The sequence below is a fragment of the Mus caroli genome, unplaced genomic scaffold, assembly GCF_978045245.1.
Source record: "Mus caroli unplaced genomic scaffold, Mus_caroli_1 scaffold_17, whole genome shotgun sequence".
In the NCBI taxonomy this organism is placed as follows: domain Eukaryota; kingdom Metazoa; phylum Chordata; class Mammalia; order Rodentia; family Muridae; genus Mus; species Mus caroli.
In genome coordinates this window covers 28,089,762-28,370,128 of record NW_028227272.1, presented here as the reverse complement: position 1 = coordinate 28,370,128, position 280,367 = coordinate 28,089,762, and the positions used below count along the sequence as shown (strand labels likewise).

Here is a 280,367-nt window from a genome sequence, read left to right as displayed (position 1 = left end):
CTGCCCAACTCCTCCCCTTGGGAGTATGTTTTTTCCTAATCAGCCATTCTTGCTTTTTCTGCAAGTAGAATCTGTAATGGATTCCTTGAGGACAGAAGATCCTAGAAATCCTCTGGAAGGTCTTCTGAACCTTGCTATTATCCAATATCAGTAGTTTCTATTTTCAAATGCTTAATGTGTATGCTGGAGAGGTGGCTGAAAAACCTGAATCTTGGTGGTAAATGGGAGAGATTACCCATATATGATATGTGAGTCCATGTGTTCAGTCCTCAGCACCTGGAGTACGTGTGTGTGTGTGTCTGAGTTTTTCCATTGGCAACAATACTGCTATTGATCCAAATACTGCCCACAGATCCAAAGTCAGTAGTGCCAGGAGCTTTAAAATGTTTGTGGATGTTCCACTCCACAGGGAGCATGTAGCAGACAGCCAAGCTCAGTAAGAAGATGATGTTTCCAAACAGCGGTTGTATTGCAGATGGCTCTGTTCCTTCATAGGACGACTCATCATATTCACATGGTGTGCCATTTGATGTAGCTGGTCTTCAGTAAAGGCAATGCAGTCTTTGGAAGAGCTAAGTGGGCCTCAGACTGCTGGCCCCACGCCCAGGCTCCGCCTCCTGTGCTCCTAAGTTCCTCCCTCCTCCTATTACTCCACACTAGGACTCCCTGAATACACATTTTAGAGAATGGTTTGCACATGATAAAGAGAAGCCACAATGTTAAAGAAGGCTTATTTCCAATAAATAAAGATGGTATGAAGTACATATGTAGGGTTTCTGTAAATAAAAAGAAAACCAGTAAGAAAAAGGAGGAAGCATTTCAGCTAATACTTTATCAAAGAGGAATTCCATCAGTGATCAAAGGAATGGAAAACAGGAAAGACGCTCAAGTACCACGTAAAGAGCTGAGACTACCGTGTACCACAAAGCCTGTGAAGAGCGAAGAGCGGGGAAGCCCATGCACGGCTGGAGGAGTGGGAGTGGGAGTTGGTACACTGACTTTGAAAGCAAGTTTGGCATTATCTAGCACAGTAAAAAGTGCATATGCTCTGTGCTCAAGAAAGCCTACTCTATATACACACTTCAAAGAAGTGCATATCCCAGCTAACCTTATGTTTATGGAAGCCATGTCTATGATGCGTGTGTACACCATGTAAGTGTTGATAACTTCATAGCTGATAACTCAGGTGCTCATCACTAACATGAATCAGTTGTGCTACACCTGTTCATGTGACTTCCTAGCAGTGAAAATGAATGAGCTGCAGCTATGTTCTATTACATGGATAAGCCATAGAAATAACGTGGAACACAAGAACTTCAACACAGTATATGTAGTACAATTTTTTTTTAAATTCAAAAGCAGAAACTACATAAGCATTGAAGTTATAAAGAAAATCAAGGATGTTTCTGCCTTAAAAAATCAGGGCTCTGGTTCCACAGGAGTGAAAGGGACTCAGGAAGGGTTGTATGGCTCGAGGTCAGGGCGTGCTTCTGAAACACTGAAATCAGGCTTGTCCAACCCATAGCAATATGATGGCTGGACCATAAAGTATTGCTTGCTTGCTTGCTTGGTTTGGTTTAGTTTTTCCAAGACAGGGTTTCTCTGTGACGAATTCTTGCCCATTTAACTTTATTACATTTTATTAATTTTTGTTTGTGTACAAGGGCCACAGTGTACATGCTGCATGTGTGTATGTAGAGCCCTGGACAGTCGGCAGGAGCACCATGTGGACCCCAAGGATTGAACTCGGTGTCAGGCTTAATAGCAGCAGCTTTTGGCAGACAAGCCATTTTGCCAGCTGTCTGTCCATTCCTCTGCCTCCCAAGTGCTGGGATTAAAGGCCTATGCCACTACTGCCCAGCTTTGTCCATTCTTAATCAGGTCATTTTCTTGGTACTGAGTTAGAGTTCTTACCTGAATTGTTTGAATTCTGTATGCATTTGGGATCATTTGCTTACTCTGCCTTCTGTTACTTTTTCTGTTAGGGTCAATTCCAAAAACATTAAGACAAACATCATGGAGTCCTTCCTCTGTAGTTTTTGTTTTTATCTTTTGGGGTGTTTTGTTCTTCTGAGACAGGGTCTCATTATGTAGCCCTGGCCGTCCTGGAGCTCACGATGCAGACCAGGCTGTACTCCAGCTTACTGAGATCCACCTGCTCTGCTGGGATTGACAGTGTAGAGGTCTGGGAAGCCACAGCCAGCTTTCCCTGTCAAATTCTAGCCGTTTTATAGTTACAGGTCTTAACATTTAGGCTTTTAATCCCATTTTGAGTTGATTTTTTTTAACATGGTGTAAGAGTCCACTTTCATTTTTTGGTATTATTTTATGTGTGTGTGCATGTTTTGACTGTGTATGCGGTGCCCAGGGTGGTCAGAAGAGGTCACCTGATCCTCTGGAACTGGAGTTACAGATAGTTGTGACCTGCCATATGGGTGCTGGGAACTAAATTCTGATCCTTTGTAAGAGCAGCAAGTGCTCTCAACTCCTGAGCCATCTCTCCAGCCCTGGTTTCAATCTTCTGCATGTGGATATCCAGTTTTCCTAAGACCATTTACTAAAGGACTGCTCTTTCCCCATTGTGTTTCTTGGTAGTGTCCTCAAGAGTCTTTGCCCAAAACTATGTGGGTTTATTTCTGGGCTCCATTTGTTTCCATGGAGGTATATTTTCATGCTATTGACATTCTCTTTTGACTGCTACACCCTGCCAGGTTTGGAAATTAGGTAGCATGGTGACTCTGGCTTTGTTCTTTGACCTACAGTTGTTTTGGCTCTCTGAGGTCATTGTGGTTGCATAAATATTTTAGGGCTGTTTTTTCTGATGGTAGAGACTGAACCTAAGGAGGTTTGTTTGGCTTTGTTTATAAAGACAGAGCCTTGCTCTATTGCCTAGGCTAGGATCAGGAGACCTACATACAAATTAGTTGAGACTACATAGAAGTGCTACCATGTCCAACTAATTTTAGGATTGTTACTGTAAAAATTGTCATTAAAAAAAAAAAGAAAATGTCATTTTTACCAGGGACTTCATGAATCTAAGAGCACTTTTAATTGGTATGGACATTTTAATAATAGTAGTGATTCCTTTAGGCCATGAATGTGGACTATATCTGTGTGTGTATTCATCTTCAGTTCCCTTCATCAGTATTTTACAGGTTTCGATGTATAACTTTTTCCTGGTTAATTGTAAATTGTTTGAACCATTCCTGAATTCTGCGTATTAATCTCATTTAAGGGATGGAGATACTTCCCTCACTCATTTGATGGTGTGAGTGATCATTTTAATGTGATGTTGAATTCAGTTAGTGTTTTGTTGAGGGTTTTTGCACTTAGATCAATCAAGAATATTAGTATCCTGTGCTTTTGTTTTCTTACACCTTTATATGGCTTTGGTAACATAATCTTGGCCTTGTAAAATGAGCTTAGAACTATTCGTTCCTCTTCAATCTGTGGAAAGAGGTTGAGAAGGACTTTTTGTGTTTTGTTCTTTGAGACAAGGTGTCACTATATAGCCTAGGCTAGCCTAGAACTTGCTATGAAGATCAGGCTAGTGAGATCTGCCCACATCTGCTTCCCAAGTGCTGGGATTAAAGGCATGTGCTGCCACACCTGACATCAGTATTCTTTAAAGATTTATTATAGTTGTGTGGGGACCATATGTGTACATAAGTGCAAGTGCCTATGGAGTTCAGAAGTATTGGAATCCCCTGGAGCTGGAGTAAGGTAGCTGTGAGGCCCCTGCCCTGGGTGCTGGGAGCCAAACTCTGGCTCTCAGAAGAGCAGGCAGTACCCGCTGTTAACCGCTGAGCCATCTCCTTAGCCCCAGATCAGCTGTGTTAAATGCAGTAAAATGATCAGGCCCCAGCCTTTTATTTGATGAGAGACTTTGTGTCCGCCTGCCTCTGCCTCCCAAGTGCTGGGATTAAAGGCATGCACCACCACTACCTGGTGACATTTATTTTTCTTATTAATAATTTAATTGCCTCCTAAATGCTATTTTTTATTTTACCTTAATTTTTTTTTGAGGAAATGAGGATAAAGTGTGTGTGTGTGTGTGTGTGTAAGATCAGTTTTCTTCTTCTACCATGTTGGTCCTGGGGATTGGACTCTGGTCCTCCAGCCTCGTGGTACGTGCTTTTACCCACTCTCATCTCTCTGGCCCTGAGGATTCTCTCTTTAAAGTTGTAGGAAAATTCTTTCTTTTGGTTATTTTTAGGCTCCCTACCAGTTGAAGTATCTAATTTCATAATTTCGTGCTTGCAGTTTAGATTATTGTCACTGTGGGCATGTGCTCACACACTCAGTTCATAAGTCACCTGCTTTGGGACATTATGAGTTTGTGTACATTCACTCAGAAAATCAATCATGCTTGAAAACGGCCTTCTTTCTTTTTCACAGCTGTGCTTTCCACAAATCCTGTGAGTGGGGTGCTGAGAAATGTATGTGGGCGGATACAATTTGGGTGCATGTTTACAAAACTGGGCTATGAAAAAATGTTATAAGGAAATTTATGTAGAGAAATGAAAAATTAGACTCAGAACTACAACTAAATTTATCTCAGAGAACTGTCCTGGGCTCTTAGTTTGGGTGACATAGACTGAGAGTCTGTATTAGGAGAACATCTGTCGGCCATCGGTGGAAAGAGAAGCCCATTGGTTGTGCAAACTTTATATGCACAGGGGAATGCCAGGGCCAAGAAATGGAAGTGGGTGGGTGGAGGAGTGGGTGGGGGACTTTTGGGATAGCATTGGAAATGTAAATGAAATAAATACCTAATAAAAAATTCAATAAATAAATAAAAACTATCAGAAGAAGAAGAAGAAGAAGAAGAAGAAGAAGAAGAAGAAGAAGAAGAAGAAGAAGATCTGTGACACCAAGGACAGGGATTTATAACAAAAGAAACTCTGAAAAGATAGCAGTATGACAGCAAAACAAGAAACAAGTCCCAAACCTTCTAACTGATATTAAAACAGTGTCTCCTATAGCCCAGCCTGGCTTCCAACCTGATGTGTAGTTTGTGTATCTCTCTCAACTTCTGATCCTCTTGCCTTTGCCTCCACAGTGTATGGGATTTGAACATGCATGCAAGGCAAACACTACTATCTGGGCTGCACCCTAGCCCTGCCTGCTGTTGAGACAGCTTCATGTGGCTTAGGCTGGCCTCCAGCTTGCTACTTCTTGGAAAATGACCTTGAACTCCATCCTCCTGCCTCCACCTCCTGAGTGCTGAGATCACTGGTATGTGCCACCATTCCTGGCTTTTAAAGGTAGAGCCAAGAGAAAATAAATTCTGGTTGTTGAAACCACAACCCTGGCAAGCTGATGCACTCTGGAGTCTGTCTTTCTGTTTTACTGTTTGTTCTTGTGCTTTTAAAATCTATAAGCAAGCCTCCGATTAAATGCTTTCTTTTATAAGAGTTTCCTTGGTCATGGTATCTGTCTTAGTTAGGGTTTCTATTGCTACCATGAAACACCATGACCAAAAAGCAAGTTGGAGAAGAAAGGGTTTATTCAGCTTACACTTCCAGATCATAGTCCCCATCATTGGAGGAAAAAAGAAACACATGGTTTTCACTGTAATAATAGGAAACATGTCTTGAGATTTTTAGGAGTTAGCCAGACTATTCGACATAGTCTGAAGGGTGGGAAATTGACAACTTAAACTTTTCCTTGAGAAGTGCCACAGGAGCACCCTGCTTCACACGAGGCTGCCTAGGGAGTGCTTTCTCAGACTCAGTTAGTCAAAGGGGCCAGAGCTATGTCCCAGGGCTCACACACTGCTGAAGCTGGTGACAGATCTTGGCAGCTTTATGTCAACTTGATACAAGGTAGAGTCATTAGAAAAGAAGGAACCTTACTTGAGAAAATGCCTCTATAAGATCCAGCTGTAAACATTTTCTTAATTAGTAATTGATGAAGGAGTGCCCAGCCCGCTGTGGGTAGTACCATTCCTGGGCCGGTAGTCCTGTGTTCTTTAAGAAAGGCTGAGCAAGCCAGGGGAAGAAAGTCAGTAAGCAGCATCCTCCATGGCCTCTGCATCAGCTCCTGCCTCCAGGTTCCTTCCCTGTCTGAGTTCCTGTCTTGACTTCCTTCTATGATGAACAGAGACATGGATGTGTAATTCAAATAAGCCCTTTGCTCCCCAAGTTGCTTATTGGTCATGGTATTTCATCGCAGCAATAGTAGCCTTCACTAAGACAGCATTGTCCACATGAAGCTGGTTTTGTAGACATGCAGAATGCAAAAGTTATGGAATCGTGCAGGATTCAACCATGATGTCAAAGGAAGGCCTGGACATACAGGAATACATGGCAGGGTCAATAGTCTCTTTAGGCAGCGTCCAAGAAGGGGATGTGTAAAGCTATCAGGGTGACATTCAAGCTACAACACAGAATCAAGGATGTTAGAGATGTCAAGACCATGGACTGCCACAGGCATCAAGTGGCACTGGCCCAAAACAGAGTCTGTGTGGGCTGCAAATGATAAGGCCTTAGGGCTGGGGTTGCCCAAGCTTGTTTGAGCTCTCATCCCATACCACATGCCCTGAATGCTCGTGTGGAGTTCTGGGTTCTGTGCTCTCCATGCTGGGTTTTCGGTCTTTCTTTGACCCAGTTTTTCCTGTGTTCTCCCTTTTTTTAATAGGAATGAATACTTTGTCTCATTGTATGTTAGAAGCACATGGATTGATTTTTTTTCTCTTTTCTTTTTACTTATTCTTCTTTCAGACAATCCATCTGGACTGCAGATTCCTCTTGCTTCAGTTCTCCCAGTTTCTGCCTCCCATTGGCATTTAGTCTAGGCTCTGCCCCACAGCTACCTGGCAACAGCCTGGTGTGCCTGACTCAGTATAAAGGGGTAGCCAGAGCCAGGGTGCTGGGGATGCCTCATTAGCATAAAGAGAACTTCCAGGTGCTGCTGCACATGACCTTATAAGGGGAAAATAAGCTTAACCTGGCTTTCAGGCTACATGACCTCCTCTGGTGGGACGAAGGTTGGGACACACACAGGGTTACAGGTGCCAGGACAGACAGACCCGGAGCAGGGGGCAGTGATCCTACTCCTGCTGATCTCAGACTGAGATTTCTGGGGTTTGGACATGCCTTGACCCATGCTTAGCCAGCCCTACTCCCCACAGCTCCACACTAGCTGGCCTGGAACTCAGAGATCTGCCAGCCTCTGCTTCCACCATGCCTGGCTCCTCCTCACTCCTGACTGCTTCCAGGCTATCCTCTCTCCAGTGTGAACCAGTTTTTAGGCAGTTCTTCTCTGATTCCCTGGCCTCCTCTACTCCCAATCTAATAAGGAGAAGCCAGTGGTTCTTGATGTCATAGTTAACAGCTTGAACCCACAGACCGTGTCCAACAGCCCTTGAGATGCCTTAGTGTCTCCTTTTCCGTATCCAGTCACCCAAGGAATGCTATGTGCTAAAGCTAGAGAGTACACTGTGGGGGGTGGAGGGATGGCAGTGAGTGTTCATTCCACTCTATTCCTGCCACAAAGTCACAGGCTTCTTTGTTCTGTAGCTAACTCATAGTCAGTGTGGCCTGAATCCGAACAGTGGCTCTGTCTGAAATATCAAGCAAGGGATGGTGACTTTGATTTGGGGGTACCCCACCCCCTGCTCCTCCATTCTTGTGTGTTCTACCGTAAAAGCTAAACAGTGAGTACCTTTGCTGTGAGTCTTCATCACTCTTCTTGTTGCTATGACAAAATACTCGACAAGAAGCAACTTAAAAGGAAGAACGATTGGTTTGGGCTCAGTTTAGGGGCATTCTGACCCTCCTCAGGACAAAGGAGAGCCTCCTGGCAGCAGGAACATGAAACTGGGACTTCTCAATTCTGAGAAATCCAAGAAGCAGAGGCCAGGAGTTTTGGTGCCCTTTTCTGCTTTCCTATGCTGGGCAGGAGCCAGATGGAGCTGGCAGTACTCAGGATGTGCCTTCCCTCCTCAGGTAAAGCTCTCTGAAAACACCCTCATAGACACACACAGAGGTGTATCTCCCAGGTAACTCCCAATCCAGCCACGTTAACTCTGAAGATTAACCATCCTAGTGGATTGCCCACTTATTGTGTTCTCATTAAAGACCTGAATTGAGCTTTTTTTTCCCCCTCCAGTTCTAGAATTGAGCAGCACTCACTCTCATAGAAGAATAACTGCTCAGAAAGGCTGGGCAGAAGCTAGCTTCACACACAGAGGCTTTAAAAATACAAACAAAAAGCAGAACTCAGACTGGGCATTTCAAAGTTACTTCTCATAGAAACAGGGATATAGAACAATAAAATGCCTGACTGATTAGGGTCAGGCCTCATACATGCCTGGCCTCATGCAAACCCTGGGTCTGGCTCCCAGCCCTCTGCTCTGCACTCCAGCCTTAGACTACCTTGTTTGCAAAAGTGCTCGGTTAAGAGGGCTTTATTATGATGCTTCCTGAAACTGGCCTGTTCAGTCTTGGCTGTTATTTCTAGTTCTGCTTTTCTTGGAAGGCCAGATAAGCAGCTTGGGAATGTAGAACTCTGGTGTGTGAGTCCATTTTTATTTTTGCCCAGTCTGTACATAAATGGCCTTCAATATTGACCAATGTTAATACGTCCAGCTTTGTGATCATTTCTCCTGCTTGGAAATATTACTGCCATTCTCTCCTAAACACCCCTGACGGTCTTTGAGGATCACGTGTCCTCTGACCTACCTCTCATGCATACTTCCTGGTTTCTTTTGGTCCCATCTTGACTGTCTACTCCAGTGTGACCAATTTCTCAACCTTTTTATTTCTTCTGTAACATCTGTCAGGGCAATGTTGGCATTTCCGTTTCAAGACTAGGTACTGGTTGTCACCTTTGTAAATGACAGCAGGCCCCTGCTTCTGACTAAGCTTCTAAACAGATCTGACTACATCAAAACAGGGTAGCCTGTGCTAACATTGATCCCACCAACCTGACACTAAGCTGTGCATCTGATCTTCCCTGAAATCAAGATTATGGCCAGTTTCAGTCACGTGACAGAGCGTGTGCTTTGTCTGCTTCCTTATGCAAAAGAGGTAACCGGAAATAACAGCCAGTTTCCTGTTTTGACTCTGCTTCTTACAAGGATAGTAGCTTTGAAATTACTAACCACGTTTTTGGGTGTGAGTGTGGTTTGTTTTCAGCCGTTCTATTTAGTAAACCAACCTCTCAGAACGAGAGCCTGAAAGATGGCTCAGTAAAGACACCAGGGCAAACCCAAGACCCTCAGTGAGAACCCTGAAACCTACAGAAAGGTGGAAGGAGAGAGCCAACTCCAAAAAGGTGTCCTCTAACTTCCATATGTGTTATGTGGCATGCATGTACACACACACATACATATACATACATACACACATATACATACATAAACATACACACACATACATACACATCATACACATACACAGATACATACACACATATACACACATACACCACATAATACACACACATACATATATGCACGTATACACACACATACACACACATATATACAAACACATATACGCACATACATACAAATACACATATACATATACACACATACACATACATACAAATATACACATACATACATACAAATATACACATACATACATACAAATACACACATACATACACATATACATGCACACATAAATACACATATACACATACATACACATACATGCATACACATATACACACATATACACATGCATACACACATATACACACACATATATATATACATACACACATATACACACATACACACGTAATTTTTTAATAAAAAAAGTTTCTTTGTTCAGACTATCACTTATTCCCTTTTATGGAAGGAGGTGTCATCTAATTCTAGGACTGAGAAATAAAAGCCAATTAGGAGCCATAACTCAGATGCTGAGATGCCTCAGTTGTTAAGAACACTTGTAGCCCTTTCTAAAGATCCCAGTTTGGTTCTCAGCTCCACATCAATGTGTGTGGAGCTATATATATAGCTCCACCAATCGATAACTCCAATTCTAGGCTATGCTAACTTCCACAGACACCAGACACACATGTCGTGCACATATGAATACACAGGCATAACGCATAAGATAAAATAAATCTTTTTTTTTTTTTTTACTGAAGCAATTGCCAACATTTATTTAGTTTGGCCATATTTTTTCTTTTATTAAAAATGGACAGCCTGGGTTACACAAAGAAACTCTGTCTCAAAACAACAATGACAAAACCAGTTTTTTTTTCTTTGTCAATACAAACTTTATTTCTAAATTCAGTAGTTGAAATGTAGGCTTTTGGCATTGTCTCCAGGCTTCTAAACCCTCTACTCTAACATAGAGACCGAGTCACCTCACAGTTCCTGCTGGGTGCTAGAGCCAACATCCCGAGGAAGCCCCTCTCTCTCAGCCAGGTCTGTGCTGCAGGTCCACCCCGGCCTCCTAGAGCTAAGCAACCAGCTGTGTTTGCTGAAGAATCCCAGGCTATTTGCTCCTGCAGGCCTTGTATTTTCATTTCCGCGTGGTTCCTCTCTGCTTTCCTAGAACAACCCATCACCCCAGTAAAGATTTAACAAGCAAGTGTTGTCTCAGGCTGTTTCCTAGGTGAGCCACTCGGCAGAGATCCTAATGACAGAGCTGTATTCCTGACTCTCTTGTACTGGTGTGTGCTGGGAACAAATCCATCTAGTCTACGGATGAAAACAGAAGACTAACTTTTAGGGAAAGATATGTAGTAAAGGGTTATGAACGATACCATAAAAGCTAAATAGACATTTGGAAGGTTTAAAACCACACACCCTCCACCCCCCAAAACGACATGTTTTCCCTGAAAACAGCTTGGGCCAGAGCTACAATTTGTCTCCAGACAGCAGCGGGGAACTGAAGGTTCTCCAGACACTTATTTGACTTAAAACCTGTGGTTATCTCACAGTCCATAATGTTCCAGGTTCTGCCAAGAGTGGAAGGCGGGGCAGCTGATAAACCAGGTCTGAACCCTGAGAGAGCCTCAGAGTTCAGAAGATGTACACTAAAGGAAAATGGAAGAAACTTCAGGCATAGTATACTGACTGCCAGATCCAGACTTCTTCAAAGTTCAAAATCGGGGGCTTTCCTTTGCACCCAAACTCAAATCCAGATCCTTCTGAACACGGTTTGTCACTAGGAAAAGGGGGGGGGGGCTTTGTCATGCTATAACCGAATGTAATGGGTTCATAATAAACGTAACCAAGAAACAGAGTGAAGGAATGTCCATTATTCCAGACAGGTAATGAACACGCTGGAGCCACCACTGAGCTGAGAGATCAAAGGGCTTTTATTGAGGAAACTGGCACATTGTACCATAGAAAAGTCTGGTCACCATATGCAAAGGTGGGTAGAGCTCTGAACAAGCTTTTTTCATAGTAGCACATCATTCCCCCCCCCCCCAATGGCAATAGGAACCTCTGTGCATAGGGAATTTGATATTACAAGCAATAAAATATAGTCTAGGTCATTTAAGAAAAGAGCATGCCTGTGGTTGTCACAGTGACTCAGCAAGCTTTGGTTCCTTGAAGGTTTCTTTGGAAGGACCTACCTGGGGAGCTGGCAACTTTGAAGGAAAATTAACAATTTTAAATTCAAAGGGGCTGAAGACCCCGCCCCCACCCTGGAAAACCCGGCTGGTTATCCCTCACAGTTCCTGCATAAGGGCAGTAGCAACAGCGAGACTCTCCATCCCAGAAAGGCAGAGCCTGTGATCACTATGTCCTTGTAGCACACACTGTGTAGCTTGAGCTTATGCCAAGGGTTTAGAATATCTTCAGCTCCCCTCCTTATAAGACTTTTATGTAATTTTCAAAGTCCTCCTCACCCAGTAAAACTTTGTTTACCTAAAGGCCCTGCTGCATTCTCAGAACTGGTGACTTAATTGGCCCACGCCTTCCCCTTTACCTTCAATTCTTTTCGCTCATTCTTTTAAAACTCCAGTTGAGAAAGTCTGTGAGTTTAGTCTCCAGGCAATGGAGGAAGACAGTTACCAGGTGTGTTAGAGTGAACTTCCCAATGCCCAGTATGCTTGCTCTTCTGAGTTTGTGAGCTGAGTGTTTACCCTGTCAAGACATTCCCTTAGGAGTGGTGGTCTCTTCCTTTGAGGCCCTGAACTCATTTCTAACAATGAAATTGCTTAATTTTTTTTAATCTTATGCATGTATACATGTGCATGCGTGTGTGTGTGTGTGTGTTCATCAGGCTTGGTGGCAAGTGCCTTTCCCTGCTGCTCCACCTTGCTTGCCCAAGTTGACATACTTTAAATGACTGTTGGGTAGCATGTCCTACCTGGGTCTAATTCCCAGCACTGGGAAAGGGAAAGAAGATTAAAAGCTAAAATGGGTTCTTAGAAGAGGAATATATTAGCTATTTTCCTCTTTACTGTGACTTAACACATTACTTTGTTAATCCTACCAGTGAGAATTAGACCAATACCACTATTTCTGAGTCAGATTTGAAGGGAGCTTTATTTGACAGTTGCCAGGAAGATGGGCACTGGCCAGGCACATATCAGGGGGTCCCAGAGAATGGCTGGAAATTATGTCAGTTGGGTGCTTAAAAAGGCAAGCCAATAAGGCAGTGCACTTCCTGCCTTTCCCATCAGGTGCCAGCATCTATCCTGAGGTACTTCCTGCCTACTCACCCACGTGATCACTACCTGTGATCAAGCACATCCTGGCAGCTGGGGCAACCAATCTTGTTTACAGAAATGAAACTATGTGGCTTGTTATCTTACCTGAACATCAGCTCCCCAGCATCCTAGGAAGTCATCTGCCCTTGGGCAAGTGGGGCTTACAAGTTAGAGGCCGGGTCCCCTGGAGCAGCAGCCAGTGCTCTCAAGCACTGAGCCATCTCTCCAGGCCCAAAATGCAGTTTCGAGGAAGCAGAAGTTCTGTGTTTCCCAGGTCAGCAGGAGACTGGTGCACAACAGTTTATTACATATTTTACAGAGTAAGAAGAGGCACTGAAGAGAAACTAAAGAGTAAAAAATAAAAGAATGACTGCCCTGAGAACATGGGCCCCAGCCCCCGCCAGATGGCCTAATTTCCCGGAACTTTCACAACCATAAAATGTTTCCATGTCCCAGGTGCCTTGAAGTAAATATCCGCCCCTAGACTTCCCCTATTTCCTCTCCGATCCTCCCCCTAGGTTGTGTTTTTTGCCTTTATAAGCCTGCTGGAAAATAGGGTCATGGTCAGACTCCTCTACCCCTGCGTGGTGTATGGGTCTCGACCTCAGCATGCTGGTTTATGTGCCATTAAAACCTCGTGTGTTTGCAGCAAGCTTGACTGTTGTGGCTTTCTGGGCTCGCAATCCCTAAGACTTGAGTGAGGGTCTCCCTTCGGGGGGTCCTACATGTGGGGGCTCGTCCAAGATTTGATGACCACCCAGGAGTCATAACGTCACTTGGAGGTAAGACGTTGTGTCTGTCTTATCTGTATTTCTGTCTGTCTGAATTCTGGCGATCACAATTTCGGTTTTGCAGATATTCGTTTGAATCGGCACTCCGGGAGGGAGTGCGGAGTAGATAGGAATAGAAGTATTCAGGTGTCCACCGTCCGTTCGCCCTGGGAGACGTCCCAGGAAGACAGGGGGAGGGCCAGGGATGCCTGGCGGACCCCCATCTGGAGACCAGGGGGACCGACTCTCCCTCCGGCAATCTGAGGTGGCAAGGGCTGCGGCCAGTCGGTCGACACTGTCTCAGTTCTTTTCTGGTTGACTTGGAACAGGAGACAGATTTTCTCTATTTCAGTAATTGTCTTTTGTCTTGTCTTTGTCATTTATATTATAGATTTAGAAATGGGACAGACTGTGACGACCCCCCTGACGCTAACCCTTGACCACTGGACGGACGTTAAGACTAGGGCTCATAATCTTTCTGTTGAAGTTAGAAAAAGACCTTGGTGGACATTCTGTTCTTCAGAGTGGCCCACCTTTGGAGTGGTTGGCTGCGAGACGGGACTCTTAATCTTCCCATCATTTCCGCTGTTAAGTGCATTGTCTTTCAGAACCCTGGAGGCCATCCAGATCAGGTCCCCTATATCCTGGTCTAGCAGGATATGGTCCAAAATCCACCACCTTGGCTCAAACCTTAGACCACGGGACGCGAGACGGCAACGGTGGCAGTGGAGGAAAAACTGAAAGTCCCAGCCGGGGCGACCAGTCCGCCCGCCCCTCCACATATTTATCCTGAAATTGAGGAGGTCTCTCTTTTAGATGTCCAACCACCCCCTGACCCTACCCCTGCCCTTCAACCTCTTCCTCCAACGGTGCCCCCCCCTCTACAAAAGGGGCCGGTGACAGCTCTGCCGCTCTGAGCTGGCCCGGAGCTGTTCTCGGTGACAGCTCTACTGCTCCGAGCCCTAATGAACTTGCTCCTCTTCAGTACTGGCCATTCTCCTGGGCCGACCTCTACAACTAGAAAACTAACCACCCTTCCTTTTCAGAAAATCTGTCTGGGCTCAGTAGCCTCCTTGAGTCCCTAATGTTCTCCCACCAACCTATGTGGGATGACTGTCAGCAGATCTTGCAGGTCCTCTTTACCACAGAAGAGAGAGAACGCATCCTTTTAGAAGCTAGAAAGAATGTCCCGGGACCAGACGGGACCCCCACTCATGTCCCCAACCTTGTAGACGCGGCTTTTCCCTTGGCCCGCCCCGACTGGGATTTCAACACTGTGGAAGGTAGGGAGCGTCTCACGGTCTACCGCAGGACTCTAGTGGCGGGTTTCAAGGGGGCCGCACAGCAACCCATCAATTTGGCCAAGGTAAGAGAGGCTCTTCAGGGTTCAGTGGAGCCGCCCTCCATTTTCTTAAAACAGCTGATGGAGGCTTATAAGAGATATACTCCATTTGATCCCTCCTCGGAAGGACAGCAAGCGGCTGTAGCCATGGCTTCCATTGGTCAGTCTGCCTCTGGTGTTAAGAAAAAGTTGCAAAGGTTGGAGGGACTTCAGGATTATACCTTACAGGACCTAGTAAAGGAGGCTGAGAAAGTGTATCATAAGAAAGAGAGAGAGAAAATCAATGTGATCACCGCCAGGAAAAAAACTTGACTAAGATTTTGGCCGCAGTAGTAGGTAAAAGAAAGTCAGAGACAGGACAGTCAGGGTACCTGGGCAACAGGGCAAGAAGACCTCCAGGAGGACAGAGACTCTCACTCCTTCCTTGTTATTCCTAAGCCCACCCCCCCTACTCGGAAGGGATCTACTAACCAAATTCAAAGCTCAAGAAAGCTCAGCTATGCCGCACCGAGGTGACCTACCTAGGATACACCCTCCGAGAAGGAAAGCGGGTGGCTCACCGAAGCTCGAAAGAAGACTGTGATGCAGATCCCCGACCCCCACCACTCGGCGACAAGAGAGGCCTCCACTCCAATACACCGCTGTGCTGACATCTTGGCGAAAGAGACCTGAGTCAAAAGGGACTTGACCGACCAACCGTGGTCAGGTGTACCTAACTGGTACACGGACGGTAGCAGCTTCGTGGTAGAAGGAAAAAGGAGAGCAAGAGCAGCAGTGGTGGACGGAACACGGGTGGTCTGGGCCAGAGGTTTGCCCGAAGGAACCTCCGCTCAAAAGGAGGAACTCATAGCACTAACACAAGCGCTCCGGATGGCAGAAGGTAAGCCCATCAACATTTACACTGACAGTCACTATGCTTTTGCCACTGCACACATCCACGGGGCCATATACAGGCAAAGGGGCCTGCTCACTTCAGCAGGAAAGGACATTAAAAACAAGAAAAAAAAATACTGGCCCTTTTAGAGGCCGTACGACTACCAAAAAAGGTGGCCATCGTCCACTGTCTTGGGCACCAGAAGCGGGGGGTGGGGGACGGGGGGGACTCAATCTCAAGGGGAAATCAGATGGCTGATCAGGCGGCAAAGCAGGCAGCCCAAGGGGCAGTAACCTTGGTAACTGAAACCGTGCTGGATCCTCAAGCCTCGGATCCTAGTTTCAACTACCCCTTTAAGGACTGTGATAAGATTGAAGATATGACAGAGGCGGGAAAAGTCCAAATGTTTAGTCATCATAGACTGGCAAAGACTAAAGATGGGCAGATTATTCTACCCTCCAAAGAAGAACAGGACTATGTGAGGCATATTCACCAACTAACCCATCTTAGAAGTGATAAACTTATGTGATAAGGTTAAATTCAGTAGCTGAAGAGGTAGTAAAGTCATGCAAAGCTTGCACCTTGACCAATGCCACTCAGCCTTTCAAGGAGCCTAGAAAGAGGCTAAGAGGAGATAGGCTGGGGGTCTATTGGGAAGTGGACTTCACTAAAATTAAACCAGGAAAGTATGGTAACAAGTATCTCCTAGTTTTCATAGACACCTTCTCAGGATGGGTAGAAGCTTTTCCTACCAAATCAGAAACCGCTCAGGTAGTGGCCAAGAAGATCCTTGAAAAAATCCTGCCTCGGTTTGAGATCCCCAAGGTAATCGGCTCAGACAATGGGCCTGCATTTGTTGCCCAGGTAAGTCAGGAATTGGCCACACAACTGGGGACTAATTAAAAATTACATTGTGCTTACAGGCCCCAGAGCTTAGGACAGGTAAAGAGAATAAATAGGACCCTAAAAGAGACCCTTACTAAAAGAGCTATTGAGACCGGCGGTCGGGACTGGGTGACTCTCCTTCCCTTTGCGCTTCTCAGGGTCCAAAACACTCCCGGACGTTTCGGTCTCACCCCCTATGGGATTCTATATGGGGGACCACCCCCCTTAACTGAGTCAGGTGGGATATTGGATCCCAACACTGACCTTTCCTCACCCTCTGCTCTGTTTACCCACTTAAAGGCCTTAGAAGTTGTCAGAACACAGATCTGGAACCAGATCAAAAAAGCCTACACTCCGGGGACCACAACAGTGCCTCACAGGTTCCAGGTCGGAGACTCTTGGTCAGAGCACGCTTGAGCCCCGGTAGAAAGGACCTTACCTGGTGCTGTTGACTACCTCCACGGCAGTGAAGGTAGACGGGATTGCTGCCTGGAGCCACGCCTCCCATGTAAAAAAAGTACCAAAACCAAGATGAGGGTGACTGGCGGTGGCAACCACTGACAATCCTCTTAAGCTACGCCTTCGCTGTAGCCCCAACCTTGGGTAGTAATCCTCATGCTCCCATAACCCTGACATGGGAAGTCATCTCTCAAGCCGGAGATACTGTATGGAGTACTTCAAAGGTAGCCCCCCCTTATACATGGTGGCCCCCTCTGTTCCCTGAAGTCTGTGCCTTGATGGCTAGATTAGATGCTTGGGATATCCCTGAAGAGTCACATGAAACGGTGCCCCAGGGCGAGGTAATCTACCAGAAGCAGTCATATAACCAGGGGGTAAGTCCCCAGGGGCAGTACATTGCAGATATACCAGGCTGTAGTAGTGAGTCTAAACAAAGGGGGCACTGTCAGGAGCCCTTTTATGTCTGTCCCAGGGATAAAAAAAGTAAAAAAAGAGGCTCGCCGGTGCGGGGGAGCAGAGGACTTCTTCTGTAGTCAGTGGGGATGTGAAACCACTGGTACCACTTATTGGCACCCTTCCTCTAGCTGGGATCTTATTGTAGTGTCCAGACGAAATAAGGGCCATGATTCTTTAAACATCACTTTTACTCAGAAAAAAAGAAGAGGCAAAAAAAGATTAAATAAAGGGGAGGCAGTGGGGCCTAAGATTTTATGTGACAGGGACGGACCCTAGATTCACTTTTAAGGTTCGGCTGAAGATTAAAAGTCCTCCAGCCCAGTCAGTGGGGCCTAACCCCGTCTTAGTTAAAAGGCCTCAGAGACCCCCTCCAAGACCTACCCTCCCTGGGCCTACTTTAGGTGGCCTTACTGACACTCCTTCCTTTGATCTAGCCCCAACCACTCCCTCGCCCCCAGACACCGAGAATCGCCTGTTTAGCCTGGTACAAGGGGCATTCCTGGTCCTCAACCAAACTAATCCCAACATTACTCAGTCTTGCTGGCTGTGCTATGCCTCTAGTCCACCCTATGATGAGGGAATCGCCCAAGTCAGGACCTATAATAAGACTTCAGACCATTCTCAATGCCCTTGGGGGGAAAACAGAAAACTGACTCTGGCAGCTGTCTCAGGGAGCGGACTTTGCTTGAGTCAAGTGCCACATGGCAGACGGCACCTCTGTAATCAGACCCAACATATCCAGTTTTCCGACAGTGGTCAGTACCTAGTGCCCCCCTTAGACACAGTGTGAGCTTGCAACACTGGTCTCACTGCCTGCATATCTACTTCTGTTTTTAATACTTCTAAAGATTACTGTATTCTAGTTCAGCTTGTCCCTAGGCTCCTGTACCATGATGACAGCTCTTTTGTCCATGAATTCGACCATTGAGTCCACCATAAGCGAGAGTCCATTACCATGACCTTGGGGTCCTGAGTCTAGGGGTGGCGGCTGGGGTTAGCACAGGTACAACCGCCTTAATTCAGACCCCTGGATACTTTGATAAATTGCAAACTGCCATAGACACTGATCTGAGAGCCATAGAGCAGTCCATAACTAAACTAAAAAGATCCTTGAACTCCCTGTCAGAGGTAGTACTGCAAAATAGGAGAGGGCTAGACCTCCTTTTCCTCAAAGAAGGAGGACTTTGTGCAGCCCTAAAGGAAGAGTGTTGCTTCTAGGTAGACCATTCTAAAATAATTAAAGATTCTATGTCTAAACTCAGGGACTGGTTAGACAAGGGCAGAAGGGAAAGAGAAGATTTTTAAACAGAGCTAGTTTAAAAATTGGTTTAATAAGTCTCCTTGGTTTACCACCCTTGCCGGTCCCCTAATCCTCCTGTTGCTTTTGCTCACTTTTGGACCTTGCATTCTTAATAAGTTAGTGGCTTTTATAAAAGACAGAGTTAGTGCTGTACAGGTAATGGTGCTCCAACTACAGTACCTGACTTTGCCAAAAAAAAAAAAAAAAAGAGGGGTCGCTCTAAGATTAGAGCTACTCACAAGAAGAAGTGGGAAAATAAAGAGTAAAAAATAAAATAATGACTGCCCTGAGAACATGGGCCCCAGCCTGCGACCAGATGACCTAATTTCCCGGAACTTTTGGGAAAAACAACCATAAAATGTTTCAATGTCCCAGGTGCCTTGAAGTAAATATCTGCCACTAGACTTCCCCTATTTCCTCTCCAATCCTCCCCCTAGGTTGTGTTTTTTGCCTTTATAAGCCTGCTGGAAAATAGGGTCATGGTCAGACTCCTCTACCCCTGTGTGGTGTATGGGTCTCGACCTCAGCATGCTGGTTTGTGTGCCATTAAAACCTCATGTGTTTGCAGCAAGCTTGACTGTTGTGACTTTCTGGGCTTGCAATCCCTAAGACTTAAGTGAGGGTCTCCCTTCGGGGGTCCTACAAAACGATTGCTGTGGAAGGGGAGGGGCATGCTAGTTTCTCTCACTTGTGATCCCACATTCTTCCCATGTATTGAATTACTGCCCTATTTACATACTTGCAATTAATACTTGCAATTATTATGCATTGTTTTAAAGCCATGCTGCACCTTCACTTTTTAAGCAAGTCTCTCTGTCTGTCTTTTAAAAACAGGCTATATACATATATACATTTGTATATAATATGTATATAGCCTAGGCTGGCCTAATCTTCCTGCCTCTGCCTCTCAAGGCTAAGACTTAAGTTTCAAACCCGGGACAAGTGGCTGTGGTGTCTAATATATCAAAGCAGACCTGGCCTCCAGGTTCTCCCAGCATCCCTCAGTCCCTGCCTGTTACAGGGCATGGCTGACACGCCATGCCCTCTACCTGAACTCTACAGCCCAGGGGCTGGTCTGCTCTTCCTCCAGAGGCTCTTCCCTATATAATCCAGACTTTCTGGTTACCTGCTTTTCCCTCCTCCTTTTGTACCTTTGTTGTCCTGGCTGCGTAACTTGGTTCCCTTCGTTTCCTTCCCCTCCCCTTCTCCCCACATGGTTCAGGGTCATGACCACTCTGGACTCTCCTAAATGTGTCTGACTTTATGCTTTCCCACACATCTATAAAACTTGCTCCTCCACCATACCCGGGACTAGCTATGTCCTATCCTTTCCTTTTTATTTATCTTTTGTTTGTTTGTTTGTTTGTTTTTGATTCAGAGAAAGTGTAATTCTGACAGCCTCCCTGGAAGGGAGGCGAAGCCACGGAGAACCGAGTCCTGGGTTTGCGTCTTTCTTCCAGGCCAGGCAGGGGCCCAAAGGACAACTAGAAAGTGGGGTCTCACGTTCTCAGAGCGACAGACTCACTCTCTTTCCCACAGGCAGGGCGTTTGCTTATCTAAGGAGTCTCCCTGCTCGGAGAAGGCAAAGTTGTAAGAAAGTTGTGCCTTCCTCTTGGAGCTCAACTAGCCAGAAGGCCTGCGTCCTTGGAAACTGACTGGGACCAGAACTCAGATACTCTGTTCTTTCCAGTCAGGGGTGACTCAAACAAACATCAAAAGACACTCTGTATTTTGCTAAAATAAAATTATGCTAATGAAAGACTCTTTACGATGATGGCTACAGATACGGTTTCTGCTCCCGCATTCTAGTCCAAGGCGCCGGCCGCTGAATTGAGTTCTGCTTCAGCTTCCCACCTCCCCGGCCTTTGCCAGCGTCACCCGGGCCCACAGCAGCTCTCATTAGCAACGAGAATTAAACAGAAGCGCTCCGCGCCCCGACCAGATGGGACAGAACCAGTGTTCTCACATAAAGAGGTCAATGCCTGTCTTTGAGGTTCCACTGAGCCCTAAGAGCTTACCTTGTTCCTGCTTTTGTTTGCAGCTAGCGAGGCCACGCCCCATTCTCTTGGCCCCCTCCTCAGTAAAGGCAAGGTCTGCCGAGGTGAGGTAAGGTTCCTGTTGCGCTTTATACTTTCCCTGTCACCTGGACACATTATTTCTGTTAGTCCCTGTTAAATAATCTCCACCCTCATTTGTCACAGAGAAAAAGAAATGGGAAATCAGTCATTTTAGAGGTCTAACATGGGGATGGGAAAAGAACTCAGTAAAATGCCTGATCATCGTGCGTGAGGTCCTGAGTTTGATGTCCAGAATCTATATATAAATGTCAGCTGTGTGGCAGAGAGATCGACAGGCAGATCCTGGGGCTCAATGGCCAGCTAGCCTAGCATAATTGGTGAGCTACAGGCCAAGGAGAGACCCTGTCTCAAAGGACATGAACAGCCTGTCTGGGGATGTGGCCTCAACACACGTGCACTAGCACACATAAATATGCACAAACATGAACTAACAGGCACACACAGATATGCACATACATGAATTCATACACATATATGCACATGCATGAACACACACACACACACCCCATAACACTTAAAAAAAAAAAAAAAAGGCCATTCGGAAACATCTGCAGAAACATCAGCCAGGGACATAGCCTCTTACGTTACTTAGTGTCTCTTAAGTGAAACTTCACTCCTAAAATTCGGTCCTGGTAACTGTCCCCTAGGAAGCTACACTACCTGCCCTGGTGCCAGGCAGAGCTAACTCTCTAATCCTTACTTTTGTCTGGACTTCCAGGAAGCTCGGGGCTAATTACAAGTTTCTAAAAGCCAACTCAACCCTGGGCTCTAGGCAGCGTCCTCTCTAACCTGTGAACCCTAATCGTGGGGAGAGTCCGTGTGAGCAGAGTGACTGTGCCGCTGACCCTCCCTCTCTCAGAGGAGAACACTCAGTAATCATATCAAGGTGACAGGTGCAAACTGGGACTGTCCCAGACAAATCAAGATGTGTGGGCACCCAGCCTAGACTTGGAACAGGTGTGGCTGAGGCTGTCTGCAAACAGAGAGATTTGACCCTGTTGCTGCAGCAATTCAGAGAGCTGATTATACTCAGTGCGTCTGCACAGAGCTGGAGTAAGATTGTAATTACAGAAAACAGACACTGCAAAGTTTCTCAGAGTATTTGCAAATCCAGAAAGGGCTAGGGCACGGCCCTCTCCTGTCATGCATACCCAAACCGCTTCCCTTCCCAAAGCAGGGACCTCATAAGTGGCATCGGTCATGTCTGGTGGCCTTATAGGAGGAGAGTTATCAGCACCCAGAGGGGCAGGGTGTCTCTCTCCCTCTCCCCCTCCCCTCTCCCCTCTCCCCCTCCCCTTCTCCCCCTCCCCTTCTCCCCCTCCCCCTCCCCCTTCCCCTCCCTCTCCCTCCCCACCCCACACACAGAGTTTGTGTACGGGTGTATGTGTGTGTGTGTTTGTCTCTCTCTGTGTGTCTCTGTCTCTCCTTTCACCAAGGACCCCAGTTTGGTTCCTAACACCCACACTGGGGAGATCACAGACACCCGTAACTCCAGATCCACAGGATCTGACCTGTTCTTCAGGCCTCTTGAGCACTTGCATTCACGTGTATGTATCAGCACAGACGAACATACACATAACTAAAAATAAAACAAATCTTCAAAAAAAAAACCAAAATGGTGATCATGAGAAGGTGTTGATGAAGATGCCCAGCATGCTGTACAGTATACAGTTTGCTCACACTCCACTAAGCGCTTCATCTCCAACCTACAGAAGCCAAGACTTCCTCACTTCTCCCTGGCCAGGACCAGTTGAGCAGTCGTGTTCCCATCAGTTCAGAGGACCTCCTTCTAGAAGCAGGAGGAAGAGCGCACATTACTGCCAAGAATCGACACTAGGGGTCGTCCTTCCCCAACATTAGACCAAATTGTACGGAAAGCTGTACTCTGTTCAAAAGGCACCTGGGAGGTGAACCTTTGGCAGGTGCTGCTGTAGGGCAGATAAGCTGGTGGAGTTGTCCAGTCTCCAAGGATGGTCTTAGACTGCTGAGAAGATGCAGTGATGAACACGACACGTGTCGTGTGTGTGGTCCATCTCCTCCTCCTCCTCCTCCTCCTCTTCCTCCTCCTCCCCCTCCTCTCCCCCCCTCCACCGTGCCCAACTTCCCCAAAGCAGATACCTCCATGGAGAGCATGGGACCCTGTGGTCTGAGGCAGGTGGGAAGAGACAAGATTCTTTCTATAGTGATGATATGGGAGGAGCAACAAAGGCCGGACTTTCTTCAGAGCACAACCCTAGTGTGTGCATCAGCCCGAGGGCACTGTGCAGACAGCGGGACCTGCACCCACTTTCCACTGACCTCATAGTCTCCGCAGACACAAACACTGTGAATGAGGCTCAGAGGTCTCATATCAGCCCTGGAAACTGATAGAACCTGGCTTGTCTGTCAGTCTTTCTCCATTGTGATATCCCCTTGCCTGTGTAAACACATCGGTACTTTCAGAAAATAGCACTGTAATCTTTAGTTCTCTAGCCAGATGCTTGTCTCTGCAGGAAGCCGGAAGGGCTTGTTCTGTGGACAGACAGTAATGCTGAGGTTTACAGGTTAAACGCCAATAGTCACTCGAGTCAATAAGCCCTGTACACTGAGTCAGGCTGCTCACTCCCAGAGGTGGCCATGCGACCACATTGCCCGCTTCACACAGGAGAGCTACCCACTTCCCTCAGCAAACCACTCAGGGCTGGAAAGAAAATCTTCAAGAGGGTGGGGAGTGGGGTGGGGGTCCAGGGGAGAGGATTGCAGCTGGGCATGGGCTCTGCTCTGGTTTGGATACTCAGTGCCCTTCCGAGACTGGTGAGATAGAGGGAGGTCCCTACCGTGACACTGTCAGGAACTATTGGGTGGCATTTTGTGTGCAAGATCTTAGACCATTGTGTGTGTGTTTCCCAAAGGGACTATGGCACCCTAGTATCCTTTTTTCTGTTTCCTGGCATATGGTGTGAGCAGTTTTCCTCTGCCACACATCCCTGCATTTGTGTTACCTCATAGACTGATCACAGACTGAAACCTAAAAGAAAAGAAGTGAATGGAAATAAACCCTTTTTCTTTTTTTCATTTTCAGTTTCATACCTGTGATGGTTTAAAATGGCTCTCATAGGCTCATATCTTCTCTCTCTCTCTCTCTCTCTCTCTCTCTCTCTCTCTCTCTCTCATGCCTGTTGATCAGAATGTAAGTAGCGCACTATGCCTGTCTGCTTCCTGCCATGGTGATCCTGGAGATCCTCTAAAACTGTAAGCAAACCCACAAATAAATGCTTTCATTTATAAGAGTTGCCTTGGTCATGGTGTCTCTTCACAGTAACAGAAAGGTAACTAAGGCAATACCTCAGGTATTTTGTTATAGAAACAGAAAGATGATTGGCGAGGCCAACAAAAGCAAGCATGGCTTCTGGTCACACAAGCCATCTCTTGGTCCCTTAGACAGAGCCACCCACTAGCCTTCTGGCCCCTGCCTTTGGGAGTAGTCCAGCACCCTGACCTTAACACTCCAAGATCATTTTTAAGTTATCTGTGAGTTCCTTGCTGGAGAATGTAAGCAAGATTCCTTTCTTTATCAAATCTGCAACTTAAAGAAGAAGGTCCTGGTCATACACACTATTTTCTGCCACCCCCACCTGCTGCAGATTCAGGATCTTGGTGTCCCCGTCCAATGTCTCCCACCATTCTATTTATTTCGGGGACTCCAAGAGCATCTTGGACGTGCTCTGTGTCCACTTTGGCTTCTCTCCATTCTGCTACACCACTGCACTCAGCCCAGAACAAGTCTCTTCTCAGGCCCGTGCTGGAGGAAAAGGAACATTTAAAACTCCCACTGCAACCTTGGCTTCTTAAGGGTAGCATTGTGCAAGGCCAGGGCCAGCCTGAGAGAGACAGCCCTCCTAAATTTTGTATGCCGCATGCTGCATACCTCTCCTGCCTAACCTAGTCTTAGCTTGGCTTCTAGAGCTACTTCCTGTCTAGTAAATGACTCACTCAGCCTTGTGAGATATCTCTGTCAAAACCTTCTTCCAGGAAAGCTATGAGCATAAGCCACAAGTCCCATGTTGGATAAGCAGCGACTCTACCACCTGGACCGCAGGTTGGTGTGATTTGATGACAATGTGGAAGTGACAAGAAAGGGAGGACATCAGAGCTCCTCATCCAGAGACTGACTGACTTTTGAAAAATTCAATTCTGGAGCCTTTGTCTGCACATCAGTGAAATGCTACATCAACAACCCATCTTTCACATGATAGCTGTGACGAGATGAAATACCTTATTTAACAGCACTCAATAAGTAATGGCTTCCCAGGGGCTGAAGACATGGCTTAGCAAATAAGAGGCTGGACTGAGTCTAATTCCTAGCACCCGTTCCGGGTGGCTTGTGACTGCCCAGTGCTCTAACCCTAGGAGCATCCCTTTGGCCTCGGCAGGAACCTGCATTCATGTGCACATACCTATGCATAGAAGCACAAATAGACACATAATTAAATAAAAAAAAATAGTCACCAGGTATGGTGATATACATCTTTAATCCAGCATTCAGGAGGCAGAGGCAGGTGGGCTTCTGAGTGAATTCCAGGCCAGCCAGAGCTGCATTTTAAGATCCTGCCTCAAAACAAAACAAAACAATAAGAAAGGTTTCCCACCTAAGAAGGATGGAGGTGGGAAGAACTTGAGAGTAGGGGTGGGAGTAGGGGTAGGTGTGATGGTTTATTCATGCTCAGCCCAGGGAGTGGCACTATTAGAAGGTGTGGCCCTGTGGGAGTAGGTGTGGCATCATTGGAGTAGGTATGTCACTGTGGGCGTGGGCTTTAAGACCCTCATGCTAACTTTAAGACCTGGAAGCCAATATTCTGCTAGCTGCCTTCAGATGGAGATGTAGAACTCTCAGCTCCTTCTGTACCATTCCTGCCTGGATGCTGCCATGTTCCCGCCCTGATGATAATGGACTGAACCTCTGAACCTGTAAGCCAGGCCCAATTAAATGTTGTCCTTATAAGAGTTGCCATGGTCATGGTGTCTGTTCATAGCAGCAAAACCCTAGCTAAAACAGTAGGGAAGACAGGCTTTCAAAGAAATCACTGTACATGTACTTAATTGTTCCTTTGTTTTGTTTTGGTTTGGTTTATTTTTTCAAGACAGGGTTTCTCTGTGTAGCCTCAGCTGTTCTCCTTCTGTAGACCAGGCTGGCCTCAAACTTATAGAGATCCATCTGCCTTTGCCTTCCAAGTACTGGGGTCAAAGGTGTGGGCCACCACCACCCAAAATAAGCAGTCAGTGCTCTTATATTTTCATTTTGTACTTAATTGTAATACTAAAATGTTTCTACTTTTTACATTACTGAATTTTAAACTCTTCAGTACATTGCTTCTCAGCTAATCTAATTAAATGGTCAAAGTTGATTAAACAAATCGGCTTCGGCTATAAACTTAGTTAAGTAAAATTATACATGGAGAACTCAGTGTTTTTGATGCACTTGCTATGATAAAACATCATGACCAAAAGGAAGTGTGTATATGTGTGGTGGAAGGGAAGTTAGGACAGGAATTCAAGTGGGAACCTGGATGCAGGTACTGAAGCAGAGGCCATGGAGGGGTGCTGCTTACTGGCTTGCTCCCCATGGCTTGCTCAGCCTGCCTTCTTATACTACCCAGGAACAGCTGCCCCGGACTGGCACTGTCTTAGTGGTCTGGACCCTCCCATGTCAATCACCAATCAAGAATACCCCAACAGACTTGTCTACAGGCCAATCTGATGGAGGTATTTTCTGATTGCGGTTCCTTGTTCTCAAATGACCTTGGTTTATATCATGTCAAGTTGAAAAACACTAACCAACACAGTCAGGAAACCAGCTGAACTTGGGAGACACAGGCTCTAAGGCCATTACATTTTCTTTTCTTCCTTTTTGCCCTTTTCTTTTTCCTTTCTCTCTTTTATTTCCCCTTCTGTTAGCAGTTTCCATTTCATAGCTGGCAGAGTTTTCCGTTTTCCTCCAGGATTTCTGCGAATGGGAAAGTTGATTTGATGGTCACAAGCATGGGACCAGCATGGTAAACACTTTGCTTCCAGCATGCACCGAGTGCCACGGTTGGCGTCACCTCCAGTCTCTGGAACCACTTAACGCAGGTAGGTGCTACTTTGCAAAAACTCTCTTGCTGTCTTCTTTTTTCTTTTCTTTTTTTTTTTTAAAAGATTTATTTATTTATTATATGTAAGTACACTGTAGCTGTCTTCAGACACTCCAGAAGAGGGCACCAGATCTCATTACAGATGGTTGTTAGCCACCATGTGGTTGCTGGGATTTGAACTCTGGACCTTTGGAAGAGCAGTCGGGTGCTCTTACCCACTGAGCCATCTCACCAGCCCCTCTTGCTGTCTTCACAATGACTTTAAAGACATGTCTATCAGGTTGAAGGGCACGTGGCAATTAAGCCTGCAGAGAAAGTGTAGACTTGATGCAGTAGCTGGAGATGCACAGCTTATCCCCATTATTTCCACCCCTACTCGTCCAACACGGGATGTTTTTCTCTAGGTTATTCTAGGCACAGGTAAGGTTTTGTGTTGTGTGTAGCTTTTTGCTACCCTGCCTTAGTTCTGGGATTGGGCCGTGCTACCAGCCTTCTCTCAGCTTCCCTTGAATCCACGGATAAAAGACACGAGCACAGTTGTTTATTTTCAATTTGCCTTCTTGGCACAATTGGTGGGCGCTACTATCTCCTGCCTGGGAAAGTATGCCCTTATCAATACTCTTAGTTCTGTACCTCTTGCCTGCCCTAACTTTAGTTGGTGGGTTGAGTCTAGTCCCTGCTAAACATCTCTGACCACCCACCTATAGGAGCAGTCACAGCATACCAACCCTCCCGAGACCTCACATGCTGGCCTGGTTCTCCTCTCTCGAAAGCATGGCAAACTCCCTCTCTCCTCCTTTACATCCCTTTTTCCTCCAAGGACCCGGAAGACCCACCTGTACCTTTGCACAGCAATTGGCCCATGGCTTTCTTTGCTGACAGATCAAAAACCAACTGGGGAACAGGACCTTAGCATCAGCACCGCCCCTACACCTTTACCTTTGTGAGGCGGAAGTGGTGGCTAGACTGCTCAGGCAGTTCCCCAGAGAAGGGCAACGCCTCCTGGGCTGTGCATTGCTTCCTCCCTATGCATCCTGTTCTGTGAATGTCGTGAGATTGTTTTCTAGAACATAGATGTTTCTTGCCACAGATGCAATTATTCTTTCCCACAGGGTTTGTGAGGATCCAAGATTGTAGAGTAAGAGAGAGGCAGCTGTAGAAATTAATGATTTAGCTGTTGACCACATTCTCAGCCACAGTTGGGAGGCGTGAGGTTTTGTGGATTGCACATCTCTCTCTCAGCTTGACTTGGAGCCACAGAAGTCACCAAAGAGGAAGCCAGTGATAGGTTGAAAAGGCCCTGGCTGGAGTTCTAGCCTGGGCTCTGCCACATTTAGCTCTCTATTGTACAATGCTTTCCAGTTCTCTGAGCTTTGGGTCCTTCATTCCAACAGTGAGAATGGTGACTGGGGCACGCCTTCTTGACTCCCATGGGAGATAGTATAAAAGCAATTGGCAGCTGGGGAGAAGGCTTATTCATAAAGTACCCGCGTGGCAACCGTGAAGATCTGAGTCTCAGCACTGGGTAAGCAGAGACAGGTGTGTTCCTGAAGCCCATTAGCCAGCCGGTATAGCTGAATAGATGGACTCCAGGTTCCGTGAGAGAGCCTATCTAAAAACCTGTGACAGAACAGCTGAGGGAGCACCTGATGTCAACACCTGGTCTCCACAGGCAAGCACACATATGTGCACTCCTACCAGCACATGTATGCATACACATATATATACCAGTCAAAAGTAAGAGTGAGAGAGAGGGAAAAGGAGAGGGTGAGGGGAGGAGGAGGAAGGAGAGAGAGAGAGAGAGAGAACACATGCTCAAATCAGGCAATCAGCTATGAAGCACTGGGAATAAATAATGCCCAAGTTGAAGGAGGTGATCGCTGAAGGGAAGATGCTATCTGGCCTGCAGTATACAGACTTCATGTCTCACTTCCTGCCCCCTTTTGCAAGTAGCACGGTAAGCATCCCATGTAGGATATTGATGATTCACTATGGAGGCTCAGCATGGACAATCTATTCAGACTCAACTCCATCCCTGATTTGCCTTCAACCTTTCCAGCTCCTCAAAGGAAAAGGATCGCCATGTTTTTCTATAGCCATGGTGCCTGCCATATTTAGGAGCTATTCCATAAGTACAAACTGGTGTTTTAGAAATAGGGCACTTGGGAAGAGCTTATTTATCGATGGGTAAAATAACATTAGATGGCCACAGGCATCATGCCAGCCAGATGCTTAGAAAGTATACATGTCAGGAAGATACAGCCACTTAGCCACTGCCTACATAGGTCCTGACATGACAGAGTTATGACAAAAATGTCTCCAGTAGGGAAAGTTGAGACAAGCTAAATGCCTGTCACAGAGTATGAATAAACACATTGTAGACCATTCAGAAGGGATGAATCTCAAAAATGGGTGTTAAAGAAATCTATAGTCAGAATGTCACAATTTGCATGAAGCCAAGTGGGTAAATCAGTGTTAGCTTTTGTTTGGGGGCTCAGACATTTAGACAAAAGCATCCACAAGCAAAGCTAACACTCCAAACGCAAGATCCCGCTTTCCCGGGAAGCAATAGAAGGGGCTGGGGGAAATGGGAAAGGATGGAGGAAATGTGGAAATGTGGACGTGGGATGGGGTGGCGGGAGTGTGAAGGAGAGTGTGGAGTGTGGAGGAGACAGAGGAGGCAGGTTGCAGGGGACAGACCCTCAACTATAATTGTAAAAAAGATGTGGAATCAAGTTTGACTGTGAGAACAGACTGGATTCTTAGGGAATAATTGCTCCTAATTGCTCTCAGTGCTTGCTAGGTATTCGAAATTTGAAAACTTTTTGTTAAAGAAGGTGAAAACTTTTTCAGGAGATACTTCGCCCCCAACTCAAAAAAAAAAGATGACGATGATGATGATGATGAGAGAGAGAGAGAGAGAGAGAGAGAGAGAGAGAGAGAGAGAGAGAGAGAGAGAGAAGAAATTGGGCTCGATAGGAAAGCAGGGTCCTCAAGAGCCGATACCATGTGGTGGCGCCATGAGCCACAGGGAGCCGATAGGTGGCGCAGGCAGCCACTGGAGAGAGAGCTGAAGGACCAGTTCTTGCCACAGGACATGAATAACTTGGAAGAGAGAGAGTTCCGAAAGGCAAATGAGAACAGTCTCAGTCTCCGGACATCTAAAGCAGGGTAGTGTGGTCCCTGAAGGACGGTGGCGGTGAGAGCCCCCGATCCAAACACCCTCAGTCATATGGAGCAGCTGCTCAGCAAGTCCTGCACACCCTTCCCAAAAGCAGGGAGGAAGGGGATGCCGGCCCAGGCTGCAGGCCATGGGATGCTTGCCGGTGACGGTGACGGAGGTCAGTAGGTCTCATGAGCTGTTATCAAGAGGTTCTTCCTCAAATACACCTATAGGTTGGCACAACTTCAAAATCCTAAAGGGCTTTCCGGTTTTTTCTTTGTTTTGTTTTTACTTTTTAGGTTTTGTTGTTTTGTTTTGTTTAACTTTTTGGTTAAAATTGATACGTAACAAGACTTTATGTAGATATGACAAACAATCAAAGCAATTTTGAAAAAGGAGAACAAGCTGGCCAGTTTATATTCACCAGATTTCAAGATGAACTGCACAGCCACAGTTGAGATAGACAGTGGTCATTACAGAATTGTGGACGGCCAGCTCTACAGAGGCATTATTTACGCAGCATAAAATCCACCCACTTTAAAGACAGACTGGATTCACATAGGGGCCAAAAGCATGACCAATATAGTGACTCAGCCATTCTAAACGTCACCTTCCTGCCTTGGGTCCCCTCTCCACCCTTGGGCACCCCACAACCATAAGTGATTGGATTCCTACCATTTTGCCTGTTCTAGAACAGCATCACAAAATATAAGCTCATCTGTGTTTGCCTTTTCCCTTAACATAAGCCGTTCATGTTCTAAACGTTAATCCGTTATTATGCTACATGCTTCCTACAACACTGTTTCTTACTGGGTAGTAAGTGTGCCACTCACTGCATAGATTATACACGACTTGTTTATCTATGCACTGATTGATGGAATTTGAGTTGTTTCTTATTTGGATCAATAAAAAATAGTGTGGAACAGATCTTTAAATAGACACATTTTTTTTTTCCTTTTGGGCAAATACCAAAGGAGTGGAGTTGCTATATTATACAGTTCATGTATGCCTAACTTTAGAAGGAATTGTTAAACTGCTTCCACAGTTAATAAGCTACTTTTCATTTCCACCAACAATCCATGAGCACCCCTGTTGTATAAATCCTCACTGGCACTTTGACTGGCCAGTCTTTTCCAACCTCAGCTGTCAGTGGATCAATAGCGATATTTTACCCTGTGTGGTGGTAGGACTATGCTTGGCCCAGGGAGTGACATTATTAGGTGGTGTGGCCTTGTTGGAGGAAGTGTGTCACTCTGGGAGTGGCATTGAAATCCTTCTCCGAGCTGCCTGGAAGTTATTCTTCAACTGTTAGCCTTCAGAATAAGAAACAGAACTCTGAGCGCCTCCAGTGCCGTGCCTGCCTGGAACCTCTGAACCTGTAAGCCAGCACCAATTAAATGTTGGCCTTTATAAGAATTGCCTTGGTCATGGTGTCTCTTCACAGCAATAGAAACACTAAGTCAGAAGTTGCTACCAAGACTCGGGTCTATTATTGTTGTAATAGGCCTGACCATGTTTTTTGTTTGAAGGAATGTGGATTTGGAAATTTCAGATTTGGAAAGCAATGGCATGCTTTCTAACGCTGTCCTTTATAAGAGTTGCTTTGGTCATGGTGTCTGTTCACACCAATGAAACCCTAACTAAGACATGCTGACTGGGCCCTTCTTTTCATAGTCTCTCTCTCTCTCTCTCTCTCTCTCTCTCTCTCTCTCTCTCTCTCTCTCTCTCTCTCTCTCTGTTTTTTGGTTTTTGGTTTTGTTTTTTCAAGACAGGGTTCTTCTGTATAGCCCTGGCTGTCCTAGAACTCACTCTGTAGACCAGGCTGGCCTTGAACTCACAGAGATCCATCTGCCTCTGCCTCTTGAGTGGGTTACAGAATCTGATCCTGGCAAGAAGAAGAGGATGAAAAGCAGGAGGAGGAAGAGGAGGAGGACCATCGTCAGCTATCCTTTCCCCATACAACTTTAGAACTTTAGTCAAAACTCATCTAGTCAAAACTATATATAGCTGATTTATTTGTTCTTTGATCTGCATAGCTATTCTTTATGCTACTAGCACGTCTATGGTAGTCTTGAGTATACCTGAAAGTATAACTCTCCCTCTAGCTTAATATAGAAGAGCTGATATATATATAAATTATATTGACTCTTCTGGTTATCATTAATGTGCTACATTTTTTGGTATCTTTTTTTCTTTAGAAAATTGTATTGTTTTATAGGTAGCATTTAGATGTTATACTTTTAAAACATTATCTGGAAGTCAGGCGTGGTAGTGCACGCCTTTAATCCTAACATTTGGAAGGCAGATCTTTGAGTCTGAGGCCAGCCTGGCCTACAGAGTGAGTTCCAGGACAGCCAGAACTATGCAAGAAACCCTGTCTCAAAAAGAGGGGGAGGGAGGATGAACATTAAATGGTTAAACAGGTAAAGGCACTTATTGGCAGTTCTAAGGGCCTGAATTCAATCTCCAAATAGCAGAAGAAAAGAATTAACTCCTGAAAGTTGGGCATCCTCTGACCTCTGCATACAATTAAATAAATATAATTAATTTACTATTGAAAAACCCTAAAATACAATTTTGCTACCTTTGGATTTCAATTAGTGCTTAGACAATTTAAATTTAATGTAACTTTCAATATGATAAGCCAATACAATGGAACTTTAAAAAATATTTTATCTAAAGAAAGACCCTAAGATGCCAGGCATGGGGAAAAACATCTATAATCCCAGAACTCAGCTGACAGAGGCAAGGGAATCATGAGTTTAAGGCCAGCCTGTGCTACATCGTGAGTTCCAGGTTAGCTTGAGCTATCCATTCAGATTAAATAAGTATATAAATAATAAAAACATTTAAAGGTGCAACACAACAAAAAAACAGAAAGCCGGGGAGAGAGACCAGAATGAAGAATAGATAAGAAGCAGTTAGAAGATTTAACTGCAGTTAAACCTAGATGTCTATTTTAAAGTATCAGCATTGGGTAAATAATCTCGGTTGACAGACTTTTCTTTAATTACTAAAGGTCCAACTTCCTTGTTTCTGGTCTGCAACATCCATGGTGAGAAGCCCATCGTCACCTTTAATCGACTGCATTTGTTATGTCCTTCCTCAGATTTTCTTCATCTTCTGGCAGTTCTGCAACTCTGTTTGACATGCAGCAGATTAGTTCTCATCCACATTGACTGTCTGTAGGTTTTTGAATGTGGTAACAGGCACATAAGTTACCAGTGTGTAAAGCTTGTTTGGTGAATCCTCAGCCTCACTATGTTTTCCGGACAAAGGTACTCAGATGTGATCTGAAACATTCCATGTTCCTTTGGTCCAGAAGGTTTTATTGAGCCTGGTATCAACACACACATCTGGAGTCCCCATTTTCTTCATGGCAAATTTCCAGATTGCTTTGAGTACCCATGAGGCACACTTTTTGAAGCCCACTCCGTGGATGCACTTGTGAATGTAGATGGTATACCTTGTTGATGGTAGAATGGCCCCTTCTTCTTGCCGCTCTTCTTTGTGGGAGCCATTCTGCCAGACCCAAGTTGGAAGGACAGGAGTGGAGGATTGCCAAAACATTTCTAATTGAATAACTTTAACAGTTTATCTCATTGTTAAAATTCTTCTTACATGCTTCATTACATCCTTAGGTTTACTCTGAGATGGTAATTATAGCTACATATTAGCTTTCTATTGCCATTACAACAAATCACTATGAGCTTAATGGCTTGAAACAGCATAATGTTATTATCTTATACTTCTGGTGATCAGTAATCTAAAATATGTCTCATGGGGATAAAATTGAGGCATCTGCAGAGCTGGATTCCCTTCAGTTCATAGAATAGTTGCTAGTGGTTTATACGAGTTCTCCTCTTTGTTTATGTCCTCCCTTTAATTCCAAGTCTTGTGCCTGATTCTTCCCCTATGTAAATAAACACCCTAAAGTGTTCTATGTGGGTCCTTTTGTGTGTGCACATGTTTTAAATGTGTTTTGTTACATGACAGGCACATACTTTACATGAAAAGCATTGTGGTTTATATGTCTCTCCTTTTTTTACTCCTATAACTCAGCACTGGGAGCTGGAGAAAGGCTGGCTCAGTGGTAAAGGGCACTTGCTGCTCTTGCAAAGGACCCAGATTCAGTTCCCACAGCATCCCACAGCTGCCTATAACTCCAGTTGCTGGGGGTCTGACATGTTCTTAGGACACCACCAGCCATGCATGTGGTGTACTCACACATACACATCAAATAAAAATAAATAAATCGTGTTTTTAAATAAATAATTTTTTATTGTTTTTTTTATTTCCAATGCTATCCCCAAAGTCCCCCATACCCCCCCCCCACTTCCCTACCCACCCATTCCCATTCTTTTGGCCCTGGCATTCCCCTGTATTGGGGCATATAAAGTTTGCAAGTCCAATGGGCCTCTCTTTCCAGTGATGGCCGACTAGGCCATCTTTTGATACATATGCAGCTAGAGACAAGAGCTCCGGGGTTCTGGTTAGTTCATCATGTTGTTCCAACTATAGGGTTGCAGATCCCTTTAGCTCCTTGGGTACTTTCTCTAGCTTCTCCATTGGGAGCCCTGTGATCCATCCAATAGCTGACAGTGAGCATCCACTTCTGTGTTTGTTTGGCCCCGGCATAGTTTCACAAGAGAGAGCTATATCTGGGTCCTTTCAGCAAAATCTTGTTAGTGTATGCAATGGTGTCAGCATTTGGAAGCTGATTATGGGATGGATCCCTGGATATGGCAGTTTCTAGATGGCCCATCCTTTCATCACAGCTCCAAACTTTGTCTCTGTAACTCCTTCCATGGGTGTTTTGTTCCCACTTCTAAGAAGGGGCACAGTGTCCACACTTTGGTCTTCATTCTTCTTGAGTTTCATGCGTTTAGCAAATTGTATCTTATATCTTGGGTATCCTAAGTTTTGGGCTAATATCCACTTATCAATTTATAAATAACTTATTTATAAATCTTATTTTATAAATAAAACACACACATACTTAAACTTAGCATTGTATTTTAAAGGCTAATCCACACCTTTGCTCATATAAACTGATCTTTTATTTCTAACTGCTACACACTGTGCCCTTCCCCCAGCCTTGAGTAGGCTAAACAAACCCTTGATGGTTTTACAACCTGGCTGGAGTTGCCTGGCCTTGCCACATTTGCAATTTCCCCATCCAAGCTTTGAGGAGTGGACTGCCTGCTGAGTTTGCTTTGCAACTCAATCTAGCTGAAACAAAGGGTGGGTCTCTGGGTTTTCCCTGTATAAACTCAGAGCTGAAAATTAAACTTTGAGTCTTAATCAGAAAACTTTGTCTTGGCTTCATCCTTCCTTAAACTTTGAGCCTTGATCAGAAACCTTTGTCTTGGCTTCATCCTTCTCTCACCTGACTGTCCCCTTTCATTTCCAGCCTCCCTTTCAGGTACCCAGTGCTACCAAAGCTGCTGGACAGCTACAACACACCACGTTGAGCTGTGTGTTTACTGTAATTGCTCCTTTCATTACTCCAGCGATGGATACCAGATCTCCTCCAATACCAGCCAAGAATGCTGCAGTGCATGCTGTGGACAGCTCCCCAGATACCACTGTCAAATGTGCATGGACATACTAGGACAGATTGCTGGACCATTCGGTTTATGACCTCACTAAACCCCTATCCTCCCCCAAATCCTGCACTGCTACTCCATCTCAGCACAGCTCAGGGGGGTTCCTGGGTCCCTCTGCCTACATGCAGCATCCTTCTGCTTCCTGATCTTGTCTGGGTGAGCTCTTTGTTATTCTAATGTACACTGCCTGATGACAGAGTTCAGGCACTTTGTCCCTTATCTGGCTTTTCCATCTACACATCTTCAGTTGAAATCTGTTCCCAGGCTCTCCACAGAGCTTCCCACAGGTATCTTTCGGCCTTTCTACCTTGTCCATTGTCATCACTGATCGAAATCACAGGTAACCTGAGGTAACCTGTTTCCTTCTTGGCCTGCATGGTGCTGTGAGCATGAAAAGACTGCCCTTGGCAAAACTTCTGGTACCTAGTGTTTGCTTTATTTTTAATTTCAGTCACTAATAAAACTTGTATATCACCCTACTTGGGACCTTGTACTCAAGAAGGGAGTGGGTCCATTCTCTCCTTAAGGTATTTGGAGCCTTTCAAAGTTGCCAACATCCTATCTTTCTCATGGAGATAAAATGGATGTAACTCACGTCGTTTATATCAGTGTCCGCAGCTACAACTGTGATCCTGTGTGGAATCTGGTGAGGGGGTCAGACCAGGACTAGGGAAGTCACTGGCCTCCAAAAGTGGACTCTGCAATACAAAACCTATTTCAAATACTCTCTTTCTCAGCAGCAAATAAAAAAAAGAAATGGCATAACTGTCTCCTATGACCTTTAGAATTTCTATACCATGCTTGAAAGTCTCTTGCCAATACTGTTTCTGACTGGCTGACTGCACAAGGTGAGCAGAGTCAGGATTAAGCTGCATAAGACATGCTCTGCTGTGCCCTGACAAAACAAGGGTTGATATCCTGCCTGAAAATCATGGAGAGTTTCCAGACTCTGGGAGAACTGGGCTCCACCAGGAGTGTGATCCTGGAGGGGTGAAAGGAGGAACTGTTGTGTTTGTAAAAAGATAAAGAGAGAGATTTGTTCTATAGGGGTGTAGTCAGGTATGGGGGAAGGGGATGTCTCAGCGGGCCCATGCCTAGGCATCCCTTCCCACTGAGGGACCGGCCACATGACCGTATAGTATAGAATAGAGTTTGTTCAGGTTATGGGGAGGGGAGTTAAGAGGGTAGAAGAGGCAGAGAAAGGCAGAGAGGGAGAGAGTAGAGAAATAGAGGCCAGCCATGAACACGTAGAGAGAGTGGGGAGAGGATTGGGGGGGGGGGCACCCAAGAGGTCAAGAGAGAAACAAGAGAGCAAGAGAGCAAGGAGGGGGCACGCAACCCCTTTCATAGTGGGCCAGGCCTACCTGGCTATTGTCAGATAACTGTGGGGTGGAGCTTAGACAGAATGCTAACAGAACCTGTTTCCAAAAGGATATCTGGAGAAGTTGTTTCTGCCATAGGACCTGCTATCAGGGAGAGTCATGAGGTGCTGCTCAGCAGCCTACAATACATGGAATATTCTCCAGCTAAAGATCTTATTTAAAACAGCAGTGGGCATGGTCACCTACACCTCTAATATTAACACTTGGGGGCAGGGCTGAGGCAAGAAGATTGCTGGGAATTTGAGCCCTTTAGTCCACAGTAGGTTCTATTCCAGCCTGGGCTACAGAATGAGACCCTAACCCCCTGCTCCCCAACACACACACTCAAAATATAGTGTCTTTAATTGGTTGTTCTTAAATTGTTTGACATCTAGATAATCGCATGGCTGTTAATTTGTGAGGAGACACCTACAGAGTTTAGATTTTTTCCTCGAGGTGAAGGCTCTACCCCTGCCCTACTGCGATCTGACTGTAACTTTCTTCCCAGCCCCCCCTCCCCCCATTGCTCTGCAAAGACAAATGCTCAAGAGAAACTTATCTATGTGTTTTTGAGAGTACTTGCATGTGTGGGTTAGTATGTGTGTAAGCAAGAGGAGACCGAGAAACAGAAGGAAGACTCCAAGATGCAGAGAAGGAGGAGAAGACAGGCAGACAAAAAAGATGAATGGATAGAGGGACAAAAAGGAAGGAAAAGGGAAGATGGAAAAGGGATGAAGAGAAGAGGGAGTAAAGAGAAAAGGAGAGGAGAGAGGAAGAAAGGAAGAGGAAATAGAAAAGGAAAGAAAAAACAGAGGGCTGTCACCTGTAATAAAACCCTGTGACCAAAGCAAGTGGGGGAGCAAAGGGCTTATTTGGCTTCCACATCCTGATCACAGTCCATCATGGAGGGAACTTAGGGCAGGAACCCGGGAAGCAGGAACCTGGAAGCAGGAACTGAAGCAGGGACCATGGAGGAATGCTGCTTATTAGCTTGCTTCCCATAGTGGTTCAGCCTGCTTTCTTACACAACTCTGGACCACCTGCCCAGGGGTGGCACCACTCTCAGTGGGCCGGGCCCTCTCACAACACCATTAATCCAGAAAGCATCCCACAGGCATGCCCAAAGGTTATCCTGATAGAGACAGCTTTTCAGTAAGTTTTGTTTGTTTTCTCCTAGCTTGTATCAAGTTGGCAAAATGAACAAGCACACTGTGCAGCGAAAAGGGGGAAAGGTGTATGCAGGACCTGAAACTCTCAATGTGGACCAGGTTCACCTCAAATTCACAGAGTCCAGCCTGTTTCTGCCTTCTGAGCTCCGTGATGAAAGGTGTGTGCTACCACGCCTGACTCCAACTAAAATATTTTAAATGCCCCTTACGTTATGTCAGAGTCTGGAAATATGCCAAGGACTGTCTTAGTCGGGGTTTCTATTCCTGCACAAACATCAAGACCAAGAAGCAAGTTGGGGAGGAAAGGGTTTATTCAGCTTACATTTCCACATTGCTGTTATTACCAAAGAAAGTCAGGACTGGAACTCAAGCAGGTCAGGAAGCAGGAGCTGATGCAGAAGCCATGGAGGGATGTTACTTACTGACTTGCCTCCCCTGGCTTGCTCAGCCTACTCTCTTATAGAACCAAGACTACCAGTCCAGAGATGGCACCACCCACAAGGGGACCTCCCCCCTTGATCACTAATTAAGAAAATGTCCTACAGCTGGATCTCGGGGAGGCATTTCCCCAACTGAAGCTCCTTTCTCTGTGATAACTCCAGCTTGTGTCAAGTTGACACAAAACTAGCCAGTACAAGGACCCTGTGCCCAGTGACCCTACTCTCTCCCCTGCAGACAGACAAGGCAGTCTCTGTAACAGGTGCAGAAGCTCACAGTAAAACCAAGAGTGCTGGACAGATCCCCGAGGTGAGGAGGGGACATGCCTGTTGAGGCAAATGGGGAGGACAGTTTTTCAGGTGAACCAATGAACAAGAATGTTCCAGTAGAGACAGTATGTGTGGGGGAAGGGTGGTTCTTTAGAGCTAAGGATGCAAGTGGGCAGCAGAAGGGTCACAGTAAAGATGAGATTGGAAGGGACCACTGTGGTCCACCCACCTTCCCGGGACAGATTCAGATATCTGCTTTACACCGAGTGCCTCAAGGATGCCTGGAGTGGCCTGTGCAATATTTGTTCACCTCTTTCAAGTTCTGCTCTTGTGTTGTCTTCTCAGGCAGGCCCTGTTCTGAGGGTTGGATGTTCACACCCTGTCCCAGATGCGTCCTTATGCTTAATCCCCAGTGTGACAGTTTTAAGAGGCAAGACCTTTAGAAAATGAGTTAGCCAGGAGAAAAGATGTATTATTGTCTTATAGAAGAGCTTAGGGAAAGTACCTAGACTTTCTCTTGTCCTCCATCCCCTCTGCCAAGTGGGGACAGAGGGCTAGTGGTTGTCCCTCAGGTATCATTTTGGAAGCGGAGAACAGTCCTTAGAAGACAACCATATCTGCAGCACCATGGTCTTGGACTTCTTAACCTACAGCTCTGTGAGGAATAAATTGCTGTTCTTTATCAACTACCCAGTCTCAGGTGTTTTGTTACAGTCACATGGGATAGACTAAAACACCGGTCCTGATCACCTGTTAGAAAATTGTAAACGGGGCATATAGCTGAACTGTAGCCTTTTAGGCATAAAGCTCTGGGCTGGAAACCCAGACCAGCAAAAAACTATAACATTTCAGTCTATTTCCCTGGCATTTCCCCCAGAAGCTCATCTTTAATGTCAGCTTCTAATCAAGAGTTTGGTGGTCGCTTGTGGATGAATGAGTACAAGGATGAGCTAGCTGTTGGGTGGATGACTAGATGGACAGATGGATGAATGGCAGCTAAAGAATGAATTTATGTTAGGTAGATGGGAAGAAAGGCAGGATAAAGAGGAAAAATAAGCTAGTAAAAATGAAAGCAGAGTCCCTGGGCAGCAAGCCAAGCACCTGGACAGCGAGACTGTGGCCATCATGGGGTGTGGGGACTGGCCCGGTGGCCTCCTGAAGTGAGAAGATGGAAGGGGAGTGACCAGTCTGCTCACAGCCCGAGGCCGTGTTCCTGGAACTGTAGATTAATGCCTTTCCATTAAGGCAGCAGAGGGGCCAGGGGAAGGCCGCCTCTCATTCCCAGAGCTTCCATTTCCTCCTTAGGAAATGAGAGGGGAAGAACTCACCTGGGAAATCTAAATGGCCCATCCTTGGAGGCACCAAGGAAGCCCTGCAGCCTCAGAGCTCTGAGCTGGAGTGATTGCTAAGAGGTAAGCTGCAACTAAAAGCCTTGCTCTCTAATCCCCTCCACTCTCAAGGGATTTAGATAACAAAGAAAGTTTAAAGTGCTTTTTGCAGTAAACCTTTAGCTTCTGACTAAACCCTCCCTCAACTCCTGCTACACAGAGAGAAGTGTGGTCCATCCAGGTAGATCCTGGCCATGACCAACTGAGGCCAGATTACAGGTTAATCTCAGTATGGGAGGCTTGGTTTTAGGAGGATCTTCTGCAATGGAATTCTACCATGCCTCTGGCTGAGAACTTACAGAGTAGTCGTAGTTAAGCCTTCGCACAGGCACCTGCTTGCTTCTCTTTTGTTTGAAGCTGTTACTTCTGTCAACTCATAACAGGCAACTTCTTTTTATCAGCTAAATAAAGGCCACTAATAGCCAAGATGACTATATTGTAACACAATCATACCGGAGGAATAGTGTTTCAGTCTTCACTGACCTTGAGGGGTAGCAACACCACTATTAGTTTAGAGAATGTGCCTTTTGCCAGGGTTCCACTGTGTGAAATCCTTTGTAATTAGAAGTTGTGAGTTTTGGGGAATCTAGTTTTCCTGGAGGAAGTGGACCATAAGAACTCCTGAGTTTGCTGACCCATGGAGGGAGGGCTCAGAGATAGTCACAAACTTTAAAATGTTAAACTTGCATATCTCTCCTGTGACTGACTTACAAGCTATAAACATAACAGTACCTGGATAAAAGGACTTAAAGAAATCAGGAGAAGACAACAGGTGGTGGTGGTGGGGTCTTTTTAACTGATACTTTGTATCAAGTGAAATAGCAAGAACTTGGCGTTTTTTGAAACATAGTATTCGTGTTTGTTCTGAAGATGGTATCCTCTCGTGCACAGTACTGTAACCACCCTCCTCTCACTGGTTCTGTCCTGGCTGTTTCAATTCCTCCTCTTGAGAGAGCTTGAGAATCCTAATTCCTCAGCATCCAAGACCAATAAATGGAGCCAGACCCAAATAAGAATCATTAGAAAAGCTACTGTTTACTGTCTGGTCTTTGCCCCAAGTCCAGAAGCATCTGAAGTGAGCTCAAGTAGAAGGTTCTATAGATGGGTTCCATAAGTCTCTTACTGGGTGCACAGCTCTTCTTCTGGCACTGTTAGCTGACCCAAAAAGAATGAGTCTATTGTCCTCATATTCTGGTGACAGATATAGAGTATTCCAATGTCACCAGTGATAGTTTAGAATAGCAGCTCGCTTCTGAACATGGCACACCAGGACAAAACAGAGGCTTATTGGGAGAGAGAGGGACAAGGTGGTGGCAGAAAGAAGGAGGGGGGAGAGATCAGGGGGCTTTTATATGTATAGGTAATGACGTAATACAGGTAAAGGTGGGAGGTGAGCCAAGTGGATTCTGGAAATATGGTGACTATTGCTTTGCAAATGGGTCTGCGGGTCCCACCTACGTGATGTCACAGGTTTCAGAGATCCTGATGCCAACGACCAGGAAGAGTTGGCATCAGGACCTGGCATCACGGAAGAGTGGTTCCAATTCATACTCAAGAAGTCGCATGTCTGGGTAGATTTACCCTGGGTTCCAGTGTCACATAGTGGAATCAACAGAGTCCCAACTATTTCCCCAAATAGACTAGTCTAATGTTTTTGTTTTTCTCATATATGTTCACTCATGCTCTCCCATGCATAAAGATGTTTGTCCCAACCCTGTTCAGCCTGACCCTCTGAAACAGGCATTAGACACAGGCACCAACTCCACACTTCAGCTGGCAAGACAGCTAAAAACAGGACTGAAGGCTGGTGCCTCAGTCTTTATTTTGTGACTACGCTGTGTTGAAAGCACAGAGAAAAGTCACTGCCTTTAATCTTTTCTCTTGAGTCACCATGACTTCTAGCAGGACAGGTCCCATCCTCCATTCCCTCATGAGAACAATTATCTGTGAGGATGAAGCTATCACATCAGAGATTGATAGATGGAAGACCAACCATGTATGCAGGGGCAACACCTTGACGGAGAGGAGTGTCGAGGTTCAGCTGACGTCAGACCCCGAAGATGGACTTGACGTCACTGGACTCTTTATTTTCTCCTCTTTCGAGGGTGGCCACATTGACTAAGTGTCCCTCTTCTGCTTTTCACCATTACCTCACTCTTTAATTGCCATGGGGATGAGTAACTGAGTATAGCCCCTGGAGGCTGCTGGGGCCCTGGCTTGTGCCTTTAAAACTCTGGTAATAGGGCTCAGGAAACAGATCAGTAAGTAAAGTGCTTAGTTTGCAAACTGAAGGCCTGAGTTCAGTCCCCAGAACCCACATAAAAAGTTGGGCATGGGGCTGGGGAGTCGGTTAGTGGGGAAGAGAGAGCACTTGCTCCCTAGCACCTGTGTAGAAAAACCAGGGGGACTGTGACATAACCCCAGAGCTGTGGGGGCAGGGAGGGAATGGTGGAGACAGGAAGATGGCGGGGGCTTACTGAGCAGTCAGTTCAGCCAAAATCTATAAGCTCCAGGTTCACTGAGAGACTTCGTCTCATAAAGGCAGAGTGTGATAGTGCAGGACACACTCCTCTGGCCTCTGCGTGCATGCACACACACATGCTTGTACACACATGCTTACACAGCTAGACAGAGTAGCGTGTGCCTGTTTGTAATCCCAGCACTGGTAAGGTGGAGACAACCAGGATTATTGCTCTGTAGTAATAATAGGAGGCCAACCTAGCCTACTCTGTGAGCCCCAGATCAGCAAGAGATCCTGTCTCAAAAAATAAGATGAACAGCACCAGAGGAATGACTTCCAAGGTTCACCTTTGTCCTCCACGTGCACTCTTGAAAACACACATGTACACACACACACACACACACACACACACACACATACACAGGCAGCAAGACTCTTCCGATAACGCTAAGGTCCACTGGGAAACCCACCCTTTCACTTGTCCCTGACTCCTGCTCCTTACTGAAAGGTTTCAATGGAACTATCTGGGCTCCCTCTCAAATACCTCATTAGTCTCTGGAAGCTCACACAAGGCGATTTCTATACATCTCCCTTTCAACCTCAGAACAAACACCTCCCATTCTCACTGGGCAGTTGGCCCTGAGCTCTGGGGCTTAGGCAATCCCCCAGTCTTAGCCTCCTGAGAATATGAGATTACAGGCATGTGCCTTGGCCCACTTTGCTGAGTCTTGTCTAATTGACTCTTTCCCCTTGAGTACAGATCTCTCGGACTGCTAGCTTCCACTGCTTCTCATATTTTCTTTTAAGAGATTCTCTAGAGTGTTTTCTAAACAGATGAATGTTTCTTCTAAAAACACTACTTCTTAATGGGTCCATTAAATATGCTAATAATTAAGAATGCATTTGGAAAGGAAGGCCTCTCCTGACTAGTTTATCCGTCTAGGCTCTACCATTCTCTCACCCTACCTCTCTTTAAATTTCACATCGCTCCACTTGCTTGTTGATTCTTTATTATTTTAAAGTGTTTGTGTGCACGTGTGTGCGTGCACAATCCTGTAGAGGACAGAGGTATCAGGTCTTCCTGCAAGAGCTGTGTGTGGTCTTAACCAGTGAACCCCAATTCCTCTTGCATTTTAGATTCTGCTTTTATTTCTGGGTTTATTCACCCACGGACTTTGTTTTTTTTTTTTTTAACCTGTTCTACCCACTTCAGCCTGTGAGCTGCATTCAGGGAGAAACCATGGCTGCTCTATGGTGTCTGCAGCACATAGCAGAGTTCATGCCTAGAGGGACATTGTTAAACCAGCCATTGTGAATACATGCAGTAGAATATTCGTGATCAGTGGTACATTGCAGTGGCCTTGCCTAATTTTAACTGAAAAGCACGGTGCAGCAAGATGGGATAGGAGAGCAGAGTGGGAAGGAGCTAACGGGCTTAGCTAGCCAAACCACAGCATCCTCTATGATAGACATGACTGCCCAAATCTGGACAGAGTGGTCTACATCCAGTGACACTTCAGTCCACTGTTTCACGCCAACAAAGCCTATCAGCAGCCCGATGACAACATCCACCATGACCACTGGCAAAGCCACTACAGTAGGTATCCAGTACTGCTTGATGAATGCATCCGTGAATACATAGATTCACTGGATCAACTGCAAGGATCACAACTCATCTAAGCATCCCCTAATGTGGGAATGCCATGAGGGCTGTTGGGGATATTGCTGCATTCCCAGCACAGAGATGCACGGTGCCTGGTGCAACCATGTTTCCTTACTCCATGGCTTCATAGAGTAAATACTGATGGCTCTTGTTCAAAGTTGGGGGAATCTAATCGAGATCATTAGAAGACAGAACAAAATGTTTCTTTGGTGTGGTATCTCAGGAATGGAGGAATTTTATACATGTAGCACAAAGGGCTCGACTGGCCAATCTTGATTATCAGTTGCCTGGGCTTAGAATGCCTAGGAGATGAGTAAGTGCACTCTGGTGCCCCGTTAGGGCATTTCCAGAGATCAGAGCGTGATGGTCCCAGCGTAGTGGAAGGTTTAATCCACTGATCAAGCCCAAGTTTAAATATACCATTGGGAAGGTGGCAGAACTGTGTGGGGGCAGAGCCTGGGTGAAGGAGGTAGGTCTCTAAGAGTGCTTTGGGGAACCACATCTTACCCTGGCCATTGCTAGTGACTTCTCTGGTTCTGGCTCATAGTGGTGTGAGGTGCTCCACCACCTGCTCCCAACCATTCTGAAACCGTGAGCAAGGAGTATCTCTCCACTCTATGGTTGTCTCTGGAAGATACAATATGATATACGCAGGGCTATAAAGTGGAACAAAAACAAAACCATATTTCCTTCTCTCAGAATATGATTGCCGCAGTGACATTGGAGCAAACGTTAGTGTTGGGGTCCAGGAATCGTCTCATAAACCACAAGAACCCCCGATCTGAGTCAGACAGGGATAGTGTAGCGAGCACACGGCCCAGGACTGATTGACCAGGGCCATGATCCAGAACTGAACCACGACCCCCAAGTTAAGATCGTACAGGGTTTTTAAGTCCCAAATCCACAAACACCTGTGCTAAGCTATTTCACCCATCAGCTAGCCCATGTCTCATTATGTTTCTCTAAGGAACCTAATGAAATTGTAGCATTTCTTGCTCAGTTGTTTTCTACCTACCTGCCTTAGTTAGAGTCACTATTGTTGTGATCAACACCATGACCAAAAAGGAGAAAAGGGTTTATTTGGCTTACACTTCCATATCTCTGTTTATCACCAAAGGAAGTCAGGACAGGAACTCAGGCAGTGTGGAGACCTGGAGGCAGGAGCTGATGCAGAGGCCACTGAAGGGTGCTGCCTACTGGTTTGTTTCCTCATGGCTTGCGCAGCCTGCTTTCTTTCTTTCTTTCTTTTTCTTTTTCTTTTCTTTTTTTTTTTTTTTTTTTTTGGTTTTTCAAGACAGGGTTTCTCTGTATAGCCCTGGCTGTCCTGGAACTCACTTTGTAGACCAGCTTGGCCTCAAACTCAGAAATCCGCCTGCCTCTGCCTCCCGAGTGCTGGGATTAAATGTGTGCACCACCACACCCGGCTCAGCCTGCTTTCTTATAGAACCCAGAACCACCAGCCCAGGGATGTCACCATCCATAATGGGCTGGACCACTAATTATGAAAATATCCTACAGCCACATTTTTTAAAGATTGATTTATTTAATGTATATGAGTAGCTGTATACATGTAATGTGTATACTATAGCTGTTTTCAGACACACCAGAAGAGGGTACCGGATCCCATTACAGATGGTTGTGAGCTACAATGTGGTTGCTGGGAATTGAACTCAGGACCTCTGGAAGAGCAGTCAGTGCTCTTAATTGCTGAGCCATCTCTCCAGCCCCTACAGTCAGATTTTATGGAGGCATTTTTTCAGTTGAGGTTTCCTCCTCTCAGATGACTCTAGCTCCTGTCAAGTTGACAGAAAACTAGCAAGGACATCACCCTACCATAATTTTAGGACTAGCCACTGGATTTCTTTAAATGTAGTGGTGAATTTTGGTCAATTCAATGCAATAACCAATTCGGGGCAGTAATAGACGGGGAGGACATATAGGGAGACGGTAAGGGTTGAGTGAGGGCACAAAGTCGCAATTAGGAGGAATCAGTTGATATGATTCAGCATAGGACAGTGACTACAATAAATAATAATGTAATTTATACTTCAAAATTGCCAAAAGATCACCTTTTAAATGTTTTACACAAAATTATAATTATATGGGTGTAATGAATTTGTTAACCAATGTAATTTAATAATCTCACATCATAAACATATATCAAAATACTATATTGTACCCAATAAATATATACAATTATTTGTTAATTTAAAATGAAATTCTAAAACCTTTGATTTTTGTCTACTTAAGAAGAACCAATTTCATCATATTTTTTCTTGGCTAGACTCTAATCTCTAACAACAGTTAAATGAACTCAAAGGAATGGGTTCCTTTTTGAGATATGATTGGATTTTACAGGCCTTGGTCCCAGGTCATACAGAGTTGTGTTGGGTTAAGGTTAGGGTTAGAGTTAGGCTCATCAGGCCAATAGGACCACTTGAGTCAGGTAATTATGCCATTCCATAGAATCATGGGGTGTTTTCCAATAATTTAGTGGTAAACTGGGCTGAGTGTTAGGTGAGCCCTTGAGAACAAATCCTGCAAACAACACATAGATGAAATTCTTCTTGTATTAAAACAAGCTGTGAGGACAGGATGCAGTTGGGGGTGACTGTCTCCTTTGCCTGGATCTGGGTTACTATAGTTCACTAGGAATTTTTTGGACTCTGAAACGGCTCCAAGTCCCGCCTTGGGGAGCGCATGCTTCTTGGCTTCTTTGAATTTCATAACCACATGTTGGGCAGCACAGCTCATATTGTTCCCATCAGAGCACAGAAGAGAAGCTGTGTTCACCATTTCCTAATTCAGAATGAACGGCCTCATCTAAAGACAGTCGCTGATGTCCTGCATCCAGTATATGGTCCCTCTGCGTCCTGAGGCTGAGGACCTGGAGTGACAGCTGCATGCAGAAGATTCTTATCCTACCCTCCCTCCTTGCTGCACACACTGGTTCTCTGTCTTTCCTTCCCTGTGGTGGGGACACACAGTGAGAAGAAGTGGTGACCTGTGAGTCCTGCTGCTCCCCAGGAGGCCCAAGGGCCTGGTGGAAGCTGGTAGAGTGGGATGCAGGGAGCAGCCAGGGGTCTCTTAGCACTGACCAATGTCAGCTGAGCTGTGTGAGACCCAAGGGGTTTATTGGTCCCCAAGCTGGTAGGACCCTCCTCTAGCTTCCTGTGTCATACCTGCCTTGCTTGGTCCGGTCCCCACCTCCTGTAGTAGGAACCATGCTCCTCCTATACCTCAGGATACCAACATGGAAGGAGAGTGCACCGGGAATTAAGTATAAGAAGGGAGCATTGCCCAGGCCAGTGGCGAGGTGGGAACAAGGCTTGGCTGGGACTCACTGTGTCTTGGTTCACAGCTCTGCATGCTTCTACAAGTCCTAAAAGAAAGATGCTTTTGCTGAGCCAATGACTCTATTATTTAGAGTTTCTATTGCAGTAACGAAACACCATGACCAGTAAGCAACTTGGGGAGGAAAGGGTTTATTTGGCTTATGTTTCTATATCAGTGTTCATCATCAAAGGACAGGAACTCAAACAGGGCATGGATGAGGAGGCAGGAGCTGATTCAGAGGCCGTGGAGGGGTACTGCTTACTGGGTTGCTTCTCTTGGCTTGCTCAGCCTGCTTTCTTATAGAACCCAGGACCACCAGCCCAGGGATAGCATCATCCACAATGGGCTGGACCATCCCCCATTAATCACTAAATAAGACAATGCCTTATAAGCTTGCCTATAGCTGGATCTTAGGGAGACACTTTCTCAGTTGAGGCTCCCTCCTCTCAGATGACTCTAGCACATCTAAAGTTGACATTAAACTAGCCATCACACCAACCCTCTGTGTAAATGACTTGCCAAAGCACAAAAGGTAAAATAAGGCATAACAGGGCATAGCCTAGTTATCTTGCAGAGATCACCAATACCTAGTCTGTGTAGGGTCTGGCTCCTGGTGAGCAGGTTCTATTCATTTCTATAGCTTTTCCTTCCTCTGCTGCTCACCCAGTGGCCGTTCACAACGCTGTTTGTCTTTAGCCCTGCTTGGCTGTGTGCCACTATGAAGTCATACATGCTGAGAAAAAGAGTACTCCAGGGTACGCAGTCAGCTCGCTGGGGGGCCCAGAGGCTGTGTGTGTTGGAGGCAGAGCAGTTGGGAAAGCCTGGGGCAGGAAGACCTGGCAGTTTCTTGGGTTGTCGTGGATTTGATTGTCAGCAGTGAAGCTGTGTAATTCAAGCTGTGGTGTTCGTGGCACCTGTAGAATCCATTCATTTAGCAGCTGATATCCAGGGCTCCTGGAGCAGCCTGTGTTGTACTCTTCACCCAGCTCCTCATGTGAAGTACCAAGTCCATGATCCCGTGCTTATCTCTGAGCTTTCCAAGATGCCCCAATGGTCATTTACCTCCCAGTCCTTTTCCTATGCCACATCATCCTGGACCATCCTCCGTGAGGTTCAAAATGGTAGTTCTTTGGTCCCTCTAACTTAATCCACTGGTCTGCCCATGGTTGAAATGCTCCTGGTTGAAGCAGCTCTGCTGAGCCAAAGCTTTCTTCCAAAAGCTGAATGTGTTTGCTTCCGTGAATTAATTCTTGTCATTTCCATGTCTCCAACCATAATGACATGACCACCTGCGAGGGGTGGTGGATTGTGGGGCGAGGGGTGGGGGGTGGTGGTGGAGGGAAACAAGGCAGGAAACAGCCAACAGCCAGGGGATGGAGACCTCAGAACAGACTCTTGGGAGACAGGACTCAGCTCCTTTTAATAGGGGAACAAAGCCTATTTAAACCTTTGAGGGGTGGGGTGGGCTGGGGTGCCTCATTAGCATAAGGAAGAGTTTCAGGTGCTGCTACAGGTGATCTTATAAGGGGAAAAGAAGTTTAAGCTGGCCACTGGGCTACATGACCTCCTCCTGCGGGGCAAAGGTGGAGGCACTGATCTATGTGCACCAGGACACAAAGGCAGGTCTCAGGATGAGATGTCTGGGATTTGGACGCGCCCTGATCTCACTCTTGCTCCAGACCTGCTCCCCACGGCTCCTCAGCTCCCCTGGCCCTATAGTTTCTTGTCATAATGAAACAGTCCAACTCAAAGAAACACCATGTCCCAGTGGAAACCATTGGTCATTACGAGGGAGATGTAGGTAAGTTGTGTGTGCTCAAAACCCAATGTGCCCAAATTAGAAGGGCCTCTGGCTTACCTGAGGTAAAACGGTTTTATGTTTTGCTCTGTTTTTTCCTGGAGACCAAGACTCACCATTGACCCCAAGTCACCCAGACTGTGACATTGTGTGGCTGAGGTATGATGAGATAGCAGAGCTCTCTTGTTGGGGTGGGTTCAGACGCACAATTGCTAACTCTTCAGGATTCAGCTTGGATGGTGGCCATGACATCTGGTATAAGGGGTATTTGGCAACTGGATGAAAAAGAACATTATTTATGCTGAAGGCAAGAAATGAGGGCGTATCTTCAAGGAAGAAGCCAGAGCACCTCAGCACACCCTCCTGGTGTCTAGCAAATGACTGGCTCTTAGGGGATATGCTTGTTAAAGTAGCCATCGATTCTGATAATAGGTTGATGAGACAGGGGAAGCCTCAGGGGGAACCTTCGAAGGTCTCAAAATCCTTGTTTCATCAGAAAAAAGTTACTGTCCAAGACCCAGGTCAAATACCATCCAACCATGGTTGGATGGTTGTGACATTTGGTACCAGCTTTGTGACATTGGTACCTGTCCAACTCACATCCAGCAAGATGATGGCCTGAGCTGAGGCACTGCCACCAGGAGAGCAGGGTGGGGAAAGCAGAAATTTAGGAACCTCAATAAATGGATGTGGATTCTGATGGTGGAGGTGAGCATCCGCAGGATCCACACCTTCATCTCAGGGATGCTACAAGATGTTAAGTAGCCCAGATTCCTGCTGATTTTGAGTGCCATTGGCTGGGTTCTTAACTGAAACCAATCTCTCCTTGTTCCTGTCCCCTTTCATTCACATTAGAGTAAGGCAGCTCCACCTCCATCTTTCTGTGACTGTCACAACTGAAGTGTGACTCCACTGGTCCCCACAAAACAGTTGGAAATAAACATGTCCTCTCTAGTACCATGTAGGGGAAATCCTGAAAGCCATGATCTTGTGGACAGAATGTCTCTTTGTTCATTTGACCCAAAACTGACAACTCTTTGGGGAACATAAAGACAGCCTGAATCACAGTCGAGCAGGCACTGTGCAGGGTGATAGTTTGCAGTGGCAGTCAGGGCTGTGGCCACTAAGACTCTATTCTTTGTGGTTCTGACTGTGATACCTTGTGATTATTTTTTCCTAAAACAGAATGAATGGACTTCCAAATGTCAGGTTCACAGGCAACCTCCTTCTTCCTCGGATATACACAAACGGAGATTTCCTGGGATTATTTTGAGGCCTGCAGGATCTGGCAAGAACCGACTGAGTCTGGCCTCATTTCCGATTCTTTCTTCGACTAGCACATATCTAATGCAAACTTGTTTATTCCACAAATATTTACTAAACCCCTGTACTGTACAAGACCACGTATTGGAAGTCTTGGGGAGGGGACAGAAAGGATGTCTCAAGGCAAGAGAAATTCACTGTGTCATGTTGGACAAGGCAACCAACAGCCTCTATGAGTCTGTTCTCTCTTCCACAGCTGGTAACATAACTGACCCAAAATTGTCCCCACCACCTTAATAGAAATAATGTGTGAAAAGTGCATGCCTACACAGTAGCCAGTACCCAGCAGCTGGCTGGTCAGTCAGAGACACTGTAACCAGAGTGTTAGGGCAGAATCCTATATTCAGCAGCCATTACAAGCTAAAACAGACAAGAAACAGATGAAGGCTTTCTACAGTCATCTTCAGGATGCTGATTTGAGCTTTAGGCTTGAACAGAGGAAGTATTGGGGTAGGGTATGATCCCGCCTGTCTTTCTTAAGGCTTTGGTGCTGCATGGTGGTCCCATCTCTCAATCCCGTTACCACACGAGGAGACCCATCTGGTCAGGAAGTGTTCTTTGTTTTTATTCTAATGCAATCTCCAAGGTCATCTGCTCCAGGACGAGCCTCTCCATCCGAGAGGGAGTGGATCTTCCTGCCTGGCGGGCCTGGTTTTTCCTTGTGGATCCAAGTGTCAAGTTCATGCTTTTGGACAAAAGTAAGTCCCACACTCAGAAGAACTTGGGTTAAAAACACAAACAAACCTCTGTGTTTCTAGGGTGCGATGGAGTGAACATCATAAATTGTCAAACCAACCAGGACCCTAAAGATCCTCTGGCAGGGTTCCAGTACCTTCTGTACCATGGACTCGTTTGGCATCTGTGATAACGATGATGTCGATGACGACAATGACTACGACGATACAGGATCAAAACTCTACCCAACTTCCTGCGGGAATCATGAGTTCCAGATTATAAATACACAATAATAAAATCTTTCCCAGAAATCTTAAGAACATCTCTCGGGTCCCCCAGATAAGTAAAAGAGCCAGAACAAGCCATCTCCTTACGCCTGGACATGTCAGGAGCCAACTGGTTTGTTGTTTTAGGAAGTTCAGAAAAACAAAACTGAACTCATACCTGACTGTTCCTGCACTGCAAAGCCTTCAAGGCTTCCCTGTGGGAAGGTGTGCGGTAACCCACCATGAAGCTGTGTTTATGCAGGCAGTGACCTTGCTTCAGAGAGGATTGCAAAAGCAGATAAGTACTATTTCCCAGAAAACATCTGGAAAAACGCAGAGCCGTAGTAGCAGAACGGAGGATTCAGCCAGCGCACCAGTAGCTAGCTCCAGGAGTCGTGGCTCTTGGAACTTGATGCTGGGCAGGGTGGAAGCCCTGAATGGATGGGTTTACTTCTGCTGTCAAATAAGTGGACTTTGTCTGTCACAGGCAGCTCAACCCTCTTGGGAACTGGTTAGGGCCAGAAGACATAGCTCAGTGGCAGAGCACTTATTTAGCTTGCTGGAAGTCTTGGCTCCCATTAAAGAAGGGGCAAGGGAGGCTCAGTAAGCGATTGGTGTCATCCTTAATGTTTTGAGAAAGGGGACCACAAGCCCAACAAAACTCCAGGAGACAGGGAGTGGGCTCAAAATCCCACCATTAGCTGAGGAACTATTGATATTTGATACTAGCTGGGAGAGGACTAGTCAGTTTTCTTTAATGATGTCAAGCACATGCCAGGGCAGGCCCCACTTCTGGGAGATGTTTGGTAACACAAACTGGACCTGATGGGGTGGGATTCAGATCAGAGTTGGATGGATAGGATGAGGTGAGGATGGAGAGAGGGGTTCCAGAAGGAGTTGGGGTGATGAGTGAATATGATCAAAATACATTGTAGGAAACCCTCAAAGTATTAAAGTAGTATTTAGAAAAAGAAAGAACGGGAGAAAAATACAACCTGAGGGTGATGAATTCTGACTGCCCAGTCTCCTTTTTTTCCTCTTCCTGCAGAACATGGCTAGCTATGTGAGTGTGGACGCAGCCTTGGATTCTCACTTCATCGCTTTAGAAAAGTCACGTGACCAAGCCCCCTCGCTACGTCTCTCGTCACACCTGCTTTCTGGATGCGACATGGTTAGAGACAACATTGAAAAGGCACTGAGCCAGCACTGAGGCGCAGTGGCCTGTAGTCAAGGGTTGTGCTCTAACTAGTTCAGTGTCAAGGAGCAGAGCTCCTGTACCAACCCGTGCTTGTACCCAGGGGTATGTGTTCAGAGCAGCCGTCCGCCTTGACCAGAGCGCATGCGCATCTGCTTCTCAAGCAGTCGGGGATTTGAGCAAGGTTGGTAAGCTAGTCACTTTCCAAATCACTGTGATAAAATAGGAGGGCGTGCTTATTCTGTCTCATAGTTTTAAATACTTTTTAAAAATTTATTTTGTGTATATGAGTACACTGTAGCTGTCTTCAGACACACCAGAAGAGGGCATCGGATCCCATTACAGATGGTTGTGAGCCACCATGGCTTCTTCACGTTTTACCAGATGTTTTTGTCTTAAAGGGAATAAGAAACAGTTACTGCTGGAGCCATGTTGAGTGACCATGGCTCCAGGAACACAGATTTAGGTCATCATCAAGTCCATGTTCCAGTGTAGAATCAGATCCATGAAGTTGTTTTATAGTTTTACAGAACAAGGCAAATTTAAACTACATTGGTGGGTACATACACTGAGACAGACGAGGGGGACTTTTCTAGAGGTCTAAGTTGCTTTCCGAGGATAGTTTGGGCTGGTGGAAGCCAACAGTTTGCTCAGTTATAAATACCAAAGATTTTCGATCTGTCCATCATAGGACATTCACTCTGACGCAGAGGTGAGCAAGGAGCAGGCGTTCCGAGGGCTGACACTAGCCCAAGATAAGGCAACATCCCTGCTAGACCTGCAACATTCCAACCTCCGCACAGCACTGAGATTCTAAGTCAGTCTCTGCAAACATCGATCCTTTAAAGAAGTTTTTGAGTTGGGCAGTGGTGGCTCATAGCTTTAATTCTATCACTGGAAGGCAGAGGCAGACGAGTCTTTGAGTTTGAGGCTAGCCTGGTCTATGAGTTCCAGGTCAGCCAGGGCTATACAGAGAATCCCCACCTTGAAAAACAGCACACCTCCCCCCCCCCCACACACACATACACAGAGAGTTTTTGCTCATACTTGATACACATGGTACCAAGTGGTCTCAACTCCTTCACATAAAGGAAATGACCAAAAAGGGTATAAAGGAGAGGAAAGAGACATCACAAATAAATCATGAAGTATCTAAGGAAAGCGCCCTAACAGACCAGGGATCAAATGTCAGTGAAACAGGGATCTGGGAAGCAGAAAACTGCAGTTTTAGTACACTGAGCTAGGGCAGCCCTGAGAGTAACTGTGCTGAGCATGACAAACATGGGGTTGGGTTTTTTGCAGGAGACTCACACATTGGGTTTGGAGGCAGATCATTGGCTGTGAAGACCTAAATTGCAAACCCATTTTCATTACTGATTATAACTGATAGCATAGAGAGACTACTGGACTAGACCACTCCGTGGGCAGAAAGAAAGATTTATTTGGGATCACATTTCCAATGCCATCTCTCGGGTGCTGGAGAGATGACTCGGTTGTTAAGACCTCTTCCAGAGGTCCTGAGTTCAAATCCCAGCAACCACATGGTGGCTTACAACCATCCGTAATGAGATCTGATGCCCTCTTCAGATGTGTCTGAAGACAGCTACAGTGTAGTTATATATAATAAATAAATCTTAAAAAAAGAAAAAGCCATCTCTCAGTCTTTTCAAGTAACCAGAAACCTTTAGGCTTGATTACCCAATAACAATTCCTCAGTTGACTCTGGCAGAGTTCTTCCATTTAGGACAGTGTTGCCAGCACTGCCATTTTGGTTGGGGGTAGATTAGACTTGGCAATGATGACACTCTAGCCAAGAGATGTTAAAGCCAAAGGATACTGGCTTTGTTTGTGAATGTGTTTAACCACAGTAAGTGTGAGTGTCATCTTCCAACTTTCCAACTTCACTTGGAAACAGCCATTGTTTCTTTTCTCCCTCCCTCCCTCCCTCCCTCCCTCCCTCCCTCCCTCCCTCCCTCCCTCCCTCCCTCCCTCTCTCCCTCCCTTCCTTCCTTCCTTTCTTCCTCCCTCCCTCCCTCCCTCCCTTCCTTCCTTTCTTCCTCCCTCCCTCCCTTCCTTCCTTCCTTTCTTCCTCCCTCCCTCCCTCCCTTCCTTCCTTCCTTTCTTCCTCCCTCCCTCCCTTCCTTCCTTCCTTTCTTCCTCCCTCCCTCCCTCCCTTCCTTCCTTCCTTCCCTCCCCCTTTCTTTCTTTCTTTCTTTCTTTCTTTCTTTCTTTCTTTCTTTCCTTCTCCTCCTCTTCCTCCTTCCCCTCTTCTTTTCATGCTTCCTCATCTTCTTAAGACCTATATTCCTCATGCCAATCTCAACTCAATCTCAATCAAGGGATCCTCCTGCCTCAGCCTCCCGTATCTGGGAGTGCATCATCACATCTGGCTTATTAATTCATTGTCTTTCCTAAAACACAAACCCTGCAAGTACTGCAAATTAAGCAATCCATTACTCATTATATCCTCTATGCAGTAACACTTAGCAAACACAGGGCATGTGTCAGGCGCCCCTGTTTGAGGGACTGGGCACACACACTTAGGGAAGAGAGGGCATGAAGGTGATGCCTGACATAGCATGAGGCCACGGTAAGGAAACACAAAGCAGAAAGTGACACTGCATGGGGCAGGTTGGGATTCAAGACGACAAAGGAACCTCTCAGACTGGCTTTCACACGAACAGTACAACTACGCCTACATTTTAACCGATGAAAGAAAAATCACTTTAGCAGGACAAACAGGGAGACTCCCCTGACTGAGAAAGCCACTTACCCACTTATTAAGAAGCGGAGATATTTTCATCAGGGAGGCATTCTTTTTGAGGGATGGAATTTTTTTTTATTCCTTGTCACAAAGTGCTCACTGAATACAATTTCATAATTTTCTCTGCGGGTTTTATCCTGGGAACACATCACCTGTGTGATGAATGATCACCCAACCATAGAACTGTTTTCCTTTAAAACCACAGGCCATGTTTGTAAAGAAATGTGCTGGGGTAAGGGAGGGTTGGGGGGCTGGAGGTATAGGGGATGGGGTTGGGGGGGACCCACCAGCATTTACAGCAGCTGACTAAGGTTGATCTTTGTGCATTCGTGTAGAGATGTGCAGAGACCATAACAAGGCATGGTTCAGAACAGCAGACAGCATTAGGCTTTACATAGAAAGGCCTAGGAGAGGAAAAGACACAGCAATGCTTAGATCTAAGCTGTGGGGTCATGCGGCACTCATGAGAGACTAGGAGTTAGAGATAGGGAAAGGAAGGGGGCCTGGCTAGGTGATAGGATGGCTGACTTCTCCCTCAGCATCCTAACTGGAGACAAAACCCTGGTTCCTAACATCTCCCACTGGATACTTGCGTCGGTCCAGATTGAAGATGTTGGAGGTTTTAACCTCTGAGACCTGGAAGAAGTCACGATCATCTCTAAAACAAACAAACAAACAAACAAACCTGAAAGGTTATTCATTACCAAAGCAAGAACAGAACAAAGGTGTTATTTCTAGTCAAGCTAGCAGAGGCTTGTCTGTCCAGTGTTCAGTTAAATCACTCCCCAAAACAGTTTATTCTGGGTTTCTCTGTGTTTCAAAAGAAAGAAAGTGCCCTTTAAGATGGGACCTTCAGCTTTTCATCTTGGACTATGGAGGAGACAAGGCCCACAAAGCTCCAGCCCTCCTGAGGAGCTCTAGGTAGCTAAATGGTGGCAGGAGAATGAATACTCTTTCTCAGTGGTGTAGCCAATGAGAAGTTACCCTCACTCAAGTAAATAACCGCTCACTCGTGCTCATGCAGACAGCCCTAATTATTCAGTGGAAGAACAGGAAGGAGAGGGGAAGAGGAAGGGGCAGGTGCAGGCACAATGCTATTGTGCACTGTGTAAAGATTATTCTTGTATTATGCAAATGCTGATCTCTGTGCCCCACATCTGATTACAGTCCTTATTCTAAGAATCTCCTGGGTCAATATTGTGTAAACATTGCTCCCCAAGTATTCCCTGATTGGTCAATAAAGCTAGCTGATCCTTCCTTCAATGACTGAAGGAAGGGAGAGAATAGGATTAGACTTCCTCCCAGCCAGGGGAAGGGGCAGGACAGAGAGCAGGGGATTAGCCACAGGGAGAGAATCCAGGAGACACTAGGAGAAAAAGGAGCAGAGAAAGCCATGAAGTGCAAGTATCTCAGTGATTAGGGCTGGGAGGCAGCCAGATTAGCATAGAGGGTTAAAATAGAGTAATACAGCTCAGTTGTTGTGCCCTTAAAGCTTGTTAAATAAACTTAACAGTCCAGTCTTAATTATTTAGGAACTGGTCAGGTATAAGAAAGAAACTGCAACAGACACACTTATTAAGAGTCACTAACAGGGAGGACATAATGAAACAGGAAGTGACCTGAAGGTAAGAATGGTTTGGTGAGGGCAGGAGGTGGGTAAGACAGGATAGTGCTGGGGGAGCATGACCAGAGTACATTATATGTTATTATATATATATATACATATATATATATATATGTATATATATATATAATAGATTTTACATGTTCAAATACATATTAAGAAAGGATGTGTCCTTTGGTTTTAAAAACCTTTGACGGGGGCTGGTGAGATGGCTCGGTGGGTAAGAGCACCCGACTGGTCTTCCGAAGGTCCAGAGTTCAAATCCCAGCAACCACATGGTGGCTCACAACCATCCGTAACGAGATCTGGCGCCCTCTTCTGGAGTGTCTGAAGACAACTACAGTGTACTTACATATAATAAATTAAAAAAAAAAAAAAAAAAAAAAAAAAACCTTTGACTATTGAGGGAGAATAGCTTGAGACTGCTTACAGGAGAAAGAATCCGGGACTCAGCTAACCTTCAGCCCCCTTGTCCCTTGTTACTGACTCAACACTCAGGGATAAACCGGAGAGATACATCAATGACCAACATCCATGTTATCAAAATAAGATTTAGAGGAAGCATCGGTTTGGCCAACAAGCTGAACTAAGTAGTTTTCCCAAGAGAGCCAGGCTGAGCAAGAGAGGTGGGCCGGGCTAGAGAGGCGGGCCGAGCAAGAGTTAGAGCAAAATACACCCCCCCAACACACAACCCCCAGACACACACAAGTGGCTAGTTTAACATGAGGAAGTCCCACAACTAAAGCTTTGACAGGGAAAATGTCACCGCAGCAGGAGACACAACTCCTCGCTGTTAATTGTGCAGCCTGAAGCATCTCTTGCTCGCCTCCTCCGGGGAAGCCATGATCTTATCACAGGGAAAAGAACTTCAGGATGAGTGAGTGTGACGCTAAGTTGGAAATGATTAAGCCAGGGGCGAACCTGCAGAGACACACACGGTGGGTATCAAACAAGATGCACCTAGCAGGACCTACATACCTGATTAGTAGCTTCTGAAATTATATTATTCTAAGGATGTCATTTATAACTGAGTTTAAGGATCAAGTGAAGTTTTAAAATGAAGTAAAAATTATCTGGCTTGTTTGTTTCTCTTGTCTAGAAAATCAAGATGATTTGATGCATGCTGAAAGATTAAAAATCAAAGGTTACGAAATTAAGACACATGCCTTGATCTTAGTTAGGGTTTCACGGCTGTGAAGAGATAGCATGACCAAGGCAACTTTTAAAAAAATATTTATTTATTTATTTATTTATTTATTTATTTATTTATTGAATATGACTACAGTGTTGCTGTCTTCAGATGCACCAGAAGAGGACGTCAGATCTCATTACAGATGGCTGTGAGCCACCATATGGTTGCTGGGAATTGAACTCAGGACCTCTGGAAGAGCAGTCAGTGCTCTTAACCGCTGAGCCATCTCTCCAGCCCTCCAAGGCAACTGTTATAAAGGACAACATTTAATTAGAATTGGCTTCAAGTTTCAGAGGTTCAGTCCATTATCATCATGGCGGGAAGCAGAGTGGTGTCCAGGTAGACATGGTTCAGGAAGAAGGAGCTAGAAGACTCTTGGTAAGAAGGCAGCTAGAAAACTCTCATTCCACATTGGGCACAGCCTGAGCATAGAAGCTCAAAGCCCACCCCCACAGTGACACACTTCCCCCAACAAGTCCACATCTGTAATCGTGCCACTTCCTGGGCCAAGCATATTCAAACCTCCACATGGCCTATCAGTTGTTTTAATCCTTTTGCTAGAGATCCTTCTCAAAACAAGGAGTAGCCATCCGTGGCTCACAATGGTTTGTTCAGAGTGCTAACATTTTTTGATTATCAGCCAGTGAGAGACCTAAGCCAGATTTCTTTCTGTCTCCTTAATTTCCCCTGTCTTTTTGCCTCAGAAAGTCACTTTGAAACAGCAGCTTTGTATTATGTTTCTGCTTTTATTTGGCCTTCTCTGTGGAGAAAGCTAACCTCTGCCCTGCCCAGCATCCTGAAGCCCCTTCTTATACAGTAGAATTGTAGCTAAAAGCAACTGAGGTCTTTATGCTTCTTGCAATTTTGTCCTTTGATAGAGTAAAAGAAGATATTCTTTCTGTGATGTTGAAGAAAAGCTAATTATGTATCGTTCAATGATCAGCAATTCCTAGAAAAAATTATTCAGATGGAAACCAAGAGGTTAGTGCTTTTCTGTCAAACTAATTATAATAGAAGCTTCTAGAATATTGCCTCTAGCTCTTTGATTTATATCTTTGAATGTGCATTAAAGTCTTGGGGTAGTATCCATTCAAGGAGGTTTCTGTGAAGCCTCCACTATGCACTATGTAGCCATGGGCCAATGAGGCAAATGCCCTACACTTTCAGAGCAGACAGCTCATTAGGGGAACACAGTAAGTAAGAAAACCTGATGCAGTTACAGTGTCAGGTGAGGATCTACTAAAGATGTAGTACAAGTGGCTTGAGTGCTGTTTTTGAAAGACCAGGAAGGCATTTTAATGAGAAGTGACATCTGAGAAAGGTCATGGGATGAGGAAGAGATGGGGACATTGTGTGAGGAAGGAAGCAATGGGGACATGGTGGGAGGAAGGAAGGGATGGGGACATCGTGGCAGGGGTGTTGTAGGAGAAGGCCCTACTTGGGAGACAGAATGCCTCATTGTTCTAAGAACCAAAGAACAACGTCTGGCCTCTGGTGTCTGTAAGGTTCACTGGGGTTCTGGCAGCGATTTCACTATTTATAGAGTGTAGAGCTATAAATTTCACTCCACTGTTGGCAAACTGGACTGTTATTAGGAATCTAAACCATCTCTGAGAATGGAGGATAGAGTCCACCAGCCACAGGAACCAGGGGGTTGCTATGATGGGAAGGAAGGGGCATGGAGAGAGAGGCGAGTGCCCTGTCTCCCAGGTACAGCCCAGCTGGTCTCTGCTTCTCTTTTCATGGTTGTTTTCCTCATCTTCCCCTTTAGTTCAGTTGACTGAGCCAGTGAGGTCTGCCTGCATTATCCTACCTGTGATGGAGGAGGCTCCATGGAGGGACCATTCACCCACTGCCCTCTCACTCTCGGTATCCAGGCAACAGTCGATGATGAGCACTGGGGTAGCCTTGTGGAGGAGTGAGGGGGGAATGGGACAGGAATATGGGTGACCCTTGGGATACAGGAGGACAAGAAGCACCAATGTTCTTCAAGGAAAGAGGTCCCTGGCCGTTGTGGACGACATCTGAGCACTGAATCTACCTTGAACTTCAGGAAAGTGTCATCTTCTTAACATACTGAACCACCGGCCCAGATCACCAGGCTCTTCTCTTCTCCTTCTAACTGGCTCAAGATTGGAATTTGCACTAAAATCTAAGGAGAGTCTGACCCAGCCAGTAAAACCTTACTATAAAAGGGAGCTTCTCTCCTGAGGCTCAAACACTTCAGATCTCAGCTAACACAGGGGCTTTCCAACACACACATACACACACACACATGCACACACACACACACCATACCATACCACATACATGCACATGTAGACTATACACATAAACCATACACACACACGCATACACACCTCATGCACACATACAAGATACACATACACATATACAATACACACCACACATATACATACAACACACACAGACCATACATACAACATACACACAATATGCATACACCCCACACATATATAGACACACACACACTACATACACACACACCACAAACACATATGCACACCATACACATCACACACAATATACATACAACACACACAATATAATACACACACAATACTCATCTCCACCCCACATGTATATAGACACACATCACACACATACAACACACAGAGACCATACACACAACACACACACACTACTCATACACCCCACATATATATAGACACACACTATACACACACACCCACAAACACATATGCACAGCATACACATCACACACAACATACATACAACACAGAACACTCACAATACAACACACACAACACACATACAATACACACACAACACTTATCTCCACCCCACACATATATAGACACACATCACACACACAAATATTCACATATCACACACATCTCTCTTACACACACACACATACACACCACACCACATACCCCACATACATGTATACCATACACATAAACCACACCACATACCCCACATACATGTATACCATACACATAAACCACACACACACACATACATACCTCCCACACACATACAAGACACACATACACACATAGGAGGGGGGAATGGGAGAGAGAGATAGAGAACACGTAAATGCAGTCCAGCAGTTTCTTGGAACGTTCAGCAGATTGCTTGAATCAGGTGATTAAACTGTCAAGGAAACATCAGGCAATGTTCTTTCCTAAACCAGTAATCTGATGTTGGAAGACAGCCCTCCTAGTCACCAATGTCCACTCGGCTGAGTCCTGGGCAAGCCCTGGGGAACAGACCCTGAAAACAACAGCACACAGATGAAATTCTTCTTGTATCAAAACAAGCTGTGAGGACAGGATGCAGTTGGGGGTGACTGTCTCCTTTGCCTGGGCCTGGGTTACCATAGTTCACCAGGAAATTGTTTGGACTCTGAAATGGCTCCAAATCCCGCCTCGGGGAGCACATACTTCTTGGGTTCTTTGCAGCTCCTCTTTTGTGACCAGAAGATGGATTCATAGCCACACGCTGGGCAGCATAGCTCATATTGTTCCCATCAGAGTACAGAAGAGAAGCTGTGTTCACCATTTCCTGATTCATCTGAAAATAGCCCCTCACCCCATGTCCTGCGTCCAGGATGTGGTCCCTCTGCGTCCTGAGGCTCCTGCCCTCCCTCCTCACTGCACACACTGGCTCTCTGTCTCTCCTTCCCTGGGGTGGGGACACACAGTGAGAAGAAGTGGCAACCTATGAGTCCTGCTGCTCCCCAGGAGGCCCAAGGGCCTGGTGGAAACTGGTAGTGTGGGAGGCAGGGAACAGCTAGGGGTCTCCTGGCACTGACCGGTGTCAGCTGAGCTGTGTGGGACCCAAGGGGTTTAATGGTCCCCAAGCTGGTAGGACCCTCCTCTAGCTTCCTGTGTCATACCTGCCTTGCTTGGTCCTGACCTCCCCTCCTGTAGTAGGAAACATGTTCCTCCTATACCTCAGGATACCAACATGGAAGGAGAGTGCACCGGGAATTAAGTATAAGAAGGGAGCATTGCCCAGGCCAGTGGCGAGGTGGGAACAATGTCTGACCTAAATAGACCTCTTGCCTTGATTCACAGCCCTGTGTCCTTCTCAGGCACTAAAGGCAGGAGGCCTCATGAGCTTCACTCCTTAACGTCCCAGATTCAGTCCCCGGATGTGAATAGTAATGACCCTTAGACACGCCCCACCTGGCTGTATCAACACAGAAACCACTAAGTGCCTCATCTCTGGGGTCTTAGGTGGTCTGAACAGCGTGTAGGACACGGTTGGTTGGTTCAGTCCTCTGAGCTCTTTCTTCTTCTACTGTTCACCCCCAACTTCTACAGTAAGATTTGTCCCTAGCACCATTTGGCTGAAAATTATTATAAAATTGTAGATATGCTGGGAAGGAAGGCCCTTAACGGAGCCTGCAGCTGCCCTATCAGCTCTGAACGGTAGAACCAGAGGCTGATCTGTGGCAGCCTCCCTAGCTCTGGGTAGCCTCCATAGCTCTGCGGCAGCCTCCAAAGCTCCATCTATGGGCATCCCTGAGGCTGAAGCTCTGAAGATGAGTTTAAATAGCAGCCAAGCTCTATAGTTTACACTGGGATGCGCAGCACGCCTCTTCAGCTCATTCATTCCGCAGTTCACACTGCAGAACTATTAGAAACTACTGTCTATCCATTGGGTTTCCAAGTCTATAGTCATCTGGGAGGTCTGTGGTACGCCCTAATGTGACTGAGCCAAAAGTTCCCATGGCAAATGTATACCCAATTTTCCAGCTCCAAGCCATGCAAGAGAGATGGGAGTGTTGCAAAGGGTGCAGAGAGAGGAGCTGCAGGAGATGCTCGGATGCAATAGATTTTGACTCCACATGGTAGAGAACTGCTATGTCCCTTACACGACCCTTTCTAGCGAAGACCACAATGTCTGTCTTCACAATGGGGAAACTGAAGCTCACTGAAGCAGGGGCCCGCCCTGCATCTCATAATTCTGATCCTCACATTCCTGGCCAGGACTACATGGGGTGCAGTGTTCCTGTTCCACCTCGGGGAAATGAAACTGTTGATTTTTCATTTACACAAAAATGAAAAAAATAAATACCAGATGTTTGGAAGCATGGTACAGCCCATCTTGCTGGAACTTACAAGAGCATTCTGAAAGGAAAAAAAAAAATTAAGTGGAAAATCCACAAAGTGAAAAAAAGAAAAGATGTTTTGAACAAAAATGCAACTTCGTCTTTCTCTCTCGCTCTCTCTCTCTCATGCACAAACAATATCTCATTGTTTCTTCCTCAGGGAGCAGCTGTGAAGGAAACTAAGTGAGGGGACAGACACAGCATCCCATCTTTGTGCCCCACACAGAGCTCAGCTTTGAGGCCAGTTTCCCAAGCTGTGGGGGGTGTGGCATGCCTGATTATCAAAGGGCAATGGCCTGATGGGAACCTATAAAGTGACTTGGGAGTAGCCACGCACCTCACTTGGAGGATTCTGGGTGGAAACTTCAGTCATCTGATCTGAGAGGTACGTTCATAGTTGGAGCTTGCACTTGGGATAACCGATGGGTAAAGCAGAGACCACCCTGATTCCCACTGTCTTCATTTCAGTTAGAAACTGACAGTGAGCACCAACTGAAGGCTTTTACAGGCTCCATCTCATTTTCCTCAGACTTCTAAGGTAAGTGTTATTGGCACCCATTTTCAGGTGACGAGGTGGAGGGGGTGGCTAAGCCTGTGCTTGCCCTGATGGCTGCTTCTGTTCCACACCCCCCCCCCCATCAAAAGGAGACCATGTAAACATTGCCTGTGTGGCAAGACAGCACCAGATGAGTTTTCTAGTGTGACTCAACTGCGCCTGACAGTAAGATCAACCGAAAACTGGAATTATTTGTGTGATCAGAGTACTGAACAGCCGGACACAAAACGGTTTTGTTTAGCATACGTGGTTTGCTTAGCCTGGTGTGATCCTTTAACCCTGGCATTGGAGAAGCAGAGATCCCGCCCTGTAGGACAGCCTGAACTAGACAGCAGGCTTGAGGACAGAGAACCATGTAGAAAAAAAAGAAAGAAATTAAAAAGATATGGTTTCTGTTCATTCAAAGGCTACATGTATTTGTTTGCTTTTAAAATCTAATCACCCGTGCAAACATTTTGCTTTGTCATGGGACATCTGCTTAATATTGGACGCTTCTTGAGCTTAGGGACTGTAGCTAAAGTGACACACGTGCTCCTCGAGACCTTAACAGAGAACAGGGTCAATTTCAGCACAGGTGGCTTCCAGATGTGAGCTCCGATGCAGTGCACACAGTAGGTACTCAGACCAGCACTTCCCAAAGAGAAGCCCAGTGTGCTTGACCCTCAGTGTGCCTGCAATTCAGGTAGTGCCTGGTCCAGGATGCACCAGTTTTGGAAGAATTACCTTTAAGTTATTTGGTAGTCAGTTAATATTATAGTTAAGCTTATTTTTTGAAAAGTAGATTCACCTCGATGATCTTCCTATGATATTAGAAGATAGGAAATGATGTGTCATAAAGCACCTATCTTTTTCCCAGAGTTGTACGTATACATCAATAGCATGTTCTGTCAGTGAGTGTTAAATGAATCCAATTGGACGGAACATGGAAAGCATGCTCCCCTCTGAAGGATTTTCAACTATAAGAAGAAAACTCAAACAACCAGACAGTGTCTCTGGAAGCCATGCAGGCAAGGGGAGTTAGCCTGGCTCTAAATCCTCCCACAGAGCTCAAGGGTATGCTTCAGCTCACATGAGAACATCTTGTAATGAGACATTTGTCGGAGTTAGACATGGGCTGACTGGTTGTCGCTGGTGCATGGTGAGACAGAGCTCACCGGGTCTCACAGGCAGGCATTTTCTGAAAGGCACCAAGATGGATGCAGGTGGGAACATGACAAAGAGGCTCTGGGTGGACAGCTGGCCTTGTCATAGTCCAGTTCCCTTCCAGGCCTCAGTTTCCCCACCTGCACACCTGGCAGGAGCTTGAGGGGGAGCTGAATAGATGACCTTTAAGGTCCTGCCCATTTCTAAAATGCAGTAGAATGTATATACTCTATGCCACACTTTAAAGTTCAGTGTGTGGGAAAGGCTATTGGCTTAGGCCTGTTGGGTAGAGCTACAGAGATTCCAAGAGCCCTTGAAAATGGGTGCAAAGTTTTTATGAGTTTAGGCGAAGCTTCTACAAACACTCCACCTTCCAAAATGTCAAACGACGGGTGTTGTTTATATGATGATGGAAGGAAGGAGGCCTCTAGGACTAAAGATGGTGGTCCCATTACAGATTTGCTCCAGAGAACTTCAGCAGCCGCCCCCTCCCCAACCCACCCCAGCTGGCAGCTCTCACTCCTTACATAACTGTTCTTGTTGAAAACCAGGCAACAAAACCTTCAGGAAGAAAAGGCTATTGATTATTAAAGTTATTTGGAGGTTCAGAGACTCATAATAAAGTGGTTATAATTGTCCCTGTTATGACACATCCTTTGAAATGCTCAGATCTGAGAACACTTTGCTTGCATTGACTCAGTCATCACAGGCAGAAAGGCAGAGAGCTGAAAATAGCTCATGTGCGGTGAGAGGCAAGGAGGCACAAAAGGGGAACAGAGGGAAGGCAAGTCAGGGAGAAAGGCAGAGAGGAGCCCCAAGGTCTTCATCCATAGCCTGAACTGACTGACCGCTATCTCACTCCCCTGTCCACTCCCCTCCCCAGAGTTGTGGCCACCAGAGGACTTGTGTATGGAAATAATGTTGGACCTACACATCAGCTGACCGCTCTTCTCTGGTTAAATGCACATCCTCTATGCAAAGCACCCTCAGCAAATGGGGAAAACATTTGGGAAATACAGTCCTGGTTCTGCTTTTCAAAATAGCAATGCTAATGTTTAGCCGGGCAAGGTGGCATGTGTCTTTAATTCCCAGCACACAGGAGGCAGAGACAGGAAGATCGCTGTGAGTTCAAGACCACCTCAGTCTACAAAGCATGTTGTCTAGCCAGGACTAATGGTGAGATGTTATTTAAAAAAAAAATAAATAAATAAACAAAACTCTAATATTTACTGAGCTCGGTATCAGATGCTACTCTGAGCATTCATTCCTGTTTTCTCTATTTGGGGGGTGGGGTGGGGGTGTCTTCTTATGTCACTGGAGCTGGTCTAGAATTGGTGGACTCCAGCGTCGTCCCACCTAAGCCTCCCTAGTAGCCCCCTTTCACCAGCACCCCTGCCTTTATTGTATCCTGCTTCATTTTCACAAAGATTCATGAGATAGGCATGACTCTTAGTCCTACTTTATAGGCTAAGGAGCAACAGCCCACTTTGCACAGTTACACTTAGTAGGTGACAGAGCCAGAGTTGGAACTTTATCTGAGTAACGCTTGGGTCCCCCCTCCCCCACCCCACCTTATGCTGCTTGGCTTGGCCTGACAGGCCAATAAGACAATGGCAGACAGTCCAGTAAGACAATGGCGAGGATAAAATGTGAGGCTCTGGGGAGCCTTCCCTGATGGACTCCATTTTTCCATTCACGAACCTTTTGACTTTTCAGTGCCCCTCTTTGCCTATTCCCCACATACAGACTACTTTTATTCCAGAAACCAGTCTCTCCTGAGCCTGGCATTTCCAAGGGATGATTCTGAGGAGAATCAGACAGGATTCCCACCCTGGAGAAATATGCAATGGGGCAGGGGAGGGGGTGGATCCATGAAGGAAGCTAATCCAACAAGAGATGCTTGAAAAGAGGTACCAAGGCTCTGAGGCGATGGTCTTATGGCTGCTGGGCAGCCAGGCTGGCAGCGGCTGCAGGATGCAGCTCCTTGGTGCTGAGGAGAATACTGACTGAATGACCTAGTCTGCAAGGGCTCTCTATCACTGTGTGTCCTCAGTCACTGTGTCATCCGGAGACCCAGACACCGCCATTTGCATTTTCTCCCCAGACCTCTCCTGCAGCCACCTCACCCCAAGATGGTGACCACGCTGATGTTCCTGGCCACGCTGGTGGGTCTCTTCACCACAGCCAAAGGACAAAATTTCCATCTTGGGAAATGCCCGTCTCCTCCTGTGCAAGAGAATTTTGACGTGAAAAAGGTGAGGTAACTCAAACGCCCCCTGTGTTTTGAGCATGCCTAGAGGTTCCTTTTACTCTTTTTGAATCTCCAAAGCAAATCTCTTCCCACTTGGGGAAGTGCAGGGGTCTCTGCAGGCATCAGGGACAGCCGAGACACAGCTGCATGAGGTGAGAAGGAAGTCCAGTTCCGTGTGACTCAGTAGCTCATGCAAACTTCTAGAGTCTGACATCGGGCAGTTTATTTTAGGCATATCTAAATACAGTATAATTTGGGGGGGATTTTTTTGGTGTAACACAATCCCCGGTGCACATGGAGACATAATGACACTGAAACTCTCTCAAAGCACATGTCACTTCTTCCATAAAGGTGGGTTCTGTGGCTAGGCTACGTGTGTTATCATAAGGGCCTAGGGGAGGATCTGGGGTGGTCCTTGGTCATACAGATAGCATAGAGGTCAGCTACTAATTACTTCTAGTCTTGGTTGTGGGAGCTTGGGAGAAGCGAGGTATAGCTTGGTTCTACAGATAGCACAGGGTTTCCTGGGCAATCAGCCACTTCCATTTCCAGCCTTCTGGGTAGAAAACAGGTTATACATCTCTTCCCTTGAAAAGACAACCCTGGGTGTTTAAAATTCCCAGCTACCCTAGTGCTATCTGTGAGTTCAAGGACCTTTGCTCCCAACAGGGACAGCGTTTATCTTATTTTCGGTTTTCCCTGAATCAGTCTCTGAGGCTTGAAAGGGAGTAAGGGAAGTCTTTGGTACCTCAGCTTGTCCCATAGATGGATGCCAACAGGCCATGAGAGCTCCCATGGCCCTGGTAGGGGAGAGCACAGGGTGGTAAGTAAGAGCTGTCAGTGTATGGGAATGGCCTCCTACAGCTATGGGGAGATGAGAATGACAGGGGTGTGGGTAGGGGCATTAACCATGGCTGATTCACTACTGTTGTCCCACAGAAACAGAAGCTGGGTGTCCCTCAGGTGACATAGCTAGAACATGAACATAGGGTTCAAAACTAGGCTTCCTATCAATACAGAGAGCTCAAGACAGGACCTAGGAAAACCCAGAAGCCCCCCAGGGGTGCTTTCTTGTTACCTACAATATAACCAGCTCCCCATAAATGATGCTTTTTCCTGGAATCAGGCAAAGGCTGCAGCAGAAAGGAACAGCTATTAGATGTCAGAACTTGGCAGCCCTACGGCTAGGGATGGCCTGGACTCTAATCATAGGGCCCATTCTCCTCTAAAGGTTTTAATTGCTTTTAGGAAGCAGCACAGTTGGTTTGAAAAACACTGAAATTATCAGTCACTGGAACTTTAGAGTGAGTGTCAGGGATGTTAGAGGGTGGGTTAGGCAAAGCAGAGAGGAGAGAGCTTAGGGACTCTTAGAGAGGGGCGGAAAGAGGGTGGGCAGTACCCGAGGGGAGGAAAGAGAAGCCACACACTACGACCTGCACTGATGTTCTTCATTAATGTTTTAAGGATTTCCTTTCGTTGAGTAAGCAAGGGAAAATCACAAACCAACAATCAACCAACTTACCAAACAAACAAAAACTTCATGAGTGGGGAATTTGATTTAGATTTTAATTTAGAAGTAAAAATTCCAAAATATCTTGGAAATTACAACTGGTATCTGCACTTAAAGAAGTCCTTTGGGGACTGAAGAAGATTATTTTCTTTAATATGTGTCTGTGTCTGTGTGCACATGTGCATAGGTGCCCAGGGGACAGTGTTGGGTCTCCCAGCGCTGCAGTTACAAGTAGCTGTGAGCTGTCCAATATATATTCTGGGACTCCAACTCTAGTCCTCTTCCAAAACAGCAAGCACTCTTAACTGCAGAGCCCGTCTCTCCATCCCTAAAACAGAATAAAAAATTATTGAGATTAGTTTATATATCATATTACTGGCTTGTTCAAAAGGATTCTTTTATTTCAAGGATTTTTAATATATTCACTGTTATGCAACCATCATTAAATCAGTTTTAGAACATTTTCATTATCTCAAGAAGAAACCACAAGCCCACTAACAGTCTCTCCACCTGCACTGCTCAGACTTTTCATCGCTGTGACAAATGCCTGAAAGAGACAACTTGAAAGAGGGGAGATCTATTCCGGCCCCTGGTTTCAGTGCCTTCAGTCCAGGGTTCATATGGTCCACAGGCTGGTGGGGAGACAGAACATCTTAGGATGTATGGCACAGAAGGCAGCTTAGCTAAAGATAGCCAGTGAGTGGAGAGGGAGAAGCAAGATCATGTAACCATACATCTCACCCAGGCGTGTTTTCACTGGCCTGCTTTCCCTAACTAGACCCTCATATTTTCACCACCTCTCAATACATCATATTGTGAACCCATCAAGGGATTCATCTATTGATTAGGTCAGAGCCCTCAGAAGCCAATCACTTCTTTAAAGTCCCACCTCTGAACTCTGGTCACATCAGGACCAAGCTTCACATTCAAACCAGAACAACTCCACAGCTATGGGGAGATGAGGGGGAAGGAGGATGTGGGTAGGGGCATTAACCATGGCTGATTCACTACTGTTGTCCCACAGAAACAGAAGCTGGGTGTCCCTCAGGTGACATAGCTAGAACATGCACATAGGGTTCAAAACTAGGCTTCCTATCAATACAGAGAGCTCAAGACAGAACCTAGGAAAAGCCAGAAGTCCCCCAGGGGTACTTTCTTGTTACCTACAATATAACCAGCTCCCCATAAATGCTGCTTCTTGCTGGAATCAGGCAAAGGCGGCAGCAGAAAGGGACAGCTATTAGATGTCAGAACTCGGCAGCTCTACGGCTAGGGATGGCCTGGACTCTAATCCAATATTTTACTTTCTGCCAATATGAATTTGTCCATGAAATACACAATATTGGCCTTTTGTGACTGAGGGCAATGTTTTCAAGGGTCTGTCTTCATGTGTGTCAAAAACAGAAATCAGATACCACTACAGATGGTTGTGAGCCACCATGCAGTTGCTGGGAATTGAACTCAGGATCTCTGGAAGAGCAGCCAGTGCTCTTAACTGCTGAGCCACTCTGAAGTCTTACAAACAGCCCCTGACTCTAATTTCTCTGCATCTCCTCTAGTAGTTGTTACCATGTTTTCTTTTATTGCAGGCTTCATAGTGGTGGTAAATGACATCATCTCCATTTCCTAATGGCTCGTGGTGTTGAATGTCTTTTCTCACACTTGTGAGCCATGTGTAAATCTCCCATTCAAATCTTTGCCTTTAAGAAAATGGGTTGTTTATCTTTTAATTATTGATACCCACATGTTCTTCCTCTAAGCTAGATACAAATCTCTTCTCACATATTTTAAACTATTTTCTCTCATTTGGTGGAATTTTTTTTCCTTTAGAGATATACCCTTTGAAACATGAATTTGTTTTTGTTTTTGTGTTTTAAATACTGATCAAGTATAAGTTGTCCATGTTTTCTGATGTTGCTTGTTCTTCTGGTGTCAGGCATACAAACTCAAGTACCCGATGAGTAAATATCTCACTAGTGTAGTAGATAAAAGTATCATTCTTATGGATCCAGAGCCTAATCTAAGGCAGTAATGATTTACACATATCTGTTCTTCTCAGAACATTTATTTTAAGTTAAAGATTGTGTCCTACAAGGATCCAACTCCATTTAAATATGACTTTACAGTTGTCCCAGCACCATTTGTTTAAAAGATCGATTGTCTGATGGTAGTCTTGATATCCATAGTGAAAATCAATTGACCATGATCATGGGGTTTTTATTTTCAAGATCCCAATTCTATTCTATTAATATGTCTATACATAATTTCAGCTTTAATTACTACAAATTTGTCCCAAGTTTTTTATCTTAGGGTTTCCATTGCTTTAAAGAGACACTATGACCAAGACAACTCTTATAAAGGACAACATTGAATTGGTGCTGGCTTACAGGTTCTGAGGTTCAGTCCATTATCATCATGGTGGGAAGCATGGCAGCATCCAGACAGGCATGGTGCTGGGGATTTAAGAGTTCAATATCTTATTCCTAAGGCAGCCAAGAGAAGACTACAGTCTTTCAGGCAGCTAGGAGGAGGGTCTCAAAGCCCACCCCCACAGTGACACACTTCCTCCAACAAGGCCACACCCACTTCAAGACCACAACTCCTAATAGTGCCACTCCCTGGGACAATCGTATTCAAATCACCACAGTTTTGAATCAAAATTTAGGAGTCCTTCAGCTTTATTCTTCTAACTCTTCTGGGTTCCTTGCATTTTCCTATGAATTTTATGATCAGTTTGTCCATTTCTGCAAAAAAGATAAAGAAAAATTGAAGGATATTGCCATCTTAACCCTTCTTGTCCATAAGTAGAAATTATCTATTTACTTTCTGTTTACCTTCTTGTCTTACCAACATTTTTTAGTTTTCAAAATATAAGTTCCTACATGTCTTTAGCCAAATTTATTACTAATTCTTTTTATTCTTTTTATGTTATTATTAATAGAATTTCTTAATTTTATTGGCAGATTTTTTTCCTCACATGTATAGAAATACTTTTGTATATTGATCTTGCATCTTTTAAATTTGCAGAACATTATTTCAATGTGTGTGTGTGTGTGTGTTTAAGATCCCTTAAGAAGGCTGAATTTATAGTTCAGTTGGTAGAATGCTTACATACAGTGCACAAAATCAGGTTTGATTCCTGTTTACCAAATAAACTAATCGTGGCCAGACACATCTCTACCATTAGATAAGGGCAAGTGAAGGCAAGACAATCAGCTCAAAGCAACTCAAAAACAGTTCCTTAGGACTTTCTGTACGGAAGAATATAATATCATCTACAAATAAAAGTGAATTGGCCTCTTTTCCAGTTTTCTTCTTTAGACATTGAGTTGTCCTCCTACAGAGACTTCACTAAGAGAGATTTACAGAGGAACATGGGATCGTGAGGAAACAGAGCAGGCCACCCTCTCACCTCTGAGTTTCCTCGTTTCTGGAAAGTCATACTTCCTTGCTAACTGTGGATCACTAAGATCCCTTGAATAGTTAAGAACTCTTCTAAACATATTATAAGACGGAAATTTTTCTAAGCATGCCTATGAAACCTCAGTCTTTGGTACTTTCAGTGAAGGTCACATTTGATTTTGTTGTTGTCAGTTTTTTGTTTTGTTTTCTTCTGAGGCAGGTTCTCGATGTAGCCCAGGTTGGCCTTGAACTGTCTATGTGTCTAATGCTGACCTTGAATTCCTGATTTTCCTGCTTTGTGCACATCCCAAGTTCTGGGTTTCGAGGCCTCTGCTAAGTTTCAGTGTTTTCAAGTGACAGTTGGAGCTTACTGAAAGGATGGGGACAGGGTGGTCAAAGATGTGGGTGTGTGCCTGAGCAGTCACGTGACAGAAACGGTACTGTCACTTTCAGGATGCTTCTGAGGGTTTGGCAGTAAATGCATGCTTTACTTGCTCTGTTGGGTGACAGATTTTCAAATCTGTAAAACAAACATAATTAATATTTTGACTAGGGAGATACACTCACAAGGTTTAAAATGCTGATGGTGCAAAAACAAGCCAAAACAACAAAAACCTGTGCACATAGTTCAGTGATAGCATAGCTCACTGATAGCATAGCTCAGCGACAGCATATCTGCCTAGCATAAAGTCTTTGTTCCATCCCTAGCACCATGCAGAGTGGGGGTGGGGTGGACAAATCCCAAACCCCACAGGTCCAACAGAGCATTCAGTGAAGTTTCCTTTAGTTTCCCTAGTTTCCTATCCCAGGAGCAGCCAGTAAAAACAACATACTGTATATCTTTTTTTAGACAATGTATACATATATAAACAAATATGTATAAGACTGTGGTAGCCAAAATAAAAGCTTCCAGATGTCCATGGCCTGTTTTCTAACCTGTAAACATACCACCTTCCAAAGAATAAAGGGATTCTATAGAGGTGACCTGAGATGGCCAGATTAGCCTGGTTATCCAAGTGGATCCAATTTAATCACATAAAAAAAATGTTAGAAACAGAAAATCTTTCCTAGCTGTGGTCAGAGAGAGAGGTTTGATGAAGGAATGAGAGTCAGAGAGGTACAGTGGAGGTGCTGTCAATGGCCTGCTCAGAGTTAGATGACCTTAAATATGGAGAACTCTCGGGTCCAGAAAGCAGGTGGCCTGTGTAACACAGGGAAGCAGAGACGTCCACTCTCGCGCAGAGCCTCTGGGAAGGGAGGAAGCCCAAATTTCAGTTTTAGCCTCGTGACGTTAGGATCAGAGGCTGACATATAAAACCATAACTTAATAAATCTATGCTGGTTAAAGTTTATAGCTCATCACAGCAGCAATAGAAACCCCATACAATAAGCTTTTCCTTGTTACACCAAAGGCAGCTTAAGCACATACCTCACTTCAGACCTGACTCTTTGCTCTTTATTCTTTTTTTTTTTCCCCAAGACAGGGTTTCTCTGTGTAGCCCTGGCTGTCCTGGATCTCACTCTGTAGACCAAGCTGGCCTCAAACTCAGAGATCCGCCTGCCTCTGCCTCCCAAGTGCTGGGATTAAAGGCATGGGCCACCACTGCCCGGCTGCTCTTTATTCTTTTTAAAAATTTTTATTTATTTACTTTACATCCCAGCCCCTATCCCTCCTCTCTGTCCTGTCCTGCCTTCTTTCTCCTATTCCTCCCTCTCCTTCTCTAAGGAGAAGGGAGAGAACCCACCACCAACCTACCCTGGCACATCAAGTCTCATCACTGAGGCCAGACAAGGCATCTCAGCTAGGGAAAGGGAGCCAAAGACAGGCAACAGAGTTCAAGACAGAGACAGCCTCTCCACCCCTAATTCAACCTCTGACACTATTAATGTTCTTTATTCTTTAGATAGCCTTTGAGATAATTGCATAAACTTTTTAACAGGAGGTGTATAAAATGTCATCAGAGAGATACACTATCATGTATTTCTCCAACCCCTCTCTAGATTGTTTCCTGCCTTTTATTGTTACAGACAGACCTGCAACAAATAGCCTTATACTTACACACCATTTCTTTACAACAGGAGAACATTCCCAGAAGTCAAATTGCTGGGCTAAGAGAACATGTATTTTTAGTTTGGCTTAATATTTCCAAACTGCCCTCTGCAGAGGCTATGAATTGGTACACAAGTGCCCCACAGTCAGCATGTCTGAGTTTCACAAAAGTCAAGATGCCCTGTCGAGTTATCAGCTGTTGGAGGGAAAAGGTATTCTCCATCGACCACACAAACCTTTCCTTTCACAGAAGCTGGAATTTCACACGAGTTCTGACTAAAGAGAACTCTGAGAACATATCCAAATAACGAGCCCCTTAGGAATAGAACGTGACATACAATCATTGCCCGCACATCCGAATCACTTACTCTCATTTGAAATAGTATATTGCCCAGTTGTCTGGGAATGATGCTGCAGTCCATTTGGCCTGGTTTCCCCTGGAAAGGGCTCTGCTTCTAAGGCAACAATGGAGACGAGTCAAGAAGGTCCCTAGAGAGCCCTTGGGTTTTGCCTCTGCTTGTTGTTGTCTGTACAGTATCTTGGAAGATGGTACGAAATTGAGAAGATCCCAGCGAGCTTTGAGAAAGGAAACTGCATTCAAGCCAACTACTCGCTGATGGAGAACGGAAACATCGAAGTACTAAACAAGGAGCTGAGGTGAGTGACTGCGCATGCCTGCCGGGATGGCCTTATTTTGTGCTCCCAGTAGGCAGGGGCATGGAGAGGGTGTGTGCTACTCAAACTAGGCAGGATGATCCGGATGCATGTGTTCCCTTCTTTAACCACTGCTGAGCACCTACTGAATACCAGACACTGAGAGAGGCAATAGAGAGTCGAGAATACCAGTCAGCGCCCCTGCTCTCTTTCTAAGATGGAGACTCTTGTAGCCTGGCCTCTAAACTGAGAGAGAAACCCTTTCTGTCCATCTACTCACAGAGAGCATCAGGTTTTGCCAAATACTTCTGTGAACTGGGGGCTCACCCTGTTCCATGGCAATTTGTTCACCTCCAGCCAGCTTCCCTGTTAGGAACCGCGCCCCCTTCTTTTCTTATTTTGAGACAGGATCGTGTGTAGCCCCGGCTGGCTTCCAACACACTGTATAGCCAAGGTCCTGGGATTTCTTTTTTTGTTTGTTTGTTTTTGTTTTTGGTTTTGGTTTTCTGAGACAGGGTTTCTCTGTATAGCCCTGGCTGTCCTGGAACTCACTTTGTAGACCAGGCTGGCCTCAAACTCAGAAATCCGCCTGCCTCTGCCTCCCAAGTGCTGGGATTAAAGGCGTGCGCCACCACTCCCCGACGGTCCAGGAATTTCTGATCCTCCTCAGTGCCGGGATGACAAATGTGCACCACCCAGCCTTGTGTAGTACTGATGGTTGAACCCAGAGCTTTTTGCATACTAAGCAAGTCTCTACCAACTGAGACACATCGCCAGGCCCAGTCTTTCTTCTTCTTCTTCTTCTTCTTCTTCTTCTTCTTCTTCTTCTTCTTCTTCTTCTTCTTCTTCTTCTTCTTCTTCTTCTTCTTCTTCTCCTTCTCCTTCTCCTTCTCCTTCTCCTTCTCCTTCTCCTTCTCCTTCTCCTTCTCCTTCTCCTTCTCCTTCTCCTTCTCCTTCTCCTTCTCCTTCTCCTTCTCCTTCTCCTTCTCCTTCTCCTTCTCCTTCTCCTTCTCCTTCTCCTTCTCCTTCTCCTTCTCCTTCTCCTTCTCCTCCTCCTTCTCCTCCTCCTCCTCCTCCTCCTCCTCCTCCTCCGCCTCCTCCTCCTCCTCCTCCTCCTTCTCCTCCTCCTCCTCCTCCTCCTCCTCCTCCTCCTCCTCCTTCTTCTTCTTCTTCTTCTTCTTCTTCTTCTCCTTCTCCTCCTCCTCCTCCTTCTTCCTCCTCCTCCTCCTCCTCCTCCTCCTCCTCCTCCTCCTCCTCTTCCTCTTCCTCTTCCTCTTCCTCTTCTTCTTCTTCTTCTTCTTCTTCTTCTTCTTCTTCTTCTTCTTCTTCTTCTTCTTCTTCTTCTTCTTCTTCTTCTTCTTCCTAAAAAAGCATCAGGTAACCGAACAGATACATGTACTCTCTAGCTTATGTCAACAGGATCTCTTTTAGAAGTTCGCACTTCTGTCACTAGGTACATTGGCAGTCGATCCATATCTTTACACTCTGGAGAACAGACATAAAGAGACTCAGGACGAGTCTACTTGCTTAGCCTCTACCAACAAAGCTTGCAGCACCAACAACTGCATCTAAGTATTTCCTATATGCAAGGCACTCGCTAACCCTGTACTTGGGCCCCTGTACTTGTATTAGGTAAAATGTATTTACCTAATCCCCATGATGTAGCAAAAGTAGATACTATTATAAACCTCAGGGGCGAGAAAACATTGGTATGGACAAAGAAGTTAAGCAGCTTGTTCAAGGGCCGTATAACTGATACAGGATGAAGCCTAGATTTGAACCCAGGAGAGGGGAAGTGAGGAGACAAGGGAAAAGGGGCTGGGGATGAAGGGCTGTTCTTTCTGTTCTCTGCAAGATCTAAGGACAGATACTCAACTCCAAGAAAGCAACTGCACTCAGTGCTCAGTTTGCTAGGTTCACAGAGGTGCTGGGTGCCTTCGAACCATCCACCAACTCCCCTGTGGGCCAGAGCCCAAAGCTGACCCCCAGAATACATCTGCTTCTTCTGGAGCCCCAGGGAAGGAAGGGCTGCAGGAAGGGCTGACCGGGAATGGAAATGCCTTTGCCAGGAGTCTCTCAGGAATTTGACAAGCCTTGTATTACTCCATTGTCTCTCCCCACAATGGAATCCAGAGAAAAGATTCATTCGGACCTAAGGTCAGGAAGTTCCTATCTGAAATCAGAGGTCCTTATTCCCTGAGCCTCTGGTGAAGGTGGCAGGTAGGGGGAAAAGAGAAACAGGAAGAGAATAGGCTCCCGCAATCCTCTCTGAAGACTCACGCCCAGTGACCTACAAGCCTCTCTCATCTCCTGTGGACCATAACAGCACCACCTTGGGAACCAAACATTTACCATGTCTTTTGGGGAACATTTATCCAGATCATAGCAGGCAGGAGATTGCTAATGGCTTCTTTTCTTTATTTTTATTTTATTTCATTCCTCCATGTAGCCCTGGCTGAACTGGGACTCCCTTTGGAGACCAGGCTGGCCTTGAACTCAGAGATCCACTTGCCTCTGCCTCCTGAGTTCTGAGACTAAAGGTGTGCGCCACCAACACCTTGCAGTAATGACTGGTTTTCAGTGAAATATTATGTCCCATTAGATCCCAAATCTATTATGTCACATCAGGGGAAATGAGACCGGGAATTCTCTTAGCCTGTGCTCGAGAATGTAGGACCCAAGCCATCTGGCCTAGCGTTGGAAGAGAGAAGAAATCAGGCTTTTGGTGCTTGGTTGCCTGGTTTCACCAGATATTAGAATGAGCTCTACGGTTAGCTAGGGTGTTCTGTAGCCAGTAGCAATAGAACTAACATCCCTGAGGCTGTCTGTGCATCGAGTGAGGTAAAAGCTCTTACAACAGTGTTTGGTAAGTTAGTAACCATCTAATTAAACATGACCTTTTTATGGCTGAACTCCTGTTACCTGAAATCACAGGTGGGAACCGGTGAGATGGCTAAGTGGGTAGATAGGCTTGCCACCAAGCAGATTCTCGAAGTTAGCCTCAGACCTACACACATGGTAGGATCATGCACACACACACACACACACACACACACACACACACACACACACACTAAACGTAATAAGATAATATCCAAAAGAAAATACCCATGCATCTCACCATGACACATTGTGCATTTATGGTCAGAGACCAGTGTTTTGACAACTATTCTGGAACAAGACACAAATGATAGTGTTGAGGAGAAGAGCCTAGCTTGTTGCTAAGTTACCATTTGCAGATGGAAACAGACCATCTTCCAGGGAGACAACAGGGCATGGTGCCTGCCCTACGTGGTAACAAACAGACAATGCAATCAGGAATGTGAGAGTACCTTCTCTAACCCCCCCCCCTTACCTGCTGCTAAGGAACTGGATTTTAGCGCCTCCCTCACCACCAATCATACAACACTAACCTACCCGACTGCTTCACACATACTTTGGTGTCATGGTTGTCCTGCTTGAGGACCAATGGGCAGGCAGCTCCTTTGTCACCTCTGGAAGAGTAATATTCTGATGTCTAGGCACATCCCTTCTCTGTCCTCTTCTCTGAGGCTTTGCCTGTCCTGTGTTCATCGATAAATGAGAAGAGAGAGAGAGAGAGACTTGCTCCTGCATATGGTGGAGGAGAAAGTTTATTGTAGATAAAAGGAAGACCATAGCCAGAGGCAGAGACATAGAGACATGTGGGAGAGTCCATTGTGGATATGAGCCTAAGCCCTGTGAGGAGGGAAGGGAGAAGAGATAGAAGGAAACCAGAGGTGGGTAACCAAAATGACTGTATTGTATAAGGAAGGGCAGCTGGGGAATGGGCCCTTCTCCGCTGGGCTAGAGAAGTTTAGGGTAAGGTGAGGGGCAGGGTATGCCTGCCAGGAGGACTCTAGAACAGGTAGGGACTGGGGGATGCTGGGAGAACCTGGACACCCGGTTCCCTTTGTTATGTTAAGTAGGTACCTCAGCCTTTTGTCCCAGGTTTAAGACCTAACAATGGGATTTTTGTGGGTTAGCCTGAAATGGGTCAGATCCCCATGAATGGTCAGAGAACTTTCTTAGTTCCAAGATCAGCACCCTTGCTGTAGGCTACCATGTAACATCTCTCTAAGTGTTGGGAGACCAGTCATAGGATTCGTGGTTCTTCACGGCCAGACTGAGTCAGTGATCAGGTCTCCTCATCGCCTCTGTGCTGACCTGCTCTGCTTCAAAGTTTCCCACCCTCACCTGGACCTTATCCAAAACGGAGGTGGGATTAGAACTCAGGCCCCTAGGTGGGACCCAGGGGGATGGGAAGCGCCTCCAGAGCCCTTGAGGCTCTGCATTGTTTCCAGTGGCCTAGTTCCTCCTTCCTCTGTTTCCTTGTCTTCCTCTCTCTGTAAAGAGATGAACTTTGGGGGAGGGGGCAGGGTGTGTGTGTGTGTCTGTGTGTGTATGTATGTGTGTGTGTGTGTGTCTGTTTGTGTGTGTGTGTGTGTGTGTGTGTGTATCTCTGTGTGTGTCGGGGTGTGTGTGTGTGTGTGAATTTTCCCATTCTGCTTTATTCCCTCTCTTTGAAGCACAGGAGCAAGATGTCTGGAATGCCTGAAAAGTAAATAGCGAACAGTTCAAAAAACAGTGTTGTAATGCAAGGGTCTAGCAAAGAACCCGGGCCCTGAGCATCGCTACCACTATGGCTACCGCTGCTTCTGGTCCACTGGCGAGGTCTTTCTCCAGCTGAGTCTCAGACAGTCACAGCAGGAAGAACCAGGTCGGGCTGGCCTTTGAAGAGCCGCCCACAGCTCTCAGGGCACAAAGCTTTCATTGATCTTTGGTTTTTAATTAGTTGTCTCTTCCTTTTCCATATCTTTTTTCCTTTCCTTTCCTTCCCATGTTTCTTTGCTCTTTTTTCCCACTCACCGCAGTCTGGATGGAACCATGAACCAAGTTAAGGGTGAAGCCAAACAGAGCAACGTCTCGGAGCCAGCCAAGCTGGAAGTCCAGTTCTTCAAGTGTAAGTATCCAGTTCCTTCAGGAAGCCTCGGTGGGTGGGAGACACACAGATGGAAAGCAGGAGCCCTGTGTTCAAAGACATCTGAGTCCTGCCATCAAGGTTCAATTCTCTGTGCACCTTCTGTGTGTACTTCCCTGGGCTAGGCACTGGGGTGCACAGGGATGCAGTGAGGGGCAATGAGATAGAGCCAGCTGTGTCCTTGCAAGCTGAGAGCCAATGTGAACAGTTGGGGAGGAACCAGAAAACTTAGTAGCATTTCAGCAGACAAGGCTCACCCAAGAGCCTAATCTGGGATACAGGAGCCCCCAAAGATGAGACGTTAAGAGAACAATTGGCCTATGCGAAAGCTTACAGGCCAGAGACAAGAGTTGAGGCTCTTCAGAGGCCTGGCTCTGCTGCTCTCTGACTGCCCTCTGAGGTCGGGGCAACCTTAGGAATATACACAGGCTATGGAGAAAATAGTTTTGTTTGCCCTGTAGATAGGTCGGAGAATTCAGCTCAGACCTGTGAGGTTTTCTCTTGCTATAGGGTAGACACTAAAGTCACTCACTGCCTGCAAGAAAAATCACCATCCTTCTTCCTGCTAACAGCTCCCTGCTTCTATGCCCCAGCCCCGCCCCCAGCCAGTCAAGTCCCTAGAGAAGGGCAGAGGGGAAATTCTTACTTACAAACCGAGAAAGGACCACTGTAAGGATAAAGCTGTTTTTCCCGAACTTGTGACTGTGAGCAAATGCCCCCAGGTGAACGAGCTGCCCAGCATTGCGAAGCTAGACCAGGCAGGCTCCCTGGAGTGCCAAGGGCTCTGCGTGTGTTTATTTTACTCCTCATTTTTACCATCAAGGAAGTTGGATTGCAGAGAACCTGAGTAAGATGGATAGGCGCTGAGCTCATTGGAGCCTGACTCTCTGAACTCTCATGGGAGAATTTTCCCTGTGGCATGGATGGGGAAGGCGTGGGGATAGGAGTGAAGGTGATGAGCCTTAGTTTCTATCAGCCCTTGGATTCTGGGGTCTCCATGGCAACTGAGGCTGTACCTTCACCATGTGGAATATCACATGCACAGGCTACCCTAGGAGCCCTGGGACTGGAGGCAGGAGCTGTTTGCTGAGGAAGTTGAGGACTGAGAGGCTCATCTGGAACACAGGGTGCTCCAGTTTGCTTTCTGTTGCTATGGAGGAGTAGGGATGTTCAGCTTATAGGTTATAGTCCATCCCTGAGGGAAGCCAGGGCAAGAACTGAAGTTGAGATGATGCAGGGACACCGATTACTGGCTTGCCACCTGTAACTCATTCAGCTTGGTGTTTTTGATACAACTCAGGACCACCTGCCCAGGAGTAACACCACCCATGGTGGGCTGAGCACACTCCATTCATCATTAATCAAGAAAATGCCCCACAGGCCAATCTGATAGAAGCAGTTCCTCAAATGAGGGTCTCTCCTTACAAGATGACTCTAACTTGTGTCAAGTTATCAAAAACAAAACAAAAACAAAAAACAAAAACTAAACAAACAAACAAAAAATTAACCAGCACTGAGAGGTTAAACGGTTGTGGGGGACCTTCTAGGATATTTGGGAGATTGTGGGAAAGGTGGAAGGTGCCTCCAGTACAAGACGGAATTAAGTCCCTCAATGGAGTTTGCACCACAGTCTCCATGAGCACTGCAGCAAGGGTGACACTTTCCAATAAAGAGAGACGTGGAAGTTGTCTGTGCTAAGAGGAAACGCCGGGCAAGTCTATTCTTGAGAGACAGACAATGTGTGGGAAAGACGGAATGTTTATGTCTGGGTGGATTTAAGACCCTTTGATGCTGCCGAGGTGGTGGGAGACACACTTTCCCAAAACTCAAATGCAGAGTGACCAACTTCACAGACAGTAGACACTTGATGATCTCCCCACTCGTGTGCGTGTGTGCAGGTGTGTGCATGTGTGCAGGTGTGTGCATGTGTGTGTGTGACATGTAAGGACCCCAAGTGCCAAAGGACAAGTCAACACCAATTGTCTATCCAGGCTTCCGACCACCTTCTTCTCCCCACCCCTCTATTTTCATATTTATAAAAAGAGACTCAAGGGTAGGAAGAACCTTGGCGGGTGGCCCTCTAGACCCAGGTTTTCACGCAGTTAGCTGGACTCTTGGCACTTAGACATCCCCCATCCTGCTTTATCACACAACTCCTCAGGCATTCCTGGCAAATATAAACAGGAACCGTTAATATTTTTGAGTGGAGGGGGCAGGCTCTCTGGAATCTAAGAGGGCACCACCATGAGAGCACGTGGACCCATAGTTTCATATTTCTTTGGTCTGCACACAGCTTCCCCCACTGGCTGTGTCATCCTTGATGTCTGGACTGTGAATTTCCTTTGCCCTGTTCCCTAGCTGTGGCAGTAAATTCACAGAGATTTTAAATCCGGATGGAGAGGATAAAGGCTCAATCTTTCCTCTCAAGAACCTCTTTAAATCAGGCCCCGTCAGTCTACAGATGCCGGTCACTGGACCTTTATGAGTCCTTTGGTAGGAAAAGCTTATAGCCTCCAGGCTGGAGAGATGGCTCAGTGGTTAAGAGCACTGGCTGCTCTTTCCAAGGTCTGGAGTTCAATTCCCAGCCTGCACCTACCCACCTGGTAGCTCGTAACCATCTATAATGGGATCTGATGCCTTTTTCTGGCAGGCAAGCATATCATAAGTAAACAAACAAACAAACAAAAAAGTAAAGAAAGAGAAAAAAGAAAAGGTTACAAGCCATAACCATATCTTTGAGGAGAGGGTCTTGTCTCAAGACAGGATTTCTCTGTGTAGCCTTGGCTGGCTTTGAACTCATAGAGATCTGCCTGCCTCATCCTCCCGAGTGCTGGGATTAAGGTGTGAGCTCTCACTATCTGGTTTACCACACCTCATTCTCTAAGCTCAGTAGTTTGCTGAGACCGCACAAGAGGAAACACTCCAACACATCAGCCTCTGTTTCTTCACACGATTGGGCTGTTCAGGAATGTGGACTCCAGCCCATTGCTGTGCATTCTCCACCCTCCTTGCTAAGCAGGGCTTTTGTGCAATTTGGCGCTAGTTCACCCAGCTAGTCCAAGGAGGCCGTCTGAATCACCAGCCATCCAGTGCACCTTCTCAGTATTGCTGTTAAAGAGGAGGGCATAAAAACTGGTCTTGGCTATTGACACACACTACAATCAGCATGGAGTTTTGTTGTTGTTTTTAGATACCAAACACGGTGGGGCAGACCTGTAATCCCAACACTGAGGAGACTAGGGCAGGAAAGATGCTAGTTCTAGGTCAACCCGAGCTGTAGAGTGAGGCACTATCTCAAGATTAAAAGGTGGCTGGTGACATGGCTCTGTGGATAAAGTACTTGCCCTTCGAGCCGAAGGATCTGAGTTTGAACCCTAGAACCCACCTAAAGCTGGAGAGGACTCCTAATATTGCCCTCTGACCTCCATACATATGCCACGGCTTGTGTCCCTGTGCCCAGTGTGTGCACGCACACGCCTACGCATGCACAAATAATACTTTTTTTTTTTTTTAAGGAAGCCAACCACCTGAAAGTTGGAGCAGGAGAAGGGTGGGGAAGAGGTGCTTAGTGTCACACACACACACACACACACACACACACACACACGTTTCAGCATCGATTTAGAGATTGGGTCCCCAGAGCCCTGGAAAGGAGGCTTCCCTTGCCCTGGTCCTTCCTCATGATGTTGCTTCTGGTTCTCAGTGATGCCACCAGCACCCTACTGGATCCTGGCCACTGATTATGAAAACTACGCCCTCGTGTACTCCTGCACCACCTTCTTCTGGCTCTTCCATGTGGATTTTGTTTGGATTCTCGGAAGAAATCCTTATCTCCCTCCAGAAACAATAACCTACCTAAAAGATATCCTTACTTCTAATGACATCGACATCGAAAAAATGACATCAACAGATCAAGCGAACTGCCCTGACTTCCTGTAAAGGGGGCGGGAAAAACCACACCAGGCTATTTCTTTGCTTTGCATTCCCTGGCTCCACCCCCACGCCTCCTAAGGACCAAGCAACCTTGGCAGGCACTAGAGGGAGAGTAAGGCTATAGAAGCCAATGGAGGGAGGGGACTCATGGAAAGTTGGCCCAAACCCAACCTGACCCCACACTGTCACCTTGCTAGCCCAATAATAAACATTTTGCTGATCAGCTGTGTTTCCTGTGGATTCTGAGCTAGGTTTATAGTGCAAGAGTCATGGTCGGCAGATGGTTGGAAACCCTTTGGCTGTAGTTTAAAGGTAGGAGAAAGCTGATGGCCAAGTCAGATCCTGGTGACTCGGATCCAGGGTCCCTCTCCACCGCAGATGCTCTGGAGGGAATTCTGGGACGTTTTTCATTTCTGTCTGGAGGCTTCCTTGAAGCTTTTACTTTCTCATCGGGAAGTCTTAGGAACAAGGCCGAAGCATGAGCAGCCTGAAAGTATCTGGGAAAAGCAGGCATCCTGTGAGGAAAAGACAAAGGTTGTTTGTTTGTTTGTTTTGTTTTGTTTTTTCGAGACAGGGTTTCTCTGTAGCCCTGGCTGTCAGGGAACTCACTTTGTAGACCATGCTGGCCTCAAACTCAGAAACCCTCCTGTCTCAGCCTCCCGAGTAGCTGGGACTTACAGGCGTGCGCCACCGCCCCCAGTTTTTGTTTGTTTGTTTGTTTGTTTGTTTAATGATGCAAAATTTCTCTTTCACTCAGAATTTACTGAGGTCCAATTGCATTCCAGTCAGTGAAAAAAAAATCTAGAATCCCTGACCACCGCCCTCCTTGTCCCCAAGCGTCAACTCAGTCTGGCGATAGAAATAAGACAGAGCAACATAGGAAATCATGGGAAATCAGAGAACATCCCACCCTCTTCAAGACACAGGCTCAAGTTATCCAGTATCCAGTCTTCAAGCCTTAGCACTCCCATGCCTCTGCTCCAGTAGCAAGCCAGGGACCACCTGGTGTTGTTCTTTCTGCCCTTGTGACTTTTAAAACCAAAGACCCAGATTTATCACCCCACAAGTTCACTTAGTTCCTGTTGTATAGTCTATGTTATATGGTTTTCATTTAATTAAAAAAAAAAACCCTCAAAATGTAGCTTCCAGTTTACAATTCAAAAAGTTTGAAAACCACAGGGCAAAATGTAGTACAGGGCTTGTACGTGGTTAAGTGTTTCCGCAGCTCAGAGCTCTGTCTGCAGTGTCCTGTGTAGGTGACTGCGCTGTCCAGCCCACCAGAGGCCCTTGGCTACTCTTTGAGAACGCAGTGATTCCTCAGAGCACCGTTTCCAACCATCTGCTATGTCATGGTAAAATTAAATACTGTAGCCAGTGACATGGCTCAGGTGCTAAATGAATGACTAAAAGAAATAAAAAGGAAAAGAAAGGAATGGGACAGCCCCTAGGTGTGGTGGGGCAGAAGGTTTATTATAGACATGAGGGAGAACACAGCCAGAGGCAGGGACTCTGGGAGAGTCCAGAGTGGACATGACACTGAGCTGAGCCATTTAGGAGAGGGGGAGGGGAAGGGAGAAGGGAAAAGGGAAGGGGGGAGGGGAAAGAGAGGGGAGAAGAGAGAATGCTGCAGCCAGGAGGGCCAAAGGTACAAAGAGGGCAGGTAACCAAAAGGATTGGATTATTAGGGAAAGGCAGCCCAGCCCCTCACCCTGGGTGGGAGGATTCAGGGTATGGGGCAGGGTATGCCATCCAGGAAAGCCTGTAACAGGCTAGGACACTGAGGGATGCAGAGAGAACCTGGTGGCCAGGTCCACCTTGATATGTTCAGTAGGCACCTCTGCCATTTGTCCTGGGTTTGAAACTTAACAGTAAAGGCACCTGCCACCAAGGCCAAGGACCCCAGTTTGATCCTGGAGACCCAGTTGGTAGAAGGAGAGAACTAACTCCAGCAAGTTGCCCTCTGACCTCCACACCCATTGTGGAGGGCACCTGTCCACATACAAACATGCACCCACGAATAAGTAACGTGAAAATAAGCTGTGATTTCTTTCCTCTTAGACACTCACTGGTAACATTTACCTGAGTAAATTCCTGAGAGATTTGGGGAGGGCAGCACAAGGCTACTGAGTATACAGGGAAAGAAACCAGAGAGAAGAGAAGGACACCAGGGCATCCATAGCAAAGTAAAGAGAACAGCACATAAGAGGCCCTGTGTAGCCATCACCAGCTCCAACAGTCATCAACACATCACCAGGCCTGCTGCATTATCATCTACAACACCCCCCCCCAGTGTTTATAAAGCAAATACCAGATATCACAGATCATTACTTAGCCTATAGCTACCTAACTAGACATCTCTAGTAGATATAGGTATGTGTAAAATAAAAATATTGCAAGTTATAGCTTATGTTCTGGAGGTATTCAGAAAATGTAATCTCCACATAGTTTACATAATCTGGGTGATGGAGGCGGGGGGATGCCTCTTGGTAAATGTTTATTGCAGTTTTATTTGTGGCAGCCTCAGATTTAGGTATAATTTAGGTGAAGTGGAAGATATATGTGCAGAAATGCTCACCATGGATTCATTCATGGCAGCCCCAGATGCAAGGCTAGAGAAGGAGACCCCAGGTTACAGATTAGCTGCTTGATACCATGCCTTATGCTCACGAAGCCCTAAGAACCTCAAAGTCAGAGGGAGTCGCTGCTCTGTGGGGGAGTCCGGAGGGGGGTCCCTGGGGACAGAGCTTGTGACTCTAACTCTGTAGTCACACCCAGATGAGCCAAGGAGTGTCTGCCTGAGCAGACACACACTCAGACACACACTTAGACTCACAGACATACTCAGACACACAGAAACACAGACTCACACACTCCCCTACCCTTTTATTCTGAGATAATTTGAGTTAACTGAGTAAATGTTCCTTGCAACACACACACAGACACACACATAGACACACAGACATACACAGATACACAGACAGATAAGCACACACAGACACACACATAGAGCAACACACAGACGACACACACACACAGAGCAACACACAGACACACATTTACACACATGTAAACACACAGAGACACACACCCAGACACAGACATACACAGACACACAGAAGCACACACACACGCTCCCCTACTTTTTTTTTTATTCTGAGATAATTTGAGTTAACTGAGTAAATGTTCCTTGCAACCAATATAGCCTCAAGACAAAAGAGTTCATAATATAATGTTGAGTGGGAAAGAAAGAACATAGCATTTTAACTATGTTGTATTTATAGCTGCAAGGAATAATGGCATTAAATCAAGTACTAAAAGAGAACAAAGAAAATGAAAGCAATTAATGTGTTAGGATGGTAGAATTATGGGTGGTTCTCCTTTTCTTAGTTTTGCAGCTGCTTCTTGTAGTGGAAGATATATACAAACCCTCAGACTTGTAGTTTAACCTGACCCTCTCGGATGTATGGTGTCTAAGCCCCAAATCAGCTTCCTCTTTCCAGAGGTGCCTCACACAGGGAGGCCTTACAGAACTATCCTCGTGTTTCTAAGATAAAAATTGGTCAGTATAAGATACGTTGTGTTTAATTTTTTTTTTATTTACTAAAGCAATTATTATTTACTACCACCAGGAACCCCTGTTCAATTCTAGAAGACCTTTAGGGAGATATCAAGTAATTTAGACAGTTTTTATTTCCATAAGGTGCAAAAGCTTCATTTTTTTTAATTTTGTTTTTGTAGCAAACTTTCCCCCAAAGGAACCATCTTGCCTTGATAATTATGAGTAATTGGAGGTTTTCAATATTTGTTGAATATGGTCAGTTTTTATGCTAAAAGTCAATATTTTGTTTAGTTATGTTGTAAAATAGACTCAAGGGTTATATAATATCTTCCCACAGAAGAGGTCATATGAGCTCATTAGAAATGGCAGAAGCCCTCGGGCAAGGGGGATTATGGGGGACTGGAAATGTGGGATGGGGGTTACCAGTCTTAACTCCTTAGTCCAGCATATTCTCTAAGAATTCTCGTATACTATTATGATTTTGTACAATAATAAGAAAATTATTGTTTCTGAGGGAATACCTATACTTTTGTAGAAAGAAATAATCCCAACATATGTATAAAATAACTGTCAGGCATATGCCTGTGATACCAGCCCTGAGAAGGCTGAGGCAGGTGGATCAAGGCTAGCTTAGGCTACATAGTGAGACCTTGTCTCAGGAAACCTTATTCTCTGCCTTTTCCCATTGAAACAGGGTCTTTCCCTGTAGTTGAAGTTCACGTTCTTTAGACAGGCTGGCAGCCTGCAAGCCCCGGCAACCCTCTTAGCACAGTCATCAGAGTACTGGGGTTGCTGCATGGGTGTCAGAATCTGAACTCAGGTCCTCATGGTTGCACAGCAAAGACTCTTAACCACTGAGCAACCATCCTCCTTTAAGCCCCATTAAACCAACTCTTCAGCATCTTCAGTGCACCCAGAAACCCAGAGACAGCAATGGTTCATTCCGCTCTGCATTGTCAGTAAAGACAAAAGAGGTCTGGAGATCAGAGCTCCCAGATGCTAGAGTTCAACGATGCCCTGTGGTCAAGAATGGAAACTTTATCCACAAATCTCCTCAGAAGGGGGATCCACGAGGTGGTGATCCAAGAATACACCATCAACATTCATCAGGATACGCATGCAGAGGGCATTGAGAAGCATGCCACTGAGAACAGTCTAAGAGACTGAGAAATTTGTCATAAATACCTTGGGCCTGCAGATGTATGCATAGATACCAGGCTCAATGGAGCTAGCTGGGCTAAAGGAATAAAAATGTCCCATATGATATTCATGTGTGCTTGTCCAGACAACATAAGAATGAAGATTTAAACAAGCACCTTGCACTGGTTACACGGTGACATGTGACTGTTTAAAAGAAGTAACCCACTTGTCTAAGTTAGCACTCCTTGTCAACTTGGCACAGCCTAGAGTCATCGGAGAGGAAACTCTCAATTAAGGAACTGTATAGATCAGATTGGTCTAAGGGAATTCGTGGGAAGGGGCGAGAGTGTCTAGATTATTAATGGATACAGGAGGACTCAGCCCTCCTAGTGCAGCACAGTTCTCTGGGCAGGCAATCACACCCTAAAACTAGAGATGCATGATGCTTTGAGTAACTCAGCCAGTAGCATTGCTCCATTGTCTGCTTCAGGGTCCTGTTTGAGCTCTTACCCTAGCTTCCTCCATGATGGATGTGTGCCAAATGAAACCTTTCCTCCCCTAAGTCACTTTGTGTAATAGCATCTGCTTCATAGAGTTTGCCAAAGCAAAGATTGAAGCTAGAATACCACTAATTATCAAATAGCTATCAAATTACATGTGTGTGTGTACAGGTGGGGCATGTGTGTGTGTGTCTGTGTGCCTATGCACATACATACACAGGGAGCAGAGGAAAAGGAGTGAAGGAGACAGACAGACAGACAGACAGAGAGGGATCTTTCTACTTTGACTTATACTTTTGTTGTACTGTCTTATGTCCTTTGGATTGGGACAGGCAGTTCTGGATAAGATTCTGTCTAAGGCCAGCGTAACTACAATCTGACTCTTGTCATTTTAAAGTTCCAATGTGTCACTTGGGTTTGTTTTGTTTTGTTGTTTTGTTTGAGACAGGTCTCTCTAGCTTACTTACTATGTAACCCAAGCCGACTTCAAGCTTACAGCAATCCTCTTTTCCTATCTCCCAAGTGCTGGGGCTACAGGTGTGTGCCTCCACCCCAGCTTGTGAGTCTATTTTTGGACTACATGTAATAATATATATAATAACAGTTACAGTGTTAAAAGAGTGGTCTCCTGCAAAACTGAACCCTAATGGAAGACCAAAGCACCCCACCCACCAAAAGAAAACACAGAAGGAATTTAAAGACAAAATGGATTGCATGCTAGCCTTTAGCAGAATTCCCAGCATTGCGAACTAGTCAGTAGAGAAAAATTCCAAACATCTTACGCAGGCAGCCACCAGCTCCACCTGCTTGTCCTCCAAGCCATCTGTTTCCCACCCATTCCAGGTCAAAATGACTACTAGTGTTCTGAGTCAGCTCCATCTCCAGGAGGCGACAAGTGGGCTCAGGAGCTCGCTGGCCAGCTTGGGCAGAACTGGGAGAAGCAGGTGGTTGTCCTTTGCCAGGGCACTCTAGCTGTGACTAAGTGGGTGTTTCTTCCTTGCCTGAAGCCTGGTCTGAAACAAAGGCCAGTGTACCAACCACAGAGTCAGAGGACTTCCTGCATCCTCTCTCCAAATTGAGGGAGTGGCTGGTCACGCTCAGGACCAACCCATTGGAAGATGCTCTGGGAACCTACAATCTGAGGCTGATGTAATGCATTTTTCTTAGGGGCGTTTTGTCAACAGATGATAATAGGTGTTGGAAGCAGCCCAGATGAGTCACTTTTGCAAATTCCTAATAATTGCTTCGGAAGGCTGGAAGCTGATGTTGTCCGAGTTCTGTTAAGCTTCTCCCCAAAACCTGGGAACTTTCCAGCACTTCTTCCTTTTGATTTCTTTCATAAGACTTCTTCTCGTAAGACCGCCTCTCATAAGTCTTGCCTATCATGTTATTCTTTGCTTATACATTTATTGTTCACTTCTTCTGCTAGGACTCGGCTTCTGAACGCATCAACCCCACTTTTCTGTACTCTCGTAATCCCGGTGCCTAGGGCCGAGACACTTAGTGATGTCTGTTGAGTGAATGAGTGAATGGACAAATGGATGAGCAGATGCAGAGGCTTAAGAGATGTCCCAAGACCCAGAACAAAATCAGTGACAGGAGTGGAAGGCAGAACCTAGACATGAAATGCCTCTATCCACTTGCCTCGACATGTTCAGCTGAGAGCTTCCCAATGTCTATTTCTGGTGTGTTCCCACAGCTGGCCACTGGAAAACTACCAGCTTCCTCACAGGCACACTCACTTTCTAAATGCAGAAACTGGCGTTCAGCCAAATGAAGTGACTTCAACAGAACTATGCTGCTTGTTCATCACAGTTGACAACTTGAACTTGGACCCTGGCTTCTACCAAAGAAAGCGTTTTGCTTGCAGGATGATAGGGGTTTTCTTTTATCAGAAGAGTGGTTTTGTTTTTCCTTTTCCCCACAACCAAAGCAAAATATAAGAATAAAATATATACCAAAACCAAAAAAGAATAAAATATAACCAGGCAGTGGAGGCAGTGGTGGCACATGCCTTTAATCCCAGCTCTTGGGAGGCAGAGGCAGGCAGATTTCTGAGTTCGAGGCCAGCCTGGTCTACAGAGTGAGTTCCAGGACAGCCAGGGCTACAGAGAGACCCTGTCTCGAAAAAAAAAAAAAGAATAAAATATAATGATGAAATGATTTGTATTCATGAGACAAAAACCTAAGGCGATAAGAAAGCCAGTTTTGTGTCTGACAAATCAATGCTGCCTACACCGCAGTCTCGGGGAGTCATTGCTGAGAAGCTGTCTTGGGGTCAATTGTATTGGCTAGTTTTTTGTGTCAACTTGACACAAGCTGGAGTTAGCTTCAGTTGGGGGAAATGCCTCCCTGAGATCCAGCTATAAAATATTTTCTCAATTAGTGATCAAGGGGAAAGGCCCCTTGTGGGTGGGACCATCTCTGGGCTGTAGTCTTGGTTCTATAAGAGAGCAGGCTGAGCAAGCCAGGGAAAGCAAGCCAGTAAAGAACATCCCTCCATGGCCTCTGCATCAGCTCCTGCTTCCTGACCTGCTTGAGTTCCAGTCCTGACTTCCTTTGGTGATGATCAGCAATGTGGAAGTGTAAGCTGAATAAACCCTTTCCTCCCCACCTTGCTTCTTGGTCACGATGTTTGTGCAGGAATAGAAACCCTGACTAAGACAGGTCTCTATGACTGTAATAAAACACCTTGACCAAAAGCAACTTCAGAAACCTGTTAGAAACGTAAGAGGAAAAGTATGGTTCATTAGTGAAAGAAGACAATTTTTTAAAAATTTTCTAACAAATAAAAAACACAAGTTATCATTTTGGTCATAATTTCACTGCCAACCGTGGGTGGGGGTGGGGAAGGTAGGGGTGGAATATTACATCCTTCTATGAGAAGAGCGATTCATCACTACCAAGACCATTTTAGAGTCTTGTCTCAGACTTTTTGTTGTTGTTGTTGTTGGTGGTGGTGGTGGTGGTGTTTTTGCCAAGACAAGGTTTCTTTGTGTAGTCTATGCTATCCAGGAACTCATTCTGAGCCCAGGCTGGCCTCATACTCAAAGATCTGCCTGTCTCTGCACCCCCCCCCCCAAGTGCTGGGACTAAAAGCATACATGGCAGTAACAAGTCTTCTCCTTAACTAATGTTATTAATTTACTGTGTCTAGCATTGCCAAAGCCACAATTACAGCTTGTTGAAGATAGCCATCCCCTGCAGGCTTATTGGCTCATGCCTTTAGTCCCAGCACTTGGGAGGCAGAGGCAAGAGGATCTCTGTGAGTTGAGGGCCAGTTAGGTGAACATATCAAGAGTTTCAGGACAGTCGGGGCAGTTACACGGAGAAACCCTGTTTTGAACACCACAGCCCCTGAAAAGAGACAGCAATCCCCAGACTGAGTGCCGTTGCTCACACAGAATAATCTCAGCACTCAGAAGGCTGGGGCAAGGGAACTGGGAATTCTGGGCTGTTCAGGAAAACCCTATTTCAGAAAAAATAAAACAAAGCAAACACCACCAACAAAAAACTTAGACTCAACTAATAGGCACCCTAAGAGGTGTGTCTCAACATAGAAGGATGGTATTTCCTAAATGTTAAATAGAAGAAATCACAGAGAAAGGAAAGCAACTAAATTGAAGAATAGCGATCACCTTCAAATAATTTTAAAAAAATAATGCAAAGGAAACAAGCACAACTCTAAAAATGGAATCTATAGAACATTCCAGAAAAGACTGCATTAACCTACCCAGTTCAATACAACCAAGAGTGGGGGTTTTCTGCCTAAGGGACAATGACTTCAGCTCTCTGCTGTGAGAGTTGCTTTGACTCATTCTCTGAATTATGCCTACAAATGCTAACACCCATGTTAGGTTGGCAGGAAGGCAGCTGGCTCTTGTTTTCAGAATCACCACCTCCCAAAATAAACCCATGTATGTATGTCAGCTCTAAGTTATTTACCTAAATTAGCTAGGGATGGAGCCCAGTGGTAGAGTGTTTATGTAGCACAGGGAAGGCCCCAGGTTGGATTGCCAGCACTGGGTTGGGAGATGGGATAGATCACTTTGGGCTGGGGATATAAATTAATGGTGGAGGACTTGCTTGTTCATGTGTAAGACCTGGGTCCTTTTGCCTCAGAGGGTTTATCTCTTTGATTATTTTTTGTATAATAGGAGATGCTTTGGTACAAATTTAACTTCTATGTTTTTTTTTTTTCCTCTAGGAAGGACAGAGTTTTCTGAGTGTCTTGGATTTTGGAGATGTATTCAGATATTATGCTAATTTATTTTAGTTTGGGGACTGGGGAGGAGGAATAACATTCATTTCAGTATCTCATTTCTTTTAAAAATATTTATACTTTCTTATTTCTAATTTTTATTAATTGTCCTTTGACAATTTTACATGCACGTAAACATTCTGTCCTCTACCACCCACTGCCCTCTGTCACTTCCCAGGACTGCCTGCTCCCTCCCTCTCCTCTCTACAGATCTCTTTCTTACATATACACTTAGAAGGCAGTTATACACTATGTTACACATTAGCAGTAAGATCCCCCTCCTTGGGCTTGCAACATCCCCAGGCACGGTTGTTAAACAAGCATACAGAGCAGTTCTTTTGTTGTTGTTGTTTGTTTGTTTTTCGAGACAGGGTTTCTCTGTGTAGTCCTGGCTGTCCTGGAACTCACTCTGTAGACCAGGCTGGCCTCGAACTCAGAAATCTGCCTGCCTCTGCCTCCCAAGTGCTGAGATTAAAGGCATGCACCGCCACTGCCCGGCCACAGAGCAGTTCTAATCAAGGAGTGGTTGGTGATTCCACAGCGGTCTGGCACACCTTACCCTGTAAGGTGGTTTTGTAGTTTGTAGGTTTCACCGTTGGGTAAAACCATCGCTGTCTTCCCTCCCCCAGCTGCCTGCACAGCTCCTGCCAGCACTTTGAAAGCTCATGAGCAAGAAGTTTCTAGTTCAGTCAGCTTGCTTTCTGTCTAGCTTAAAACTGAGGCGTGAGGTGTCTTCAGCATCCGGATCTTACCCTCTGGTTCTGTAAGTAAGCAAGAGGACTGAAGATAATTCTATTCTTTTGAAGACCCCTCCAGCCTCTCTGGGCAACTCCTATGGAAGCAGCTAACTCAGTCCTGGAGGGGGCAGGGTGCGAAAAGGTCATGTCTAATGTCTGTGGAAATCCAGAAACTTTGTCAAGAAAGCAAAATACAAATGGTCAAAGTGAATAAAGAAATGAAAAGAGAAAGAACAGAAAGGAGGAAGAGAAGAGGAAGGGAGGGAAAGAAAGAGGGAAGAGCAGAGGAAGAGATTGAGGAAGGGAGGGAGGGAGGAAGGAAAGGCGTGAAAAAGCAAGCTTCAATACCCCAGTAGATGCTACAAGGACAGTGCTTCTGACCTTCTGCTTTTAGGAGACTTGATCAGGACCCAGCTGGATTTGCTTGCCTTCTAAAGGAAAGGCAAACAAGACACCAACCATTAAAATACAGGACTTGAAGATCACATGTGATTAGAAAGGCTGTAATCAGGACAGAACAGGGCATTGTGGGATGAGGTGGGCAAAGATCCCCTCCCCCCCCCCAAACAAATCCAAAGCTATATTTACAAGAAAAGCAGGAGAAAGACTGCCTCAGGAAAGGACTCAATAGAAAAAAAAAATTCCTACTCAGCAGGTCAGAGGCTGGTGTCCTCTGGGAAGCAAACACTTGCCCTCAGGGTGGCCCAAGGATGGATGCCAGAGTCTGAAGAAGAAAAGACTGGTGGTGCTCAGCAGACAAGAAGCCACCTCATTGGCCACACAATGAGGAACCACTCACCACTTGGCCAGACACTGATGTGTTACAGTGGGGAACCTGAAAATGCAAAGGCAGACAGACGTAGGAGATTGTCAAGAGACAGAGTTCTTAGTCCTCATTTCCTATCCAACTGTTAGGGGATGTACCACATCTTAATAAAATATATACTGTAGCCCTAATCCTCAGCTCCTGTGAGTTACTGGGGTCTTGGAATACTGAATCAGGTAGCAATGAGGATGTTAGAATAGGCCCTAATTCTGTCTGACTGATGTCCTTGGAAGAGGAGAAAATGCCACATAAAGCCAGAAACACACAGAGAAGTTTACAGGACAAAGGTAGAGATTAGGACAGGGCATCTGTGAGTTAAGGAAAGACAGCTGTGGTCACCACTAGAAGAAGGTAGGAGGAAACAAGAAGTCCAGTCATGGTGACATTTATCAGCACTTGGGTGGCTGGAACATAAAGATTTCCAAAGATTTAAGGCTAACGTGATCTACACAGTAAGTTCCAGAACAGCTTGGCCTACGTAGTAAGACCTCTTCTCAAAAACCAGAAAACAAAAACAAAACAAAAACTCCATCCAGGAGTGTGACCCACCTGCAACCTTGACTTCAGAAAAGCCTTCAGAATTATGAGAGAATGTATGTGTGGTTTTAAAATAGTATTTGATATATAATATTTGATAATTTATATGTACTTGATAAGTACAAAAGTATATAAAGTTGATAAATACAAACACATATATTGTATATATTTTTATATATTGTATACAATGTATTGCATGATATAAATATACAGTATTTATGTTTATTAATGTGTATATAACATATACAATATTTATTTTATACTGTATATGTAAATATATAAATTTGATAATATATAATAATATTTGATGATATTGCTATTGTCATTATATCATTTCTCTCTTCCCTTTGTGCATTTGAGTGCATGCATGGGAGTGTGTGTGTGTGCGTGCATGTGCATTTGTGTTTTCAGGGCTGAGCACTTGATACTGAGTAACAGCTGATGCACTCGCTCTTTTTTCTCTGGAGAAGACTATTCTACTTAGCACTCCATAGTTGCCTGCAGTTCTTTGTGTTGAGCTGAGGCCTCTCCGGCTTCCCCATCCTTTAGCATTTTCTATTGTTGTTCTTGTTCAGCTCACATTGAGGCATCCACGTGGGTGAGACTTCAGGGCACAGCTTCTGGTATTTTTAGAAACAACCGATCAAAATTTACGTCTTGTGACCTGTAATAAGTTTGTTGTCTGTTGCCACCAGATGGACCTGAGATTTTTCCTGCCTTTAATTGTCTATAATGGTATTTTTGTCTATAACTGGTGGGCAAAACAAAGTGAATCAAGACCCCTGGAAGAGAACAGTAGTTCGCACACCTTGTAGGAAATTATCTGATACAGCAGATAGTCAATAAATAAATAGCAAATCAAATCAAACCAAACAACCAACCAAATAAACAAAAGACTGAACCAAAGTTGTTTTTTGTTTGCTTGTTTTGTTTTGTTTTGTTTTGCTTTGTTTTTTCGAGACAGGGTTTCTCTGTGTAGCCCTGGCTGTCCTGGAACTCACTTTGTAGACCTGGCTGGCCTGGAACTCAGAAATCCGCCTGCCTCTGCCTCCCAAGTGCTGGGATTAAAGGTGTGCGCCAACACTCCCGGCTTAAACCAAAGTTCTTAATGAAATTTAGAGACTGACAGAACTTACCAGATGGCAACAACTTGTAAGGGAATACGTAGGTACCAGTGAAGGAGGAGGGGTTTTGTCTTGAGGTACACCAGGATGGGGACAGAGACAACGAAGGAAGCAATCTTGGGAGGCCAGGAGACAGCTTAGTTTCTTACCAGCTCTGCACCATGGCTCATAGATAAACTGCCAGTTACTGTTTTCAAGAATAGCATAGGGAACTAAACATAGGATAGAGCTGAGATGAGGACAGGCAATGTTTGGAAGACATTTGGAACACCGGGGCTGATCATTAATGGGTATATGCTAGAAAATAGTACCACTTGGTAGGTATTCGCTCCTCTTTTTGTTTTGAAACGGGGTGTCTCTGTGTAGCACAGTCTGTCCTGGAACTCTCTGTGTAGACAAGGATAGCTTCAAACTCACAGAGACCTATCTGTCTCTGCCTCCTGAGTGCTGGGATTAAAAGCATGTACCTTAAAATGTGTACAGTGTGCGTATGTGTGTGGGGGTGTCTGTGTCTGTGTGTTCATGTGTCTCTGTGTGTCTATGTGCCTTTGTGTGGGTGTGTGTGTCTTGTGTCTGTCTGTGTATATGGGCATATGCATGCAGGTGCCAAAGAAGGCCAGAAGATGGTATCAGGTGCTCTGGAGCTGGAGTTATGGGCTATTGTGAGCCACCTGATTGGGGGGCTAGGAATTGATTCTGGTCTGCTGGAAGAGCAGCAAGTGCTCTCAGCTACTGAGCTGACTCTCCAACCCTAGAATCCAGTCCTCTGTTGCCTTCTAAATGTTCCCCATCATTGACCACTCTCGGACCTACCATTAAATCCTCCAAATAAAAAGCTAATACTTCTATGATGGCCACTCTCTGATTGGATGGTGCCAGCCCATATTACTTTTTTTTTTAACCAAGAACTCTGCACAGTATCCAGTAGAAGCAGTTTGGTGTTTCGGAATGGAGCTGGAATGTACAGCAGAGAGGGCAGAAGAACATGGAGCTATCTCAGGATGATGGGAGGGACAGAGGCTATAGTTCAGGTGTGTTTAGGTTAACAGGATGACAAGTCTAGTGGGTGAGCCTCCCTGAGGAATGAAAGGACTTGTCTCCCGCACCACCAGGCTGGCCTAATTGGCTCCAGTTGTCCCAGGAAGGAAGGGCTTGGCTGGGTCCCAGAGCCTGGAAAGATTGAAAGAAGAGGTTCTGTGAGGACAGTGAGGGAGCCAAACATTTGTGGTTAAACTCTGCTTCAAGCTATTAGAGCATTGATTTAATTGAATTATATTCTAATTCTTCATGGAATGTGATTCCACACTTAAGGATGCTTACTTGACGCTCAGTTCTTCTGAAATGTGGCAGATGGGATTGCCATTCACCCGCACAGCTGAACAGTGCTAAGGAGAGTTAGTGATGTGTCGTCCACACAAGTATGAGGAGGACCTGAGTGTGGATGCTCAAATCCATTAGTGACAGCAATTAGTGTTTGTAACCCAGCGCTGGGGTGGTGAGTTGAGACAGGCAGATTCCTGGAACTCATTGGCCAGCCAGCTTAGCAAAACCAGTGAACTCCAGGGTCAGTGAGAGACCACGTCTTAGCGTTACCATCGCTGTGATGAAACACAAGACCAAAAGCACCTTGGGGAGGGAAGGGTTTATTTTGCTTACGTATCTAGAGTCACTGTCTACTGAGGGATGCCAAGAGGGGAACTTAAACCAGGAGGAAGCTGGGAGCAGCTTATGCAGAGGTATAGAGGAGTGCTGCTTACTGGCTTGCTCCTCAGGGCTTGATCAACCTCCTTATAGAACCCAGAACCACCAGCCCAGGGATGACACCACCAACAATGGGCTGGGCCTTCTCCCATCAATCACTAATTAAGAAAATGCCCTGTAGGCTTCCCTTCAAATTAGATCCTATAGAGACATTTTCTCAATGGAGATACCCTCCTGTCAGGTGACTTTAGCTTGTGTCAAGTTGGTGTAAAACTAGCCAGGACAGACCATGTCTAAAAAGGTAAGGTGGAGAGTGACTGAGAAAGACAACCAAAGGTCAATTTCTGGCCTCCACTTGTACATGTATGCACTCACATGTTCATACAGACTGACCTGAACACATACATACACAAACGTTTGTCAGAGTATTAGGGGTGTGATAGACTTTTATAAAATTAGGGCAAAATTAATATTGACTACATGTCAATCTTGGACTGATTGAGGCTTCCAAGTAGGGACACAATTAATGACAGACAGCTAGGAGAAATAATCTAATTGATTGCCCATGAGACAATAATGGTACGGGTGCCATGTTAAAATATAGGAAGGAAATGTTAGTTTTCCCATGGGCTGCCTTTTCAGGAGAGGAGCTAGATATTAAACCCAGGGCGGTGTGGATGCTAAGTGTGCATTCTGCTACCAGGACACACCTTCAGCCTCCTCTGGCCTCACTTTTCATTTAAGACACCACAGCACTCCCAAATACAAAAGACAGTAAATGGTCTCTTCTTTTGTGCCCTAGAATGTTCTAGATTAGAGATAGGAAAGATAAGTAAGAAAGCCAATTTACTCATTTATTTCCCAATTCACCCAAGGCTTCTTGAGAATTTCTATGGCAGACAGCAAGGTCATGAAGCTCGTCCACTGGAGAATAATAAAAGACAAAGCAACAATTGTGAGAGCCACACACTCCAAGAGAATGCTAGTGCACAAGTAGAAGAAACGCACGCAGTTCCTGGGGATCTCAGAGAGACAGAACCAGCTTTGCTTCCATGGAGTCAGAGAAAGAAGTAACATTTGAATGGGGGTGACCTCAGGGTAGGAGGGGGTGGTGGTGGTAACATTTCATACAAACTGTAGCCCTGGCTATCCTGGAACTCACTTTGTAGACCAGGCTGACCTCAAACTCAGAAAGCCGCCTGCCTTTGCCTCCCAAGTGCTGGGATTAAAGGTGTGAGCCACCACGCCCGGCTCACATCACCATACCTGGCTCACGCTGCTATTTTTACAAGTGTATTTTCTTACTTATGCTAACCAGGTGGGATTTTTGTTTCCTTTTGTTTGTTTTGAGAAGTGGGGACTTACTTTATAACTCAGACTGGCCTAGAACTCCCTGGACTATATGGTCCTAACATCTCAGCTTCCCTCTATTTAAGCCCATAAGCACCTATCACATCTGGCTGTACCCGGCATTATTTAAATTATCATGTGCTCTATATTCAATGCAAGACCTTCTGTTTGGGGGTACAGTGGCACCTTTTAAAAGACAGTGTAACTAGTGCAAAGAACATAGGGAAAGGAGTGTGCATGAAAATAAAGGAGTCTTGATGGTTCAAAACAAAGGAGAGGAAAAAAACCAGGAAATTGGGTGGGTAGGGAGTTGGGGGTGGATCTGGAGGGAGTTGGGGGACAGAGGGATAAATATGATCAAAATAAATTATGTAATATTCTCAAAAATTAATAAAAAACTATTATTTAAGAGAAGAAATGAATCTAGAAAAACAGATGATGCCAATTTGTGAAGGCTTATGGAGTTTTAACTTTAGCCTACGTGATAAACAGCCACTAAATGCTTAGTTCCTTAACCAAACAGAGGAGCGAGGCACTGTTTGTCCAGATCTTTAACACTGTGCATGGCAAGGCCGCTAACCTATTGAAATCGTTTTGCAACCCAATTTCTTGGAAAGTAGGAGAGTAGCATAAAGACAAATGGACAGAGAAGCAGAGTGCCCAGACATCACAAATGATTGGATAAAAGAATAAAATTCCATATTTGAGACATCTCCAATAGGACAAATGCAAACATAGTAGAAAGGCTTTCTGTTATAAAACGACTATACAGCCGGGTGTGGTGTCACACGCCTTTAATCCCAGCACTCGGGAGGCAGAGGCAGGAGGATTGCTAAATTCCAGGCCAGCCTGGTCTACAAGTGAGTTCCAGGACAGCCGGGCTATACAGAGAAACCCTGTCTCGAAAAACAAACAAACAAACAAAAAAACCCAAAACAAAAAACCGACTATACAGGCTTCAAAACATTTGATGTCCTCCATGAAGTATTTATTTATATCCACATTCATCATATGTAGTCTGGGGTTGGCTGCTATTTAAATTTATATTACATCTTATTGTATGTGTGCACACATGTGCTCTGGTGCACACATACACGTATGTCATACATGTGTGTGGAGGGCAGAGAACAAGCAGTGGGAGTCTCAGGTTGCCAGGCTTGGTGACAAGAGCCTTAACTCACTGAGTCACCTCAGCAGCCCTGGAACTTTTGTGTGAGTAGGTGGGGACAGTGCTGGGGACGAACCCCCAGGGCCTGGTCTCTGATCAGAACATGCCCTCCCTCCAGCAGTACCCCAGCCTCAGTCTTTGAAATCAGTCTGCTCCCCTTCCCAGTATGACTTTATAGAATAGGAAATTGCAATTTAATCTGGCCAAATCGACACAGTGAAATTGCAATATATTTGTTTTTTTTTTTTAAATTTTCTTCAATAATTTACAAAACAAACCAGTGAACGAGTGTGGAAAACTTTCAATCACAAAACGGACAAATAAAAACACTTGGAGCGACCTCTAGCCAGCACAAGAATTTAGCCAAAGCACGAATTCACATATCTTGCTAACTAACCACTGCCCAGATTGCAGCAGTTTATCCTGGCTCTTCCCAGCTTTGGTCTCACAGGCTTTGAAAGGGACTCTCTGTCCAGATTCTTGGGGCGTAACTCATTTTTAAAGCATCTAGAGACCGGTGAGAGCTCTGCATCCTGAGAAGGGCCCGTGCTCTATCTCAGAGAAGCTGTCCTGGTCACTCCCAAGCGTCTGCCTATCTATCTTTGAAGAGCAACAGAAGAGAGTCCCAGGGACACACATCAAAGCTACTTTTTGAGCAGAGAATAATTAATCTTTGTTCTTGGCACCCTTTGGGGCTCTATCTCCCTGTCTAAGACTTTTTGTGTTTTAATCAGATAATGTTGCCCCTGCAAAATCTGTGATCTTCCTGCCCAGGGAGGAATTACCTGAAAAGAAAAAGGCCACTCTGCTACTCCTGGCAAACTAAGTGACTAAGTGGTTATTAAGTCATAACCTCTGGGTATTTTCCAGAGGTTGGGGTGGGGCTTGTTCATGGACCTGAGGTAGATAGCTTACCCTGGCAGGATGAAAGCAGCTGCTGAAGCCATTTTCAGCTTTGGAATTTAAAATCCTGCTCCGGATGGGAGCTCTAACGCTTTTGGCCTTAGCAGTCCATCCAAGGGACCGAAAGTCAACTGACCAAGCTTCATTCTGAGGGTGCATTGAAAACATCTCTCTTTTTCTCCCAGATGCTGCACTGGGTCAGGCAACCACATCAAATGTCCAGACAAGAACAAAAATGGGGTCTGGAGAGGTGGCTCAGTGGTGAAGAGCACTGCCTGTTCTTCCAGAGGTCCTGAGTTCAATTCCCAGCAACCACATGGAGGCTCACATCCCATCCATCTGTAGTAAGGTCTGATGCCTGCAGGCATCCATGCAGATAGAGCACCCATATACATTAGATAAATAAAAAATAAATCTTGAAAGGAATGCCTGACAGGCAATTTTGTTCAATGTTTATTTTTAATTATATTTGTGTGTGTGTGTGTGTGTGTGTGTGTGTGTGGAGAGAGAGAGATCAGAGGACAACTGGGAGTGGGTTCTCTCCTTTTACTGTGTGGGTTCTAGGGATCCATCTCAGGTCATTTTGACAGCAGACACTTTGCCTGCTGAACCTTCCTCACCTGCCCTGACTTCTTTTAAAATGATGCTCTCGATTTGCCTTGAACTTAAAAAGCTACTTCCAGAAACAGAATCCAAACTGGGAGATTCCATCTCGCCACAGTCAAGCAGGAAATGTAGCCCAGATACCATCAAAGGTGGCGCTTGTGCCACCGTTTGCTCCAGGTGACCTCCTCCAGAGGCCAGCCTCGTGCAAGGACCGGGACAGAGCTTCGGTTTGGAGGCATTTAGAGATCTTTTGGCTACATTGAGGTATAAAGTGAGTTGACTGCTCTAAAACGTGAGGAAGACCTGTTTTGGTGCTGAAAAGCTTGCAGCCAAACTCCCATGCTGGCTTCTGTCTAAGGCATTTCCCTCTGTATTCACTTTTTACAGACTCAAGCGTAGAAGGGAATGAAGCAAATGTCTAACTTGGATGAGGGAAACATTTTCCAAGGCTCCTCAGAGAACCCGCCTTCTATCCCAGCGTCCTTTTAGCTTACAGTAATAAAACACATGGTGTCAGGCTGTGGCCGCCCTGTTCATTAGAGGGCTTCCCTTCTCCAAGCAAGGGTGTGCTCAATTCTGAGCCCAGTCACAGCTCAATTTGGCCAAGCAGGAACAAAGCAAAAGACCCAATAATTATGAACATGGAGAAAAGTCTTGTGTCTTCTCTTCAAAACAAGACGATCAGTGCTGAGCTCCGCTCTGACAGGAAGCAGAGCCAGAAGAGGTAGCAGGTTGCTTCTCCGGGCTCCAAACGCCTCTGGTTTAGACCTGGCTGCCAGGTTCCATCAGGATCTATGGGAAGATCCCAGCCAAAGGAGGGAGGAGGAAACATTTGACTGGGAACAGAGGCAGGCCCCAAGCCAAGGACAGCTCTCAAAGCTTTGCCTCAGAGATCCCAGGAGAGCAATAGTCAGCAATAGGGGCGGCAAAGCTGCTTCCCTCTCACCTTCCTGAGCACTTCCCCTCCATTATCTCTGCCAGCATCCCACCCCTTACTGAGGCCTTCCTCTGGCAGGAACTCGGCCAGGGGCCAGCCTGGAAAATCTGAACAGTTTCAGGAAACCTGACGCTGTTCCCAGGAGCAGAGTCGCAAAGATACCAAACAGTATTGTCTTCTAGGCACAAAGGCAGAAGACGCTCATTTGAGTGAGATGACTACTTAAAAATAGAGTGGAACTTTGCCTTCCATTCCCCAGCAAAGAGAAGTTGCTGGGACTCTCCTCTCTCTAGGCTTCCTAAGTCAGAGTGGGGGTTGGGGGTGGGGGTGGGGGTGGGGGTTCTGGCATCTCTAGTGGCTGGATAACCATTGCATGGTATGGGTGGGTGTCCCTGTGACAATCTTCATACCAGACACGGAGCTGTCTAAGGTCCCAGAAGGCTAGGGTCTATCTGATGGCAGTGGCATGTCCATGTGCCTTAGTCTACTCTGGCTTGTCATAGGTCTCTGAGAGGTCTGATCAGGAGAGGGTAGTGGAAAATAGGTTGCACTGAGAATTTGAATCTATTAAAAATGGCTCCCCTGATTTCTGATGTCTTGTTGATCCTTGCTTTGTAGGGGCACCACTCAGGCCCTCCATTGCCCTACTGCCTTTGCCTTGTGGTTGTCATGGACTACTGATTTCGTGGAAGTGGTGGCTAGTTCTTTTCTGCCCATTGGCTTCTCCAGTGGTATAAAGAGGTTTTATTATTCAAATGCAGAATTTCTATGATATCATAAAAATGACTGTGGTTTCATAACAGACCTTTGAAAACCATCCCAATACTGATATTCTATGATTTTATAGTAGGGAGTTAAATTAGGAAGGACTGGGCGTGGTGGCACAGACCTTTAATCCTAGTACTCAGGAGGCAGAGGCAGGTAGATCTCTGTGAGTTCGAGACTGGCTTGGTCTGCATAGAAAGACCTTGTCTCAAATAAGAGAGAGAAAAGAGAAAATGATTACAAAGATTAAATAGAAATGTGAATTAAATGACTAATTGTTCAGTCAGCTAACATCTCTTATCTTTGTGGAGTGAGTCACCCGTGAGCCTCAGTTTTCTGTCATAAGACAGCAATATAAAAATGGCCTCATAGGGCGATGGGAGAGGGCTGGGCAGTATAAATCTGTAGTACAGTAGACAGCAGGTCTCTCACTGAAGGTTCACACACTTGTTGGGCTAGGACTGAGCCGGCCTAACACAGAGGAGGGGCGGGGCGGGGCGCGGAGGGGCGGGACGCGAAGGCCGGCTTTGTCCTCGCCCCGCCCCGCCCTAGATATCGCGAGAGGGCGGGCCGGGCTTGGCTTCGGCGTCCGCGTCGCTCCCGCGCTGGGGCACTAGGCCGGCCTCCTCCGCGGGCCGCGGGCTACTTTGCCGGCGGCGAAGGGCCGCCCGCCGCGCGGCGTCGGCTGTGGCGTTGCGGTCATTGTGTCGTGACGGAGACGCCGGTCGTGGTTTCCGCGGCAGCGGGTGCGGCTGCTTTAGCCCGGCCTGGGCTCCACGGCTGCCTGGAGGGTCTCTGCAGTGCCCATCCCTTCTCCTCCGGAACCCCACGCCAGCAGCGACCCTGAGCCGGCAGCCGGAGCGACCGGCCATGGCGGCCTCGACGGCCTCGCACCGGCCCATCAAGGGAATCCTGAAGAACAAGACCTCTACGGCTTCTCCCCCGGTGGTGCCCTCGGCCGAACAGCCCCGCCCGATCGTCGAAGAGGAACTGAGGTGAGTGAGGGAGAGCCGGGAGGCCGGCCTGGAAGCCTCGCCTTCCCGGAGGACCGGCGGCCGCGGGGAGCCGGCCTCAGCCCTGCCCCCCGGGCCGCGGGGTGGAGCGGGGCCGGAGCCGCCAGAGGCGGTGGCGTTTGTCGCGTTTTATTTTTTAAGTACATGTGCACATTTGAAGCCTGGCTTTTGAACTTCGTGTTCTTGGGAACGCTAAGGAATCAGATTGAAGTTTCAAAGCTTTAACTGTTAAGCTTTTATTATTTTGCCCATAGCCTAAGCCAAAGTAGGTAAAAGCCTTCGGCAAAAGGAGTTTCTTTTTTGCCCATAAATTTCAGTCTAGGTTCAGGCTAATGAGATCAAATTTTTTAAAAAAACAACCAGCAACAAACACATTTCTCCAATAGGCGCTTTACCGCCTTCATCTCTCAGTACCTGGTCTGTCATCTGCACTAAATGAAACCAAGTTTTAAAATCACTCATTTGTAGTTAGTGGAAAGTTACTATTGCTAAGTATTTTTGTACCTGCAGCTAGAGTTTGGGTCTAGTTTTGGATCCTGGTTTGCATATCTAAACGCAACACTTCAGAGAGAAGCAACTTGAGACATTGACATAAAGCGTTGTGTATTAGTAAATACCTGGAAACCGCCCAAGGTCCATTAGTGAGAACTGGTGAAATATTAATTATGGCACATTTGTATAATGGAACAATATACCAGTCTGAAAAACAGAGAGGTATCCTGGCTACAGAGAAATTACCCAGGGTTCAGTGTTCAGTGAAAATAATGTGACAGTACAATGTCTAGGGTATAACTAACTATACCAGTGGGTCAGACAGTAAGGGGGCCTTGAATAGTTGGGAGTTACTAAAAATATAATAAGTCTTGCATTCAGAAATAAGGCTTAAGAAAGGTTACTGGAATTTTTAGTAGAGGTACTAAAATGAGGATGCTGTGAAATCCTGACTATTAGAACCAGGGCACTCCTATATTACAGATCTAATTTGGAATTGTAAGAGTAACTAGCTGGAAACAAGTTTATGGGAAATTTGGAGAAAATCCCTTTTGCGGGTTCAACTTAGATTGTGTCTGGCAGAGACAACAACACTCCCACCCCCATTCTTTGAGTTTGACTCTTGACTTCCTTCACAGTTTTCCAACTGTACTTGGAGTAAACTGCCTTAAAGGGATTTGACGGGTTGTGGGTCATGGGAAAAACAGAATGCCAACACACAATAGCAAGATGAAGATCTGTAAGTTCAGAAGGCACTTAACTTAGTTTGAGTATTAAGCAGCAGGAACGGGGCCAGCTCTTTTCCAACTACCAAATGTCTAATTTTTCTGCGCCCTCTACTTCCACACATTCTCAGATTTGATGCACTGTAATCTAGAGCACCGTTCTATAGGTTAGCCTCTTCTGATTCCCATGCTTGCCTGAGATTTACATGTGGGTCCTGGGTTTGTTTTGTTTTTTTCCTCTTGGATGCCAGTGAATGAGACTGACTCCATTAGGTAAATTGCTTCTTCTGAAAGAGTTCCTGGCAGGGCAGATTCACTTCAAAAGGATTTTATAAGCTAGTTGACTGACTGCCTTGAGTGTAGCAGCCCTAGTTCACCGGCACTACCAAACTAACTCATTAAAGTTACTGATGTGTGTGAGGTTCCAACTGGTAAAAGATAAGCCTTTTCATAATCAGCTGTTGAAAAATTGTAAAGCAAAGAAATTATAGCACTGACACTACGTTATTGTATATGTGTAGTTGCATATACAAGTCCCTCGGTTTGATCCCCGACATGCAAAGGGAAGGGAAAGGAAGACACACACTGTATAAAGTATGTGACGTACATGTATCAGAAGGACAATGCAACTCATCCTTTTGTTCATGGAGTTCAGGAATGTATTTAGTAGTTATAACTAATAGTGCGAGAGCTGCAAACAGCGAGCAGAGCCTTGCCACAGTGGACCCTGCTGACAACAGTTAAACTCTCCTGCTCTGCTGATGGCTTTGAGCATCCACTAAACTACCTTCAGTATTGGTGTTTAGAAGGATTCCAGGAAGGAAATTCCCAAATAGAGAACCTGCAAGTAAAGTGAAATGTACCTTTTACATGCCTTTATCATGTAAAATGCAATGACTTCATCATTATCCCTCTCACCTGCCTGCACTTACTGGAGGGAATTATCTATAGCAATTAATTACAGAGAGTTGTCTTAAGGAAAAATTCAAACACATCAAATATGGCTTCATAATTCGTGCATACTCTATTGGTTGTAGTACTTAAAACTGAATATAGGGGCTGAAGAAGATGGCTCAATCGATAAAGCAATTGCTGGGCATGTGTGAGAACCTAGGTTTGACTACAGAACCAACGTAAAACCAGAGGAGAGCGTGCACATCTATAATCTAATCACAGAAGTTATTTATACAGGGAGATGGGAGGCAGAGACAAGAGAATCCTTGACTCCCAGAAGCTTGGGAAAAAAGATAGGGATGCAGTCTCAAGCAAAGAAGGGATGGATCTACACCTACACCCAGGGTTCTTCCCTCCTGCCCCCATACACACAGGTACAAAGGTTTGTTGATTTTTAAGGACAATGTATAGGTAAAGTGAGGTTTGTAAATTTTAGGTTGTTATTTCTAATAGTCTTTAGCATTTTGGTATTTTTATTCTTTTTTTTTCAAGGCTAATCAAATTGTTATTTGGAGATTTGTTTGGTTTTAGTGATTTATTGCCTTAAAAAAAAAATCTTACTATATAACCCAAGCTACCCTTGAAATTGCAGTTCCCCTGCCTTTACATCTAAAGATAAAGGACAACAGGCACATGCATCTTTGGCATATGCTCTTATTTTCTTCTTTTGATTGAATTAGTACTATTCCACTGAGTAGTTTCCTCAGATAACATTTGTCAGGTATTAGTTTTAGGGCGTTAATTAAAAATGGATAAACTCTGCCGGGCAGTGGTGCTTTAATCCTAGCACTTGAGAGGTAGACACAGACGGATTTCTGAGTTGGAGGCCAGCCTGCTCTATAGAGTGAGTTCCAGGACAGCCAGGGCTACACAGAGAAACCCTGTCTCCAAAACCCAAACAAACAAAAAAGCAAAACTGTGCTTTAAGCTGGATGTAGTGGTGCACGCCTTTAGTCCTAGCACTCTGGAGGCAGAGTCAGGCTTATTTCTGAGTTAGAGGTTAGCCTGGTCTGCAAAGAGAGTTCTAGGACAGCCAAGGGTGTTACGCAGAGAAACCATGTCATGAGAAACCAAAAAGAATAAAAAGATAAAAATTGCACTTGAGAGAGGGACAGTGGCCCCCACATATACTTTCAGCACTTGGGAGATGGGGAGATATGAGTGAGAATTCAGGGTCATCCTTAGCTGCATAGCCAGTTAAAGGCCAGTCTAGGCTATGTCTCTGTCTGTCTCTCTGTCTCTGTCTGACTGTCTCTCTCTCTCTTACACACACACACCCCCCCCCCCAAGGTGCTTGAATTCCACTGATATAATTTAAGATATAATTATGCTCTACTCTAACATTGTCTTTCTGTCTACTCAAGAATATGGAGTATTAAAAAGTCAAAGCTAATTAAAATAAAAAGGTTATTTCCTAAAACTTACCATTTGTTTGCTTTATTGTTAAGTCTTGGCTTAATTTTAATTGTGGTTTCAGGCTTCAAAGTCTTGAATCTTTATTTAAAAAGACAACTGTTTATTGAAGTGTGAAATTAAAAGTTAAATTCTGCCGGGCGTGGTGGCAGTCCCAGCACTCGGGAGGCAGAGGCAGGCGGATTTCTGAGTTCGAGGCCAGCCTGGTCTGCAAAGTGAGTGCCAGGACAGCCAGGGCTACACAGAGAAACCCTGTCTCAAAAAACCAACAACAAAAAAAAAAAAAAGTTAAATTCTTTGAAGCAAAACTCAGCTGGCCACTCTTGAGCACAGCCAAAAGTATGAAATATGCCAGGAGAAGCAGCAAGAAGTACTGGGAGGTCCTTGAGATGACAACATTGGAACCAACAAAGTAAAAGTAAGACGTACTGTACAGGACAAGATTTAAACAGTCTGCAAACCAGTCACCGAGAGGGAGGGCGAAACTGAAATTAGCAAGTGCCTTGGCCATCACAGGCTGTCATTTCCTGGTACCCTTAATTTTTGTCTGTGGAATTTGTGACCCAGAAAATGTCATGTAGTTCATGATGATATTTTAATTGAATTCAGGTTTGTTCCTTGGGTTTTGTTACTCTGCCACTCACATTAATTACTTTAAAATGGCAGGGATACTAATTTCCATGTACATTGTCTCTATTGACAGTTTCTTCTTTTCATTTGCTTTCTACTTAAGAATTAGCAATTTTGGGGCCTGTATTCTTAATTTTAGTGTCCTGCTCCCCATTTTCAAGATAATCTTTCTTGTATTTGAATGTGAACATTTCTAAGATTTCTTTTCCTCATTATTTTGTACTAAGGAAATGAAGGTTAGTATAACTTTGAATTCCATTTAAAGTAAAACATAATAAATGCAAAACAGACAGGAAAAAGTTAGGATTCAGATGTATTGTAGTTATAGATCAGGTCAATTCAACTTTTATGTGTAATGTGCTTTGCATTTGCTGTGCAAAGGATGCAAACAATTCCGACATGTAAAGTAAGTCGCGTCGTGTTATTAGATAATGAGGGATACACACAGAACAGCCGTTACACACTACTTTATCCTCAGCAAGTTAGAAAAGCACAAATACCCAGCCACAGCCATGGTTTGGTAATTATTGGTGGCATTATACACAGTCTTCTTCACACAAAATATTTTTGTATGCCAAATATAATAGCCCACACCTAGAATTGCATCTGTTTGGGAGGCTAACACAGGGATCACTTGAATCTATAAGCTTAAGACCAGTGTGGGCAGCACAGTAAGAACCCTTCTGAAAAGAAGGCTCTCTTAGCAAGTTATCCTAAAACCATTAGCAAGTAGCATATATGAAGATACGTGTTTCTACCGTCTTAAATGTGTTAGATTACATCTAAATACCTAACATTATCTAACTTCTAGCAAAAAGAAGATAAAGTATCTTATTATGATATATATAGCTTATATCAGTATAAATGTGCTTTAAAATATATATATATATATATATGTATATATATATATATCACATCATTTTAAGATACAGAGTAGAAAGAAAATGCAAAAAAAAATCCAAATTATTAGTGGTTTAGAGTACTAGGATTATACTTACTACTTTTATTGGTTTTGTTTGTTTGTTTTTGTTTTCCAGACAGGGTTTCTCTGTATAGCCCTGGCTGTCCTGGAACTCACTCTGTAGACCAGGCTGGCCTCGAATTCAGAAATCCACCTGCCTCTGCCTTCCAAGTGCTGGGATTAAAGGTGTGAGCCACCACTGCCCAACTACTTTTATTCTTAAACTTAAGAAAATGTAGCCGGGCGTGGTGGCGCACGCCTTTAATCCCAGCACTCGGGAGGCAGAGGCAGGCGGATTTCTGAGTTCGAGGCCAGCCTGGTCTACAGAGTGAGCTCCAGGACAGCCAGAGCTATAAAGAGAAACCCTGTCTCGAAAAACCAAAAAAAAAAAAAAAAAAAAAAAAGAAAATGTAATTTGGGGGGCTGGAGAGATGGCTCAGTGGGTAAGAGCACCCGATTGCTCTTCCAAAGGTCCAGAGTTCAAATCCCAGCAACCACATGGTGGCTCACAACCATCCGTAACGAGATCTGGCGCCCTCTTCTGGAGTGTCTGAAGACAGTTACAGTGTACTTACATATAATAAATAAATAAATCTTTAAAAAAAAAAAAAAGAAAAGAAAATGTAATTTGGGACTAGAGAGAATGACTCAGCAGTTAAGAGCACTGGCTGCTATTCCAGAGGGCCTGGGTTCAATTCCTAGCATTCACATAGCAGCCCACGACTGTAACTCCAGTTCCAGGGGATCTTACACCCTCCTCACACATACATACATGACATATATGCAGGCAAAGAAAGAAAGAAAGGAAGGAAGAAAGAAAGAAAGAATGAAAGAAAGAAAGAAAGAAAGAAAGAAAAGATAAAATAAATCACTTTAAAAAATTTTAAGTAAAGCCGTGCGTGGTGGTGCACGCCTTTAATCCCAGCACTCGGGAGGCAGAGGCAGGCGGATTTCTGAGTTTGAGGCCAGCCTGGTCTCCAAAGTGAGTTCCAGGACAGCCAGGGCTACACAGAAAAACCCTGTCTCGAAAAACCAAAAAAAAAAAAAAAAAGTTAAGTAAAAAAAGAAAATGTGATTCTTGTTTGTGTTCTACATTTTTCTTTCTGTTATTACCTTGCAAAATAAATTTACAGAGAGTTGATTTTACTTCCCTCATATTAGATAATACACCCTTAAACTCCAAATATCCACCTAAGTTTTGGGAGTTGGGATGGGGGAGAACGCATGCCCCTGTTGGTCTCACAGTTTTCAGTAGTTCATTCTTACCTTTCACCCTTCTGAAGTATATGACCAGTTGCTCTTGTTTCTACTAGCTTCCAGAAGATTTTCCTATTTCCATCTGTCAACAAAATGCTGGGGTTATAGATACCTGCGACTATTTCTTTTTAAATGAGTTCTAGACGTTGAATTCAGGTAGCTAAACTTAACAGAGTTAGTAATGCTTTAGACACTGAGCCATCTCCTTTGTTCCCAGAACCCGTGTAAAAAGGCATAGTGAGATGGAGACAGGAAGGAAGCATAAATGAATTATTTTTTATTAGTAGTATTTGATTGTTTTTCTGCTTTGATTTTTTTTTTTTTTTAGTTAAAGTTATTTTAGATTTTTTCATTTTTGTTTCTCAAGTATATGAATGTTTTCCCTGCATGTATATTTGTATATCACATCTGTAACCTGGGGCTTGGATTACCTAAACCTGGAGTTTCAGGTGTGAGCTGCCATGTGAATCATGTGGATGCTAGGAATAGAACCTGGGTCCCCTGGAAGAGCAGCAAGTCCTCTTAACCCCTGAGCCATCTCTGTCTTAGTCTGTATTGTGGGCTTCCTTGGAATTTGTCCATAAACAGACTGAATTATTTGTTCCTAATGATTTCTAAACAGAAAGTACCTATTTAGCAAAACAAAATTTCTGAAAATGTAGATTTAGCTAGAAGTAGAAAGTCAATTTAATTAAGTTTTTAAAATATTTGTTCTTAAACTGGAGATGGCTCAGAGTGAAAGCAGTTCTATCCCTTGATCCCACATGAAGGTGGAACGAGAGAACAGACTTCTTCAGCTTGTCCTCTGACCCTACACATTAGCTCCTCCCATTCTAGATACACAAAGTCATAATAATTAAAGACCCGCCAGCCTCTGCCTGTTGAGTATTGGGATTAAAGCTTGGCTCCAGCACAAAAGCAATTGAAACTTATTTTCTAAACTCAATTCTCTACTATGCTAAGTGAAATTTTGCTTTAGAACTTTTTAACCCAAGATTTTAGATTTTAAAATCTTAAACATTTTTATACTCACAAGCGTGTGTGTGTGTGTGTGTGTGTGTGTGTGTGTGTGTGTGTACTTACACAGGTATTACATGCAATACTCTTGGAGGCCAGAAGACCGCATTGAATCCTCTGAGCTGGAGTTACAGATGGTTGTGAGCCATCCACTATGAGGATGATGGGGACTGAATTTGGGTCATTCTTCACAAGGACAAGTCTCTTCACAGTTACAGAGCCTGTTCCCTGCCATACACATTGTTTGTGTTTGCATGCTGTTTTGTAATTTGTTTCATGGACATCATTTTAGCTGACTCAGCGATTCCTGAGTTCTGTTCCTGAGGCTGGATAGTCTTATCACTGTAGGACGAGGATAACAGAAATCTCTTGGTTTCTTGCCCCAAGGTTACTATTAATGTGGTGTGGTGTACGCCTGTAATCCCAGCACTCAGGAGACAGAGGCAGGTGGATCTCTCTGAGTTTAAGGCTAGCCTAGTCTACAGAGCAAGTTCCAGGACACAGGGCTTGCACAGAGAAAAACCAAAAAATAAAATGGTGTGATAGAAGGCCATAGGTCTGAGGAAATGAGTACTGTTAAATCAAGTTCTTCATACCCAGTCTAACTCAATTCTAACCCAATTAATGAGTATTAGTGGCATTTTAATTTGGTTGGCTGAAAATTGAGAAGAACCTCCATATGAGATGGATTCTGAAAAACAAAGCATTTGAAATATTTTTCTATGCCTAAACATAATGGCTCATGTGTCACAGACTTTGGTTTATTACAAGCTTGTAAGATTTTCCTGGTGGAAGAGATTTTGAGCTGTAGTTTCAAGCTTACTTGTGAGTATCTGTGCCAGTTTTTACCTTTGAAGAAATTAAGGGTGAGACTGGAAAGTTGTACTCAAAATGCTTAGTTAGCCGAACAGTTAACTGGCCTTTGAAAAAGAGATTTTGACAAATGCTACAACATGGACAGACCTTTAAGACAGTGTCTTAAGTGAAGTAAGCCAGGATAGACACTATGATTTCACTTGAATGAAGTACCTAGAGTGTCAGATTCATAGAAAAAGAGGATGATGGTTGCCAGGGCCTGGGGTGAAGGGGTCTTACTGTTAAATAAGTGTTGAATTAATACATGCAAATGCTGTAAAGATTCTGAAAATGGAACTCTATTAACATTCAAGTAAACTGAATATTCTATTTCTTAGCAAACTTACTTTCTAGATTTAAAAACAAAACAAAAAAACATAAGCTATAAGCCAGGTATGATGGCACACCTTTAATTCAAGGGCTCAGGAGACAGAGGCAGGCAGATCTCTGGGTTTCAGGACAGCCAGGGCTACACAGAGAAACACTTGTCTCAAAAAAATTTAAAGAACAAAACAAAAAACAACCCAGCTGTCATTTTTGTGATCTTAGCACTATCTGAACTTAATAAGGTTTTATTTATTAAGGAAAATTTCATAGCAGTGTATGGTATCATACACTGACAGAGGCAGGCAGCTCTCTGAGTTGAGGGCCAGAATGTTTTACATAGCAAGTTCGGGGTCAGCCACTCCTACATAATGAGACACTGTGTGTGTGTGTGTGTGTGTGTGTGTGTGTGTGTGTGTGTGTGTGTGTGTGAATACGCAGATAACTATTAAGATAGAACAGTAAGATAGACTTTTATTTCAATTGTTACTTTTTACTTTTGTAGGCCAGTTAAAGTCTAAGTATGTCATTTATTAGTGTTTGGAGTGTCTGATACGAATTATGAAACTTTGTTTTTAATATGGATACTAAATGCTCTTTTTTTCTTTTTAATTTCAGTAAGAAGTCTCAGAAGTGGGATGAAATGAACATCCTGGCAACATATCATCCCGCTGACAAAGACTATGGCTTGATGAAAATAGACGAGCCAAACACCCCATATCACAAGTACGTGACGCACAGTCTTTCTTTGGTGGCTTATTTCCATTTCCTAGTGATAACATTTTCTAAGTAGCAGATACGTTAAATCTGTCGTACAGTTCTTACTAGAGTGCTAGTTGATGATCTACCCGAATCCATTTTTGCGAATACTCTAACTTCCCATTATTGCTGTGTGAATGTTTATTACACCTAGATGGTTGTTAGCTGCTGATACACACTAATTCCCCCTCATTCTTTTCATTGCTCGTAGTGTATATGTATTATCATGTGTGAAGGTGTCTGAGGAGGCTACAAGCCAAAGTCAGATCACGGGGAGCTGGAGTAGAGGTGGTGAGAGCTGCTTGGTTGAGCGCTGACCAGTCTCAGGCCCTGGTGAGCAGCAAACGCTTTTGACGGCTGAGCCATCTTTCCAGCTCCAAGTTCTTTTTGAAAGGAAGATGAGGTTTTTAGTTCCCTGAGTAGAAAGCAGAGGCTTTCTTTGTTTATGGGCGAGGGGGAAGCTATATAGAAGTTTTGTGGTTTTATTTTATATGATTCTGTAGTTCTGATTTGTGTTTTGGATATGTTAAGTCTCAGAATTTTTATTTATTTTGAGATACGAACACACATATTTTGGGCTGACCTGGAATTTACCATATAGTTCAAGCCGACCTTGAAGCCCTCTGGCTTCCTCCTGCGTGCTAAGGGCATGAGCCACAGTGTCAGAATTTTAAAAATAATTGTGAAGTAATACTATCGAGCAGTAACCAAAAAGAGACAAAAATAATAAACACTAAGAGACAGTACAGATTCTAAGTAGGTAGAACACTTAATGGAGATTATGACTACATCTGTAAATCATGTGCATGTTTTTGTTTTGTTATGTTTTGTTTTATAATTTTGTTGGCAGGATTTCATGAAACCCAGGCTAGCCTTGAGTTTGCTCTGTAGCTGAGGATGGTTTTGCTTTTCTGCTCTTCCTTCCTACATCTGTAATCCTGGAACTACAGGACTATGCCCAGTTTATGTGTTACCGGGGGCTTTGTAAATGTCAGGTGTGAGTTACATCAACAAAACAAGGCTATCTTTTAAATTAACGGGATAATGTGATGCTAATAAAAACAGTACAAATACACATAAAAATGTTAAAGTCCTTGACAGGAAGAAAGAATGAAACAGAAGGTGCAGATAATGAAACTGAATAATAATAATGAAATTTGAGAAAAGGAGTAAGTGAAGTGTTTATACCCTTTTTTTCCTATTAATTATAGGGTAATTAAAATATATATCTCAAACCCTGTATCAAACCAGAATCCAAAGTCAGGATTTTCATCTTAAAGAAAATCAGCTTTTGTCAGTCAGCTTTTAAAATTTGCATGAGATTGGTTTTGTTTTGTTTCTTTTTTTCTTTTTTTTTTTTAATTTTTAAAATTTTTTTTAAAGATTTATTTTCTTATATATATATATATATATATATATATATATATATATGAGTACACTGTAGCTGTACAGATGATTGTGAGCCATCATGTGGTTGCTGGGAATTGAATTTAGGGACTATGCTTATTCCAGCCCCACTCACTCCAGCCCAAAAATGTATTATTATATTTAAGTACACTGTAGTTGTCTTCAGACACACCAGTAGAGGGTGTCAGATCTCATTACGAATGGTTGTGAGCCACCATGTGGTTGCTGGGATTTGAACTCAGGACCTTCTGAAGAGCAGTCAGTGCTCTTAACTGCTGAGCCATCTCTCCAGCCCTGTTTTATATCTTATAAAATATTTTATTTAACAATAACAAAAATGTTCTTTATAGAAAGATCATGTTAAACTAAGAGTGTAATAAACTTAGTGCACATATTAGTTTATATTCTTTAATATATACACACAATTCATTTGTAATGTAGAATTTTCTGTTGAACATTACTATAAAAGTAAAAAAAAAAAAAAAGGGCTGGAGAGATAGCTCAATAGTTAAAGAGCACTGACTGCTCTTCCAGAGATCCTGAGTTTAATTCCCAGCAACCTCATGGTGACTTACAACCATCTGTAATATAATCTGATGCCCTCTTATGGTATCTGAGGATAGTGACAGTGTACTCATATACTTAAAACAAAATAAATCTTTTTTTTTAAAGTCAAAAAATTATATTTCTTATACCCTGCTCTGCTCAAATCCTAAATGTTCTTGGGATTAGCTCACCTTTCCATAGATAAATGTATAAACCAGCAGGGCTTCACACACACACGTATATGTAGTTGAGTTCATAAAATTCCTTCAGTGGCTTGAGAATTGAAGCTGCTTACTTTTATAATACACAAGAGCAAAATTTTTACTAGCTATTTGTAGGAAAGCTAATTAACTTTAAAATCTTACTAATTAGGGCTTTAGGGTCTGTATTACTTGCTTTCATATTGTTGTGACCAAGTACCTGGCAGAAAAAAACATGAGAAGGATTTCTATTTTTCTTGACTCATGGTTTCAAAGGATCATGGTGTCTGTCCATGGTTGCTTGACACCATGTCCTTGGAGTAGAACTCCATCACAAAGGGAATGTGTGTTAGAGAATTTTTTAAAATATTTTTGTTTTTTGAGAATTAGATAAATTTTGATCATAGTCTTTCCCTTAAGTTCTCCCAGATTCTCCCACCTTCCCACTCGTCAACTGCATGTGCTTTCTTTCTTTAAAAACAAAAACAAAAAGCAAATCAGTAGAGACCAGTGACCTTTTTCCTCCAGCTAGGTCCTTCCTTCCTTGCACAAATCTCTAGCAATGCCATCCTAAATCCTGTGAGGGGTTCATCTGTTGATTGACCAGAGCCCACATGATCTGACACTCTGCGAGTGTGGCCACACACACCCAGTACTGTGCTTTACTCATCCTCTAGGCACTCTTGCTTCCCGATTCTTCTCTCCCATAGATTTGTTAGTGTATCAGCTAGTCAGTGAGATAATCAGAGGGATATGAAAAACTATATATAAGCCCACCAGAAATCTCAGAGTAGGAGAGAGAAGCGAGTGTGCAATGAGCACTCCTAATTCTCACTGTGTTTAGGGATTAATCCTGGATCCTCGGGAAGCTCTTGGGTTTGCGGGGGGGGGGGGGGGTCAGAGTTCCACAAAGGAGAGGTCACTTGGCTTCTGTTTCTTTGCATTTCTTTTTTTTTTTTTTAATTTTTTAAAGATGTATTTATTATTATACATAAGTATACTGTAGCTGTCTTCAGATGTACCAGAAGAGGGTATTAGATCTCATTACAGATGGTTTCATGGATGGTTGTGAGCCACCATGTGGTTGCTGGAATTTGAACTCAGGTCCTTTGGAAGAGCAGTCAGTGCTCCTACCCGCTTGGCCATCTCTCCAGCCCTTTCTTTGCATTTCTTAATCCAGTGAAGTTGGCAGTCAGAATTAACCACCACAGGATCTAAGTTTATTTTTCCTACTCTTTGTGCATTTAGACCATTTCTTTCTTAATGGTGATCTATAAGTGCAGATTCTAAACCAGCTCAGCATTCTCGGTGCCTATTGCTAAGTTGAGGCCAGCTGGGGACATAGCAAGACCGTTCCCTCAGAAAAATAACACTTAAGACCATCAAATGGGTTATTTTGTAGTATTTGTCAATCTGTTTCATTGGATACAAAAATTTATCTAGAGAAAATTATTTTTTTCTAAATAATTTGAGTTTTCAGTACTTTGTGATTGCTTTTCTCCTCTCATTCTTTCCCCCTCTTGTTAAACTTACTTTCTTCTTATTGCTGAGGATTGAACTCTAGGACCTTGTGCATGTCTGGCAAGGACTCTACCTACCACCGAGTTACCTTCCTAGCCCATTCTTAAGTCTCTAACTACGGTATCTAATACAAACTGTTTTAAAGTGAAATCTCAAAGATGACAGCAAACCTCTAAATAAATTGTAATTTTAATTAAATAGTACAATTGTATTTTCAATCTTGATTTTCTAGCAATTTAATTTTATTTCATGTATCATGTATCCGTTTTAACAATGTGCATGTTAATAGAAATGCTTGTTGTTCTAGTATGATAGGTGACGATGAAGATGCCTATAGTGATTCAGAAGGCAATGAAGTCCTGACTCCAGATATCTTAGCTAAGAAGTAAGTATGCACTGCCCATAGGGAGTTTTAGCTGTGCAAAGCTAAAACATTTGCTAGTGTGCTGCTTGTACATTTGTAAATGAAGGACTAAGCTTATCTCGGATTGGGGGTTTACTGACAGTTGAACCCAGGGCTACATGTTAAATACTTGCTCTACCACTGAGTAAGATCCCCAGCCCTTAACTAGATTTTTTTTCAGGTTATTACAGTCCACAGTTAATATCAATCCACACAGGAAGTGGGAAGATTACAAATACCTGAAAACTTGAATCTATTTTTCTCTGTGTGATGGTGCTATTTGTAAATATCCTACATGGTAAAGATGGGAGAACAGCAAATATAAGTTACTGCTATTGATGGATTTCTCGCACCCACTCTGCTATCCTTGCTGTTTACCGTCTCTGCATCCCTTCCTACTTTTTCTTACTTTGTCTTCATCAGTTACATATAGTCTGTTTATTGATCATTGGGGACATTATCATGACTCAAGTTAAATGAGTCATTTAAATAGTACAAGTATCTCAGTTACTAATGTCTCCCTAAATATTATTCCGTAGATTAGCTGCTGCTGAAGGCTCAGAGCCAAAGTATCGGACTCGGGAGCAAGAAAGCAGTGGAGAGGAAGATAATGACCTCTCCCCTGAAGAGCGAGGTAGGTTATTCAGTCAGCTGCTTTTAGTGTGGTGCTAGTCATCTTTATTTGCATGATTGAAAAATTACCTTCATATTGGAGAAGTAGTGGGCAGGAAAGTAGAAAGCAATAGAAAATGGATTCTACATGTGTGAATTTCTTATGTAATAGTGTTTCCTTCCTGATTTGAAGAACTTCAGGTGGAAGAAATATTACCATCTTCCGAGTATTTGCAAATATCCCTTTCTTTGTGTTTTTTAACTGACTGATAAAAAATAGATATTTGGTAAATACTTAAAAAATTAATGCTTTTTGTATCATTTAGTATTTGAATGATCTTCAAGTGGGTAGATTGCCTTGTTGGCTGTGCCTTTTCTGTTTTAAGGTTGTAATAATGCAGGGCTGGGATGTAGTTCAATTGGGAAAGTGCTCACCTAACATGCACAGAGCCCTGAATTTGAGCCCCAGCATCAAAGAAACTGTATTGTCTATAATTTCAGCCTAGAGAGGCGGCAGCAGGAAGATCAGAAGTTTACCCTTATTCTCGATTATGTAGTACAAGGTCATCCCAAGCTACTTGAGACCCTGTGTCGAAGAAAACAAAACAAACAAAAACAGTGAAGTGTATCCAGTGAAACAAGATGATAAAATATAGAATGAAATCTGTATAGGTCCTGTGGAAAACAGAATCTTAGAAGAAAAGCTAGAGAAGTGCTCATTACAGAATGAAAGAGGTTCTTGTGGTCCAGACAGCACCTGCATAGTTAAGACGTTCCTGCTTATGTGGGTTTTTGTTTACATGGAACCCTGGCCATATAGGAATATGTTTTATCTTGCTGGGTTTTATACTTTTTGAGCCATGTGAATATATTATCTTTTCAAGATAAAATTAGGTCAGAGACCTTTTCTGGGAGACCTGAGTTCAGATCCCACAATCCATGTCATATGGGTCAAAGCTGCTGATATCTCTAGCCTCAGGCACTTGCACAGGCTTGTGTGTGCACATGTATGAACTCACTCTATGACCAGAACTCAGACATCTACCTGCCTCTGCATCCTGAGTGCTGGGATTATAGGCATGTGCCACCACTGCCTGACTAAACAATAAATCTTTAAAGTATATAAAATACCCAGGTGATCATTAGTATCTGCAGGTATTGAACTTGTACGTTCAAGCAGCAATGATTTAGAAATATTGAAGGAAGAAAAATGAGTCCGTGTGTCAATGATAGATATGTCAGAAGAGGACGTCAGATCACCTTATAGATGGGTGCTGAGAATTAAATTCAGGACCTCTGGAAGAGCAGCCAGTGCTCTTAACCACGAGCCATCTCACCCAGTGAAGTTCTTTTAGTAAAATGTAGCAGCTGTATTAAATTGTCACTAATTATGTTTCTAGTCATGGCAGTTTTTTAATCATGAGGCTTTTTCTTAGTGAAGCATGGTATACACACACCTGTTTCATCAATTTGTTCGCACACTATTCATTCTTTGCCCAAATGTGTGTGCATGCTCAGGTGGAGGGCAGAAGACAGCCCCCTTCTGCCATGTGCCAGCTCTGGTGCAGTCCTGTAGCATTTGGGAGGCTGAAGCATCAGGAGATGTAGGTCATCCTGGGCTGCATAAAGAACCCTGGGGTACAGGGGATGGTGCATGGAAATGAGAGTACATTCTGCATAGCTCTTGACCCAGAATTAACCAGCTAGTTTTTGGATCTTGTTTGTGTGTGTCTTCAGGCTTTGTGCATTCTTCATACCTACTATTATAATTTAGCTTTTGCCTCCCATTCAACTATTGCTGGAAAGTTTTCTTCTGTCTTTAAATTTTCCTCCCAAAATTTCTAATGATTGATGATGTATACTTGAATCATTTAAATAAAGCAAAACTAGCAAGATTTTTATAAGGTAAATATTTTAGATTTTGTAGGCTGTATGGTCTTACTACAAACTACCTGACTGCCATTGCACACAAAAACAGTCATCTGCGGATAGAAACATTTAAATGAATTTGTGTAACTATTATACAGCAAATTTCACTCTCAGAACAGGCCTGCCCCAATACCCCAGTGGAGACCTTCTAAGTTTTCAAATCTTTTATAGAAAAGAAGCGGCAGTTTGAAATGAAAAGGAAGCTTCATTACAACGAAGGACTGAATATTAAGTTAGCCAGACAGTTAATTTCAAAAGACCTACATGATGATGACGAAGATGAAGAAATGGCAGAGACTGCAGATGGAGACAGCATGAATATTGAAGAGTCAAATCAAGGTCAGATGCCCTAACCTGAGCCTGAGCCTGAGCGTCTTAGTGCCTAAGACGGTGCTTCCTCTGCTTAGCTTGTGGGAACTCCCGCAGGACACTCTGCTGATTGACTTTACTGTGGCAGTGTTTCTACAGTTTCAACATAAATGTTATGCATAACCGTAACTTAAGACTGTATGCTATATGGTGGGTTGTTATTGCTGTTTTCTCTCATCCTTTACTTGGCGTTAAGTAAGTAAGGGTTTTAGTTTGATTATATGAAGTCATATTTTATTTAACAAGAAAATCTAAATTAAAGCTTAAGACTTTTTACCTGTTTTTTTTGGTTGTTGTTTGCTTTTGCAGTTGAAGATTAAACCAGGGCCTCACACATGGTATTAAAACTGAAAGGAAATTGTTTTGCTTTGTTTTTTGTGGGTTTTGGTTTTGGTGAGATGGTCTTATACCATGACACAGGCTGGCCTTACTGGTGTGAAAAACACTAGCCACCATGACAGTTCTTTACTGCATTGACAGTTATTTTGAATTTCAATTTCCTTTTTCTTTCTTTCCTTTTCTTTTTCTATTTTTAATTTAAATTGAGATAAAGCTAAGCTGTGTAGCCTCCAAGAGCTTAATTCCACCTCCCTTGGCTCTGAGTGCTGGGGCTCCAGGTACCCACCATCATGTCCAACGTGTCCAAGTCTTAGTTACTTTCTCCTAGGATATATTTTCTTTCATTTGATTTTGAGGTACAGGATCAAACCCAGGGCTTGTATATATCTACCACTGACGTGTATACCCAAGCCCCAATTTTTGTTCAGCTATTATTCTTTGTTTCACAAATGTGAGGCAGGTATGGTAGTATGTAATCTAGCACTAGTCTTGGCTGAAGGATTGCTACGAGTTCAGGCCAGCCTGACCTACAGAGCAAGGCCTGTCTCAGAAATGCAGTGCTTGTTCTACCCTACTATGGGAGATGGAGTGCATATTCTCTACTTTTACTTTATACTCATAAGCTGATGTTTTTTGTGGCATAAGATAATTCAATAATATGAGATAGTAAGTTATTTATAGTCTCATTATAGTGTTAGATTACAATATTTAACATGAACAAACTTCATCCTAGTAATTGTCATTTTTTTTCCTATTACTTTTTTTTTGTTTTTTTTTGTTTTGGTTTTGGTTTTTTTTGGTACAGGGTTTCTCTGTGTAGCCCTGGCTGTCCTGGAACTCACTCTGTAGACCAGGCTGGCCTCGAACTCAGAAATCTGCCTGCCTCTGCCTCCCAAGTGCTGGGATTAAAGGCATGGGCCACCACTGCCCGGCTCCTATTACCTATTTTTAGTTGATCAAAAATATGGACTGGGGTATACTCCAATGGTAGACCACTCACAAACATACAGTTTCCTATTTGTCCTGAAGTGTTTGTTTCCTCACCCCCTAAGTACTCAAGTAATAGCTCATATGCTTCATTCAGACTTTCACTTGCTGTCAGCTCTTAGCTATGGTGACAAGTTAGGAACATTCCTCATGTACTGCGAAGGTTTCTTACTCAACATAAGGATAAAGAGTAAAGGAAAAAAATCACACACACACACCTTCTCTTAATAGCTTTTTTTTTTTTTTTTTTTTTTTCAGAAAAACATTTCTAATTTGTTATTTGAGACTTTTGCATGTATTTTGGTCATACCCACTCCTCAAGTCTTCCCTCTAACTCTTCTCAGACCACTTCTAACCACTTCTCCTTCCATCATAATGTTCTCTTAACCCACTGAACCCAGTTACTGCTGCCTGTGTGTGCAAAAACTAAAGGGGGAGATATTGGGCTCCATTCTGATCCTGGCTTGGGCCTTGAGGAAAAACTTGAGCCTGTCTTGAGTTTTGAGACTGGTCTCAGTCACTTCCGTATTGAGGTGACTCAGCAAGTCCTGTTTGGCCTTGCCCCTGCCCTGCCATTGATGAGTAGAGCTTTGCAATTGGCCCTGTCAGTCACTCCATACACTCCATAATGCTTCCCTGCCTCCTATGTCATCTTACCGCACCAAAAATCCCTGTCCCTATGTTCTGAATTTATACAAATGAGAGGCTGATGCCATAGAGTTGAGTTCGACTGGAGCATGGGCAACATAACAGATCCCACATCTCTGAAGAAAACCGACTCTCCCCCAGCAGCCATGAGCTGTCAGTTACTCCTCTGCCAGAAGTTGGGGAATCTTGTGATTCCTCTCTTCCATCCGAACTGGAATTTTGACTGGGTTGATCTCATGCAGAAAACAGCTCTGCTTGATTCCTGAGTATAATGGCCCTGTCATGTCCAGAAGACACTGTGTCACAGCAGTCTTCCCCAGCTTCTGCTTCTTGCCAGTCTTCCTCCATGTTCCCTGAGCCTTGAGGGATGGAGACACATGCCCCATTCAAGGCTGAGCATCTCTGAGCATGCACTCTGCACACTGACCAGTTGTGAGTCTCCGTATTAAGCAGTCTCTGCTGTGTAAAGAAGCCTCTGAAATGAGGTCCAAGGCTGCACTAATCTGTGCCTAATAGCTCCTGAAAACACAACGGAGTTTTTGTCCATAGACGGTATATATAGATGTGCTTTCCCAGGTCCGTAGAGTATAATATTTGTATTAGCTCAGTTTCCAAGTCTTATGAAGTAGAAATTAAAATACCCTATCATAAGAGTATAACTTTCATGGCATCAAAACTGTGCATAAGGATGGGAACTGGACAGTAAGGGTTAGACAGGTTTCTTATCTTCTGCTCTTTGGATTTTTACTTCTTAACCAACCTTCAAAGCTTCCATGTTCTGTAAAACTTACTACTTTCCTTAATCTCTCCTGCCCTTCCTCTTTCCCCTCTGCTTCCTTCTTTTTGCTCCATCCCTCTGTTTATTTCTGTTTCCATAAATGGAGAGGTGTTTAGACTCTGAAGTTAGTATTTTACGGTTATCAGGTAAAGTGAATTTGTTTAGTGTCAGATAGCTGGAGCCAGAGCACTTAACTTTTCTCTTATGATTACTCACAAGGGCCCATTTGCCCTGTCTGCACAAGATATTCCTACTTTTAGAATATTTAATAGTATTTCTAGATTCTTTGAAATTAGTCTAATTTAGCCTACATCAGCAACATACCTTAATGGTTTATTATTTTATATTTGCATGTTACCCATACCAGGTTAAGAGTTTTTAAATTTAGGCAGTTCATTTCAGAGTTGATCATATTTTGGGGGTATTTTTGTTGTTTTTGCTATGATAAATACCTGAGGAAACTACCCAGGACGAGGATTGGGGCAGGGGGCCTCACATGTCTGAGGTTTCAGTCCCCGTGTGCTCAGCTTTGTCACTGTGGGTCTGTAGTGAGGCAGAGTGCATCATGGTGACCATGGAGGGCCAGGGCACAGCATAGCCACCGGGACAGCTCCACCACCTAAAGTTTCTAGTGCCTCTCAAGTACAATCAAGCTCTCAGCACACAAGCCTGTGGACATTTCATATTCAAACCAGAACAGCAAAGTATACTGATTTTTTTTCTCTCCCTTTTATCTTTGCAGGATCTACTACAAGTGACCATCTGCAACACAAATCACAAAGTTCGTAAAAGAAACATGTTCAGCAATGCAGTTGTTGTCAAATACAAACCTTGTTACTATACTACACTGCTTCTTGTTCTCTACAACTTGTGACTCATGTACCAAAATACACACCAGTTATATATTGCCAAGAATTAAGACCATAGAGACTGAGTAGATGGAAAATGCCTAATTAATACATATATTCTTGTGCCTCATATTTCACCACAAGTACAGTGTACTGTTAGTAGTCCAAAACTGCTTTACTTTTGTAAAAACACTGGTTAATTTGTATAAGATATTATATAGCTTTTTATGCTTTAGAGATTAAATAATATCATGGGGGAAACTAATTTATTTTTGTCACTTCTAGATGGTGGTACCTCTTATAAAATGTTTGGGGGTAGTTTGATGTTATTTCTTCTTTTAATCAAAAGCCTATTCACAAAGTGGGATATATAGATGGATAAATATTTAGGCTGAAAGAATTTAACTTCTATCTTTACCTTGTTTTGGCTAATTGAAAAGGTTTCTAATATTGTTCATTTTCTGATCAATGACCTTTAAAATTCCTGTTGATTTTCTTTGTGCTCGAAAGGAATAAAATCTTTTTATCCAAACTGGTTTCCCCCATTCCCACCTCCACACAAATAAATGTCCAGGTTAAAGTTGCACTGATACCTGCTCTGCTTGTCTTCGTGCTCTATGCAAACTTCAGGCAAAGTTTTAAATACCATGTGCTATCTTCATTTCCCTTTATTTATATACCTGTCTTAACCTGCTCTGATTTCCTGCTCCTGCTGCTGATACACATGCAGTTGTAATATTGTATTGTAGGATGGCAAAGGCTATTGGACGTGAGGAACTCTTCTTGCATATTCTGTCATCTGCTGCAGTAGTGACTTCTCACTTTGGCACCTGCTAGTTCTAATACATGAAGGAAACAGATCTAGTAGTAGCCATACTGTGGCAGGAAGGACTGCTTAGCAGCTTGATCGCTGTCCTCCTCTGATTGACAGCTTGGTCATTAAATGCCTGATATTAGTTCATTTGACATTAGACCTTAGAAAACAGTTAACTAAGGCATTTTTGCACGATGAGAGCATTGTATGTAATCAGAATACGATTGTTCTTGAGTGTGCAGACAGAATTATACCTGAACAGTTTTAAACTTAAAGATTCTGGGGCGTCTGCTTTAAAAACGGGACTACGACAATGCACGCTGTGGCAAATGGACAGGGCTCCTCTAACATGATAGAGGTTATGTGGGTCCCTGAAATGAAGCCTAGTTCCTGTGTGTCTTAGTTTAGTGACGGTTCCCTTTGTAGTTGTTTATTTGTATCGTAAGTTTTTGGTAGCACCAAATGAATCTGTTATATGACAGACTTTTAAAATAATTTCTGTATATTATATATATGAAATGGCTTTTATTGAACAGCTATCTTCCACTTTAAATTTCTGGAACTATCATGATGTCAAAATAAAAAAGTAGGAAGAGTCTTTGCTGTTAGAAGAATGTGCTTATTTTGAATGTCTTTCTTTTTTATGGGACTTTACCAGAGTAGCTTTGAATGTTAGTGCAGTATTCTAACCAAACGTTTTAGCCAGTGAACCGCTGATGTACACACTAAGCAATGTATACCTCATCTGTGTAAATTAAGCCTGTTTGTGGGATGTGGAAATTGACTGTATATTTATGTATGTGGATATGTTCATGTACCCAGATCTCTGCTTTTAGTTTTCTCATTTTGTGTTCTTTTCAAATTGTTTTTATCATTGTGTGTGTATGGGGGTTTGCCTACAGTGTGTGTCTGTTCACTGCTCATATGCAAAACCCGTGCAAAACTAAAGGAAGGTGACCATCACATGCCCTGGAGCTAGAGTTACAGACAGTTGTGATCTCCCCTTTGGGTAATAGGAGTTGAACCCAGGTCCTCTGGAAGAGCAGCCAGAGTTCTCACTTGCTGAGCCATCCCTCCAGCCCCTCCTCTGATTGTATACTTGGAAAGTTCCACCTACTCTTTATATATGTAGAAGTGGCCTATTTTACAGTGGAAAAAAAGTAAGACTTAAACATCTGATTCTTCGTGTTTTCTTTAAGTTCGTTCCTAAAACTTAAAATCTCAAGTAAGACTTTTGGTTTCACAAAGTTGATATTTACTTCAGAGGGATGTTCTAGGCCTAATAGCATGTCCGTAGGATTTTAGGTAGACAAATGCAGCTAAATAGAAAGTATTTCCTCCAGGGCATTGGGAAAATGGCTCTCTCAGTTGAGTGCTTGCTATGCAAACATGAGGGCCTGAGTGTGGATTCCCAGTACCCAGAAAGCCACATATGGTCATACATGTCTGTAATTAGAGAGGTAGAGACTGCTAGATCCCTGGAACGTGCTGGCCAGCCAACCTTGCTGAATCAGTGAGACCCTGTCTCAGAAAGTAGGCTTGAGAGTAATTGAAGAGGAAACAGCATCCTTCTGTGGACTCCCAAGAGCATGAAGACAGAGCATAAAATACTTCATCAGATTGTTAGTTCTAATTGACCTTGTACCAGACTGCTGAAAACAAGATGGGCTTTTAAAATCTTAATCATGGAGGGGGTGCTAAGCCTGTAAAATGGCTCTAGTGGGTCAAAAGGTTTGTTCTCCAGAAACATGGTGGGAGGGGGACCAACTCTACATGTACTCCATGGCATGAAGTCTGCCTGCTGGGGTGTGTGTGGGGGTGTGATGAGTGGTTAGTGGATGTGCACTTTTGTAAATGTTTCTTAAATTTCCCCCCCTTTGGAGATAGTTATCTATTACTGGTCTGTTTTAGCCACAGTAGATGAATTCTTACTATCAACTTTTAAATTACATCCCCTGCTTAACACTATTATATCACTTCCGTTTACTCATTAACCCATCACAAAATCAGTAGGGATAATAATTTAAAGCATGGACCACCTTAGTGTAAATGGAATGATAATGTAAGAGCAACTTTTTAAGTTGAAGGGTAGAGTAAAATGCTATTTCCCCTTAAACTTCCATTTTTAAATATTTCCCCTTTGTTGGCATGCACTAAGCATAGTATCATGTATATAATCTGAAATCGGCCCCCCTCTCTCTCTCTCTTTCTCATTTTTCAAAACAATGTTTCTAGAACTCAGAGATCCTAAGTATTGAGATTAAAGACATGTGCCCCCACTGCCTGTCTAAATTTTGTTTTCTTTTTAATTAGCTGTCACCATATTCCATAAACCAAGTGTTGTAGATACCAGGGTAGCTCTTGGGCAGTGTTGTAACTGATACCAGAAGCTGGGTGTGTGGTATTTATCTGTAATTCAACTACTTAGAAGGTTGAGCTGGAGGATCACAAGTTCAAGACTAACCTGGGTGACCCAGTGATCTATATCTCATGAAGAAAAAAGGGTGACGTGATAACTACCATTTTTTTTTATTTTTGATATCCTGTTTACTGTGGCCCAGCATTGTATTAGGCCCCTTCTAATTCTCAAAACTATAGAAAGCAGGCATTCTACCCTTTGCAGGTAAGGAAAATGTTCTCATTAAAGCTCTTCAGTTTCAGATACTTTGTGCCTGCAAAATGGCAGGTTTCAGCTACAGAGCTAACCAGAATTTCTAGTCTGTGATCCAGTTTTAGATACAGACCGCGTGTTTCTAGCACTTGTACCCTACAGCTAACTGTAGGTCATGGATGCATAAGGAGGAATGTTGCTCAAGTCGTTTTGAGGTTTTAGTTTGGTTTGGGTGGGTGTATGTGTTCTGAGGGGTCCAGATGCTCATTCTCTTGGGCATGGGTACATGAAGAGACCAGGGGTAGGCTGTGTCACTGCTCAGGGGCCACCCAAATTACTGACCTGGATCTGTCTCACAGTAGGGTTTCCTGGCCAGTGAACCAGGGTTTTGTTTTGTTTTGTTGTTTTTGTTTTGTTGTTTTTGTTTTGCTTTGCTTTGCTTTGTTTTGTTTTGTTTTTTCTTCATAGGATCAGTATTGTAAAGTCAGGTACCAAGCTGGTTTACAAAACCCAACATGTGGGATGGAGAGATGGCTCAGAGCTTAAGGGCAAGCAAGCACTTACTGTTTTTTCAGAGGAGCCAGGTTCAATTCCCAGCACCCACATGATGGCTCACAGCCATCTACAGTTCCAATCCCAGGAGCTTTTAACACTCTCCTAGCAGGCATACATGGTTTGCAGATAAAATATCCATATATATAAAATAAACATTCAAAACAACATGTAGCCAAACCCATCAATTGCCAGTGTGTCCCATCAAATTTTCATCCCACAGAATGTCCCATGAGAAGGATTTCCTTGAGCAAGTAAGCTTTGCACATGCTAAGTACTTTCTCCTCTACCTGCTAGGGAAATTCTCTATTACCATAGTGTAAGGGCTGGGGATACAGTGTAATGGTTGGACTCCTGTTTAAAGCCCTGAGTTCAATACCTAGAACCAAAGAAGAAAGCAAGCACAGAGGCTCCATAAGACCACGCATTCATGGTGTTACCTAGCTGTGGTGCTTGTACTTGGGAAGCCAAGGCAGAATTTCAAAGCCAGCCAGGGTTCGTGCAAAGATCCTACCTCAAACAAACTCAAGTTTTTGTTTTGTTGTTTTTTGGGGGGTTTTTTGGTTTTGTTTTGTTTTTTTTTTTTTGAGACAGGATTTCTCTGTCTTGGAACTCTGTAGACCAAGTTGGCCTCAAACTCAAGAGATCTACCTGAGTACTAGAATAAAGGCATATACCCACCAAATATAAATCTTGATTAAAGGAATTTGTTCAAAATGTAATTAACGTAGCACTTTTCAAATTCATTTTACAAAAGCCACCCAACCTTGTCTTATCAGGTAACATCCCAAAGAAGGGACTGGGCTGGACTAGACTTTATAGATGAATGTGAACTTGAGAGGAAAAGTTGGCTTATGTGTAATTTGCCAAGTGTAAGATTAATTTTCTAGAACTTAGGCAAGAAACTGTAAAATGAGTTTCTAGGCAGGAGGGGTGGTCACTGGGTGTTTATAAGCCATTGCAGTTCAATGCTGAGTGACTATTGCTCCAAGGTTTTCCAAAATGCCCTACCCATACCTGCCCATACTGATCAACTCTTGCATAACCAATCGGCTGATGGCATAAATGCTATTTACTCTGGGGACGCATAACACAGCCAGTGCCCACAGCTGGTGCTCCTAAGCCTGGCTACTTTGACTTTCAGCTCCTATATTTGAAATTTGTATTTGACTCATCTAGGTTTCTTTTTTGAGGCATTATTGGGGGAGGTAATGATGAGGCTAGGTAAGTGAAGGTGGAGTTGGCAACTGTTTAGTCATGATTTTATCACAGCTGCCCAACCTTACTGTCAGTGTGAGTCTGCCAAGCATTTCAGATGTTAGTAATGGGAGTGACTGAAATTGGAAGCGAACTTCTATAAACTATCACTCCCCTATTTAGTTCTTTCTGGATTGATGACAGACTGCGTTGACTAGAAATAGATTGTGCAGGCAGGAAAAAAAACAAAAAACAATTTTTTTTTTTTTTGGTATATCACTTGACCTGACTTTAAGCAAAAAACAAAAAAAGATTACCAAAAACTTCGCAGTATTTAAATAAAATGATTCAGTCAGAAAATGTTGCTAGTAAAGAGCTAACACACATGAGAGGAAGCATAGTTGCTATTCATACTCTCTCAAGTATTCCGTGCATAAGCAATTCCACAGAGTGTATTTTCTTCTCATCTCCCTGCAGAAAGAGACACTCAGTTGAAAGCTAAGCACTTTTTCTGGTGTCGTGCACCACGCCAAGCTAAATGGAGAAATATGGGTTTAAGACTCTTTCTCCTCTCTAAAGATTTCAAGCTTCTCTGTGCTTCGCTAAGGGAGGAAGAAGGAAGTGTTTCCTCGGGAGAACAAGGGCGGTGTGAGCGTTCACACGCCCTTCCCAGCCAGCTGATGCTTGCTTCCTGCTAGGACAGCTGGAGGGAGATGCTTCCTTCTGTTGGTTTATTCATTGTCCTTTGAGATAGAGTCTCATGTAATCTCAGCTGCTCTGGACCTTGCTGTATAGACCACGCTGGCCTCACTCATCGAGATCCCCCTGCCTCTGCCTTCTGAGTGCTGGGTTTAAAGGCCTGCGACACCACATCTCAGCAAGATGGGTATTTTATAATTAGCAAGAATGCTACTTAACAGATTTTCCTGCAGATTTCCTTAAAACCAAATTAAGATATCTTAAGTCAACTACCATAAAAATCAGAAATAGCAAGACATTTGTTAGTACCACAAAAAAATGGTAGTTTCATCAGTGAAGGCACATTTTTTGAGGGGGTTGTTGACAGTACATTTTCTCAGTCTCTTTAATCTTTACGTTGGATTATCGAGGGCTAGGAAGCTTAGGAAAGGGTCTTGGTCAGGAATACAGCATGGAAATCCCACTCGGGCTTAACACTGATTTTTCTATGATCTGAACAGCTAGTAAGTACCACTCTTGTCTGCATATTTCAAGGCAAATTGCAAAGTATTTAATCCAGTGTCATAAATCGACTGTCACCCTGCCTTCAATCTAAAGGTAGCCAGGGATGGTGGGGATGACCGGTGACTGAATTTCAGAGTAAATTAAATCTAAAGTTGTACTTAAAGATTTTTTTGTTTTAGTTATGTGTATGTGTGTCCGTGTATGTGCCCGTGAGCGCAGGTGTGCCTTGAGACAGGAGGAGACTGGCGGCGTTAGGAACAACCCAAAAGGAGCCGAACTGGAGTCCTCTGTAAGAAGAGCAATACAAGCTCCTAACCACTGAGCCATCTCTCCAGCCTCGTTTTGATTCTACACTTCAAATTTGGAGCAAGACTAGAGTTGGTAGAATTTGTTTTGAATAGGGGCATGGGCATAAAGCTCTGAGGAGAAAGAATTTTAGTTTGTCTTTTCTTTTTGCTACATGTATTTGGGGAGGAGACATCCAGAGCATGCATGAAGACAGGAGAACAATTTGCTTCTATCCTTTCTATCCAGGGTCCTGGGGATCAAACTCTGGTGAGCAGATTTGGTCACATACGCGTTAGCTACTGAGTCTTTATACCAGTTCCCCTTTCTGTTTGTTTCTGAGGCAGTCTTACTGTGTATGTAGCCCAGGCTGGCCTCCGACTCACTGTCATCCTTCCTCAGCATCCTGAGATAATAAACGTGAGTCACCATGACCAACTAGGAAGTTTATTTTCAAGAACACTTTTAAATGTTTATTGGCGTACAAAGTGTGAGCCCAGGAATTTTGCTAGGTGACGTGTATACAACAGTGAAAAGGCTGATTCTTAGAGGGGAACACACACACAATCACTGTGAGCAAAGGCAAACATGCTATCAACATGCTAGGATGTCAGTTCCCCCATAAGATGTCCGCTCCCACCCTGTCTCAAGTGAGCTTTTTCTTTCAAATTACTCTTAATTCCCTTCGTTGTCTCAGAGTTAGTAACGTGGACTACATTAATTCTGAGCCCTTGATTCATCATCTCCTCAGACATGCAAATGAAGCGAGTAAGCCTTACTAACGCCACTACCATCGAATCCCTAGGTCTCTCCTCCCATCTGCCACATGGGATGTCGTGGAGGGCTCAGGCCGCCATACTTGTTTCCATTCCCATGATAACTTTTTGATTTCCCACTTCCTAGTGCTCTAGTTCACATGGTGTGTGTTGTCAACCTACTTAAGGCCCTTCAGAACTGGCGGAGACGTAAGATTGCTCAGAGACTACCATCCTTCCTATGCCATCAAGACTTGCATTCTTCTCTTTAGTAATGATTTCTGCTTTTGCCTGCAGTTTCCCCACCCTCACCCCAAGTCTTGCCTGTTTTAGGAACGTTAAAGTTCCCTTGCCTGAAATATTCTCTGGCTCCTAACACTTTTCGTCCTGAGGTTTTAATGTAACTTCCCGAGAGAGGAACATGCCCTATTGCTTGGTTGTTGCCTGGCCTCCTCACCAGGTGGGAAGTCTCCGAAGGCGAAGATTGAGCCATTTACTCTCTCTGTTCTTCACACTCAAGGCTTCACCTGGATCAGCCCAGGAAAGGTGGGCCGGGTAAGTATGGAGTGATAGATCCTTGTTCACGGTGCACTTCACCTTTCCCTTCCAACCACGCGTTTGTTGTTTGAAGTTCACAACTTGGAAGGATTTTGTAATCTTTACAAAGGAGGCTCAGGTAAAAATCAAAATTATCCTGCTGGTTATTGGCAGAAAAGAAGACTAGGATCCTGGTCCTCTTACTCTCTCAGTGATGGAACCGCTGTGCTTCTACGTATTCAGGGTAGAGAATTATTCACTGGGGGTAGTTGTGTATACCTGAAACTAATACTTCAGAAGCAGACAGGAGGTTCACAAGTTCAAAGCCAGGCTGGACTACATCAGACAGCCCTACTTTAGTAAAAATGGACTCATTCCAGTTAGTTCTACCTGGGTAAAGTTTATTTCCTATATGGGATGCAGTCTTGCTCTCAAGAGCTCACTGAAGGTATTTTTCAGATACAAGTGCTGCAAATAGGCGTTGGTTTCTGTCCGTGGGCTTTGAGGATAGTTTTTCTCCTGCCAAGAGACTTCCCCCCCCCCCCCCCCCCAGTTTCCTGACTTCATTTCTGGCTGTTAGAAATTGTCAGACCTCACATGTGGGGGAAGGACCGTTATTCATATCTAATGCTCATGGATTTTACTCAACCTGCCTGTTGTTTGAAGGCCTTTAGCATTTACCATTTTAAAATTGTGTGTATGTGTGTTATATGTATGACTTTGTGTGTGTCACACGTGTTTGTAGCTGCACCTGCACACACATACACATACATGTGGAGACCAGAAATGTGTGTCAGATGTCTCTCTCAGTTGCTCTCATTTTTTATGTTTGTTGTTGTTGTTGTCGTTTTGTTCTGTTTTATATTTTGAGACGGGGTTTCTCACCGAGCCTTATCTATTTAGCTCCACTGGCTGGCCAGTGAGCTCCAGGGTTCCACTTGTCTCCTCACCCCACAGTACTGGAATGATAGCTGCCCAGCTTTTACATGGGTGCTCAAGGAAAATTCTAAATACTGTATGCTCCCAAATAGGGCATTCTAGGAAAAGCAAAACTGTGCAAGCAGGAGAAGGTGAACGGTCACCGAGGCTCAGGGAGGGTGATTTAGTGATGCTCAGGATTTCAAGGACCTTGGGACCCTGCTGTGCGACTCCACATGGGCAGATCCATGTTGGTTTGTGTCTGAACAGCACGAGTGAGCCTGAATATAAACTATAGACTTTGGTGTACGATGTCAGCAGTGGGCAGAGGTAGTTGTTATATTTTTGGAGGGTGGGTATAGAGACTATGGGGATTCTCTGTTTTTTCTATTCATGCTTGCTGTAGACCTAAAGTCTATTTAAATCACATTTTTTTCCCACTGATACATTTTGACCACAAGAGCTAGAAAGAGCTCTTTTCCAAACAATGCTAGGGGCTGGTCCAATGCTCAGTGCTAAGGATGTTCGTCTATTAGCAGTGTGCACAGAGGCGCCTCTGATAGTCATGGTCTAGTAGATGACTTCTTTTTGTTGCTGAATATTTTATTGGCTGGATGAACCACTGTTTATTAATTTATCTACTAATAGCATCTTAGCTGCTTCCAGGTCTGGGTGCTTCGGAGCAAAACTGCTCATACACATCTCTGTGCAGGGTTATATGGGGTGTAAGTTCTGAATCCCTTTGGATCAGTGGCAAGGGACGCAGTGACTGGATCTTCCCTCCAGCTTTGTGTGGGAGTTAGAAGACCCAGGTCCTTGACAGTACTGGTGCTGACATTGTTCTGGATTTGACTATTCTGTGGTTACCTAGTGATATTTCCTAGTTGGTAGTTTCCTGATGACATCCTATAGGCCATCTTGTTAATATTTTTTTGCAGCATCTTTATGCTTATCATCATCCACATAGGAATTATTAGTGAGATGTGTGTTTTCATGTCTTTGACCAGTCTTTAAAATCAGATCTTCTTGTTGTTAGGTTTCAAGAATTCTTTATATATTAAAGTAACGGTGTTTTTCCAGATGTTTTTTTTCCAGATATATTCCCCTGGTCTAGTTTGTCTTTTCTTCTTCAGTTTGAGAACTATTACCTCAGACATTGGCTTTCTCTTCTGCCCAAAGACCTGAACATGACATTACACGTATTAATGATGCTGCAGAAGCTATAAAGGCAGGATGTCACAAGTGGAGGTGGTGATGTGGGACCATAAATAGGCTGTTGATGGGAATGCAAATCAACATAGACATGATGGAAAACAATAACATCCTCCAAAATGAGAGGGCAGAACTACCGTGTAATTCAGTGGTGCCTCTTCTAACTATATATCCAAAGGGAATGGAATCCGTATGGTGAAGGAAACCATGCCCCTGACATTGAGATGGCTCAGCAGATGAGGGAGCTCACTGGCAGGCCTGACAACCTGAGTTTGAACCCAAGACCCACCTGGTGTATAGGAGATGAATAATCTCCCACGGTGTCCTCTGACCTCCACAGGTTCAAGTGAGGTGTGTGCCTGTACATAGACAAAAATGAATAAATGTAAATTTAAAACTTAAAAGAAAAACCTGCCCTCTGGTGTTCATTATAGCATCTTTCATGATAGTCAAGATACAGAATGAACCTGTGTGTCTGTGAACGGAAGAATGGATAAAGAAAAGGTGGTTCGTATATACAGTGGGACACTATCCAGCCTGTTAGAAAAGGAAATCTGGAGCCAGGAGTGTGGTTCAGTGGCAAAGTAAGGAACAGGCATGCGTTCTGTCTCCAGTGCTGGGGCTGGTGGGGGCAAGGCCATGAGCAAACCTGAAGTGTGCTAAGTGAAATGAGCCAAGCACCAGCAAATGGTCCATGTCTGTAAAAGTGTCAAGAGGAGCAGAGAGCAGTTAGAATGGTACTTACAAAGAACTGGGGTGGAAACTTAGAAAGTATCAGAGGACACAAGGCAACCTTGCTCCTTCCCCCCTTTAAAGTTTTGTTCACCCCAGCACATGTGTGGAGGTCAGAGGACAACCAATGCCCATTGACTCTCTCTGTACATTGTGTGTGTTCTTAGGGATTGAACTTCGGCCATTAAGCTTGGTCACCTTTACCGTCTAAAGCACCTTGCCCCCTCCCACCTCACCCTCTTTTAAAAACAGGTTCTGCCTATGAGTCCCAGGGTTTCCTGGAACAGCTTCAGCTTCCTGAGTAGCTGGCACGGCAGGTGCATCCCACCATGCCAGGCTTGCATACAGATTTTAATTAGATGGAGGAATATATCCAGGAAATCTAGTATACAACATGACTAACCTTAATATTTTGTGTGCTTGAAATTACCAAGAGATTTTATCAGTGTCCTCGATGTGCGTGTGCACATGGATCATAAATATACATGGCTTTGCTGACTTAAAAATAAAGGACACTTTACCTCAGTCTTTTTATTTGCCTTCAGGATTTGTCATGTAAAAGTGAAGGAGTAAAAACAGGTTGACTTTGCAATTACTGAAAATGATTTTAAAAAAAGATCTGTTGTTGGACTTTTAGCCAGAAGATGTGCTTGGGCCAATGAAAGATGAAAATTGGGCACATTGCTCAGACATGCAGAGGCGCTCCTAAATATTAGGTGAGACAACTTAATCGTCATAACAAGAGCTCTTCCACAAGATCTTGGCACACTTAGGGTGACACGGGCCATCTGTGACCTTGCTGAGAAGGACTTTGTTGGCATTAAAAGAGTTAAAAAGCCAAACTGCAGGACAGAGGAAGCACATAGGATGTGGGCATGAAGATCGCATGTGCAGGCAACTTGTCAAGAAATCCAGTTTCAAGGCAAAGACGGGAACGGCGTAGACTGCGGGGGTGGGGGTGTATATTTATAATTATACTTTAGAATAGCCTTGGGAAGAGGTTCATTTCTTGTGTGTGGTTATAAGATAGTGTTTAAATATTGATCACCAGCAGTAACCATTTGAAAGAAGACCTATGGAAGTGTCTCTCAGTAACCTGGCCCTCCCACCCTTTGCAGGCACTACTTTCTGAATCTCTCTCTCATTGAGGCATTGTCTTACTCTCTCATCTTAATAGAGTGCCCAAAACATGGCGCTGTTTTCTGTGGCGTGGGCTTAGGAGATTTAGATCAACACCTCCCATTATTTTCATTTTATTTGCCTTGCAGAGATCATCTATTTTTAAACCTTTAATTAGTCTCCAGGCAGATGGTATGATGGCCAGGGACTCTCAGACACAGGCTTTGGTGTGTGCTGCGTTAGAGCCTCAAACTTTGGAGGTCTTTGTTCACACATCTTATTACCAAGTCTCTGCGTTCTAATTTTAGTTACAATACAAATTAAAACGTCTACTGTTGTCAAAAAAAGGCTATTTAGAAAAAAAAACATTCAAAATCACCACCCCCTTTTGTTCAGTTTTGGACGGTAGATGGCAAGGCTCAGAGCAAGCAGCGATTCCAGTGCTGCCTCACAGAACACTTGAGCGCAGAACTAGACAGCTCAGGCCTAATTTTGGAATTCAGCAGTCAAAGCAAGGTGTCCAAAGGGAGTCTGAGAAAAAGCAGGTCTTGGGTTCACATTCTTCTGTTTAACAGTGTGTACAAAACTCCTGAATTTTCCCAGGCAACAATGCTGACCCGGGGAAAAATGGCTCCCTGTCCTCGTGCTACAGAGCAACTGCCTGATGCCCTCCCTTAACCCTACCACCTACAACCCCAGGTAAACTGTCAGTTCCTCTTAAAGTCTCACCCGAGAGCCCATCGAGATGGCCCGTCAATAAAGATGCCTCCGTATGCACATTCCGGCATGTGCCTATAGAGACAGGGGTTTGGGGGGAGGGGGACGGTGGTTTCCCTAATCTTGTCTAGCTTCTCTGAGCTTTCCACCCTTCCAATACTATGTCTCCTCCATGCCTCTTCTGCTAGTCTATGCCTGTCTATTCCTGGATGGTAATGCTCCATTAAAAGTACGTATGACTATACATTAAAGTATTCCCAGGCTAAAAGCTCCTGGCTCCCTTAGCTAGCAGGGTATAATTGAAGTCCATTCTGCCTGGCTCCGGTCCATCTTTCTAGTCCACCCTTTCTACTCTCTGTGTCCCCCGCATTGGGTAAAGTTTAGCGGTTCTTCTTTTCTCTAGCCTAGCCCAAGCCTTCTGTGTCTTAATCAACCTTCTAACGTTCTGCTCTCGGCAGTCCCATTCCACCTCCTACGGTCTGCCTTTCCATATGTGCCGTTCGGTTCCTTTGAGCTCCTGCTACATCATGCTTATTCCTCCTGTCTCGTGTTGTTCTGCACTGTGTGTGCTCCTGCCACCTCTCGCCTGAACCGTCACGTCTTTCTCACCCTGTCTAACACACAGAAGAGAACACAGGGAGTGTTGGCTTTCTCAGGTTGAGGTATATGCATGATTAAAGCATTAGCATGTGGTTTCTGATCTGTAATGGCTGGAGCCTTGTTACAGTTTACAGCTGGATGTAGGTGGAGGCACCAAGACAACATTTTGGACCTATTATTTAAACAACAAAAACAAAAGCCATTCTAGGGACTGGAAAGGTGGCTCAGTGGTTAGGCACACTTACAGAGGACAGAGTACTGAGTCCTAAATGTCAACTCACAACCATCTGTAGCTCGAGTTCCAGATCAGATGTCCCCTCTTCTAGCCTCTGCGGGCACCAGACATGCACATGGTACACGTACATGCATTCAGGCAAAATACCCATACAAAAAAAGATATTTGGGAAAAAAAAAGTTATTGTTCTTTTTGTTGTCTCCAGATCTGGGCATCGGGCACAAACTGCTGGACTGCCAATTGATGCAAAACCACCTCGGATCCAACAGAAATGGCAACACTGTGATTCGGGTTGAGGTTTTTCTCCCTGGGCGAGACCTTACGGTAGTCAGAGGAAAGCAGGGACGAGTGAGTGATCCGTGACTGTCCTCAAGGAGGACTGGAGTAGGCTGGGCTTGAAGGACTGGCTGCTTCCAAATGCTGGTGGGCAGAAACACAACAGTGTTTTCTGTTACTCAGTGGTCTGTGAGCCCATGGAGATGGAAATGTTCATTTCAGTAGCTGTGTGGAGTTTTCAGAAAGAGAGGTGTCAGGACACTGTATCTTCACCCAAAATAGCTTTCTGGAGGCACTGGGAGCCTGGATTTAGAAAGGTTAAAAATAAAAAACAAAACATTTTTACATCTTTTTCAAACAGTGGTTAGAATAGGCTACGCTTAGGGGCTGAGCACAGTAGCTTACGCCTGCAGTCTCAGGACTGGGGAGAGGCAAGAGGATCATCCACCAGTTCCAGGCCAGCTAGGGATACTGAGTGAGACCCTGTCCAAAGGAGAGAGACCTGTCTCAGGCATGGTGGAGCTCGTCTTTGACACCAGCACTCAGGAGGCAGAAGCAGGCGAATCTCAGTGAGTTTGAGGTCAGCCTGGTCTATAAAGCAAGTTTCAGGACAGACAGGGCTACACAGAGAAACACTGTCTTGAAAAAACCATGGGATGGGGGAGAGAGACAGAGACAGAGAGACAGACAGAGACAGACAGAGACTCTGCTTTGCCCACTGGGCTGGATAGTTTCTTGTATCACCCAAAACATAAATGTTTCTGCCAAGTTCTTGTAAATTCCTGAGGATTTCACCTTCTTTTCTCAAGTTATTGATTGGTGTTGGAGGGCTTAAATAGCAGCGTTTTGTTATCCACACACATCTTGATCTGGTTCTGGAGAGAACTTGGTTTTGACTGCTATTGAGTTTTAAGAGAACAGGTCAGGCAGTGGTGCACGCCTTTAGTCCCAGCACTCAGGAGGCAGAGGCAGGCGGATCTCTCTGAGTTCCAGGCCAGCCTGGTCTACAGAGTGAGTTTCAGGATGGCCAGGTCTCCACAGAGAAACCCTGTCTCAAAGACAAAACAAACAAACGAACAACCTTGAGAGAACACATTAAGAAAAAAAGGTGGCGATGTGGCCAGCCTTCAGCAGAGGCTTGCTCTACTCCAACTGCTGCCCTTGAACATTAATTTCCATCTTACAATCAAATAGCAACAGTGACACTCTGTTAAATAGTGTGAAGGAAGAAATGTTCGTGAAGAGGGACTGTGGTGGATTATGGGTGTGGACTCACTTGTCAAGGCAGTGATGGCAGAACGTGGCTTCATCCCTGAAGACTGACACAATAGAAGTGTGCAGTGCACTGGTCGTCTCTAGGGAGCCAAAGGAACTAGGACCTCATCTTCACTTTTTACCCAGGCCCCAGGAATTAAGAATGAGCAGGACTCCATCCCTAGGGCAGAGAGGAAGGCAGTGGCCCCCAGCAGCTCCTTTTTGAGTAAGCACCTTGCTGTCTAAAACTCTGGGGTAGCTTCGCCTACTAAATATCCAAATTTTATGACATGACACAAAACCATACGCTAACCACCCAGTTTAAAAAACATTGTTTTGTCATTTTTATTTCACTGTGATGTTCAGACTCTGCCTTAAACAGGTAGATAAATGACTTGCCTCAGATCCTGGATTTACATGTAATAAATAATAGAACAACTTAAAAAAAAAAAAAAACAAAACATTGTTTTGGGTCAGGCATGGTGGCACACATCTTTAATCCCAGGATTGCAGAAGCAGAGGCAGGTGAATTTCTTAAGTTTGAGGCCAGCATGGACTACATAGTGAGTTCTAGGCCAGCCAAAGCTACATGGTAAAAAATAAAGGCTTGCTGAAACAATAGTTCAGTGTTTCAAAAAAACACTTATTCTTGCAGAGGGGAGGGCCTGGGCATTTGGCAGCTTACAAGTTTGTGTAAGTCCAATTCTGGGGGATCCAATGGCCTTTTCTAACCTCCACAGGCACCAGGCACACACGTGGTACACAGACATAAATTGTTGCAAAGCATTCATATACATAAGGAAATCAGAAATAAGGGTCGCTAGAGAGGACCTAAGCATCAGAAACAGGTACATGAAAACATCGCTCTTTTCTTTATGTTCATAAGTAAGATTTGCATTTTAAAATGAATTGCATCCCCTGAAATAAGCCCACAGTAATGAACTCAGTTCACTGGACATCTGAGTTACTAACAGCAAATGGCTAACACTGAGCCCTTTTGTTCTAGAATTTGTCCTAAGGGAGATCACACACACACACACAGACACACACACACACACACACAGACACACACACACACACACACTTACTCTCCAAAACATCCAAAAGAGGGTCTGTTCTGTTACCACTATTTTACAAACAGGGACTCTGAGAATGTCAAGGCCATGCACAGTCAGTAACATAGCCAATAATCCAACCCAGACAGCATCTAGGGCACTTAGTCTTGGCACAGGTTTCCCAGGTCATCGTTACAGCTGTCCCTTCTGCACCGCCATTTGTGCCCGCTATGTTCTTACTGAGTACATACTCCAAGCTCTCCACTTGAAGTGTCTGTCAGCAGCATCTGCCACATGCTGCTGTCACCCACCATGCTTCCTTTTGCTCCCCCATCTCCCTCTCCCCTCCCCCCTCCTCCCCCTCCTCTTCCTTCCACATCCCAAGCTCATTCCTTCCACAGCAGTGGAAACGCCCTGCCTGGGCTGCCCTTCTCTCCAGTCACTGTCTCATTTGCTCCATGTTAACTCCTTTGTCAGTCTCATCCTTCTGCCTCTTGCCCTGTTTTTCTATGTAGCCAAGGCTGAGCTTGAACTTTTTTTTTAAGATTTTATTTATTTATTTATTTATTTATTTATTTATTTATTTATGTCTTAGTCAGGGTTTCTATTCCTGCACAAACATCATGACCAAGAAGCAAGTTGGGGAGGAAAGGGTTTATTCAGCTTACACTTCCATGCTGCTGTTCATCACCAAAGGAAGTCAGGACTGGAACTCAGACAGGTCAGGGAGCAGGAGCTGATACAGAGGCCATGGAGGGATGTTCTTTACTGGCTTGCCTCCCCTGGCTTGCTCAGCCTGCTCTCTTATAGAACCCAAGACTACCAGCCCAGAGATGGTCCCACCCACAAGGGGCCTTTCCCCCTTGGTCACTAATTGAGAAAATGCCTTACAGTTGGATCTCATGGAGGCATTTCCTCAACTGAAGCTCCTTTCTCTGTGATAACTCCAGCTGTGTCAAGTTGACACAAAACTAACCAGTACAATTGACCCCTTGTCAACTTGACACACAAACACATCACTAGTAAGCCTCAACCCTTACATTCTTATTCATCCCCAAGATCTAAACAACTTTAAAAGTCCCACAGTCTTTACATATTCTTAAAATTTCAATCTCTTTAAAATTCAAAGTCTTTTTTACAATTAAAAGTCTCTTAACTGTGGGCTCCACTAAAACAGTTTCTTCCTTCAAGAGGGAAAATATCAGGGCACAGTCACAATCAAAAGCAAAAATCAATCTCCAACCGTCCAACGTCTGGGATCCAACTCACGATCTTCTGGGCTCCTCCAAGGGCTTGGGTCACTAGTGAGCCTTCCAATTCTGGACTGTAGTTCATTCCAAATATAGTCAAGTTGACAACCAGGAATAGCCACTACAATTTATTTATTTATTTATTCATTATATGTAAGTACACTGTTGCTGTCTTCAGACTCCAGAAGAGGGAGTCAGATTTCGTTACAGATGGTTGTGAGCCACCATGTGGTTGCTGGGATTTGAACTCTGGACCTTCGGAAGAGCAGTCGGGCGCTCTTACCCACTGAGCCATCTCACCAGCCCCCGAGCTTGAACTTACGACTCTCCATCCTGCACCTCCAAGTGCCAGAAGTGCAGTGCGCAAACCACACCACTAGACCATGCCCAGTTTCTGCGGTGCTCGGGATCAAAACCAGCACTCTACCAACCGAAGCTGCATCCTGGTCTTGAAATGATTTACTATTTGTTTTTCTCACCTCTGCTGGAAGGCAAACCAGGCAGAGGTGTGTGTGTGTGTGTGTGTGTGTGTGTGTTCGGGGAGGGAGTATCTTTCTCATGTGACTAGAATGGAGCTAGGCCTCTCACAGGTGTTAATCAAATGAATCAATTTAGCTTTTTTTCCCTAAGAATCTAGAGTTAGAAAAAATAGTGTTGTATACTTTTATAGTTGAGCTGGTCTCTGAAATCAATATTTGAAATGTATTGGCTCATAGATGGTTGGAACTAAAGAGAAACCCAAATCCCCTCCCCCTCATAACCTGGGCCCGGCCTGCTTGGCCTGATGTCATCTGTTGATTTCTTCTCTGCCTTTGTGGTGGTTGGAGAATCTTTCTGAAATTGCACTCTGCTGCAGTCATCATAGCAAGCGAACCACAGCCATGATGGACCTTATAGTTTGGAGTTTTTTAAATTAGTAGTGGCTCTAACCCTTGTTGTTTCAGAGACTAACATGTTTTTATCCATGGCTAAAACCTTGAAATATTTATAAACCTGTCCTTTTCTCATTTCCCATGTGGCAAGAACATTTAGCTAAACCCAAATGTTTTCTTCCTCAGAATGAATTCATTTTTCAATATGGGTTGAAGATCTGCTCTTCTCTTATGGACTATTTCATTTTTCTGGGCCTTGGCTTCTTTATTCTGTGAGGATAACAATAGTCACTTCTTCAGAAGAGCATTGATGGGTAAAGAGATTGTGGGAAGCACCTGACATGGAAGCTCTGAGCTGCAGATGCCTCCATTTCTGTTGGTACCTGGTCTAATCTGGACCAATTTCCACCTGCATTGTCTCCAAACTGGTCTCCTCATGACCACCCTGAACCCTACTGTTTATTCCACACAAAGGAGCAATTGTGGACCTCTTAAAATTGATGCTAGACAGTTGTGGGGTCAGGCACTATTAAGCCAAGATGCTGAGGTAGGGGGATCTCAAGTTTGAGGCTAACCTGGGCTACACAGTCAGGCCTTAGCTCCAAAAACAAAGATCATTCCTCCTAGTTACAGGCAATGTAATAGAACCCTGCTCTCAAAGATGCCCATGCCCTAATGTCTGGATGCTACAAATGTATTATTAGCATATGCTAGGCATCTGCTGACCACTGAGCACTATCCCTGCCCCTGAGGATATCACCTTATATAACTGAAGCATCTTACAGATGTGAATGAGCGTCTTGGCACAGAGAGACTATCCTGGTTCTTTCAAGTGGTCCTTCAAAGTGATGAGCCTTCCTGGCTGTGGTTAGGAGGAACTGTGAGCCAGCTGCTCTGTGGCTGCCTTTAAAGACAGAGGGAGGGGATCTCTAGGGCAGAATCTTCCCCTCCTGAGTCCTGGAGAAATACACCCCCCTTCCCTTCTCCCCCCCCCCAACATGCTGATTTTTATCTCAGTTAACTTCTGACCTCTGGAATTGGAGAATAAGTTCATGCTGTTTTAATTAACGAAATCTGTGGTAGCAGCAGGAATAGGAAGCTAATATACCGGTCTCCTCTCAGAACCCCGCAGTGGCTTGCCAGATCAGATCAGCTTTCAAAATGGTGACCTGGAGTGCCACAAGTCCCCCGACTTCATTTTCGCCAGGCATCCTTGTTCCTTCTGCTCTGGCCACCCTAGCCCCTGGCTGTTCTTGACACTTGCAGTTTCCATTCATGCTCTGTGCTCGGGCTTCCTCTTCCTGGACTGATTCACCCCTAGGAACCCACAGGGCTGTCCCAACACAACCCTTGCTCCCTGCTGGGGTGTCACTTCTATGAACCTAGCCCCTGCCTAACCAAAATAGTCTCTTGTGCCTTGTTCTGTGACACATCATCCCGCTGCCTCACCCTTTGTGGCTGCCTGAGTCATTTGGTTATCTCCACCTCCCCCTTTACAATCTCCAAGCTTTTGGAAGCAGAGATTCCCCCCTCCCCCCCTGCGATACTCTATTCTTGCATCATAAGTGATCAGTAAATAATTTATTAGGTTGATTGAATGGGCGGTTGAGAAAGAGAGACGGGAAGAAAAGAAAGAGCTCTGTGGGAACACAGGGCAGTTTGAGGGAGGGGAAGAGACCCAGAGGAAGACCAAAAAAAGCCCAAGTGGGACTTCATTGAGTCAAATGAAGGAGGTGACATTGCGGACAAAGGCTTTAAGTGCCTAGAAGGCTGTAGTACACAGGGGCAGTATGATGAGACCACAGCACTATTAAAAAAAGCTGGAGTGTGAGCAGAAGAGTGACTTAAAGCCACCGGGGCAGCCTCTGGATCCTGACAGCTGCCTGGGCTCAACTTTGCTCCTGCCTCATCCACGCTGTGGGCCTTCAGCATTTACCTCCGTAAGGTGGAGATGGTAGTGACCCTGAATTTGTGACTCATGTAGGTCTCAGATGTGTGCTGGAATGGTGCTGTAGTGTGGGCTGACTATGATGGGCACTGGCAACAGAGATGTCAATGAGGTTAATGGAGAAGATAACATGATAGGACCTATCTTGTTTTGTGTGTGTGTGTGGTGTGTGCGTGCATGCATGTGTGAGATGTGTGTGCAAGTGTGAGGTGTATATGCAAGTGTGAGGTGTGTGTGCATGTGGTGTGTGTGTGTGTGTGTTTTGTAGGACTCTGCTCTAAAGCCAAGGCTGGTTTCAAACTCACAATCCTGCCCCCAGACCCAGAGTGCTGAGACTTCAGTTTTAAAGGCTTAATATAGCTTCAGACCAGAGAATGACAAGGAGGGAAAATAATTAGCGTCTGAAAAGAGCTTTGCAAGACTATGAGTTCGTCTTTGAATCAAGAATGATTAGCCCTATTTTCAGAAAGTTTCACTACACAACTGGAGGTCCGACAGTTCCATGTCAGAGCACAGTGAGCCTTTGCTGCTGTGAATGGTTGATTTAAAAACCACAGGTTGTGACTCATTAGTGGGCCACAGACCAACTTGATAGGTCAAAAACAGCATTGCAAAAGCAATAATAGAAAACAGAGCACGTGGTCTGGAAAGAGAAAGTCATGCCTCTGACATTTCTGTCCGTTTTCATGCTTGGATTTACCCTTGCGCATGCGTAGATTGCACCCTCCCTCATGGGTCACCAGGATGTGCGTTTCTGGCCAGAAGTTCTGGTTTCACAAGCATGAGAAACACTGCTTGAGGGAACCTGTTCTGCTTCTTGTCCTGCAAGCTGGCTGTTTCACGGGGCAAGTCCTTTCCAGGATCTCTGACATTCTTGCCTTTCTGTGAAGTTGCGAAGGAGTTAAAGGAAATCTTCCCCATTTGGGCGTTGTGGCCAGATGTCTTTCCAGGGCCACAGGGAGTGAAGAGACAAAGACCCAAACCACTCCTCGAGGGTTAGCCATGGTGAATAATTGGCACAGCACAACCACACAGCTCAGCAGCTGCGGGAGGCGACTCCAGATCCCAAAGTACTTTGTGTTTCCAAAGCCGGGAGTAGGAGGAAGGATGGGGAGGTGTGAATTGGTTATCTCCATAGTACCGCCTACCGCACTGCCTCTAAGAGTCACGCAGTTGACAAGCTGCCCACCGCTCATTGGCAGTGCCCCACCCCCAGCCCCGCCCGACTACCTCGCCAAGATGTGTTTACTGCTTCATGGGTCACCAGGATGTGCATTTCTGGCCACACGTCCTGGTGTGAGGAACACAGCTTCAGGGAACCTGTTCTGCTTCTTGTCCTGCGAGCTCGTTGTGTTTTCAGCTGCCAATCTGGAATCATCGGGAAAGGAAAAGGAGTTGCAATGTCATTCAGAAAGGGGAGGCTCCCACATTCTGCAGTCACCTCTGCTGAACTTCTCTTCCTATACCCAGCGTGGTGGAGGGGTGCCACTGGCTGGTCATTTGCAGTTTAGTGCCAATGCTGCCACACACCTGTTTATTTGGGGCAGCCACACCACTGGCCCTGCACCACCTGTTACGTTCACTCATATACATCTTCCAGTTCCCTGAGAAAGGTGGGAGAGAGAGCCTGGAGTCAGGATTATGAGGGACCAAAGCTGTGGTACCCGGACCAGAGAAGCCATGGTGAATTTCTATCGTTTGAATCTAGTGTTTTCCTTGTTGTTCTGGTCAACGTTAAGACAGAAGGGGTTTATTTTGGCCCATCATGGTGGCAAATGCACGGCGGAGTTCATAGGGGTGGGAACCAGTTGCAGAGGGGGAGTCCAAGAGCATGCTGGGAGCAGAGCTGGCTTATAACCTTCAAAGTGCCCAACACACACATACACAGGCGCACACACACACACACACACACACACACACACACACACCAGCTAGGCCTTACCCCTTATAGGTTCCACAGCCTCCCAAAACACCATATCGGGACCAAGTGCTCAAAGGTCATGATCCTTGAGGGGTCATTCCAGGTTGAAGCCACTGCAGCTACAGTGCGGCCAGCTTTGAGGAAGGTATGCAGGACACTCGGGAGGCTTGGAGGTTGCTAGGGTGACCCCTGCACTAATGACCATGTTTTCTCTAACAGTTTACTCTGTGTGCTCTGTTTTTACTAGCTGGAAACATCTCCCTTCCCATTGCATCCCAGTGCACACACATCTGTTCCTCCAGATGTGTGGCTTGGGACTCCAAGTGGTCTGGCAAGTATGCGTTTTGGTAATGTCAACATGAGAAATGTCAATATTAGAATGTTTTTTAAATGAGTGCTTTTCTCTGGTGGGATGAAACTTTTTAAAAAGGCCTTCTCTTAGGGGATTCTGAACACATTTAAAGAGAAGACAGCAGTAAGTAGGGGCCTTGTCTTGAGAGATTAAGGAACGAGGCATTTCCAAGTCATTGTTGGCAGGGGGTTTAGGTAGACCAAGTTCAACCTTCCCTAGTAAGCAGCACTTTGACTTTATTTTGATAAAGAAAATAAATAATGTACTTTTAACATTTTAGCTCAGGAAGTTAAAAAACAGGTGCTGTATCTAATAGCATCTAAGCTCTTCACATGAAGAAAAGATAGGTTACTTCTGTTCTTTCATACAACAAGCAGCCTAAGGACTCAGAGGCAATAGGATGGAAGGATGACATCTGGAAGCATCCACACTGACTGTGGTGGTGGCCTCTGGAACCTGGGGAAAGAAGCTCTGAGTCTAAGGCTTGAACCCTGCTGGGATCCGTAGCTCTGTGTGTGTGTGTGTGTGTGTGTGTGTGTGGTGGGGGAGGGGCTCACCCTCCATCACACCCTGCTCTGTGTGTACAATAAAACTGTCAGGAACATAAGCAGTGCAGCAAAACCATCTCTCTCCCGTGCTACTATTTGGACAAGACCTCTCTTCACACTTGGAAACACCAAATTTCATTTTAAAGCCATAAAAGGGATTGAGGGTTTAGCTAGCTCAGTAGCACAGTATGTACTTCACACGTGGGGTCTGCTTCAGTGTCTCACCCCCCCCCCCCCCGACACACACCAAACACAATGCACTAGACATAAAGAACATAAAGTGTGGGGCTGGAGATACAGCTCTGTGCTATAGCATCTGCTCAGCAGACATGAACCCTGCATGCCATCCCAGCACCTTAGGAGGAGGGAGGGAAATGCACTTGGTGTCAACAAACACCCACATGATGTCCCGTGATGATGTTCCATGGTCTTACGTGAACATGCTCAAGGCCATGGATTTAGCACGAGAGCTGGGCTTCTGTAGAATCCTATCTGAAGGAAAACTGGAATTCAAAAATGTGTTCTCTTCCATCTGACATGCTGCTGTGAGGTTTTCCTCAGCTGAGGTGAATCCCGGAACTTTTTGTCTTCTCTTCATTTCAAACAAAGATAGAAACAAGCCTTATGTCTTGGCATACTATTAGTGATTTATCTCTGTAGCTGTTTTAAACTTTTTATTCTTTGATTTTAAAAAATTTTTAAATTTATTTTACTTGTTTGTTTTGTGTTTGAGACAGGGTCTTTCTATGTAGCCCTGGCTATCTCAAAACTCACAATGTAGACCAGGCTGGCCTTGAACTCATAGAGACCCATCTGCCTTTGCTTCCTGAGTGCTGGGATTGAAGGAGTGCTCTACCACAACTAACCCTTTTATATATTTATAGACTTTTAAATTTTATGTGTATGAGTGTTTTACACACATGTATGATGTCTGCACACCACATGTATGTCTGGTGCCATCAGAGCCAGAAGAAAGCATTGAATGCTGTGGTAGTTTGAGTAAGAGTGCCCCCTCCCATTGGCTCATTTATTTGAATGCTTAGTCACTGTGGAATGGCACTATTTAAAAGGATTAGGAGGTATGGCCTCTTCTATGATCACTGCAACTCTTACAAAGAAAAACATTTAACTGGGTGCTAGCTTACAGTTCAGAGGTTTACTCCACTAGTCCACCGTCATTGTGGCAGGAAGCACGGTGGCACACAGGCTGACATGGTGCTGGAGAGGGAACTGAGAGTTCTATATCTGGATCTGCAGACAGCAGGAAGAGAGTGACACTGGGCCTGGCTTGAGCTTCTGAAACCTCAAAGCCCACCCCTGTGACACACTTCCTCCAACAAGGCCAGGCCTCCTTTTTTTTTCCCCCAAATTTATTCTTCTCTCATACAATGCATCCAGACCACACTTTCCACTCCTCCCACCCTCCCTTCTGCCCCTTCTGAAATGAGCAGGCCTCCCAGAAATAACAACCTAAGAACATATAACAAGATAGTCATAAACAAGACTAGGCACAAATGCTCATATCAAGGCATCCCAGTAGAAGGACAAGTGTCCCAAAAGCAGGCAGAAGAGACAGAGATGGTCCCTGCTCCCACTGGTAGGAGTCCCATAAGAAAATCAAGCTACACAACCAGAACCTATAAGCAGAGGACCTAGCACAGGCCTATGCAGGCTCCTGGATTGTGTTTTCAGTCTCTGTGAACTCCTATGAGCCATGCTTAGTTTATTCAGTGGGTTATGATGGGACCATGAAAGGTAGCCTGGTCCCTGGTTGAGCTAAGGCTAGAAGCCCTGGAAACCCTGAAGGGATGGTAGGAGCTTTGCCTGCTCCTGGGCACCAGGTCCCTGTCACTATCCATAGCCCCCCATAGATTTGTGGTGATCAGATTTGGGCAACACCCCAAACCCTTCCACATGTAGAGGAAGGGTTGACAGGAGAGCCGTGGTGAAGGCCTTTGCCTAGAGAGCTGCCATCTAAGGCCTCTCTGTGCTCCCATCCACGATCACCACCAAGCCTAAGACTGCCATTCTCAAGTCAAGGACCAGCCGGAGCTCCCTCTTTCTCTCACAGCACTGGGCTAGATCCATCCCCTGGGCCCGACTTCATTCTCAGCTCTTCCGGCTCCCAGCAGCACCTAGATGTCTGAGAGCCTGAGAACCAGACGGTCGGGCCTCCTCACAGGCCAGTGGACCCCAGAACCAGCTCTGGCTGTCCTGTGCTTCAGACTGTGCTCCCAACCCCTGGAGCAGTGTCCCAGGACTTCCCTATGGCCCCATACTCGGCTGGTGACAGTGTGGGATAAGCACAGCCAAACTCCCCGTGTCCCTCTTTGCCACTCAGTGGAGCCCCGTGGCAGAGCAGACACACGGGGCCTACAACCCTACAGTGTATGTGACACACACACACACACACACACACACACACACATCTCTACTGCCCCCTCACAGTCACCTCTTCCTACAATCCTTCCCCCCACTCCTCCCCGTTTCTGTGTGGGTGGGACCCATCTGGGTATCCTCTTACCCTGGAACATCAAATCTCTGTTGGGCTAGGTACATCCTCTCCCAGTGAGTCCAGACAAGGCAGCCCAGCTAAAATAACATAACCCACATATAGGCAACAGCTTTTGGGATAGCCCCAGATCCATTTCTTTGGGACCCACATGAAGATCAAGCTGCACATGGGCTACATATATGTGGAGAGACCTAGGTCCAGCCTGTGTATGTTCTTTGCTTAGTGATTCAGTCTCTGAGAGTCCCAAGGATCTAGGTTAGTTGACTCTTGGTCTTCCTGTGGAGTTCCTATCCTCTTAGAGGATCCTTCCTCCTGTTTTTCTGTAAGAGTCCCCAGGTTCCATCTTGGGGCTTGGGTATTTGCATCTTGGCTGTGGTATCTGCATCTGTCTGAGTCAGCTGCTGGGTGGAGCCTCTCACAAGACATCCATGCTAGACTCCTTGTCTGCAAGCATAACAGAGCATCATGAGTAATGTCATGGACTGGTGTTTGTGAGGCAATATCTCCTAATTGTACCACTGTCTATGAGCCTATGGAAGCCAATTTTATTCAAACCATCACAGGCCTTGTTGGATGAAATGTGTCATTGGTGTGGCCTTGATACTGGGAGTGGGCTTTGAGGGTTCATAAGCCCATGCCAAGTTCATTCTCTCTCTCTCTCTCTCTCTCTCTCTCTCTCTCTCTCTCTCTCTCTCTCCCTCTCTCCCTCTCTCCCTCTCTCCCTCTCTCCCTCTCTCTCTCTCTGCCTCCAGATCAGGATGTAGCTCTCAGCTACTGCTCCAGTGCCTTCCTGCAGGCTACCATGCTCCCTGCCGTGATGACAATGGAATAAATCTCTGGAACTGTAAACAATCCTTCAACTAAATGTTGTTAATCCCAGCAGAAGCAGGCGGATTTCTGAGTTTGGTCTACAAAATGAGTTCCAGGGCAGTCAGGGCTACACAGAGAAACCCTGTCTCGAAAAACCAAAAAAAAGAGTTGCTGTATTAGATTAGTCAGCATTCTCAAGAGTCACAGAACGTATGGGTAGCCTCTATGTAAAGAAATTTGTTGATGACTTACAGTCTGCAGTCCAACTCCCAACAATGGTCAGCAGCAGCTGTGAATGGAAGTCCAAGGATTTAGCAGTTGCTCAGTCCCGCAAGGCTAGCAGGCAAAGGAGGGAGAGAGTAAATCTTCCTTCTTCCAATGTCTCCAGCAGAAGGTGTGGCCCAGATTAAAGGTGTATGCTACCACACCTTTAATCCTGGATGACCTTGAACTCTGAGGTCTTCCGGTCTTAATCTTCTGGAATTCATAGCCACTATGCCTCAAGATCTCCATGCCAAGATCCAGGTCAGAAACTTGTATTTCTCAGCCTCCAGATTAGGATCACAGGTGAGCTTTCCAATTATGGATTGTAGTTCATTCCAGACATAGTCAAGTTGACAACCAGAAATAGCCACTACAATTGCCTTGGTCATGATGTCTCTTCACAGCAACAGAACACTGACCGAGACAAATGCCCTGGGGTTAGAGTTACAGAGAGCTTTGAGCTGCCTTGTGGGTGCTGGGAATGGAACCTGGAACCTCCAGAGAGCAGAAAGTGCCCTCAACTATCACACCTTCCTTATTTGATATTTAAAATTCAGGATATATACAGAATATAAATGATGAAAAGAGATTAACTTAAAACTTTGTGATCCACAATTATTAGAATAATAGTCCTAAATTTTTTAACGTTGAAAAGACTTGTTCCTAATATAAAAAGTAATCTATGTGCTAGAAAACAAACAAACAAAAAACCAAAGAGCCATGCATAGTGGCTCAGAGACATGTTAGGCATTACTAGCTCATACCTGTAATCTTGGCATTCTACAAGAAAAGGCAGGTAGATCATGAGTCTGAGACTGACTTGGGCTACATAATGAAACTCTTAACAAGTCTTAACACAGCCTCCTCCTTGATGAAAGATAGCATAAAGTAATATAGTTTAAAAAAATGACTCCCAATATTGAATTTATTTCCTTCTCATTTCTTCATTTTTTTTTCTTTTTAAAATAACATCTTTATTGATTCTCTGGAAATTTCACATCACGAGTTCCAATCATACTCACGTCCCTGTCCTTCCATGTGGCCCCCATCCTTTTGACCCCTCAAAAAAGAGTGAAAATAAAAGTAAGAAGAAAGGAAGGAAGGAAGGAAGGAAGGAAGGAAGGAAGGAAGGAAGGAAGGAAGGGAGGAAGAAAAGGAAAGGAAAGGAAAGGAAAGGAAAGGAAAGGAAAGGAAAGGAAAGGAAAGGAAGTCATTTGCATTATCTATATACTCACTGGAGCATGCTCACACTCTCAGTGGCCGCTGATTAAAGCTGAGTCTTCCCATCCTGTTCGTGCACCAGAGGTTATCAATTATGGAGAGCCACACACCAGTATACCCAGAACACTTCTTGTGAGTTCTCCTTGGTGGCTTCCTGTCTAGGCTGTTTATTTGTTTGTTTGTTTTTTGTTTCTTTGTTTTGTTTTGTTTTGTTTTTGTGGGGACAGGGTCTGGCTAGAGAGAGGGCTCACAGAAGCCTTCCATGTCCCTCCCTCTCACTGTGTACCCACAGCGCATCCATATCACAGCAAAAGCAGCTTTCTTGTTTTCTACAGCACAGACCAGAAACATGGCTCCCAGCTGCAGCGGGACCACAGACCCAGACAAGGGCCTTGGAAGAGCCTGGACCACGGATCTCAACATGGTCTCAGGTGGCCTGAGCATCATGCCCCAGCAGCAGCAGCAGCAGCAGCAGCAGCAGCAGCAGCAGCAGCAGCAGCAGCAGCAGGGCCTATGGATGCCACCACAGTTTTGAGTGGCAGCACAGACCACGGACATCTGCCAGGCCATCGGTGGCAGCATGGGCCATGGACATCAACGCAGACCCTGCTTCTTCTCATTTCTATCCTAGAGGTGGTAATATATCACAGGGTACTCTGTAGCTCTGCTGTGATTGCCTTTGGGGATGAATCTAAAGGCTCATGCCTGTGGTCTCTACCACTGCCCTAGTCCTGGCCCTGAGACGCTGGATTCGCCGCTGGATTAGAAGTTTGGTATTTACCCATTTTCTACTTGGTTAACAACAAGGTAGCATGCACTCACATATGTTCATATATCTTTTTCTTAGGATAAACTCAAAATGCATAGACATCTATTTTGAAGTTATGACATATATTGCCAGTTTGTCCTTAGGGTCTTGTATGGCCAGCTGTGAGCAAGAACCTCTGCCTGTACAACCTTACCAGCGGTTAATGATTTTGCCTATAGTTTTGCTGTTTCCTTCTGGAATATAATTTATCTTCTCATGTCGTAAGCATTCAGGGCTGTATAGAAACCAGGCTCCTCTTCCCAAGTCAAGACTTTCATTACCTGTTTGCTGTGCATGTTAGAAGGAAATCTGGGGTTTGTATTACCTGCCCTATTTTGCAAAAGGAAGAGCGTGTCTGGCAGAGCTCCCTGTTGGTTGCTAAATGTAGGGTGGCACATGCCTTTAATCACAGCACGCAAACACTAGGGGTTAGGGGTGGGTGTCTTGACTTCAAGGTCATCCTCAGATATGTAGCAAGTTTGAGGTCAGTCTGAGAGTCATAATGACCCTGGTAGAGTGGGGAGCAATCAAGCAAGCAAGCAAGAAGCAAGCAAGCAAGCAAGCAAGCAAGCAAGCAAGCAAGAGAAAAAGGAAGAAAAGGGACAGGGCAGAGAGTTCAGTCAGGAAAGCGGTGAGCCTAAGGGCCTGAGTGTGGGTCTCCAGAACTCACGTAAAAAGCAGGGCATGGCTGCACACATCTGTAATCCCAGAGCTGGAAGGGCAGAGACAAAAAAGTCCATGGAGCTCAGAAGCCAGCAGCCTGGCCTATTCTGGGAACCCCAGTCTCAGTGGGTGGCCCTGTATTTAAAAAAAATGTAGGCAGCTCCTGAGAATACCTGAGGTTGACCTCTGGCCTCCATGTGCTATGTATCTCACACATACTCACTCACACACACATACACCCATACACACACACACTCATACACATACTCATACTCACACACTCACACTCATACACTTACACACACTCATACACACACACACACTCGCACACACTCGCACAGACTCACACAGGTACACACACACCTGAAAATAGAAATATCTATTTCAGGATGGAGAGATGGCTCAGTCTGTGACACTGACTGCTCTTTCAGAGGTCCTGATTTCAAATCCCAGAAACCACATGGTGTCTCACAACCACCTGTAATGAGATCTGATGCCCTCTTCTGGTGTGTCTGAAGACAGCTATAGTGTACACATATACATAAAATTGATAAATAAATCTTAAAAAAAAAAAAGAAAAGAAATACCTATGTAGCAGAAGAAGCAGCACAAATGTCCAAAAGCACGTAGAAATGTTTTCAACCTCATTGATATTTAAGGAACATATATTATAAAATCAGTATCTGTGATCATGTTATAAGATGTAAACTCAGCACTATGCTTTTTATACATCAGACTGGCAAGAATCAAAGCATCTGACAGCACCGAACATTAGTGGGCATGTGTGTGATGTGAACTCACAAAGGGTGGCCTGAGTGCATATTTGTTGACCACTTGGCAGACAAGATGCCTTCAGTTTAGCATCTCTGCTCCTAAGGATGTGACCTGGAGAGACTCTTGCAAATGTGCACAGGAGACACGGACCAGAATGATAGCAGTAGGATGGTTTCTGAAAAGAAAACTAAAACAAAACATATGAGATGGCAGCGGAGAGGAATGTGAAGAACTCATTAATGAGTGAATCTCACCAACATGATTTTGACTACAAAGCAAAAAGTTATAGGAGAATCATGAAGCCCTGTGTCCCTCATACAAAATAGAGGGATGAGCAGAAACAAAGAGTACATAGATATCATTGGTGCACACAGCATTGATGCACACATAAAAGTAAAAACAGGGGCTGGAGATGCAGCTCAGTGGAGCTGGTGGGGGGGGGCTGTAAGTGAGGAGAGGGTGGAAAAGGAGAAAGGTGAGGGAGAAGAAAAGAGAGAAAAGGAAATGGTGTCTTAGTTAACATTTCTATTGCTGTGATGAGACACTATGACCCAGGAAACTTATAAAAGAGTTTATTTGGGCTTATGGAATCAGAGAGTGAGTCCAAGACTATCATGGCAGGGAGCATGGTAGGCAGGCAGACAGACATAGTGTTGGAGTAGAAGCTGGGAGCTCACATCTTGATCTACAAGCATGAAACAGAGAGACACTCAACTGGCATGGACTTTGGAAACCTCAAAGCTAGCCCCGGTGACACACTTCCTCCAATAAGGCCACACCTCCTAATCCTTCCCAAACAGTTCCACCAACTGGAGAGCAGCTATTCAAGCCTATGAGCTTATGGGGGACCATTCTCATCTGAATCACTGCAACCAGAGAGCGGGCTCAGCAGAAGAAGGTGCTGGTCACCAAGCTTGATTACCAACACGGGGATAGGAAAGGACTGACTTCCACAACTTGTCCTCTGACTTCTGTGGGTACAAACCACGGCATGACTTCCCCGCTCCACCAATAAATAAAATGTAATTTTTGAAAGTCAAAGGAAGAACAAAAGAGCAGAAGGATGAATAGGAGACAGTTCAAGACAGTAGTTGGCGTTGTAGGCTTGGCAAGGAGAAAGGGTTAGGGAGAAAGTCATGGTGAAGTTCAACAGTTGGGAGAGTTCTATTGCACAAGCTGGGCAGTGGGCACAAGGCACGCACACTTACAGACACACACACAAACACACACAGACACAGACACACACACACACACACATTGGGGATGGCCGGCAGGGGCCAGAAGCCTAAAAGAACACAGTACATGTGGAAACCTCTAGACCAGTGGTTCTCAACCTTCCTAATGCTGTGACCCTTCAATACAGTTCCTCATGTTGTGATGACCCCCCCAACCATAAAATTATTTCATTGTTACTTCATGATTATAGTTTTGCTAATGTTATAAATTGTAATGTAGCCAGGCAGTAGCGGCACACATCCTTAATCCCAGCACATGGGTGGTAGAGGCAGATGGATCTCTGTGAGTTCAAGGCCAGCCTAGACTAAAGAGTTCCAAGACAGGCAGGAATACACAGAAAACCCTGCCTTGAAAAACCAAACCAAACCAAAATGAATCATAGAGTAAATATCTGATATGCAGGATATCTGATGTGCAACCCCTGTGAAGAATCCTTTGACTCCCCAAAGGGTCAAACACCTACAGGTTGAGAATCACTGTTCTAGACAATTATTGTTTCTTGATAAAAGGAGTGGCAAAGAAATCCTAATATATGTTCTATATAAGGCACATCTATTTGTCACCAGGCCCTATCTACACACAGGGCACACAGACAAGCATCAGCTTCTGCCCTTGAATTTACATTCAAGGCAGACAGTGTGGCCAGCATCATGGTCGAGGCTCACACAGGGACATTAGAAGGGTGTGCCAGAGGCCCAAACCCAGAACTATAGTCTCTGGGAGAAGGCACAGAAGTGGATTGCAGATGAGTAGCGGGTATCCTGCTGCAGACCTACGTTGATAATGATAACGCTGGGAAACAAGCCTACAGCCTTCAACATGCCAGGTGGTCACTCCTTACTGACTTCTACCCTGCAGCCCAGAGGCCGGCTTTTAAGGAGGGAATATAGGTTGAATGAGATTCTAGGGTGGTGTACTAATCCAAAATGATTGGTGTCCTTACAAGCAGAGGAAGGGCCATGCCACAGAGCCATGCATACAGGAAAGACTGAAGATCCTGCAGTAAGGAGGCCATTGTGAGACAAAGGGAGAGGGTCAGAAGAAACCCAGGTTACCAAAACCTCTATCTTGAACTTCTCTCCTGCAGAACTATGAGGCAACAATTTCTGGTGTTGAAGCCATACATCTTCCACTGCCAGGCAGCAAACATCCTTTGAGTGCCCTGAATATCAAAGGGGTTTTTCAGGTCACACAGCACATCTGCCTTGACACTGCCAAAGCCAGAAAGTGGCTGTCTTTCTCCCTCTCACCCTCCTCAGACACAGGACGAAGCACTTTCCCTAGACATGTACTTGAGCCATGAGAAGACAGCTGCAGCTGCACAGGATCCCACTGGGACAGGAGTGGCAGCCACGGGAGCTGCGTATTGTTCCCTGGAGCTGTGGCAGTGCTGGGTGGGTGGTGGCATCTAGAGTGGCAGAGGCACAACAACCTCTGTGAAATAGTTTTGGTCTGTAGTTCCAGGCCTGTCACTGCCTCCGTGGAACTCAAACCCAGATCTCTACTCTCTAATGGTTGTTCATAAAGTTTTAAACATTTATATGAATTGCATGGTTCATATAAGTTAAGATGTTTCTATTTGAAGTGCACAGTCTGATGAGTCTTGACAAATCACCACACTTGTATATTTACAACCACAACCAAGATATAGAGCATCCCCATTATCCAAAAATTGTCTTGTGCCTTCTTTTAGCCGATCTTTCTCCACTCTCTGTCTAGACAACCTCTGATATATTTTTGGTTGCTGTAGGTTAGTTTGGCTTGTTTTAGAACTTCATATAAATAGAAGCCTAACATATATACTGTTACTAATGGCCTATTTAATTCGGCGTAACGTTTATTTTTTGATTTCTGAGACAGGTTTTCTCTATGTAGCTTTGGATGTCCTGAAGCTAGTTTTGTAGACCAGGCTGGCCTTGAACTCATAGAGCTGCACCAGCCTCTGCCTCCTGAGTTCTGAGAATAAAGGTGTGCGCCACCATAGCCCAGTGTAGTTTAATATTCATCCATCTTATTTATCCCACGTAATGGCCGCATAGTGTTCCATTGTATACTTATCACAATCTGCACATCTCCTTGTCTGCGGATGAGGACTTGAGTTGTCCTAGTTAGTTTCTGTCTTCTGTGAGGAATGCTGCTATGGATTCCTGCCAGTATTCTAGGTAGCTCCCTTCCGGTATAAATCACGCAGTCTTTGCTTTGGTTGTTTGCTAGGTCTGTGAGCCATGGTCACAAAGGATGTGGCGTCTATTGGTTGGAACTGGTCATACAAGAATGGAAGTGGGGTAGTGAGACGGGTCAGAGACAATTGCTGTGTGCCCTGCCAGGAAAACAGTGGAATGATCCCACCGTGAGCTTTGGAGTGATGTGACCTGGTTAACTTTTAAGAGAGCTTTTAGTGGCAGAGCAGAAAGGCTAAGTTGGAGTGTGTGAGATTGGTACTCAGACCAAATAAGATGCTATCTGGGGCAGGGTGATGTAACAATCCAAATAAGAAATTGTGAAGCTGTGATCCAAGGCGATGCTTGAATTTGGAATTCAGGAACAGACTCCGAGCTGGGACATGGGAAAATGTGACCAGGATCTAAAGTTAAATGGGGGCAGCCATGTGTGAGGGAGGTTTCTAGGAGAGCACTCAGAGAGCAAGCTGACCACAGCTAGATCAGGAGCTGAGGAAGTGAACTGTTTCCAGTGTCACAGAGCAAAGAGAGAAGGAAATAGGGAGTGAATCCTTAGAACCTGAGTGCCTCGGAGCTGTAGAGTTGCAGGTGAGCAGAGAGGGAATTTCCTTCCTATGTTCCCTTCCTTCTGTTTTGAGCAGAAGTAGGAACAGTCATGTTTGTTAATTATGGATCCCACAGTAAGAGACCCAGAGTTGGTCAGTATTCAGTCTGAGGTCCATTATCCTAAGTCTGTTTTCTATTCTAGCCTCTTGGCTTCCACATCTTAAACACTGGCTTTTTCTTTCAGTTTTAACTCTACCTGTAGTTAGTGAGCACCTACTATGGTTTGGACATCTACCAAGTCCTAGATGGACCCTTAGCCAGTCCTTGGGTTTCAGCTTGAAACTGCTTATCACAGTTTAATGCTGAGACTCACGGCCCTGGAAATCCTGATTCAGTAGGTCAGGCTCTCGCATCTAAAATAAGACAAAGGAACAGTAGGTCCAGTAAACAATGCAGACGGCTCTGGTACACAGTCATGCGAGGCAGATGAATAACACATTGTTTCTTGTATCTTATTTAATTTTCTCTCTCTTCCTGGCAGACTGGCCTCATTAGCTGAGCTCATAATCAAGTGGGTAAACACATACATGCCCATGAGTAAATGACAGGGCTTTGGATGGGGAGGACTCTATCTAATTATTCAATTCTTTCAGTGTTTACTATGTCCCTAGGAAGTGAAAGCCAAGGGCTGGCAAGGTTCAAGAGCTCCAAGTCAAGAGACTGTAAAGACCTCATCTGCACGTCTAGAGCATATGGTGCATACAGGTCCAAATCTTATTAGTTCCTGGGGAAGTGAAGGGTTTATTTGGGTTGTGTATCCCAGGTCACAATCCATTGATTGAAGACAAGGCAGGAACTTGGAGGCAGAAACTAAAGCAGAGGCCATGGATGAATACTGCTTACTAGCTTGCTCCCCTGTTCTTCCTTGGTTTGCTATCTATCTTAGGTACCCCAGGGCCACCTGCCCAAGCTTTGCTCCTCCCACAGTGGACTGGATCATATATCAATCAAGAAAACATCTCACAGACTTGTCCACAGGCAATTTGATGGAGGTATTTTCTCCCTTCCTCCCTCTCTTTCTTTTTTCCTTTCTTCCTTCCCTTTCTTTCCTTTTGCTTTTTTTTTTTTTTTCCCAAACAGGGTTTCTCTGTGGCCCTGGCTGTCCTAGAACTCACTCTGTAGACCAGGCTGGCTTCAAACTCAGATCCTCCTGCCTCTGCCTCCCGAGTGCTGGAATTAAAAGTGCGCACCATCACTTGGATGGAATTATTTTCTTTTTTTTTTTAAGATTTATTTATTTATTTATTTATTTATTTAATGAGTGTACCCTGTAGCTGTCTTCAGACACTCCAGAAGAGGGCATCAGATTTTTGTTACAGATGGTTGTGAGCCACCATGTGGTTGCTGGGATTTGAACTCAGGACCTTTGGAAGAGCAGTCGGTGCTCTTACCCGCTGAGCCATCTCACCAGCCTCTGGAATTATTTTCTTAATTGAGGTTCCTTTTTTTCCAGATGACTCTAGTTTGTGTCAAGTTGACAAAGCAAACAACAACAGCAACAACACAACCAACCAGGACACCAGGTATGACCTCTCTACCATTAAGGTGCATCTCCAGCCCCCAGTTTTTTGATACAGAGTCTCATTATGGAGTTCAGGCAGGTTTGAATTCCCTATATAGCCCAGTTAGCCTTGGATTTTCAACCTTCTCGCCTCAGACCTCTCAGTACTGGAATTACTGGCATGTGCCACCACACCCAACCTTGACTAAATTGATGACTAATACTTCCCCCAGAGAAATTCAGAATTTAGGCCAAGAGATAAACCTGTTTCCTCTGGTTGGTTGGGTAATTGTGGGAGCTCGCTCCTGCAAAGTCAGAGGCACTGGGCCTGCCTCTGTGTGCAGATGAAGCAAGCATCGATGTGAGAAAGGCAGACAGGAGGGAGCACCCAGGCTGGCTTTACGAGCCTTGTTTCCCAATCCTGCTCAGGATCCACGGAAAGCCTGCCTTCCCTGTTCTGGATTATACCCCACCTATCATAGACCTTTTGTTTTGGGGTAACCCAGAACAAAACAAAACCCTTCTGATATAGATGCATGATTTAGATTCTCCTGTCTTCACATAGAAATGGCCAGTTGAAGTGCAGATTGGGAGATGAAGGACAAGAGGGGAGAGCTGACAGCTCTTCTCAGAGGAGGATGGGGGTGGGTGTGGTGCTTTGAGTTGGGAGTGACAGGAAGATGTGCGCTTTCCTCCTAGACAGCTGGGCTACAAGGACGGAAGGTGAAGACGGGAACATAAATAGTCACATGAGCCAGGGGACCACAGAATGTTTCCAATGACAAGTCACAGGTTTCTACAGACCACAAGAGGAGTGAGCCATAGTTCACAGGAGGTTTGAGAGGAATGGCAAGTTTTGAGAACAGCCACTTCCCCAGTATATGCCCGATCTAGCCACAGATCAGAGATAGCCAGAGCACTCAGCATCCTGTTCCTAATGGTGAAAGCGGTGGCAGCCACACCTCCTACAACCTAGCTGCCCTGCCTATCCACTCTTAAAATACAGTCAAAGCAACTGTATAAATCGCTGAGATGTACAGCTCAGTGGTAGAGAGCTGCCTGGCGCACGCACACACACACACACACACACACACACACACACACACAGAGCTTCTAATTTTGTTTTCTCTGACTAGAAATGGGGGAAGTTGAAGGAAAATGGATTGATGCAGCACTGAATGTGGGAACTGACCCAGGAGAATGAGGCAGAGAGTAGGAAAACAAATCTAGAGGGGACCCCAGGCATGTGGGGGGTGAAATAAAGAACATTGTGGGGTAGGGATGGGGGCAGAGTGGGAGGGGCACAGACTGGAATGAAGAACTTGAGCCACAGAAGGTTGAGTCTCTGCCTGGAACTTTTTTTTTTTTTTTTAAGTAAGGCTTGAGGTGGGAACATTTAAGGCTTGCCTGAAGTACATATATGGGGATGGACAGACCTTCTCATCCTATAAACCATCTCCCACCTATTCAATCAAACCAGAAACCCAGAGCTCTCTTCTCTTCTGGCCTCCTCTCTTGAACTTAGCTGTTCATTAGACCCCTTTGATTGTCTCTCCCAAATGGCTCCTGATTGTAACTGCTATTGGCTGAAAAACCTCAAAGTTGCTTACAACATTTTCATCTCTGTCCCTCAAGCTCACTCCCCTTTAAGCTGGGGATCAGACTAGGTCACTCCTTGTCTCCTGGGCCGACTATGTCACTCCTTGTCTCCTCGAGGCTTTCCGCCTTCGGGCACACTTGCCCAGAAGACAAGACCTTTCCTAACTCAGCTCCTCTTTCCCTCTCCAGCTGCCTTTCTTCTTTCCCAAAGGCGAGCGCTCTATTTATAGTTCCTGAAGACCATGAGCATCCCCTGCTCCTGTGCGTTTGTTTAGTCACAGAGTTCCGGTGACTAGAAGTCCTTGAGGGACCTTCCTTGTCCTTTCCCCGTTCTTACTTTTGCAGGATTCCTTATATTTGCAGAGACATGAGCATCCTCGTTCCCTTCCAAAGGAGACTTCAGTGTCAGTGTCGGTGTCTAAGCAGCCTTGTGTGTGCTCTTGGCATAGAACTCACCAAGGCCTGAAAACTCTTGAGGGAAGAAACTGTTTCTTTCATTCAGCAAACACAGAGCTTGGGGCTGGAGAGATGGCTCAACAATTAATGAAGCATTTGTGGCTCTTCCAAGAAGATCAGGGTTCAGTTCCAGGTCCCTACATCAGATGGCTCACAACCGTCTGTCACTCACTCCTGCTCCAGTTGATCTGATTTTCCTGGCTCCCGCAGACACCTGGGCTCATGGGCACATACCCATGTGCAGCCACACACGCATACCTACACATCATTTAAAATAATAAAAATAATTCTTAAAAAAAAAATCCCCCAGGCTTAAGATAAAGTTGAACCAGAGAACACGCCCAGGGATGCTATAGAAGGAAATAAAGCAGGGGTATGTGCTGACGGTAGAAGTGAGGTGGAGCGTCGTGAGTCAGGGGCCCAAGTCCTGAACAGGAGTGTTTACTAGCTGTTTTATAAGACACAGCTGTCAACAGAGAAATTGCCCTGTTAACTGCTCAGCTGTCCCACAGCCCTAAACTCCACCCCTGTCCAAAGGATTAATTACATTTAAGTGATCCCACCCTCTCTTTGCCTGCCAGGGACCCAGCAGCAGACTGAAGTCTGAACAGCTCCAGGAGCAAGGGTTGAGAGGCCCTGTCAGAAACCCAAACCCATAGAAGTTGCTAAGAGGCCCTGAGACTGCTTTTTATGGTCTGGGCAATGCGATTGTTTAAAGGTGCTGCCAACATTTGGACATGGGGGGTTTTACATTAAAATCTAGCTATCTGAAGATTCCGATGAGAAACCCAAAGGTCTGGTGTATTCAACACTGACCAGAGCTGACCTTACACAGGGAACTTGCTTTCTGCAAACTTGAGCTTCCTCCACTCTGAACTGCTTATGTGACGTGAACTCCATTCATTCCCATTACCTGCTGGCTGCCTGCCTGATTCCACTCGGCAGGGACTCCAGTATCCATGATGTATTATGGAAAATAGAAGTTCAAGACAGGTACTAGGCCCATAAAGAACAGAAAAGAAGGTCCTAGAGACACTGTTCAGTAGTTATCAACACTCACGACTCTTGTAGAGGGCCAGGATTCTGCTCTGAGCACCCACATCGGGAGCCCAATCATTTTCTACTGTAGTTCCAGAAGATCTGATGCCCTTTTCTGGACTCCAGTGGCACCAGGTACACATGTGGTGCACATGCATGCATGCATGAACACACACACACATAGGAGAGAGAGAGAGAGGAGGGGGAGAGAGGGAGGGAGAGAGATCCTAGGAAAGGAAGAACAGTTCCCAGACGTCTTGGCGTCTTGGTGTTCCCCAGTGCCAGTATCTGACCACAAAACACCTCCACCATAACCCATTTTCTTTAGATAAATCACAGTGCAATCAGCTAAGCAAAGGCAACGAGTTCCAAGGGAATGGGAGGGTGACAGCAACAAGAAAAGCAAGATGGGACCCAGATATAGCTCTCTCTTGTGAGACTATGCCAGGGCCTTGCAAACACAGAAGTGGATGCTCACAGTCAGCTATTGGATGGATCACACGGCCCCCAATGGAGGAGCTAGAGAAAGTACCCAAGGAGCTAAAGGGATCTGCAACCCTGTAGGTGGAACAACATTATGAACTAACCAGTACCCCGGAGCTCTTGACTCTAGCTGCATATGTATCAGAAGATGGCCTAGTCGGCCAGCCATCACTGGAAAGAGAGGCCCATTGGACATGCAAACTTTATATGCCCCAGTACAGGGGAATGCCAGGGCCAAAAAGTGGGAGTGGGTGAGTAGGGGAGTGGGGGGGAGGGTATGGGGGACTTTTGGGATAGCATTGGAAATGTAAATGAGGAAAAAACCTAATAAAAATATTTTTAAAAAAGTGTAAAGAAAAGTCAGTCAGTCAGCCGGCCTTCATAGTTTGTCAGAATGAATATACCAGGTAAGAAAGAACCTGTCCTGTGAAAGAAAGAACAACGTGACTTAGGATGATTAAAGTTGAGTTCAGGAATGAGGTAAGGACTAGGAGACATGAGCAGTGTATGTAGACATCTGAGTTCTTCATCAATGTAATGACATAAATGTGACATTAAGATGGAAGAAAAAAAAAAAGAAAAGCAAGATGGTGATATGTTTAAACGACACAGCCTCAGATGAGCAGTTCTGGCATGAAGATGGGATGTAAATGATAAGTTGTGAAGTGTTAGAGTCTTGCTGACCACACGTCCTGACCAGGAGCACACCAGGGGAGAGATACTAAGCATCTGTCCAAACAGATGCGGAGTCGAAAGGACCCTCAGAGGAAACCCAGGACATTCCGGGAAAGAAAGGCTACAAGTGTCCAGGGTTCTAGAGTGCTGGGGGGGAGAGCGACTGAGAACTCTACAAGAATTAGTTTGGGAAAGGTTTAATGTTTGACCATTTACATAATTTTATTATTGCTGTTGTTGTTATTATTATTATATTGATTTTTTTGAGATAGAATCCCATAATGTAACCCAGGCTATCCAGGAGCTCTCTGTGTAGCCCAGGCTATCCAGGAACTTTCTATGTAGCCTTATGTAGCCCAGGTTGGCCTCAAACTCATGATCCTCCTGCCTCAGGCTCTCATGAGCTTGGGTTACTATCACGTACCACCATATCCACCAATTTATATTTTGGTATAGTACAGATTGGGCCTGGTGACTAACTTTAACTGTGTCAGAAAGAGAAGAAAATAGACTCCCAAGGAGGTGCCATTTGAGCCATGTGATTTTACTGTTAGTGGTAGCAATGATCATCTTACCTGGGGCCTGGTGCATACTTGGCCAGTTTAGTATACTGCTAACTATACACTCACAAGCAAATTCTCAAGGTCCGGTGGGCAGTGTGCAGTTAAGAGCCCAGCATCATGGGGCTTGTGCCTGACTTGAGTTACCTAGAATGTAATTTTCACATATAGGGTCCTCACTTTCCATTATTATGAGATGAAAATTATTGAATTTCTTCTATTCTAAGATGTGTCGCAGGTATCTTAGAGGAGGAGAGCCCAAATCAGCGCCACATAGGAAACTCTCACACATTACCAAGTGTGGCTGCCAGTTTGAGATACTGCCTTCCCTCCACCTGGCCTCTGCGTAGCTTCTGGATGCTGACCCCAAGGAAATACTTCCCAGAAGAATTTTGCCTCAGGAAGCTGGCTCCTTATTGACCACAGCTGATTTTTCAGCCCAACCTAACCACCATCCATTATCCCAGTAAAAACTAGTTTCTAATCTTCCTAATTCTTTGCCCCTTTAATGTAGTTCCTCACGTTGTGGTGATCCCCCAACCATAAAATTATTTTTGTTGCTACTTCATAACTGTAATTTTGCTACTGTTATGAATCGTCATGCAAATATTGTCGTGGTTTTAGGCAAACACTGATAAAGGCTTGTTTGATCCCCCAAAGGGTCATGACCCACAGGTTGAGAAGCACTGCGCAATAAAGCGAAGTTTAGCTACGGTGGTACTGGTCTCTTGTTAACCACAGCTGATTCTTCGGCCTCAGCTGACCAAAAACCACACACAGATTCTTAAGACATATCACATAAACAGTCCTAACTAGAGTCTTTGTTTCCCTCTGAAGCCTCACAAGCCCAGTCCCCATTAAGCTCCGAGCACTAACGAGGATGTTTCCAGCCCAAAGTTCCATACACCCCCCACAGTCCTCAGCAAAACGACAGGGCCGTGGCTGTCCCCAGGAAGAGCCCATTTCTGCGTAGTTTGCTTTGTCGCTGTGAGAAAACACCACAGCTTAGGGAGGGACCGATTTATTCGGCTTACAGGTTACAACCTATTAGTTAGGGAAACCCAGGCAGGAACCTGGAGGCAGGAACTGGAGCAGACAGAATAGCAAACCTTGGCTTGCCCAGCTTGTTTTCATACACAGCCCAGGATCACTTGCCTATGGTTTGCGCAACCACAGCGGGCTGGGCGTTCCCGCATCCATCAATCACTAGTCAGAAAAATGCTCCACAGACTCCCCATAGGCCCAGTCTGAAGAAGGCAACTCCCTGATTGACTGTCCTTCCCAGAGGATGTCATCTCATGTTGAGTTGACAAAAAGCAACCAGTACGTGTTTATCCCATTACCGGCTCCTGTTCTCCCCTCCCCCTCTCCTTAGACCTCTTCCTCCCGCTCTCTACTTTCAGGTTCTCCATACATCTGTTAGGTTTCAAGAGTTCTCATGTCCAGAAATGTTAGTCTCATATCACCCCCTGAGGGACTAGAGGATTCCAGGTGGTTAGATAACATTCCCTAGGGACTTGTGAAATGGACTCCCATCTGTCCTCCAAACGGAGTCATTTCCCTCACTTCACCTCTGGCAAGAAGGGACACATAGTTCTCCATTGACTTACCCGAGATGGCTATCAGCATATCAAAGTCTACGCTGGCCTCCAGGCTCCTAGGTTTCTAGTCACAAATATGCATTTAGCAGGTCACATTAGCATCCGGGTCCCTCTCACCTCTGCATCGACCTTAAACTACAACAGGCCTGCTTTCAGTTCGCAGGCTCCCCTCCTTCCAGATACCCGGAACTTTCCCCCTCCTGCCTCCCCACCCCTCTCTCCAGTCCCACTTTCTCTCACGGATAGCCCTGTCCAGGCTGGTTCTTTTTCTCTCTGCTCTGGACTCTTCCAGATCCTTCTGGATATTCTTTTACTCTTCAATTAAAACCTTTGCTGTTAGTTATGGAGAAGCCATTCCTGTGACATCTTTACAGTGATCCTCATACACAGTATCCAGGGACAGCTACATGACCATAAAAATCTGAATGTACATTCTGCCTATGAGAGAAAATATTGTATTTGTCTTTATGAATCTAGATTATTCCAGACTGTATCCCTGAGCAAGTATCTGTGGAGTAGGATGTCTAGTCCTTTGGGCATAAGCCAAGGATGTTATAGTTGGGCATATGGTAGATTTATTTTTAGCTTTTTGAGAATTCTCCACATTGATTTCCAGAGTGGTTTGCAACCTCCCCAACAGTGAGCCAGAGTTCTCCTTTCTCCACATCCTTTTCTACATTTGTTGCTTTGTTGACCTTAGCCACTCTAACTAAGATCTCAGAGTTGTTCTGATTTGCATTTTCCTGACTGACAAGGATAGTGAATATTTTATTATTATTATTATTATTTATTTGGTTTTTCTTAGCCTTTTTTATTTATTCCTTTGAGAATTCTCTGTTCAGATCCATGGTTTACTTTTTTTTAACTCTTTGTTTTCTGAGTTCTTTATATACTAAAGATCTTAAGCCTCTGCCAGACGTTTAACTAACAGATGGCAAAGATTCGCTCCTATTCTGTGGGCTTCCTCTTTACTTGGTTGTTTCTTTAGCTGTACAGGAGCCGTTCTGGCTCTTTTATAGTGTGTGTGTGTGTTGGGGCTGAAGAGATGGCTGAATGCTTAAGAGCACTTGTTCCTTTGGAGGACCTGAGTTCGGTTCCCAGCACCAGCATCAAGCTGCTCGTAGCTCCAGCTTCAGGGATTCTCTCTCATCTGGCCACCGTGGAGACAAGAGCACAGGTGTAGATATTTACATAGACAAACACACATATATTAGAAAACCAATAAAAATTAGTGTGTGAGTGTGGACCCGAATGTGCCACTGCATGTGTGGAGGTCAGTGCATGCCCTCCATCGTTGGTGCTTTCTTTCTGCTATAGAATCCAGGGCTAAGCTCAGGTTTGCGAGCCTTTTCCCTTTGAGCCAGTATACTGACCCTGGATGCTTTACCCCTCCTTTTTTTTTTGTTGTTGTTACAGATTATAGATACTATTCTCCCTTCTATAGGTTGTCTCTTTACATAGATTTTAAAAATCTTTGAAATAAAAAGTGCTATGTAGAAGCTTTTTTTGGGGGAGCAGGTTTATGGTATATGCATGTGTCTGTGTTCAGGTGTGGAGCAAGCACCTGTGGTAGAGAGGTAGATGTTGGGTGTCTTCCCGAGTTTTGGACATCTCTGTCAAAGCTTTGGTGGTGTTAGTGTGTGCTTATCATTCTGATTCTTAGTGCTACCCAATGCTCTCCCTGCCTGGTTTTATGCCAGCAGCACAGGGTTTTTGTTACTATGTCTATGGTTTTTAAGACAGGATGTCACTATGTAGCCTACACTGGCCTCATAGTTAACATATACTCCTGCAGTTGAATTTTTATTTGATCCCCACCACAAATGCCATTTTTAAGGGTCTTGCAATAGAATGATGAAACACTGACACAATAAATTATTACACATGCTGTTTAGTTATCACAAATCATCAATGCACTTCGATGTAGTATAACTGGCTAATTCTCTTGGTAAAGTTACAATCCTTGAAAAGATTAGCCTGATGAGTTGATACATTTGAGGACATTGAGCATTTAACTATGTAGTTAGTAGCTATCAAGAGGACCTATTGTCTATCATAGACATGTAAAACTCAACTAAAAACGTGAATTCAAGTTTCTAAGGAAAGAAGAAACATATATAATGTTTGTGTATTCTCTGAAAAGTTTCAGCATTTCCCTGGTACTTTCTCAATGTGGAGAAGAGATCAAGGTATAGGTGGAGGTTACCAAAAATAGCATGTGGTAACTGTCTAATACAGGCAAATGATCAAAGGTTATGTAGACTTTAGATAGCAAATGTGAGCTGGCTGAGGCCTGACCTTTGATTAACCTGTAAAGAAGACAGTAGTGCAATGACTATCAACCAACACTTACAGGATGATTTCTATGTGGCACTGTGTCAACTGGACTGTTCTAGCAGATCGGGGCTGTTATTTTTAAGTGGGAAAGCTAGACGATAACCCCAGAAGTTTACCTCTAGGTTTTCATAGCCACTGGGTTAAAACATTCCACTTATGCATTTTTACGGATACTCCCATACTTTCAAAGGTGATTTTAATGTAATTTAGCTATTGCACTTTCAGGAAATGGTCTCTGATTATATCAAAAGATGCATGTAGGAGCAATTTCCAAATTATTAAGCGGTGGAATCAATAAGCAATAGGTTAGTTATCAAAGGTGCCTTCACACATCTCCTGCTCTCAGTTTCGCTAAACTGCTCCCAGACCTCTATAGACTGCTGCCAAAGCTGCTTTAAAGAGTACTTCTTCCTTTTAGACCCGAGGGAGGAGTGAGGCAGGCCACCTGACTTCCTTCCTTCTCAGGGCGTCTGCGCGGTCGGCCTCCTAGCAACCCGTGCATCCCGCCTAACGACGCCTGTGCACCGCGGTTGGCTGTCGCAGTGGCCGTGCACCTCCCGCGGGCGGTGCTGCCGGAAGCCCCTCCCGGGGCCGCGGCTCGGTGGCTGGTGGCCGCGGCTGTCACTCCGGGGCGTTTTCCCCGGCCGGCGCTCAGCTGGGGCGGAGGAAGAGGCGGCCAGGGCCTGCCGAGCCGTTGCAGTCTTCGCGGCTGCTATGCCCAGGGAGCGCAGCGCTCTCCGCAGCTCCGCGCAGCCCTAGAGGCAGCCGAGCGCCCGCCGACGCCACCCGGATCCCCGGTGCCACCGCTACCCCGGTCCCGCAGCTCCCGCGGATCCTCCGGCGCTGCCTGTGAGGCCAGGAGGAGGCAAGATGAAGATGACGGTGGATTTTGAGGAGTGTCTGAAGGACTCGCCCCGCTTCAGGTAACCGCCGTGTCTCCTAGTGCCTCCCGGAGCTGTCTATCCTGGCGGCGGGGCGTGAGAGCCGGTCTTGGGGAGCGGCCGCTGACCCCAGGATCACTCGTCGACCCGGGGAGCAATCGCTAGCCCCGGTAGCGCCCACCGGCTGCTGGAGCATCGTCTGATCTGGGAATACCCTCCAGCCGCCGGCAGCACCCACCGATCCAGGGTGCACCGTCGGCTCCAGGGTACACCCGCAGATCTGAGTGCACCGCCCACCCCGGGAGCACCAGCCAGCCCCTGGAGTACCCGGGCCCGCAGTCCGCGCCTTCCGACGGGGCGGGCCGCAGCCTTTTGCCTGCAGTCCGAGGCGTGGCCGAGAGGGGACGTCGCCTCCTCAGCCCTGGCTCGCCGCCGCTTCTCCGGGAGCCAGGGCACCGCCGAATCCCTAAAGTCGCGTCCCGCTCTAGCGCTCTTCCTCTCCCTTTCCTTCCGCTGCGCGTCGGCGCCCACCTCCCCACCCCCTCTGCGCGCAAGCTTTCTGGGCATCTTTGCGGGTCACTTAGTTCCTCTTCCCGCTACTCCGCCGCCTCGGGTTCGGGAGGAGAGGGCAGCGCTGGAGGCAGATTCGATGGAGTCGGGACTGGGGGGCTTTGAACCACCTATTCTAGTTACCCTTGACCGCCACGGTCTGCTCTGCTTTCGGTCGAAGCTTTTGGAAGAGGTGCAGGGCTGAGTGGGCGAAGACAGCATTTCTGTTTTGAGAACGGAAGTAGGAGGGCCCCGAAGATTGCATTTGTTCCTCTTCCCGCGGCCTGGAGAGCCCTGGATCACAGTTGGATGCTCCCAGTGGATCTGTCACAAAACTGATGTGGTGGCATTTTGGATTCACATGGGCTGGCCAGCCTTCCACGTGAGAGGCGGCAGCACTGAGGGGGTCCAGAATCTGTGTTCTTCCCTTTTTGAGTATTTGCGAGCAAACTCTTGGTTTGGAGAATGGAGCTTTTCTAGGTTGTGTTTTACACTGTGCTGGATAGGGCTGGCCTGAGGCCTAAATAAGACCTTAAAACTTGTTACATAGTGACATTTCTCGAAAGCTTCCTCTGAGCTTTGGCTTGTGTGTATGGTGTGTGTGTGTGTGTGTGTGTGTGTACGCGCGTGTGCGCGCGTCCACCGAGCTCCCTGCCAGGCGCGCATTGTAAATTCTTGCACCCTCCGGGAACTGACTGTTCTCAGCCTTCTGACTGTTAATTTGGCATCCCATGCTCCTCTCCAAGAAGAGGAAGGAGAAGAAGTGCAGAGGGAGGAACTTGGAGGAAATTTAAGGACACGTTGGCTTTGCCTTTTGCTTCTTTCTAGGGGCAAGTTTTATTTGAAGTTCGAGCTTGCTAACAAAACCCGGCTCTGGACTTAATTTCCTTACTGTTGATGCCATCCGATTTTGACAGTTTTATGTCCTGGGTGAATTGAAGGGCCCCCAGTGACACAAACAGATTGTTTAGGGCAGCCTTTGGACGCGTACTTTATTCTCTGGGCAGCAAATGAAGTAATTTTAAAACAATACCGTAGAAAGTTTTGCTTATTGTGAAAATTTTTGCTTCTGTGATTTCAGCTGTTTATATTTGTGTGTATCTCTGTGTGTGTGTGTGTGCGCGTGCGCGTGTGTCGTGCACGGCGCGTGTGCGCATGCTAGAGGTAGTCATTGGGTGTCTTCCTCAATTGCTTCTCACCTGACTGACTTTTGAGCCGTCTCCCACTGAACCCTGGGCTTGCTGATTTGGCTAGACTGGCTGGCCAGCAGTACTTAGGGATTCTCCCATCGTTGTCTCCCCTGCTCTGGGATTATAGGTATGGTGATGCTCCCGGGTCTTTTTAAACATATGTTTTGGGGAAATCAAACCCAGTTACTTAGGTTTATGTGGCAAGCAGTAACAACTGAGACATCTCCCCATCCATCAAGCTGTGTGTCTTCATGCCAAGTAACCACAGTGTTTTTCTTTGTTCTCTCCTGGTTTTGGATAAATTTGATTTGAAAAAAAGAAAGAAAGAACAAGTCAAGTTAAGGGAAGAGCCTTGAGCAGGCTTCTATTCTAGCCTTTGCTGTTGGTCACACGCCATGTGACACTTTAATTTTTAAAGTAACCCTTGAATATGAGTTAAGAATTAGAGATACCAGGTTGTATGGTGTAATAAGGTGAACTTTTTTTTTGTTCAACTTGGTTATGATATTTGCTCTATTTTAAGAAGGCAGAGAGTTCTAGGATTTTTAAGCTTCTGGCATTCCAATTATTGTCAGCCGAAAACTGGGCACAGACACCATAGCTCCAAGAGCTCCCGCATCGTGTATTTATTTAGGGGCCTAGATTAGATTCACAATAGAGAACAGTGCCAAGAAATTGACACCCCATTGTTCACATTCTCAATAATTGTAACTTTCCATGGCTCTGCCACTGTATAGATTTGTAGTATTTGTTCACATGGACGGAGTTGATTTAAGGGACTAGGTGGATTTTGAGTGCTGTATTGAAGCATATCAAAATAGAGAGTCTGTGAGCTGTGGGAATGAGTGACAGATGCCTATAAGCCTATCTACTTCAGAGGGTGAGGCAGGGGGATTGTGAATTGGAGGCTAGCCTGGATAGCTAACAAGAGCTCTGTCACTTGGGCTGAGGTTGCTTAGTGGGTAGAGCATTGACTGTGCAGTCACTGGGGGTTGGAGTATGAATCCCCAGCACGCTTGTAACTGCTGGGCTGGTAATATCAGCCCTCAGGAGGCAGAGGTGGATCATCTGGAGCGAGTTGGCTAGCTAGGTTAACAAGCTGGCTTCCTAGACATGGAATCAGAGTGCTCTGGGATCATATGGAGAGGGATGGAGGAGCATCCACCTCTGGCCTCTATATATGCATACACATGTGTGCTTGGACCGCCCCCCCCCCCCATATAAATACAAATACGCACATGCATACCATGCACATAGACAAACGCAAACAAAACAAAACTTTGTTATTTGCTGTTACCAAGAAAACTAAGGAAAACAAGAAATTCTGAGGGCTGGTCTTTGACTTTAATTTCTTAACCCTCAGCCCCCTTATTCACTTTGGGACTGGAGAGACAGCTCAGCTGTTAAGAGCACTGGCTGCTCTTCAAGTGGACCTGGGTTGGATTCCTACCACCTACGTGCCCACTCAGACTGTCTGTAACTTCAGTTCCAGGGATCCAATGCCCTCTTCTGGGCACAAGGCACACATGTGGTGCACAGACACACATGCAGGTAAAACATACATACACATAAAGCAGTAACAAAATTAAGGGGAAAAATCAGAACAGAAGCTGTGGAGCCCACATTAAATTTTATACTATCAGTATTGACTTTATGTATTTATCTACCGCCAAATATGCAAATTTTAACTGTTTAGAAGTTTATTGAGTTGTGTAGACTTTGAGCCAATTCATTGATGTTTTTATTTATTTACATAATAAATGAAGCTTATCAAATAAAAAAAATTCTTCAGGCAAATCTTAAGGCATTTAACTATGGCATTTTCATGTAACTGCCTTGGGTGCTATAGATTTAATACCAAACTCAGATTTTGCTGAAGAGAAGAATCATCACTATTCAAGGTTAAAGCATTCATTTTCCAACTGTCAAACTGATGAGGAAGTAGGAGGGGTTTGACTGGAGTAGGGAGAAAAGGATGTTGCCGTTGAAACGCCACTTTTGATCATTTGAATAAACTCAGTGCTTTCTCCTGCATTCCAGGGCTGGGCATTCTGGATTTTGCTAGTGGATTGGAAGACACATTTCATTGTGTAACTTTGGGTTCTATTTTTAGTTTTTAAAAATATCAGTTTAAAAACTTAAAGGTCAAAATCTTGTTATAAAAGTCTTGAAGAATGTAAATGTATCTAAGTGCACTTTTTTTTTTTTTCTAGAGGGAATGTTTGGGAGGCAGAGACATTTTAATTAGTATTTACTGAAGTTTGAATTTGGGCTGGAGCTATAAGTAGTCCTTTGTTTGAATTTTCAGGACTTGTAATCCAAATCATTTCTAAGCTGGGGGTGTTGGATCATCCCTACAGCCCCAGTACCAGGGTGCCACAGGCAGAAAGCTTGTGAGTCGGAGGCTACCTAGGGCGATAGGGTGATACTTTTGTTTGTTTGTTTTGGGTGGTTTTTTTTTTTTTTTTTGAGACAAAGTTTCTCCTGTGTGTAGCTGTGGCTGTCCTGGAACTCACATAGTATACAATGCTGGCCTTGAACTCAGAGATCCACCTGCCTCTGCTTCCCCAGGGTGGGCATTAAAGACATACACCACACCACCTGGCATAGAATAAAGACTTTTAACAGGATGCTTCCGATGAGAAGTTTTAGTGGGTGAAACACATTGCAACAAAACACAGCTGTGTACAGAGTGAAATTGGTCTCAGTCCTGGCTGATTTGCCATTTTATATCCCTTCTTTTAACAGACAAACTCCTTGACAACTGGTACCTTCTACAGTAAAAATAGAGTGGGCAGAAGGATAACAGGAAATGTGCTTTTATCTTAGAAGTGGTAGAATGAAATTAACATGTACCAAAGTCATGAGTCCTTGATATTTCTTATTGCTGTTTCTAATTTTTCATTCAATTCAATCAATTTAAGTTGACAGAAATATATGCAAGTTTTTCTGGTGTGCCAGACCTTATTCTGGATCTTTTCATAGCTAATGTATTTTGTGAAGTAGAATTATTACTTTTATTATTTTTTTCAGGCAGAGTCTCATTGTGTAGCTCAGACTGAAATTCTATGCTCCTGCTTTCCATGTGCTGGGATTACAGGAGCGCACCACCATACCTGGCTAAAACTCGGGAGCATCCTTACTACAAAACTTAAAAAATGTTAACACTAGACATTAGTGTTAAATGCATCAAATATTAAAAAGTAGCTGAATATTTTGACTTTGTTAATAGTGTAGACTATTGTGGGACTGTTGTTGGCAGTTCTTCCTCAGCAGCCTGCGTAGAATGTCCTGGTCTGGAGGAGAGGTGGCCAGCAAGAAGGAAACTTCCAGTACAGTTAGAGCTTGATTTCTGTATTGTGACTGGGGTGTGTTCTACCTTATATTTGGAGGTGAATCTCTCACTGAACCTGAAGCTTATGGATTTGGCTAGGGTGGCTGGCTGGCTGATGAGCCCCAGGCATTTGGCTGCCCTTATCCTCCTGGTTACAGATAGCTTGTCTGCATGCCACCTTTACTTTAGTATTAGGGATCCGAACTCAGGTCCTTATGCATTTGCAGGTGGCGGTTACTAACCGGGCCATGGCCCCAGCCCTGAACAATCCACGTTTTAATATTTGTCCTCCCAAGTAGTATGGTGAAAGAAATCTCCTGTTATCCTTCTCTATTCAGCTGGGATGTAAATTCCTCCTTTCCCAGTGTGTGTTTACAGTGAATGCTGCTTAGCTGTCCTAACTGTCAGATGGACGGGGTAGTATTATAGTGCCTGTGGTCAAGCAGCCTTTATTTTACTTATTAGTGGCCCAGAGTGTGCAGGAATAGTGGAAATCTAGAAATGCCAAAAAGAAACCGTAAAGTGCTTCATTTATGTGAAAAGGCAAAACTTCTCCACGAGGAGAGAAAGGAAGTATCTCATGCTGAGCTTGCTAAGCTGCGTGGTAGCACGTGTGAGTGTGAACTGTCCTCAGACGCTCATGCTGAGCTTGCTGAGCTGCATGGTAGCACGTGTGAGTGTGAACTGTCCTCAGACGCTCATGCTGAGCTTGCTAAGCTGTGTGGTAGCATGTGTGAGTGTGAACTGTCCTCAGACGCTCATGCTGAGCTTGCTAAGATTTGTGGTAGCACGTGTGAGTGTGAACTGTCCTCAGACTCTCATGCTAAGATGCGTGGTAGCACGTGTGAGTGTGACCTGTCCTCAGACGCTCATGCTGAGCTTGCTGAGCTGCGTGGTAGCACGTGTGAGTGTGAACTGTCCTCAGACGCTCATGCTGAGCTTGCTAAGCTGCGTGGTAGCACGTGTGAGTGTGAACTGTCCTCAGACGCTCATGCTGAGCTTGCTAAGCTGCGTGGTAGCACGTGTGAGGGTGAACTGTCCTCAGACACTCATGCTGAGCTTGCTAAGCTGCGTGGTAGCACGTGTGAGTGTGAACTGTCCTCAGACGCTCATGCTGAGCTTGCTAAGCTGCGTGGTAGCACGTGTGAGTGTGAACTGTCCTCAGACGCTCATGCTGAGCTTGCTGAGCTGCGTGGTAGCACGTGTGAGTGTGAACTGTCCTCAGACGCTCATGCTGAGCTTGCTAAGATTTGTGGTAGCACGTGTGAGTGTGAACTGACCTCAGACTCTCATGCTAAGATGCATGGTAGCACGTGTGAGTGTGAACTGTCCTCAGACGCTCATGCGTGTGGTGAGTTTTTGGTCCACAGCAGCCGTGCTGTTTTGGGGAGTATGAAACTTTGGAGATTGGGGCTGGTTGCAAGAAGTAGGTTTCTCCCAGGTCCCCCTTAGCTCTTCTTCCCATCTACCTATCGTAAGGCACATAGCTTCCTCTGTGTCTTTCTGTCACTGTGATGTTCTGCCCGCGAACGTGAGGCTGAGCAACTGTGGGTGAATCCTTTGAAGCCACAAGCACAAATAAATCCCTCCACTCATACGTTGTTTATATCAGAGGTTTTAGTCCCAGCGATGTGAGACTGACTGATACAGAATATTGGTATTAGAGAAGTAGGGCCATTGCCATGCCTATCTTAGGATGTGGTTCAGAAGCCTGTGGGAACTGGTTTATGGGAGGGCTATGGAAAAGTTTGCTGGATTGGGCTACGGGGGCTCTAGTGCTATAAACAGGTTAGTGGGTGGCCGTGGAGGGAGCCCAGAAGACCAGAAAGCCGAGACTAACGCAGAATAACACTAAAGCCAGGCTCTCAAGGCTTCAGGATGAAGGACTCCTCAGGGAATTGGCTGTTGAGGATCCATTACACATTCTGTTCATGGCCTGAGACCTGGCGGGAGGCGGACTAGTTGTGGCAGAGGGAGTTTTTTAGGGCACTCTAGCCTTCAGCTGTGGCATAGTCATCACTGGCTATTAGCCCTAAGGGCTTCCCCAGAATTGGCTAGGGCTTCAGCCATTGGAGGTTCAAGGGCATAGATGAGTAAATTCATTAAGAAACTTTCACTTGAGACGGGGGCATTGCCCAGGCATGTGGTTTGCAAACTGCAGCCTAGGAAAGTGATTTCCCAGGATTCATTTCACTGTACTTTGTTGCCCAGGAAGCCAGTGCAGCCATGTGATGGTCCAAGTGGGTACAGACCTGGTCATCATCCATATGATTGTGGTTGCAGGGTCATGGAGACATCTAGCAGGCTCTCAGAGGGAAGGCTGAGAGATGTGTGGCAGGGTGGGAGTCCTCGAGTGCAGATTGCGTGGCAGTCTGAGGGGGGAAGCTGCACTGGAGACCCCAGGATGGTGTGTTTGTTCTTCTGCACAATGTAGGAACCATTATGACTCTGAGAGGGAGCTAAGTTTCTTTTGCAGCATGAAAGCCAGGGGTAAAACGTTATGCTTTGAGCATGAAGTAACCTCCATTAGCTCTGTGTTGAATGCTTGGTCCGTTGATGGTGACTGTGTTTTGGAGAGTGTAGATACTTTGTGAGGTGGAGCCTCAGTGGTGGACTAGTCATGGCTGGTGTAACTTCGAAGGCTATGTAGTCCCCAGTTCCTCTCTGTATTGCTTCTGCCTCTGTGAGCTGCTTTGTCGCTTCCTGCTGTGGTAGGCAGAGCTCAGATAAGTTCTTCCTCCTTTAAGTGGTTTCTGCTGAGGTCCCAGCAGCAGTGGTGTGACTGAGTCTCCTGACTCTACCTTACTCGTTGTAAAGCGCTTCACATAGGAGAAGAGACAGTGAGACTCTTGGAACTGTCTGGATGATAGAAACAGCTGTGTCCACTTACAGAATGCTTTTCAAAATATTTAAAATACCTTTACTCTGGAATTGTGAATGTAGAAACGTGTGTGTGTGTGTGTGTGTGTGTGAGAGAGAGAGAGAGAGAGAGAGAGAGAGAGAGAGAGAGAGAGAGAGAACACATAAGAGTAAGAGTCATTTCTCTCCTGTCCTGTGGGCTCCGGTTTGCACTGCGGTGGTCAGGCCTGGTGGTAAGCAGCTGCTTTACCTGATAAGAAATCTTTCTTGCTGGCACTTGTTTTGGTTTTTGGCAGAGTCTCACTCCGTAGTTTCTGCTATGCTAGAACCATAGCAATCCTGCCTCAGCCTTTTGTTCTGGGATTACAGATGTGAGCTACCACATCTGGTTAGAAAAGTAAATTTTTGTGAGTTCTGCTGTTCAGCAGAAGTTACAGACATTGGGCCGGTGAGATGGCTCAGCAGGTAAAGGCACTTGCCACCGAGCCTGGCAACCTGTTTGATTCCTGAGAACTGGCTCTACTGAGTTGTCCTGTGCCCTCCATATTAGTACTATCCATAAACAAGTGAATGTAATAAAATTACAGCTACGGACATAACATGTAGTAACATCTAGTTATGATGGGAGAAGCCTCTAGTTATGATGGGGAACTTGAACAGAGAATGTTTTCTTTTTTTTTTAATATTTATTTATTATTATACACTAAGTACACTGTAGCTGACTTCAGACGCACCAGAAGAGGGTGTCAGATCTCCATTATGGGTGGTTGTGAGCCACCAGGTGGTTGCTGGGATTTGAACTCAGGACCTTCAGAAGAGCAGTCAGCGCTCTTGCCCGCTGAGCCGTCTTGCCAGCCCCAGAGAATGTTTTCTAATGGGTTGCAGTGTGCCAGGGCAGGCAATGTTGAGCATAAGTGAAGACTTCAGCCATTTGACTGCAAATAAGGGACAGTCATGCAGATTTAGGTGTTATGTTTGGGCTAAAAACTATAACCATTACCAGAGGTTGCATCTATTGATGAAGAACTGCTGACACATTTTCAGCCGTAATGAAGAAATTAGATTAAGATCCCATCTAAAGCAAGTCTCGGCTGATCTGGAAGAACTCAGTAGAAACAAGAGTCGAGGATCCTAAATGCTTGATATTTGTTCCTCGTATTTACTACCAACACCACTGGGCTCGCAGTCCAGGATGGCCTGAAGGTCACTGTGAGCCTAACACATGTCATCTTACCCTCCGTGGCACGAAGGCGCTGGGTGATCTCACACGTCACAAGAAGCAGCATGGCTGCAGGAGGTATTTTCAGAGACAACATTCATATAACTTGATTCTGAAGATTTGTTTATTTTTATTTTATGTGCATGAGTGCTTGCCTGCATGTATGTATGTGCGTCACGTGCTTGCCTGGTGCCTGAGGGGGCAGGAGAGGAAGGACATCAGCCACCTGGGACAGGGGGTTGGGAGCTGCCATGTGGGTCCCCTGCAAGATCAGCAAGTGCCTTTACCTGCTAGAACACTAAGAGGAATAATACTGGAATTTAATCGTGTATTTTTCAAATTATGGTCAGAGTATATACTGGTTTATTTACTCATAGGAAGCTAAACTTGACAGGACTAACCATTTTGATTTTTGTAGTGTGAGCCAGAAATAGGTGTACGTAAATTTAAAAAAAAAAAAAAAAAAAACCAAGAAAACCTTTTCTTGTTGACATTTCTTCCTTTTATTCTATTTTATTTTTTTTATAAATGGCTTTTAACTTACAGGTGTTAGGAGTTACTTTTCCATAAGAAGCTGAAAATCCCTTCTTCGAAGTTTTGTCTCACCCACTGCCCCAAACACCCTCAACAACCTTATGAACAAACACCTAATGAAATTTGGCTCATAAGTGATTTTTAAAGACTCGCTGGTTGACACACATTTGTAATCATAGCACTTGAGAGGTGGAGGCAAGAAGATCAGGTCTATCCTGAGCTACATAGCAAGTTTCTGAGGTGCTAGCCTTGTGCCCTAGATTGCTATTCCTGAAGTGCTGCTTTGAGCAGTCTCTACATCACTGGAGTAGAGGTGTTGCAAGGACCCTTGCGAGTTGGAGATTTATAATCTTAAAGATTAGTATACACTTTAAATTGGCACCTGGCTATTGGATGCTGTGTGTAACAACTTAAAGTGAGTTAAAACAGCCCTTTTATTTTGCTTATGATTCAGGAGTCAGGAGTTTGGAAAAGAGCCTGGCTGGCTGGTTCATCTCTGACTCATCACCCCCCCCCCAACCCTGAGATGGCTGAGGTTGGAAGACCACCTTCTAGCACGGCTCCTTTATTTCATGCATCCAATGCCCTGGAATTTTTGGATCTCTCTGTCCTTTCCACACCGTATCTCATTTGTTTCTTTCCGTGTACCTTGGGTTTCTTATAGCTTGTTATTGTTAGTGCAGTTGTATGTTCAAAGTAGTTTACTTCTAAGAGACAAGAAAGTTAAGCAGTTGAGAGTTATGCCTGGGCTAGCAATGTTAACTTTATCATATTCTCTTAATATGGATATTCTTAATACCCAGCTAAGGGGATAGAGAAAAGTCACTCTCTCTCTCTCTCTCTCTCTCTCTCTCTCCCTCTCTCTCTCTCTCTCTCTCTCTCTCTCTGTGTGTGTGTGTGTGTGTGTGTGTGAGAGAGAGAGAGAGAGAGAGGTATGTTGGGGTTTGAACTTCTTTTCTCGTGTATGCCTGGCAAGTGCTTTAGAGCTGTTTTTACTTTTTATCTTGAAATAGGGTCTGATTTGCCCGGATTGGTCTTGAGTTTTGCTGACTCATATCTCACAATTTAAAAAACATCTATTTTGGGGCCTGGGTAGATGGCTCAGTGAGTAAATGTGCGTGCCACCAAGCCTGACAAACGTGTGTTTGATCCTTGGGAACCACATGGTGGAATGCCTCTATACAAGTTGTCCTCTGACCTCCACATACATTCCCCCAACTAATGAACATAGAGATTTTAAAAACGAATTTAAAAAAATAGATGCTTTGATTGGTATTTTTACATTTGGTTCTGCCTTTTGAGCAATAATCGGGTGAATGTGGCATGCACAGTTAATGCAAACACGGGTGTTATGAGAGCATTATTTATCAGGGCAGAGGAGGAATTCTGCAAAATGATGTAGAGCCTTGGCCAAGCTGACTGCTATCTAGTGATTAAGATAGAGTTGTCAGGGCCTGGGACACTCAGTAGCAGGGTGCTAGCCAGGGGTGTGCAAGGCCTCTGATTTGATTCCAGCACTCCAATGGCAAAGGCAAAAAAACGATGGCATGAAGGCTTTCACGTATCCTAGGCTCTTCTTAAGTCCGTGTGTATTCCTCACAACAAGCTGTCGAGGTGTCTGATTGTCAGCCCAGTTTAGAGACATGAAACAAAGGAACAGATGTGACATGGGAGTATTAATTAAGTGGTAGGAAGCAATTTTGATTTCAGTTTGCCCCTGCTTCTGAGTGATCTTAAGCCAGGACTTTCCTGGCTGGCTGTGGCCTGTCTGCCTGGTGGACATGCAGGAGTCACACGGGACTCCTTTGCAGAAGCCGCTGGGCTCAGCCTACCATGCTTCTGTCCTACTTTTGAAATTCTGAATAATTTTTTGTTTTTTTTTTTGTTTGTTTGTTTGTTTTGTTTTGCTTTTTTGAGACAGGGTCTCTCTGTACAGCCCTTGGCTGTCCTGGAACTCACTTTATAGACCAGGCTGGCCGCGAACTCAGAAATCTGCCTGCCTCTGCCTCCCAAGTGCTGGGATTAAAGGCGTGCGCCACCACTGCCCAGCCTGAATAATTTTTAAATAAGAGGTCACACCTGTTTCTGTTTCCTTTTCATATATATATATATTTTAAATTATGTCACCCTTATTTCTGCCTGTGAGCTCAGCTTTTACATTTTAAAAGTTAAAAAAGAGATCTTATGATCTAGGAACATTATTTAGATTTCAGTGTCCATAAAGTTACGTGCTGTTTATAGGGAGCCCCTCCCCTGCATTCCCTTCTCTCCCTCTGCCTTCAACCCTATAACTGAAGTGCTGAGTACAGCTAGCTCTCTGTATCTGTGGGCTCTGTATCTGCAGTTCAGCTCACACAGAGTGAAGATATTTAGAAGAGAAAAATTGTGTCTGAAGTGAATATGTACAAGCACTTTTCTTGGCATTGCTCCCAAATAACACGACAACTATTTACATACAAAGTGTTGTGAAGCACCTAAGAGTGTGTGTTATACACAAATATGGCATTGTTTCATATCAATCTCTGTCTGTCTTGTCTGTCTGTCTGCCTGCTAGAGCATCTGTAGAATTTGGAATCGGCATACATGAGATGACCTTGTTTGCTGTTTGGTCCTTTGCATTATTCTTCCTGGCCTCTGCTCTAAACCATGCATGATTGTGCTTTTCATGGAAGCATAAGGACGTGGAGTTCAGTCTATATGGAGGATGCATATGGTAAACATGATCAAAAGTAGATTAAGTAATAGAATGCATGATATGACCCAGGTTCAAACGTACATATTATTACACAGATCTGAGGGAGGGGGAGGGGAGAGATGTTGCTAGGGGCCACTGTGTGACAGTGAGCACTGTGTGTGTGACAGTGAGCACTGTGTGTGTGACAGTGAGCACTGTGTGTGTGACAGTGAGCACAGTGTGACAGTGAGCACTGTGTGACAGTGAGCACTGTGTGTGTGACAGTGAGCACTGTGTGTGTGACAGTGAGCACTGTGTGTGTGACAGTGAGCACAGTGTGACAGTGACCACTGTGTGACAGTGACCACGAGTAAGATGACTGTGCTTTTGCACAGTAGAGTGGCTGTGGACAGCTATGTGCTTATGCACTTTGTTTCAAAAGTTAGAAAAGATTTGAATGTTTCCAGGATAGAGAAATGGCAGATGTTTGAGTTGGATATGTTTAACCTGATTTAAACATTAAACTGTATAAATGTATCAGAAGAGAACTTGGAACCCTGTTTTTACAGTGGGGCTCATAGTTTTTAAGGTTTATTGGCAGACCAGGACACTGCAGAATTGCCTTTCTTGTCTCCCTCCAGCTCCAGTCCTGGCCTTTGCTCCCCTCTTCTGTTCTGTTCTTTCATTTCGTTTTTTTTCCCCACTGCTTTCTTGAGGTCATTTTCTCCCCCACAGGCCATGTGTTTCCAGTGTGTTTGCGCTCATTTTTCTTTGCATGATCCTAGGAACCCTAAGTCACGCAGATTGTCTTGCTACCAGCAAACGGGATTCGATCTCAGTACACAGATGGCACCCACTGGAGTCTTGCACAGTTTGGCTAGTTTTCCCAGAAGGTTGTCTTAGTATTTTTTGCTGGTGGAGGACATTGGTGACTATTTGTTCCCTCTGATGCCATTGTTGGTCATGGACTTCCTGGTCTGGTGATCACTGTGTTGTTGGTGATAGAAAATATCCTTCAACACCCAAGAAACATCTACATTTGGTTTTTGTGTGTCAGTGAAAACACCTTTGCGAGGCTGGCCTGTAGCGTTGTGGTAGAAGACTGGCCAGTGCGCAGGAGGTTCGGGTACCCTAGGTTTGATCCTGGCACACCACTATCCCCAACAGAAAAGACTGCTAACGTATTTTATTTCTGACTGTTGTGCTTTCTGTCCTGTCCTTAGTCTTTCTTTTCTTGGTGGGATTGAACCCAGGGCTTACACATGCTGGCAGGCACTCTACCCCATCCCCCCTTTACAGTGTTCTTTACAGGAATCAGTCCAATCAGTAAAACCAGAAATCTTACTGGGGAAAGGTGTCCTTTCCTTTTTGTGGGTGCTGGGGTTCCAGATTAAGAGTCTCAGTGCTGTGTGGCAAGAACTTACTAAACTCACTAAACCATTTCCTCAGCCAGATGCTGAAGATTTCAGACAAGTTATTTTAGTGTATTATAGTATGGAACAAAAAGATACAACCTTGGATAAAATGAGTTGTACAAATAAATTCTGAAACAATATGGGAAAGTTAATTGCGAAATGGGTATGAGACATTAAGTTACTTTCATGTATATGGTTTGCTGGTTAGTTTTTATCAGCTAGACACAAACAATAGTTTCATCTGGAAGAAGGAACTTCAGTTGACAAATTGCCACCATCAGATGGCCTGTGGGCATGTCTGGGCATTTTCTTGATTGATGATTGATGTGGGAGGGCCCAGTCCACTGTAGGTGGTGCCACCCATGGGCAGGTAGGTAGTCTTGGGCTGTAGAAGAAAGCAGAGCTGAGCAAGCCATGGGAGCAAGGTGTTGAGCACCATGCCTGTGGTGTCTTTGCTTCAGTTAGGTGGCTTCCCTTAATGATGGACTGTAACCCGGGAGCCAGATAAAGCCTTTCCTTTCTAAGTAGCTTTTGCTCATGGTGTTTAGCATAGCAACAAAGAGGCAAACTAAGGTATTTGGTAATAATGAAGAGATTGTTACATTTTATTTGTTAAAGCTGAGAAGTAACAGTGTGGGATTGCTTTAAAGTATGTCATCAGTGTGGAACCATATGAAACAAGTAGACCAAAGTTCTGATAATTGGGAAAATTTGCTGGGTACAAAGGAACGCATTGTTGTCTATTTTTCTGTCCTTGACTCACTTTGTAAGTTTACAAAAGGCATAACTTTGACACTTCATATTACACACACACACACACACACACACACACAGACAGGGATACACATCAGCCAGAATGTTGAATTGTTTGTGAAGATTTTCCCAAATGTTTCTTACTTTTCAAGGAGTTCTTTACGTAAGACTGTCAAGATTTATATACTAAAAGAGAACTTTTTTCTAAATATTTGTTATACAAAGAATTCTTAGCAAAAACTATTTATGTTTCTGAATCTTTTGAAAAGAAGCCCAACATTGGAAGTTTTAAAATAGTTATGTTCTTTTAGTAGTTATTAAAAAAAAAAAAAAACCAAATCCATACCCTTTTAAGAATGGCAGAAATCTAGTTATTACAATAGAAAAGTTCTATTTCAGTTACAAGCCCGTTTAACTCAAACTCAGAATTGTAGAACAGTATTGTGGAGAGCATCTTGCTTGTCAATCAGCTTTTGTGTGAGCAGTATGTAATCTTTTCTATGATTACAGCGCAGATGCATGGCTGCCGCTGCCTTGCTATGATCTAGCAGATGTAAACAATGGCCTCTCTTTTGATTGGAATCCAGCAGCTGTCCTCTGATCCTAGGGCTAGAAATGGTTATTGAAGTCTTGTGTGACGTATGTGGAGGTAGATTTGATCCTAAGAAACAGTAACCCATGACTCGGTTATCTGCCTAGGAACCCCATCCCAATACTAGGAATGTTTTGCTGTCTGTCTGTCTGCCTATCGTTTCTGAGAAAGGCTCTTCCTCTGTAGTTCTGGCTCAGGACATGAGCTCCTCCCGTCTCTGCTTCTTGTGTGTTAGGATTACAGGCATGTGCCACGGTAATTGTCTCCGATGTTAATGTTTACTGGGTCACTTGAGAAGTCACCCGTGCAGTCACATAGGCAGTTCTGAATCAGAAGTGTTTGTCAGAATCATAGGGGAAGCTTTTCCCAGAACACTTTTGGGTCAGTGTAGGCCTACTGAGGTAGAGTTTGGGGCGGGAGTAGGGGGCGAGCATGAGTCTTGGGCATAGATACCCTGAAGAAGTATTTGTGGGCCATTCTGATGTCAACAGATAGTCACAGGCACGACATGCTTTTCTACCTGCTGCCTATAACTCTGCTCCTTATTTTCTCACTGCAGAACAAATGTTTTTAAATTGCAAATCAGAATGTTTCTAGCACTCAAGTGTTGTGAAGATGCTGTTTGGCAATGTCTCTCCACTGCCTTATACACACACACAGAAGTCCAGGGTCACACCGCATAGCCCAGGCTGGCCTTACACTTGTAATAATCCATTGTCACCCCAGCCCTCCCAACCCCCACTAAGTGTTGCGATGATAGGTAGCCCTGCTGTAGCAGTTTCTGTGATTTTTTTTTTTTTCCACCTCCTTGTTGGGTCCTAGATAGAAGAGTATTCTCTGTCTTCGTAGTTTGTCTTGTGATTCAGTTCAGTTATATGGGAAAGCTTTGAATTTTTAGGGTCATGAATTATTAATATTGGCTATCATTATAGATTCCATGGGTATTAATAATGTGATATTATTTTGTATCTATATTTGATATATTTATTCCTATATTTATATACATAATACAAAGGATTTCATGCCTTCAAATTTGGTACCTTGGATGAAATTAAAATGTTCCTGCAACTTGAGAGAGCTTAGTCATAAGGAAATAGATTTATTGATAGTTCTATAGCCTTTTACAAATGGCATTTGTAGCTTAAAAATTAGCAAGCAAGAAAGTAATACCCGGTCCAGATGTTTCCTTCTGGGCTAATTCTAACCAAACATTTAATGGTGCAGTAATGCCAGTTGCACACAAATTCCTTCAGAAAGCAGATAAGCTGTGAGCCTCTCCCCGCTCGGTCTGTGAGGGCTGCAGCATCCCCCCATGCCCAGATCAGGCAGAAAACATTGCTCTCACAGCTTTGCAAATTACATCCAACAATATATAAACAGATAAGTCAAGTGCAGTTTATTTCAGGAATGCGAAAGGACTCGGGTATAAAGTTCAAAGGCAGTTGGTGTAATTGGCTACATTAGCAGAACCAGAACCAGAACCAGACGATCAACTCAAACATTCAAGAAAATGCCTTTGACAAACCTACTGTTCCATAGCTCAGGCAGAAGTCTCTAGCAAATGAGGAATAAAAAGGGAATTCTAACCTATTAAAGGACATCTGGGACAGTGCTGCAGCTAACATGCATCTGGCAGCAGATAGATGCTTTAGTCCTAAGACGAGGAGCAAGGTGAGTATGTGTGCTTCCACCCCAGCCATGCCAGTGGGGGCTGGGGAGGAAGTCGTTTTTGTTAGCAGACAACATGATCTTCGATGTAATACATTTGATAGAATCTACTAAACTGACAAATCCCCAAGAGTTTGTAATAACTAGATTTATGTATACTGCTATCAAACAATTAGAAATTGAAATGTAAAAATCTCCTTTCATGTCACTTAGCTTTTTGTCACTATTAAAATAATACCAGAGAAAACTGAGTGGAAACATTGAATTTGGTTTATGGTTTCAGAGGTTCCAGTCTGTGGGCTGCTGGCTGCGTTGACCTGATGAGGCAGGGCATCGTGTCAGGAGGCACGAGGAAGAGCTGCTCACCATGGTGACTGGGACAGTGTGTGTCTGCCAGGGACACATGCTCACTGGCCTGCTTCCTCAGTCTAGTCCCCTCTTAGTTTGGCCCCTTAGTCTAGGCCACACGTCAGGCTGAGGATCTGTCAGTCCATCATGAAGTCACACCCCCAGAGCGCTGTCAACGGGGGATCAGCTTTTATTGCATGTCCTTTCAGGGGGAAATTTCCTGTTCAAGTAACACCTGCATATGCTTGTGAAGACTGTCCATCAATTTCTAGTCACTAGGGATGTACAGATTAAAACCACCCCAAGAGGAATGACAAAAAACAGACTCAGCCTCCCTTGCCAGGCAGGAGGGACAGACATTTAGATCATATGGGCGGTGTAGTAGAGAGTGTGTAGACTGGCAAAACCACTTTGGAAGAAAAGTTGACAAGTTCTTAAAAAGTTAGAGGCGGGTCTGAGGGTTTAGCCCTGGTGGAATGGCTGCCTAGTCAGCGAGAGGTCCTGCAGTAGATCCCCAGTGCTGTCCCCCCTCTCAGAGAACTCCATTTAAATGATGCAGCCATTCTGTTCCGTGCTATTTACTTAGAGAAGAGAAATCATATATTCATGGCAGGAAAGTGGCTGAGTTGGAGAAATGCCTGCTGTGGAATCATGAGGATCCCCCGTACCCACATAGAAAGCTGGGTACAGTAGTGCTTGCCTGTGATCTCAGGGAGGCAGAAACTGGTGAGCCCCAGGCTTAGTGCAGAGACCCTGTCTCAAGAAATAAGATTGGAATGATAGAGGAAGACACCTGGCATTGGCTTTCACAACCTTGCATGGATACACCCCCATCATCCCCCCCCCCCCCCCCGCACACACATGTGCACAAACACACTCTCGAGTGCGCACACACCTATATGCATATGTGCATACCCACAAACGAATACACCTCCCCCCAGAAATCAGACATCCATGCAAAGATTTTTGTGGGACTGTTCTCTAGCAGATTATTTATAAGAGCTAAAATCTGGAAGGAATGCACATCTGTGAATGTATAAAGAAATGCGTATCTCCAAAATGGAATTGCACTGCCTACAAAATACATGAATCACAATTTAAGTGTGCAGAACGAAAGAACCCCAGCCACGAAGAGTACACAGTAATTTTCTGCCTGAGCTTGCTGGCAACTTAAGTTTATATATCCCAGGCAGAGATTTCAAAGGGGCATGAGGACTCTGGAATGTTCTAGTAAGTTTATTATACTGAGTTTTTTGGATTGTGGATATAATGTATGTATATGTGTGTGTGTGTGTGTTTGTGTGTGTGTGTATTTAAAACATTACCGAATTGTATACTTTAAACATGTTCAGTTTATGTCAGTTACACCTCAGCAAAGCTATTAAAGGAAAACTGCAAACCTTACAGAATATTCGACTATGGCCTTGAGTGTGGAGTCACTGATCTTTGCTTTTTGGGGTAAATGCCTTTTCCGCAGCTTCCTGGGAGGAGACGTTTCCAGAAGCTCTGTAGAAGCATCTGCCTCCCACAGTACAAACCACCTGGGACGGCTCTAGGCTGGCTCACGGCTTCTGTAGGAAGCGCTCACCTGGCACTGCAGTCGTGACAGCGCAGGCGCTTGTGTGTGGAGCCATCTTTGCTGTTTCCGTGGGCCACTCCAGTGAGGTGGAAGTCTAGAGTCTCACATGGAAATAGTCACCCCACAGAGAGAACTCTGGGAAATAGCCTCAGCCCGTGAGATGAGCATGATGTAAGCCCCATTACTAGCCTGGATCTGAAGGGAAGGAACCTGGTCTGCTGTCCAGCTTGGGCATGGTTCTGAAAGTTCTGTCTTAAGAAATGGCTTCATGGGCTGGAGAGATGGCTCAGAGGTTAAGAGCACTGATTGTTCTCCCAAAGGTCCTGTGTTCATTTCCCAGCAACCACATGGTGGCTCACAACCATCTCTAATGGTCCCCTTCTAGTGTGTCTGAAGACAACTACAGTGTACTCACATATATAAAATAAACAAGTCTTTAAAAAGAAAAAGAAAAAAGAAATGGCTTCACCCCAACTTCCAACTCATCTTTGAACTTTTCAAACTTTTCCTGTTTTCATCCTTGGTAAAAGCAGTTTCAGATGAGAAGTTTGTTAAGTCCTGGTGTGCTGCTAGTTTTAGTCCACCTTGGTGCAGGCTGGAGTCCTTGTAGATGAAGGAACCTCAGCTGAGAGAATGAATGCCCTGGCACATTTGCCTGAGATGCATTTTCTTGATGACTGATGGGGGAGGCCCAGTTCATTGTGGGTGGTGTCGCCCTGGGTGGGTGGTTTAAGAAAGTAGGCTGGGCGAGCCAGTAAGCAGCACTCCTCCATGACCTGTGCATCAGCTCCTGCCTCCAGGTTCTTGCCCCACTTCTCTGGATGATGGTCTGTAGGCTGTAAGCTAACTTGCTTTTTGTCTTGGTGTTTCATCACAGTAGTGGGAGCCCGAAGACAGTGAGCCTTGCCTTCCCTTCTCATAACCCTATTGGTTGAAGGCCTTATCTTTGTAGGTTAGCATCTCATTTGGAATTATGGCTACAGTCAGTAGAGATGTCTTTAGAACCTCGGCTAAGTAAGACTGAGACAGGCATTCAGTAGAGTATAATATTTTAAAAATTATTTTTATTTTGTGTGCATCAGTGTTTTGCCCACATGTGTGTTGGACCCCCTGGATCTGGAGTTAAAGATGGTTATGAGCTGCCATGCGGATGCTGGGAATTGAACCTGGGTTCTCTAGAAGAGCAGCTAGTGCTCTTAACTGTTGAGTCATCTTTCTAGCCAGTAGCATATAATGTTGTTGTTGATAGACCCTTCCTGACTCTGGTTTAATTTAAAGACTTGTGCTATATTTGGCATCCTTACAGTTGCAAGAGTCCCGGTTTGGTCATTGATTCCTTCCTGCAGTGCAGGAGACTGTAGCCCGGTCCTAGTTTCCTAGGGGTCAGCTTCCTGGGGTGCTGTTGTCACTTTGGTTTTTATTACTGTTGGGTCTTGCCCCCTCTTTCTATGTCTGTGCAGCCTGGTTCTCTTCATGGTTCTGGTTCTCTAAACTTCCATAGAACTTAATTCTTAGTAACAGTTGTTCTTTATCTGTAGGGCTTTTTTTCTTTTCTTTTCTTTTCTTTTCTTTTCTTTTCTTTTCTTTTCTTTTCTTTTCTTTTCTTTTCTTTTCTTTCTTTTCTTTTCTCTTCTTTTCTTTTTTTCCTTTCCTTTCCTTTCCTTTCCTTTCTTTTCCTTTCCTTTCCTTTCCTTTCCTTTCCTTTCCTTTCCTTTTACTCTTCCTTTTCCTTTTCCTTTTCCTTTTTCCTTTTTCCTTTTTCCTTTCCTTTCCTTTCCTTTCCTTTCCTTTCCTTTCCTTTCCTTTCCTTTCCTTTCCTTTCCTTTCCTTTCCTTTCCTTTCCTTTAAACTTAAGTACTTGAGAGGACCTGCTTTCTCCATTTTTTTAAAAAAATTATTTTAAGATGGAAGAGTTACAAGGCTTATTTTTAGGATACCTTACAGCCCAGAGATTTTAGGAGTCTCAAAACACCCTTGAGAGAAGTAGGCTAGGTAACATTTGTAGCTCCAGATACGTCAATCAGATGTAAGTGAGTGGCCCAATGTGACAGATTCTAGGCAGAATCAGAACTCAGGCTGTATCAGTCCCGTCCTGTGGTCTGGGTACTGGGTGTTTAAGCTTTGCTGTGCCACTGAGGCATATCATTGACTTACTAGGGCAGGTAATGCAGAAGTGAGGACTACATTAATTAAGTCATGTGTTGGATATTTATATTCTTTGTTTTATATTTTGCAATAGAGAACACTCAGTAATACATTCATCAGGAACAATCATATACCATATTGTCAGCAAACTTATAGGAACCACAGGCTAATAGGGTAATTCTCTAGTGTGTGTGCATTTTTTTTTTTTTTTTTTTTGGTTTTTCGAGACAGGGTTTCTCTGTGTAGCCCTGGCTGTCCTGGAACTCACTTTGTAGACCAGGCTGGCCTCGAACTCAGAAATCCGCCTGCCTCTGCCTCCCGAGTGCTGGGATTAAAGGCGTGCGCCACCACGCCCGGCTGTGTGTGCATTTTTAAAATTTTTATTTATTTATTTTTCTGAGATAGTATCTCTATGTAGTCCAGACCAGCCTGGAATTCATTATACAGACCAGACTGACTTCAAACTCAGCCACCAGCCTTTGTCTGCAGAGTGATGAAATTTAAGGCATTGTGCTACCACACCCAGTGAGCATGAGTACACTTACAAACAAACAAACAAAGTAGGCATCCTCAAGAGAAGCCTTGTAACTCTTTCATCTAAATGGAGAAAGCAGGTCCTCTTGAGAACTGTTTTAAAAAGGGAAAGGACCCAGTGTGGTGGCGCACGCCTTTAATCCCAGCACTCGGGAGTCAGAGGCAGGCGGATTTCTGAGTTTGAGGCTAGCCTGGTCAACAAAGTGAGTTCCAGGACAGCCAGGGCTATACAGAGAAACCCTGTCTCCATAACAAACAAACAAACAAACAAACAACAACAACAAAAAGGAAAGGAAAGGTCAAACAGCCTTCCCGCCTCAGTCTCAGGGAAGCCTGTATCTGAGAGCCAACTGCAGTAACAGTTTCAAGTGAGTCCTGGAAAGAGTATCAAAATGCCTTAAAAAAAGAGAAGAATCCAGCGATCTTCTTTGTCCTCGGATTAACATTGTAACAAAAATCTTTCCAGATGGTTCATCACTGAACACATTTGCATATTTTAATTTATTCCAGATTTAGTGAGATTCCTCTTAAAGAAGGTTATATTTTTGATATATGATACCTCTTTGGAAGTACAGTTTTTGGGAAAATGAGCATGTTGACTTGTAAGACAAATTTAGTGTTGGAGTTTGGTCAACAGCTTGTCATAAGAGTGGCCAGTGAGGAGTGGGGCCAGTTCCCTTTCACATCAGTGGGTCTGCAGCTCTCCTTTCCTGCGCTGGTGGCTCTGGCAGTCTGTCTGCTGTGGTGCAGAAATGGCTCCCGTGTTCCTGGGATACTTAGCTTGTGGAGTACAATCAGAGGTGGGTGTATATTCTGACCCTATTTCTGTATGCCTCTTACCGTTTGTGTTAATTAGGTCTAATTATATATATATATATATATATATATATATATATATATATATATATATGGCAGACATAATAAAAAATTAAAGTAATAAAAAGATCTTTGAATATGTGTGTGTATGAAATAAAGGTAGTCACTTTGCTCTATGTTAGCAGGAGGAATCCCACTTAATAACAAAAGGTTTCAAATGAACAGTAGCAGGTTAGCATACAACAAATGAGACGTTCCAAAGCAGCCCTAAGAGTAAGTGTGCCGTCGCAGGAGAGAATATAACTATGCAATGTAGACTCCCTCTGCAAGTGTGAATTCTTTCTAGATTATAGTAATAATCTAGATTAAATAATAAAGACTAAATATGTGAGTGTAAAGTCCTAAAAGTCAATAGCAATGAACACAGCGCCCCAAACAGATTTAAAACAATAGCAGTTAGCGGTGTCCTTAACTAGATTTTTTTTTTTTTTTTTTTTTTTTTTGGTTTTTCGAGACAGGGTTTCTCTGTATATCTCTAGCTGTCCTGGAACTCACTTTGTAGACCAGGCTGGCCTCGAACTCAGAAATCCGCCTGCCTCTGCCTCCCGAGTGCTGGGATTAAAGGCGTGCGCCACCACGCCCGGCTCCTTAACTAGATTTTAAAGCATGCTGCTAAAGGACAGAACTTGATCATGAAACAGGTGACAGAGCTTTTGAAAAAATCCAGAATAGATCAAAAATGTATATAAATGTAGAGAATGAAAAGTCAAAAAGAAGAGGATTGGTAAATATGTGAGAGACAGCTGACTCCGTGACTGGGTTTTAGATGTTGTAATGATTTTGGTGTTAAAAATTGAAACCGTGTACTGCTGGAAACTACACGTGAGGGTGCTTGTATCCTTAGGATCAAGACAGCTTTGCAAAGCATGCTACCAAAGATGGCCTTGAAATAGATTTAGCCGTTCAACGTATTGCCCCTTTCCTATGGGAATCCAGAAAATGTGAAAGGTTTGAAATTCTGTATTTTAAAGGTATTTTAAAAAGTTTTGTAAGCCAGGAGTAGTGGCACTTGTAGAAAAGCAGAGGCAGGTGGATCTCTGAGTTAGAGGTCAGCCTGGTCTACAGAGTTCCAGAACAGCCAAGAGCTATGACACAATGTCTCAAAAACAAAACAAAAAAGAAAAACAAACAAGAAACAAAAAACAAAACAAAACAAACAAACAACAACAAAAACCTCTTAACTCCAGTTCAATATCTAGAAAAGGCCAATCCAGCAAGACAGCAAACCTAAGGAGGCCTTGGTCTTGGAGCATGAGTGGGGAGGGAAGAAATCACTGATGGAGCTGTGTGTGTGTGTGTGTTCTTTTAAGGGTTATGAGAATGACCTAAATTAGGTGGCGGTAGGTGATTATATTTAGAGTTATTGGGTGTGGTATTTGAATTGTATCTTAGTAAAACATTTCTGGTTTTGTTCTTTAATTGGAGAAAAATCTCAGTAGAGGATGTTGATACAGTAAACAGTGGGCTAATATGAGAGGTAGTTGAAAAGAAACTAGTATGAATGGCTAGTAAACTTACAAATGTTTCACTTCTTGTGTTAAGTAAATGCAAATTAAGTCAACCATGAGCCGCCATTCTTTAAAATCTTGCACTTGAGCGACATTGAGAAACTGCTGGGTGTGTGATGGTTTGTAGTCTTAGCTCATGCTTCCTGCTAAGCAGGAGGCTGAGGTGGAAAGTTTTAGGCTAGTTGGAGCAGTGTGGAGACTGTTTTGAAAGAGTAGGCCTGTGGTTGTAAGTTTGTTGGTCTCTAAAACACTAAAACCTAGCACCCGTGGCTCTGGGTTCTCTCCCTAGCACTGATTTTTAAAAAGCCAATCTTGAAGGTCAAAAGCTTAAGACCTTAGTCTAAGGAGGTGTGTCTGTTCTGATGTAGGTGACACAGGTGTGGATTGATTCATCTGTCTTGGAAAGGCTGGAAGGGAGGAAGGACATTTAAGTATTAACAAACCCTCCCTGCTAGCATCTGCCCTCCCAAAGCGTCTGTTTAAGCAGTTCCATACAGGAATGCCCGCCCGCCCGCCCGCCGGCCGGCTGCTTTCACTTAGGTCTGCTGCGGGTTACTATGTATCTTCTCAATTCTGTAGCCTGCCCTGCACACCACAGCTGAGAGCTGATTCTCGCTATAAACCACTTTACAGCAATGTATTTATTTATTTTATCATTATTATTACTATTTTTTGATGGTTCTGAGGGTCAAATCCAGACCCTTGCTAATAATGGGAAAGTGCTGTTTGAGCACTAGCCCAGCCTCAGCTTTGTCCCTTTGTTAAGTTGTTTGACACTACCCTGAAGATGTATTTCCAGGGAAGCTGAGCAGCAGCCCCAACCAGGTTGAATACAGTTGTCAAGTAAAACAAGTGTGGTGATGTTGTGCATCAGTTCAGCATCTGGTTTGTCCTCTGAGGACAATACACTAAATGGATTTTTTTTGAAAGAAAAATAAAAGAAAATTGCTAGAAATTGTAGTTCTTGCTTTTTGAAGAAAATTCAGCCCATTAGCACATGAAGCTGGGGTTTAGCCCTCCAATGTTGAGCAAGGCTTGGATTCTGCTCTTACATAATTCTTCATCTAGTAAGAATTATGGAAATGGAATTTAAAATCGCATTAAATGAGTAAAATTGATGTAGAAATCTGGATAATGTGGGAGCAGATGGAGAGAGCCCTGTGCTGCATGCAGAGTGGGGGCACTCTTATGGCAGGGTAATGGTGAATTCCTGACGGGTGGGCTTCTACTTGAGAGGACAGTGAGTTCCACGTGGCCAGATGGAGGGGAGAGTGTAGATAGAGGGGCAACCATGAGACGCTCGCTCACCAGCCTTCTGAGTCGTTCGTGATAAGTCTGTAACCTGAAGATGGTGGGAAACCATCAAGGACTGGTAAATCATAGGCCATCAGTGCTTTCTTCATTTTGGTTTTCTCTTTTTGGAGACAGTCTCACTGTGTAGCCCAGTCTAGTCTTGAATTCATGATCTTCCCTCCTCAGCCCCTGAAGTGCTGGGGTTCTAGGTGTAATCCTATTTGTGCTTGTTAGAGAACGTGTTGACAAGGTGGCTCAGCAGATAGGCCTGAAGGGGCCACATGGTGGGAGGAGAGAGCCGACTCCACCTTCCTCTGGCTTCTACCATGCTCTGTGCTTACACAGGAATAATGTTAAAAAATACAAAACAAACAAACAAAAAACCATGATTATAGTGTGCTGGAAGGTTAGCTTTTGGGGGACAGAGAGCTTTTCAGAGTGGGTGCTGCAGTGATGGTTAACATCTGACGTGGGGCAGCACTGAAATGTGTGGGTAGTTAAGGAGGCGCCATGCATGGACCAGCGCTGTGGAACAGTTGAGGGTGGTCTAGATTTGTGTCTTGAGCATCTGTAGAAGATGGGCCAGCTTTAAGTTCTGATGCGCTGGGAGAGGAATTTTAGTGCTGCCTTTCTTGCTGATGAGTATAACCTCCTTTTACGTTTTAACATAGGCACAAGCTAAATCTTTCCTGGAAGGACTGCTTTTTTGTTGGACGTTTTTGCCTCCACAGTTAAAATAGTGATAGGTGACAAAATTGATAAGGGTTCAGGTTGATCTGTTTCTCTAAGTGGTTAAAAATCTTTCCTCTCCTTTCTTTCCCTCTGGGGTTGGCTTTAACCCCATTCATTGTTGAACTCAGTCCTCCTGCCTCAGTCTCCTGTGGGATCTCACTCAGCACTGGGAGTCTGTCACTGCCTGTCCAGTTTGTCTTCCTGGTGCCCTTTATACTGTTTACCAGTTTCTCAGGACAAGTGGCATCCTGTCAAAGTGTGATACAATGTAACACATGGTAGCATTGTGGCGTCCTGTCAAAGTGTGGTCCAGTATAACACATGCTAGCAGGACCAAGGCTCTAGAGTGGTGATTTACTGCCTTTAAGTTTGTGTCTTCACTGATAGTAAGATCGGGCATCTTTCACATTAATGTTCCCTTCACCTTCCCTCTTAGTCCTCTACTTGGTATTGCCACTCTGTGCTTCTCTTGGCCTGCTTGTCCTTGTCTCTGTGACTTGTAGACATGTTCTTCAAATGTTACAATGCTGTGTCAAAAAACCTCTTCTTCTAATCTACATTTTGTGTTCACTTTTTATAGATTTTTTAAAAATACTATTAAGATTTTATCTTTCATGGCTTGAAAAAACTTTAAACTCTGCTGCATAGAAAACATAATTTTTGCATGTCTTATTTTTCTAAACAAAATTTTCTTTTATATATAGAAAGATACCAAGTGAGTAGTATTAAAGCTCTCCATCTGAAAATATTTAAACATTATGTTGCTGATACAGACATTAGCAGATGTTTTCTGATCGCTCCTTACTCTTGTGAGCATACTTACCTTTGCCCACTGAAGGCAGGGCTTACTTCTTAAATAATGAACTTAGGTTTTTTTTGGCAATTTCTTTTGGGTTCTCTGGAAAATCAAGCAAACAGTAGAAAGAAAAAAAATACTATAGACCCTCTGCCCCAACAAACATATCCTGCACCAGAGGGTACATTTGTTAAAACCAATGAAAACACCAGTGTCCCCCAAGTCCATGCTTCCAATCAGATTCAGTCATAGGATTTGGGGACTGTTATAACGGCATGTGTCTACCCTTGGAGAATCATACAGAACAGTTTTGCTATTTGTGGCCTCCCTTCCCCCACCTGCTTGAACCTGCTTGCTCAAGGGTGGAGTTTCCCCGATCATTTGTGCTGCCATGCCCACTGCTGGACCCTGTCGGCTTAGCTGCTTGGAGGCACACACGTGTTCGTCCTGCTACTGGATCCCGAGTTACTTGGCGGGAAATTGGGTTCCCTCCCCCTTCCTTTATAACCGAATGTTGGAATTAAAAAGGCGGGCTTTGAACATGAAATCGTCTTAGCCCCATTCTTTCTTCCGCCCCCGTCTAGATTCCTCTCTTTTCAGCTCGAACTGCCATTCTCACTTGAACCGTTCGTGTTGTGGACTGCGGGCAGGCCGCAACACTATTTATATTAAGTGGAAAAATCCTATTTATGCCTCTCCTTGATCTTCTCCCCCAACCTTTGATAACCACTGGTCCTTTTACTGTGTCCATAATTTTACTTTTTAAAGGAAACGTTGTTTAGAATCTGAATGTGTGCATCCTGACTTCTTCCACTTACTACAGTGTACCAAGGATTCTCCATGTCTTTTGGGTGATGGTCTTGGGTTTGGACCCAGGGCCCTGCATGTGCTAGGTAGGTCCTCTCAGCTATATCCTCGGCCCCCTTTTGACTTTGTCTTTGATACAGGGTCTCGCTGACTTACTCATTCTGGTCTTGAACTTGCTCAGTAGCCCAAGCAGTATTTGAATTTATGCTCTTGTTGCCTTTGTCACCCAGGCAGTTAAGATTATAGGACTGTGCTACCACGCCTGGCTCACATGTTTTTATGGCTTGGTAGCTTATTTCTTTTTAGTGTGAATCATAGCCCACTGCCTGGGTGGGTGTTCCACACTTTCTCCATTCACCTACTGAAGGACATCATGGCTGCTTCGCTGTTTGGTGCTTTGAGCAAAGCTGCTGGAGCAGCCATGTGTGGTGGCCTTTGATTGTGCGGATGAGGGTTTATCCATGGCACATGCTGCAGGGTGGTGTGCTCTTGCTTGATTTCATTAGGAACTGCTAACTGGAGTTCAGAGTGTGCCACCTTTTGTCTTTGCCTTGCTGCAGGTGAGCTTTGTGTTGCTCTGTCCGTGTCCCTGCTGAACCTGATGCTGCAGTGTTCTGGTCTTGATCATTCTCATAGTGTGTAGGAGCCCGTTGCTGGGGTTTGCTGATGGGAGGCTGTGGTATGTGTGTCCTGTACGCTTGCCATCTTAGCAGCATCGTCAGTGAGAGCCTCAGACCTTCTGCTCGCTTTAAAATGGGACTTACTTTCTTATTCCTAAGTTTTAACTTCTTTTTATATTTTGGTTAACATTCCTTTATTAGTAGTTTCTCTGTTTTTCTCTTTGTTGTACTAGGTATTGATTGCACATGGCCTTGAGCATGCTAGGCGGTTGCTCTACCACTGAGCTGTATCCCTAGATCAAACAGGCCTGTACCAAATAAGTGCTTTGTAAATATTTTTTCTCTGACTGTGGTTTGTCTTCCTGTTCTCTTGGGAAATATTTACTTTTAAATGAAGATAGGTGTATTTATTTGTAACCATAGTTTCTAATAAGCGGATGGATGTTTTTTACTCAAGAAATCAAGACTGTGGTTGCACATGGTAGTTCCCGCCTGCCTGTAAATCAAGTACTGGGTATAGAGAAGCAATGGTTGCTGCTTAGAAGGTAGCCTGTGCTGTTGGCCAGCACAGCACAGCAAAGTGATTCACCCACTCGCCTGGCCACGCAGCCATCTCTCTCCATCTTCTTCAGGACTTGGTTTGACCTTTGAGATTTAATCTGGACAATAGTCTTTAAAAACATATGTAGTGGTTTACATTTTCTCTGTGAATTATGTTAAACACAATTATGTTAAATATTTTATCTTATGGGTCACAAATATTCTTGACTCCAGCAATACAGTTAATGTGATTGTATGATATCAAGAAAATTAAGTACATATACATATATTTATACACACACACACACACACACACACACACACACACACACATATATATATATATATATATATACTGTGTAGTCTAGGCTGGTCACACACACATACACACACACACACAAGTGTGTATATATATATATATATATATATATATATATATATATATATAAAACCTGTGTGTAGTCTAGGCTGGCCACACACATACACACACACACACACACCATGCACACGCGCACTGCACGCACATATAACCTGTGTATAGTCTAGGCTGGCCTCAGACTCTCAGTCTTCCAGCCATCCTCATGTACTGCCACACCTGGCTTATTTTCATTTTAGTTTCATGGGCTGCCTATAATTTAATCACCATGTTTTTGGAAACTTTATTTAAAAACCACATACCCTTACCAATTTACCAAAATATCAGGCTCTAAATTTTCAATATTGAAAGCTTTGTTTTTTCTTTCTTGTTTTGTCTTTTCTTTTTGTTTTTTTTTGAGGTAGGGTTTCTTTCTGTGTGTAGCCCTGGCTGTCCTGGAACTCACTCTGTAGACCAGGCTGACCATGAACTCTGAGATTTGCCTGCCTCTGCCTCCCCAGTGCTAGCATTAAAGACATGCGCCACCATTCCTGGCAAAGCTGTTTTGAAAATCATCTTAAAACCCCTCCAGGCTGAGAGTGGTTCATGCCTTTATTCTCAGCAGGCAGATTGTTTGGGCCAGCCTGGCCTACGTAGTTCCTGGACAACTAGGGCTATATAGAGAAACCCTGTCTTAGCAAACAAACCACCCCTCAGGTCAATCGTGTCCCTGCCTGTGACTGAGCAGCTTGTGTGGGTAGCTCGGCGGCTCCCTCCCTCCCTCCCTCCCTCCCTCCCTCCCTCCCTCCCTCCCTCCCTCTGCTTTTTTCATTTCTGTATCACACACCCTGGCTTTTCTTTTGTCTTTTCAATCCCTTCATCTTTCCCCTCTCCACCTTTTCTTTCCCCAGCCTTTAATATCCTATGTACTGTTTTTTAGTGGAGTTAGTCGTGTAGCTCAGATGCCTAGCTCCTGCTCTTTCTGCCTCAGCGCCTTCAGGGCCAGGTTGCAGCCTGTCCACCATGCTCGTCTTAAACTTCTGGCTTTTAGCATCAAGGTGCGCCAAAGGCTAGCCTTGATGTGTGATCTCGAGTCTGTCTCTGCCGATAGCTCTTCTCTCACATAGCCGTCTTCTACTTCCGACTTAAGCTCTGGACTCTTATTTTATCTACCTGCTTGCCGTCACCACTTAGCTACTTACTAGGTGTTTCTGGATAAATCTAAAACTGAATTCCAGGTTGTCTCTCCCTAAACTTGCACTGCTCATAATTCCCTGGTTTTGATTGGTTGTAACTCTGTGCTTTGGTTGGAGTTGCCCTTGGTTCTCCATCATTACCTGTGACCTTGTGCACGTGTGCTTGTGCCTAAGCGTTTCACCTCGTGCATCAGGACATACTTTTAGCTGAACTTGTTGCACTGGGTTCCATGTCTCTCCAACTCAAAAGAGATGTATTTTTTTTTTTTAATGATTATCCGTATGTGTGTGTCTGAGTGCAGATCAGTGTACTAGTGCAATGCCAGTGGAGGCCAGAAGATCCCTTGGCGGTGGAGTTGCTGGATCATGGGGACATTTCATGTGAGTGCTGGGACCAAGCGTGGGTCCTTGGCAAGAACAGTTTGAGTCACTAAGGCCAGCTTTCCAATCCAGAGCTGTCCCACGTCCCAGCACTTCATACACACTTCTCATCTGTTTCTCTGTCCTGGAACTCGCTCTGTAGACCAGGCTGGCCTCAAACTCACAGAGACTCGCCTGCATCTCCCAGTCTTAAAATGTCACATGATCAGATCCAGGTGTCCACGTTCATCCTTTTGTATGGACAAGAGACTGACTTTCCTGTTTTCATGTCTTGTCTTGTGTTTCTTTCTGTTTGTACTATAACCAATTTAAGCTTGTCCCTGACTAGCTTAAATAAATATGACTTAGACTCTGGTCATTTTATTTGGCTTTGACAATTACTGGGGGGGCAGGGTAATCCCTAATCTACTTTTCTGCTGATCTGGCTCCCTCCCCAGCAGTGTACCCAAACATTGCTGTTTCTCCTGGCCATGTGCTCATGGTCCATCTCCCCTCATTGCAGCTTCCTCCTCTCCTCTCATTCTCCTGGCTTCTGCTCCTGATCTCCCTCCAATCTCTTTTCCACCCCAACCAGGCAACTCCAAACCACTTCACCTCTAATCTCTCCAGTAATTGGCTGGCACCAAGTTTATTTAACCAATAGTTTTAAATTAAGGAACAAGTTTGCACAACAAAAGCTGGTGAACCTGAAAACCTTCCTTAGAGGCTTGGACCTCTGTTACAGAATTTAGCATTACAATACACACAGACCAGCCAAACCTAAACACCTTTCTCCTCCTTCCCCCTTTCTCCTGCTTTTCCTCCCTTCCCTTCTCATTCATCCATCCATTCATTCATTCCTAGCTTTTATGTGGGTGCTGGGGATCTAGATGCCAGTCTTCCCTGTGGCAAGGGCTCCAGGTACACCGTTTTAAAATGTTTTCTTCATCTGGCCATCATCCACCCTTCCCTGCCTCTCTTCATGTACTGAATGGCATTTGCTGGGTAACTAACTGAGCTAGGATGGATTGCTGAGAGCCCCACAGCCCTTACCTTTAGACCTCACAGACATACTGAGCAATAATAGAGCTATAGTTGTTTATATTTGATGAAAAAAGAAGTAAGAACCAAGGGAACATGACTACTCCTAGGTCTGGTGGAGGAGATAAAAAGGAGAACGGAGCTGGAGGCAGGGACATCTGGGAGAGTCCAGAGCAGACATGAGCCTGAGTTGGGCGGTGGGGAGAGATGGAGAAGGGAAGGGGAGGGAAGACAGGGAAACTTTTGTGGCAACCAGGAGGCCCAAAAGAGAGTAGATAAAAAGGCCAGGTAATCAAGGTGGTCAGATTATATAGGGAAGGGCAGCTGCGGGGAGGGCAGCCCAGCTCCTAGGTGAAGAGTTCAGGGGTATGGCAGCCAGGGGGGCTTGTAACAGGTGGGGACTGAGGGATGCTGGGAGAACCCAGTAGCCAGGTCCTCTTTGATGTTAAATAGGGACCTCAGCTATTTGTCCTGGATTTGAAACCTGATAGTATGGACTAGCAGGCTCTGTATCCGAAGTGAGCACAGGTGTGACTTTATTCATTTTTAAAACTGTGTAAATGTGTGTCTGGGAAAGGGCATGTGTGAGCGCAGGTTCCCTAGGAATCCGAAGAGGACCCCCCAGAAACAGGAGTTACAGTTGGTTGTGAGCCTCCTGAGTGGACATGGGGAACTGAACACTATATGGTTTTAACCTGAGCCATGGCTTCACAAATTTTACTGTCTTAGGTTGTTCATAGTATGAAATTGCCTTCAAAGCTTGCCTATTAGATTTTTAAATGTGTTATTCTGTGTCCATGTTATAAGTAATATAAGACTGCAGGCTTTTCGTAGGGATACAGAACTGAAAACTTGTTTTGCTAAGGATGTGACTTCAGTTTCATTACAAGGTTTTGTTATTCAGCGATTCTCTGAGATGTATTCCAGTTCTTGATTCGGGTATTAATTGGTTTTAGGTGTTAATATGCTTTGTTCCAGGAGGAACCAGGAAAAGTTGTAGCTGTGATTGTAGAGTCCACCATGTCAAGGGGCGAACCCCGAAAGGCTGAGTTTGTACTTCTCTAACCCTCTGGTTTCCAGGGGATTCCGTGTTCTCACGAGCCATTAACCTGAGGAGGATCCCTGGGATCCACTGTGAAAGCAAGAAAGAGCAGTCTCATGTCAGCCCGGACTGACTCTAGGAGATGCCCACCTTGTTCCCCTCTTCCCCGGAGTCTGTTCTCTCTGCTGCTTTCAGTTGCTCAGTCAGCCTGACAGCCTCTTCAGCCATAGTGTCCTTCCCACACGGAAGTACCTTCTTTGCCTTTTATAAACCATTTGTATCAGGAATAGTTTATAGTGCTCTTATCTATAAGGCTATTGATGAGCACTGCCCCACCCCCCCAGGAACAATGCAAGCACTGGATTTTAGCTTGGGTAAGTTTGATTTTATGTCTTTATACGGTACCCCAATCCTGGTAACTTTCCTATTAAATCCCATAGCAGTGATAGTAGTTCTTGGGAGTAGAGTGACGTGTGTGTGTGTGTGTGTGTGTGTGTGTGTGTGTGTGTGTGTATGTACATGTGCGTGCGCGTGTGCATGCATGTGTGCGTGCGTGCATGTGTGTGTTTTGCCTTATCTCTCTTTTCCTCTCATTAGACTGGCTTCCCTTTATTCATTTCAAACCCTGAAGGGTGTAAAGGACGGTTTAGCAGCTGTCACTGCTGATTATTCATCCCAGTGTAACAAGTGGGCTCTCTCCTCTGCTGCCTTCTCCTGTGGCATGGTGTTAGCTCCCACGGTAATTATCCTGGCATCTCCCCGGCTTGAATTCACGAACTCCCTCAACAGGAAATACAGGCTCTTAGGGGAGGAGGAATGCATTCAAATAGCTTTCTGAACTAGTATTGAGTCTTATGAGGGGGAAAATAAGATGATTTCACACCTGATTGATGTTTCTAGTATTTCGTTAGGCTGCTATCAGTAGAGAATATTTGCCATCGCACGTGATACACATGACTGGACATAGCTGCTGTCTGCCACGCTGAGGAGATGTCAGGTGTGGCTGTAGAAGTCACACACACCTCTGGAGAGAGGTGGGGTGCTAGGGCCAGAAGCTCCTTTGAGTAGTTCTCCACCCCAGCTTCACTGTGCAGAATAGAACAGTCTGCATAATAAATACAAGCTTAGCCTTTGGCTTGGTTTAGCTTGGCTTGGCTTGGCTGGCTCCCTCCTTCTCTCTCTCCCTCCCTCCCTCTCTCCTTCCTTTCTTATCACCATTTCTCTGTGTAGCCCTGGCTGTCCTGGAGCTCACTCTAGACCAGGCTGGCCTCAGAGCCTCTGCCTCCCCAGTGCCGCTGCTTGTCTATTTTTATTTTTAAATTGTGAGTTGAGATTTACAGAGTGAGTGATGTTTAAGTAATGCCTTGCGGATGTGGTCTTACCTGACCATGCTACCTGTATTTCAGCTGTGTCCTTTGGCCTGTTGCATGCTTGCTTGTATTCCTTCCGGTCCCCTGTCATTTTACTATGGATGATATTGACAGGGGAGAACTTGAGAGAATAAGAACTGTTTCTTAAGTTACAACCCTTTCTTTTGAAAAATTACTTTTATTTTGGGAGAGTGGCAGGGTATTTTGTAATCTGTATAAAATATATAACTTTTCCTCCCAAAATGTTGTTAAAAAAGCTTTGAAAAATTGGGCCATTTTCATATTCCTATGTTACATGATGTACACAGAGGAAACTCTGCAGGAGGATGGTGGTGCTGGCACAGAAAAGACTTCGTAATTTATAAGGTGTGTTTGCTCATTCATGTGTTTGTTTGTTCGTTCATTTTTAACTAATTCACAAGTAAGAGCCTAAAGAAAATCTCCCTTGGGAAAGAGAGAATCGGATTTAGATTTTAGGCTGTTTAGAATGCTGTCATAATAGACTGTTGATTTTAAAGTAATACTGCAGGCGCACCCAGTGTGATCCTCTCCTTTTACGAGTGACGAGACAGAGGCCTGAAGAGCGTCACATATTTTGTAGGGATTCATATTAATTGACAGGAAGAGTGAAAACTCGCCCCTCACTTTTGCTAGTTTTCTATTGTATTTTGTTTGTTTTCTTCATTTTAGAGTTTCTGGTTGGAGCCTGCAAGTTTGGTTGGTTGCAGTTTGAGGAAATAGATGTAGCTATAATATCTCTAAGATAATTGGGGAAGGCAGAACTTTTAATTCCATTCACGGGGACTTAAAAAAACAAAGTACAAAGCAGCCTCTGTGGTTCTATAGGGCCTGGGGATCAGCTCCTGTGTGTAAAGCCTTGGCTTGCTTCTGTTCTGATCTCAGAGTGGGTTTTCCTGTGTTTACACAGCCTCTGAGACGACAACTCTGGGAACCAAGAGGGTTTTTCAGCTCCCTGCTGTCATTCCTAGTCCTCTGGCCTGGGCTGGAATCAGGCTTAGGAGACCTGGGTACTCAGCACTGGAGGGCAGGCGGCAGTCATCATCTGTTGCCAAGTGCCTAACGCAAAGTCTTCAAAATTGGTCACCCTTTCTCAAGGAGACCTTGTTATTTTATTTTGTAGATGAAATGGAAGTGTAATGATTTGCTCATATAGCTAGTAAGATATAAAGTCAAAGTCATCAAAACTCCATTTCCCTGCCCCTCACAGAGGCCCCTCACAGAGGCCTCACAGAGATAGAATAGAACGGATCCGGACTTTACCAGGTAAGTAAGTAGCTATTCCTGATACACATGATTTAATGAGAGATTTCTTGTAGGAAATGACTTTCCAGGGTTTATGTTCACTGTCACGGGGAGCTGTGGCTTGCTGTAGGGACTTTTTGTCACTCTTTCTTGCCCATTAGTCACAGGGTTGGCTGCTTTTGGATCAGTGAGCTGTCCTGGATCTGGCCATTGTTCTTCCTTGGTGAAGAATAGCCCAGTATTGCTCAAGTTGGAAAAGGCTATTGAGCTGAGAAAGGAAGTTGGCTAGGGATTATATTTAACCATGACACACAAGTATAAATTCTGTGTATATAATTTCTTGGAATAGAGCCATTTTATAAAACACGACTTACAAATGTTAGTTTCAGTTCTATACACTATATGCATTCATGCACATCTGCATGTGCAACTTTTTGTGGGTGCTGTTGGGCTCACATTCAGGGCCTTGCTCACAGTCGCGGAGTGCTTTACCAGTGACCTGGATCCTAACCATGTGTGATTGACATTGAATATTTATTATTGTTACTTTGGAACTCGTTAGCAGGTAGTCAAGACTTGGAGTCTCCAGTCTGCTTTTAATTGCTGGAGGACATTTGTGTGCTTATTAGTGATCCTGAATATCTTGTTCCAGCATTTTTTTTTTAATTGCATAATTGTATGACCTAGTTGAAGTGAAGGGTGGGGGTGCCTTGCCTTAAAAAAATGTAGCCAGGCTGACCTTGAACTTGAGATCCTCCCCAAACCCAGCAACATTAAAACGGAGGTGGGGGGATGAGGGTTAGGGAGCCAGAGCCACCTATAGTCCTTATTACTTAGTTTTGCTTATTTTTATGCTTAGTCTTATATTTTCATTCATCATTAGGCTAAGGCTAAGTGGCCTTTTGAAAAAATGTACTAATCTTTTTTTTTTTTTTTTTTTTTTTTTTTAAGTCTGTGTTTGGGATGGAGCCCAGGGTTTTTACTTGCACAATCAATCAAACAATATTCTACCCCTGAGCTGCAGACCAAGTTTGATTTTTTTAAAAAAAGTGTGTGTGTGTATGTGTGGTTGGCCAGTGGTGGCACATGCCTTTTAATCCCAGCACTTGAGGGGCAGAAGCAAGCAGATCTCTGAGTTCGAGGCCAGCCTGGTCTAAAAAGTGAGTTCCAAACAGCAGGGATATACAGAGAAACCCTGTCCCAGAAAACCAAAGCAAACAAACAAAACCAATGTGTGTGAGAGAGCATGTGTGTATGTGCATGTTTGTTCATGTGTGTGGGGGCATGTGTGTTTGGTCTTGTATAGGAACATGTGTACATGTGTATTTGGTCATGTGTGCTTATGTGTATGTATGTATGTATGTGGGGGGACATATGCATGCATGTGTTTTGTTGATATGTGTGTGCGAGCATGTGCATGTGTTTTGTTCATGTGTGTCCGTGCATGTTTGTTGGTATGTGTGTAGGCTGGAGGACAGTCTCCTCCTTGGAGATAGGCTTTCTCTGGCTGGCAGAGAGCCCTGGCACCTGTCTTCATCTACCCGTGCTGGGGCTACAAGTGCACACCATCCCCCAGCATTTTCATGTGGGCCCTGCACTACTCACTGAGCCATCCCCCCAAGCCTCCTGATTCCTTTTTTTGAATATTAAATTTTAAGCTGTGGAAGAAATGGAGCCTGTAATTTTGGCTTTTGTGACGATTTGCACGTAGAAAAGTTTTGTCTTGTTTTGTTTTTGTTTTTGTTTTTTTAGATTCATTTATTTGTTTGGACACACCAGAAGAGGGCATAGAATTCCATATAGATGGTGAGCCACCACGTGGTTGCTGGGAATTGAACTCAGGACCTCTGAAGAGCAGTCAGTGTTCCTAACCACTGAGCCACCTCTCCAGCCTAGAAGAGTTTTATGCTTAGTGATACCTGGGAGAGTTGCAGAGGAGTGATCGCTTCATGCAGAGGTTGGAGGAAGCGTGTATAGATTTGCTTATCGTTTTATCTAGTGCATGATTGACCATGGTTCCGTCACACCAGTGAATAGAAGGGAAAGGTAGCAGACCTCACCCGAGAGTACAGGGTGCCGGTGTTCATCTGTGGCTGATGGCAGGGACTGAGTCAATCCTTACAGCTCCTCCCCCTCCTCTTGCATTTTATTTATTTATATTTTATTTTAATGGTCTTGCTGTATTGCCAACTGACATGGACTCCTGGACTCTAGCTGTTTTTCTGCCTCACTCTCAGTAGCTAGGGCCACAGAACACTCTGCCAGCACCAGCCTTCACACATCCACTCATTCTTATAGATAAAGGTGTAGGATTACCCAGTGAGATATATAATTGGACAATATGTAAAGTGTTACCAGTTTGTGAATACATGTTTAGTAAAGATCAGTGATGTAATCAAAACTAACATTGCTTGTTTTAAAAATAATAATTTGAAAATTTAGCTAAGGTAAAGCCTAAAATGTAAAGGAAGCCCCCGGAAGTCAGACTGAGTGTGCTTGTTTCTTTGAGTCTCTGCACTGCTGTGGCTGTCTACACCGCCATGAGTGTCTGTTTGCACTGCTGTGGCTGTCTACACCGCCATGAGTGTCTGTCTGCACTGCTGCGGCTGTCTGCACGGCCATGAGCATCTGCACTGCTGTGGCTGTCTACATGGCTATGAGCGTCTGCACTGCTGTGGCTGTCTGCACTGCTGCGGCTGTCTGCATGGCTGCGGCTGTCTGCACGGCTGTGGCTGTCTGCACTTCTGTGACTGTCTGCATGGCTGCGGCTGTCTGCACTGCTGTGGCTGTCTGTACTGCTGTGGCTGTCTGCACTGCTGTGGCTGTCTTCACGGCTGCGGCTGTCTGCACGGCTGTGGCTGTCTGCACTGCTGTGGCTGTCTGCATGGCTGTGGCTGTCTGCACTGCTGTGGCTGTCTGTACTGCTGTGGCTGTCTGCATTGCTGTGGCTGTCTGCATGGCTGTGGCTGTCTGCACTGCTGTGGCTGGCTCAGACTGCCAGAGAAGTGAATGGTGGGAGAGATGTGCACCCCATTCTTCAGGGTTCAGGTTGTTTGTCATGTAGCCTGAGTGAATGAGGGGACAATTCCTAAAGGAAGCCACTTGTAGAGGAGTTGTCCAAAATAAATGTAACATTGTTGAAAATGCTGACATATCCAGGGGTATAAATAGGTAGGATGCAAATCCCTCTTTCTGCAGCCTGCTCTCCAATCCCAGTTTTCTGTGTTACAGTTCAGATTGGTAAATCTGCTCATGGATACCTTTTTATGTTTCTCCAAGGGTTTTTTTCTCCCACATAAGTTTGGGCTTATGTTATCCTATTGTGTAATTTTCTTCTCTCTCAGTGTAAGAATTTAACCTCATGCACATATTCTCCTATCAGTAAGATGAACTTCATTTGTGTATTTATTTTGAGATGAGGGTGTTTGTTGCCCAGGTTGTCTGAGGACTTCCCGGCTCAAGGCTGCTCCCCCTCTGTGCCTGAGTGCTAGGGTGCATGACTTACAAGCTTGTGTAGACACTTGCCTAAGAAGACACCATCATCTCTGTACTGTTTTGATGATTGTACATCTTAGTTTTCAATTACAGTATCCTCTCAGAGATACATTGATTTCTTCTCAGGTGTGAAATGAGTTTAAATGGTGTATAGGGTAAGGGTGAGTATTCCGTCTTCCAGGCTGAGGGAACAGTGTGTAGTGTGAACAGCACTGGAAGACAGTGGGCATCTGTCAGTCAGGAAGAAGGACCCTGCTTCTGAAGTGTGCTGCCTCCTGCGCTCTTGAAGCATATGTAAGAAGATCTCATCAGTAATGGCACATGGATACTAAATGACTTAGGTTAAAAGTTTTAGAAATATGTGTCCTCAGATGGAGCCGATAACATATTTATTCAAAGGTCATCAGGTAACAGAAATAGGAACTATGGTTTATGTCCTGGCTGTCTTTTGTTTAGTCCATTTCTTGAGAATGGGAAGGTAGTCTCCCATAACCATCCAATTAAAACACGTTGTGGTTAGTTCTTAAAATACTACGGGAAAACTGCTAGGACATCAAGTAGGTCTAAGAAAGCCGTGTGGGGCAGCGGCTGGGGCTCAGCGGCACAGTGCCTACTTGGTTCCCTGAGGGTTTGGGTCCTGTTGCAGTATGCATAGAGCATAGGTGACTCAAGATGTAGCTTGTGTTTTGCTACATAGCACTTTTGGTGTAGCATCTTATCCTTACAACGTTGTGATTGCAGCTGTTTCAAAGTTCCCAGTGTGGGGTGCAGCTTGGGGCAGCATCAGTTGTTCCAGTGTTGGGGTGCAGCCTGGGGCAGCATCAGTTGTTCCAGTGTTGGGGTGCAGCCTGGGGCAGCATCAGTTGTTCCAGTGTTGGGGTGCAGCCTGGGGCAGCATCAGTTGTTCCAGTGTTGGGGTGCAGCCTGGGGCAGCATCAGTTGTCCCAGTGTTGGGGTGCAGCCTGGGGCAGCATCAGTTGTCCCAGTGTTGGGGTGCAGCCTGGGGCAGCATCAGTTGTTTTCTCTCTGCCGTTAAGAGCCTTGGGCTCACTGCTTGCTTGCTTCTTTTTGTATCCTTTACCCTTTGCAGAGTTTTCAGTATTAACATTATACTGACAGGAGATAAACTATGCTTATTTTTATTTCTCGTAGTAAAATTGATTGCTAGTGGGGCTCTTTGGTTATGTACTTCATCATCTACAAATCAGAGTTGGTTAAGGCTCCACTATTTAAACAATTTACTCTTTTTCTTTTTTGAAATTAGGATTTCGGTGATTTTATTTGATTGGTGTCCTTTCTCTGTATTTTATGCCCTTGCTTACATACTCTTAATCAAATTTTCAAAATACACAGGACAATTCAGAATATTGTTACTAATTTGAATGGTGTTAGTGATGAAATGTAAGTTAGCCTGGGGGTGGCAGGTGGCTTGGCCTTAAGCCCACTTCTCCTCCTCTTGAGGACGCGGACATTGTGTCAGAAGGCTCGACTGTCTCAGCTCCAGCTCAGGGCATCTGACGCCTCTGGCTTCTGTGTGTACTCATGTAATTGTGCACCTACATACATGTACTTACAGATGAATGTTAAAGCTAGCCTACTCATTTTACGATCTGTGCTACTGTGTTATTGTCACGTTTACATAAAGGATAACTTTTAACCATTTGTATCTATGTTCTCACTTAGAATGAAAATCTGTTTCTCAAGAGTAAAGAGACCTATAAAGAAATGGACTAACTTGTCTTCTATCCCATTCTCCTAGGGCTGCTTTGGAAGAGGTAGAAGGAGACGTGGCTGAGCTGGAACTAAAACTCGACAAGGTAAGCTTTCCCTTTAAGTCTGCAGAACATTGACTCGTCCCTCCCGTGAGGAGCGGTTAGCGCCCCCCACAGAGGCTGGTTTATGTACCTGGGATCTCTGTGACGAGAGGCGCTGGCATCCTGGCTTGCTGCATGAGGAAATGAAGGCTACATATGTTGCGTAGCTTGCTGGTTCCAAGACGAGTTGTCCACGCCTCACTTCAGAACCTCTCAGAGCTTTCTTTATGTTGTTAGAAGTTTGTTCCTGTCTTCTCCATCCAAAAGATCTGAGTTTCTTTTCAGATATTTAATGGATTCCATATATCACCTGGATGATCCTTGTTGTAAGTTTCAGTGTGGCTAGGCTCAGATGCAAATGCAATTAAAATTGTTCATTTCATTTTTAAGCAAATTCCAGAAATGCTTAAAGTACTTACACAGGCATCATCTGGGGGTCATTGGGCAGCATTTTATCAAAATTCTGGAATTCTAAAGACTTTCTTTGCCAAAAGGGACTCAGAATGTGAGGAAACTAGCATCATTTAAAATTGCCCTTTGACCCTTGCCTTTTCTCCATTCTCAAAGAGCCATAGTTATTTTCTGTGTCTCTGGGTTAAGCTCTTCAATCCTTATAAAATAAATGTAGCTGTTCAAGTTGTTAAGCTATTATCTTTTTGCCTTGGAGTTTTGGGGTACCAGAGAGTAGAACACGAGGGACATGGGGTGGGGATCATTATTGGTGGCAGCAGGAAGGACTTAGGGGGTGTTGCCTTCAGCTCACAGGTTCCCTCACATTGTGCAGGACAAGTTCTGCTTATTAGGTATCATGGTAAGTCGCACCAGTGACCAACTGAACTTGCTTGATGACTTAGTTCATGCTTAGTTTGCATGCATTGTATACTGCCAGCAGTGGTGTTCTGTCTTGTGACTCATGCTCTCTGAGTGTTGGCGTTCATGGTCGGGTTATCCATTCTGTGAGGTGTTCTGCTGTTTGCCACACCACAGTGTCTCACTGTTACCACCTAGATCTGACTCTTATGTCTACCACGTCTGTTCTCAGGTGCACTTGGCTTATGTTGCCTGTCTGTGTAGCAGATTCCTTTGAATCTCAGCTCAACTTCCACCAAACTTTTTTCTTTCTTTCTTGGTTTACATCATTTCTTGAATGCACATTCTTTTAAGCTACTACAATATTATAATTTTAATTTTTGTAGCAGAGCCTTGAGTTTGAGAGCACAGAGCCTGGAGCTGCCGAGTTTTGCAGGAGTCTATCATGTAACTAAGTTACATAGTTTTGGGCAGATTCCTCCACTTTTCTGGGCCTTGGTTCCTTACTTTTCAAACCAGGGAAAATTAGGGCATTTGTCTCCCTAACAGAGGTGTTAAAAGAATGACACAAGATGTTTCATCATTTGTAAAGGTCTTGGTCTTGAGGTGAGGTGTGTGTTGGAAGGCTTTGTCACACATGTGACACAGTCTTTCATTGCTGTGCACCCTTTTGTGTTTTATTAGTTCAGGGGCATAGATAAGTGACTTCCTCTATACCGCTCAGCTATAGGGTTTAGTCTGTGTAGATGTTTTCATGTTCTTTTAGGTGGGCCTGGGTGTGAAACCTTTTGTACACATTTCACAAACAAATGGCCTGTCCACTGTGTGCAATTTTACATACTTCTCAATCTGTACTATTAGAACGCATCTTACCATGTGCCCGGCAGCCAGTTTGCTCCCTCTCAGTGGTGGCCCTAAAGCACACATTCACTCAGAGGCTGCCACGGGCATCTGTTGTCCAGCTTGGAGTCTGCCTGGTTTTCCTCTCACTCATTTCATTTTAAATGTTAAAAGACTTGAGGCATCTGGGACCCCCAGATCTTTGGATTCCAGGATCTGCATGGATTCTCTTCACTCCTCAGCTCTTTCAAAATTTCTTTTGAACCCCAAGCACAGTTGTCGGAGACTTGCTGTCCCGACTTGTAGCGGGAGAGTTTCTTCTACTGTGTCAGTGGGGAGACTGTCATAATCCCCATTTCTTGTCTTCTGTCATCCCGATCGTCTCCAGTGGGCAGTTTAATCTGATCCCACACTTTGACCATTATTTTTAACTAGACATCACGCTTCTGAGAACAGAGTTCATCTGAGAACTGGGTACCAAGCATCTGACCCAATGACATCACCCACGTCCTCCTTCATGGAAATCTGTATCACGCACATGTAGTTCAGGACCTTGTCAGGTCTGTCAGGATGAAGGCAATCTACAGCTGACTGAAGAACTGTCTCCCTCTTAGTGGTCATCATTGGTAGATTGCGTGCTTTCAGACATACTGGTGAGAAACTCCGTGAATAATTCAGGCCATTTTCTTAATGCCGTAAATACCAAGATCTGGATCAGAATAATCGTAATCCAGGGCAGGCCGGATGTACAGCCTGGCACAGCCACAGGCATCAGCCTCACACAGGCCAGGCCAGGAATGGGCTGGGGGCAAGGTGGGTGGCAGCATTTTTGAATTATCTATCTATCTATCTATCTATCTATCTATCTATCTATCTATCTATCTATAGTTTGGGCGGGACAAACTGGGGGACATTGTAGATGCCACTGATGGTAGCAGCTGCCCTGCATGAGCACAGGATGTCTAGTTAGCCACAAATAACGTCACTACTGTCATCCTCTGTGGATCATTTTAAAATTTATTTCATTATACTTTTAGGGGAGATCATTTTTTTTTTTCATTGAGATAAAATTCACCTAACTTAGCTAGAGAAAGTACCCAAGGAGCTAAAGGGATCTGCAACCCTATAGGTGGAACAACATTATGAACTAACTAGTACCCCGGTGCTCTTGTCTCTAGCTGCATATGTATCAAAAGATGGCCTAGTAGGCAATCACTGGAAAGAGAGGCCCATTGGACTTGCAAACTTTATATGCCCCAGTACAGGGCCAAAAAGTGGGAGTGGGTGGGTAGGGGAGTGGGGGGCAGGGTATGGGGGACTTTTGGGATAGCTTTGGAAATGTAAATGAGGAAAATACCTAATAAAAATATTTTAAAAATTCACCTAATGTAAAGAATGTATTTTAAAATGGTTTTTAGTGTAGTCACGATGTTGGACGTCATTACCTTGGTCTAATTCCAGGACATTTCCCTCTTCCCCAAAGAGGAGCCTGCTGCAACTTCTAGGTTCCCTCTGTCCTGTGAATCCTGAGCTAGTTTCTGTCTCTGTGCAGCGGAGGGTCTGCCTCCCCGTGGGCAAGCTTTCTCACTGATACTTGTCCCGTGGGCAAGCTTTCTCACTGATATCTCACTGATCCTTGTCCCGAGGGCGAGCTTTTTCACTGATCCTTGTCCTGTGGGCAAGCTTTCTCACTGATATCTCACTGATCCTTGTCCCGCGGGCGAGCTTTTTCACTGATCCTTGTCCCGCGGGCGAGCTTTCTCTGTCTCTCTCGTCTGAATAGTTTTAATCAGTGGGAGCATGTATCATTCATGTAACATTGGCTGCTTTCACTTAAGACAAGTAAAACAAAGTAAGCATGCTTATACTTTTTAATTATTGAGGCAAGAGTCTCATTTTATTGTCTAGGCTAGTTTTCAACCCCCCATGCTAGTGATTCTCCTGCCTCAGGCTCTTAGAACTATGCTGCAGGCACCACTATGCCCAGTAGGCTCCCCTTGTGTGAATCTTAATGATGTAATCTGCACCATGAAGGTACAGTGTGTTTGGTATAGCTTCAGTTTCCTGAGATGCCGGATGCCTTTCCCTCGCCTGCTTTCTAAGACTGACATGGTGTTCTGCTTGGTTGAAATGGTTTTATCTCTCTTTCCTAGTCTAGAAGCAACCTGCTCTTTTGCAGTAATAAACGTATCTTTTACTGTGCAAACCCTCAGCTGCCTCTCTCCTTTCCCTTGCCACCTCTGCTTTCTATAAAGCAAAACAGAAACAAGGATCAGTGAGAAAGCTCGCCCGCGGGACAAAGATCAGTGAGAAAGCTCACCCGCGGGACAAGGATCAGTGAGAAAGCTTGCCCACAGGACAAGGATCAGTGAGAAAGCTTGCCCACAGGACAAGGATCAGTGAAAAAGCTTGCCTGCGGGACAAGGATCAGTGAGATATCAGTGAGAAAGGTTGCCTACGGGACAAGGATCAGTGAGAAAGCTTGCCCACAGGACAAGGATCAGTGAGAAAGCTTGCCCACAGGACAAGGATCAGTGAGAAAGCTCGCCCACGGGACAAGGATCAGTGAGAAAGCTTGTCCACGGGACAAGGATCAGTGAAAAAGCTCGCCAGCGGGACAAGGATCAGTGAGATATCAGTGAGAAAGCTTGCCCACGGGACAAGGATCAGTGAGAAAGCTTGTCCACGGGACAAGGATCAGTGAGAAAGTTTGCCCACGGGACAAGGATCAGTGAGAAAGCTTGCCCACGGGACAAGGATCAGTGAAAAAGCTTGCCCACAGGACAAGGATCAGTGAGAAAGCTTGCCCACGGGACAAGGATCAGTGAGATATCAGTGAGAAAGCTTGCCCACGGGACAAGGATCAGTGAGAAAGCTTGTCCACGGGACAAGGATCAGTGAGAAAGCTTGCCCACGGGACAAGGATCAGTGAGAAAGCTTGCCTGCGGGACAAGGATCAGTGAGAAAGCTTGCCCACAGGACAAGGATCAGTGAAAAAGCTCGCCAGCGGGACAAGGATCAGTGAGATATCAGTGAGAAAGCTTGCCCACGGGACAGCATGCACTTGCAGTTGCTTTGCTGAGGTAGTTTTTTGTGGTCTCTCTGGATAGAAGCTTCTTGTGGGTTCGTACCATATCATTGTTACATATTACACAGATGAGGAAAAGGTTTGTTAAATTGAGGTCACCTAGACCCTCCTAGGTGGCATTAGGATTTGAATCTGAATAGATCTACCCGAAAATCCTGTTTTAATCATACTGTACTATATATTAGCCTCTCCTTTTAATTTAATTAATTTTGATATTTAATTTGTTGAGTAACATTACCTACCTGGAACAAAATTCGTAGGCAAAGAGGTGTATTGTACCCAGTGAGAGTTGTTCACTGTCTGTTCCTTTGCTAGAGAAGCACTCTGATCTAGGTTTTATGCATTCTTGCAGCCATTTTCTAAGCATGCAAAAGGATTTCCATTTCAATAAAAACATTAGTACTTTTAGAAGTCTGATTTTTCCCTATGTTTTGGATGCTATTGTTACCCGTGGTAGAGCTGTCTTTATTTTTGGTGTTAGGGATTGTATTTGAGCCTCAGGCATACAAGGCAGCCTCTACAAGCAAGCTGCAGCCTAGCTAAGTGTATCTGACCACAGTGCTTGTGCACACTACATAGGTATCACATGGTCTGTGTATCTGATGACAGTGATGTGCACACCACACAGGTATCACATGGTCTGTGTTTCTGATCACAGTGCTTGTGCATACCACACAGGTATCACATGACTGAGCCACAGTGAAGGCATAAATGAGGGAGAAGGAGCCAGAGAGACTGGTGCAGGCTCAGTTCTGAGGCTTTACACAGTGCCCAAAACAGGCATTGGGGAAGAAATCCTTTTTTTTTCTAGTGGTCCCTAGCAGAGGTTGTTTAATCATCTCAGACATCTGTCTGATGGCGGCGTTGGTGGCGTGCCCCTGAGCAGCATGATTCCGGTGTATGCAGCTTTGCCCCAGGCTCCCACAGTCCCATCTAGTCACATTGTCACCACGCTGCCGCCCCTTACCCCTTCCTTTCTTTTACCACGTAGTTTTTTGTGTGTGTGCCAGGAACTGAACTCTGGGCTTCGCATGTGGGCAAGTGCTCTAATGCTGAGCTCCGTCCTGGCTCCTCTTCTAGGAGATGTAATAAACACTTATGAGCTTAAATCATGGATTTGAATTTGACTTGATGTTGTCAGATCGCCTCTGGGTTCTAAAACGTTGGCTTTTTGGAGGTAACTTTTCCCGTGCATTTACTATGTAAAAGCAAAGGAAAAATTCTCTCAACAATTTCTAGTTTTTGATGAACTGTAATTTGTATTGAATAGGCTATCTCATGTAACAACGGCCAACCCTTCTTCAGTGAAGGCACTACATGATCACTCCCTTCTCATCCCTTCTTTTTTTCTTTTTCAGCTTGTGAAACTGTGTATCGCGATGATTGACACTGGCAAAGCCTTTTGTGTTGCAAATAAACAGTTCATGAATGGGATCCGAGACCTGGCCCAGTATTCTAGCAATGATGCTGTGGTTGAGGTTGGTATCACTAAAATTATGGGTACAGTGATGGGCGCAACAGAACAGCATGTGATTGTGCGCTAACTTAACCTTATTGACGATTACAGCAAATGGAAAAGCCCAGCAGAAGAGCTGCCATTCCTTGGAGCCATGTTCTGTAATTCCTGTTGTTTTCTGTTAATTTGATTTTTTTTGTTTGTTTGTTTGTTTGCTTGCTTGTTTGTTTTGGAGACTGGGCTTCTCTGTGTAGCCTTGGCCATTCTAGAACTTGATCTGCAGACTGTCCTGGCCTTGAACTCATAGAGATCTGCCCACCTTGGCCTCCTGAGAGTTGAGATTTAAAGGTGTGGGGCCACCACTGCCCAGCCTTCTGTTTTTTTAAGTAATTGTACATTAACGTTTGATTTGTTGTGTGCATATGTAGCACCACTGCTCGAATCTTGCTTTACAGTATTCAAGTTTACATTCAGCTAGGTGAGCTGATGTAGCTGCCAGTGGTCAGGGACAGAAACAGGTCACCAGTAGTTGACTGTGTGGTGGGCAGAGTATTAGCATGCTAAGAACAGGACCCAACTGTATACTTGGTGTGTATGTATGGTTAGCCTGTTGTCCTGGATTAGCTCGGATCCCTTTCCTTCTTTCTTTCTTTCTTTCTTTCTTTCTTTCTTTCTTTCTTTCTTTCTTTCTTTCTTTCTTTCTTTCTTTCTTCCTTCCTTCCTTCCTTCCTTCCTTCCTTCCTTCCTTCCTTCCTCTCTCTCTCTCTCTCTCTCTCTCTCTCTCTCTCTCTCTCTCTCTCTTTCTTTCTTTTTGTTTTTGTTTTTGTTTTTTGAGACAGGGTTTCTCTGTGTAGCCCTGGCTGTCCTGGAACTCACTCTGTAGACCAGGCTGGCCTCGAACTCAGAAATCCGCCTACCTCTGCCTCCCAAGTGCTGGGATTAAAGGCATGCGCCACCACGCCCGGCTGGATCCCTTTCAATATTCTGTAGTGTTACTGATTTTTTTTTCCATGATGAAAACTATATAGTGAAGTAGCAGGTATGTTTTGGTAATTATTTGACCCATTGTTGCTCGCAGGGCACACTATTGATGCTTTCAAACCTTTAGGGTAATGCACACTGTGAATGGGCCAGGGCTAAGTCTTTGGTTTTCCAGGCCTCTGCCTGTTGTCACATGTAGACTTGTAGTAGGCATGGCTGCTGCAGGGCATGTCCAGTGAGCCAGTAAGATTGTCCTTGCAAGTAAATGTTTCTGTTTACAGGACAGTTTGATTCCTCTGTCAGAAATGTGACCGTAACATTTTTGTGACGGATTTTAGTAGCTGGTAAATGATTTGCTTTTCCTTTGGTTTCTTTTTCACAGACAAGTTTGACCAAGTTTTCTGACAGTCTTCAGGAAATGATCAATTTCCACACAGTAAGTATGTGTGAGTAGGGTGCTGGGCCTGGTGGCAACTCAAGCACCAGTCTTAGGAGCTGACTCACTTGAGGACCTGATTGGTTTGATATTGCGGTGGATATAAAATGCTCCATATGTGTGGATGGTGGGGAAGGAAAGTGAGTTTGCTTTATTTCCAATTCTAGTATAATAAATCTTTCTCCACGGAGTTTCATTATCACTGCTTGTTTGAGCTGTGGGTAGAGGGTTATTTACTGGACAGTTTATTCATTTTATGGATAGTTTACCAATGGCTACACCACTATAAAATGATACTCTATCCCCCATAATAAGCTTAATATCATAAAATAATACCCATTAAAGTTATTTTCCCACTTTGAGTCTGTGTCATTTTTGAGGGATGGGGAGAGGGTTGGGCGGGTTATATTGCAGCTGAAGTTATATATCAGTATTTATTGTAGCTGTAGCTAGCTTTTTCAAAAACTGGCACGGACAATCTTCTGTCTTAAAAATAGATGCATTTGGAAAGGGGGAAAATAGATGTATTTATTTGTATGTGTATTTTGTGTATGAGTGTTTTGCCTCCATGTATGTGCATGCCTGGTACTTAGAAAGGTCAGAAGAAGGCATCAGACTTCCCTAGAACTGGAGTTACAGATGGTTGTAAATCACTGTGTGGGTGTTGGGAATCAAGCCTGGGTCCTCTGGAGAGGCAGCCAGTGCTCTTAACCACCCAGCCATTTCTCTAGGCCCTGAAAACATTGTCATATCATAGTCTGATTTTATAGTGTAATTTCTGCAGTCCTAAGAGTTATTTCAGCTTTAGCTTGTAGTAGGAATCACGTAAGCGGTTGCTTGCTCTGGCGTGTCCAGTCTCCTGAAGGAGGGTGTTTCTTATCTTATGTTGCAGAAGCTTAGCGTATATGTGTCTATCTACATATATGTCTTTTTCATAGGAAATAATCACTTGGATTTAAGTATGATGAGCCATTATTACCATTGACCTATTTAATAGCTTTTTGTTAGGTTGAGGGAGATAACTTTGAACTACTGTATTTGTCTTTTGGGTGTAATCAACAAGAAGTTGTTCAGTGTGCAGAGTCAGTGGTGAGATAGCTCTGCTTAGCAATGAGACGCACGAATGCGTGCTGTAAGGTTTACAGGTTGGCGATAGTTTTTGTGTGGCTGTGCATACTGTGTATTATAATTTAAATAAATTATATCGATATATAAAATTAATTAGTGAATAAAGCAAAGTATTAGCTCACTTTAGTGTTACATGTATAACTAGAAAGTAGATTTTTCAAGAAAGATTTTGAGTCTCTAGAACTATACTTTCTGAAAATATTAAATATGTGTATTTAGTTCCATTTGCATACATAAATTTTTCAATAACTAAAAATAAGAAAGGAGAAATTTTGTCAGGAGAGGCTTTGATTAGCTATCACCACAAGCCAGTTAAAAATGCCAAGAAGCAACAGCTGGCTTGAAGATGAGTTTACCGTACAGAACTGTACCGCTTGCACACTTCCCTGTTAGAGAGAATTCGAGAAATAATGACAAGCAGTAGTCCTGAGTTAGGACCAAGAGCCTCGATAGTTTTAGATAATTCAGAATGGAGACAAAAAGGGATGAGGTCTGTAGCTTTGGCAAAAGAAGAACTGTTCTTTTAACTTTGAAAGTTAGCAGAGGAGGTCATCTCATAGCTTCTAAATAGAGCCCAGCAGCTGGAAACCACAGTTGTATCAAGTGGTTTACAACTTTTTTTTTTTGGTCAGGGTTTCTCTGTATAGCTCTGGCAATCTTGGAACTCACTCTGTAGACCAGGCTGGCCTTGAACTCAGAAATCTGCCTGCCTCTGCCTCCCACCAGTGCTAGGATTAAAGGCATGCGCCACCACTGCCTGGCTAGCTTTTAAAATTTTTATAGAACATAACTGTCAGTGTCTTGTGTGTGGCTGACAGTATCTGACATCCTCTCCAGTACTTGGCAACTTCGAATGCATACTCGTGTTTATTGGGCAGGATGTGAGGTGGCCAGCTTGCCTCTGTTCCTGGTCTGGCTGGGTACTGGGTGACTAGAGGGTCAACTTGTCTGGTGCTAAGGTCGGCTGGAGTTGGCTGGGTGTCTAGCACCTCTTATTTCTTAAGACCACAGTCTAGAAGTCGAGTTGCTTCCCCTTGGGCTACAATCTTCTGATCAAACAGCAAGATTCACAGTCAGGTCAAATTCAAGATAAGGAGATTAAGTCTAACTCTCGGTTGTACAGTGACATGCTTCTGCAGACATGGGAGAATTGTTGGCTGTCGGTACACAGCTGACCACAGTTTTAAACTCTAATATATGGAGTTAAGTTGTATGTATGTTGGGAAACTTCCTGTAGTAAACTGTCCTACATTCATTTATGACACCCATAGCAGAACTCTTACCGTCAGTCACTTTAAAGGACCGTAGGTGATTCTGAGAATGACTAGTGAAATTTGAGATCCTGATTCTTTTTTTTTTAATTTAATTTTTTTATACTTTAAATTGGAAATATTTTTTTCCCATACAGTATATTCTGATCATGGCTCCTCCCCCTCATCTCTTCCCAGATCCCCACCTCTCCACTTTCCAACCCCACACCTTCTCTTTCTCTCTTTAGAAAACAAAAAGGCAAAGACAAACAACAAACCAGTATATAAATTAAAGAAGCACAAGTGCATGTGCATACACACACACACACACACACACACACTTAGAAACCATAAAATAAATGAGCAGAAAACCACTAAGGTAAAAAAATCCCCGAGATTGAAAAATCTACAGAAATACCAATGAGTTTGTTTTGTGTTGGCCCTTAACTGCTGGGCATGGGGCTTGCACAAGTAAGGTTTGTATACTTGGTGAGACTCCATTGGAGAAAACGAATTTTTTCTTTGCAAGTGGTTGTCAGTTGGAGGTAGCTTCTTGGTTAGCAAGGGGAGCTTGTGTCTACTTCCCCCTCTTATTTAGCACTGGAATCCCATCTGGCTTGGACCTGTGTAGGTGTGTGCGTGCTGCCAACAGTCTCTGAGTTCATATGTATGTCAGAGATTCTGCTTTGTAACTAGTGGTCCCTGGCCCAGTAACATCAGCATCACCTGTGAACTGTTGGACCTGCAGGGCCTCAGCCCCAGTTCCAGATCTGTGTTATCAGAGAGGCCAGCAGCCAGTTTGAAAGTCACTCTTAGAGTCCACTATGGCTCACAGGCCAAATCTAGTCCCTTGCTTTTCTTTTTAATTTATTTTACTCATGTCTTTGAGTCTTGTATTCCTGACAAAGTTGCATGATTGTGATGGTCAGCGCGTATTGAATGAGTAAACCACTCCTTCCTGTATAGCCTTTACAGAGGAAGTGTGCTGACTTATGCTCTTATGGACCGCTCAGTTGTCTACCTCTTTCTGGAGCTGTGAAACCCACCAGAGGCTACTTTCTGAGTGAGTGGACATGAGTCAGTGATTAGGCTGCTGTTGGCAGATTCCTCTCAGTGTAGTCAGACTTGCAAACCGACCTAATTAAGGTCAGAATCTTTGGTAGGAAGGATGAGGAATCCAGAAATGTGTAGCTGGTCTATCTGTCTTTCCTTTTTTTATTTTCTGTCAATCACCTCAGGCCATCCTTATCTGCAGTTTAATGTAACTGTAGAAACAAGCTACTTGAAGACTTTAGTAAATGTGGATTTTGATCCTTTCTCCTGCCCCATTTTCCCTTCCTCCCGGCCTCTCTCCTCCCTTCTTCACTCCCTTGCCTTTCCTTTTCCTCTTTCCTCCTTCCTTTCCCCTCTAATCTCCCTTTCCCTTCCCTCTTTTCCTGACAGGGTCTCAGATAGTCCAGGTTGGCTCAGCTCACTACATTCCCAGACTGCCTTGCCTTTGTGATCTTCTGCTTCTGCTTCCTGTTCACAGCCGGGCTCACAGGTGTGCTGCTATCTGCCGTGACTCTGCATTTCTAGGACGTTTGAGATGTCAGGCAGATCAGGCTGGCCTAGAACTCCTGGCCTTTCTGTCTCAGCCTTTCAGGTGCTGGAATTTTTGGTGTGTGCCACCATTCTGCTAACAATTTGATTTTAATACCTAACCCAGTAGAAAACCATTGCCTGAAGAGGGACAAAAAGGTCTGTGGACAGATTAGCATGGGCAGAGATGGAGAACAAATAAACACCTGTTAGTTTGTTGAGACTTGTACTAGTGAATCTTCATTGGCAGTTGATTGGATTCTGAGTCAAATTTGTCGGAGAGTCTGACCAAGGAAGGAGGTGCATCCTGAATGTAGGTGCAACTCTCCCTGGGACAGAATAAAGTGGCAAATGCAAACTGAGTACCAGCATCCATCCTCCACTTTATAATAACAAATGTGTCTCACACCCCTGCCACGTGTGAGAGCCACTCTCTTTGCTGTGGCTTGCCTCCCGCTGTGGCAGAATGTAAACCCTTCCTTCCTAGGTCACCTTAGTCAGAGTGATGAGAAAAGCTAAGACAGAAAACTGGTTCTGAGAAGCCAGACTGATGCTGTGATAAATCTGGTCAAGTGCTTGGTAGGTTTAGAACTGGTTTGCAGGAGGGTGTAGGAGCACTTGGGCCCTTCAGAATACTGCTAGGATTGTGGACATTGTAGACTGCTCACAAGAGTGCAGAGAATTACAAGTTTCAATAGGTAAACCAATGTTTATTTACTCCACTTTTTCCACATCTTCTGCCCATGCTAACTTGAATATGGACTCCCCCAGCCCCTCTTCAGGAGTCTTGGGAATTGAGCTAGAACCCATTCTCGTGTTGCATTCTGGAAAGCAGTCTATCCTCTGTGCCCTGAGAAGTGAGACGAGCTAAAGAGCAGGGCACTAACCATATTGGAGGCAGACATTTCAAGGCAGCACAACATTCAGGCTGCGTCATGGTTACGGCTTATTGCTCTGCTCTAATGTACAATGAGAAGCCACATGTAGAATTGAAGAGTGTGAAAAACATGGACTTTGGTGAGGAGTGTGGCAGATTTACAGTCCTGGACAAGCAGAGCGTGGAGAAAGCCCCATGACTGTTAGAGAGATGAGCACCCTTTAGGGTGTCTGCTGGGATAATAGATGGAGAGTCTTAGTGAGACCCTACTGTGAAAGGCTCTATACAGCATGTGAAAAGGAGAAAGAATGAGAACACCCGGGAAGGGTTTCCTTGTGTGGAAACAACCTTCTAGGCAAGTGTTTGTTTCTCCATGTCCAGCCACCGAGGTCCAGAGAGGTCCAGATGTGGTAGAGGGCACCTGACTACATCAGAGCCTGCCAGCACTGTCCATATGGTGCCAATTTTTGGGTTGTGACACCTTGCAAAGTTCTAGAAACTGCTGAAGCAAGGTTGGAGTCCATGCAAGGAAGTCCTTTTGAAAATGAACCCTAAGTTACAGTGGAGACCCCAGAGGCTGGAGATGCCAGTACTCCGGTATAACAGTAGAAGAAAGTTGCAGGGACCAGATGGTGCCAAGCTGAGAGAGAGAGAGCCGAAGGAGCTACCCAAGGCCATTTGAGCCTGAAAGCTGCCAAGAGCCTGAGATGTTGGATGTGTGGCTGCAGAATTTTATGTTTCCACAACTGGGCTTTTGTCTGATCCTTGCCAGGTCCCCAGTGTCTCCATTTTAGAGTGAGAACACCTATTCGTCTTATTACATATTAGAAATAGTTAACTTATTTATTGTTATTTTATGCCTCAAAGTTAAGACATGAGTCTTATGAGTGGCACTGGGCTTTCGAGCAGTGCTGGATCAGAGCAGTAACTCTGAGGGGACTTTGGAAGTTGGATGAATTAGAAAGCTAGGGGTGGCACATTATGGTTAAAGTGATGTGCTTGGGTGTCGTTCACGGGATCTATAGTCACTTAGGAGGCACTCCTGTGTGGATGTAAGGATGGTTTAAGGAGTGATGAGCCACCGTGAGTGTGGACAGCACCACCCATGGGCTGGGGGCTAGGAATGATGCACGGGGAAGAGGAGAGATGGAGCTGAGTGCCACCCACGGTTTATGTCTTTCTGCTTCCTGACTGCAGCTGCACTGTGACCAACTGTCTCCCGTTCCTGCTGCCACAGCTATGTCCTCTCCCACCACCATCCCTCTCCTGCTGGGATGGAGTCAGAATAAATTCTCTTTAAGCTGACTTTGTCAGTTACTTTATCACAAGAATAACAGTAACTCACAGGACTGTTAACTACTGAGGGCTACAAAGAAGAGCCTACTGATTATCTTAGTTCTTTATTAAGGTCCTAATGAGATTGCTCAAAAGATTCAGTGATCCTACAGGGTCAGAAGCCATAACTTTGCCCCTTACTCAATTCTGCAAAGAGCAATAATGCCTTTATGTCCTCTACAGTCATCAGGTAGGAACAGTGTGATCCCTGGATAATAGGAATCATAAAGATTTTACAACACATTGTCTCAGTCAGTGGCCCCTAAGTCATGGCTTGGACTGGAAGCAGGGCTGGTGCTACCTGTGGATCTGTAGCGGGCTTGTCTTCTTGTCTGTCTTTGTTTCCCTGCTGACTTTCTGAAGTGGTTTGTCTGCCATCTTCGATGTATATCTCAGCTTTCATCTTTCCTTGAGTACAGCAGAGAGAATGTTGTTTTAATGAGGCCCCTGCCCAAAGGGGAAACAGCTTGAATGGGAGCACTGGCTCCCAAGTCCTGTCTTCTGTCCTGTAGTTCCGTGAGACTGATCTATAACTAGTAGAAAACTTTTGGTGGTTATTTGTTGTACATGGTTGCTCACAGCAGCAGTGTTAAATTTCTAGAAATGGAAGCAAGCCTTAGTTTTCTCTTGATGGCTATTGTCACTGTTTACTTTTAGCGTATAACAAGAAATGTATACCTAAGTAGGGTATTGTACTGTCAACTTGACACAGCTGGAGTTATCACAGAGAAAGGAGCTTCAGTTGAGGAAATGCCTCCATGAGATCCAACTGTAAGGCATTTTCTCAATTAGTGATCAAGGGGGAAAGGCCCCTTGTGGGTGGGACCATCTCTGGGCTGGTAGTCTTGGTTCTATAAGAAAGCAGGCTGAGCAAGCCAGGGGAAGCAAGCCAGTAAAGAACATCCCTCCATGGCCTCTGCATCAGCTCCTGCTTCCTGACCTGCTTGAGTTCCAGTCCTGACTTCCTTGGTGATGAACAGCAGTATGGAAGTGTAAGCCAAATAAACCCTTCCCTCCCCAACTTGTTTCTTGGTCATGATGTTTGTGCAGGAATAGAAACCCTGACTAAGACAGGTATAGATCAGTGACTAGGAATTGAGATGGACCTCTAGCCAACTAACGGAGACTGATCTGTCCAGCAGTTAACCATTGGGAAAGTTTGTTGTTGGATAGTGTGTGCCTTGACATCGGCAGAGGAGACAGCTTGTATTTAGTTGTTCATGTGTTAGCAGCCTCACTGTGAAGGATGAAATACAAATCCCTAGGCTAGCCACATGCGGTGGTGCATGCCTGGGAGGCTGAGGCAGGAAGACTACATGCTTGAAGGCAGCCTGGGCCACATAGTAAATCTCCCTCCAACCAGCCTGGACTACATATGATGACATGTTTCAGAAAGATACAGTGAGACTAATGACTTTCTTAAAATACTGCTAATCAAATGCGTATACATTTTTATTTTGGGAGTGCAGTGTTTTAGAGGGTGTGGATGAAAAGTTCCAGTTTCAGAATACAGTTTTCCTCTGGTATACACTCACTCTTCCAGGGAATAGGATACATACTGCACCATTACAGATTGTGGTAAGCTTTGCTGTATTCTGTGCCCCATAGTTTTCTTTGGCGTCTTTGTAATTCCATCTCTGTCCTCAGCCCTCATTCCTAGTCAGTTCTTGGTCTGCAGTCTGGTTGATTTTGGACGTCTAGTATGTTTCACTCAGTTATTTTGAGACGCGGTCATATTGTGTGTGTAATGCTTGGCTTCATGTTATTGCTTAGTGACATTGCATTGTATGAGTGCGCCACCACTCATATAGCACTCACTTGTTGATGACTATATTATCTTTTTTTATAAAGATATATTTTATTTATATGAGTACACTGTAGCTCTTTAGACACACCAGAAGAGGGCATCAGATCCCATTACAGATGGTTGTGAGCCACCATGTGATTGCTGGGAATTGAACTCAGTACTTCTGGAAGAGCAGTCGGTGCTCTTAATCACTGAGCCATCTCTCCAGCCCAATGACTATATTATCCATCACTGTATTTCAGTTAGCCCTGAACTTAAGGATTAAGATAACAAGCATCTGTTACCTTATAGTTCTCTGAGTTAGGAGTTTGGGAGATGTCACTGGGTGGCTCTGGCTTGATGTCTTGATGTCTTTCACTGGATACTGCATATGTATTGGGGCTGGGCCTTTAAATTCAGGTCCTCACATGGGCCGATGGGTCCATGTCTAAGGGGTTTTAATCATATCCCTCTTAGCCAGAGGCGTAAGTTCTTTACCTAGAACCCCTCCCACTCCCTCCTATGCCTCTTTTTGTTTTTTCAATACAGTTTCTCAGTGTATGCTGGATGCTCTGGAACTCACTCTGTAGGCCAGGCTCACATGGACCTCCCAGAGATCCGATCTGAGTCCTGAGGGCTGGTATCAAAGTCGTGTGCTGCCACTGCTGTCTTCCAAGGACCTTCTTTGCAGGACTGCATGAGTGTCCTAATGACAAGAGTCTGTTACTCTCCAAATGTGACCCAAGACAAGGGCAAAGGAAATGTCAGTGCCTGCTGTGACCCAGTCCCAGAGGTCACACTGTCAAGTCTATATGACTGTTTAGAAGAAGCAGGCGACAGCTCCCACCTGAGAAAAGAATGAGGGTCTGTTTTTGAAGCAAGGATTGCCAAAGAGTTTGTGGATGTTCTAGGTGAAGTACTTACTGTGGCCTTTTAGTCAGAGCTACCTGGGTGACCCAGGGGGCTGGGGTGTTGTAATCCAGTTGGAGGCCAGCCTGGGCATCAGATCTCAGGAAAGAAAAAAAAAAATAGAATGCGCCTGCTGTGGTGGTACGCCCCTCTAATGCCGGCACTCGGGAGGCAGAGGCCGGCAGAGCTCTGATTTGAAAGCAAACTTGCTCGACATACAAGTTCCAGGACACTGGAGCTACATGGCGAGACCCTGTCTCAAAAGGAAAAATACTTTAAAAAAATTGTGGCCCTATTTTGCTTACCACAGTGGGCCATTGTGGTTTTTTTTTTTTTTTTTTTTTTTAGTTTTGGCTATTATTGATACAGTTACTGGCTAAACACATACATGCATACATATTTAATATATATACATCTGTGGATAACATTTGTGTATGTAGAAATGTCTAGGGGTAGTGAGCTCATTTCTAGGATGGCATGTGAAATTGTACTACTTGCATAATGAAGGAGTTGTATGCTAAGAAAAAAATAAAGAAAATATAATTTTATCAAATATAAATGTTCATTTTCAATATTAAAATTTCTTTTCAATATTACATTCCTTAAAATCTAACTATCATTAAAGAGAACAAAACTTCAAAACTTGGGGACAGTTTTCCAAAGCTGATCACACCTGTCTCTACCAGCATGTGTGAGCTGCAGTTGTGTTCCATACTTGGTGTGTGTGTTCTTTAAAATTGTTGGGGGCAGCACTTCTGGGCCTTTTGGCTAAGATCGGTGTAAATGGAATAGTTTTAAGTTGCCTTTCCTTTATTTTATTTTTTTTTGGTGCAATGTCATCTTTTGCACTTAAAGAAAGTGCACTGAGTTGGTAATTTACATGTATGAAAACTGACCTCTTGTGGCGTGGAGCTTTAGAGATCCTGTCCTGCCGCTAAAGTCAAGATAAGGCAGCATCTGTCAGCCCCTCCCCAGCACACCTTTGCAGTGTCCTTCCTCCTGCCAGCTGCCCTCTCTCATCTCCAGGGAAACTGCTGATCTCTTCTCTATACCTGTAACTTTGCTTTTTCCTAAAGGTCATGTAAATCAGAGCTCGTGAGGTGCTGTGACTAGGATTCACTTACCTAGGTAGCCAAGTGCGCCGAGCTTCATCTGTTTGTGTGCATTGTGAGATGTTCCACGGTGACGGGCATTCACCATTGTCAGCAGCTGTGAGTCCAGCTGCTGTAGAAACTTATCTCTCTGGTGTTTCTGTGAGCCCAAGGCCTTCTTATGGATAAATAGCAGCAGTTGCTGTTGGATTGGATTGCTAAGCGCCATCCAAGACCACCTTTACCTTACAAGAAATGGGGGTTTTAAATCACAAGTTTTATTTCCTAAGTCGCTAGCTACTGATTCCTTTCTAGTGGGCTTTGGTAGATTTTGTGTTTCAAAAACAAATGTGCTTCTTTTCCTGTTGAGTGTTCTCTAGGCTTATACTTATTTCCCGACAACACACATTATCCTTTCAATAGCTGCCTATGGTAAGGCCATAGCCTGCCTCCTAAATAGCCAACACTTGTGGCTTTTTATTTCCCTTTACTGCTTTGGCTAGATAGATGTGTTCATGTAAGTCTTCATCCTTCAGACAGAATAAAAAGATTTTTTGAGCCTCCACAAGAGCATCATAGGCATGGCACTGAATGAGAACTGTGTCTTAAAGAGACAGTGGGCTGGTGAGCCACCTCCTTTACAGTGCCCACCTTGCAGGCTCCATCCTAGCATCCCTTCCCTGGAAAGCTGACTGGTGCCATGTGGTTCCCAGCAGAGCCTGGGTTCTCAGGGCAGCAGCTACTAGTCAGATAATTTTAACTGACGGCATCAAGTCACTCCAGCGACCTGCAGTGACCTGGCCTTCTCTTTAGGGACATTTTCCTGAGCAGTCTTGTGGAAGTTGCCTTGTGGGGACTGCTCCCTTTTTATTTTCTGGTCATAGCCTTTGCTCCGCATTTACCATATTTATAATCTCAAAAAAACCATGCTTTGGTTTTATTGATTTTTGTCTTTATCAATTTTCTATTTAGTTCCATTTTGATTTCTATAGTTTCTTTTGCTTATGTTGGGCTTACTAGGATACAAGAAAAAAAGATTTTTTTTTTCTGGAAGCAAATTGGGCAGATGCAGTATTTTAATTAGAATTATTTGTAAGTTTTTCTTGACTGTTTTGTGTATTGTTTCTCCAGTCTCTGTTCTTCTCACTCTATTTCAAATCCAGAATTTGAAGTCATTCTGCCAATTCTGAAAGTACTTGGAATTTCTATAGGGAGGCATCAGCATTGGGCCCGGGGCACCGTAACACCTGGACAGAGCTCTGTTTTGAGGACTGGGATTTTGTTCTCTCTGCTCAAAGCTGTGCTTTGACCGACAGGACTGTGTAATGCTGACTGGAACTCAATTCAGCCATTGTTTCTGGTCCCAAGTCTTCCCAGTGGAAACTCCTGGCTGGGTCAGGCAGAGCTGCTGCTGTTCTCAGCTGGCATGGAGAAAGAGGAGAAAGAGGGGTTTGCGTTGCTGTGGGCTGGCTTCCAAAATCTGAAGAGGAATTGAAATTGGTTGCTTTTCTGTAGTGAAGAAAAGCAAGTTATTTTTGAGGCTCGTAGAATTGGCTCTAAACTGGCTTCAATTTCATTTATCACTTTCATGGTCTTCAATAAGAAACGAGGTGTCATTGGAATTGGGTGGGGTGTTGTCAAGACAACGTGGTATTTACATTCCATTTTCTTTCTAACATTCAACCTTATGTTTTACTTTCTAGATTCTGTTTGACCAAACTCAGAGATCAATTAAGGCCCAGCTTCAGAACTTTGTCAAAGAGTAAGTCTGCCTTAGTTAAGAGGGTGGGGTGAATGGTGGGTGGAGGAATAACCAGCCAGCTGCTGTGAGGGTGGGGCTTGGGTAGTGGTGGAGGGCTGGGGCTGTGGCTGTGGATGTGGCTGAAGATGCTAAAAGAAAATTATGGGTCTCAAGTTTCTGAAAATACTGGCATGTTTGCTTTGTCGAGTGTGTTTCATTTCTTCTGAGTCTGTGAGAGAATCAGAGTCACCTTGAGTATATGAGAGTCCAGACAAGGTTTCTTACCGAAGATACAGATGTAATTTAAAAGCCCCCGAGGGTGGGGGTTGAAATACTTACTGTTGTCTAGTCTCGATATGGTATTTTCTTTGAAGAGAAGATAATGTAATAGATAAAAATGAGCCACAGAAATTGTTGTAACCTGTGACAATTTGGGAGAGTTGTATCCTGTTTACATACAAAATAAAATTGAACTAGAAGTAAAAATTTTAAGTTCGAACTTTCCAAGTTAAGGAAAACTGATTTTCTACATTAAGAATCTAGTTTTTCTGCGGCTTCTAGCTGAGAATTCATGCAAGTATCAGGTTAATTCGGGCACAGTATTAAAGATAAGTAAGGGACATTATAATACAGTAGTAGGGTCAAATAGCATTATCTGTTGCTGTGAGTAGTTAGTTTTGGGTTTGGGGTTGTGCAGACAGCACCGCAGTGGACACCCCCTGCCTCCCAGCCTTCCGTGTTAAGCAAGGGTTCTTCTGCCTGCAGTCCACAGTCCCAGCCCATGGGTTAGGCTTTATGCTACAAAGATGTCTCAGAGCAGCGCGTATGAGTGGCTTCATAATGCTTTACTTCATATAAAAACTTTGGAGTGTTTAAAAAAGTCATAGAGTTTTTAGATGTATCTATTATAATTAAAAGCTGCTTGTCTTCAGCTTACTTTGTCAGCTTCCTATTAGAAGTAGTGGCAGAGATGTGTTACATGGCCGAGGACACAGAGAGCCAGGGCTCCATCTTTTCAGACTGTTACAAGGCCTGTCTTCTGTCTTCACTGGGACCAGCTCTGTACACACGTGTGTACCTGTGTGCTTGAAGACTTTATTTTTGTCTTTTATGTGTTTTAACTAATTTCTTCTAACAAGAGATTGTTTCTCTTGCTTCTCTAACAAGAGATTGTTTCTCTTGCTTCCTTTTTTTAAGACGTGTTTTGAGACAGAGAGAGTCCTGCTCTGTCGCCCAGGCTGGCCTGGAGCTAGCAGCCCTCTTTCCTAGCCTCCTAGAGGTGTTAGGTAGGTGTGTTGCCTGAGGTGTGCTTCTGAGTATTGTTTCTTAAAAGCAAAAGTGTGTTTTAAAATACCTCTCAGATCATTAGGGTTTATCCGGAAGCTGAATGAATTTTAATTTTTGGGAAAGGCCATTCAAATCTGTATTTCTCTGTAGGAAGTCTTATATACACTGGTATTTAAAAAAAAAAAAACAGATCACAGTTAAACCATGTGCATGTTTTGAATTTATCTTTAGAAAATTCTTTCTGTTACATTAATTTTATCATTATTTCCATTTTGATTCATACAGATTTACATAATGAAACGTTGGCTCACTTTATGAGGAATTATGTACACAGAATGATAAGTTCCATAAGCTAAAAATTAGGAATCTAAACTGTGCTGGCTGTGGTGGTGCACACCTTTAATCCCAATGCTCGGGAAACAGAAGCAGGGGATAGATCTCTGTGAGTTCAAGGCCAGCCTGGTGTACAGAGTAAGCTCTAGGACAGCCTGGGCTACACAGAGAGACCCTATCTCTGAAAAAAAAATGTCTAAAATAGTCCAAATCTGAAACCTTTTGAGCTCTTATCTTTGAGTTTTGGATTAAGGCAGAAACTCACAGTCTGTATAAATATTCCCAAGTCTCAAAAGTCCCAGCTCTGAACTTCCTTTGTCCAGACTTCTCAGGTAAGTGTCCTTTGGAAGGATGCATGCTTCAGCTGGGTTAGTGGTGACTGCCAATGTCTGACGGGCACGTTAGGGGAAGCAACAGTAAACTCTAAGGCTATTTTGAAGAAAGTTTCACTAAATTTTTATTTTTTAGAGATCTTAGAAAATTCAAAGATGCCAAGAAACAATTTGAAAAAGTCAGTGAAGAAAAGGAAAACGCACTAGTAAAAAATGCCCAAGTTCAAAGAAACAAACAGCACGAGGTTGAAGAGGCTGCAAACATTCTCACGGCCACTCGGAAATGCTTCCGGCACATAGCGCTTGACTACGTCCTGCAGGTACCGCGACTCCTCTCATCCTGCAACTAATGGCAGTGGTTTTCTAGCAGGCTCCTTTGAGTGATTGTACTAGAATGAATAAAGTACATCTTTTTTTTTTTTCCCCCCCCCCGTGTGAACGCGCGCGCGCGCGCACGCACACACACACACACACACACACACACACACACACACACACACACACACGCACTATAGCTATAGATGTCTTTGGTTCTGATTTCTTCTTTCTATTGGGTTATAACATCTTACCCATATTTTATTCTGTAGCTTTCCCGTTTCAGTTTAGTTGATGTACGAGCCCGGGGTTTAGATGGTGTTAGTTTCTCCTGGCAGCAGTGAGCATGTGTATCCTTTTGTCAGTTTTCCAAAGACTTTTCTCAGTGCTTCTAAACGTGAGCCGCAGAGCCTCTCAGGGAGTCCACAGTGAGACAGCACACGGGCGGGTGCGGATTGTTCTTAGGGAATCTGCCTCTCTTGAAGATGAATTCAAAGACCCTTGGAGTGATGACTCCCTTTGGAGGCTGGAGACAAAAGCTGAGTGGCAGGGCTATACTGGCTCCACAGGCACCCCTGGGAGAGATCGTCTTCTTAGGGTCCAGGCGTGCAGATGCAGGATGGATACAGCACACACGGGCACAGATGCACATATTCTTTGGGGACAGAAAGGGCAAACTTGGTTGCCATGGACATGTCCATAACTATCCATATCTTCCTCCCTTCCTCCCTCCCTCCCCTCCCCTCCCTCCCTCTCCTCCCTCCCCCCTTTCACCCCTTCCCCTCCTTCCTTCCCTCCTTCCCTCCCTCCTTCCCGCCTGGACCTAGGCTAGACCAGCTAACTGGCAAGCCCCAGGGATGGATCTTGCTCTCTTTCCTTCTCCAGAGTGGAGATGTTAAACATGTGCCAACAAGCTAGCTTTTGTTCACCAGGGTTCTGGGGATTGAACTCAGGTCCTCATGCTTACATGCCACACGTTTATAGTCTGAGTCCTATATTCCTAGAATAGAAAATGTCTCCAGCTTTTATCCAGTGGTTGGAAAATAGGTAGCACATGATTTTTTTTTTTAAAGCAAATGGTGTAATGCTATCAATTTTATGTGTAATGCTGTTTAGCTAAAATATCCATTATTTTCAAACTTAAACATAGTAATTATGTATTTCCTGAGAGGCCATCTCGATGGCCTCTCGGCTCACCCCCTTCTAACTACGAGTTTACGTAATAATGTCTCACGGGCATTCTTGGATCATTTTAGTTTTTGGCAAAAGTAGCTGTGTTAGAGACTAACAGGTGACAAGCACCCGAAGTGTAAAGCATTTCAGCTACTGTACGTGTTTGAATTTACCCTTCTCCTTGAGTTTCAATTTTTATTTTCTGTAAATTTCCAAATAGAGAGGAAAAACCCAGAAGGAAAGCATTAGCCCAGGTCTGAGCAGTGGCTCCCTGCAACCTGTGCGAGGGGGGTGGGGGCGGGGTAAGAGAAGGGGTTCCCCGTGCTCCTCAGAGCCGAGCACACTGGGAAGCAGACACGCAGAAGAAACCAGTGATACGGAAGAGAGTCGGATTTAGATGTCTCTTGGTCTGTTCTTGTTTTTAAGACTGTTTCAAATTCCCCTTACAAAATAGACCACGAGTTCAGCGAGGAGGACATTTGAAAATGTTCTGTACTCTGGGCAGTCTTAACAAGGTGTGAAGAGCATCGTTATCATATTGTGTAAATAAGCTATTTGTTAAGAACGGATGAAGATGCTTGTTAGGAGTTTCTGCAGTTGCAGAAGATCCTGGTTAAGGCAGGCCCGCCTATTCCAACCCACTGTGCAGCCAGGGAGAACCTCGAACCCATCCTCCTGCCTCTGTTCCCAGTGCTGCGATCATAGACAAATCATAGGCATGCACCCTGCCTCCTGGTTTGGGCAGTGCCGGGGATCTAATCCAGGCCTCTGAGCATGTAGGCACGCACTCTGCCAACCCAGCTTCAACCCTACCCCTGAGAAATCTCATCATTTACTGGTATTTTGATAAGTCAGTCATAATTAAAATACTTACGTCCACTACTTTAACTTATGCTTATGGCATGCGACTGTGCTCTGCTTTGTGGCTGGAACCTAGGCGAGGATAAGCTCCCGGTTTCACAGAGCTTACACTGGGGACCCCGGTGGGCTAGCATTTGCTGTTGTTGGGGACTCAGAATTTTTGGGAAAAGACAGAGGAAGAAAACACAAAGTAAGTACTAGGGAGGCAGAGGCAGAGGCAGGGGGAATCTGTGTGAGTTTGAAGTAGCTTGGTCTCCCAAGTGAGTTCTGGGACACCCAGGCTACATGGTGAAACCCTGTCTAAGCAAGCAAGCAAGCAAGCAAGCAAACAAACAAACAAACAAAGAGAAACAAATAAGAGTAGTTATAAATACTGTCAGTAAGTAGGATTGATATACTAGATAGTGAATCAGGTGCTGCGTTAGACGTGTACAAGAAGGTGGTGGTCAGTTGAAGACCCAAGTACTGAAGACTAGTCCTAAGCCAGCCAGTACAAAGGCACCTGTGGGACACAGTCAGGGCAGAGTAACAGAAGACCAGGCTCCAGAGGGTGGCAGCTCTCTGCACAGTGGGCCCGTGTGGACATGGTAGGAGGTTGCAGGGTTTAAAACTAGACATAATATCTCATTTATATTTGAAAATCACGGTGGTACCTTTGTGGAGAAGAACTGTAGGAAGTCAAGAAGGGAAACAGGCGTCCAGAGAAGTTGAAAAGTGGTAAATGGTGAAGATTTGCATGGGGGCTGTGGTTGAACCTTGATCTTTGAGTAGATGAGGAGGGTGGAGGAAGAGGAAGTGTGGCAAACTCAGGTGTCAGAGCAGCCCCATAGGAGGATGCTGTAATCTGTAGGACCGACCAGTGTTTGCACTGAGGGCGAGTGTGGCTAAGTGCTCGCTCATTGGTATGCTTGTCAGAACTCCCTTAAGCCAGAAGAAAAACACCAGCTCTGTTTTCCTTTGTTTTGGGATTGTTAGGCCAGGCATGTTTAGAATCTCGTATTCTGCATTAGTGTCGTTTGTGAATGACTAACCAAGTGCATCTTCCCTCAGATCAATGTGCTTCAATCAAAACGGAGATCAGAAATCCTGAAATCAGTAAGTTATTACTGAATGCTGCTGACTGCGACTGTCCGTGTGTCCATGTGTGCTTAGCTCCTCCCATTTCTCTTTCCTGTGCCATCTGCTTCAAGGTATAGCTGTCTAATGTCTGCTCTGCTAACCTATGGCCTGCTTCACAAAGACAGACCCACTGTGTGCTCTCCACTCTCAGTTATTCCAGTGTAATATTTCATGTGGTCTAGATACCTAATACTTTTTGAAAGTAGCTGGAAATGGTGGCTGGAACCAGTGAGAAGAAAAATAGCCAGTTCTCTTAACCACTGAGCCATCTCTCCAGCCCCTTCTTTGGGTCTTTTTAATCTATGGTGACAGTGAGATCTTACTTGCTCTTTGACAAGGACATGAGGAGGGTGTGCTGTGACATTGTGTCCTTCCTCATTTAGAGCCTTCGGGAGGACTTCTCTCAGTTTAGCTGGAGCAGTCTCCTTCCCAGTTGCTGTCTTGCTGCTTAGGCCCGGTCTCCGGTCTCCGGCTTGCTCTGTCCTAACTGTGCTTGCCTCTGATGCCTCTGGTGCCTCTGGTGCCTCTGGTGCCTCTGGTGCCTCTGGTGCCTCTGGTGCCTCTGGTGCCTCTGGTGCCTCTGGTGCCTCGCACTCATTTTGTCCAGGAAGCGCCTCTCCCCCAGCCATGTTTTCCAGACGGGCAGTAGTGGAGATGTGGTACGGCGGTATGTCTTACCATGGCCTCGGTGGGCTTCTGGAACTCTGCCATCTGAATAAACAGGAAACAAAGGGCTGGCTGGTAAATTCTGTGGGGCCTGCGCCCGGTGGCCTCTGTCGTTTACTCTCCCTGTCCTTGGACTGAGGACCTGCCTGCCCAGAAGCAGATAATTGGGCTTGTCTGGATTTGATGTGTGAGCACAGAAGTTTGAATTTCATATAATTTTCACAATAATTTTTGTGTTTTTTTTTCACTGTTTTTTTTTATTACATATTTTCCTCAATTACATTTCCAATGTTATCCCAAAAGTCCCCCATCCGCCCCCCACTTCCCTACCCTCCCATTCCCATTCTTTTGGCCCTGGCATTCCCCTATATTGGGGCATATAAAGTTTGCAAGTCCAATGGGCCAATTTTTGTGTTTTAAAATTTTTTATTTAATCCATCTAAAAGGTTAAAAGCGATTCTTGGCTCATGAGCCATCTACAGACAGATGTAAAATTTGCAGATCCCAACTAGCTAGCCTTGAATATACTACAGTTTATCATCCTTAATGGATATTTAAGCAGTTCTTTATGTTTTTTACATTAAAACATCTCATTGTCGTGATCATCCTAATAAAAACTTGATTATTGCTTTATTTGCATTTATAAACAGGATGTCACTTAACGAGGTATTACATTTATCTGGTTACTTATTTTGTTATGTGTGTCCCCTATGGTGGACATGTGGAGGTCAGAGGACAACCTGTGGAAGTAGGGTCTCCACTTCCTGCCACTGTGGTGGGCAGGGGTTTGAACTCCACGTGTCAGGATCAGTGGCCATCCCCAGTCAAAGGTTTAAAATGTGGAAAAGACTTTTTAAAAATACTACCAAATTTCAAGGCTTATCAACTGTTTTCACCAATAGTGTGTAGAACAGGCATTTCTCTGCTGACTTTGCCAGCAGTGAGCACCAGAGCCCTGTCTCCTCACCTTGCCCCGGGGTATGATAGGCAGAAACTGAGATCTCCTTGTTGAACTTGCGTTTTGTTAGTAAAGAGTCTGATCATTTACGTTTTCCTGGCTACTTCGGGAGCCTTCATTGTTTCCTACTGAATCCTGAGGTCTTTTACGCATTCTTATCACTGATCCCTTACTGTGTTGTTTCCTGGCCTATCATTTATTTCTTGATATGTTGGGTATGTATCTTGATGTGAACATATGTTTTACATTTTTATAAATCATTATTTCCTCCTTTTTATGATTCAGTGGTTTAAAAAAACCTTCACACAGTTGTGTAACTATTACCATTTTCTAACACTGTAGTAATTTTTATATGAGTGAGTTTTTATCATTAATCTTTGAATGTTATTTAACTGGTTTTTATTTTGAAAAAAATTTTTTTTTAGAGGATTCTTTAATGTTAACGACCTTATGGCCTACTTTAGTTTTCAGAATATTAAACAGATGTCTATTCTTGCTAAAACTAAAACGGGTCTTAGAAGATTCTTTGCATATACTTAATTATATAATTACTTCTCATGTAAAAATGTAACTAATAAAAACAAGGGTGCCTTTTCTTTTGTGGACTAATAAAACATAGCTGGGGACCCCTGTCAATCCTTAATGCCAATTTTGGATCTGTGGGATAAATATAAAGACATTTCCAGGGCCAGTGAGGTGGCTCAGCAGATGAAGACACTGGCTGATGAGCCTGGTGTTCTGAGTCCAGTTCCAGAGAACTGATTTCTGCTGGCTGAACTCCGACCTCCATACTCCCCCAGGCACCTGTGAATACATGCACACACAGCACATGAACAAGCAAATAAATAGTTTTTTAAAAGGAGAAAAGTCTATGTTGACTCCGCTGGTTTATATTTTTTAGGAAAATGAAAAAACTGAAAGTCCCTGCAGCTCACTGAGGCCTGGGGATCCCAGTGGGCTGGTGTTTGCTATTGTTGGGGACTTGGAATTTTTCTCTTTTCACTTCCTTTTTGCTTAGGGAGGACCAGATAGACATTTCATGATGTACTTAAGGATTTCTTGTAAGACAGTGATGCTACTCAGAATATTACTTAAGTTACCTGTACAATTTTCACTTAGGTCTAGAAGTCAGACCTGGATGTTTCTCAGAGAGACATTGTATTCTCTTTGTATTTGCAAATATATGTGAAGTCTTCAAGACAGTCAGTTTTAAGTAGGGTTGATGCTTTGGGTTCTTGTGAAGTGCTTTCCTACGACGTGGACTCAGCTCTCTGAAGCTTCTTACAGTGGATCTGAAGCCTCTCTCTCCCCTAGATGTTGTCCTTCATGTACGCGCATCTGGCCTTCTTCCATCAAGGGTATGACTTGTTCAGTGAGCTTGGGCCCTACATGAAAGATCTTGGAGCACAGGTAATCTCTTGGACTGGATCTCTTGGTTCTGTACTGTTTGTTGACATTTATATTTTCAGAGGTATTTAGCACATTGGGAAATCCGGCTTCTCGTTTACTTAATAAGGACTTGGACACTGCAGCGCATTTACATGTGGGTTGGATGTTGAACCAAAAATGAACTTAAAGGTAAAAACACTTGTCTTAAGTAGTGAACATGAAGGTACTGAAAAGAGGCTTAAGTACCTCTCTGTCTGGCATGGGGCACACCTGAGAGCCTGGTACTGGGGTGGGAGTAGGGCTGAGGCAGGCAGAGATGCATGTGTCTGCTTTTTATACTACAAATAGCAGCATTTAGCCCTTTACTTCTTAAACTTGAGTAATGGAGTCACTGTCCTAATTTTATTTAAGACTGTTCTTTTTTATTTTCAAAAAATTAATATTGACTACTTGGGTAATGAAAGTCTAATGTCTTAGGATTAAGACCATTTGGTATCCATAGTTTCATTGTTATTTTACAAAGACGGTTTTTTCTTTTTTCTCTTCTTTCCTTCCTTCCTTCCTTCCTCCCTCCCTCCCTTCTTTCCTTTCTTCCTTCCTTTGTTTTTGTTTTTGTTTTCATTTGTTGGAACTGTAGCTCACACCCAGGGCCTTGTACACACTGTGCATGTGCCTTCCCATGCTGTGCCTGAGTCCCTCAGGCAGAGCTTTGTATTGACTGATGAACTGCCTTACTTTAGACGCAGTAGGGTTAATCTGTAAGTTTTTCTTTCCCAGTATATTTTTTTGAGGTGAGGGATAAAGAAAAAATAGAATCTAGGGAAGTGGAAGAAAGGTAAGAGTGGAATCGGAATGCCATCCAGTGATCAAAGTGTGGGTGGGTGGGGCAGAGGAGGGAGAGGGGGAGAAGGCACTGCAGGTGGGACCTGTGCAGCATACACTATGGATGGCATGCTTGTGCTGTTTGTCTCTGTGCAAGGTGCTCTGTGTGCATGCCGGTTGAGGTTGGATTTGTGTGTAGCCCACACTGAGGATGCTAGGACGTCTTTAAGAGGGTTTTTTTTCTTTTATGTAAGGTTAGAAGTACAGTCTCATGGCCTTTGTATCACGTGCATGGGCTTATTGAGTTAGCCTCATGGTTATTAAATATGACTTGTTCACCTTAGTGTCATTGTTAAAGCCCAGCTAACAGAGGGAAGGGAAGAGAAAGATACATCTTGTCTGCTGTAGGACTGTTCCTAGAAACTGTACAACCTGTGTGCCTCCTGTGCTTAGTCACATTGCAAGGAAGCCTGGGGAATGGCAGACAGCTGTCATGGCAGGGAGTGATCTGGTAGAATTAGGTGTGGGATGTTTCACACGGTCAGGGTAGAGGAGGCAGTAGATCATGGGAGGAGCCAAGCGTTTAGACCTCAGGAGAAGGCAGGATAATGTAGAAACATGCAGGAGACCTGTGGGCCAGGCCTTTGGGAGGGTCAGACCCTCCTGTGTTCTGGGCACTCTTTACCTTTCTGAGGTGGTCTGTTTAGATCTTGTAGTAGCTGAGTTAGTAGGTAATAACTCCAGAACTGTGGCATTAATATTCTTTTATTAGTTTATTGAATTTAACTTTTCAGAGGCAGGGCCTTTCTGTGTTGACCAGTCTGGTCTTGGTTCCTGGGCTCAAGTGAGCTCACTACTGCCCCACCCCTTTAAGCTGTCTATTATTTATTTGGCCAGTTACTTGGTCTGCTTTTAGATTTGATTATGACACTAGGAAGGCAGGCTGGAAACATGGAGTGTGGCTAGTGATGAGATGCAGCTGTTGATGTGCACTTGTGACCTCTGACCTTTGGTTTTAGCTGCACTGCTGTCTGGTAGTGTTGAGAGGGGACAAAGCCATGTTTTCATATGTGTGCTTTGTTTGGTTTAGTTTTGCCTTGTCTGCAGCTACCCGCATCTTCTAAGTAGGCCATTAGGCACTTGAGGTTCAAGTGTTGTTCTTTGAGGATGGAACATACACTGTTGCTCAAGACAAGGCCTCCTATATGGAAGCCTTTGCCTTAAGATAGGGGCTTCCTCAAGAAAGCTCTAATGATAGAAAACTGAACTTCTAGCCAACAATGCTGTTTTAGGTTAACTTTAATCACATGATTTGTGCTTATCTAAAAATGACTTGGAATATGGTTTAAAAGAAATCCCTTGTTCCTTTACATTTTAAGTCTATAATTTTCTTCTATCCTTTAGTTGGATCGACTGGTTGTAGATGCAGCAAAGGAGAAAAGAGAGATGGAGCAAAAACACTCTACGATCCAGCAGAAGGTACACTTGAGCGTTAGATTCATTTCCCTTCACTGGAATGTTATTGTGTGCGGTGAGCCTTGTTACTCAGAACCCTTCCTTGCTTGCTCCAGTGAATCCTTCTTGTGAAAAGTGAAGTGTTTTAGATGTTAACATGTGCATTTCATTATCTCTTCAGATCTAAACATTTGCAGGCTGTGCTCTTGAAGCAGTTTATAAATATTCTTAACCTGTCAGGAGCTTAACTAAAGGTCGCACCTTGTTAACCTTTTAAATATTTATTATTCCTGGTTTCATTTAGGATACTAACAACCTCCTGCCAAAGTGTGTGTGTGTGAGTGAGCAAGACAGACAGATGGGGGGGGGGGGATGTGTGCCTATCCCTTCTCCCCCACCCCCGCTGCTGCAGCCACTCCAGGGCTCCTCAGCACCTCCTTCTGAACTCATTGCTTGTTGAATTGCCTAAGCCTACTTAAACTATTGTTTGACAAATGTTTTTAAAATGAGAATTCAATGGTAAATTTATATTCATTTTTCTCGCAGGAGTTGAGTTTGTCATGTCCCGAGCATAGCCTAATAGTACTTTATCTTAGATAGTCTGAAATATATCTGTGCTGTAATCGATCATAAAAGGCAAATTAGGGTTTGAATACAGTCATATAAAACTTCATATATGCTGTGATAAATCTGCCCTCTTGATAATAAGGAATCCAAGCATCTTTGATTACAGACTACTCAGATTGGATCTGACATAGAAGATGTGAATGGAAAAAATGAAAGCAAAATCAGTTGCAATTGTAAGAAAAACATAATTAATAGGTTATTCATGTTCAAAGAGAGTAATATTTAGAAAAGGAAAGAGTTTTCTCTTAGGCCATCTTTAAATCAGTTACTTTTAGTTATTATAGGATGAAGCCAGCGTCATGTTTTCTTTTGTTTAAAGATGCGATTTTTCAAGCCAGGTGGTTGTAGCACATGCCATTAATCCCAGCATACAGGAAGCAGAGGCAGGCAGATCTCTGAGTTCTAGGCCAGCCTGGTGTACAGAGGGAGTTCCAGGACAGCCAGGGCTCTACAGAGAGACCCTGTCTCAAACATACAAGAACATGACCTTTCTGTATTGCCCAGCCTAGCTTTAAGGGCATGGCCCTTTCACTCCTTCCTCCTGTGTGCCTGAGATTACAGGCCTGGGCCACCACCCCAGCTTCAGGTCCTCATGACTCTTTCTCCTGCTGTCCCTCTCTCTTCCCAAGAGTCTTGCTTTGTGTCTCAGATGGGCCTTGAACTCATGATCTGTCTGCCCCAGCCTCCTGAGTTCTGGGGTTATAGCTGTGACTACCTTGTCTGGCTCTTGGTCTTAGAGTATACAACATGTTATTTTGATGACTAGCTTCTTTTAATGGCATTACTGTGAAGTGATTATTTAAGTGGATTCAATAATTTTTTTAGTAAAATGATAAATTGTGTTTATAGAAATATAACAATTGTTGGTTAAATTGAAATATATATTTAGTCTCAAACTGCTAATTTATCAAATCTGAGATTATTTGACTTTAAACATCACACAACTGTTTTTCTTTAAGAAAATAATGCAGTTTTTACTCATTGTGAATACTTTCTCTGTCCCTAAATGCTGACACAGGCTGCATTACAGGTAAGAAAAAAAAATCTAGTCAACTAAAAGTTAAGGGACAAAATTTCTGACATACATTTTAAGGAGTTCTAACAATGACATTGATCAATGTGAGGAACCGTGCTATGGTGAGCGCCTCTGTATGTCCTGTTCCCGCTTTCCCATGGCTTTGGATAGATGCACATGCTACATTACATACATGTTACATTAGGGTAAGACGGTTTCCACGTTGATTTTATCCCAGCACTCTTACAGGTGCTCTTGATAGTGATTTTTTCCCTGAAGTCTTTGAAACGGTCTGTATACAGAGTCCTCTCCATAAACAACGACCACCGTGCCATGGGCCCTGCCCTCCAGCCCCTCACCGGTTAGCTTATAGTTGACTGAGACTTTTTAACAGTTTTGGTCTCACTTGCAGTTTCAGTGGGGCCTTTCCTTAGCTCCTCCACTCCCCATGCTTAGCTGAGCAGTCTGTGTCTTGGGCTCTGCAGGAAAGCACAGGTTCTCCTGAGCAGCAGATACCCTGGTTCTGTTGACCTTTTGGCTTCCAGTTTTCTTTTTCTCCAGTGTCTTTCAAGTGTTCCTTCCCACTTGACAGACAGATCATGAATATGCTCACAGAGATTTCAGCAGTGTGCTTCATCCAGCATTCCCAGCTGCTTACATGGGAACCCACTGTCATGTGTCAGATCTGAGTTCTTTATTAAGGGACATTAGTAATGATCCTGTAAACATAGTCCTTTTCTTTGCATCTGTGTGTATGTGTTGTTTTTTCCTCCAGTCTCTCTCCTGCACCCTGTTTTATATAGTCGTGTCTCTGTTATCATCTTAGTGTTCTTCCGTAGTGCCGGAACTGTTAAGGTGCTGAGGCCCGAGGCCTTTCTCAGGTCCCTTTTCCCTTCTTACAGAAGTCTGACTCCAAACTTTTCTCTAAAGCCCTTTTCCCCGGAGAAATTTCTCTTTCTGGGAACACGGTCATCTGAACTCCTGTGTGTGCTATTTTGTCTAGGATTTCTCCAGTGACGATTCCAAGCTAGAGTATAATGTAGACGCTGCAAATGGCATTGTCATGGAAGGGTATCTGTTCAAACGAGCCAGCAACGCCTTCAAAACATGGAACAGGTAACAGATTTCCAACATTAGTCTTGATGCTAACATGTTTGCCATTTTCGGCCTTTCCCTGTAATTACCAACTGTTTTTCCTTCCTATCTAAACTTTACAAAATGGTCAGGTGAAAAAGGAGAATACAGATTTTTATATTTGAAACTTACGGCTTTAAGGAGAGAACTAGTTCTTAGAATGCTTGGGCTGTAATGACTGAAGTCTCACTCATCTTTTATTAAGAACTCACTTGTGGCCAGGTGGTGATGGCAGCGATGCACACCTCCCAGCACTTGGAGGCAGAGGCAGCTGGGTCTCTGTGAGGTCTAGGATAGCCAGGTGACACAGAGAAACCCTCTCCCAAAAAACAAAACAAGCAAGCAATCAAACAAACAAACAAACAAAAAAAAAACAAAAAGAAAGAAAAGACTTGTGAGTCTTAAGCCCAGATGGCCTGACCGTTAGCTTTTGGCCTTTATATAATACCACTTAATGTGGAACATGGTAAGTCATGATAGCCATTATTCCATTATTGTACATGTGAGGGCTAGGAAAAGGTTTGAATTTTTGCTGAATTAATTTTTATAAAATATAAAACCATTGGATGTTATAAGAATGGAATTATACAGGTGTCATGGGGGACACCTGAAATCCTTTTAGGAGATGAAGGCAGGAGAATTTTGAGTTCATGGCCAGCCTGGGCTGCATAGTAAGATTTTGTATCTAAAATTGGAAAATAAAACAAAAAGAATATCTAAAATATTTTACTGTGTTAATATGATAAGTAAAATAATTTCATATCAAATAGCATGGAAAAGTTGCGTGGCGCAGCATCATCCTTCTGAGTGTTATTGTCTGTTGCTCAAGGATGCCTTTTTGTTGTTGTTGTTTAAACTTAATAAAGGATAATTTTGTAGTAATGGAGAGTAATGGAAAAGGCTGTTCTTTAAGACGAACATTACCAACCCCAAGAGGGTCTTCTCAGTAAGTCTGTTTGGTGCCTGTTTCGTTCATGTCAATGGGCATCTCAGTGCTGACAGCACTGACACGGGCTTGATTGCTCCTGGTTCAGTTTCTTGGTAATGAAGTTCAGAACATCCAGTGACAGTTCTAAATTCAGTGCTTTATTGAGCATTTCTCTCGTATTTGATATTGTAGAAAACCTAAATGGTTTTATTTAAAATATTTTATCTTTATCCGAAAGTTTCTATATTCTGGAAACAATAATGAAATTGTCATTAAGCCTCTGAGTTACGTAGAACTTCTAAATAAGACATTGGTGCTGGAGGACCAGCTGTAGTGATCAGGTTATTAATAATGCTTCTAGTTACTATACTGTGAAAATGAAAGCTTAAAATTGTGTTTCATGAGCTACAATGTAAAACAATCATACTGTTAAGTCCTTCCTGACAGATTATGTAGTTAGCATAGGAAACGGGAAACTGCGACAAATTCTTTAAGATTATCTAGCCAATATAGATTTATAGTATAATGTTAGAATTGAAATTTAACCTTCAGACTGGCAAACTATTTCCTTAAAGCTTAAGAAAATGAAAATACAATAAATCCCTAGGGATGGAACCATTATATTAAGAAGAGAAATAAATCTCCTTGGACCCTTCAGTGAGATGTGATCTCAGACTCCATACTGAAGCCCTGTGAGTCTTAGTGGAGAATCCCATTGCTGCTCAGAGTACCAGAGTAAAATCAATAGCAGATCAGATGTGGACCTTATGATTTTGTATCATTTGTCCTAGGAGCCACATTCACGGGCATTGATAGTAAAACAAAGGAAGATGCAGTAGGGAGAAGCTGCAGACCCCTGTTGTAGGTGTGCCAGGGTCTGCAGGCTGCAAGCCCCCTCAGGAAGGAGGCTGCTGCACAGAGGTGCTGCCTGTGACCGTTAGAATCACAGACTGTAGGCCAACCTCATTTTCACCACGGAGATGGAGATCTACTGAGATGACTGGAATGAAGAGGGATTTATTTTTCTCATCATTTTTTAGTCTGGAAATTACAGATTGGGAGACTCCATTGAGGGAACCTGTGTTGAGGGGGGCTGGGCTTCAGTAGAAGAGCTCTGTGGCTGAGATGTTGAGACAGGAAGCCAAAGGTTAGCAAAGGGTCTCTCTCTGTTTTAAGTGACCAGTGTCAGGCAACAGACTCACTGCAGGACACTGACGCCTTTCACAGATCCTGTCAATGATGCAGTAACCTGCATAAGGCCCGCCTCCCAAGGATCTCACCACTCTTAGTGGTACCACACTGAGCCAGATTTAGCACAGAACTTTTGGGGGACAGATCGTATGCAGAATATAGCAGAAGGGAATTATGTAAACGGGAGAAGGAAGAGCAGTACTTTTTTATTAGTGAGAGCTTTCCTGTCGTATTATTAATGTTAAAAATTGCAAATGCATTTGCATTTCTTAAATAGGCTTCTCAAAAAATCTAATCTTGGGAAATGTCAACAATTTTCTTTTGTCCATTTTTGGTTTGGTGTCTTCTCTATAGTTTTTTCATCTAATTTAATTGCAATACATTCTACTGCTCTGAGTAAGATTTTTCTATTCCTTAACATTAAAAACATCTCAGAAGCTGCCTCTGCAGATATTAAGCTTTTCTACTCACGACTTAAGTATTTTTCAGAAATACTGTTTGATTGGTTTCAAGGAAAGTTCCCTTTTTTTTTTTTTTTTGTATCTACCCTAAGGCACAGTCATATCATGGTGCATTTGATCTTATCTATAATTTTATGAAGTTACGTCATATTTTCAACATCCACTATTAAAGGTCTCCATCCTGAGGAATATGTGATTAGGAATTCCTAAATAGTAAAAAAAAAACCCTCCTTCATACTTCATAACTTACAGTTCTACTTTGTCTAGTATTGTGTAGCGTAGCTTGACGCTTTTGTTTTGTGTGTGAGAGCAGTTGGCATGAGAAAGGGAAGTTCATGTCTGCTTTCCTTGCCAGTCTTGTTCTTGCTCAGTCCCCCTCTCCTCTGTGCCATCCCGACATAGAAGTGTATCCTAGTGTTAGCGCTCTGTGTGATCTTGCACTACGGACTCAGCCAATTGAGAATCAGAGTTTTGGGATTAGACAACTCTGCAGTTAACATATAGAGATTTTTTTCTTGTAATTGATTATTTAAACAATAATATTATGCAATCAGCATTTACATTATGATAGCAATTGGAAGTGATGTAGGCTTATTGTCTGGGTTAATTCAGGAGGATGGGTGGGAAAATCACCTGAGCCCAGAAGAGGACAGCGTGGAAAGAGTCTTTCTGTTACACACACACACACACACACACACACACACACACACACACACACAGTCTTTCCTCTTCTTCCTCTTCCCCTCCCCTCTCCCCCCTTCCCTCTCTTCCTTTCATCTGTGTCTCTCTCACACACTTAACATTCTCACACAATGATTCTGTGCAAATGCTGCATTTTATCTTCAAGAACTCCAGCATCTACAGATCTGTGTGATTGGGTCCTAGAACCATGTGCCACACTAACACCAAGGTGGCTTCATTTTTCTGGAGGTGCATTGAGATCTCTGCCACAATGAAGAATTTTGAGACCAGGTTTCTCTGTGTAGTCTTTGCTGGCCTGGAACTCACTCTAGACCAGGAGATCAGGCTGGCCTTAAACTCAGGGTACTCCTGCCTCTGCCTCTGGCTCTGCCTCCGAGTACTGGGATTAAAGGCAGGAGCCACAGAGTCCAGCTCACTGGGCTTTCTTAGTAAGTTATGTTTTTGTCTGGTATGGCAGTGCCAATTCAGATTTTAAACACTGGAACCTATGTTTCGTTTTTTGCTTTTTGTAATGACTTTGGAAAAGAATAACAAGGAAATAATTGAAACCTAATTCAGCAGTAAGGCAGAAAGGCTTAGTAAAGAAGCAGCCTTCTTTGTTGGACCAGGAAATACAACTCAGTGCATAAAATGTATTGCACAAAGTTTAAAGCTCACCATTTAGTGCTGCTGCAGGTAAGAGTGAGAACAGTGTGAGTGCACTAAAACTGAGTGTGCATACCTGTGGTCCCAGCTGCTGGGATGGGGAGGCAGGAGGATGGCAGGTGCAGGGTTAGCCTGGACTGCCCAGCCCAGGCCTGCCTCCATCGTCTGCTCCCCACGCTCCCCTAAAGCCAATCACAGAATCATACTTACCTGTGGCCTACGAGTCTTTGTTATCATCTGATGGAGATGGGTGCGGGCAGGCAGGTTTATTCTTAATTAGTAACCCTGCTTTCCTTCCAAAAAGTTTGTATTTGCTTACGGCTTCTGTAGATAAACATGTAGTGACTTTCCTCTGACTTTCCAGGCACAGCTTATTCATGTGTGGCACAATACTCCCTGTAGTATTTTCTAGTTATGACCATAGAGGTAGAAAACCATAATAGATGTATATGGTAATAGTAATATAATAATTCAGAAATTTTCAAAGTATTTCCATTTAAGAATTGAAATGCTGCAAATTACAAATACTTATATTACATAAATCAAGCACATGGATACTGTTGACTGCATTGTTAGATTATTAGCTAAGCTTGTTTCTTATTTTTTGTCTTATTTTTGTATCATGCTGGTCCTTTGCTTATTTGCACATTTGCGTTTTCTTTTCTTTTACACCTTTCCCTTTTGTTTTAACCCTGCCCCATTTTTTCACATGACAGGAAAAAGCCCGATCACATCAGGTACCAAATAGCTTCCTGCCCTTCCTCTCCTTACCCAGTCTCTTCTGCAAGCACGAGAAAGTGCCTGATTAACCCGCATTCAGTTGGATTACCTGCAGTGGATAAAACCATCTCTTGATACTCTAAATTGGAAAGAAAATATGAGCATTTATTTGAGGAAGAGAATTACACCTTTTAATTGCCCATGTCCTCAGTGGATTTGAACTGGGAACAGACCGTTGATGTGCTTAGCCACAGTAGATGCAGACCAAGTGGTCCGAGCACCCTATGGCTTCTGTTTTTTATGAGGGACACCAGGTAGCAAACTGTGATGAGTCCTGAGGTAGCCACTGATTCTGTTGAGTTTGTTGTTACCACCTAGGTGTTCTTTGTTCTACCACTTTTCTTCCCGTGAAAACAGCAAATGATGTTGAAAATAGAACAGGGCATTAGGCCTTATACCCTATTGCATGTTTATCTAGCACCTGAGTATCTGTATGAGCCCACAGTTCACATCATTTTATTATACAGCCTCTTCACATTCAGAACTGTGACTTTTACCAATATTTTTGGTATTAAGATCAAACATGGTAAAATATATTTGATTTTTACAACTATATCTTTTTCCTTTTGATCCAAAGTTTGTCACCTACAAGTTTTCCCTGGTAGGTAGTCATATTTAATTTATTTAAGAATAAATGTAGCATGTTGGTCTAAGTTATACTGAAATCCTTGAGTTTGAGATAGATGCAGACCGTGTCTTACTTTCCTACATAGGAAATTAGAAAGCGTCTCACGCTTCGTGCTTCCCTTTTTAGTCCTGTGACTGTACAGCGTTAGCTCGGTGGTTCCCAAAGCTTGCCTCTTAGTTGCAATTTTTGTAGCACTTTAAATTTTTCTGTACCAAGTGCTTCAAGTGCTAAGTATTTGTGTGCGTATTTAATTCACAGACTAGGAGCTTTTACCACACTCTCTCTGTCTTGGGAATACTAGGAGTCACTAGGATTATTTTATAGGAACAATTAAAAGCTCCCTTCTAGGGGTTGGAGAGAGCAGAGTCAGTAGAATGCTTGCCTTGCAAACACGAGGCCTGCGTTAGATCTCCTAGCACCCGCATGCAAATGCCAGGGTTAGCCTGTGCTCATAATCCCAGCCCTGCAGAGGGGGAGAGATAGACCCTGGCGCTCGATGGCCAGCGTGGGTAGCCAACCCAGTTTGTGAACACTAGAGAAGTGTCTCAGAGAAGTTGGGCAGTTCCCCAGGGTCGTCCTCTGGGCTCCATGTGTGTGTGCATACATGTACATGCACACCAGAGAACATGCTACACTGTCCACATACCCACGTTATATGTATATCACATCAACTGAATGCCCTTTGGTTACCTAGCTAGAGTTCTGGTTGATGTCAGATGTGTGCTTTCAGTGGTGGTAGAAGGAAGATTGTGTCAGACAGACACCTCTTCGTAATTCATTCTTCTCCACCTAGGACATAGTATATTTTTGTTAAGGAGGACACAAATGAAGAGAACCTTGTATTGCCATTGCTAAGTATGTTACAAAACCTGATGCTATAAGAGTATTACCCAGAAAATGTCAGGGACACTAAACTTCGGAAGTACATATGTTCCACAAGGTTAATAGCTGAAGGGATAGTTCCTGGTGGAACAGAGACAGTTTTATCTAGATCATCATCATTATCATCATCATCATTTCTAGGGAATGCTGCCCTAATATGGACAAAGTCAAAAGAAAAAATAATTTTGTGGCCTTCAGAAGCATGAAAAGTTTACATGGTTATGTGGACGTCTTACCGTTGTTCAGTAAAGTTAGTTTTCCCTAATCTACGTAAGAGGACTCCTATGATATAGAGTCTATGCATTATTACTGATGTAATTCATCTTCCTCAAGTGAGTTTTAAGAAGAAGACTTTAATCAGATTGAGAGATTGTTTCCATTGCATGTCATCCACGTGCAGGCTGTGCCATCTGGTCTGTATGTAGGAGTTTCCTCTAACGTCTCTAACTCTGTCTGTCCCCTCACAAGACCCTGGAAGTTCTCCCTTTTCTGGTCTGTTGATTTGCGTTCAGTGCCACCCCACCTTGTTTTGTTTAGTTGCTTATTTAACAAAACTCTCATTCAATGAAAAAGGTTTGTTATGTCTTCAAGTGGCAAGAAACCTACCCCACCTGTACAAGGCTGAAAAACCGCCAACGTGTCTTCTGGTCTCCTCAGATTTGGAGAAATGACCAAAAAATTTGAAAATAGAAAATCAAAACACCTAAATACAATTTCTAGTAATTTGTATTAGTATCAATGAAAAGGTAGAATCTCTGTCTGCTAATAGATTAATAACTAATTTTTAAAAAAATCATCCCATATGAAACTAATTTAAAAATAACCACTCAGATACTGTTCACGTTTTGTGCTTGGTGAGAAGTTTTGCTTCTTTATGAATGGCTTTTGACTGTGATTTTTTTTTTTTTTTGGTATGTCTTTAGTTCCTTTTATTACTTTAATGAATTAGAATTAGTGGACATGACTTACATTGCCTACCTTTTTCTAAAGAACATTGTAAGCAAATTGTTTTCCTAATAACTTTACAGTAATGAGGAGAGACATAGGCAGTTGGGAGGATTGTATGTGATGACATTATTTTTCTGAGAAGTATTTTGAAATAAAGTTTGTGATCATCTCTTCTTTGATACAGTTCAAAGTGATTAGTCGCTTGTTTTGCTGATCAAATCAAACATTTGCTGAATTTCTGAAGGTTTGAAAAGAAATTACCATTTATCGTAACGTTTTACTTTTATAAATGGACATTTTATTCACAATGTTAAGTTTTCTATATCGTAAATGTTGATACTTGAGGGAAAAGATTTTAATTATTTTGAGTACCTCAAAAATAAAACTATATGTTTGAATTTTAAAAATAGTTATCATAGGGTCTTAGCAGGAAAAAAATAAAAGCTTTTGTTAAGATACAAAGTTATGAATAAAATGAACCAAGACAGCAAGTCTCTGTCCCTAACCTGTGACTTTAAGATGTGAATTCTGAGTTTTCAGTAGCTATCTCAGACACTCAGTCATGAAAGCCCAGCGGTGCCCTTCTCCACACGTCCCCAGCTCCACGTGACTGCAGGTGTGTGATCTTTGCTGTCTTCTCTCTGTCTAGACGCTGGTTCTCCATACAGAACAATCAGTTGGTTTACCAGAAAAAGTTTAAGGTAGGTGATTCATTAAGCAATAAAGCGGAAAGCCAGTGAGTTCTGGTTTTAGTTCTTTGTCTCTTTGTTTCTGTGAATACTGAAGTCCATAAATATCCACATGCAAAACTCTCAAAATTACTGCTTCTTGGTATTATGTTTGGGGTTCTGTAACAAGCGGAGTGGGAGCTGGTCACCCTTGGACTTTCAAAGCATAGTGATTTGAATTCTAAATTCTTTTTGAAAGAAAAAAATTCATTTTCATTCGTGTGTACATGTATGTCTGACTGCAAGCTTGTACGTGTGACTGCAGTGCCCCCAGAGGCACCAGATTATTATTTTAAGGCACAGTCTGCCCATGCAGCCCTGGCTAGCCTGGAACTCGATGTTTACGCTGGGCTAGCCTCACTACAGAGATCTGTTAGCCTCTGCCTCCAGAGTGCAGGATTAAGACCTGCATCCCTGAGCCCTGCATCCTGTGCTCTTCCTTGTTTCAATTATGTGTACGTACGGATATATCTCTGTGCATGTGAGTGCAGGGAGTCACAGAGATCCGTGGTGTTTGATCCCCCTGGACTGAGAGTCACAGGTGGTTGTGGGCCACCTAACATGACTGCTATGAACAGCTCTGGTCTTCTGTGTGCAGTAAATGCTCCTCAAGGTGAGGCATTTTCTTGAGTCTTACAATTATGGATTCTTTTTTTTTTTTTTTAACATTTTTTAAATTTTGCTTCTTTGAATGTGTATGCGTATTTTACCTGCATGTGTGTCTTTATACCATGTATGCAGTGCCCACAAAGGCCAGTAGTTGCCCCCAGATCCCCTAGAACTGGAGTTATAGTTGCTGGGAATCGAACCTGGGTCCTCTGAACCTAGGCCAGTGCTCCTAACTGCTGAGACATCTCTCCACCCTTTTATTAGGATTTTATTTTTATTCTTAATTATGCCATATGTTTTTGTGTCTTGCATGTAGATTTGTACACTTGAGTGCCCCTTGTGAGGTTAGAAGAGGGCATCAGGTCTGCTGGAATTGAAGTTAATAGGCAGTTGTGAGCTGCCTGACCCTAACTGCTGTCTGCTGCCAGAGCAGTGTTCACCCTTAACCACTGAGCCATCCTTCCAGCTCCAATTCTGAAATTTTAATTCCTGGACTTGACCTGTTCTGTGTGGCAAGATTATTACCTTTATCTTACTAATCCCGCTGGTGAGTTGTGCGGCAGGGCTAACCTGACGACCCATAGTTCTCTTCTGAGGCTGCAGACAGTATGTCGTTAGTACAGATACGTTATCTAAGGACAGGTGGTGGCAGTATAGAACACCTTAAAGTGACATAAATCAAAACATATGCTGTCAGCAAAAGAAATGGGAACCCTGCAGGGAACCCTGCGCTCTGTCATGCAGAGCTTGAGCCTTATTGCAAGGTAAGGGATTTTACATACTGGGAAGCTGTACTGGGACAGCTCATGAGAGTGCTAGACCCTGGAAATAAAGAAGCGTTTGTTAACTGATAGCTTGTTTTTCACATAGTGTGAGATGGCTGTGGTTGTTCCAGGCCCGTGTGAACCTTCTAGTTCTGTTGGTGTTCTCTTCTGATTTTTGTACTAGTGTTTTAATTAGAAAATGATAAAATCTGTTATCTTTCGTGTAAGAATTTTAAGAAGCATGTACCAATATCTTGTTTCTCTCTGGGCTATTTAAAACACGATTCATTAAAGGTTTCTCCTTGGGAGCAAAAGTAGCTTTTCTGCGTGTGAGTGGGACTCCACGGTGTAATGGGCATGAGTGGGCAGAGGACCAACAGGGAGAGGCCTGAGTGCTGACTAAGTGCTAGCTCTGGGCCAGCCCTTTCTGTAAATGATTGCATGCAATTTACATCTTTGATAAGACAGATTAAATGAATGCTATAGAATTGTCTCCGTTAGCTGTATATCTTCTAGACATAGTTAGTGATGATATGATAAAATAGCGATCCTTTAAAGAGGCTGTTTCCTGGAGTATGTATGAAGGTTGTGGCTGCTGCTGCCGGTGCAGAGGGCTGAGCTGGTAACCCTGAGTTGCCTCTTTGCTGCAGGACAGCCCAACTGTGGTGGTGGAAGACCTCAGGCTCTGCACAGTGAAGCATTGCGAAGACATCGAGCGGCGGTTCTGCTTTGAGGTCGTCTCTCCAACAAAGTAAGATGCTGGCAAGCATTTGAGAACTGTTTCTATGTTTCTGTAGTTGGTCTCAAAGATTTTTCCAGATTTGAGAACTCCAGTTTCTGATTTCAGTGTAATAGAATTAATGTTGTGAAAATAATTTCCAGTAGCAAACATAGATGTTATATCCAAGTACTTATAAGACTTTTCGTCATGTATTGTATTCTTTGAAGTCTGCAGAGATTACTTATTTCTTTAGTAGGCGGTGAGCATGTTAGGCAAGTGCCTATTACTGAGCTCCATCCATCCTGTAAACATTATTTATGTGCTCCTATGTAAACTGGGTAAGTTTTATTGTTATATCTTGATGATAGTAAGACCTGAACTTGCTACTCTCCTGACTCAACCTCTCGAGTAGCTGGGATTACAAGTCTGGTGCATGTGAAACTTTTGTGGTATTATGTTGAATTGAGAGTGTCTGACACATGGAATTTGTATGCATTTTTAAAAAGAAATGTTCTGCTTACATTGTGGGGAGAGAGGAGGAGAGGGAGGGAGAAGATGTGAGAGAGCACATGTGCACACGCACACACATACGCTCACACGCACAGCGCATGTGTGTGCACACACATCCTCTGAGAGGGTTTCCTTATACAGTCCAGTCTGACTTCATAAAAATTGCTCTGTTATAGCTCAGGCAGGCCTGGAACTCAGCATTCCCAGCTTCTGAGACATGGAATTACAGGGGTGTGCCACTGTGTTTGAATCATTTATAATTTTTCAAGTTTTGGGATAAATACTTTGTTTTTAAGAGATAATATTTTTATATTTGTACCATGATTTTTATCTCGGTCATACTTGTTCAAAAGATGGATGAACAATGAAACCCTTCTTTGAACTAAAATTACTTTTTGCTAAAAATTATTACCTTTTTGCTAAAAATTACCGCTGGGCAGCTAGAGAGGCAGCTCACTGGTTAAGAGCACTAGCTGCTCTTCCCAAGGACCAGGGTTCACTTTGCAGAACACACGTTGGTGGCACACCTGGCCATAACTGCAGGCCTGGGGTCTCTCTCATACTCTCCTTTGGCCTTCAAGGGTATCTCACACACACAGTGGTGCACAGACTTACATTCAGGCAAAGCACTAATGCACATACATTCTTCTTTAAAAATGTGCTGAATAGTGTAGTGAGAAAATGTGTGTGGATCTTCCCCTTCTGATTTATTGTCTGACAAAATGATGCTGTTTCCTTTTAGAAGTTGTATGCTCCAGGCAGATTCTGAAAAGCTTCGCCAGGCCTGGATTAAGGCTGTTCAGACCAGTATTGCAACTGCTTATAGAGAGAAGGGCGATGAATCAGAGGTGAGTAGAAATGTGGTCAGTATCACGGAGACAGTGCTAAATGTTTTAAATCTCACTTGTAACACATGGTCATGGCATCCTTTTTATGGAACATGTTTTATAAATTGAGATGTTTTAAATTTTGGATTTCGGTTCTGTTTGTTTATCTTTATGTATGCCCCCCTTCTTTCCCTACCCACTTGTTTTCATTTCTTACATCTCTCTCTTATCTCCCTTTCTTGACAGTTCATGTAGCCCAGGCTGGCTTGGGGCTCACTTACGTAGCTGAAGGTGACCTTGAATTTGTGATGCTCCCGCTTGTACCTCCCAAAGAGGTTGTGACCCACAGGTTGAAAACCACTGTTCTGATCAGTCTCAGAGAAGGAATTTCTTCTGTCTTCAGCTTACCTGGATGTTGTTGAATACTGATGATGAGAACATTGGCAAAAAGACATGTTAGTGAAGAGGGCCCTCAGTATTTTCTATTACCTGAATCGTCTCTGGGCCAGGTATCCCCAAACTGTCAGCATAGTACAGTTATTAACCTGAAACTTTCTTACACAGTCATTTTTTAAATGTTTCTTTCTTTCTGTTGACCCATATGTTTCTCCTTATTGAATTAAGAGCTTGAGGACCTCCTTCAGTATTTTCCAGAAAGTGAGGCATTTGTGATTTTGTGTCTTCTGGAATAGAACTTTTTTTGTCTTTACATTTGTTTGGTAGTTTAGCTAGGTATAAAAATCTTAGGTTAGAAACAGTTATTCTTTTTTTTTTTTTTTTTTTTTTTTTTTTTTTTGGTTTTTTGAGACAGGGTTTCTCTGTATAGCCCTGGCTGTCCTGGAACTCACTTTGTAGACCAGGCTGGCCTCGAACTCAGAAATCCACCTGCCTCTGCCTCCCGAGTGCTGGAACAGTTATTCTTAAGAAACAGCATTATGGCTGAGTAATGCTCCTTTAGTTCCAGCTCTTGGGAGACAGAGGTAGGTAGATCTCTGTGAGTTCAAGGCTAGCCTAGTCTATAGAGAGAGAGTTTCAGGACAGCCTGCTCTACAGAGAGAAACCCTGTCTTTGTGAGGGGTGGAGCCGAGGGAGAAATAGCATTATGTTGTTTCTTCTGTTCTTTTGGTTTTTAGATTTCAGGGTTGCTTTCCTGGTTACTGATCTTTCCTATTTCTTTTCTCCAATTCTCTTTCTGGAATTTCTGAACTGGTATTATTGTCTTTTCTTGAATGTTGCCAATCTGCTAGAATCTCTTCAATTTTTAAGAATTCCTTTTTTGTTCATTGTTTATTGAATCTTTTATTTTCTCATCATGGTAGTACTACAAGTATAATTAAACATTCACTTCTTATTTGCAAAGTCCCATGCCTAAACAGTTAAATGGTGTTGAGAACTAGATATTACTATTTTTATTTATTTTGTCTTTTAAAATAATCTTTTTCTTATTCTTTAGAAATCTTTATGATGTATATGGACTGTATTCACCCACCAGTACTCCATAGTGTCCTCCATTCCACTTCTCTTGTCTTTTTATGTTTTTGTTGTTAAGAATTCTGAGTTCATTTAGTGCTACCTGTATGTATGTGGGTGTGTGGCTAACTCTTGAGGCATGAGCAACAACATACCACGAGCCTCATCCTCAACGGAGAGCAGTTCTTCCCTCAGCAGCCTCTGGGAAGGCTGGGCCTCATGGTCTCACCTGTCATCCACGTGAGGATTTTCATTAGCTTGACCTCTTGACGTGTCTTCCGCAAGTAACCATAGCTGCATGAGTTGATGCCTTCAATGACTATGCCGTGTCTAATATGAGCATTTCACAGCTCTCCTCCCCGTCTGCTGACTCATGTTATTTCGACCCTCTCTTCTTCTCTGAGCCTTGGATGGTGGGAGTTGAGACAATTGAGCACTCAAAGTTGTTTATATTCTGCACTCTGTTCAGTATGAGTCTCTGCGTTAGCCACGGCTTGGTGCAAATGAAACATAGCTGACACAAAGCACAAGTACAAGCATAAACATTTGGAGAACAGTTTGCAGCCTGGCCATTTAGCAGTACAGTAAGGATGGGTTCCCTACAGCCTATGATTTCCATGTTATAGGCTTCTAACCATGTGTACAGTACCAATCGTGAGATCCCTTCTGTGCAGCAGGCCTGAGATTCACTCAGAAAACAGTTGGTTGACCCCAAACCACGATGCCATTATTGTATCAGTGGGCACATCTTTCTAGCAGGTTGGTGTTGTTAGCATGCAGGGTCCAGTGCTGGGTAAGGCTGTTGCTGTCTCTTCTCTCCTCAGCACCTCTGGCTTTATGTAAGGCAGCCAGCAAGGAGAGAGTTTCCTGGTCAGTTTGAGGTTGATCTCTCTGTTCCTCATCCCAAGTGAGTGGTGTCTTCAGCAACCCTCTAGTTATTGTGAGCAGACAAGAGCAGTGACCACAGCCTGTGGTATTTGGGGTGCCTCTGGGCCTCCCTGACTCATAGGGAGGTATCTTGAGTCATGAGTTAAAAAAAAAAACAAAAACAAAAGAAAACCAAAAAACCTTTTTCCTTAGATAATCCTATAAACAACTAGATTAAGAATTGTTTTATACTACTTAGATAGCTTGGTTCTGTCTCATCAAAAACCTGTAGGTTTCATGTTCATCATTTGTTTGTAGCATATTAAACCAGTCTGTATTTAGTTAAAAAAAAAAAAAAAGAATTGTTTTATAGCCAGGCAGTAGTGGCACACACCTTTAATCCCAGCATTTGGGAGGTAGAGGCAGGCGGATTTCTGAGTTTGAGGCCAGCCTGGTCTACAAAGTGAGTTCCAGGACAGCCAGGGCTACACAGAGAAACCCTGTCTTGAAAAACCAAAAAAAAAAAAAAAAAAAAAAAAAAGAATTTTTTTATAAAAGGTTTTTCTTGGCTTTCTTGTAATATACTAGTCACATACGGAACACATACTTAAGATTTTGTTGAATATAAGATTTTCCTAAGTTTGGACTATGTATTGAGCAACAGGGTCTTTTCCCGAAAGAAAATTCACTGATCTCTTGCATAGGCACAAGGAATGGGCAGGGAGAAGTGGGTGCTAGGGCTCTTCGCACTGAGTGTGAGTGTGTGTGCGTTTGCGCTTGTGTGTGTGCTCGAGAGAGTGTGTGTGTGCGTGTGCATTCATGTCATCCTGCCTTTGATCTCTCAGCTGATCCCCATCTATGGACTGTCATTTATTCCTTTAGAGAAAGGAATGTGTTTAGAGTTAGTTATGTGTGGAGATAGTCCCTTACTGGCCTGGGGTTGGGGAGAGAATCCTGGGATGTCCCTGCCTTTTTAGCTCTCAGCCTTTCTTATTGGGAACAAAAACATTAGCATTTCAAAGACATTGGGAATGAATATCATTTCTGCCTTAAGTACTGAGATCTTTTCCATAGATGATAATTCTGTTTGTTAACTTTAACAAGATGTTCAAACATCTTCTGATAACCAGATAATATTTTTTAAAAATTTGAAACCTCAAATATCTGTAAATTTCTGCATACAATACAGCTAACTTCTTCCCCTTGCACTGCCTAAGAGTAAGTTGTCAGCCTCCAGTTCCTACTTCAATGAGCACTTTCCATGAGCCTAGGATGAGCTAGCTCTCTTGCATAGTTGCTCTCTTGCATAGTCATGGGACCGACTTCACAGTGGAGACATGGTCCTTGATACGTCTCCGCTGTTCAAACCCCAAATGCCTTGTGTTTAAAGATTGCCCCGGGAATGCTCTTTACATTTCGCAGTTAGAGCGAAACTGCGAAACTGCCGTGGTTGTCACATCTCCCTCGGTCAGGGTAGTTAGGGCTTCAGGCTTAGTCTGATCTTTGACTTCAAAAGGTTTGAAAATCACAGACTAGTTATTTAGCTGGGTTTTACATATTTGGGAAGAACGTTTTGTGTAACTACTGTGTTCTCAGGCCACCCTTTGAAGTGGCACATAGTTTTATCTGTCCTATCTTTCCGTTGTGAGGTGCTCCACTAACCTGTGGGGAATAAGTATTTCGGGGGAAGGGGGTGATGTACTTTGAAATTGTAAATATTCTGTTCCTTGCCCAGTTGAATTTGAATTTGTGACATATATTTAGCTGTGTTCCTATGTGCTTTTCTCTTATTCTATGTCATAATCCATTACTGCCATTGTTTTTGTGTCTGGAATCAACTCGTGTGTCCCACGCAGGCATCCTTCTGACCCTGTGTAGGACCCAGCGGCCCACACAAGGCTGTGTTCTTTAAGTGGGTGCTCTCCTTTCTCTCCTCCCACGCCTTGGGAACTCCACATCCCCACAATTGTCTTGTTGCTCAGCCCTCCCTAATGCTGGGTTGTTTTCAGAAAAGACAAACAAGAATCGAATTCTGTCCGCAGTGCTTCTGTGCCAGTGTACTGGGTTGTACAGAATGGGACGCATTTAATCATGAAGACTTTAGACCTTACATGCTTACCTTTACATGCTTAAAATCAAGAGCCATAGCTTGGAATTTGGCTGGTGACTATTGCATGTAGCCCACTGCTTATTAAATAGTCTTTATTATTGGTGTGGCCGTGCACTTATAAAAATTAGCTTTTTGCATATTGTGTTTTGGTTCACTATGCAAATGATATATTTTATAGCATTTTACTGTGTCATAGCATAGTTTTTCTATTAACTGTGGTGATTAGAGTAACTTGGTCCTAGTTAACACTTCGGGGAACTGTGGCATAAAGTACTTTATTCTTTTGGTTTGCTTTGTTCTTGTGAGAGAGCCTTCCTGTACAGGTAAGGTTCGGCTTATTATCATCATCCTGCCTCAGCCTGCCAAGTGCCAGGATTAGGTCTTATTATTGGGTCTTAGTAATATCATGTCTCCTACCCTGCCTTTCCCCCTCTGCCCTCATCTCTCGTTCATGTGTCTAATGTCAGTCATCACCGAATTGTAAGTGTGTGCGTTTCCCCCTCATTGAGGAAACCTGTTCATAAAAACCTCAGTGTCTCCCGTGCTTAGAATAATGCCTGTCGGAATGGATGCTTAACTGATGGGTTAGAGCTTTTGTTTGTAGTATTTAACATGCAGTAAGTTCTTATGGTCCTTTATGAAAAGCAGTAAACCACCAAATAATTGTTAATTCTTTCAGAAATTGGATAAGAAGTCGTCCCCATCAACCGGAAGCCTAGATTCTGGAAATGAATCAAAAGAGAAGTTATTGAAAGGAGAAAGTGCTCTGCAGCGTGTGCAGTGTATCCCTGGCAACACCAGCTGCTGTGACTGTGGTCTGGCAGACCCACGGTGGGCCAGCATCAACCTGGGCATTACCTTGTGCATTGAGTGCTCTGGGATTCATCGGTGCGTATGCTCAGCGGGAGCGGAGCGTTCCTTTGGGTTAAATACAGGTTGCAAATTATTGTGCGGGTTTTTGTTGTTGCTGTTTTTGTTAGTGAGTCTTTTTTCCCCAGTTCTCTAATTTAATTACTAGTTTATAGTTGCACATTGTAACCAATGGATAATTTTAGTTTGTAACGTGTTTTTGATGACTTTGGTTCATCATTCATTAATGACCACAGAGGATCCATCCATATTTATATGTAGGTGCCATCTGTGTGTGGGTAAATGCACAAATAGTTGCTTGATATTTTCATATAAGAATAATGCTATCTTTTTTCCCTATGTAGGAGCCTTGGGGTTCATTTTTCGAAAGTAAGATCTTTAACTTTGGACACTTGGGAGCCAGAGCTCTTGAAGGTGAGATAAGTATTTGCATGGAAACATTTCATGGATGGTGGTTGATGGGCTAACAAAGTGGAGGCGTGAAGACTGAAGTAGACTGAAGTAGAGAAGGAGATGGCCCAGGAGGGAGAGTCTCAAAAGTTTTGTAGCAGTGGACAAGGAGTTAGTGGTTGTTTGGTGATAGGACTCAAATACATGGAGTCCATAAGCAAGTTCAGTGAACTCTGTCACATCCATCTTAGTATTTCTATAAAGTGGAAGTGAGGGACATTTAAAATAAGTATGTCTAACTTTAATTCACTGTCCTTGAATTGGCCAGTGCTTGTTCTGCCTACCTGCATACGATGCTCACTGTCAGGCATCCTGCCCAAGCGTGGACATAGCAGTCGGTAGCCTGTGATATAGAGTGATATGTAGATAGACACGTAATAACTATGCCTTTTATTTAGAGGTTTGTTATTAGTTTTAATTATGTGTTTGAGTCTGCATGCGGATGTATGCACCAAGTGCAGGTGCCTGCAGAGGTGTTGGCTCCCTTGCAGGATGCCTGCATGCTATCTGTTCAGTACTTGTTACAGGAGTGACAGTATTCTGATAAAGACTTATTTAACAAACTCAGCCTTTGGCTCATTTTAGCTTGAAGATGTCTTTGTGGAATGACCAATTGCAGTCTGTAAAGAGGAATTAGTTAATTGTACCCTCTTAAAGGAATTTTAAAGTTTAGCTTATTTTTAGGACTTTTAATTTTTAGCTTCTGTTTTTATTTTCCTGCCAAATAGCTTATGTGTGAATTGGGAAATGATGTTATAAATCGAGTTTATGAAGCTAAACTGGAAAAAATGGGTGTAAAGAAACCACAGCCAGGACAAAGGTATGATTATCGTAATGTGCTCCTTCCTCCCCTAATCAGAGCGACGACATAGCAATGTCAAGGCGCTTTGCCACTCAAGTGTTCAAAGTTCTGCCAGTGGAAGGCATTTAAAAAGAAGCACTGCTCAGGCTCAAGCCTTACTTTGGTTCCTTAACACCTACTTTAAAAGCAAGGGTGTGCGAGTCAGTGCTTGCCCTAATCCCAGCTCTGGGGAGGCTCAGAGACAGGGGATCCAGATGGGCTTACTGGCCAGCTAGTCGAAATGGATTAGTCACGTCCAGGTTCACTGAAGGGCCAGATCTCAATAAACAAACAAACAAACAAACAAAATATATATGCCTGTTCTGTAATTTTCCTTATTTTAATTTAAAATGCTTTGGTCTTTGGTTAAAATAGGAAAGCCCAAGGTCTAATACTAACTATGGCCACACAGCAAATATTAAAAGTGATTTTTTTCTTCTTTTTTTTTCTTTTTTAGTTTTTTGAGACAGGGTTTCTCTGTATAGCTCTGGCTGTCCTGGAACTCACTCTGTAGACCAGGCTGGCCTCGAACTAAGAAATCCACCTGCCTCTGCCTCCCGAGTGCTGGGATTAAAGGCGTGAGCCACCATACCTGGCTAAAAGTGATTTAAATTACACTGGCCTAGTTCAAATCTCAACATAGGATTATGGCAAATGAAATTCTATTTCTAAAAATAAATAATCCTGACTAAACCTGGTGTAAACCACACCAGGGTTTCTCTGTGTAGCCCAGGCTGCCCTGGAACTCACTCTGTAGACTAGGCTGGCCTTGAACTCTCAGTGCCTGCCTCTGCCTCCCAAGTGCTGGGACTAAAAATGTGTACCACCACCAACTGGCTGGAACAGGTGTATTGTATAGTTATATAATAAGAGAAAATCACCTTTTGTCTACTATAAATCTGGAACCCTGTATGTTTTATTGTCATTATTATATGAAAAAATTATGACCACCAGTAGTGATTGTTCAGGATATGACAGTATCTCTAGTAAAAATGAAATTAATATAAGTATGTGTGTGTGTAATGTCATGTTTCTAATATAAAACACAAGGGAGTATATATAGAGCTACATGCAGACAGACAGTAAGAGAGTCACGGAGTGCCATGTAACTGAGCTTTCAGTGGGTTATTTGTAGTTCATCTGACTGTGAAATTAGCTTCTTATTTAGAAGGAACTCATGTCATACAACTTTATATGTCAAGCCTTTACAAGAGGGTGTTCAATTCCCTGGACTTAGGGGTGGTTGTGATATGAGTGGGATCCAGGTCTTCTGGTAACTGCTGGGCCATTCCCCTGGCACCCCCACCCCTGTTTACTTTTAACTAGTGGTGCTCATGCGCTGTTAGCCATGCTAAGAGGCTCCAATAGAGTATTTTGTCATTTTTTCTGTTTCCCAGACAGGAGAAGGAGGCATATATCAGAGCGAAATACGTGGAAAGGAAATTTGTGGATAAACACTCTGCATTGGTGTCTCCATCTGAGCAGGACAAAAGGAGCAGCTCTAAGAGCTGTGAGGACCAGCGGCTGAGCCATGCCAGAGCATCCATCCACACCCCAGGTATTTTACCTGCCATATTATCCTGAGCTGAAACCACCTTTTTAATCTCACAATTATGGCCATGGTAGGTTTTTTTTTGTTGTTGTGGTTTTGTAAATACTAGAAGCCTATTTCCTTCTGTGCATTCTAAGGGAAAACTGGATTTCTTTGTCTTAAGACTGTCACTTGATATAGTCCCACGGTTCAAATTTCTAGGTACAGTCTGTACTCCGAAGAGTCCAGCTGCCTACTAGCCAGGGGAGATGGGATGATAAAGCAGTTACGCCTAGAGCCCTGGGTATCTGGTTAACCGCTGTTTTCCTCCTATGTCCTCCCTACACCTCCCCAGTAACGGTTCTTCCTGCCCCCGTTCTCACGGCCTGCTCTGTGCTTTGCTAACTTGCATGTCCCCAGTGGCTGCTGTAACTAGCGACGAGGCCAGGCGGGAGTCTCTGTTCTGTCCTGATGAGCTAGACTCACTCTTCTCCTACTTTGATACCTCTTCAAAGCTGCGTAGTAGTAAGTACTGTCATGGAGCCTTCCACGTCTGTGCCAGTGCTCATTGTGCGGTGTGGCCATTGCTCTAGACGTTGCCCATTGTCTCAGGGTTACACATTACCACAGCCATGCAGGGATTAAGCTCTTCACTCCCCCCCACCCCCCCAGCATTTGTGGGGTAATGAGATGTGTTAGAATCTGAACGTTAGTTTAGTCTCAGGCCTTGTCATTGATGTTCCTGTGAGCTAAGTTGCAGGACTGAGATGGCAGTGAGTTTGTCATGCTGGTGGTGACTCAGTTCATGCTTCCATGTGCCAGCTCATTCTATAACCTGTTGCGTGTGGGAGACAGTGTTCTAAGTGATGTGAGCTTTAATCGCTAGCCTTTTTTTTTTTCTTTTAAAAACACAGTCAAAAGTAATGACAGTGGGATCCAGCAGTGCTCTGAGGATGGACGAGAATCTCTACCTTCCACGGTGTCAGCCAATAGCTTATATGAGCCTGGTGAGTCCTGACGAAAGCCTGTGTTGATGGGGGTGGTTTGTTGTAAAAGGCGTGTGGCAATTGTCCGTTATTCCACGGGTGTGTTTGCACCTGTGTGCTCACACGAGGGCCAGAGGTTGAGGTCTGGGGCCGTTCCTCCTGGCTCTCCACCTTCCTGCTGGGCAGGGGAGGAAGTGTAGTTGATGTATTAGAATGTGTGTGATGTGCATGCTGTGTGCACACCCGTGGTAGTATTGATGTCCCATTACCCTATCTCGTGGTCTCTGTAACTGGCCTCTCCTGACCATTAGAATCTCAGTCCCTAAACTCCACTCTGCTTCCTGTCAGATGGCAAAGGTGGCATTTGTTTAGTGTAGAGGAGAGGGATCCCCCAGTATGTAAGAAAGGTCCCAGTTTGTGTTCTTTTGTTCAGCGTATTTATTCTAAGAGTAACTCTGCCGTTACTCATTTGTTGCTCATTCCTTCAGTGTTTTATTGCCTTTTCCCAGACTTTTACTGTAAGATTTAGATTTACTAAAGGAGAATCACGGAAATATTAATGGTGTCAGGCAACATAAGAATGAAGCCCAGGGAAGGGGTTAAGCGTGTAGAAATGTTAAAACATTTCCTGCAGTGTTACTAATTATAAGAGGAAATGTATCTGGAATTATATTTTGCAGCAGTCCCTACTAGAACAGAGCAGGCATTAAGAATTTCTCAGAACTTAAAAATGTACTGGTGAGACGGCTCGGCAGGCAAAGATATCTGTTGCCAGTCCTTTTGACCTGAGTTCCAGCCAGAGACCCACTTGGTGGAAGGAGGGAATCAACTCCCAAAAGTTGTCCGATGGCCTCCACATTCACACCTATCCTCCCTGAAATACAGATGTTAAGTGTAATAAAATTTCTCATACATGTTCAGTCTCAAATCTAATCAATAGTGACTTCAGACTTTAGAGTATAGATAACACTATAATGATTAGTCTGTAAGAAGTAATGAATCTCTCATATGCTCATTGGTATTGATGAATAACCAACCAGCCACCATTTCCTCTGTCACAATGTTTCCATAGTGAGCTGAAGAGCTCACTTTCAAAATTGAGATGTGTATATACATAAGTATATATGTATATATGTATATTTATTTATGTGTATGTATATACACATACATACACTATAAGGTATCCTAGCCTCTTACCTGTCCTGAACTTATCTCCTTGACCATTCTTAAGTTTACACCTGCCAGGTTTAAGTTCGTCTTCACTTTGCTGACCAGTCACTGCGATTCACCCAACAGAACTCTCCTTCCTTCTTGCAAACTCTTTCTGTACTTGTTACAATATTTGCATCCTGTGGTATGAGCACATTCTTATTAATGTATTTGTGCTTTGCTTTCCAGAAGGAGAAAGGCAAGAGTCTTCTGTGTTTCTTGACTCTAAACATCTTAACCCAGGACTTCAGCTTTATAGGGCTTCGTACGAAAAAAACCTTCCCAAGATGGCTGAGGCTTTGGCTCACAGTGCAGATGTGAACTGGGCTAATTCAGATGAAAACCAAGCAACACCACTCATTCAGGCTGTATTAGGGGTATGAATTAATGCATTCAGGCTGTACTAGGGGTATGAATTAATGCATTCAGGCGGTATTGGGGTGTGAATTAATGCATTCAGGCTGTATTGGGGGTATGAATTGATGTACTGAGATTTTCATTGATCTGGTAAAGTAGAAAATATAAATACTAAACTAAGTATCATTAATGTTACTGTTCTAAGAGGGGTTAGAAATAAAGAATTCTCTCACTAGTGAGTTCTGAGTGTTGTAGGTGTTTCTGATTTGGGAGGGGAAGCTGGAAGAGACTTCTCAGAATGCAGGGGGAGGAGTGTGTTTTGCTGGACTTGAGACTGTAAATGGTTCTGTGTTAATTAGTTCTCAGAAGAGACAAATCTAACTCCTTTCTTTCTTGTCTGTATTTATGCACTGTCATCTTCTTCTCTTCCAGGGCTCTTTGGTGACATGTGAATTCCTGTTGCAGAATGGTGCTAATGTGAACCAAAGAGATGTCCAAGGCCGGGGACCGCTGCACCATGCCACCGTCTTAGGACACACAGGGTAGGCTATAGTGCTTAGATAGGCACAAGCTTCCATCTTGAGAAACTATATCATAATACGTTTTTATTTTTATTTAAATTAAAGTTATTATGTAGAATCTGTAAAGAGTGCATTCTTCTGTCGTGCTGGAATCTGAAAGTCAAATGATCTCATTCAGAAGGGAAACCTCACTCGCTGTTCCAGCTGGTTGTGTTACTACCGGCATGACCATAAGTACCGAGGGCAAGGACAGGGTTTGTGTGGCTCAGACTTCCATGCCACAGTTCATCAGGGAAGGAAATCAGGGAAGGAACTTGAGTCAGAGTATGGACCAGGAACTGAAGCAGAGACCACAGAGGAGGCTGCTCACTGGCTTAATCAGCTCGTTTGTTTTTTAAGTTACTGTGCATATGTCTGTGTGTGGGCATGTATACGATGCAGTATCTGAGGAGGCTAACGGTGTTGGGTCCCCTGGGGCTGGAGTTACAAGTGGATGGATGAGCAGTGTGTGTTCTTATGCAAACCCTCAGCTGCTTTCTTCTTATGTAGCCCAGGCCTGCCTGCCTTCCTGCCTGCCTTCCTATGGTAATACCATCCACAGTGGGCAGGGCCCTTCCACATCAGTCAACAATCAAGGCAGGCCAGTCAGAGAGAGGCAGCTTTCAACCAGGGTTCCCACTGTCCAGGAGACTCTAGTGTATGTCAAGTGGATGATAATAACTAACCATTATAGCTAATGTACAGATATAACTAACCAGTCTAGTTAATGTACAGTTATAAACTAACCAGTATAGCTAGTGTACAGATATAACTAGCTACTATAGCTAGTGTACAGATAAAACCAACCAACATAATTAGTGTACAGATATAACTAACCAGTATGACTAGTATATAGTTATAACTAACCAGTATAGCCAGTGTACAGTTATAAACTAACCAGTATAGTTAGTGTACAGTTATAAACTAACCAGTATAGCTAGTGTACAGATACAACTAACCAGGATAACTAGTGTATAGTTATAACTAACCAGTGTAGCTAGTATACAGATACAGCTAACCAGTATGGCTAGTGTACAGATACAACTAGCCAGTATATTTGAGGTTTGTAAAGATCTCAGTCATCTTTTATTATTGAAATTTGTTCATTGAATGTTGTAGAATGCATTAAGAATTTTCTAATAAAGTGTTGTTTAAGTTAGGTAGAACTTTTTATTTTTGGAGTTGAAATGGATATTTTTTCTCTTCATACTATCTGAGAAATGCTGTTCCTTTAAACAGGCAAGTGTGCTTATTCCTCAAGCGAGGTGCCAATCAACATGCCACTGACGAGGAGGGGAAGGACCCTCTGAGTATCGCCGTGGAAGCAGCCAACGCTGACATAGTAACCCTGTAAGTGTCCCCTTTGTACGTACTTCCTGTACTGCATGTGGCTTATACAAATGGCCATGGCTGTCCTGGAGCTCAGTATGTAGACCAGGCTGGCCTTGAACTCCAGAGGTCCTCCTGCCTCTGCCTCCCAAGAGCTGAGATTAAACACCAAGCTCTGGGAGCTTTCAGCTCCATGTTCTGTATGCTGCTTCTCTGGGTACACTGGTGTGGCACGCATTCAAAGATGCACAGGTTCACTTGTCCCTCACAGTAACTCTGTGAAGACATTATTCTTATTATCCTCGCTCTCTAAACAAGGACTCTCACCTCCGAAAATTTGAGGAATTAATAAATGTTAAAGCTAGAACTTCATAATAGAATTTCTGCTCTAATGCCTGGACTCTTGGCCACTTATGATTATTTTTAATACAAAATACGTGGTTTTGAATGTTTGGGTTATTTTTAGAAATGTGATATTGTCAGCTGTACTTCATTTCATGAAGCTGATGGAAGCAGGTTTTAAGTCACACATGATCATTCCATTCAGGCTAAAGGAAGCTGAGACTTGGTGACCCCTCTTGTCTAGAAACACACCTGTCCATGCTGCTCTCAGTTCAGAGAAGCCCTGAGACTGCTTAAGCTTACACGGAGACCTTTGGACTTGTGATGTCCCACCTTGTCCAAATCTCTAGCCAATAAGACTCAGACCAGGGAGGGGTTATTGTTTCTGTGAAGGCTGTTGCCACCTATATCAATCAGCAGTCAAGAAAATACCCTACAAACATGCACACAGGCCAGCCTGATCCAGACAGCCCCCAACTTGAGATTCCCCCAGGTAACTCTGGCCCATGTTTAGTTGACAATTGAAGCCAAGTAGTCAAGAGCCCTTTCAGAGCGTCCACATAGCAAAGGAACACTTGTGAGCCATCCTTAGTTCACGTGGCCAGCAGGGGAGGGGAAGGGGGATGTCAGCGGCGGACACAGAGAGCGTGCTTAGAGAGCTACACTTACAAGCCATCCTTAGTTCACATGGCCAGCAGGGGAGGGGAAGGGGGATGTCAGCAGCAGACACAGAGAGTGTGAGGGCTCTGCCAAGGCTGCAGGCAGTGTGGTGGCCTAGAGGGACAGGTAGCACTACAGAGAATACCTTCCGTGTTGTGTAGTTTTGTTTTCAGAGAAAGAGGAAATACTTGCTTTTTTAATCCAATGTTGCCTGTCTTCCATTTTGAGGGTTAGTAACTCCCAAAGAATGTATGACCAGTATGGTAACCCTGGGAAAAGTTCGGTAACCCTTAGTCACTTACTACAGCGCTTACATATCAAAATATATTCCATTATTTAGATGGAACACATTGCTTATGTGTTGAGAACTATCTCACTCGGGGTATGCTAATGAACTGTGGCAGGCTATCACTTCCCCACTATAGAAGGAATAATTTCAGCAGGTGGTTGTAGCAGCTAGGAATTCTCTGAAGACTGGAGGAAGCAACCTGAAAGGATTGTGGGCACCCAGCGTAAATAAGAATCATTCACTATTTGCTCATGAGGGTTATATGAATGAAGGTGAGACATGGTTGTTTTTGTACTGCAGATTGCTGGTCCAATGCACAGTTTTACACTGACAGATGCCTGTAAAGGAGTAATTGTACCGGCACATGTACTAACTGTCTATGTAGCTCATTTGTCCATGTGTACTTGTGTGACTTCCTCTAAGAGCTCTTCTTCTTCATTCTAGGTTACGCTTAGCAAGAATGAATGAGGAAATGCGGGAATCAGAAGGACTTTATGGACAGCCAGGTCAATATTCTACTAACAATCATACTGAAATGCAGTATAAAAAGTGCATTCAGGAATTTATCAGTTTACAATTGGAAGACTCATAGTTCCTTAGCTAACTGATGTGATATTATAGAGATTTTATAATGTACTTGTAAATTGTGAGCTGTTAGCTTCTGTACTGTACTTACTGAATTCCTGGGTGGCTAATCCTGGGCCTTTCCACAAACTCCTGTTTCTATTTCGGTACACTCGTACTTACTGTATCCAGCCAGTTCTGGCTGCTGGAGCCCTTGTCTGCTGTACAGATGTCTTCCAGGAGCATTCCATGGGGAGTGTGCTGACCACCAGGCTGTCACGCGCTGCAGCAGAGAGCAGCCTCCAAAAGGATTCTCATTAGCTGGCCAGTGAACAGAACAAAATGGTTTTCTTTTTGTTATTCAGGGAATTTCTATACATTGTGTTCAGGGAACTAAAACAAATCACCATGTGTTTTGTATATAAAAAGTTAGTGTAGAAAATACTAAGAAAAGGTTTATTGATGTGTTTTGTATTCCAATCTAAGAAGGAGTTGAAGATTTAAAGTAAAAACTTACCAGTAAGTTGGAAGTCCACAATGGGTATAGAATTAGTTAGAGAGGCTGAATTTTATCCATAGCTTTGCCCCGGGCAACTGTGCCCTATTTGCTGGGGTAAGTAGATATATTTAGAACAGTGTTCTGTGAACCGGATGGCGAGGTAGACTTATTAGAAAGATGTCAATTCATGATCACCTCAGTGTTTGTCTTGAGTGATCTTCACCTGTGGGTCATGGTGTAAGAAAAGGAAGAAAAGTTGATAAAACTCTTCTGTTTGATGGACACATGCTGGGTAGCCATCTGCACAAAAACCGACATGCATTCCAGTTCATGAATTTGAGTGTATGAGTTTCTAATCTGCTTTATATTCATACACATATTACTAACCGTTTCAGGAATTTATGACTCAAGTACCTACAGAAAGACATTCACTTTGCAAGGAGCTTATTTGTTTTATAAAAATATATTTGTTTTATGAAAATGAATATTTATATTATTATTTTTGAAGTGGCCTGGTGATAGCATCTCTCATTCCTGCTGAAGCATATTCTGAAATTTCTGTACTTTCTGTTATCTTCAGCCACTGAGTTTAACTATAGTAATCTCTAACTGTGTCAGTATGTGATACAGTCATCTCTAACTGTGTCAGTATGAGGCCGTTTTTTTCTCCTCAGAGGACTATATTTACTATTTATTTTTGGCCTGATATAATAAGGAAGAAGAAAGGGCCTGGGTCAGATAGATATTTCTAACCCTAGGGTGTTGTACTTTAATCCTATGGCTCGCAGTACCGCCAAGTCAGGATACTCTGAGATACCGAGTGTGCTAATACGGGTCAGACTCAGCATTAACTCTGGATTTCACACATTTGCTTCAGAGTTGGATGTTAGCTCTTAAATAAGTTCTAATTTTGTAACATATCTTTAAATGATAGTATTACAAGGCCAGTTCTGAGGCCTTTGCATTTAAGCACTTTGAATAAAAATTGATCAAAGAAAATGGCATTCGTGAGGCAGCCCTGAACTGTAAGGCTGTAAGTTGTTACATTTGCATTTTCCTGAAACTGTAAAAGTAACTGTTAAGCTAGCTACACCTTCCTTAAGGTGCTTCACTATGCCTGCCCAGCTGGTGAGCCAGAGGTCAGAGGCCAGCAGTCAGTGGTCCCCTTGCTCTGCAGGTGGGAACTTGTAAGGTCAGGACCTTCCTGTTGGCTTGAGTTTCTTCTGTGTCACCCAGGAGTGCTCAGGTGCCCCTTTCACTGTGGTCCATGTGCTGTTGTGTGTAAGGATGGGAGCTTCAGGTATCAGTAGGAGAAGATTTCTTTTTCAACTTTAATGAAAACCTGAAAACAGGCCTCACTTTAAAACGTTTTTGAACCATCTTCAAATTTTAATTTAGAAGTTAAAAAGTATTAATTCTGCCAGCAATGCCAGGTTAAAAATAAGATTAAAAGAAACTATTTGAGAAATATCTTGAAAATAATTAGAGTTGAAGGTCAGTTTTAGGGCCCAGTGTTTGAGGTGACTAGTTGGGGTGTGTGCACGTGGCGTGGTGAGCACCCATGCTCTCTGGTTCTTCTCTTCCCGTCTTCCCGTCTGAGTCCTTCCTGGCACAGCAGATGTGCCTGGTTCCAGCAGCAGCTCTTTGCCTGCAGACTTTGCCTGACGGCTTCCTAGCCATAGGAAGGAAAAACATCGTAGGTACAGCAATTGTCAGTCTGTTGATAGTGACAGGCCTGTTATTTAAAGGACTCAGTTATAATGCTTAACAATCATGGACTTATATCCAAGAAACCTCATTTCTCAACTTTAGTATCTATAACCCTGTGGACTCCCATTTTTCATGGACAGTTGTATTAAGAGCAAACAGCTTTTAAAAGGAAGGTGGATTCTCTTTCAGCAGCCTAGAACTCTTAGGAGGCCTGGCCAGGTCAGAGATAACACACATTGCTCTCAGTGGCGGGCATCAGTTAGGTGCTTCCTATCCCAGTTCTGGGTCAGGGTCACCAGGCTCTCAGCCAGTCACTGCATTAGGGAGCCACTTCTGGTCATGTAACCGTAGCTTCTGGAACCTCTGCAATCATTTCTAGAAGGAAAATACTCTCAACTAGTGGGACAGGATGATGCCTGTGGTCACAGAGGGTGGGTGTCACATTCTTCTGAGAACACTCGTTTCAGTAGTGAGGTCACCGAACCCTCTCAGTCGGCCTAACTGCTGTCGTGATGAATAGTCTGAATACCAAAAACTAAAAGTGAATTTAAACTGTCAGTGGAAACACAGAAGTCTATATTTTAAAACTTCAGAATTGTTCAGGCACATAAAACACTTGAACTTTCTGAATGGGAAAAAATGTGGTTTAGTAATTTAAATAATATGCTTAGCTGATTTTTGTAGTGAGCTGTTCAGTGTATTAATAGGAAGATTCTAGGATAATGTCTCCCAGAATCTTGTTTATGTGTTCTAGTTCAGACAAATTAGATTTGCCTTGGGAAATTTTTCAAGTGATTAAAATTCTCCTTAAAGTTTAGCTAATGAAGTTCACTTTGTGTTGGCTATTTTAAGTAGATCACGATTGTTGCTTCTGACAACACATTTTGAGGTCTAAGGAAGGTAGCATACTAATAGTGCATCATTAACTTTAAAAAACTGAATTTACCAAGTTGTGTGTGTGAAACTAGAAACTTCCCTTCGTAGTGTATGAACTCTTCAATGTTTGCAGTCCGTGAGACCAATGACGATCACAGCGCCGCGGCGCTCTCCTCCGAGAACGTGTGTCATTCCTCCAGTGACGGGAAGGTCTTAGAGTTAGTTGTGCATGGTAGAATGGTTCCACTAAAGATGTACTTGTATAATATGTGCTAGGTGATTTAAAATCAAACACTAGAAAATCATACAGAAAAACAGCTCGTTACACAGAATATGCATCGCTGAATGTAGAAGCCATATATTGCCATTGTACTGTTGTAATACTTGAGAACGCTCATCTGGTGCTACCTGTGACTGACTTGGTGTCAGCGTCTGCTAGATCCTCCTCCTGTTTCTTCCTAATATATAATGCGTGCCTTTTATGTTACTTCTGGTGTTGAATGGTAAAACCAATGTGGTATTTTTGTATTATAATCTGCACTTTACACTTTCTTGGAAAGTAAAATTCTAGACTATCTGAATAGTATTTTAAAATATTTATAATGTTTACAATAAATATTTTACATATTTTAATTCAACATCTACAAAGAGAAAAAAATTAAACTATTTTGTATGGTTTGTTAACTGTTATTTAACGTTGCGCTCCTGCTCCTCTCAGTTTATTTTGCGTCCAGTAGGATGGCCAAGCCCAGGAATGGGCTGTAATTTGTCATGTGCATAACTGGACAGTGGAGTAGCCTTTAGTGTGCTTCAGTCGTGGTGAGCGAGCCTTTCCTGGCCTCCAGCTGGCCTGGGAGAGGCTCTTCTCACTGCACTTTCCCGTTTTAAAGTAGATTGATTGGACTCAGCTAATTATTCCATGTATCGATTAAATTCCCAGGATTCTCATATATTGCTTTTTGCATAGACTAAATGTTAAAAGGCACTAAATGTTAAGAGTACTAACCTCGTTTTATTAAAGTCCATGTGTTATGTTTTTAGGTCTTTTTACTAGACTTATCTGTCCCTCAGTTGTTTTCTAATTCTCTAGCTTTTGGTATGACACTTGTATCTTCCACAATCTTGTTTTCAACGACTTGCCAAGTTTACTCTACTGTTAACAATAACTTAGTAACAAGATTGTCATTAAATGGGACACATGGTGTCTTAGGGGAACGATAAAACTATGTGGTGACAAGAATCACACAAAACAGTGTTTTATGCTAAAGTGAAGAGAAGCATGCCAGGAGTCTGTACCAAGGTCATGCTGAGCAGGCGGTGTCTCGAGGAATGCATCATTCCAAAACAAGATTTCTCCTTCGAGGGTTAATCTGTATGTATGTATATAGTTCCTCAGTAAGAGAAATTGTGTCCAGTTTGTTATCATGTCCTTAACGTACATCTCGGCAAGAGTGTTGAGTGTGCACACATGTGAGCAGATTCGCAGGTTTCCTGTCCCGTTTTGCTTAGTATTCTTGCTCATAAGTCAGGAGATGGCGTGGAGCTCTGGTTTCATGGTTACATTCTGCCCTTTTGATTTACTGAGTTTAGTAAACAGTGGATCAGATACATTAGTTCTGAACCTCGAAGCATGTGTGAACTACTTTTTACAAACAACTATTTCAGTGTAAAGTGCTCCTGGTTGATGATAGTGCATGAAGCTTGTCCCGCCTGATGTCTAGGCAGCCCATCACCTTAGTAACGGGTGTTCATCAGAACCTTCACTAGTATCCGGCTTTAACTTTTATCCAAGACAGTATTTTCTTATCAAACATGCTGTTTACTTCATTTCAAATAACCCCTCTTCTTTCCTGTGCTAATGATTGTGTTTCTTCGCATTGCTTTCAAACGCTTGCGTCTCGCTCCTCTCTATCTCTGAGCTTCCCTCTGCGGCACATCTGAGACCCTTCTCTCAGGTACAGCCTTCCCTTTCTTACACACTTTTCTGGCATTGTTGTTAGCTGGCCTTTTTCCTTCAAAAAATAATATTGGAACGAAACCTTAATGAGATGTAATGAGTCTTAAAGTTGTATGAGTAAAATTGAACATTGTTTCATTAATATCTGCACTGTATACATTTTAACAGTTTCTTTATTTTCCTTTCATTCAGGTGATGAAACTTACCAGGATATTTTTCGTGATTTTTCTCAAATGGCATCCAATAATCCAGAGAAACTCAATCGTTTCCAGCAAGATTCACAGAAGTTCTGATCCTTTTAACAGGGGGAAACTATGAAATTTGGTGAATTCTTAACATGTACAACCAGAAACTCACACCTTTTTTACTACTTTAATTCCACTTAATTTTGGTAGACATTGAATAGTTTGGAAAAACGGTGCCTGTTCATTTTGGATTTTTGTAAATGAGAACAAGATCTCTCATAATTGGGAAAGGGAGAAATCCTCTATAGTTCATCTTTTATTTAAGAAAAAAGTCTTTTCAGTGGGTTGTACTCTTATATAAAGTTGTATCAAAGGCATTTCTGAGTTCTGAGGTGCTACACTGCTAGACCTCGCCATCCTTGCCGTGTGTGGGTGGGACTCTGGTTCCCCTAGGAACATTCAGTCACAGAGTCTGCATCAGGTGGGAGCCTGTTATCTTACCTGCTTGGAGCATGTGTCTTTTTATAGCTGTCCTTATAATAGTCGGTGGTTCAGACATAGGTATGTGCATTTTCTGGTAGCTCAGCTGAGGTGCCCCCCAGTGAGTTTGCCCCTCGCTCACTCCGAGTCCCCAGCACCACGGCTGCCGTGTGAGTGGCCCACACTTTACTCTTTAGATTCATTTCGTCTTACAGTGGAAAGAAGCTCTTACCATTTTCTTTCTTCAATCACCCAAGAATCCTAGCTCAGCTTTTGTTGTCAGGTTGATGTCCTGAAACCTTGACAGATCGTCACTATAATAAAACCGGATTTCAGACGTTGGCTATTGCAACATTGGGCTTTCTTCAAAACACAGTGATGTCAAAGATAATATTTTAGGGCATTTTTATATTTAGAATTAATCCATTTTAAGATATATATTTTTTACTGTTGTTACTCCTGGTGAAAGAAAAATCTCCATGGAATGGGAGCGAAAGCTAATTGTTTTTCCTGTTTATACTAAAATTTACCAGCAATAAAGTTCTTTTATTTTTTTCTACATTTATCTTGTGTACTATATACAACAGTATACATTCTTTTAAATTGTATCTTGTATATAGCTTTAGAATTAAGTGAAATAAGTCATTTTGAGTTCCAAAATTATGCACATGTGATATAGTTTGTCCAGTCCCACCTCTGATTGGTTGGTTGATGTCTTGTCGAAGGACAGGATGCAGGAGCGGCTGCCTTGTAGCCCATTGCCAGCACTGTTGATGATACTCACTCTTTACAAGCTGTTTGTAAGGAGCACTGATACTCGGCTTCACAGAAACATTTGAAATGTATGGAAAATTATAGTTAATTAGTAAAAACTTTAACATTTTCCCCACAGTACATAGAGCTTTACTTGAATTAAATATAAAATCAGAGTCTAAGTAGAAGTTATATTGAAATAAATTTGCCACCCAGATTGGGTCCCATAGTTGGACCGAGTTGCAAGCATACGATGCTTATTTCATAAGCCACCACACATTAAGGATAAAACTCTTTTGTGATTTGTTTCTGAGGAAGTGCAAACCTCCACAGGCTGAAAGGATTTTGTCTTTGCTGTCTCCCCTCAGACTTGCAGGTCCTCTGGCCTTGTAGGCATTTAGATAAAGGCAAACTGTCTCATGTGTGATATTTTAATTGGTATGTACTTTGAAATGTGTTGTCCTAAAACATGATCAAAGAAGAGAACCAGGTTAAAGATAGGGAAGAAAGCCCACCTCCTCCAAGGGGTTCCTTGGTTGCTCCTGGAGCTCCTGCCTCCTGTGTGAAGGTGCAGGTGGGGCTCTCTTTGGTTCTGCTGCTTGGGGCAGTTCCCCCAGACCTGCTGCCTCCCCGCTGTGGCTGTCAGTAGTGTCTTCTGCCCTATAATGACGAGAGTGTTTTTTTTTTTTTAAAGCCTTAAAGATTCAAGTGAAATGCCTTAAAGATTATGATGGTTCTGAATATCTTTAGAATTCAGATTTAGCTACATCACTTAGTACTGTGTAGAGGCTAGCAGTACAACACTACATTGCTGTGGCTTACTTCATTTTCTCAATGTACTGACAAATTGGATGAGAGAAAGGACTGGAGTGTAGCGAGGCTTTTAATGAATAGTTTCAAAGGAGGTGAGTTCTGCTTGTGCTCACTGATAGCTTTCTGTAGCATGTGGCAGTATTCCGGTCCACACATTAGAGAGATGAACACACACAGTGCCAGCCAGACACTCAGGCTGCTTGTTCTGACTGCCCTGCTGTCTCTCCAGGACGGACATGCTGATAATAGTTTCATTCTTTATTATTCATCTGTTCTTTTTCATGCTCTCACTGATGAATAAGAATAGAGGCGCTCTGAAGGGTGCGTTAAGCGCAGCTTTACCGTGGCTGTAGATGATAAAGGTGACCGAGCAGCAGCCGTTCACCAGGCTTCATTGCATCGCACGTTTAAGATTTCCAAAATTTCAAATTTATTTTTAACACAGACCTCAAAGATTAATTCCAGCATTACAGGGTTAACTAATTGACGCTGGTGTTCGTTGTAGTTTAGTGAATTCTGGCATTTACTTCCCCCAAACTAATACAGCTTGCAACTTACTCTTTAGTGCATCAAAGGTGCATTTGGGGGAAAAATAGATATGTTCACATTTTACAAAACTTAAATTTGTGATCATGTTAGCAGTATTTAAAAGTAAAATTGTCTGCATATTAGGTATGATTACAAGCCAAGCTGTGTTTAAAACTAAACTGCTACCCACTTTGAGTAATTGGACATTCCTAGATCACCCATTTAAATTAACTCTTTGTGTGGTTGCATTTTGACCATTAGCAGGACTAGAAAATGTGTATTTTTTTTTTAAATGAAACCCTGTATCCATAATAACTTCAGTTCATGTTCCTTCTTGGATCCAGGGCACTGAGAAAGTGAATGATGAAGCAAAGGGAACCGTAAACTCCCCTTTGTGCATGTTATGACTTAGGCTGGACTTCCTGTCACCCTTTGTCTCCTGAGCCCACGGTCTGTGCCTGTCAGCCTTGTCTGTGTCTCCATTCCCAGCCTGCCCTTCTTGTTTTGCAGAGATGGTCACTTGCATCACTCGTTGGAGGCAGAGCCGACCATGACCCAGGTCTGCCGTATGCTTCCAAAGCATCCGTGTCCTGAAAGGATGCGGCATCGCTGTAAGTCAGCAGCTTTCCCTGTCTTTGACAAGAGACTTCAGATACTCTGGAGAACCTCATTGTGGAGTTTAAAGGAATAGATTGGAATTTGAAAGCATCAAATTGTAGAAACGTCTACATTTTTTTTTTACAATACAAAAATAAGAGGAAAATCTTAAAAAGTTAAACTCACCATTTATTACCCTGTAATGTTTTCTAATGAAACACAATTATAAAAAGGGGGCTGGCTTCCACCTGGCTGAGTCCTGCCACCTCTCAGGGGGACTGTTGTGGGTATCTTCTTCTGTTTACATAGAGGGGGATCATGTGGACAAAGAAAGATTCAATTAAATACAATTTTTCTTCGTATTGATCTTCTCACTATCTTATTTTCTAGATCTATCTCATCCCCCAACCTTATTTGGGGTATTAATTAATTTTTAACAGGGAAAGCTTGCTGTGTTATCGAGATTTTTAGCACCATTTTACCCGAAGGCTGAAGGTTAGCTCTTGGAAATGACAAGTTCCTTTAAAATATATGTTTACTTTGCTCTGTGAAATTTCTGGATCATTCCGGTCATCAAGGCTGATCACATGTACTATTTCCTGCTACCTGTGAAAAGGATTGTAAGAATGTATAACCAACACTCCATTGCTTTTTATTAGTGTGTAGAGAATTTGTATCTAATTAATGAATGTAGTTTTACTGTAGTTTGTCATTGTAAATGGAACAAAGTACATTATCTTTATAGTTATTCTAAAATGTACATTATGTAAGAATTGTAAATAGACTTGATTACTTTGTATGCTGAAAATTTACAATATTAAGTCAATAAAAATATCTCACTTCTGGCACAGTTGTGGCTGTAAGAGCTCCACCTCCTTTTGAACAGTTGCTGTAAGTGCTCCAGCTCCTTTTGAACTGGGTTGGGTTCGGTCTAACATCTGCTCTAGCTGAGGCCCAGTTTGGCTTTTCCACCCGTCAGGTTATGGAGGTCCTTGTTGATCCTATTTGCTGATCACTTCACTTCAGAAATCCATGTTGATACTTAAAGTGTCTTCTCCCTGATTCCAGAGATGGTGCAGCCCCTACGTCGTGCACTGAAGACCACAGATTTTGTTTTAAGAGACTTTGGACTCTACTGCCTCTCCCATTGCTATGTCCGTTGGAGTTCCTAATCTTGGCAACCCAGCACACTCCATCCTTTAGCAAATGTTTTAAATGAAGGCAAACAGCCTGTTTTCCTTTCTTATTGTTTTCTGGTTTGTTTTGTTTTGAAAAACATCATCACTGCTGAAATAAAGTTTAAGTCACATAAAAGGGCTGGGTCTGAGGGTGGGTGTTGTAATCTCAGCATGCCAGTAGAGACAACATGAGCCTGCTCCAAACAAGCAAACAAGCAGTCAGAAACCTCACCCAGAAAACAAGACTCAAATGTAAACAAAATTATTTCTAATTCTGTTACTTACTTGTGCTGTCCAAGATGGAATCCACTAGCTACAAAGTCGCTTGTATATTTCATGTGCATGTGTGTGCATACTTGTGTGTTTGTGGGTTCATGTATGCACACGTGCAGGTGGATATATGTGCATGTGTGTCCTTCAGCGTCGCTCCTCAGGCACAGGTTCTATGCTATTTGAGGAAAGGTTTCTGGATGGCTTGGCACTTGTCCCTTAGGCCAGATGACCAATGAGCCCCAAGGATCCTACCTCTGCCTCTCCAGTGGCCATTCTGAGTTTACAAGCATGTGCCAACGTGCCAGACTTGGAGACTTGGGTTCTGGTGACCACATGTGGATGCACCTTGTGCTGTGTGACAGGCACTGCATTGCCTGAGCTGTTTGCCCAGTCTGCACAAATCCAAAATAAAGTTAGGCAATGATGAATTAAGTCTTCAGGCATAGTGCTACATCGTGAGAGTTCAGTAGCCACATGTGCCTAGTGACTGTTGTTCTGGACAGAGTGGGTTATAGATTACATTTCTCTTTGACTAACGCTGGTTAGGAAGCTGCTGCCTTGGTATAGAAGCCCTTCTAGACCTTTGGGTCTGTGTGCACTGATACAGCAGACAATATTGCTTTATGACCTTCTTTTACTTAGACAGGAATATTTTTTAAAACTTGGTGAAAAGTTCAGATGTACCAAAGTAATTTTAGTCACAGGTTCATGGCAACATTTTTCTTTTCTTGGAGCTCCCCGTCCCCCACTACCTCCAAACCCTGGGACCAAATCCCAGATCATGAGTCTTTGAAAGGATCCTGTGTAATGATATCACACTTCCTTAAACTGCATAAAATGATCAGATCTTTCCAGTTGTCTCAAACACGGTTTTTCCAAGTCAGTTCACCAATGTTCATAGTCTGAAGTTGGCTAATACGTCTCTTAAAATGTACAGGTTTTCTCTATATTAAAAAATTATCTGTGTGCAGTTGCTGAACAC

At 44.0% G+C, this 280,367-nt stretch overlaps 3 protein-coding genes across 10 annotated transcripts; all 3 read left to right on the top strand.

Annotated features, from left to right (window-relative positions):
- The first annotated feature begins 63,843 nt into the window (after positions 1 to 63,843).
- Positions 63,844 to 84,432, top strand: Apod (apolipoprotein D). Of its 3 annotated transcripts, none has more exons than XM_021185361.2 (6): positions 63,844 to 64,096; positions 64,180 to 64,249; positions 67,515 to 67,665; positions 75,159 to 75,280; positions 80,170 to 80,258; positions 83,980 to 84,432. In XM_021185361.2, exons 3-6 carry the CDS (start codon positions 67,543 to 67,545, stop codon positions 84,213 to 84,215), a joined length of 570 nt encoding a protein of 189 aa, XP_021041020.1. In that variant the 5' UTR covers positions 63,844 to 64,096; positions 64,180 to 64,249; positions 67,515 to 67,542; the 3' UTR covers positions 84,216 to 84,432. The 3 variants fall into 3 exon arrangements, with proteins under 3 accessions (XP_021041020.1, XP_021041022.1, XP_021041021.1); XM_021185362.2 differs by having other exon boundaries at positions 63,931 to 64,096; positions 64,184 to 64,249; XM_021185363.3 differs by lacking the exon at positions 64,180 to 64,249 and having other exon boundaries at positions 63,927 to 64,096.
- Positions 84,433 to 104,893: 20,461 nt separating this feature from the next.
- Ppp1r2 (protein phosphatase 1 regulatory inhibitor subunit 2) lies at positions 104,894 to 128,404 on the top strand. The gene is made up of 6 exons (XM_021185146.3): positions 104,894 to 105,318; positions 114,583 to 114,690; positions 118,705 to 118,782; positions 119,340 to 119,434; positions 121,513 to 121,680; positions 125,205 to 128,404. Exons 1-6 carry the CDS (start codon positions 105,194 to 105,196, stop codon positions 125,249 to 125,251), a joined length of 621 nt encoding a protein of 206 aa, XP_021040805.1. The 5' UTR covers positions 104,894 to 105,193; the 3' UTR covers positions 125,252 to 128,404.
- A 41,742-nt stretch (positions 128,405 to 170,146) lies between these two features.
- Positions 170,147 to 275,804, top strand: Acap2 (ArfGAP with coiled-coil, ankyrin repeat and PH domains 2). 6 transcript variants are annotated; one of them, XR_015045674.1, is made up of 25 exons: positions 170,147 to 170,523; positions 210,928 to 210,985; positions 217,079 to 217,198; positions 218,540 to 218,593; positions 230,254 to 230,312; positions 232,380 to 232,563; positions 235,643 to 235,687; positions 238,650 to 238,745; positions 240,951 to 241,025; positions 243,647 to 243,759; positions 248,421 to 248,441; positions 251,592 to 251,643; positions 253,694 to 253,794; positions 255,017 to 255,122; positions 260,228 to 260,436; positions 260,763 to 260,832; positions 261,597 to 261,688; positions 263,107 to 263,267; positions 263,661 to 263,765; positions 264,155 to 264,247; positions 265,625 to 265,812; positions 266,225 to 266,334; positions 267,592 to 267,702; positions 269,417 to 274,576; positions 274,771 to 274,854. XR_015045674.1 is itself a non-coding variant. In XM_029470652.2 (25 exons), the coding sequence occupies exons 1-25, from the start codon at positions 170,471 to 170,473 to the stop codon at positions 274,869 to 274,871; spliced, it is 2,439 nt and encodes an 812-aa protein (XP_029326512.1). In that variant the 5' UTR covers positions 170,152 to 170,470; the 3' UTR covers positions 274,872 to 275,804. The 6 variants fall into 6 exon arrangements, 4 of the variants coding, with proteins under 4 accessions (XP_029326512.1, XP_029326514.1, XP_021040262.1 ...); XM_029470652.2 differs by having other exon boundaries at positions 170,152 to 170,523; positions 269,417 to 269,478; positions 274,771 to 275,804; XR_015045675.1 differs by lacking the exon at positions 248,421 to 248,441 and having other exon boundaries at positions 170,150 to 170,523.
- The last annotated feature ends 4,563 nt before the right edge of the window (positions 275,805 to 280,367 follow it).

Coding starts and splice junctions, on each gene's coding strand:
- Ppp1r2 (XM_021185146.3), top strand. CDS start 105,194: ATGGCGGCCTCGACGGCCTCGCACCGGCCCATCAAGGGAATCCTGAAG. Junction 119,435..121,512: donor CCTCTCCCCTGAAGAGCGAG/GTAGGTTATTCA, acceptor AATCTTTTATAG/AAAAGAAGCGGCAGTTTGAA. Junction 121,681..125,204: donor TATTGAAGAGTCAAATCAAG/GTCAGATGCCCT, acceptor TTATCTTTGCAG/GATCTACTACAAGTGACCAT.
- Apod (XM_021185361.2), top strand. CDS start 67,543: ATGGTGACCACGCTGATGTTCCTGGCCACGCTGGTGGGTCTCTTCACC. Junction 67,666..75,158: donor AGAATTTTGACGTGAAAAAG/GTGAGGTAACTC, acceptor TTGTCTGTACAG/TATCTTGGAAGATGGTACGA. Junction 80,259..83,979: donor GGAAGTCCAGTTCTTCAAGT/GTAAGTATCCAG, acceptor TCTGGTTCTCAG/TGATGCCACCAGCACCCTAC.
- Acap2 (XM_029470652.2), top strand. CDS start 170,471: ATGAAGATGACGGTGGATTTTGAGGAGTGTCTGAAGGACTCGCCCCGC. Junction 170,524..210,927: donor AAGGACTCGCCCCGCTTCAG/GTAACCGCCGTG, acceptor CCATTCTCCTAG/GGCTGCTTTGGAAGAGGTAG. Junction 217,199..218,539: donor GCAATGATGCTGTGGTTGAG/GTTGGTATCACT, acceptor TCTTTTTCACAG/ACAAGTTTGACCAAGTTTTC.